At 40.5% G+C, this 288358-nt stretch overlaps 2 protein-coding genes and 1 pseudogene across 7 annotated transcripts; all 3 read left to right on the forward strand.

The window, feature by feature from the left end:
- Nucleotides 1-34303: 34303 nt before the first annotated feature.
- On the forward strand, nucleotides 34304-80828 carry LOC122224822 (RAB3A interacting protein). 6 transcript variants are annotated; one of them, XM_042947154.1, is made up of 13 exons: nucleotides 34820-34908; nucleotides 35619-35757; nucleotides 50297-50572; nucleotides 51294-51552; nucleotides 62703-62798; nucleotides 68738-68815; nucleotides 69449-69652; nucleotides 69806-69862; nucleotides 72404-72532; nucleotides 73791-73903; nucleotides 77730-77829; nucleotides 77912-77981; nucleotides 80228-80828. In XM_042947154.1, the coding sequence occupies exons 2-13, from the start codon at nucleotides 35747-35749 to the stop codon at nucleotides 80308-80310; spliced, it is 1476 nt and encodes a 491-aa protein (XP_042803088.1). In that variant the 5' UTR covers nucleotides 34820-34908; nucleotides 35619-35746; the 3' UTR covers nucleotides 80311-80828. The 6 variants fall into 6 exon arrangements, with proteins under 6 accessions (XP_042803090.1, XP_042803093.1, XP_042803088.1 ...); XM_042947156.1 differs by lacking the exons at nucleotides 34820-34908; nucleotides 35619-35757 and adding an exon at nucleotides 34304-34401; XM_042947159.1 differs by lacking the exon at nucleotides 35619-35757 and having other exon boundaries at nucleotides 34670-34908.
- A 9129-nt stretch (nucleotides 80829-89957) lies between these two features.
- MYRFL (myelin regulatory factor like) lies at nucleotides 89958-215568 on the forward strand. The gene is made up of 25 exons (XM_042948329.1): nucleotides 89958-90003; nucleotides 121981-122071; nucleotides 139284-139351; nucleotides 139449-139707; nucleotides 140617-140708; nucleotides 146493-146643; nucleotides 149874-150069; nucleotides 152346-152422; nucleotides 153939-154049; nucleotides 155611-155701; nucleotides 164769-164969; nucleotides 173812-173920; nucleotides 174671-174780; nucleotides 192856-193019; nucleotides 193634-193697; nucleotides 198574-198659; nucleotides 201379-201453; nucleotides 201537-201589; nucleotides 201714-201890; nucleotides 208987-209049; nucleotides 209699-209786; nucleotides 211747-211821; nucleotides 214619-214739; nucleotides 215069-215143; nucleotides 215303-215568. Exons 1-25 carry the CDS (start codon nucleotides 89958-89960, stop codon nucleotides 215387-215389), a joined length of 2730 nt encoding a protein of 909 aa, XP_042804263.1. The 3' UTR covers nucleotides 215390-215568.
- A 69988-nt stretch (nucleotides 215569-285556) lies between these two features.
- LOC122225779 lies at nucleotides 285557-285637 on the forward strand (annotated as a pseudogene).
- Nucleotides 285638-288358: the final 2721 nt, after the last annotated feature.

Genomic DNA, 288358 nt, shown 5'->3' on the forward strand with positions numbered 1-288358 from the left:
ATTAATAATTAAAACAACGTATAGGGGCACCTAGGTGGCTCAGTTGGTTAAGCGGCCAACTTTGGCTGAGGTCATGATCTCACGGTTCGTGGGTTTGAGCCGTGTGTCAGTCTCTGTGCTGATAGCTCAGAGCCTGGAGCCTGCTTCAGATTCTGTGTCTCCCTGTCTCTTTGCCCCTTCCCCATTCTCACTCTCTCTCTCAAAAATAAATAATAAAACATTAAAAAAAATGAAAAAGCCCCACATTCATTTTAAACTCTTTTACTTGTATCATTGATGTGAGGAATCTTTGCTAAATTTCTTTTGAGTGCTTGGTTGAACATGGTCATGTGCACACAAAACTTTGCATTCAAGAAAGTTCCAAGTTTTGCTCAGTCGGAAGAGCATGCGACTCTTGATCTTGGGGTTGTGATTTTGAGCCCCACGTTGGGTGCAGAGAATACTTACGAATAAATATTCCAAGACCAGAAATTGTTGTATTTTGGAGAATTTTATTCCGACTCTCAGATTTTTGGACATACTAAATGGAGAACAATGAATCATAAATGTTTTTGCACAGGAAAAGGGCTGGAAAAAAATCTGTGTTGTAGACAGGGGAGTCTGTGAGAAGAGTGTGTGATGTATTTGGGCAGGGACTATAGAGAGGGAACCGGTTTGGAGTTATTATGGCTGTCGGTAGTGGGGTGGTGGGTGAGTGGAATGCAGAAGGATGGTGAGATAAAGTCCAGAAGAAAACTACCACTGGGAGGAGAAAAAGGAGGGCGGACTGAAGGGGGAGCCAAAGGAGGAAAGAGAAGTCTGATAGGACGCTTGCTTTGTTCATTGAGCCCGCTTGCTCATGAAGAATGAGAACTACATAATATTTCGGATTTGTTCAAATGACACAGTTCTTTGTAGGGCACCATGTGACTTTAAGATGTTTCTGATTAGAAAAAAATGGATGCAAAGTAAAATCACAAAGAGGAGCTCATGTGTGCATCAAAAGTCAAGTTGTTGAATTATGTTTGATTAGCTAATCTTCAGTTTTTCTGTTAATAATTCTGTTAATAATGATTCTTCTGGCACTTACTCATTTTGCTATACGTTGGATCTCTCTAGAAAAAAGACGGTAGTCAGTGCCAAGGCCCAAGAAAAATTGATACAGTAAACTTCCAGTTGAGAACATTCATTCATTCATTTTTCCCCCCACATCAGAATACCTTGGTTCAGTTGGTTTGAGAACCACTCACGGTGATATTTTTCCCTACAGACAATTTTTTATTGGCTCAGTGGTACTGTAAGCCTCTTGAGAACACCTGCCTTACTCTTTCTTATTTTTCCCCTATGTATTGGCTGCCACGATTGATGCCATAGCTGCGAAACGAGCAGCTGAGTGGGACAAGTCTTGTGTCTGTCCAGATGAATGGAGATTTCTGATATATGTTGTTGGTGATAGAACTCTCCCGAAAAAATCAAATCCAAGTGGGATTAATTAATTATTTTCTTTTTGACTTCAGGGGACAAATAGAGAACTTCTAGGATGAGAAAGACTATTGAATTTTATTACAGATGAAGCTCTAAGCTCATAAGTGACTGGATATTTGAGGAGTCATCATTACTTTCCTTACACAGAGTAATTGCCAACTCAGCAAAACAGAAATGCATTAGTTCAAATTCTGAAGGTTACCTTTTTCTAATGGGAGGTACAGATGCTTTGTTCTATTTTAGGGATGAAAGCTCAGAGTCTAGAGAATCCTTACTATGGTACTTAAAGTGTATCCTGTGCTTTCTAATCAATGATATTTCTTAAATGGATGGTACCGCTTAGCTCAGGTACATTCCTCATTGCTGAAGAAAAAAACCCCTGCAACATAGAACCAATTCAAAAACAGTTTCGTTTTACATGAAAAAGCACGCAAATCCAAGTATGTTGTTTGTTCCAAACCGCTGAGAAATTGTTACTTCACCACTGCAATGGCCATCTGGAAATCATGGGGTAAATCATGTGGGTAAAGGGAAGATACAGGTAGGTAGAAAAATTCTATGCACAAATATCTGGATACGTCTAAGACACCCTTTTATCTGCGGTAAAATGCGTGTGCATATGAAAACCAGTTGTTGGTTCTGCTTCTCCCATAAGGTGGATTGCTCCTTAATGGCTACTGTGGGGAGAGTAGTGGGTTTGGAGTAAGAGAATGAAGAAGGAACTTCAGTTTGTGCTCCATATAATTTTGTATTTTTAAAATACCATCCATATTTTCATATTTAATCATATGCGATAAAAAATCTTACCTTAAATTTATTCCTCCAGCCCAGATCTTACACCCAACTCCAGAATATCCTTAATATTCTCAACAATATCCCAAACCCTAAAGGCCTCAAACTGGGACCCTGATCTTTTCCCCAAAACATGCTCCCCCTGCAACCTTTCATCTCCGTTGATGAAAATTCCTTCCTTCCAAAAGATAAAAAACCTAGGAGTCACTTTCATCTCCTCTTTTTCTTTCATATCGCTGTTCAGTCTTCCACAAATCCATCCACAAATTCTCCACTGTCCAAATATACTCAGAATCTGTTATTTCATTCTCTTCTCACATCCTTGTCTCCTCCCTTCCCACCTCCCCAGAGCCACTATCATCACTCTCCCAGCTTATTCTAGCAGCTTCCCAGCAGGCGTCCCTGATTTCCACTTGCTCCCTTCAATATCTGACAAAAAGGCGGAGTGCTCATACTAAAAGTGAGTCAGGTGAGTGGTGTCATTCCTCTGCCCAAAGCCCGCCTATGGCTCCCTGTTTCTCACAGTAAAAGCCCAAGTCCTTCAGTGGTCCGCAAGGTCTTTCATGACTTGCCCCATTTCCTCTCTGGTCTCATTTCCTATTACTCTCTCCTTTCCTTCCTCCAACATATCCAGCATTGTTCCATTCTAATATTTAGGAATGGCTCGTCTTTCTGCCTGAAATGCCCTTCCTCCAGATATTTGAGCGGTTGTCTCCCTCATTCTTTCAAATCTTTGCTCAAATATTTTTTCAATGATCTGATAATCGTACTTAAAATTGAATACTGACCCAGCACACCTCTCTCTCCATTGCCCTCCTGACCCCCCCTTATCCTTTTGTTTTTTATCCATGCCATTTATCTCCTTTAAATATACCATCTAATTCACACATTTATTGTGTTTACTGTCTACGTATTTGTACTAAATTGGAAGTTTCATGAGGCAGAGGGCCATCTGTTTTGTTCACTGATGAGAACAAAGTGCATCCAATGCCTAGTTCAATGAATATTTATTGAATAAATAAATCTAAAAAGACTAGAGGGATTTCCGCTTTCTGTCATGTAAATTTCATGAGAACAGATTCCATTATTTTGTAACTTGCTTTATATCTAATGCCCAGAAAAGTGTCTGGCATCTAATAGGTACTCAATAAATATTAGTGAAATGAGTAAGAGAACATACATTTTCACTCAGATTTTAGCCCATCTTTTTCATATAAATGGTTTTTATAGAATGAAAATGAAAAGACTCAGTATTTTTTCTGCAGCAGTTTTACAGCGCACCAGAAAACTAAAGACTGATACCACTTAGGGACCTCTGAGTACCGACTTTGCATTCTCTCTGTACTGTGGGAAGCTACACCTGCATTGTGTGGTCACCTCTCTCCTGGGTTTCTCTATCCTTAGCTAAATAACTCAGGAATTTAGAGAATCGGGGTGTGAATGGCCTCTTTCAGGCACCCATCTGCCTACCTTTTATCTATTTCTTTTCTTTTCTTTTTTCTTTTCTTTTACTGACCTCAAGGAGATTCAGACTAGGATACCACTGTCCATTAAATAACAATAAGGAAAGAGGCAGAAATAAATTGATTCCTTCTACTTCCTACTGACTTCTTCCATAGCATCATTTTGCTCCAGGCATGGGACTGAGCACTCACTTTGCTGGTGACAAATGCATTGCACAGCCATTAAAATAGCAGTGTAATGAAAGGATGAATACAGTAAATGTTCTTTGATGATGGTCTCGGTGGTGGTGATATCATTCTTGTGGCTCATAAGGTGCCTTGAGGTTCTTGACTTTGAATGCCCTTCTGGGATAGGGGATAGGATTCTTGGTGAAGATTAAATTACAAAAGTCCTTTAGGGTAATTATAATGACTAAATCCAATATCAGAGTAATAGAATATGAGGGGTGTCGATATTCAGATGCACTGATAAGGTGGTATTTCAGAGCATATTCTGATATATTTCAATATTTCTGTGACACAAAAATGGAGTTAAATTGAGAATTAAGTATATCTCCTGTCTTCATTCCTTACCACCCTCTACATACTCTGATAGCTTGGGGATGACTCATGTTCACTCTCATCTGTTTTTCACATAGACTCATGATTAGACTAAATTAAAAACACAAAAATGAGTTGCATAAAAGCCAACTCATAGAACTCAGCCTCTACCAGACCTCATGGCATCCTATAAAAACATAAATCTTGCCTTCAGGAAAATGAAGTCTGTTTGTGTGTGGACAAGACTACAGATTCTCCCTTAGCACAGTATTATCTTGCTGTAAGAGGACTAAAGAAAAAGGTAAGCTATATACAGTTTCCTTTTCCTCGTGGTACAACTAGGTGGGTGCTTCTTTCTCTTGGGCTTCCCTTCTGCAACCCTTTTAAAAAAAAGTTTAATTTTGTTGGGGCATCCGGGTGGCTCAATTGATTAAGTATTCGACTTCAGCTCAAGTCATGATCTCGCAGTTCATGAGTTCAAGTCCTGTGTTGGGCTCTGTGCTGACAGCTTGGAGCCTGGAACATGCTGCGGATTCTGTGTCTCCCTCTCTCTCTGCCCCTCCCCAACTCGTGCTCTGTCTCTCTCTCAAAAATAAACATTAAAAAAAAACTTAAAAAAGGAAAAAAATTTAAAAAGTTTAATTTTATTATATTTATCATTAGACTATTTACGAGAACTAGAATTGTTCTTTGCTAGCTTCTTCTGTTCTTTTGCTACAAAATTATATATTAACTTACATTTGACCCAGTAATCCCATTTCCAAGAATCCACCCTGATGTATTCCTCCAATAATGCAAAAATGCATACGTACCAGGAAATTAATTAAAGCATTATTTGTAGCTGCAAAATGTTGGAAAGAACCTAAATGCTTTCACATAGGCAAGCGGTTGAATACACTATGGTCATCCACAAAATGGAATACTACACGCATGCAAAAAGGAATAAGAATGATCTTTATAAATTGATATGGAGTGACTTCCAGGATGCATTGGGTGAAAAAAGCAAATGCAAAAGAGTAGCTATAGCAAATAAGCACATGGAAAGAAAGATATTTACGTCATTAGTCATTAGGAAAATGCACGTCAAAACCACATTGAGATACACTGCACACCCACTAGGATGTGTTGGCAAGGATGTGGAGAGACTGGGACCCTTGTACATTGCTGGCGGGAACGTGAAATGATGCAGCTGCTCTGGAAAACAGTTTGGCATGAAACTGTCCAAAAGTTAGGCATGAAATTACCCTTAGGACCCAGCAACTCTACTTCTAGGTTTGTATTCAAAATATTGAAAACAGATATTCAAACCAATATTTGTACATGAATATTCATGGCAGCCCCATTCGCAATAGCGAAAAGGTGGGAACAACCCAAATGTTCATCAGCTGACGGACAGATAAACACAATGCAGTATATCCATGCAATGGAACACTTTTTAGCCAAAAAGAGAAGTGAAGTACTGACACATGCTATGATCTGGATGAACCTCAAATATATTATTTTAAGTGAAAGAAGTCAGATACAAAGTTCACACCTATTGTGTAATTCCATTTAGATTAAATATCCAGAATAGGTAAATCCACTGAGACAGAAAACAGATTAGTCACTGGCAGTGGCTGTGGGGAAGGAGGACTGGGGAGTACCTTCTCAACAGGTATGAGTGTTCTTTGAGGGGCAAAAAAATATTGTGGAACTAAACAGAGACGGTAGCTGTACAACATGTGAATATGCTAAACACCAGTGAGTTGTACACTTTATTTTTTTATTTTATTTTAAATGTTTATTTATGTAGTTTTGAGAGAGAGAGAGAGAGAGCAAGAAAGAGAGCATGTGTGTATGTGTGAGGGAGGATCAGAGAGAGCGGGAGAGAGAGAATCCCAAGCAGGCTCTGCACTGCCAGCACAGAGTCGGACACGGGGCTTGATCCCATGAACTGTGAGATCATGACCCTAGCTGAAATCAAGAGTCAGACAACTGAACCACCCAGGCACCTCAAACTTTACACTTAATTATTTTTTTCATCTTGGTTTTATTTTTGAGAGAGAGAGAGAGAGAGAGAGAGAGAGGCAGAGAGAGCGGGGGAGGGCAGAGAGAGGAAGACCCAGAATCTGAAGTAGGCTCCAGGCTCTGTCTTCACAGAGCCTGATGTGAGGCTTGAACCCATGAACTTTGAGATCATGACCTGAGCCAAAATCGGACGTTCAGCCTACTGAGCTACCCAAGTGCCTCCCAAACTGTACCCTTTAAAATGGATAGTTTTATATTATGTGAATTGTACTTCAATAATAAAAGAAAGAGTTCCTGTAGTATGCCTCCTTTCATGAAAGATAAGAGGTGAGATAAAATATACATGTATCTATTCCTTTATGCAAAAGAAATACAAGAAGGATTAAACCTCATGAAATTGGTTACTCAGGATTGAGTGGGAGTCAGGTGGGAAGAAAGAGGAGGCAGGAATGGGGTAGCAGGGTTGGGAGAATGCCATTTACCTGATATTCCATTTTGTAGTTTTGTATGGCTCTGACTCTTAGAAGCATAGTAATGTTTCACATATCCCCAAAATAAAGAATTAAAATAAACCAGGAGGTGGGGGGGGGAGGGGGAGCCCAAATTAGAATACAAAGAGTAACAAATGGATGTAAACGTATTACTGATTATTATCGTAACCATACAAAAGAAGTTGGTGAAGAACAAACCAACTCTGGACTGTGTAATGTAAGGCTAAAGACAGAACTGTCTGCAAGTATTATACTCTAGTTAGCAAATTTTTTTCCTCAAGGGTATGGGTTAGCAATTCTGGAACTACTTTATATGTATACTAGGATTGAATAAGTAATGGACTTCTTTGAGAAATGATTGATTCCAGGGAAAATATAAGATGAATTAGGAATATCTTAAGGTACTGGAAAGTATGGAAGCACTAAAAATGATGGTGTGTGTAAAAATGATATAGGAACCAACTTGAAGGAGTTTCCAATGAAAGCTGGGACAAGTTGAGCTAAAAAATAAATAATGATAGTAATGGATTATGATGTAGAAAGTGAAATTAACATCCCTGAGTCCATACTGATATAAATAAATAAACAAATGGAGAGAAGAAACAGCTCTCCTTTAATAATAATAATAATAATAATAATAATAATAAAGGAATGATAGGAATAGAAAATCACCAAAAGGCAAAAATTAGAATAGTTCATGGGCACTTAAAAGCAGCGAAGGTAAGAATGTTGAGAAATACGATATTTGCATAGTCTCAAAGTACCTCCTCCCAAGATAGTGTTAGTTACAAAAGTATAAATAGTAACTTTATAGAGATTACACATGACCAAACTGTATAACCAAGCGATGAAAGTCAACTTCTCCAGTAAGAAGTCATTGGCATCAGAACCCTTGAGATGAGGTGCTGAGAAAGTGCACCCTCACTTACACTGTATTCTTACCTCAAATGCATAACCTCAATTTAATCACAGGAAGACATCAGACAAATGATCAATGGAAGGCTATTCTACAAAATAACTGACCAGTGCTCTTTGACAGTGTCTAGGATATGAGAGACAAAGAACGATTGAGAAACGGTCATAAACCGGAGAAGACTAAGGAAACACGACAACTGGATCCTGGACCAGAAAAAAGGACATGAGTGGGACAACTTGGTTAAATTTGGGTAAGGTCTGCAGACTAATTAATAGTATCGTGTCAGTGCTCACTTTCTGGTTTTGACCACTGTGCTTAGGTAAGATGTTAACATTAGGGGAAACCCAGTGAAGGGCATATGGGAACTCTGTACTATTGGTGCAACTTATCTCTAAATCTAAAATTTTTCAGAATAAGTTAAAAACAAAAAAGTCTTTCTCACTCAAAACCTTTTTGTTTATTTTGCTTGCCGTCACATATAGCTGAGCCAAGATTTTGAAAATATGTGTAGAGTGACATCATTAATTTCCCTTTCAAAAAAAAATTGAGGGATTAAGGAAGAAAATTGGGATTATTAAATTAAGTTGCCTCTGGTCCCTCTCCCTTCCTAGGGAAAATATTTCACTGAAATAGGAAAATGGTGGGGCGGGGGGATTCAGTGGGATGGGATGATCTGGAAAAATGATGTGGAATGATGTGGAATGATCTGGAAAAATGTCACCACCCCTATACCTGAATGAGAGAGGGAAAGGAGAAGTTGGTGGAACCCAGAGAGGATAGCTGAATGAAAAGAACGCTGGAGAGGATTTGTGGGTGCCTTCAGGGGCAGGACACAACCAGCCCACAATACCCATCTGAGATTGCGAGGTGAATAAATGGCCCAGTCTTACTCCTCCTCTGCCGTCTCAGCTCCTGCCAGGGCCTCCCACTGGCTGCACCCATCCAGAAGCTGGAGGTCAGTTTAAACATTTCCACCTCTAGAGATTCATAACAGAGTACAGAAGTTTGGAAAGGGGATCTGGAGGGAAAAAAATGGAAAGGCACCAAGTACTGAGATCAGCTAGTGTATCTCTCGTTTTGCAGATGGGAAAAATAAGCCTCAGTGACAGGGAAAATTTTTCCCATGTCACAATAAAAGGCAGTATAGTAGGGCTGAAAACCTATTGGTTTGCAAATTAAAACACTACATTCAGTCTTGATTTTGGCCCTACACTGCTCTTCAGTTTCCGTATCTATGAATAAATGAGGTAGACTAAAGCAGGGGTTTTCAAACTGCGGTACACATACCTCTGGTACACATGAGGGTTTTGAGGTGGTAAAAGGGCATGAAGAGTTTTAAGTGAGTCAGTTTTTAGACCCACAACTTCCTTATATATATATGTATTCTCTCCTAAAATTAATGTGCTTTCCTTTTCATAAATGTTCTCCTACTTGATGAAAGGAAAGCGTTCCTCTCAGGCATCTCAAATACCACTGTGATGCATTATTCCAAGATGTGAAATTTTGAGGGCACCAAACAAAGGGACATTTTGAAAATGCATAGCTTTTGAGGCACATACCTGTGACAACCAACCAGAGAGTTTCAATGAAGAACTATGGAAAGGGGCAGCGGTTACTCACAGAAATGTGCATTCATACATTGTCCCTCTGAGAAGGGTTTGCATCTTATAAGCAAACATTTCACATTTCAAACCTAAGGTGGAAAGCAGGTCTTTGCCCACTTAGGAGGAAAGAAGGTTCTAGAGACAAACAAAAACATCAGACTTTTAACTATAGAGAAGAAACTGTTACCAGATGGAAGGTGGGGGGGATGGGTGGAATAGGTGAGGGGGATTAAGAGTACATTTGCCATGATGAGCATGAGTGATGTATAGAATTGTTGAATCACGATATTGTATGCCTAAAACTGATACAACACTGTATATTAATTATATTGGAATTAGAAAAATATTTTTAATAAAAAAATAGGGGCACGCAGGTGATTCAGTCAGTTAAGTGTCTGACTTTGGCTCAGGTCATGATCTCGGAGTTTGTGAGTTCGAGCCCCCATCGGTCTCTGTGCTGACAACTCAGAGCCTGGAGCCTGCTTTGGATTCTGTGTCTCCCTCTCTCTCTCTGCCCCTCCCCCTGCTCTCGCTCTTTCTCTCTCTCTCTCTCTTAAAAATAAACATTTAAAAAAATTTTTTTAAATAAATAAAATTGTGTCAAATATACCTCGAAAAAGCTGTTAAAAACATTGCAAAAAAAAAAAAAAAAAGATTCTAATCTGATTCTGATTCAGATGATGAGTAGCTTGAGCTGTTCCAGGAACTGGTCGTGCCACATACCAGGCTGACTAACACAACCACAAGTGAAAATATGCAATTATTTCTACTTCTTAGTACATGGTTTTATTCTTGCACAGAGTTCTTGTGTCTTCACAGAAAAACCAGTTCATGGTGAGCTAGATGGAGCCAGAAGTTTCCATGAACAATTGTCACTTCCTTGGACACTTTTTTTTTTTCTTTTTTGAGAGAGAGCGAGAGCACGAGTGACAGAGGGAGAGAAAATCTCAAGAAGGCTCTGCACTAACAGCTAACATCTCACTGCGGGATCAATTGCGAGATCATGACCTGAGCTGAAATCAGGAGACAGACACTTAACGGACTGAGCTGCCCAGGTGCCCGCCTTTAAACACTCTTAAACTCAGATGGAGGAACTCTTGTGCCAGGTCAGCCTTATGATTTATCTCACTCTGCTGTCCACTCGAGGAGCAGCACTGATCTCTTGGATGCCAACTTTAAGGCTAATAATTTCCAGGTTTCCAGTAGTCGTCAATGACGATTCCGCCTTCCTTACATTTCTCTAAATAGCCTATCCGGTTCTTGAAAATGGTATTATTATTTGGTTAAACTGACAACATGCCCACTGTAAAAATTTAAACAATTCAGAATAGTGAAAAGGAAGGACAAAAACATCCTAAATTCCACCAATCAACAATAATACATTTGGTGACTGTCTTTCCAGATACACTCTGTGCCTAGATACACGTGCACATTATTTTCCATAAGTGAGACCATATAATACACACTGTGTGGTAATCTGGTCTTTCACGGAACAATGTGCCGTGATATGTATGCTGCACATCACGTATGTTTTATGTATGTGTTCAACACTCTCTTATTGAAGTCCATTTAGATTGTTTCTGATTTTTCACTTTCAAACAATGACAAACATCCTTGTGCATATTTCTTTTCATGTTTCTGCAAGTGTCTCTGCATTAATGGATTGTATTATTTTTAGATCGTGGACATCTTTGAGAATCTAATGAAAGCTATGTATGGACCACCTCCTTTGCAAAATACACATATTCATATACCTCATTCTGACTTTGACTTTTTTGTGTGGTTCCTAGATACGCCCTTTGAAGTTCATCCTCACTAAGGATGCTTGCTAAAGATTCATGTCCTCGTGTTAAGAATACCTACTTTAGGGTTAATTCCAAGATGTGAATTTTCTTTTCTTTTTTTTTTCCTTTTTAAAAATTAATTAATTTTTTTAATTTTATTTTTTATTTTTTAAAATTTACATTCAAATTAGTTAGCATAGAGTGAAACAATGATTTCAGGAGTAGATTCCTTAATGCCCCTTAACTATCTAGCCCATCCCCCCTCCCACAACCCCTCCAGCAACCCTCAGTTTGTTCTCCATATTTACGAGTCTCTTCTGTTTTGTCCCCCTCCCTGTTTTTATATTAGTTTTGTTTCCCTTCCCTTATGTTCATCTGTTTTGTCTCTTAAAGTCCTCATATAAGCGAAGTCATATGATTTTTGTCTTGCTCTGACTGACTAATTTCACTTAGCATAATACCCTCCAGTTCCATCCACGTAGTTGCAAATGGCAAGATTTCATTCTTTTTGATTGCCGAGTAATACTCCATTGTATATATATGCCACACCTTCTTTATTCATTCATCCATCGGTGGACATTTGGGCTCTTTCCACACTTTGGCTATTGTTGATAGTGCTGCTCTAAACATGCGGGTGCATGTGTCCCTTCGAAACAGCACACCTGTATCCTGTGGATAAATGCCTAGTAGTGTAATTGCTGGGTCGTAGGGTAGTTCTATTTTTAGTTTTCTGAGGAACCTCCATACTATTTTCCAGAGTGGCTGCACCAGTTTGCATTCCCACCAGCAATGCGGACGAGATCCTCTTTCTCCAACATCTCCTCGCCAACATCTGTTGTTGCCTGAGTTGTTAATGTCAGCCATTCTGACAGGTGTAAGGTGGTATCTCATTGTGGTTTTGATTTGTATTTCCCTAATGATGAGTGATGTTGAACATTTTTTCATGTGTCGGTTGGCTATCTGGATGTCTTCCTTGGAGAAGTGTCTATTCATGTCTTTTGCCCATTTCTTCACTGGATTATTTGTTTTTTGGGTGTTTGATAAGTTCTTTACAGATTTTGGATACTAACCCTTTATCTGATATGTCATTTGCAAATATCTTCTCCCATTCTGTCGGTTGCCTTTTAGTTTTGCTGATTGTTTCCTTCGCTGTGCAGAGGCTTTTTATTTTGATGAGGTCCCAGTAGTTCATTTTTGCTTTTGTTTCCCTTGCCTCCAGGGACGTGTTGAGTAAGAAGTTGCTGTGGCCAAGATCAAAGAGGTTTTTGCCTGCTTTCTCCTCGAGGATTTTGATGGCTTTCTGTCTTACATTTAGGTCTTTCATCCATTTTGAGTTTATTTTTGTGTATGGTGTAAGAAAGTGGTCCAGATTCATTCTTCTGCATGTCGCTGTCCAGTTTTCCCAGCACCACTTGCTGAAGAGACTGTCTTTATTCCAAGATGTGAATTTTAATAACCTTTCATTTTATTTCTATTAATTTATTGTTTGTTGTACAAAGTTCTCATATGGTCTCTGTCTTTCTTAATTGGGTCTACCCTCCAGTCTGTGTCTAACTCTGGAGGTTTGGTAACATAACAAATGATCAGATTATATAAATTTCCATTGACTGCCACAGGGGCCAATGTGATTTTGAACATAAAACCGTGCGTTCCATCTTACCTTACAGGCTTTAAGAAAGTTTCCTAAAAAAAAGTTGCATAGGTAAAAAAGAAATATATTGGAATGATTCCCTCATTCAACAAATAGATATTGAGTAATAGCTATGTGCCAGGCTTGGTGCTGGGAGCTAAGAGATACGAAGATGAGTAAGACTCCATCCTTTCCTTCAAGGGATTCACTGTCTAGAAGGGCTGTCAGGCATAAAAGCACAGCATTGTCAGGTGGGGAGAGATTACAACCTGCTCTAATTGGGTAGCTAACACAAAGGTGTGACATAGCACACACTCAGGGAACTTTAGGGGGTCCGTGTGACTGAAGGGTAGTGGTCAGGAGGAAAGAACCATTCCCTCTGAGTTGGGTTAGCAAACTTGCTCTCTTTATATGGCCCATCTCGAGCGCCACACATCTGAATGTTCTTCCCTTGTCTCTACACAATATTTATTTTACTTCTCAGGGAGACTCAATACTGACCTGAAAGTCAACGATCTCCAGGATGGCTAAAGTGAATCAAGGAAGCCAAATGGTTCAAGAAATAACACAGGTTACAACCAGCAGTGCAGCTATGCTGTTTGATGATAACATTTACTTCTGCACGTTTGCAGATATAGACGTCTTTGCTATGAAATCACTACAGTAGATGAAAAGCAGGAGAAACCACAAGTCAAGTTTACATATAAGTAGACTTAAATAGATAACTAGATTGCTTGCTGTCAGCGGAGGGTGTAAATCTTGTAAACACAAAGAAAAGTTTTGTTTTTGTTTTTTTGCGCCATACTTTATACCTCTTGGCTTGGACTTAATAGTTGCAGTGCCCTTAGAAATAACCCATTTCATTTAACTTCACCTCAGCCCAGGGATCTCTTCAGTAGCTTGATTTCCTTTTGAAATCCGTGAATCTCACCTATCAGCTAGAGCAGCCATGCCATTCCAGTCCTCATCTCGATCTGTTCCTCTCCTTTTTTCTGTTGTCTGTATTTTTCCTATTTCTTCACTGACTAGCATCTCCTCTTTCTCCAGGCTTCTCACGTGAGGATTGCCATTCATTGGTAAGTTCTTCTAGGACTTCACATTTGCAACCCATCTTCCGCTCTCCTAGTTTACCTGCCCTCCTGAGTCAGGCCTGGGGTTCCCAGAACATGTCAGAAGCCCATCCATCAGCTAAGGTTTTCCCTTCTATTTGAAAGAGGAGGAAGGAAAGGAGTGTAACCATTTCCCCCAGTGTATTTCTTAAGGACAGCATTCATAAAAATATTTTAGTTATATTGACTTCCCCTAGGATTTTGATGCATGGTTGTTCTCAGGATAAAGACTGATTAAAAAAAAACAAACATGTTTTGGGTGTGTGTGCTTTTCATTCAAGGTGAAAGTATATGTTGATGCAAAAAGTATGTTTTTAATACATTTATTATTCACAACTGTGAGTCACAGGCATCTGAAACCAAGCATTCAAGCTTATTGAGAATAGGGATAAGTAACATTGAAATAGGACAGCGGAGGATGATTACTACATCTATCAGCATCCCTGTCACTGCTCTAGGACAGTCAGTGACAGTCTTTTTCTTAAGCCTTCTAAGAAAAGTGCTTAAAAAAAATCTCTGCAATATTTCTTGCACATTCAATTTTTAAACTTTTTTTTTTTTTTGCACATTCAGTGTTGACAAAAAAAGCTTTATGTTAGTGTCTGTTAATTTTGTTTTTGACGTAAAATGTAACTTGTTTCCCTTAACGTTGTATATACTTCACTAATGCGAAAATACCTTATACTGTGTTTTTCAAATCTGACTCGCACCTCTAGCCAGGGATCCTTTTTTAGATTTGAATGGTATTGATGCTATGTTTTTTATAATTGGTATAGTTTTTCTGTTTTCTCAACAGTAGATGGGAGATCACAGTAGGATCACAGGGTTGTAATGAGTTTAAGGAATTAATACATATAATGACGGCAACAACCGACATTAATTGACTATTTTCTGTGTGCTGGGCATCACTTTAAGTGATTTGCATGCATTGCTACACTTGCTCTTCCCTAGACCTCTGTTAAGTCCTGTTATTACCATCTCCTCCCTGTTTTTTACACCCAAGGAACCTGAGGTCACTGGGCATTTGAGTGATGTTCCGAGGTTACAGTGTGGCAAATGGCAAAGCTGGGATTCACATTCAGGAAGGTGGGTTCAGAGCCTGTACTCTTATCCACCGTGCCATACTGCCTTGCAGGTGAGCCAGTATCTAAAAGAACCAGGCTGTGGATAGGGAGGAATTTTGTATAAAACCTGAAAAGTATAATCTAGAGCCTGAAATGAATGTTTTTATGTTACTAATGCTCAGTGTAGTCTGGCTGAGGCATCTCTGACACTTACAGCTGCTATTGTAATAAATTTTCCAGGTCCCTTGCTTTCTTGTTTTCTTGAATGCCTTTGTTAATTTTTTTTTAATGTTTATTTTATTTTTAAGAGAGAGAAACAGAGCATGAGCAGGGGAGGAACAGAGAGAGAGGGAGACATAGAATCTGAAGCAGGCTCCAGGCTCTGAGCTGTCAGCACAGAGCCCAACATGGGGTTTGAACCCACGAACCGTAAGACCATGACCTGAGCCAAAGTCGGACACTTAACCCTGAGACACCCAGGCACCCCCTCGAATGCCTTTAAGCATCTGACTTTGGGTAGGAGCGTGTTAGTGAAAAGAGCATGAGGTTTAGAATCAGAAAGTGTTTGACTCCTTACTGTGTGGGCTTGCGCAAGTTACATGCCTCTCTGAACTCATTTTCTTATTTGGAAAGATGACAATAACAGCTGCTTCAGGTTCTACAGCAGGAAGCATGAAATGATTAAGTATTCAAACACGGAGGAAGGCAGAGAACTGAGACAGTGAATATAGAATTTGACACATGGCGACTAGAACTGATGGCATGGTCTTCACTGCCTCCCTGGCTCAGAGTTTTGTCAGTTCTTGATGAAGATGGACATTAACATCAGGATCTCACTGAATATCACTATTTTGTTGCTTATATACTTAAGTCTTGAATTCTCTCTATAGAAAATCGTATCTTTTTCTAATTCCATAATTTGTATAATAATTCTCAGTGGATCTTTCTGCTATTTTTATCAAGTCTGAACATACAGAGCTTTTTATACATATTTCTAATTTGTCACATCAGTAAAAATTCTGCTGTATAGATGATGTAAACAAACAATTCATGGAATAGGAAATGCAATTAGTTAGCCAGCATATAGGAAACAGCTAAGCCTCTCTAGATACCAAAGAAATGCAAAACAAAAGGCATATATCATGCTTTGCATACGAATATATTCTGTGCCGGTGAGGGCCATATTTATTATTGATGGGTATATAAACCGGATGAAAGCCTGTTAGAAGGCTTTTCATAACATATAATAAGAATCTTAAATATGTTTGTGTATTTTAAGATAATTTGTTTCTGGAATCTAGCCTCAAGAAATAACATGAAGCATAGAAAAAGCTTTTAGTATAAAGCATTCATTGAGGCGATATTTATAAGAAGTGGGAAACAACCTAAATCCCGCTCCCCCCCATCCCCCATATAAGCTGGGAATAGTTAAGTGAACAAGATGTTCTTTACATGATGGATTACTGTGCAGTTATTTGAAATGATGCTCATAAATAATGTATAATGACATGGAGAAATACATGTAATATAATTTAAGTATGTAAATACTTATATAAATATCTGGAAATAAATATACAGAATGCTAATAATAGTTACTAGGTGAGGATTATGAATGATGTTTCCCTGCTTTTAACTTGTCTGTGTTTTTCAATATATTTTCATGCACAATGAGTGTATGCTATTTTACAATATTAAAACACAAAGCAAATGCTCTATGAGTAAGGATTTTGTTGCTAGGATGGGCGGCAGTATCTGCTCCGGGAGGATGCTTCAACAAAGCAGTAATCTGTCAGTGTGCCTCGGGTTACGCTGCTCCACAGGGTTCTTGTGAGAGTTAAATACTCTCCTATGGGTAACTGTCGCCAGTATAAATTACTACCTGGTAAGACACTGTTACAGAACATTTAAATTTTACACCCTTACAGAGGACCAGGGAAGGGCATTGTGGAGGGATTTTATTTTATTTTACTTTACTTTTTTTTTTACATTTCCAAAGAATTCACAAGTTTCCTTAACTAGCTTTCTCATGCATTCCACAGCATGCAAGCTCTCAGGAATATTTTCTTTTTGTGTCCTGTGAAGATATGGTTGTATGTACTGGCCCCTTTATCAGAAGCACACCAAGAAAGAAAAACCAAATTTTAATTCAGCCAGTTGTGTTTTTAAAAAGGTTTTAACAACTTACTTGGTGGCGATAGGTAGGGTTTATCCAGGACAATCTTGGTCTACACGTTACCCTGGCTTAATTATTAAGAGTGCCCTTGTCTTCTCTCAAAATTGCTCTGCTTTGGAGAATAAGGTCTATGATCACCCTAGCAATTTTGTTTATGGGGAGAGGGGAGGAAAGAGTGGTACCATCTGGCGGCTGACTCTTCAGTGGAGGGGGGTGTACGAGAGGGACAGTTGGCTCCTGACGGCCAGCTTGTAGGAGAAGGAGCAGGCAGCAGCCCTTGAAGGGACAGAAAGCAGCCCAGTTGCCCATAAACACTGGCCCACGGGCTGTATTAATTAGTCCAATCAGCCTTGTATCTATCAGTTGATAATGATTTTGATTCTGACAGCATTGGCTCTACTTGAAGGTGGACCAGAAAATCTTTCTAGTTGATTTAAGGACACCAAAGGCACACCTGCTCCAGGATTCTTTTCTGTCAGCCCACTCTGGTGCTTGGCATGTCCACCTTTAGAATTATAACAAAATGTTACCAAAATAATTCAAATTATCATCTGGAGAGAACAGCGCAAAAGAACCGGGGAGAAAACAGTGCAGTCAAGGAATTGGAAGGATCCTCAAACCAACTCTGCTCTTTCCAGTGGAATGACCCTAGACCAAGGACTCAACTTTCCTGAGGCTTAGTCTCTTCGGCAGTAAAAAGAGAGAAATAAATCCTGCCCTGCCTATTCCTTGGGGTAGTAATGTACCCAAATGGTTTCTGTACGTGAAAATGCTCTGCTAATACAAAAGCACTCTGCAAATGTCAGGGACTAGCAGTATCGTGGAGTTTTTAAAATAAAGTCACACATTAGCTTGAGCTAATAGCACCACTTTGGAATGTAGTGAGCAAGTCCTGGGGGGGAAAACACACAAATTGGGCAAATTTTGATGGGAGGCAGCCGGGAGGAGCAGGCTGGCTGATCATCTGAACCATCCATCTGGAGAGGGTTTTAGGGGGAAAAAAAGATTGGTGGGCTTCATCCCAAAGAGCTTGGGATTTCAGTTGACCAGACACCCAGCCCAGCGTGAGCAGGATGAGGGGTGGGGAAGCTGCTAAGCCAGAAGCAAAAGGGAGCAGACAAGGCTATAAAGAGAGAGGGGGAAGAAAATAATAGAACTCGGTTGCTCTGACACGTTTTCTTCAGAGCTGGCCTTGCTAGGAAGCTAAGGGCTAAAATTAATTTTTGAAATTTTTGGTTACTTTCCCTCCCAGCCCACTCCCCACCCCCCCAAATTCTAGAACATAAACTCCACGTTGGTGGGGATTCACTGCTGAATCCCAAGCACTTAGAACATTTCCTGGCACATGGTAATGATAAAACTCACGTAAATGAGTATGATAAATGAGTATCGTTCGCCTGTGTCAACTGTTTCCCCCGCCCATAGCTATGATTGAAAGCCGGGTACTTTCGTTATTGCAGTTCTCAAGCTACTAAACGGAGGGCTGTGGGACCAGGTTTAGGATGAAGGCCTTGACCTAGGTCACACAATGGTAGCTCTCACTGGTGGTCATTGCTACGTCCACCACCAACTTACATTCTTTGTTGGGGACTGTCAAGTCCTGTTGTCATGGTCTTATTTAGGTTCTTCTTCTCAAGCCCTGGGGCTACCCGACCAAGAACAGAATTCTTTTTAAAGCTGAGTTTAGTTGGTGACAGTAGGCCTCCCTGCTTATCCGTGGGGGGATACATCCCAAGACCCCCAGGGATGCCCAGAACTGCAAGTAGTACTCAACCCTAGACACGCTATCTTTTCTCCTATCTATACATACCTATCATAAAGTTTAATTTGTAAGTTAGGTACAGAAGAGATTAACAATAATCCAGTAGTAAAATAGTACAATTATAATATACTGTAATAAAAGTTCTGGGAACGTGGGCTCTCTCGGAGTATCTTATTGTACTGTACTCAGCCTTCTTGGGATGATGTGAGATGATACAATGATACAATGCCAATGTGATGGCATGCAGTGAGGTGAATGACATGGGCGTTGTGAGTGATGTAGCATTACTCTCCTACTGACCTTCTAACAATCTGTCAGAAGGAGGATCATCTGTCCAGACTGTGGCTGACCATGGGGAACTGAAACCTTGGGAATTGAAACCACAGATGAGTAGTCCCTTAAAAATTACCTTTATCCCAGGTATGTATTTACAGGAAAAAACGTGGCATAAACAGTGTTCAGTGCTGTCCTTGGTTTTAGGCGTCCTCTGGGGATCTTGAACGTATTCCTCTGAGATAAAGGGGACTACTGTATAGCTTCGGCATTTAGTTTGCTGTGGTCTCAGTCTGGGTGCTTTAAGCCAGGAGAACCAGAAACAAGGATTAAAGTGTGGTGACTTTACTTGGGAAATGCCAGTCAAAGATGGTGAGGGTGATGAAACAACGGAAAAGATAAAAAAGATGCAAAGCAATGGGATGTGATGCGTCACCACATGGCTGCTGCTTCATCATGGGCCTGCAAAGACATAGCGGGTGCTTGGTAGGTGTGATACCTGGCCTGCGGGACTCCTCTGGAAAGGCTGCAAGCAGAAGCCATGCTTCAGAGTAGTCCTCTGCAAGAAGGAAGAGGGGGAGATTTTTCGGCTCAGAACCTTCCTGCCTCTCATTTCCTATCAGCCAACATTCACCCCATTGAGAGGTAACTCCTTATATTTTCAGCCCTTGGCAGCCACTGAGGAAGCCAATTGTGTGGCATTGCACCCAAATCTAGAGAGACAACTCGATGTAATAAGGTTAGTGTGTGGGGAATAAGGGCTATGCAGGGCCAGGGTTCCAACTTGAACTCTGGCCAGCTAGGAAGGTCAGAAAAGGCAATGGTTATGTTAGGGATACAGTAGGGGTGTTGGGGTTACCTTCAGCAAGAGGTAGTAGAGGAAATCAGAGAAAGTGCACAAAGATTGCATCCGATATACTTGCTTTACAAAATGGAAATTTTGTAAAAGGGGAATCATACATACTGTTCTAATTCTTATTTTATCTTAAAACGTCATAGCCATTTTTTCCCTTCAGTATATTGTGATCATTCTTTTTAACAAACGCCTAAGATTCCAGAGAATGCATATGCCATAATTTATTTTGTCATTTCCTTATTGATGGACATTCACGTTGTTCCCAATTCTCCACATTATAGTAATTATCTTGAAGCACTATGTATGAGTCTCTTTGGAGGACATATTTAAAGTGCTAAAAATAATCTGAAAAGAAAGATCTTATTTAAAATCAGTCACCACACTTAGCTGAAGCTTTACTGATCTGATACTTGTGACTGCATTAATTATGCCCTATTGCATTTTGCCCAGGGTCAGGCAATTGTGTTTATGCCCATGACTGCAATCTGCTGGCTTCTCAGATGGAGGTCTGCAACATTGATAAGGCATGCTACTCTCCCAGGAGGGTCCTAACTCAGAGAGGAGATTACTTCCCATTTTTGCATATGTCCAAAGCCTTTCCATTTGAGTGATTTTGTCAGTGAATAAGTGCCTTGAATAAATAAAGAAATGAAATTCTATGCATTCTGACTTGCCCAGCCTGGTTTTCCTGAGGGCTATCATCTAGGGAGATGTAATTAGTCAGGCAATGGCCTAGGGGTGAGAACTTGGATAGGATACTAAATATTCCCTGACGAGGGGGTTGAAGTGTTCATTGATAAGAAAAACAGCCCCACGTGGGAAATTTTACATATCTTCTGTCTCAGGTTTCAGGCATACTTTGGAGGAAAACTCTTTTGCCTTATGTTTTTATCTTAAATCTTTGACATCTTGACAGTTTTGAAGGTAATGACCCCTTATGGGGAACAACGGGACTCCATCTGCTTTTCCTTTTTTCCAGGCAGCTCATCCTCCTTAGCCTCCAGCGTGACAGCCTCTGAAGACCATCACTCTCGTCTCCCTCCTCACTTATCCTAAAGGGGTTAACTATGGCATTTCTCAAATCTGCAGTTTTTCTGACTATAAAAAACCCATCACTTTACTTCAAAAGTCAAAGTCTTTAGTCTAGTACCCTTTTGATTTCTTTCTGAGAGAATCTGTTATTAACATGGATAGGTTATAAAATATAAATCAAATTCTACATGAAGCTATTTAAAAAATTGATCAGACCAAACAGAAAAGATAAAATTGTGAATGTAACTTAGCCCTTCATGGTATTTGACTAATAATGTTGAGTAAACTAAAGAATGCTTCTACAGTCTTTAGAAAAAAAAAAAATCTGACCACTGAATTTAGAACCAAAACAGTATGTTTTTATTTTATGTGATATCATTTAATATATTTTTAAATTTTTAAAAAATATTTTATTTATTTTTGAGAGTGACAGAGTGAGCAGGGGAGGGACAGAGAGAGAGGGGAACAGAAGATCTGAAACGGGCTCTGATGCCTAATATGGGGCTCAAACTCATAAACTGTGAGATCATGACCTGAGTCAATGTCAGACGGTTAACCAACTGAGCCACCCAGGTGCCCTACCATTTAATATTTTAACTCACATATCTGATACCACTGTATTAGTTATTTACTGTTCTAAACCTGGAAAATTAGTCAGTAATTTCAGGTGAACAAATAACAACAACCATATTTTAGTTATGATATTCTAATAATGGGATACATTTTGTGATTTTTAGTGATAAATCAATTTCATAAATTATAGACTATACCTCCTAGATTTGGTGATCTCTAAGATCAGGAAATGCCTACCACCTATCACATGATCAGCAGAAGTTCACACTATACCAGCTCAAAGCTAGAAAGTATGACATTTCCATTTGCTTACGGAGGAGAAATTTCTCCTGTGATACAATTTCTATGTGATACATTTTTTAAAATGTTGAAAATAGTTTATTCAGCCACATAATGACCTTTGCATATCCTCAAGCTTCCAGAGACCCCAGGTTGGTAGCCATTTCCTTAGGCAAGGTTTCATATCAATTCTTAGACTGTACTAATGTGACACTTGTATCCTGCCTGATACTCTTCTCAAAGTGGCCTTAAAAAGCAATTTAATAATTCTTATTTGATTCTGAGTTAGTGGCAGAAAACAACAGAGAATGACAAGGGAGAGTGGATACTTCTGTAGTTCTGTTCTTGCCGAGTCACCAAGGTGACAGCTCCTGTCAAGCAGCCTTCTCCTACAGTCTTCCAGTTTCCTGGTTCAAGTAACTGCTTCCTTCCTTAAACGAATCCTTTAACGAGGCCTTTAAAGATGTACATTTGGTTTGTTTTTAGTATTCTATTAAGAAGAATGCTGCAATGAATAACTTGGTATATATGCCATCTTTTTTCCTTGACTATAGGATCAAAGGATTGCTGGGAGTTGGGGCAGTAAAGGGAGTAAGTTGGAAAGATAGGAAGTGAAATGTCAGAAAACAGAATGATAGAATTAAGATTATGAAGTTATTGATAATGACAAGGTCTGGAGCATGACTATAGGGTGAGGAATGAGGTATGCTAAGAACAATGTCATTTGAGTGGAGGTATTAAAAAAACAGAGAGACTATGGTGTTGGAAAGATCACCTACAATATTTATTAAATTTAGCAAGAATTAAAAATAGAGAGATTATCAGGCTGTAGCTAATATCATTGAGAAACAAGAGCAAATGACCTAAGTGTCAAGAGATGATCGCAAAAATGAACATTGTTAGGTGAATTAATCTGATAACATGGGACTTGAAGCTGGGGAATTTTAGTGAGGGGAGTGAAAAAAGTCTGCAAGTGACAATGAGAGCAAAGAGGTGGCCTACCCCACCCAAGGCCCAGGTATATGACTGTGGGAGAAAAACAGCTGCTGCGTAGGATGGTTGCAGGGGAAGCAGTATCCTCAGGGAAGAGCCAGGTTTCTAGAGCAACAAGGTGAATGAAATGTTCAGAGAAGAGGTTGAGGATACAGGGACTTGGGCTGATGATGGCTGAATTCCAGAGGGCACAATGGAAGGATTCCGTTTAACTACATAATGTTCACAAGCAGAACTTCTTTGCCCCTAATCTCCTTTTTGCCTGAAGTTCATCTTTTAGTAATTTTCTTACAAAGGCTGATAGGAACAATGTTACCTGTGTTTTTTGCACATTAAAAACTCTTTGTCTCTTGGGTCGCTTGGGTGGCTCAATTGGTTGAGCACCAGACTTCTGCTCAGGTCGTGGTCTTGCGGTCTGTGGGTTCGAGGTCCGTGGGTTCGAGGTCCGTGGGTTCGAGCCCCGCGTGGGGCTCTGTGCTGACAGCTCAGAGCCTGGAGCCTGCTTCCAATTCTGTGTCTCTGGCTCTCTCTGTCCCCCCCTACCCCCACTCACACTCCATCTCTAGTCTATATTTGAAAGGCAGTTTGGCTAGACTTAAAGGCTTTGTGCCCATATTTGAGTATCTTATATATGGTGCTCTAATGTCTTCTTATAATGAACATTACTGCATAGAAATGTAAGGCCACCTGACAGTTCCCCTTTATAACTGACTTGACTATTTGTAACCTCCCAGAAAGGATTATTGTTTTCTCTTTGTAGTCATTAGCTATTCAAGTAAAATATCCTTGGATTATAATACAGTTTTTCAAGAGAAGAGTTGTCTTTTAATTGAGCAAATTTTTCTTTGATTGTATCTTTAAACATTTATTTTGTTCGATTATTTTGGGGCTTTCTTGGGGGCTCGGGGCATCAATTATAAGTTTTAGAAAATCTCCTTTGCCTGTTTTCTGTATCTATTGTTTTGTTTCTGATCTTTTTTACTCTACTTGTCATTTTATTTTGCGTGTTTTTTCTCATTTCTTTTCTCTATATTTTTATCGTTTCTTAAGTTTCTTTTCTTTCTTTCCTTCTAATTTTGTCTTTATTTCTTTGAAGGTTTTGGTTTTTTTCTACTTCTTTTCCGAGTTCTTCTATTTTTCCTTTCACTATATCTTCACTATATCTTTCACTATATCTCTGTTTCTTTGTTTTCTTTCTTTTTTAATTTTTAAAAAATGTTTTATTTACTTTTGAGAGAGAGACAGAGAGACAGAGAGAGAGAGAGATGTGAACAGGGGAGGGGCAGAGAGAGGGAGTCTGTTTTCTTTTTATAGAGGTGATTGTCTCGTTTATTTTTCTAATTCAGAGGAAGATATCTTTCCAAAAATATATCTGCCATAGTGACATTTTACTGGTAAAGAGAGCCTCGCATATTGTGTTTTGCTCCCCCCCCCCTCCAATTTTCTTTATAGTTTCTTTTTTTTTTTTTTTATTTATTTTTGGGACAGAGAGAGACAGAGCATGAACGGGGGAGGGGCAGAGAGAGAGGGAGACACAGAATCGGAAACAGGCTCCAGGCTCCGAGCCATCAGCCCAGAGCCTGACGCGGGGCTCGAACTCACGGACCGCGAGATCGTGACCTGGCTGAAGTCGGACGCTTAACCGACTGCGCCACCCAGGCGCCCCACTTTATAGTTTCTTTATGTTGGTGCTGTGTTACTTCCTTTTTTATCTCTCATCATTGGATGAAATGTGGTTTCCTGGACCAGCGATTTACAAGAGTTTCCAGTATAGGTGGGAGTAAGGACAGGAAGAAGATGGTTTTTACTAGGTGTGGGCTCTCTTCTCTTCTGCCACATGGAAGAGATTGCTCCCTGCAAATATGGCTTATCTGTATGATTTTTTGTGTAGCGTCACTTGCACGGTTATTCTGAATCCAACTGAGTACAAGACCTTTTGTTGCCAGCATGGCTTGCCCCACGTTCCCCACCCTCTTTTGCAAACAAAGGATAAAATTTCTTCAACTCAGGATGTGTTCCTTACCTTCACGTGTTACACTTTTACTAGCAGTGCCTACCTGGGTCTTCTTGCTGTTGAGATCCACCCCTGTGTTTTTTTTTCTCTCTACTTTCTCCCATACAATTTCCACTCAACTTCAGCTGCTTTTGGCAACTCCTATACATGTTTTAGAATCTGGGCAGTATGGTAATGCCCTAGTTTGCAAAAGAAGAAAAAAAAAAGGATTTGTGGATTTTGGTATGTGTATATGTGTGTGTGGGGTGTAGGTTGTGTTTTTAGTCTTCGTAACTCTTACATGATTTCCAAAGATGGAAAGAGAAAATACTAATAAAGCTAGTCATGTCCATACCAAAAAGTCTCTCTAATTCCTTAGAATAGTGATACCACATTTTACAGATAATCAGAAACTCATGTGTGTGGTCTGAATTCTCTCCTAACGGTATTCAAAATTATGGATTTTTAGGATAGTATTAAGAGTCCTTCAAGATTACTTAGTCAACTATTAATAAAATGTGCTACAGCCTACCAAAACTGGGGATGACTCAGATCTCTTGGCTAGGCCTCACTAAAGCCTCAGAATCACAACATGCTGGAAATTTCAAGACCCTAAGAGACAGACTAATTAAGGGTTTATATTGTTCATCTGCTCTGTATAAATACTATGCTAAGCAGTATTCAGGTATTTCCCATACTTTCTAGTTTACCTCAAGGTCAGATTCTACAATTATCTGAATCGCTTGGGTACTAAGCCGGCATTGCTGGCACTGAATGGGGGACAGAAGTCCATTCCTTGCAGCCAAAAGTGTCTGCCCGTCTAGCTGGATTTATTTCGCATGGGGATGATGTCAGAGTATTTCTGGTCTTGAAAAGTATTTACCTAAAACAGAAACTCACGGATTAATTTTCATCATGACAATGACAATATAGTTAGGTATATGGCTGAACAGTTCTTGAGACATCTGAACTATATTCAAGAAGCATATGGACAGTTGAATTTCTACTCCAAGTTTTTGTTACTGATAGTTACCATCAGTTTCCTGCTAGATTGCAGGAAAGAGAGCCATGTAGGAAGACATTTAGGACAATTTTGTGACTCATATGCCACTTCTCCAATTTTAATTAAATTGTGTCTTTGATAGTATAGTTTCTTTTCCGGTCTGTGAAATTAAATTCTTCTTGCCACCAAGCTGCACGGATGAGAGTTACTTGGTAGTTCAAACACATCCTGAGGTTTGCATGCCAAAAGCAGCTGCAGAAATGTAAAGTATGGTTCATATTCATCAAAATCTGTGTCTTTTGAAATGTGGACTTTATGTCTACCAAAATAGTACAGCAACTCCTCAAAATCTATAATTCCATTAAGCCCAGTTGCCATTAGCTCAATTCACATGCTTGGTTTGAGCCTGAGATCTTCATTTCCTGAGACAAAAGTCCTTCCTTTTCCCTGTGGTTTTAAGCTCTGTACATTCAGGTGTTTCATCAGATCAGCAAGAAAGTGCAATCTCTCAGGCCGCTGCATGTTGAGTAAGTTGGGCCTCTGAGAGTCCTTTCAATTCCCCAAAGTCCTTGACCTCAAAACATCTCTTTAACTAGTTCCTGTAATCTAGCCTTCTGGCTGCATTAAAACACAACCCAACTGTACACGATGCTTTGTCTTTGTCCAACCCGGTGATGGTTAAGGGCACAGGCATAAAAAATGTTGACAACCACGACAACTTTCATCCTTATGCCAGGAAAAGAATCTTACACAGCTCAGATCACAAGCTGGCCTGTTGAATGAAGCAAGGAGGATCAGACTTCTCCTTTGTCTTGAGTTAGTATTGAAGCACTCCTGCCCCACTCCATTGCTGGTGCCCCACCCCTACTAAACACCCCTGTTTATGCCAAACTTCTCAAACTCCTTGCTGGCAGATAGCCCTTGAAAACTTTCTGTGTTCCAGCTAACCAGGGTCAATTAGGTCACCTACTGGACACTGTTGCTTTATAGCATTCCATTCCATACAATTGGCACGTGGGCTGTGGATCTTAAATTTAAAATAAAATAAATATTTTTACATTGTTAAGTGTGTGTGTGTGTCACAGTAGTTTTCAAACTTCCTTTTTTTTTTACATCTGGAAATTCGATGTGTAAAGGAAATAAAAGAGCAGCCAGCTGTACTAAAGGGGGCCGAGAATAAAAAAAGCATTCCCCAACCTTAGGGTGGGGCCTGTTTGAAAACCCTTTTGATATGTAGTCAATTTTTGTAAATAGTTCATGGGTAATTTACAAAAATTGACTATGCATCAAAGGGGTAGTTTTATTCTCTCTCACAACTATGTATAGCAGTGTATAAACATGCATATAATCTACCTTATTAATTATGTTACTTAGGGCTTTTCTATTCTTACTTATTTTATTATATTTTTAGCACTTGATCTGTTCTGCACGAGAGGTAAATTAATTAGCCATGTTTCCTGTAGATTTCTCCTTGGATCTGCTGTAATTTTTCCTCTATAAATTTTAAATGCTATGTAATTTGGTTTATAGATATTTAGAAGTGTGAGATCTTAATTTTTGTACCTCATGCTTTACTGTTATAAAGTGCCTGTCTTCGTCTCATTTAATGCTTTTTCCCTGAATCGAGCTTTGTTGGAGATAAAATTTTGATAGTGGCTTCATTTGCTTAGTATACTCTCGTCTATCCTTTTATTTTCATCCTAAGTCACTTTGTTTTCATTATCTTATGTATACAGCAGAGAGTTGGGATTTGATTTGATATTCCTTCTGAGAAAATTTTTAATTAATTGGTAAGTTTAATCTTTTTATATTTAGTGAAATGTAAGTTATGTTCTATTTTAGTCCACCTATCATTTTTTGGTTATGCTTTTAGTTTATACTGTTCATTTAACTTTTTGTCACTATATGGCCTGTGTACTCTTTGGTATGCATGTTTTTGAATTTGAAAGGCATGTATTTTTATTCCAGTGGATATCTTAATAACTTTATAACTATGTATTTATATATATATTACTTATATATAAATATATATATTATATATATTATTATATATTTATGAATATATTAGATATTATTCAAAGCAGTAAGCAGTATATTTCCTGCTCCTCCTCTCCCATTCCCTAATTACATTATTTTTTGTAACGTTTACCTTGTTTCTCTTCTTTCTCAACTTCTATTGGTTGTTTCATTGATACATTGTCAGGATTTATAATTTACTCTCTGTTCTATGACCATATCCTTCTCATATTTGTTTTAGATGTAATTCTACAGTTAAATGGATTCAAGGATCACTGTCAGTTTTGTTTGTTTGTTTTTGTGGGTTTGTTTGTTTGTTTGTTTGTTTTAGTCCTAAATTCATCTCTTGTTTGGCTGAGATTCATTCTCTACTGTCTTACAAAAGGGTTCATGAAAACTATATTGCATGCATGTTCAAAAATGTATATTACATTTGTATTTAAACAAACTTCTTTGTTATAAAATTCTTGAGCATAAAATCCTTTGGGTCACATTTTGATATTTTTTCCTTTTACAGATGTCTTGATCATTTTTACCTAGTTATCCAAAAGATTTTCATTAGCTTTGAAATCCAATAGCTTTACTACAATAGGTCTTAGTTTGACTATTTTTGTGCCATTTTTTTTCCTTTGGGTTATTATATACATTTATGTTTATAGTTTGGGTCTTCTTTTATTTCTGAAAAGTCTCTCAAAATACTTATCTAAGTTTTTTCTTTTTTTTCTGTTCCAATATCTAGATTCTTTTCTTGGTTTTATGCCTTGATTACGCATATGGTGGATTTCTTTTGTTTCTCTTCCATTTACATAATTTTCTCTCTAATCCTTTCTGTTTGTTCATTTCCATTTCATTTTACTTGCTTTTCTTAATCTGGTATTCTATGACTCTTTAAAAATGCTTTATTTTGTTTTTGATTTTTTCCTTAAAAAAATTTATTCTCCTTTGTGCTGTTTCCAAGTTTGCCTTCATTTCTGAAATAGTTTAATATTTTCCTCCCTCTTCTTCAATTTATGTTTAAGCTCTTGTAGTGGTTTTGCTTCATTCTTAAAACTTTCAAGCAGAGTTAAGAAATCATAAATCATAATCATACTTAAATCATAAATCATACTTATCAGTTCAGGCCACATTATCGTAATTGATCATGCAAGATTAGTGTTATTTTTTACCTTTTTATTTCTATTCCTATCCCCCAGATAGGCAACCATTCACATGTGTTAGGTGTGTATCTTTTTATGTGTTTTTATAAAATGGCTATTTTTATGTATATCGTTTCTAATGTACATACATGATATTGATCATACATCTATTTTTTTTTTTTTTCCACTTAGCACTATGTAGGGTCTGTGCATGTTGCTTTGTGGCCTTCTAATCAGTTGCTTCTAACTGGTATAATAGTAGTTATACCCATTTTTTGCCTATTTACTCTCCTGGTGATAAACACTAGAGTGCTTCCGACTCTGCCACCACAAACAAGCCTGCTTAGTCCGTTTGGGCTGCTATGACAAAATACCATAAACTGCGAAGATTATAAAGAACAGAAATGCTTATTTCTTACAGTTCTGGAAGCTGGAAGTTCAAAATCAGAGTGCCAGTCCAGTTGGGTTCTGAGGAGACCCTCTTCTAAGTTGTACCTTTAATCTTTAAAATTTATGGCTATAGGTTTGGTTAAAATTTTCTTTTGCTTAATGGCAAGTTTTTTGGATGAACATTTTAATTTGGCTTTTTTTTTTTCCTGTTGCTTTTTTTTTTTTTTCTCATGGTATCTCTGTATGCTGGTTCCTTTCTAATTGATTACTCATCTTTGAAGCAGGAGAGATTTCCCAAGTTTTCCAAGACATGCTACTTGCAGAAAGTTTGTGCTGAGGAGGGGCCAGGACCACGTGCCCGCTAATAGGAGTCCGTAGGATAGGAAGGTCGTGCGTGAGTACCGTTAATTCCTCCTTCTAAGAGACCAGGAGTTGCAGGGCTGCTCCCCTTGCGGACTCTTTTTTTCATCTTGCCTCATCAACGGAAGGCTTTTGAACATTCCTCTTTCAACGGTGCATTACCTCCATTTTATAATAAATCGGGTTCACGGAGGAGACACTGCTGCCAACCCATTTAGTACTTGATTCCTTGTTTCAAATGCAGGATTGTTGGTTTTGCCCCTAGGGTAAGTCACTTAATTGTGTGAAAGTGTGCTTTGTTGTGGTTTTCTGAGCTCGATAGCCATCGACGTGTTTTGTCTGATTGGTTAAGCCTGAGTCACATGCTTACCTTTGAAGCGGTAGAATTCAGTTCCACTTGAATCCTATGGACTACACGTGATGAAAGGACACTTGCCCAAATAAAATCATTGTGCTGATTTCAAAAAGGTATAATACATGCTGAACATGAAAGCGGGGGGGGGGGGTACGGATATTGAATCACTTGTTGCATCAACAGCATCAACAAATGCATCCTTTGAAACGTTGCTCCTTTCCTGTACGTATTGCAGAATAGGCACTCACTATCTCATAGTAGCTTCCCATCTAATCTTCTTGCCTCTTATTCCCCGCCCCCCCCCCCCCCCAAGTACTTTCTAGGCATTGCTACCACCTTTCTCGTCCTAAAACATTGTTTTGACCATTTATTTCACCCTCCAACTCAATATCTTTCAGGAGCTTTCTTCTGACTCCCACATTCCTCGGTTTGGCGTTTATAATCTTGCGCAGTGTGACTCCCACATACCTTTCCAGGCACTTGTTCCGTGTGCTCATCATCACTGAACACATCGCACGTTTTCCTTACGATGCCTTTGCTCTATTGCGTGTTCTACTCCGTTGCCATTTCTCTCATCCTGAGTCTGATCTCACATGATGGGCCAGAGACTGCTAGTGGTCTCTAATATCTGTTCTCCTCTTTTTCTTTAGTGTCAGGACTGGGCACATGGCTACTCAGTAGAAATGACGTGTTTCGACATTACTTATAGTTAAGTTCCGGGGCAGGTGAGTGGCTCAGTCAGTTGAGCCTCCGACTCTTCGGTTTTGGCTCAGGTCATGATCTCACGATTCATGAGTTCGAGCCCTGCACTGGGCTCTGCATTGACAGTGTGGAGCCTGCTTCGGATTCTCTCTTTCTCAAAATAAATAAACTTAAAAAAAAAAAAAGAGTTAAGTTCTGACCAATCAGGGGTAAGTGTAGTGAGGTATACACTGCAAGTGTTCTTAAATAGAGGGAGATGTCCTTTTCTGCCCTTATCTCTTTTCTGCTGGGTGGAAATAAGGATGTGATGGCTGAAGCTTGAACAGCCATTATGGATCATGAGGTAGAAGCTGCATGTTCACGATGGTAAAGCCACATGATAGAGAGAGAGCCTGTGTCTGTGTTGATCAGAAAGCTACCATATCAGCATAAGAGGAATACATTTTATTTTATTTAAGCTACTGCTATTTTGAGTTTTTAGCTGCTACAGACACCAATCCCTCCATGAAAATACATTGTTTAGGATAATTTTCTGGTGGCCAATGATAGGAATCCACTGAAAATATAAGCAAAATGGCAGAATTAAACATACAAGGATTTGTCACAGAACCTATGGGTAGGAATGAAGAAAGCCTCAGGAATAGACGGGAACCTGGGACAGTGGGGAGGCCAAGAGGTCCTCTCATTGTGTCTCACCTCTCCTTCTCTTCTCTCTCACTGCAGATTATTTATATATCTGGCATAGAGAAGTAATAAATAAATATGCGTTCAATGGATGGCAATTTGGGTGTCTATAGATCTGAAGCCAATTACCCAAACTTTTCCTTATATGTATGTAGCTTGTTAAAGTGACTCTTTTGAAGAGCACCATACTTTTTAGAGTCTAAGCTCTTCTGTTAACCTTTTTCTCTCAGCTTTCCAATTTTTTGCAGTTGTTTATTCCAACATTAGGAAAAGGGCCTGAAATGCAGAATTGTCCATAACCGATCTAATAAAAGACACTTCAGAGACAGCTCTGCTTTTGTACAGAAGTTATGAAAGCCAATTTTTGTGGGAATGCAAACCCTAGCTTGCAAATAATTATTTTGCTAGACAAGGAAATATTATTTTTGGTACATTTCCCCTTGTAAACATCTTTTTTCTTTCTTTCTTTCTTTCTTTCTTTCTTTCTTTCTTTCTTTCTTTCTTTTTTTCTTTCTTTCTTTCTTTCTTTCCTTCTTCCATTTTGCATTGTTATTATTTACTGTCTGGGTTCCTGCTTTTACCTAGTTTTTTTTGCCCTTGAGGATTTCTTATGTTCTTATCAGCTTATTGATATGTTTGATAAGACGTTTTATATATTTCATCTAGCACTTTGAGTTGCTTTTGGTGGGGCAATCAGCCAGTCTCTAGTTTGCCATACTGCTGGACATGAAGTCCGGTATGCTTTTTAGAGTTTTAACTTCATTTGTCTGTAAGATATTACCCTGTATTCTGAAGACAAAGGCCCTAACTTTGGTGGTCCAAGCTCCCTGTCGGTAAAGATGAAGATTACCTTTCTACCTATGTCAAATTGTTTTTTGTAAAAGGTTCATGAGATAATTTGTGTGAAGTTAGTTTGAAACTGGAAAGTACCCTGTAAATATACATTGTCTGGACTTGGAAAAACAAAAGAGGCAAATAAGCAATAAAAAATTATAACTGATGATTTGTCAATTAAAAATTTCTGGATATTTGCATTCATCTCCTTCATTTTCTGGCCTCAGGTATGGATGTGAAAGTCTTAAGATTTCTCTAAAAAATACAATATCATCTTATATATTGTATAATTTATTTTTTTAATGAAAGAGAAAGAAGGCAGATTTGAGCACACAGCAAAATCTATCATCATATTTTTAAAGTTTGTGAAGTGTCTGTCTCTTTAATATATGGGTGAGCAATCTAACCTAGGATGCTTACAACACTTTACAGATTTTGTAGGCTGAGACTCTGAGTGTCTCACACTTTGCAACATACCTTGGTCTCTCTGTTGCAAGGACACCAAGGCATTATTACAGGTAACTACTCATATGGCTCTTTTCATTCTTAAACTATGCTTCCAGGTTAAGCATGTGGGAGGAGACACCTCTGAGTACATTCCAAAGAGCCTCTAGGATGGTAGCTAATTTGCAAATGGACTAGCCTGGGACTCAGGCATAAGGCTACTGTTTACTATTTCCTGTAGATGCTTGATGTCTTAACTCCTATGCAGAACAGATCACAGGGCCTGTCCTCTAAACATTTATATACCAAGACAGCGTGTCAGTATGTATGTCATTTACTCATCTGCATTTATTGAGCCAGTTCTACTACGTGTCAGGTCTTGTGCTTGTTCTCAAGAAGCTAATAGTTAGTAGGAAAACAGACAAAACCACCATTACCATTCTATGTGATAACTGCTAGAAAGAGACAAGGTCCTATGGGAGCACAGCTAAGAGCACCTAACCCATACTGGGGTGGGACAGGGCTAGGTGGCAAGCAACAGGGAAGGGTTCAGAAGGGAATTGATGCTTAGTCTGAATAATGAAGGATAAACAGGAATTAGGTAAGAAAAAGGTGGAGGGTCAGGACATAACAAGAAAAAGGAGTAGCATATGTAAACATGAGATACATGAGAGAGTATGAGAAGAGTGGAGAACCCAAGTGGTTTGCTGTATGCAGAGTTATTCATTCCACGTAGCTACTATTATGCTTGTCTCCCTCGCAATGTTTGAGTTCTTGAGATAGTGTGTAATAGTTTCTCTGTCCCCAGGTCCAGCAGTAGGCACAGAGATGGAGCACAGTAAGTGATGAATAACAGTATTCATTCAGGACATGACATGAATGACAGGGGGTAAGGGAGAATAGTTAGGAAGAAGGTTAATGGACGAAGGTTATTATCTAGTGACAATGAATAGGAAATGGGATAGGTTTAAGAATGACTTGGGAATTAGAATGGATAAGACTCGCTATATTGGTGAAAGTGAATAATGACTTTTCAGGTTTCTGTTTGGATGATACATGGATGGTAACAGTAATAATGTTGTTAATAATAATAGCTAATATTCATTAGGCATTCTGTCATGCAGTACAGCATTTTACATGTACTAAACCATTTGCTCTCTCACGAGTCAGAGAGGTGGATACTCTTATTATCCCCATTTACTGATGAGAAAATTGGTACTATTAGAGATCAACTTGACCAAAGTCACCCAGCTAGCACTAGTGATTTCAATCCCAGAAATCCTGATTGCTATAGTCATACACATAATCTACTCTTCTTTACTGCCTCTAACAGATGTGATCAACATTTAGAATGATGGTCCTGGTCAGTATGTCTATCACATAAATTCCATGTCTTTTACTAAACACAGAGACACATATGGCGATCGCTTCTTACTGATCAGATTTGGGGAGCTTGGTTCTGTATTTTCACTTTTCCTACCCAGAGAACCTAAAGTGCGGTGGAAGTTTGATAAAAGAGTTGACACAAAAAATGAGAGAAGGCGGATACAGAAAGGACATTCTCGAATGCTCTAGCCACTGATCAGATGATGGAATCTGGTTCTATCAGACTTCCTCTGCTTCCATCCCTCATACACACACGCACACGCTGTAAGATACATATGGACGCCAAGTTTGAGGTTGGTTCTAGTAGTCCTCAACTCACATCGAAAGTTCATTTCCCGACTCCTGGACAGTCCAACACGAAGTTAACTCGAGGCGCCCATAAAGCCCAGGGAAACTTGGCTCAGCGCCGCGGGTGCTCGTTCCCAGGGCAACCGCCCGCGGAGGCACCTGGGGCAAGCTCCTCGGCACCTGCGAAGAGCCCCGCCTGGCGCCAGGGGGCGCGGGAGCGCGTCGACTCCTCCCGCCCCACGCCAGCCCCACGCCAGTCCCGCCCCCGCCCCGCCCCCAGCCCCGCCTTCCCTCCACCGGGCCCGGCCGCTCCCGGCTCCCGGCTCCGCTCCCGGCGCAGGCGCAGTCCCGCTCTCCTTCGGCGGCTCCCAGCGCAGTGCGCCCACCTTCGTTGAGTGTAGCGGCGTCGACCGGCCGGCAGTCCTCGTCTTCCTCTCGCTGCCTCAGGACAGGCTCTGTACAGCGCTGCGAGCGCCCCTGAGCGCAGGCAGCGACCGCGGTGGTTTCGGCAGGTGAGGGCAGCCGCGGGAGGGAGAGGCCCCGGACGCGGAGCACCGCCCCCCTCGGCGCCCGCGCGCCCGCCTCTCTCCCGCGAGCCGGCCTGGAGGGGCGGCGGTGGCAGGTGCAAGTGCGGGCGCGGCGCGCGACGACCTGGCCCGGCCGCCCCTGCCCGGCAAGCGCGCTTCCCCATCTCGGCATACGGGCTCGGAGAACCCCGGTGGAGGCGGCGGCAGCGGGGGGCGCGGCGCGGCGCCTCGGGGCGTCTGGGGCCGCTGGGGCGTCGGGCGGCGGCGGCTCCTCCCCCGCCCCCCGGACGCGGGCGCGTTACTCATTAACTGCGCGGTCCCGAGCGCCCGCGGCTGTGAGCCGGAATCCCGGTTACCTGTCGGCGGGGCGCGCGCGGCCGGGAGCTGGGGACCTGCGGTCGCGGAGGGGGTGGGGGTCTAAGAGAGTTCCCCGAACAAGTGTGCAGCCCCGCGCTGCGCGGGACCTGGAGCAGGATGAAGCCGTAGGCTTGGACCTGGGGTCGTAGAAAAGGACAAGCGAGGCTCGGTGCCGAGGCGTAGAGGTCACGCTCGGCGGGTTTCGGCGAAACCTGGGGGACCGGAGCGAGCGCCCGGAGTCGCGCGCCTTAGGGTGGCAGAGCATTTCAGCCTGACTTTTGTTTCGGGGAGTTGAGAAGAGCTGCACCGACGTAATTGTAATTACACTGCCCTTTCAGCGTTGACAACTCTCTGACCGCCCTGGGACCAGCCGGCTCTAATGGACTCTAGAAGTGATGATGTTAGGTGGAATCTGCAGCACGTGAAGAGTTGCCAGTTGTTATGGGATTAAGAAAACAAATCTGTAATGGCTAAAGGGTAAGGTCTCGAAAATTAAGAATGCTGAGTTCATACTGGTCCCTAAGAAGCAGACAGTTTAGTTTCGTGGAAATATAGCATATTTTGAGGCTACCTGTTTCACACTCCTCTGTTTCTCCCTCCAACCCCTTCCTTTCAGTGTAGGAAAAAGCCGTGTAATCTTTTGCCGTGGAATGATTACATAATTGGAGGAGACCCATAAGCGGATTAAAACAAAACTGTTCTATGTAAATCTGTTGAAAGACCCAGTTTTTGTTCATTATCCTCTTTCTTATTTTGTTGTGCGTAGGGTTTTTGTAAAATGGTGGATGACAAATCAAGGAGAAAAGAAGCAGAATACATTTGTAGACTGATCACAGTAAATATTTGATACTGTTAAATATTCCACCAGGTTTATGGGGCCTTGTTCTGTTAACATTTGTCATTTATTTACCAGTACTGTGCATTTTGATAGGACTTTTCATGTTCGGGCAGACATTGAATCCCAACTATGGTTTATGTGATCTAATCCTAAAGCCCATGTAGAATTTATAGAAGTTAGTTTAGCAGTTCTACATTTGTACTACAATAGTGCATTTCTTACTACTGGAAGAAAAGCCTTATGAGTTTTTTTCTTTTTCACTACAGTAAAGTTACATATTAGTCCATACCTTTGTTAACCGAAGTGGACACTTTAATATAACTCTTCGTTGTGTGTTGGGCAAACAATACTGCTGTGGTATTAGATACCTGTACCCTTTCACTAGGATGGACATTTGCTGTTCAGCTACTTGAGGGGTTTCTAATTAGATCCAGTTGTACTTTTTGAATCAGTATAGTTATGCATATGCTTCCTTTAATATTTTTTTCCTATAATTTTCTTTAAACCCTTAGTTCACCACAACACATACATAGACATTGCACAGATAATTTTTACAATGGAAGGTTTCTTAGAAATCTAGGTCCCCATCAATTTTTAATATGGCAGAACAAAAACTTGTAGGTTACAGTAATTTTGCATGTATTATGGTACTTAGTATACCTTTTTTTTTTTTTTTCCCCTTCCTGAGAGGGACTCACCTAACCAGTTAGCTAGCTAGCGAAATGAAAAAATTTTAATCTGTTTTAAAGCTTTAGCTTCATTACTTACCCTGCATGTGACCTTGAGTAAATCATTTAACCGTTCTGAGCTTATTTTCTCTATTTGTAAATGGATAGAGTGAATTTGCCAGCTTTCAACTATTTTTACCTATTTATTTATTTTTAAATATATTATTAATTTACTTACTTAAGTAATCTCCACACCCAGCTGGGGGCTCAAACTCACAACCCCGAGATCAAGAGTTTCATACTCTTCCAACTGAGCCAGCCAGACGCCCCTCGATTCTTTTTAATGTCGTTCAGCCTGATGTGAATATCATAATGGGGGGATGAGAATCAAATGGGATAGTCCATGTGAGGTATGGGAGTGGGAGAAAGGAACAGATATTATTAGCTTGGTAGTTGGCCATACACTGTGCTTGTTGATTTACATACCTTGACCCCTTTGGTCCTCAGGACATTCCTGGGGTATAGATGGTATTACCACATTATACAGATCAGAGAACTGAGGCTCAGAGAGGCAAACTAACTTGCCTGTGGGTACTTAGTTGTCAGTGGTCCTGTAGATGATTAATGGTAGAGCCAGGGTTAATGGAACTCCTAACATGCTTGCGCTTCCATTCCTTTCTACATCTTCTGTGGAAGAGCTTTGTAACTATAAGGAGACCTCAGATAAAAGGTGTTACTATCATTTGAATTTCTGGCTACAAAGTATCCAGGTTTTTTGGTGATGGCAATACCACTACTGCTACTACTATTATTGAACTTACAACTTACTCTGTGTCAGGTTCTGGTATAAACACTGTACCAAGTCATTTACTCTTACAGTGACTTATGAGTTAGCTACTGTTTATTCCATTTTATTTCATTTTTATTTTTAATTTTAGAGAGCATGCAACTGAGGACGAAGGGCGGAGGAAGGGAGAGAGAGAGAGAGAGAGAGAGAGAGAGAGAGAGAGAGAGAGAGAAATCCCAAGCAGGCTCCACACTCAGCAAGAGCCTGATGTGGGGCTCGATCTCATGGGATCATGACCTGAGCCTAAATCAAGAGTTGGACACTCAACTGACTGGGCCACCCAGGCACTCCTGCTTTATCCCATTTTATAGTTGAGAAGATTGAGACACTGAGAGGTTATGTAGCTTCCTTAAGGTCACACAGCTAATTAAATGATAGGACTAGATTAGAAGTCAGGCAGTTTATCTTTAACCACTGAGAGCAGTGCTCTTAACCACTTTGCTCTGCTACTTCATGTGTAGGTTGTCATGCTGAAGAATTGTTTTAATTAAGCTTTTATGTGACACTTAGCATAATAAGTAATTCTTTATGTGTCACCAGAGATTTTTAAATCAAATATTCATTGAGTATCTACTGTGCAGGTCACCGTGGGGGTTAAAGGAAAGTATTCATGGAGTGTGAAAGGCAGACCTTATAATCATTCCTGTAGCTTTGATAAGTTCCTCAAAATTTAGAAGGCATCTGCACTTCTCATATATGTGTTATTGTTGTAATTTTTTTTTTTAATGTTTATTCTTTGAGATACAGCCAGAGTGTGAGCAGGGGAGGGTCCGAGAGAGAGGGAGACACAGAATCTATAGCAGGCTCCAGTCTCTGAGCTGTTAGCACAGAGCCGGATGCAGGGCTCAGACTTATGAACCATGAGATCATGGCTTGAGCCGAAGTTGGGCGCTTAATGACTGAGCCACCCAGGCACCCCATTGTAATTTTAACGAGTGCCAAATAACACAAAGTGCTAGAATAGTTGGAGAGTGGAGAGAAATGATGAGTTGTGGGTAGAGATACTGTGTGTTGAGGTAATGAGGGAGAGCTTTCAGGATATTCTGAGGAGGTACACTTTTCAAGTGTAAAAGCTTTGTCTTGTGTAGAGTTTTGGTTAAGGTATAGTTCAATAAAGGATAGTAACTTGGTTACTAAGTTACTTAAGTACACTTGATATTTAAAAATAAAATAACAAAACTTTTGAAAACTCCTGGCTAGCTAATTTCTCCTTTTCTCTACTGATCTCCTTAGCTTTGCTAGGTAGTACTTTTTTTTTTTCTCTTTTATTCTTCCAGGGCACTGAGTAAATGCCTCTATTTTGATATTTATTAGTTTTGGTATTCATACTGTCCTGTAAGTTTTGTTGACCTTGAGTTCCCTTCCTCTAGCGTGCACATGCTTTGAAGGCAGGACTTAAGTTATCCTAGCCCATTTTATAGCGTTTGAACTGGGCCTGGTATACCTGTAGGTGCTGGGCTGTGTTTGGTGATGGGTGTCAGTGGAGGAATGTCGGGATGTATTGAAAGTCATCTAGCAGTAGTAATGGAAATGTGTTCAGAGTGAGAACTGTGTGGGCTAAGGGGAGGAAGAGAGGGATACTTCCAACAGGTAGCATTAACTTGCTCTCTGTGTTTTTCTCTTCTGCTTTCCCTTTCAGTTTACAACAAATGAGGCAGTTTCATAAGCTTCAGCTGTATCTAGTCATGGTTAGAAAGAAGTGATTTATCTTAGAATATCAGCAACACAAAATTAGATAGCTATAGCCATAAGCTGAGATTACTTAGATCAGAGGAAAAGAATGAAAATTTCTGTAGTTAACAGGATTGTAAACATAAGCATAATGGAAGTTAATAGAATTCTACATATATGAATTGACAATCTAGTATAAAGGAAATCTATGGAAGAATGTGAGAGTACCTTAGAAGTTTATAGGAGCATACAAATGATAGCTTTGAACCAATTGAGTGCATTGTAATTCTATGTGTCCAGATAATAGTATTGAGTATTTGGGGGCACCTGGTTGACACATCAGGGTAAAATATAAAAAACAAAAACAAAATAAATTCAAAAGGCAATAAGTAAATGTGCATTAATTTCCTTTTAGGAAAAGAATTATATTTGATCCCTAGACATCAGAAAGAAAAACTTGTTTTCCCTTTTCTTTCCTTTTTTTTAAGTTTATTTATGTGTTTTGAGAGAGAGTGTGTGAACGAGTGGGGGAGGGGCAGAGAGAGAATTCCAGGCAGGCTCCCCCCTGTCAGCGTAGAGCCCCATTTGGGTCTCCATCTCATGAACCTTGAGAACATGACCTGAGCCAGGATCAAGGGTCAGGTGCTTAACTGACTAAGCCGCCCAGGCCCCCGAGAGAAAATGATTTATATATAAATAACATACTGTTATATCTATATCTATCTATATATATGTAAATAACATACTGTTTTGGTCTTTTTCCTTATTTATATAGTGTTTGAATAAATTTGAAAGCTCTCTAATTAATGGAGAATTTCAAATAAGTAGTTGCAAAAATGTAATGGATCTCAAAGTTCCTGTCATTTAACCCCAGTAGTCAGCAAGAAGAGTCAGTCCTGCCACATCTGTTTCTCTCCTTCTTGTATTATTTTGAGCAAATTCCAGGCATTGTATACTTTCATCTGTAAATATTTCAGTATGTTTTTTTAAAGCGTGAAGGGCAGTTAGCTACAATACTGTTATACACTTAAAAAAAAATAACAATAGGGGTGTCTGGGTGGCTTGGTACATTAAGCATCCTACTCTTGATTTCAGCTCAGGTCATGATCTCCTGGTTCATGAGTTCGAGCCCTGTGTTGGGCTCTATGGTGACAGCACAGAGCCTGCTTAGTATTCTCTTTCTCTCCTCCTCTGCCCCTCTCCTACTCATGTGTGTACTCTCTCTCTCTCAAAAATAAATATTAAAAAAATAAAAATAAATTAACAATAATTCCTTTGTATCAAATATCCACACATTTTTGAGTACATAATAAGGCCGCTATAATAAAATCAAGTCTCTTTATTTTTATTTATATGCTTCCTTCATTCCCCTAAGTTCTATAAGAGGCTAAATAAGTATTTTAAACCCCACATAGCAAAATAGAGGAGGAAATGTTGATAGCAAATAGAATGTGGGAAGAAAGAATAGAAAGAACACATCGCAATAGCAAATGCTTATTTTAGCAGCTGTGCATTAGAGAAACTTTAGTTTTCCCTTTCTGAAAGTAAGTACAAGATTAAACTGTGTTCTTGTTTAGATTGTTCACTTACTTATGGTTGGGTGAGACCTGCCCTAGAGTGCATCTGTCTTGATCTACCATTTATCTGAATCTAGCCTTTCCCCCCCATCAGTTTTATCTTTTAAGTGATTCTTGGATGTAGTGGAGTCAGGTGTCAGAATCAGACACACCAGGATTGAATCCTAGCTGTTATTTATTGACATGTTTGATCTGGATGAAATTAATTATTCTCTCTGAGCCTCAAGTTCTTTTTCTGTAAAAAAAAAAAGATACGAGGGGCTCCGGGGTGGCTCAGTCAGTTAAGTGTCCGACTTCGGCTCAGGTCATGATCTCACAGTCTGAGTTTGAGCCCCGCATCGGGGCTCTGTGCTCATGGCTCAGAGCCCGGAGCCTGCTTCGGATTCTGTGTCTCCCTCTTTCTCTCTCTCTCTCTCTCAAAATAATAATAAACATTAAAAAAACTAAAAAAGTAAGAACCAGTTCAAAGGGTTGGTGTGAGGAATAACTGGAATAATGTATATAATGTGTTTGTGTGTGTGTGTATCACACATGCAGAGTATAGGTGTGTATGTGTGTAATGTGTATGTGCATGTATGTGTATATAAATACAAATGACGGTGTCCTGAAGGTTTCTCATGTGTGTGTATATATATGTGTGTGTACTTCCATTCCTTCCAATATCAAAGTATCGAGATTGACATTAGATCAGACCTTTGTAATCTCTTGGCTAGCCTGTTGCAGTAACCTCTTGACCAGTTGCCTCTAGTCTCTTCTCTCTAGTTAAAGTCCTTATTGCCTTGGGAATTATTTTTTCTAATCTACACTAACTGCACTAATCTTTACTACATCAAAGTGTATCTACACTTGGTAAAATGTAGATCTGACCATCTCTCCAGGATAAACTACAAGCAGCATTTTCCATGTTAAATGAAGCTTTTAATGATCTGTCACATATCTGCCTCTCTAGCCTGATGTTCTTTCCTTCTCTTCTTTGTTAGTTTCATTAGTGCCAGACTGTTATTCCCTGACTGTCCTGTATTATTGCCCTGCCTTGTCGACCTATTGAATTCCTACACAGGGTTTAAAATTTTATTTTTTATGTTATATTTTATTTACATTTTATAACTTATATTACTTATAACTTATATTTTACTTCTCCTGAAACATTTCCTTCCCTCCCCCAGCCCTCAGGGTAATCATTTAGTGGCTCACAACAGGCTGTGTACCTTCTCTTTAGTCCCATTTCATTGCACCATTCTTAGAACTTGGTGCCAGGATTTGCCCCGAGGAGTTGAAGCTGGCAATCATCCTTCCATTCCAAATAGAATAGACACAATTGATAAAAAAAACTTATTAAATACACTAATATTATATATGGATAAATGTATTTAATAAATAAAATTTAAATATTGGTTGTTTTTAAGGAAGTGACGATGGAATTTGTAACACTTTAATTCGTTATACACTGTTGAGATAGCAATCTAATTTTTAATGACAGGCTGTTTCTTCCATAATTCATGCTGAATTGAGTCATTTGGGAATTACTAAAAGCATCTGTACCTTCCTCCCTGCTTTCCATCCTCCAGCAGTCTTTCAGTAAGTTGAAAGAGGAAAATAATACAGATGTAAACATTTCTGTATGTTATATACAGTATATATAGTATAATATAATAGATGCTTGCTTTGTTGAGGAAGAACATTTAGAACAGTATGCCTATAATTTAACAATATTTTTAAATTTTTTTTTTTAACGTTTATTTATTTTTGAGACAGAGCATGAACGGGGGAGCGTCAGAGAGAGAGAGGGAGGCACAGAATCTGAAACAGGCTCCAGGCTCTGAGCTGTCAGCACAGAGCCTGACGCGAGGCTTGAACTCACGAACCGTGAGATCATGACCTGAGCCGAAGTGGGACACTTAACCGACTGAACCACCCAGGCGCCCCGAACAATATTTTTAAACCAAACAAAACAACCGTTGTTTTTTTTTTTTTTTCTCTTGATGATGTTTGTGCTAATATTTGGCAAGTATTAGATTAACACTTGTTAATTCTTCCCATCAGAAAGTCAGAATCTGGTCTTCCTTCTGGCCTACAGATACACTCACCCACCACCTTATAATCAGGATCATTGGTTCCAATTCCATCGCTAAATAGATGAAGATATTGGGGCTCAGAGAAGTTTAATTCACCTGCCCAAGTTTGCAGGTGTAAGTTAGAGGTTGATCAAAGCTAAGACTTGAACTTTCTTCTTTAGGTACTGGTGTTTCTGTTCTGCTGTGGTGCATATAGTTTGGAGGAATTTTAGTAAATATAGAATTAAAATTATTTAATTTTCAGATATTAAATTGGTCTAAAAAAGATTAAAATTACAGCCTTGAAGTTTTCTTTCCTTAGAGGTAAATCTTTTGTTTCTTGTTAAGTAAGTCAAATAAGGGGAATATGCTTTTTGTGAGAAAATGGATTTTATTTGTTCTTTTGGACTATAATAGAAATTGAGTTTCTCGATTTCGTTTAAATTGTGTATGTATATCCATTTTATCCAAGTGCTTTAGTTTTTAATTGAAAATATTGTAGCAGCAATTCATCTTAGTTTCTTGAGTTATTCTAGGGATGTTTTTTATTTTCAGTTAGAAAATTCACTCCAAATAGAAAAAAGAATTTTTATGACAAGTTACTGGAAATTTTCTAGGCATTTATTAAATACATTAATACATATGAACTTTTTAGCAACAATATCTGACACAGAGTTAACTTTAAATATTGGCTGCTGTTTTAGCTGTGATAATACTGACTTCTAAAAAGAAGAAATAACATGAAATACATATGGCTAATCAGAAATAAACTGTTTTGGGGTGTGTTGGTGGCTAAGTTGGTTGAGTATCTGGCTCTTGGTTTTGGCTCAGGTCATGATCTTGCTGTTCGTGGGTTTGAGCCCTGGGTTGGGCTCTGTGCTGACAGTAGGGAGCCTGCTTGGAATTCTCTCTCTCTCCCTCTCAAAATAAATAGAGAAGGGGAGAGAGAGAGAGAGAAGAGAGAGAGAATGAATATGAATGAGTGGGAGAGGGGCAGAGAGAGAGGGAGAGACAGAATCTGAAGCAGCCTCCAGGCTCTGAGCTGTCAGCACAGAGCCCAACACTGGGCTCAAACTCATGAACTGCGAGATCGTGACCTGAACCGAAGTCGGCTGCTTAACCGACTGAGCCACCCAGGCACCTCTTTAAATGTTTATTTTTGAGGGAGGGAGGGACAGAGAGAGGGAGGGAGGGAGGGAGGGAGGGAGAGAGAGAGAGAGAGAGAGAGAGATGCAAGCGAGGGAGGGGCAGAGAGAGAGGGAGAGAGAGAATCCCAAGCAGGCTCTGAACTGTCAGCAGTGAGCCCAGTGTGGGACTGGAACTCGTGAACCATGAGTTCATGACCTGAACTGAAGTGGGATGCTTAACTGACTGAGCGACCCAGGTGCCCCAAGCTTCCATATATTTTAAAGAGCAAAAGATTTTCAGACCAGTGTGATTGGTGGCTGATTACTAGCTAAGTTACATTTTATGGAAATTGTACATGCTTGAAAAAGGCACTGAATTTAATCTTAAAATAATCTTTTTCAGAAGTGACTTGAATTTAAACAAAGTTTAAATGTATCCTCCAGAACGAAAACTTGTAGGTAGATGCCCTGCCCAAGGGTGCTGTCCCAAGTGTTATGTACGTTTCTTTTATTTCTCAGCATATAAGGTAGAAAACCCAGGCACAGATTTCCAGATGAGAAACCTAGGCACGGGTTGGCCCAATAATTTGACGGAAGTGATTTCAAACCTGCCTCTCTTTGAGACTTGCATTTTATGTTCGTTACTTTTGTTTCAGTTTATAGTCTATTCTGCTTTGCTTTCACACCTCAGACATGCCTGAAAAGCCCTTCAAAGAGCTTTATCTTTCTCATTAGTTTCTTGTTCTTTGGGTCTTTTCTTCGGCTTTACTTTTTCTGGAAGTCTTTCTTGTGATTCATTTGCCCCCTCCTCTCTGGTCTCTTAATACCCTTTGTGTCTTCTGTGGCATTTATTACACTGTATCATTGCTTCTACTTGGCAGTCTCCTACTTTCTTCAGACTATTTGGGAGCAGAGACAATTTTTCATCTTCTTTCCCCAGAGCCTGACACATAGCAGGCCCTCAAAATACTTGTTGAAAGAATAGCTGAAATAGTATGTATATAGGTCAGAAAAATAAGATGGATGTTGCAGGGATGATGGATTTTATTCCAACATAAGAAACATTTTTACTCAAACAGTCTAACACTGGAATGGCAAAGCAGTTCAACTGGTGGTAGTATGTTGTGGTTAAGAGCTCGGAGTCTGGAGTTCAACAGATGGAGGTCTTCGTCCTGGCTGTCTTAAGCTGCAGTGTCTTTATAAATGCACTGGAACTACACTTGATATTTAGTGAGTGCTCAAAAAATACTAGCTGCTATTCTGAGAGAAACTGCCCTACCATCCTATATGATTGGGACTGGTAGTTGGATGCAGAGTCCCGTTCCCTCCTTCTCCCTCTGGGTTATTTTGAAGCAAATCCAAGTAATTTTCAGTACATATATCTAAAAGGTAAGGATTTTTTTTTATATAACCATAATATCATTATCCCTAAAAATTGACAGTAATTCATAACATCAGTAATATCCAGTGCTCAAGTTTCCTTGTTTGTCTCATAATTTTGTTTTCGAGTTGGCTTTATTCAAAAATTCAAACAAGATCCTCACATTGTATTTAGTTATATCTGTTAATTCTCTTTAAATTTGTAAGTTCCCTCTACCTTTTTTTTTTTTTCTATTTTATTGAAAAAACCAGGTGGTTTGCCTAGTAGAGTTTCCCAAAGTCTAGATTTTGCTGTTTTGTCCCTGTGGTGTTATTTAACATGTTTGTTTTTTTTCTGTGAAGACCTACCTACAGGCTTGATTTGTTTGGGATCCCCCCCTTTTTTTTGAGGGTGGCAAGAATGCTTCATGGATGGTGGTGCTGTCCATTTCTTACTTCACCACATAATCCCATAATGTCTTAATTTCTTTTTGTGATAAGATGTCATCAGTGAGTTCAGGTCCTGTTGTTCTGATCCACTAACTGTAAAGTTCCCCACATAGCTTTTTACCTTATGGCTTTAATAGCTATTCATTATTGATGCCTAGACCCATTTTATTAGGATTGCAAATTCATATTTATTAAATGGAATTCTTTTAAAAAGAGCGTTTTCTCATAAACTGTTTAGTTCTCTGATGTACAAGAAAATCAGGGTAAGTACCTGATTCTTTATTTTACCAGTTTTCAAAATAATGAATCGGCTCCCTAGCACCAATCAAAGGGGATCAGTGAGATTTTGTTTTTATTTATGATCATGAGTTTCATAAATTTAAAAATATTTTTGTTTTCGTTCCTTACAGATAATATCTTTTTGATGTTCAGGTTGTCTCATCTTTGGTGAGTGGGAATCCTTTTGATGCCACTCCAGTAGTCTTTGATGGGCTTCTTGCTTCCTGGATTAACAGGATGTTCCAGGGTCTTTTTGTACGTTACTGCCCTTGGCCTGGAAATCAGCCATTCCTCTGAGGAGCCCTCGTTCTTTTTTTTGTAGGAAATGGTATTACTCTGGGCATTACTCATTGCTCCTGAGTGGTTACTGTTGTTACACCACCTTAGTGGATACATTTAGGAATTTTTGTTTTAATAGAAATTTTTTTTCTGATTTTTCTGATTCAAATGTAGAACTTCAGAGTTTTTGCTTCTTTGATTTTATATTTATAGCTCTTCTCAAGTGCTGAAAATCTTAATTCTGAATGACATTAGCATAATAACTTATTTGCCTGGTATTATATAAAATAGTTTCAGAATAGGGATATCAACATTACTAATACGATTACTGAAAATAGTTTATAACTCTTTTCACATTTTTTATCTTTAGAATATATTCTGTATAGTTTTAATGTTTTAAAATCATTTGCAGTAGCTCTTTTCTATGTTGGTAAGCCACCATCTCAGTACATAGCCTGAATCATTTGTTTTATTTTTAGAGATTCTTTTTTAAAATTTAATCTTGTTTTTTTGTTTATGTGGTTCCAAGGTCAAATTCAAATACAAGGCAAAATCCGTTTGGAAAAGTCTAGTTTTCATGCCTATCTCCTCTTCCTATTATCTCCCTCTTCCTATAGATAACCATTTCTATTAGGTTTTGGTTTATCCTTCCACTTTTAAAATATAAGTATGTATACATAGTAATACATCTATATGTCATATAGACATAGAAATTAATTTGTATTTTCTCCTTTTTTAGGTAAAAGGTAGCTTCCTGTGCATAGTTATTTATTTTGTTTTTTAATGTTACTGTAGCCTCAAAATCCCCTCATAGCAGTATGTAGATATTATTTATTTTTTACAGCTGCATAGTGCTTCATTATGAGCATGTACATTATTAGCTCATTCAGTCTTTTGCTGTAACAAGACTTTTGCTAATGTTGCTAGCCTTATGTATTTATCTGTTCTTTTTTATTTTGCCAGTTTATCTTTGGAATAAAGCCCTAAAAGTAGGCATGTTGGGTCATAGGTTTAATGAATATGTCATTTTGCCAGATATTGTCAAATTTTCCTCAATAGGGTTTGTACCATGTTGCATTTCCAGAAATGCAAATGCTTTCACATTCTATGATTCCATGAACTTCCAAGGTGTAAAGACATGAATTAAAGGTATATGGGATGGTTGAAAGAAAGTATCAAATGGTTACCCAGAAAATGTCGAAAGGTTAATGAGAAAACCTGTTTTCTGCTTAAAAGTGAGTGTGATTAGTAAACCGTATTCAAATGAAAATGAAATTTTCAGGGTTAATGTTTGTTTGGTATATGTATGTATTATGAATAAGGAATGAAAATATTCTTTTGGATGAAAAATAGTAAGTATTAAACACTTTAAATTCCTTGTTAATAGGACCTTTCATTTGGTGTAGTGAATATTTTGGGTGAAAAAACAAGAATTAGTTTCATTTTGAAGACTAAAATTATTATTTGCTACAACAGAGAAAACACTGGATTTGAAATTTGGCAGTTGCAGATATAATAGCTATAGCTTTCATTGTCCGTATATATCTTTGAAGGTTTGTGACATGTTGTAATTGCACTTTCGAGAGATTATATTAGGTCACCTGTCTTCTTTGCCAATTTTACTGCGGCCTTTTTGTTTTCTACTTGTCTTGTTTCAAACATTTTTTAAAGGATATAAAAGTATAATTTTCCAGTTTAATGAAATTTTCTGTATTTTATGAAGAAATTAGGTACTATATTGGTGCTTGCGTTTGAGAAATTTGGTAGGGTATCACTCACGATTATCAAAGTTTTATTGTAGGAAGGAAAAAATTGGGAAGAGGTGTTGGGCTCAGATCATAGAAGACTTGGTTTCCAGGCTGTTTAGTTTGGACTGTATTCTGTAGATAGTGGAAAACTAATAAAGGATTTATGAGTTCTTTCACATTCAAGTGAAAAATTTGAGTGGTACAGTTTTTAGTTTTAATGTAAACTTTGTGATATAATTGAGTGGTTATATGAAATATTTTTTGATTATGTAGATGCAGAAGTATACATGTTATTGTTAATGGCCAGTTATGGTAACAAATGTTTTTTGAGGCCATACTGTGTACCAAGTACATAGTACACCACTAAGTACTTTATTTGGATTGTCCCCATTAATCCTTACAGCACCTTGGAGAATGGAGACAATGTTGTCATTCTCATTCTCATCCTATCAGAGGAGAAATTTAAATTTTTTTAAATGTTTATTTATTTTGAGAGAGAGGGAGAGCAGGGAAGGTGCAGAGAGTGAGGGAGAGAGAGAATCGCAAGCAGGCTCTGAGTTGTCAGCACAGAGCTTGACGTGGGGCTTGATCCCACGAACCACGAGATCATGACCTGAGCAGAAATCAGCCTCTGATGCTTAACCAGCTGTGCCACCCAGGCACCCCAGGAGAAATTGAAGGCTTAGAGAAATGCAACACATTATCCTAGATTGGATCCTGGATCTATAAATAAAGCCATTATTGGGACAATCAGTGAAATTTGACTGGGGCCTGTTGAATAGATTGTAATATCAATCAGTGTTAATTTCCTGATTTTGATGGTTTTGTGGTTAGACAGGAAAATGTCCTTGCATTTAAGATACATATATTGAGATATTAAGCAGTAATGGGCATCATGTCTGAAACCTATTCTCAAGTGGTTCCAAAGTGTTAACAGTTTCATAATCTGGGTAAAAGGTATATGAAAATTCTGCAGCTCTTACCTGAACTTGAATTTATCAGTTGATCCTTGACCAACATGACTTTGAACTGGACGGGTTCACTTTATGTGGGGTTTTTTTTTTTGGATAAACACAATACAGTACTATAAATGTATTTTCTTTTCCTTATGGTTTTAATATTTTCTTTTCTCTAGCTTTATTGTAAGAACACAATATATAATACATATAAGTACAAAATATATGTTAATTGACTGTTTATGTTATCATTACGGTTTCTGGTCAAGAGGAGGCTAACAGTAGTTAAGATGTTGTGGAGTTAAAAGTTACATGTGGATTTTCAGCAGTTGGTGCCCCAACCACAGTGTTGTTCAAAGGTCAACTATATAGTATAGTGTATATATCTCATTTTAAGTGTGAGTATATATGTATATATGTGTGTGTATATATATATAAAGATATATATAGATATGTATATAGATATACATACATGTATATAGATATATATAAAGATATATATAGATATGTATATAAATCTTTATGTATATATATCTTTATATATATATACACACACATACATACACATATCTTTACTGCATCTTCTATTTACTCTAACCAATATCATATGATAGAAAAGTTAAAAATATCAAAGAAATTTTTATTTATTCCTCATTGTTACTTATTAAATTACTCACTTTGACAACATTAGCTATAACTTTCAAGTTTATTCCAAATCAGATTGTTTGTATTTTGTAATATTTATGCTCTGAGATCCCTTAATAAATGTTAAGTGATAATAGTGTTTTTTTAAATATTTTTATTAGAAGTTTATTCTTTATAATGGACTGTTGTTAAAAACACATTTTATAAAGGGGCGCCTAGGTGGCTCAGTCAGTTAAGCGTCTGATTCTTGGTTTTGGCTCAGGTCATGATCTCATGGTTTATGAGTTTGAGCCCTGTGTTGGGCTGTCTGCTGGCAGTGTGGTCCTTCTCTCTGTCCCTCTCTCACTGTGTCTCTCTTTTTACCCCCTGGTTGTATGCATGCTCTGTCTCTCTCAAAAATAAATAAACATTAAAAAAACATTTTACAAGTTATATATTTAATTTTAATTTAGTTTTATTTTGTTAATATAATTTTAAATGGCACTATCAAAATAACTCCGCTTTTTGTTTTAACATAGGTTATCTTATGATGAGGCTTTTGCTATGGCTAATGACCCCTTGGAAGGCTTCCATGAAGTAAACCTTGCTTCACCTACTTCTCCAGACCTTCTTGGTGTGTATGAATCAGGAACTCAAGAGCAGACTACCTCACCAAGTGTCATCTACCGGCCACATCCTTCAGCTCTGTGCTCTGCCCCCATTCAGGCTAATGCCTTAGATGTTTCCGACCTTCCTACACAACCTGTGTATTCATCCCCCAGACGTTTAAATTGTGCAGAAATATCTAGTATCAGGTAGGAGATCATTAAGATACTTATTTTGGAGTATCATGTTAAACAAATGACAGCTTGCTTGTTTGCCTTATTTTCAGTTTTAATATTTTAGAAAATTTAAATAATAAAAGCATGTCCATGAAGAGAGCAATACATGTTAATGTTGAAGAGCAGGGGTCAGCAGTCTTTTTATGTAAAGGGCCAGGTGGTAAATATTTTAGGCTTTGCTGGCCATACAGTCTCTGTTGCAGCTATTGAGCTCTGCCTTTAAAATGTGAAAGCAGCCACAGACAGTACATAAATGAAAAAAATCCAATAAAACTGTACATATGGACACTGAATTTTGAATTTTATATAGTTTTCCCATGTCACAAAGTATTTTTATTTTGATTTTTTTCCCCCAACCATTTGAGAATGTAAAAATGAATCTTGGTTCGTGAGCCTTATAAAACAGGTAGCAGGCTGAATTTAGCCTACATTTAATTTGCCGACCCCAGTTCTAGAGTAGCACTATCTGATAGAATTTTGTGATGATGAAAATGTGCTAGCCATTGGCCGTATGTGGCTATTAGACTTGAAATGTGTTAGCTTTGACTGATTTTTTAATTAATAAATAATTTATAAATTACCTTAGTTTTAAAGCTAAGGCTATTAATTAAATATTAGTGCCATTCCAGACTTTTTGTGTTTATGCTAGTTTTGTATGAGCATATGCTGATGTTTCCTGAACTCTCCTTTATAGCATCCATGTTACAGATCCAGCGCCTTGTTCTACCTCTGCAGTCACAGCTGGGTTAACTAAATTAACTGCGAGAAAGGACAACTGTAATGCAGAGAGGGAGTTTTTACAGGGTGCTACTATACCAGAGGCTTGTGATGGCAGTGACGATATATTTGGGTTGAGTACTGATAGTCTGTCCCGTTTACGAAGCCCATCTGTTTTGGAAGTCAGAGAAAAGGGCTATGAAAGATTAAAAGAAGAACTTGCAAAAGCTCAGAGGGTAAGCAGAAAAGATGCTTTATTCTTCCATGTTTTGTATTTGAAATTAATGTTTACTCATGAAGTGGGGCAACTCAAATGAAATCATTGTAGTTTTATACCTACCTTCTTATATGTGTAGCCTCAGCTCCTGTTGGGCAACATCTGGGAATCTCTGAAATTGGTGGAGTAGTAGTAAAAAAGCTCATCTAAGATTACTAATTGGAAAAATGAGAATCTGAAACCACTACATTGCCTGCTCCCTGTCTTACATTAATATTAACACAGATTTGATAGGTTATGTTCCATGTGTGGGTTTTCCCCTTCTTGTATATGGTTGACTTTATGGTCCTTCACTTGAAGTCATTTAGTTCAAGTCATTTTTTTTGGGGGGGGGGGGATTTGTTTTAGTAATAATTCCCTTTGCCATTCAGCTGGGCTTGAATATTTTCTGTATCTTGGAGAATTTTCCTTTTTTGGTAATTTGTTCTGTTTCCCATTTGGTCATCTTTAAAATTTCTGCTATTCCCAGATTTGTGGCTATGTCTTGCTCTTTTTCTGTGACTGCAATTAAGTTTCAGAGGGAAATTTATAGTGCTAAATATTTATAATTAGAAAAAGGAAAAAGTCTCAAATCAGCAATCTTAAGCTCTCACTTTAAGAACCTAGAAAAAAAGGGGCACCTGGGTGGCTCAGTCGGTTAAGTGTCCGACTTCAGCTCAGGTCATGATCTGACGGTTCGTGAGTTCGAGCCCCATGTTGGGCTCTGTGTTGACAGCTGAAAGCCTGGAGCCTGCTTCAAATTCTGTCTCCCTCTCTCTCCCTGCTCTTCCCCCACTCGTGTGCGCTCTCTCTCTCTCTCTCTCACTCTCAAAAATAAATAAAAACATTTTTAAAAATTATAAAAAAAGAACCTAGAAAAAGCAAAAGCAGAGCAAGCAGAAGGAAGAAAATAATAAAGAGCAGAAATCAATGAAATTGACAACAGAAAAACTAGAGAAAATGAATGAAACAAAGTGCTGATTCTTTAAAAAATAATGAAATTGACAAACCTCTCACAAGACTGACAAAGACACAGATTATTAATAGCAGGAATGAAATGGGATATCACTACAGATTCTGTAGACATCAAAAATACAATAAAGGAATAATATGAACAACTTCCTATATAAATTTGACAACTTAGGTCAAATGGGCCAATTCACATTTAGAAACTTGAGAAGATAGGGCATATTTTAAATGTGTAATTTTTAGCATGTTATGACATTTCACAAACACATATTCCTTCTCTCTTGCTACCAGATTTGTCTCTTAAGAGTGTAAATTGTTGTTTTTATCCCTAGTGCTTAGCAGAATTCAGTACAATGCCTGACATTCATGCTTCCTTATGAATGCTTCAGTGAATGGCTGATAGCTAAAATAGCTACACAGATATTTTAAAACATTTCTGGTTAAATATATTTTATCGAAAAGAAAAATCAGTAGCCTTTTTATCTTTTTTCCAAAGGGAAGGGATATGTGATTGTATTTGGCAGAAGCCATCTGGATCAGACTCTGTTGTCTTAATACACAGTAGTAAGTGCAATCACAGTTTATGTAGAGCTGAACTATTGAGCATATATATCTATCATTGAGAATATGTTGTGGTTACTTATTGATGAGAACAGATTGCTAATTTCTTAGCTCCAGTTGAGAATTTCTTTTAAAGTCTTATTTGCTGTATTTAGAGGTCCTGTTGAGGTAATTGAAATAGTAATGACATGTGAACATATACATATGGTGAATTATGAATGTACAAGATAGTATTAATACTTAGAGGTTAAGTCTTGAAAATGTCTTGAATATGAAAATATTTCTTGATTGTATCAGCCTGTGAATTAAAATTATGTCAACGACCATTCTCTTTATTCTGATTATTCTTTTAAGAGACTACAGAGAGTTATTGTTTTTCCATTCTTTTACCTTTAACCTATTTTTATCTTCTTCTATAAAGTGAGTTTTTTACAGGTGGTATATAGCTATCGTTTTGCTTTTTTATCCATTCTGTTAATCTTTGCCTTTTAATTGGTGTGTTTAGACCATTTACATTTAATGTGATTATTAATATGGTTTTGTTTATATATGCCATCATTACTGTTTTTGTTTTCTGTTTGTTCCATATGTTCCTTTTTCTTTTTCCTTCTTTTATGCTTGCTTTTGGATTAATTCCATATTTTTGCTGATTTCATCTTGTCTCCTTTGGCTTATTAGGTATATATCTTTGTTGTGCTAACTCAATGATTGCATTAGGGTTTATAGTATACATAATTAACTTATCCCTGTTTAGTTTCTAATGACATTATATTATCTCACATACAATGTGAGAACCTTACAAAAGTGTACTGCCTGTCTCTTCTTTTCCTACCTTTGTGCTATAATTGTTTTTTGCTCATGATTATATTTTGAACACATAATTGGTTTTCAATACGTTTTGTTGATTAAATGAATGTATATATATGTATGCAGTTACATCATTGTATGAATAGACACACTTGTTAGTTAGGGACATGCTAGCTGCTTATAAGCAACCCCTAAATTTTAGTAACTTAAAGAAGTTAACTTTTATTTATTGACCATTCTGGAATAGATGTGCATAGTTGTTAGGCAGATCTTTATGAAATAATTCAGGGCTCCTTTTTCTTCTGTCTTGGATGTTTGTAATCTTTTGGAATTTTATTATCTATATCTAACCAGTGAGATGAGGGGAAAAGAAATCTTGGAGAAGGCACACTGGCTTCTAAAGAGCCTTGACTTAGAAGTGACACACACAACTTTTGCTCACATTCCATTGCAAACCAATTTCATACTGATACTTAGATGTGTGGTGGGCTAGGAAATGTAGTCCCTACTGGGCAACCACTTCCCAGCAACAAATCCATACCATGTGTAGGGGGAATACTAATGTGATCATTGATTTTGAGGTACAGAGATGCCAGAAATGATACTGCAGTTCTTCACTTGTTTGGCCTTCTGTAGGTCATTGCTGAAGAGCAGTTTTGATGGAATTCTGAAGTAGAAGTTGGGCTTTGGTTTACCTTTTTTAAATGTTGCTTCTTGGGTACTAACCAAAGCAATCTACGTATTTACTGCAATTCCTATCAAAATAACGTCAGCATTCTTCACAGAGCTAGAACAAACAATCCTAAAATTTGTATGGTATCAGAAAAGACCCTGAATAGCCAAAGCAATCCTGAAAAAGAAAACCAAAGCTGAAGGCATCATAATTCCGGACTTCAAGCTGTATTACAAAGCTGTAATCATCAAGACAGTATGGTACCAGCATAAGAACAGACGCATAAATCAATGGAACAGAATAGAGAACCCAGAAATGGACCCACAAATGTATGGGCAACTAATCTTTGACAAAGCAGGAAAAGAATATCAAATGGAATAAAGACAGTCTCTTCAGCAAGTGGTGCTGGGAAAACTGGACAGCAACATGCAGAAGAATGAGCCTGGACCACTTTCTTACACCATACACAAAAATAAACTTAAAATGGATGAAAGACCTAAACATAAGACAGGAAGCCATCAAAATCCTAGAGGAGAAAGCAGGCAAAAACCTCTTTGACCTCAGCTACAGCAACTTCTTACTTGGCACGTCTCCAGAGGCAAGGGAAACAAAAGCAAAAATGAATTATTGGGGCCTCATAAAGATAAAAGCTTTGGCAAAGGAAACTTCTGCAAAAGGAATAATCAGCAAAGGTAAAAGGCAACTGACAGAATGGGAGAAGATATTTGCAAACAACATATCAGATAAAGGGCCAGTATCCAAAATCTATAAAGAACTTATCAAAATCAACACCTAAAAAACAAATAATCCAGTAAAGAAATGGGCAAAAGACACGAATAGACAGTTTACCACAGAAGATATCTAGATGGTCAGCCGACACATGAAAAAATGCTCAACATCACTCATCATCAGGGAAATACAAATCAAAACCACAATGAGATACCACCTCACACCTGTCAGAATGGCTAAACTTGACAACTCAGGCAACAACAGATATTGGCAAGGATGTGGAGAAAGAGGATGTCTTTTGCACTGCTGGTGGAATGCCAACTGGTGAGCCACTCTAGAAAACAGTATGGAGGTTCCTCAAAAAATTGAAAATAGAACTATGCTGCAACCCAGCAATTGCACTACTAGGTATGTATCCAAGGGATACAGGAGAGCTGTTTCTTAGGGGCATATGCACCCTAATATTTATAGCAGCACTGTCAAGAGTAGCCAAAATATGGAAAGAGCCCAGGTGTCCATCGACTGATGAAAGGATAAAGAAGGTGTGGGTGGGTGGGTGGGGGAATACTATGTGGCAATCAAAAAGAATGAAATTTTGCCATGTGCAACAATGTGAAAGTGCACTGTATTATGCTAAGCAAAACAAGAGAAAGACAAATATATGATTTCACTTGTGGAATTTAAGAAACAGATGAACATAGGGAAAGGGAAGCACAAATAAGATAAAAAAACAGAGACAAACCATAAGAGACTCTTAAATACAAAAAACAAACAGAGGATTGCTGGCAGGGTATTGGGTGGGGGGAAGGTCTAGAAGGGTGAGAGGCATTAAGGAGGACACTTGTTGGGCTGAGCACTGGTTACGTAAGTGATGAATCACTAAATTCTGTTTCTGAAATTATTACACTATATGTTAACTTGGATTTAAATTAAAAATAAATAAAATAAAGTGTTGCTTCCTGGACTCTGTCCCAGATTCTGCTGAAATAATATTATCGTGCTGAGGCTTGGGGATATGCATTTTTAATAAACTCCCTCATTGTTTCTTATATTTACTAAGTGTGAGACCCACTGGTATAATGTGTTACTTTCAGCTTTTAATTATTCTTCCTTAAAAGAGAGTGAAATAACTTGTAAAATAAAATTCAGTGGAATGACTTGCAGCCAGATAAAGTCACTCAAAAACATGTACCTGTATCAAATCCATATTCAGCATGGTTCTACTAACTGTGGCCATGGATGTTCATAAACATGTACTATGTTCTTTTATAAACAGATATATTTCTTGAGTAACCAAAGTATTAACAGCATTGTTCAAAGCCCTGTAGGGGGCAAAAATAAATTAGACTTGACCCTGTCTTTAAGGTGTTTACTAGTTGGGGAGAAAAGACATGTATACACAGTCATGTTTACTGATATGGAGTTGTATATTTTTTTTTTTTTTCCGATTTTAACCTTCATGACACTCATCATTGCCTACTTGTGTGTGAACTTGGTTGTAGTTGTTCATGTTGTGATTAATTCAGTTGAACTCTGTGAGTTGGGTTTATTTGTTGGTCTTAATTACTGGCTTAAATGTCTTCAAAATGACCTCATTATGATAGCATTGAAACAGAAAAATATTTAAAAAAAGAATAAAAATCTCTGTCTCTGTCAGCTTAAAAAGGTTCTTCCTATATGTGTAAAATGAAAATTCCAAGTGGAAAAAAAAACATAGTTTCATTGACAGCACTTTTTCTTTCTTGATGTATTATATGTTTATCTTAAATACAATAGTCTTAAGTTTGGAATATACTTGATCAGAGTCCTAATGTTCTGTGGTTTGAGTATCTCTCAAATTTCTTTTCTTTAGTACTACCACTCTAAATTTGTATCTGCTGCTAAAGTATACCAGTGATCAGTGAACTGTTTTTCTTGTATCTAGTCTTTTTTTTTTAACCTCTCTACACTTCCAAGTTACCATTTTGATTTGCAGATCTGATTGTTGCTATCCTGTTTAAAATCTTTCAGTGACTTCCCATTTGCCTTTGAGATAATTTCCCTTTGTCTTTAAAGGAAATCCTGATTTCCAAGGCAGTGCTTTTCAGGACAGGTCATAAACCTAACTTGCTGGCATTATCTTTTTGTGGTGGTTATCCCTCCTCGTCTTTAGCTACTATAAAACATACTCTTTTATTTCTTCCTCTGCATTTGGCAAACTCCTACTTTTTCTGGTATGTATGCATCACTATAGTCCTTATCAAATAGCCACGTGAATCTGTTTAAAGATTTGCTACGCTGAACAGGAAAATCATTAATGGGGGTTTACTCCTTTTCTAAGTGTCCCCAGCACCTAGATGAATGCCTGATGCTAACAGAAGAATCAGCATTCAATCAACACAAAATTAATGTTTCTTGAAGGAATGAAGCTTGAATAACTATGTTACGGTGTAACATTCTGATAATGAAAAGTACAAATTCTGAGAAATAGTCACACGGATTACAAATTCAACTTCACATAGGTAGACTGAGAATAGACATTGAGGCATAGAGAGAAAGTAGTCAGACATTTACGTGGAAAAGGTTAAACCAGATGGATGGGCTCGGATGGGGAGTGAAACGAGTGAATCAGGCCAGTTTTACTCTAGAGTATGGATCAAGGGAGATAACTCGAAAGGGAAATTGAGCACGTGTTGTAGAGGGCCTTTAGTGTTACAGTGAGGTCCGTGCCACTTTGGTAAATGATAGGGAGCTATTCAAGAATTTTGCCTTCATGAATGACAGTGTGTTGCTCTAGTGGATTGGAAATTTCTCTAGGGGCAGTATCTTAGCTGGTTTTGTATCCTGAGGGATTACCATAGGGACCACCTAGTAGGAAATGTTGAATAAATTGGCTTAGTTTTCATAGGAAATTGTAAAATAGTGAAATTTTAGAGTTTGAAAGAATCTGGCATTAGATTTATGCAGTTACAGATTTAAGAATGAACTCAGGGAGAATTGGCATCTTTATGAGATCTTTCTACTCAAAAACATGGTGTGTCCTTCCTGTTTGTTTAGGACTACTTCTGTATTTTTGTATTTGGCAGTATTTTAAAGTTTTCATTTTGCATTGTGGTCTTCAGCGTTCTGAAGTTTTGTCATCAGTGATTTTTGCCCTGTATTCTGATATCAAGATTCAGATTCTTATTTTATTTGTATTTGTATTACGTTTTAAAGCATACTTCGCCCATTCTTTTTTTTAATCTGTCTGAATCACTTTGTTTTAGGCGTGTCTCTTATGTATACAGTACAGAGATAAATTTTGTTTTTTTAAGCCAATCTGAAAATCATTTTCTTTTAATTAGGTGAGTTACGCCCATGCACGTTTATTGATAAATTTGTTACGTTTGGGCTGGTTTCTGTCACATAGCTTTCAGATGTCTCCTGGGTGTGTATGCAGACCCTTATGTGCTCTGTTTTCTTCGTGTCTTCTTCCTTTTTGGTGTTTTGGAAGGTTTGATTTCCGTTCTAGTTGTTACTTTCCTTTAATCAAAGATGTATATATCTCCTAGCCTTTCTTGAGATACTGCCTTTGTTCCCTGCCATAAGCAATACTGAAATTATCTAGTTCCTGTTTATTTCTCTTGTATCATTGAATTTTAAAGTTTTATCTCAGTTTTAATATCTTGCTCTTAGATATGTTTAGGTTTATACTAGTTAAGTTGTGAGTCTCAAGTTGTATACCTTTGCTCCCCATGAATATTTGAGAAGTTTATGACTTTAATTTCATCTTTCTCTTATTTGTGTGTGTGTATGTGTGTTATTTAAAAAAATTGTTTTTAACATTTTTATGTTAAGAGACAGAGAGACAGGGTGCTAGCAGGGGAGGGGCAGAGAGAGAGGGAGCCACAGAATCAGAATCAGGCTCCAGGCTCTGAGCTATCAGCACAGAGCCTGATGCCGGGCTCGAACCCACAAACTGCGAGATCTGAAGTCAGATGCTCAACTGACTGAGCCACCCAGGTGCCTCAATGTTTGTTATTTTTATATTCCTAAAGCTCATCACATTTAAGTAGCTGTTTTGTCAGCTCTATCCCTTTTTAAAAAACAGACTTAATTTTTTTAGAGCGGTTTTAGGTTCACCTAAAATTGAGAGAGAAATACAGAGTTCCCATACACCTGCATGGTCCCTCAGCACTATCCAATCCCACCCCAGGATGATACATTTATTATAATCAATGACCCTATATTGGCATATCACTATCCCCCCAAATCCAGAATTTATAGTAGGGTTTCCTTGGTGTTCTGTATTCTATGGATTTTGACAAGTGTGTAGTGACATGTATTGACAGTTGTAATATTACCCAGAATAGTTTCACTGCCCTGAAAATCCTCTAAACCTGTTTATTCCTCCCTACCCCCAAATTCTGGCAATGATTGATGTTTTTATGGTCTCCACAGTTTTACCTTCTCCAGAATGTCATAGTTGGAATCAGAGTATGTAGCCTTTTCAGATTAGATGCTTTTATTTAATAATACGCATTTATTTGCCTCCATGTCTTTTCATGGCTTGGTAGCTCATTTCCTTTTAATGCTGAGTAATATTCCATTATCTCAACGTACCACAGTTTATTCATTCACCTACTGAAGGACATTTGGGTTGTTTCCAAGTTTTGGCAATTAGGAATGTATAAACATCTGTGTACAGGTTTTTGTGTAAATCTGTTCCCAACTCCTTTGGGTAAATACTAAGGAGTGCAGTTGCTGGATCATATGGTAAGAGTGTGTTTAATTTTATAAAAAGCAGCCAAACTGTCTTTTAACCTAGCTGAGCCATGCTAAATTCCCAATGTATGGGAGAGCCTGTTGCTTCCCGTTCTTGTCAGCATTTGGTATTGTCAGTGTTCTGGATTTTGGACACTCTTGATAGGTGTGTGTCAATTGTTTTAATTGTTTTAATTTGCATTTGTTGTTTTAATTTGCATTTCGTGATGACCTATAATACAGAATATCTTTTCATATGCTTATTTGCCTTCTTTATATCTTCTTTGTTGAATTGTCTCTTCAGGTATTTTGCCCATTTTTTAATCCGGTTGTTTGTTTTCTTACTGTTGAGTTTTAAGAATTTCTATATTTTTGATAATAGTCTCTTATCAGGTATGTCTTTCGCAGAAATTTTCTCCCAGGCTTGTCTTTTCGTTCTCTTGATATCGTCATCTTTTAGTTGTAGTTCTACAGTTAAATATGTTTGCTTCTCACCCTCAGTCCTTAGCGTTAAAGCTTCTCCAGCTTCTTCTGGATTATCTGAATCTCATTCTTTACTTGGTCACTCAGTCACTCATAGGAGAGAGATTCTCTGAAGTTCTGCAGGTTTATAACTCTTTGTCTCTGACTTTATACTTTGGCTAAATATAAAATTCTCATTTCACAGTGTTTCCCTTGACTATCTTAAAAATGTTATTCTGGGGGTACTTGGGTGGCTCAGTCAGTTGAGTGTCCAACTTCGGCCCAGGTCATGATCTCATGGTTCGGGAGTTCGAGCCTCACATCTGGCTCTCTGCTGTCAGCACAGAGCCTGCTTCTGATCCTCTGTTCCCCTCTCCCTGCTCCTCTCCTACCTGCACTCTCTCAAAAATAAAGTTAAATGTTTTTAAAAAATGTTATTCTGGTGTTTTCTAGAATAAACTGCTGTTGGCATTTTAATACCAATCTGATTACCTTATAGGTGACTTGGATTGTGTTTAACTTTTTTATAATGGTAACTTCACATATTTGTGTTTGTTTTTCATATTTAAATGAATTGGATTTTCCTGGACTGTTAGGAGGAGGTTCCTGTGAAGGAGGAGGATAAACCAAGGAGTTTCATGTTCAAGAGCTTTCCCTTCTGTTGTTATTGGTGTATCTGTGTCACCACTTCTGTCTTTCAGAGGTAAACCTTGTTCAGGAAGGTTTTCTCCTCTAGCCCAGTGCCTCTGCAAACTTTACAGGCTTAACATTATCTCTAAAAATGATATTTCTAGTAGAAATATAAGAAAAGATAATTATTTTTTCTTACACTACTTTCTGTGATCCTTTGGAACCTTGCCACCCTCTTTCTCCTTTGATATCTTAGCCTTCTTTCTCTCTATGTCCATTATTCCTGTCCTGCAGTTTGGTTTCAGATTCCAAGAGTTTTTCCCTTTGGGTGGGCTTTGTACTAGAAGGGTCTCTTTGCTGAATGATTCCTGATCAGGAATCATTCCTGATCAGCTGAATGATGCTGCGTGATTCCTCAGAGTTTAGGGCATTACAGCACTGTTTGCTGTGTCAGGACTACACACACATTTTTGCATTCCACCTGCAACTTGGAGCCTGTGAAAACCTTTTCCTTTTTCTCCATTTGTTCTCATACTTGTTCTCCCAGTTTTCAGAGAGGCTGAGTCCTCTCCTTTGGGGTATTTGTAATGATTTTTGGGTTCTGAGGCTTCATAACGATACCTCTGTAGTCACTTCCACTTCCTGCTGCCCCTTCCACATAGCTGCTGATTCTTTGGTGTTGGTAGTGTAGCCACGTTCTCTCACAGTCTAAGATTTGTGGGGATTTCCTTCCGTAGTTTTGTTGAAGGTGTACTCATTGGGTTCTTCTGACCTTCCAGTTGGTATATTTAATTTTCAGGAGTTGCCCTTGGGGGATTCTATGCTGCCACCACAATTACAACACAACAAATCCATGATTTCATTAGTGTAATTGTGACCAATATATAGGAAGGTGGGATTTTTTTTAGCCCTAAATTTGAAAGATTAATTTAGGACAGCATATAAAATTGCATATTATTTACATCTTAATAAGGGATTTTTTAAACATCTATTTGATGCCTTTTGAGAACTCATGTATAAATATTAGGAAGTGATTTTGTCGTTAACATTTTTCTTAGTTTTAAATGCAAATATGTTTCATTCACTTCTGGTTGCAGGGCTAAATGGGTATAGTCTACTAATGGAAACTTTAGACTAATTGCCATATGGTACGTAGTTATCTATAAGTGAACAAATTTTAAAATAAACTTGAAAAAACCACACTGAACTTTTATTGAGATGGATAAGCGTAATTAAAGAAATTCCCTCCTGGATGGAAATAAATATCTTCAGAGAACAGTTAAGGGGAAAAAGAGTGAAGTTACTGAATTGTATATTTCACATATAATATGTAATCTTAATCTTTGTATGTCTCATGACAGAAACATTAAAATTTAAATATTTAAGTTGGAAATATTTGTAATTTTAGACTTGCCTCATTGTTTTCCACACAGCAAGTGCTAGATCAACATTTTCAGTGTGAACCTTAGGAGGGGACAGTATTAATATTTTGTAATTTTATTAGTAAAGATTATGTAGTCTGTTGAATCTAACTTCAAACTATGGAGATTCAAAGTAAAATGATCAATTTCTCATAGGAACTGAAGTTAAAAGATGAAGAGTGTGAGAGGCTTTCTAAAGTACGAGATCAACTCGGACAGGAACTGGAGGAGCTCACAGCCAGTCTGTTTGAGGTTGGTCTATTTATGTCTTGGCCAAGAGCAACGTCTTGCTTTTTTTATATTCATAGACTTGTTCTTTGAGGGAATCTTGGAAAAGTAATGCTTAGCTTTACATAGTTTCTAAATCATCTAAGAAAAATGAAATCTTTAAGATGGAGTCTACAATTTAAAATGATGGGAAAAGGAAAAGATACCGTAAGCTACCAGTATCAATCAGGTTGTTTAAAAATGCCCGTGTGGGAAGAAAGGTTGTAAATTTTAATTCTGTTTTTATCAAGTATTTAGGGGCTACTTTAAGATAATCTTACAATGTGACTCCAGAACAAAGATGGGAAACCCTTGAGGTAGCTATCTGATAGGTGATGGTTTGAGGATTGTTAGAAAGCATACCTACTTGTTAGAAGGCACACTTCACCTACCTTTCTTTCTTTCTTTTTTTTAAGTTTATTTATTTTTGAGAGAGCAATTGGGGTTGGGGGGGAGGGGGGAAGGATCCCAAGCTGACATGGGGCCTGACATGGGGCTCGATCTCACGGTTCGCAAGATCATGACCTGACCTGAGATCAGGAGTTGGATGCTTAACCGACTGAGCCACTCACGCACTCCCACACTTATCTCCCTCCTGCCAACAGGACCAAAATTTCTGCCCAGTTCTAGCAGTGTTTCTCATTAAGGGTTCCACTGACATTGTCATTTTGCATTTTTTGACATATTAATCAGGGTTCTCCAGAGACACAGAAACCAATAAGATGTGTATATAGAAAGAGATTGATCTAAGAAATCAGCACCTGTGATTATGGAAGCTGGCTGTTCCCAAAACCTGCAGAGTGAGTTAACAGGCTGAAGACCCAGGAGAGCTCATGGTGTAGTTATAGTCCAGGTACACAGGTCTGAGAAACCTGAGAACTGATGGCACAGTTCTAGTCCTAAGGCTGACAGGCTTGAGATGCAACAAGAGCTGATGTTTCACTTGGATTTTGAAGGCAGGAAGACTTCTCTTGTACTCTGTGGGGATCAGCCTTTTTGTTCTGTTCAGTCCTTCAACTGATTGGATGAAGCCCAACCACAGTATGGAGAACAGTCTGCCTTATTGCACATACCAATTCAGATGTTAATCTCAGAAACACTTCCACAGAAACACCCAGAATAATGTTTGACCAAATATCTGGGCATCCAGTGGCCTAGTCAAGTTGATGCATAAAATTAACCATCGTACTTAGTGTTGGCCCTAAGATAAAAGTTCCTTATTCAGAAAGGTTGATGTGTTACTGGAATGACTACTGTCATTATCACATCAATAATTTCTTTTTTTTCTCTAAAAATTTGTTTTTAAAACTTTGTAGTAAAAGATTTTAGAAAAATTTCTTCCATTTTTGTTGTTTTTATTTATGCAACATTTTTTTCAGTTTTAGAGGTATGCGTATTTTCTTACATAATTGTAATCCTAATATATTTTGTATTTTTTCTTCAAATAACATGTTTTTGTGTTAACTTACATGGTCATTGCAGTGATAGTCCTAATCTATCAACTTACATACTCCACCATTTTTAATGTTGTAAGTAACATCATAACAGGTTAAATGGGGGTTTCTTCAGATGTGGACTTTTCTGTGCCACACACCTTTGGCCCCTCCTCTGTCTTTTTTGGGATCATTTTCTTTCATGAACATTGGAAAACTGATCTATTATTATTTTTTGTTAGCTAGTCCTCAGAGATGAGAGAAAGATAAATGTAAGGATGGGAAGAGTGGGGAATTAAAGCTCTAGAAGACAAGAGCTGTAGGACTTGTCACATTTTTGTTTGCAGAAGGGGTATGCAGAAACCTTAGACTTTTTCATCCAGTATTGTCTGGCCAGAAAAATTTCATAATGATGTATAGGTACTAGATAAGAAAGCAAATGTGTTAAATTTCTCATGTGCCTGCCCATAATTTTAGCCTTGCTTATTTCCTCTTGTTTGCACTTGTATGTATATTCTATTAGATGAAGTAGGAGGAGAACAAACAGGAGAAACTTCTCCCTCTCCATAGTGGGATGTGAAGGAACACAAATGCTGGTTTTGCAATGAATGAAAAAGTTTACCAAAAAAAGGTTTTGGGTCCCTGATCTATCCCTGATCCTACAATGGCTAATAACCTTGATACTATGTATTCTTTCTGGGAAAGAAGTTACATTAATTAAAGATGATTTCAGTAATGAAGAGAATTGTCTTCAAACCAGTTATTTATGAATTTTGTGAAAAGGTGCTAAACATTTTTCTGTGGTCTTTTTAATTATGCCTTCATGATCTCAGTTTACCACTGTATTATGAAAAAGCTTTTTGCTTGCATTTTAGGTATATGTACATACAGTTTTTTTAAGAATTAAATGTTATTTTGAATAAACAATTTGTACAACTTTGGCAAACTTAACATGTAACTTCAAATTAGGAGTTTGTTGTGTATGAATCATCTTGAATATAATATACTTTGTAGCAAAGTTGTGTCTTAAAAAAACTATCAAAAATAAGAACTCTAAAGTTATATAGATGTATTCCCACCTAGTATCTCAGATTTTGAGATAATATAGAATGAAATCAGTTGAAATAATGCTTTACAAAGAAAAAAAGGGGGTAGCCTTAAGATTTTTTTTTTTTTTTTTTTTTTTTTACATTTTGTCAACCACTTTTAGTAAATGTCTATAATATGCCTAGTTTTCTCTCTGTAATGCCATGAGGCATATAATGAAAATTATTGTCATTTTATCTGTGAGGAAAATGAGGCATAAGAAGTTAAGGAACAATGTTGGGATTCAAATTCATAACCCCAACCCTTACTTTAAGTACTATGGAAATCATAAATGGGACTTCTCTTCGTCTGAAGCCACAGAAAAGGAGTCATCATTGAGGACTCTCCTTTTTCTCATATTCAGACTGTCCGTATTTTACAAGCCATTAGTATTTATTACCTAGCCCAGTAGATGCCACATTTTTTGATCATGTACTCAATCTATAAAAGAACAATTTGAGCATGTACCTTTATTATGATGAAGATACGTAATATTGAGAATTACCTATGTGACAGGCACTGTTTTAAAAGCATATATACTTACTTACAAATTACATGTATATACTAATATATATAAATTGTTATATAAATTATAAAACACCAGTTTATAAAGCAACTCAATCGTAAATGCTTATTTTTTATAATAGTACAGAAATGTTTTATTCTCACTAAAATATGTTGTGCGTATGTATATATTTTTTTAGTGAAAGTAGTACACTTGCATATGTTACCTTGTTCTAGAGAATTTTAATCTTAATTTATGATTCAGATGAAGTTCTGGTCTAAATTTCATATTTTAAATTAAATGTAATGCAGCTAATAACTCACAAATACATGGATCCAAATGGAAGAAATACATCTTTCTCTATATTAAATCATTATACTGAATTTTCAGTTCCATTCCTGGTTATGTGAAAGTTTTTCTAGAATATTCTCTAGTGAATTTGTATTCTCTAATACCAACGATGTCTTTGTGAATTAATCAGCAAATGTTGAGTTTAAACGTTATTTTAAAGAAAGAGTAAAAACACCTTCATTTGAATCACTGCTAACCAGATAGGAAAAAAATTCTGTTTTCAAATTCTGGAAGTGTATAGACATGAATGTTTATATCAGGTCTGCAAACTACAGCCTGTCTTTACTTTTGTGCAGCCTTATGAGCCAAGATTGGTTTTTACACTTTCGAGTGGTTAGGGAAAAGAATCAAGAGAGTATTTTGTGACATGCAACCTGAAATTCAGACTTCAGTGCTGATAAATGTTTATTGAAACGGCCACGTTCACTGTCCACGTGTTGTCTGTGGCTGCTTTCACACTGCAGTAGCAGGGTTGAGTATTACAGCAGAGACTGTATGGCTCATAAAGCCCAAACTGCTTACTGTGTGACCCTTTACAGAAAAAGTTTGCTGACTCCTGGTGTACCTGATACTTGCATTTTTTTCAGCTTTCAGAATGGCAGAGTGATAGAAAATTTTCCAACTTGTTTTGAATCTACTTTTTGATGTCTTTTGTCAACTTGCAAAACCCTATACGTTATCTTTTTAGCTGTTGCTTCTGCCTCCTTCTAGCTCTCTTACCTTTCCATTTGGGACCCCAGGGACGCTCTTTTATTGTATCCCTCATATCACTAAGGGAAAAGGCACCCCAAATTCCAGCTCTCTTTGGGTTTACATCTTCTCCTGGATCTTGGTCCCCTAGTTCTTTACTTTTGTTAGTTCTCTGATGCCTTCAGACACATTTAAAAAAATTTTGTCCTTGTCCAGCTTTTCTGTTTATTCTCCATGTGAAGTTTGGTCCAAATTGCATAGTCTGCTGTTAAGGAAGGCAGAGTGCATTTCCAAACATTTAAACAGATAATCTCTCCTTCACATGAGTTACTTTTGCGTTTATAGTTAAAATGTCACTTATCCTGAAGGGTCAGATGAGATATGTTTATTATTTTGAAAATATCTTCCAAATAGAGATCTGTTGACAGCCACTTGTCAGAAGAATTCAGCAAATCTGGAACGTTTATTATTTTTAAAAGAAAAATGCATACCTCATTATTAAATTGGCAGCTCTTAAGGACTTTGTTACAAGATAACCAGCGTAATTGTGCTTGGAAGATTTTCAGTTCATCTCATTTCATTATAAAGCATTGATAGTAAAGCATCTCTTATTTAAGCTAATGTGATCTGTAAATTCATATTATGGGCATGTAAACAAACTGCAGTTCACTACAGCACTGGAAAAGCAAATGAACAAATGGGCATGCTGCTGTCAACTCTGATGTGGAGAATGTCTACTCATCCACTGAAAAGTTGACAGACTTAGTAAGGATGCTATTGTCAAACATGTATTAAATGTCTTTGAAGCTGATTTCCTTCCTTGCTTCCTTCCTCCTTTCCTTCCTTCCTCTCTCTCTCTCTCTCTCTCTCTCTCTCTCTCTCTCTCTTTCATCCTTCTCATAAACTGCAAAATGTAGTTCTAACATATGTGTTCTTAAATCCCAGGGGATTATCTCAAGCACCCTATGTACTGTTCCAGTCCGTCCTTAATCCTTTATGGGATTATTCCATACAGCAGAGTAATTTTTTAAAAATAAAGATCAGTGACTGTCTTCCTCTAAAAGATCATAAGGCTTCATATTGCACTTAGAATAAGAGCCAGAATTCTTCCTTGGACATTTTATTTGATTATTACAATGTAAACTGAATGTAAGCTCCTTAAGAGACAAGGACCCGTCTCTTTTCCCAGTACGTTATTAGCACGTGGAATAATACCTCACAAAAAGGTGTCATGAGTAAATGTTTGATGAATAAATATAAGAAAGGAAAAAGGAATTAAATACCCAGAGTTTCATAGTTATTGTACAAAAAATTAAGACCTTACTAAAGGCTAATCTCTGATTTGTCCTTTTAGATTAACTCTGCACAGAATTGTCACTTAATATCATTTTGTGAATGTTTTCATTGGAAGCCCTAAGGCTTTTCAGCTGTCATTCCTACAAACTGCAGCATTATTGATGTATTAATATTTTTACCTGTCCCTTCAGTATATCTTTGCTATGACTAATAATATGAGTATGCATATTGTGACCCAAGTTACAGAAACCTAACCACTGAGAATTTGGGTTTGACATGTGGGATGTTTATTGTTTCACATAGTCTTTTTACACAAGCATTCACCAGGAGGATTGAACTTGGCTACCTCAGTGATACTGGTACTAAAAGAAGGTACCTATTCCTAACTCCTACTAGTTTCTCTGTCAGACGACTGTTGTTATTTCAGAAATTGACATGGAATACTTCATTTTCAGGTTAAAAGTTGGTAGTACATTTTTGCTACTGTTGTAGATACTTTTTGAGAGATTTTTGAAAACAAATGCTCGATACGTTTCCGAAATTTGAGATTTCACCTTTTTCAGGAAGCTCATAAGATGGTGAGAGAAGCAAATGTTAAGCAGGCAACAGCAGAAAAGCAGCTAAAGGAAGCACAAGGAAAAGTAAGTTTTTGCTGCTTTCATAGTAAAAAAGTACAAAGAAATCAGTGATTACTGTTTTAAGGATACTTTAACATCGATTGGCTTTTGTTCCTATTGTAAACTAGTGTTTATTTTAGAAGATTTGGAAACTGCAGGAAACTATAAAGTAGGGAATAACCACTACACAGATAGGGTTAATAGTGAACAGTTGGGGTTCACTGATATTAGAACCAAAGGATTTAAAGTCTTGTGAATCACATGTATTCTCAAAAGGACTAGACAATCACATTTTAAAGTTAATATTTTTCTTAATTCACTGAAAAAAACCCCACCAAACTGTTATTTTATTATTTTAGGAATGAACCGCAACTAATCATAAACTATTCTATTTGGAGATTTTCAAAATTCACATGAAGTTTGTGTTAGACATTTTGATAATTTGAAAAATTTCCTTTAACATTGTGAATAGCAGCTGAATCTGAACTGTAAGAAACATGAAAAAACTTGGTTTTACTTTCTTTTTGTTAGTCCACAACAAATACCAATTAAACTTATATTCATCTTTGAAAGGAAAGTGTTTTGATCAAATTGCTGACATTCAGCTGAATCTGTCATAAAACTTAGTGTATGGGACTATGTTGATTTCTTTTCAAGATTGATGTACTTCAAGCTGAAGTAGCCGCATTGAAGACACTCGTGTTGTCCAGTTCTCCAACATCACCCACACAAGAGCCTCTGCCAGGTGGAAAGACACCTTTTAAAAGGGGGCATACAAGAAATAAAAGTACAAGCAGCGCTATGAGCGGCAGTCATCAGGACCTCAGTGTGATACAGCCAATTGTAAAAGACTGCAAAGAGGTAACGCGTCAAGGACTGTCCCCTCTGACTCTCTTGATACTTAGTAATTCTCATCACTGACGTGTCAGTTATGATTTTTGCCAGCAAAACTTGTAGTACAGAATATGCAATATTAAGATGGGGGAGGCTTTATCTAGAGCTGGCTGCTTTCAGGGAATCTCCAGTTCCATTCTCTACTTGGCTGACCTTGGAGTACCTGCTAGAAACTTGGTAAGTTTCTTCATCTTGCTATTTCATTTAGGGAGCAAACTGTCTTGTGTTATGTAAAGGAGAGTGGGTGGCTTTAATGATCTGGCTGGTCAGAATTTGTTGGTAGGATGCTCTAACAAAATATGAATGTAAGAAATGTGTGAAAATAAGGTGATTTTCTTGAACAGAACATTGTTTTTACTTAAATTCTAGGAGAGGTAGAGTTTTGTATTCTTTCACTGAGTCTTAGAGTTAATTCAGATAATTAAGCAACAAAAAATAGAACTAAGCCATCCCTCCCCCCACTTTTTTAGAGCTCTGTTTTACATTGTTTTATTCAGGTTCATCATTAATCTTTAAGAAGTTGTATTTGCTCATTTGGTTAAGTTTTTGCATGGAAGCCAGGAGTTTATTAAATTGAATAACCAGGGTTGTTACTTACTTTAATTGAATTGCATTTGTTTACTTACTAATAAAAAGGATGCTAGTGAGAGAGAAGGTCAATATGTGGCCAGATCTGAATGTGACAGAATCTAAAATCCATGTTCGTGAAATACTTAAGAAACTTTTTTAAGTTATAACCTTAATTTCTTTGAATTTAATTAACATTTTTAATTGCTTGGTACAACTTGCATTTTTGCTGCAATTTCTCAGTGTGTGTGATTATATACCTTGTTTTCCATTGTTTACACTAACGAAATTTAAATGTTTTCTCATGGAACGTTTTAAAGTTCTTAGTTTATGAACTCTTAAAATGTGAATAGGTAACATACAACTTTTTGGTTTGTAGATATATTCGGTATTCTAATGTTTTGTGAAAACTTATCAAAAAGGTTTTTTTTTTAATGTTTACTTATTTATTTTTAAGAGAGAATGAACGAATGAGAGCACATGAGTAGGGGAGGGACAGAGAGAGAAGGAAACAGAGAATCCCAAGTGGGCTTGGAGCTAACGTAGGGCTCGAACTTACTAACTCACTAAAGGTGAAATCATGACCTGAGCCAAAATCAAGACACTTAACTGACTGAGCCACTCAGGCGCCCCTCAAAAAGTTTTATTGGACAAAGGAAACACACAAAGTTGACCTGTGTAAGCCTTAGAAGAAGGTAAAACAGTTGGAGAGAAAGTGAAACATGCCCACGTTTCTGTAAAAAAAAGTGACAGGTAGTCACGATATTTGCAGCGTATCTGCTGAAAGCACTTAAAAGCACACGTGCGTGCGTGTACGCACACACATTATGCAAGACTTTGCAGTCAAGTCACTTAGACACGAATCTGAACTTGTACTGGTTTTTTGATCTGTAACCTTAGGCAAGTTACTTTTTTCTCTAAGCCCTAGTTTCCTTCTCTAAAACAGTGAAGAGCAGAATGTCTGTCTCGCACAGCTGTGAGGATTAAGTGTTTAGGAAGTGCTTACCGTAGTTCCTCGCACAGGGTCAGCTCTTAATAGTTTAAGTTACTGCCTTTAAACTAGAATCTTTCCTTAGAATACCACTTAACCTGCTTTGGGGTTTATGTCCATTAAAGGGTAGACTTTACAAAGAAAATGAATTTGGAAATGTAAGTATTGTTATATACCTTAAAAGAAAGTCTGTGGGGAAGCTTGGATTTCAGACTCAGCCTTTCATTACTTCCATGGAAACCACCTGCACATGTGATTAAGCTGTCCTAGAGGCCAGAGCTGTAGTCAGTGTGTCGTTTGTGGCATGTCCAGTGCTTCTGGACAAGAGTGGCTTAGAGCTGGATGAGGGGCACTACCTTGAGTGGGCAGCCAGGGGCAGGTGTGGCTCTGTATGTGACAGGTGGTATTGAGCTGAGTAGAGGGCATCTGGAGGGAAGAATACTTGGGGAACAGTTCATTAAAGAGAGGAGGGGGAACGAAGGACAACTGAAGAGTGAATCGGGAGGCAGGTGCCAGCCTGGATTATTGTTGATAATTCAGACAGTAGTCATTGATGTTGCTGTGGCAAAATACGCCTTAATAAATGTTACGTTTTACGATAGTCAATTTAGGAGGGTACATATATGCTGCTTTTAAACCTGCTGCTTATACAAGAAACATTTTCAGAATTCTTTTGAAAGTGCCTTCAGGTGATAGCAGAACAGTTAGTGTCCCCTTTGACCCAAACTAGGTTTCACAACTTAGTCTCCATTTAGTCAAACACTTTATTTAATTAACTTCGCTCCAGATTACTTTTGGATTATTTTCAGAAAAGACTTCTCATTTGTTTTATATTCAGAGCAGTGTGCACATTGTCTTAAGAGGAACTCCAGCACTTTTGAGGGGTGGGGTGGAGATAATGGTAGCATCATTGGACACCATAGTGGGTCCGTTGAAAAGGGCTCATTTGGATTTGAGAGCTTGAATTTTTTAAAGAAAGTTGGTACCATGTATTGCAACTAATCAAGAATGGTTCAGTTCATTATTTTAAATGAGTAGGATTTCTTTTTCAGTAATGTTTAAATTAGGTTTTAGTTTTATAAAGTGATTTTATGTTTTGTACCTTTAAAAAGATTATTTTATGGGTTTTTTTTGTTTTTTTTTTGTTTTTGGTTTGTCAGGCTGACTTATCTCTGTATAATGAATTCAGATCTTGGAAGGATGATCCCACAATGGATAGATCGTGTCCTTTCTTAGACAAAATTTATCAGGAAGATATCTTTCCATGTTTAACATTCTCAAAAAGTGAGGTAATTTTTTTTTATTTTAATAGGAATGCATTAGAGTGGTTCCTGTACCTTTTGCTAAATCATGCTGTATGTTTTCTATTATGTAAATAAATTATTCGAACATGTTGTGATTTACCATTTTCTTTATTCCATATTAAGATCATGATAATTTCTTGGCATTCAGTTGCTGAACATCTTTGCTTATTTGAGCAGAGGATCATTCATAGAGTGAAGTGTTAGTTACACTGGAGTGAAGTATTAAATGTGCACTGGGGGTAGGGCTTAGTTCTTGATTGTTACTTAGCCCAACACTCAGGGTAAGGGAAGTTCTCTATACTCTGAGGTGTTTATTAGGTTTATGTATATATGATAAAAAAAAATCATAGTTTCTTCATCTTTAAAATGGAAAAAAATGCCTTCCTTGCCTATGTCACAGGGTTGTTAAGAGGTTAAAATGAAGCAAATTAAGTACATACAAAAACTTTTTTAAAATGTAGGGTACTATACCAATGTCAGGTCACAGTTTTAATTTGTACATATGGAAGGTTTGTGTATAAATATCCTGTCAATCAGTGTCTAAGAAATGTAATCCTAAGAGTCTTATGTTAAGTCTTCAGAGGATTTAATTATAACCTTACTTGTCAGGAGAAGTTAAAATGAACAGTAAAACACTTTTGATATGTAGATATGTTACTCACTGTGTCTCTGTGTCTGTTTCTAGGTAGGCCATTCCGTATTAGTAATCTTGCCAGACTGAAGCAATGTGCTGGTTTCAGCTGTTGTTGATCAGTTGCTACCATCTCCATCTGGGCATTTAATATTTGATAATTCAGCTAGTTCTTTTGTGCACATAAGTACAAGTTCAGAAAATACATAGCTGTAATTAGTATATATTGCTGTGTTATGAATGACTAGTATTCAAAAATATGCATAAATTTAGCAAAATGAGGCATTAGGGTATTCATCTTGAAGTGGTGTTAATAGTGGATGCTAATTGTGGGTAAGAGATGGACAGAGATTGGAATTAATGCTTTCAGTTCTCTTCCAGATAATGAGGTAAGTTACTTAGCTATGACTGAATTGCCTGCCTTTCATAATAATATTTGAGTTGTAAAAATACTCAAACCAAGATTGTATAGTTTCTTTCTTTTTCATTGGCTAAGACTAAGCTTACAGTAGAGCTTGGGGAAAGAATAATTTTAAAGATTAGTTTATTATAGAATACAATTTTAATATTTTTATGTCAGCATAGCTTCTGATACTTTCTGTTTTTTTAAAGTTGGCTTCAGCCGTTCTGGAGGCTGTGGAAAACAATACTCTAAGCATTGAACCAGTGGGATTACAACCTATTCGATTTGTGAAAGCTTCTGCAGTCGAATGTGGAGGACCAAAGTATGTTTTTAGAACTGTGTCTTGTAGAAAACACTGAGTTTTAAAAATGTTACATTTGCAAATATTTCGTTTTCCTACTTTTAAATGGTTAAATTTCTTGTTAGTTTTCTATTTTGTGCAGCTAAAGACAAATCCTCAGTGCAAGCTGTAGCATTTCAAATGTAGCATCAAAGGGAGAGCCCTTTTAATTCAAAAGTATACATATATGTTAGCTTAGGTGTTAGAAACATTTTTTTAAACCATCTGTTGTGACTCATTAACTGATCATAAAATCAGTTTAGTGGGTCATAAGCAGAATATTTGTCTGTTATACATATACAAATAGCTGTGTGTAGTAGGTTTTGGTGTAGAATATTTCTTCCTAACGTTGCCGTTAAAAATAGTTTGGAAAGACAGTGAATTAGCCCAGGTCTTATCAAGCATGAAAGCAGGACACCAGAAAGACTTGAATAGTCCTCCCGTTTCATGCTATCGTGTAAAGGATTCTCACTTTGGTAAATAATCGGTTCTGTCTTACATGAGAGCTACTTGGCAATTATATACCTTCAGAGGTAAGACTCCCACATTTCATAGTGGAGCAGGCTTTTTTCTGTCCAGTCCTAGGAGGAGGAAAGACTGAAACCAGTGGTACCTAGAACCTTTGGCATAGATGTTTGCAAAGTGACTTGGAAAAGATTTGGAGGAAGCTGCTTACTTGGTGGTTCAGAACGATGTATATATGTGACTGGAAAGCCTGAGAAAGCTCCTAGAAAGCAGTAATTGACTCCTGTCTGAGTCATTTTGAAGGCAGAGGAGGAAAGGGCTTTTTGAGATTAACCAGTAGGTCTGTGTTAAAGCCTGCTGTAGGAGTTGTGTGCTTCTTCTCATTTCCTGTTGTGCATATTGCCGTTCTTAAATTTTTTTTAATGTTTATTTATTTTTGAGAGAGAGGGAGAGGGCGGGAGAGAGAGAAGGAGGGGCAGAGAGAGAAGGAGACACAGAATCTGAAGGAGGCTCTAGGCTCTGAGCTGTCGGCACAGAGCCCGATGCAGGACTCGAACTCACAAGCCGTGAGATCATGACCTGAGCCGAAGTCAGACACTTAACCAACCGAGCCACCCAGGTGCCGCTGCACATTGCCATTTTTAACAGGATCACACAATGTTAGTATTCAGATAGTTGTTTGTGGGGAGTGCCTAGTCAAGTATTTGCTCTGCGAGCCACACATCCACCTAGCATTGTGTCCTGTTTTATGCTCCCATGTGCTGGTAGCACAGCGACCTCTGAATCTCTAAATTTACATTTCTAAATTCTACTCTTTCAACAAACACCCAAGTGTTTTTATCTTGATCAATTATAACAGTTTTTGTGCTTTGGAGGTCTATGTGTACCTTATTTTAAATGTAACATATAGCAGTTTTTATTACAGAATTTAAATTTCTACTTGCGTTATATAGAACACATATTATACATGTGCAAATATCATATGATGACAAATGAGCATATCAGAGCGAATTGATGTAGTGTTTTGGTAAAATAATTATAGATGTCAGGTTTAGGGAACACTTTACATAGTTTAGGGATATTGTGCTTGTGGCAGTGGGGTTAGATGTCAGGTGTTTGGGAGTGCATGTCGTGTGACAAAACTTAAGGAAGATACTCTCTTCTGTGAAGTGTGCAGTATGGCCCCAGCCAGGGCTCTCCTGGACTAGGTAGTGAAGTGAAGGTAATCACTAAGTAAATGGCACATGCTGTAGGAACGTTGAGAAAGCCAAGACCAGTCTTCTGATGGTGATGAGGGGCTGTTACTGGAGGCAGGGAGATTTGATCTGGGTTTTCGAAGCATGGGTAGAATTTGAGTAAAGAAAAGTACATGTGATTGGAGGCCTGGAAAAATCAGAGAATGGTGAGTGTGTAGATGGGAAAGATGTGACAAATCTGAAGAGCATTTTGGAGGGAAGAGATTCAGGTGGGGGCTGGGAAAAGAAGAGCTAGAGATGCGCCAGGTTTCCATATAGACATGTTGACCTCCCCAAGTGAAAATGGCAGGTGTGGGTTTGAAATCTGGGGACTAGAGCTGTTCAGACTACCAAGGTTCTGTAGCAGCCTGACAAAATGCACTTGGAGGTCAGAAGACTTGGCATTGGATCCTACCTCAAATGAAAATGTATTGGCTGTGACAGTTCACAGGTGGCTTTATAAACGAGATAAACACTGTCATTATTTCAAAAGTTGATACTTGAAACCACTTTAGCAAAGCACTTTCAAAATCAAACAAAGTACTTGACAAACAGGTGTATGTCTGTTTCTGGAAGAGTAGTGTATCAATTGACTTTTATCAGTTCAGTGCAACTTTTCCTTCTTGTGTAAATTACCCCTTTGGCGGTTCCAAGGATTCTTGACACTTGTGCCTGAAATTTCTTGATCTTCTATCCTTCCCAAGCTAGTAATTAGTATTTTTAATTTCTTTTTAGAGATCATTAAAGGAAATTTCTTTTTTTTTAGTAAAAAAATTTTTTTTAATGTTTATTTTTGAGAGAGGCAGGACAGAGTGTGAGCAGGGGAGGGACAGAGAGAGAGGGAGACACAATCTGAAGCAGCTCCAGGCTCCGAGCTGTCAGCACAGAGCCCAGTGTGGGGCTCGAACCCACAAACCATGAGATCATGACCTGAACTGAAGTCGGACAGTTTAACTGACTAAGCCTCCTAGGCACCCCATGGAATTTTCTAAGAAAGGAGCAATGAGGCAAACTTTCTCTGAAAAGATGAGAATTCTTTTGTGGGTGGAATGGCCATCTCCAAAATTATCCTATTTTAAGTACACATTCTCCATTTGTTTTCTTAATATGGAGGTGCATTTGTATCATATTTCTTACAAGTATAGCTGAAATTTAATGTTCGTGTAACGTAGTTTTCTTTATTATATAATTTATAATGTCATTTAAAATGTTGGCCACTTTATCTTAGTTACAACTATATTCATTTTGCCTTGAGAGGGAGTGGTAGTTGTGTTCAGCCATGGTGCTTGCTTCGGAGGGTACCAGCTGGGCTGCTGTAGGTCTGCTCTGGCAGACAAGCCAACATCATTGTATTGAGCTGTACAGTGACCAGGGGCTCATCACTTAGCCAGCAATTATTGAATGTCTGCTGTATGCCAGGCACATGCTTGGTGCCTGGCATTTAAAGATAAATAAGGTACAGTCCCCATCCTCGAGAGACATACAGCCTCATTGCAACCGGAAAGCCTTCATACCAAATCTTAAGAGTCCATGGTATGCAAACAGAAAGGATGGTATGTCTGAATATAGTGCACTTTGTGTAATTATTGAGGGTCAATATTTTTGTAAGGTGGCCTGTTCCTCTGTATTTCTCAGGCCTGGAGCCACATTAAATGCACATACTTCAACCAGACCCACCGAAAAGTACCACATCTAGAAACTTATCCTGCAAGCTGTTTTAGTAACATGTTTTGAGACTTGAACACTCATCATCAGGTTTTTTTGAAACTGAGGAAGTAGTTGAAGTCCTGATGGGAAACTCAGAACTGCCCTGTGGCTGGTTACTCATTTGTAAATTTGCTTCAGGATAGGACATATATTTGAAACATTTAGTTTCTGTTCGAAAACCATGGTGAATGTTCTGTTGTTGAACTTGTTAGAATGTAGGCCCCAAGGGGGCAGGGTCTTTGTCATTTTCATCATGATAGCCCAGCATCTAGAACAGTGCCTGATACACAGTAGGTCTGAAATATTTGTTGTCTTAGCAAATGTAAAACTTGTACAGAAGGTAGGAGCAAAATGTTTTTAATTAAAAAAACAACAAACTAAAATTTGTCATTATTTTACAGAAAATGTGCTCTAACTGGCCAGAGTAAGTCCTGTAAACACAGAATTAAATTAGGGGACTCAAGCAACTATTACTATATTTCTCCCTTTTGCAGATACAGGGTAAGTAACTTAACCATGAATTTTAATAAAGCTCGCTTTGATATGACATTTGACTAATGACTTTTTTTTCCTTTTGGCCTAGATCACCTCTGTATGTAACTTTTTTACATACATTCGATATATTCAGCAGGGGCTCGTGAAACAGCAGGATGGTGAGTGTTCTTAACTGGTTATAAAATGTTTACATAAGACTTCAGCAAAAAGTATAGAACGTAGTAGTAATGCTCAAGTTTTATTATTGGTGCATTTATATTGAAGCTCTTACAGTTCTAATGTGTGGAGAATTTGGGAACTGATGTCTCTTAAAATGATTCAATCATTGTATTTGCCTCATTTTACTCCAATTTTGAGTTTTAAGCAGGATCAGTTATAACTCTTAAGAGATATATGATAAACCAGATGGTAAATGTGAGGGGACTAGTAATTAGCTCATTGAATTTACTCCTAAGAAATAAAAATATTCATTTTTATTATTCAATTCAATAATAAATTCATTTTTATTATTCAAGCTCTAGACATGGTCAGATTTATTTTAATTGGTAGAAACCATGAGGATCTAACAATAATTTTTTTGTATATTTCCTACTTTTATGTATGAATTAATAAAGCAGTCATGAAGATAGTTCTGAATGGGATAAAGATTACTGTATTCTGAATCAGCAGAAACATGTAGATGATATATTCAGGAGAGCCAACATGATGCAAGTGTTTTAATACTTTTAATACAGTCTTTCATGATTACTGATGATTCTGTAGCCAAATGTCTTAAATGCCAGGCATAAAAATGAATAAGGCCCAACTGCTCTAAAGCAGTGTTTCTTGAGTACATGTGATTATTTTAAAACAAATAGCAAATACTAAGCTAGGGATGAGTCCATACCCATTTTGTATTTGATGTTAGGGGAATTTCCTACTCATATTTTTTTTAGGCACTGAAAATACTTTTATATTTAAAAACTGGAAGAAACGTATTATCTTTCGGTCATGTAAACCAGTGACTCTTAATTCTGTGGAAAAGTTAGTTATGCTGATAAAAACTTAGTTTAGTATTTCTAAAGCTCTGGTATGTTGAGAAGAGACATATTGATTAAGATCCCATATAATTAGATTTTAATGCCTAAAAGAATGAGGGTGAAACCTCTCATTAATGTTTAATTTCAACCTGAGCAGCAAAGTCTTTAAACTGTACAGTACTTTTTATGACTTTTCATAAAATTGAAATATTTTTGAATACCTGTTGGTAGATCATAGGATTTAAGCCACAGAACAGATGATTTATGTTAAGTTAAATTGTCAAGCGTGTTTTTTTCTCGTTAAAATAAAAAAAAAAAAGGTTTTCTGGGGAAGATGAAAGATAATTTCCTTTATGAAAATAGTAAGAAATTGTCATGGGTGGTAGTGGGGGTGATGGTGATAGGAGTGGTCTCTTCTCTGGTTTCTGTTACTTTTCCACTTCATAGTACTTGGTACACATCATATACTGTGCGAGTTTATAGCAAATAACTATCATTAATTTTAAAATCTGTTAATTGTGCCTTTTGCCAAAAAAGATTTAGGGTAGCTAAATCTAAAGCAGGGTTTCTGAGGCTTGGTACTATGAATATTTTGAGCTGAATAGTTCTTTGTTGTGGGGGCTATATTGTGCATTGTAGGATGTTTAACACCATCGCTGAGCCTTACTCAGTAGAAGCCAGTAATGAAAAATGTATCCAGACATTGTCAGATGTACCCTTTAGGACAAAATCTCCCCTAGCTGAGAACCACTGATCTAAATCAATCCAATCGGATGATGTGTCTGTCAGAGGGAGACCTTTTGTCTGAAATACAAAGCCACTTTTTTCAAGTTACAGAAGTGGCTTGCCAAAGTAGAGATAATTGAAATTTACAGATCAACCTTTGCATTTATTTTTATTTCTAATTTGAGCCATATACAAAACCTTTCTTATTATTACAAAGACTGTTACTGAGTTTTCTGGACTGTCTTTTGTTTTCCTTTTTCTCCTGTTTTACTCTCTGTTGGTGTTAATAAACAGTGGAATGGCCAAGATGTAGCAAACTAGAGCAAGAAGATCCATGAGTTAGAATAATTGAGGACTGAGTGTAATTACTTATGAAGGTGCTAGGATTGCCATTTATTCAGGACCCTGAAAGTGTCTGCCTTCTGTTGGGCTAACGTGGTCATCGATGTATCTAACAAACAGTTGTGATAAAAGTGGGATGCTCACAAATAACACGAAAAAGTTTCTGTTGAAATAGCAATAAAATGTTGAGGCATTTGGTACGTCATTCAGAAATGCCCAATTGGCATTTCAGCTAATGTTAAATTCTCAGTGAAACAGTTAAAAAATAATGAGGATGGTAATTTATGATTTATGTGTCTCCTTTTCTATTTGTATAGTTGATCAGATGTTTTGGGAAGTTATGCAGTTGAGAAAAGAGATGTCATTGGCAAAGCTGGGATATTTCAAAGAGGAACTCTGATGCTCTCTGCCTGGGACCATGCATGAACCTCCCTGAATACCTGGAAAATGGCTGAATATTTTTATGGTTACTTGATATTTATTACCAAGGAGTGGGCCCAAGACTTTTTCCCTCTTTTGCAGATTACACTAAGAAGTACTGTGATTTCTTTTAAATTGACCTATGCTGTGTTTGCTTACTCTTTAGTTGAACACACTATAGAGAATTACAGGTGTACTAGTGATTGTAATTTATAGTTGCCCAAAAAACAAAAATAAAAGCTAAATAAATAAGTACATAAATGTTGGATTGAATATGTTTTTGCTTTCTCTTCTAGCTCTGACATGGTATGTAGGGTAAGCTGAATGTATTGAATTGTAGCTTTCAAACTGCACAGCAGCCTGTGACAAGAAGAAGGCTGAGTGGACAGGATCATCTCTATACCCCCACAAGAATGACTCTATTTTTGTCTGTTTTGTATATTGAGCCTCAAAGAAGGATTTTATTTAAAGAAAGAAAGAAAAAAAAACCACTTCACTATATCCATCTAGAGAAAGCTACTGTTAGTATTTCTGAAGAATAGCTTTTTGGCTTTCAGATGTTTTCTCCCTGCATATGCATATTTCTGAAACAAAAAGACTTCCTTTTTTTTTAATGTTTTTTTTAAATGTGTATTTATTTATTTTGGGAGAGAGGGAGAGAATCCCAAGCAGACTCCGTGCTGTCAGCACAGAGCCCGATGTAGGGCTTTAACTCACAAACTGAATTCCTGACCTGAGCGGAAATCAGGAGTCACATGCTTAACTGAATGAGCCACCCAGGTGCCCCTAGACTTACCTTTTAAAAAAAATTTTTTTCTAACATTTATTTATTTTTTGATAGAGACAGAGCGTGATTGGGGGAGGGGCAGAGAGAGAGGGAGACAGAGAATCTGAAGCAAGCTCCAGGCTTTGAACTGACAGCACAGAGCCGGACGCGGAGCTTGAACTCATGGACCATGAGATCATGACCTGAGTTGAAGTCAGACACTTAACTGAGCCACCCAGGTGCCCCCTCTAGACTTACTTTTTTTTTTTTTTTTTTTTTTTTAATGTTTATTCACGTTTGAGAGACAGAGAGAGACAGAGCATGAGCTGGGAAGGGGCAGATAGAGAGGGAGACACAGAATCCGAAGCAGGCTCCAGGCTCTGAGCTGTCAGCACAGAGCCCGATGCAGGGCTTGAACTCACGAACTGTGAGATCGTGACCTGAGCTGAAGTCGGATGCTCAACTGACTGAGCGACCCAGGCACCCCTTAGACTTACTTTTTTAACTTAAATATTTTTTCTGCACCTCTTAATTACTACATGGTTTGACTATAGGAAGTTCATATAACTTGTTTGCAAATTAGGTTTTAAATTATTTTTTGCATCATAATGCTGTGATCAGTATCTTTATGCATACTTCTTTGCACATTGTTGGGTTGTTTCCTTCATGTAGATGCTTAGATGTAAAATTGTTGGGCCAAGGTGTATGTATATTTTAAAATATTTGATCTGCTTTGCCACATTGCCCTCTACAGCAGTTGATTGTATTTTTACAAATACGATCTGAAGATGACCTTGTTTTCAATCCTGTCTTCAAAGACTTGGTCAACCTTACCTATGGAAGATTCAGTCACCAAAATGGATGGGACTCTACAGACAAAAGGATATTTGAGTATGGAATGGTATGGACTGGTAGAAACCATCACTACCCTGCCCAGTTCAAGAATCTGAAATTGAGCATGAAAAGATCTTTGAAACTAGAATTTTCTGTCCTGATAAATAGTTACTCAAATGTGAAGGCATAATAAACATGTTCTCAGACTTTCAAAACTTCAGAAAATTTTTCACACAAAGATGAAAGTTAAAAGCACTTAAAAAAAGAAAAAAAAAAAAAACTTTTGGAAAAAGTACCTAAGGATGAAGATAAACAAATCCAAGGGATGCTACAAGAGATTTGGGTGATAAAAAGAGATACTTATGAGGTTTGTTGATGACTTTAAAAGAATAAAAAGTAAGGCTAAAGAAAATAAAGTATATGCATAACAATGTAGAATTAAAATTCTTTACAGCATCAATATAGTGGGAGTGAGAGGAAACCAGAGATCTTGAGGGTAAAGTTCCTATCTTGTTAGAAGGAAGAGAAACATACTAATTAAATAGGAAAGAAAAAAGAAAAAAAGACCAACTAAAGAAGTGAATAGAGTGGTAGGGAAATAATATATTTATACACAAAGCATAAGGACATGGAAAGGTTGAAATAAAAGCATGGAAAAAAGATAGGAAAATACTAAAAGAAAGCTAGTGTGGTTATGCTATTATCCAACAAAACACACATTAAAATAAAAGCATTATTAAGGATAGAGATAGGTGATATATAGTGCTAAAATTTGAGTTCAAAACTTAGTAAGAAAACCAATAGTAATAGAAATAATTGAAGAAACTTAAAAATACTAGGGTGACTAATACCAAACTTGAAATATATAAAGAACTCCTACAACTCAGCACTAAAAAGCTAATAATCTGATTAAAAATGGGCACACATCCAAAATAGACATTTTTCCAAAAGAAGCCATAAGCATAGACGCATGAAAAGGTGTTCAATGTCACTAATCGTCGGGAAAATGCAAATCAAAACCACAGTAAGCACTTTACAGCGGGCAGAATGGCTAGTATCAAAAAGACAAGAAATCATGAGTGTTGACGTGGATGTGGAGAAAGGAAAACCTCATGTACTCTTGGTGGGAATGTGAATTGGAGCCACTATGAAAAACAATGTAGAGAGGTACCTCAAAAAATGAAAAATAGAATATCATTCAGTTCGGTAATGCCACCACTGCTGGGTGTTTACCCAACATAAATGAAAACACCGATTCAAAAAGATACATGCACCCCTATGTTTATTGCAGCATTATTTACAGTAGCCAAGATACATCCTAAGTGTTCATCGGTAGACAAATGGATAAAGAAGATACGGTATAATGATACATTACTCAGCCATAAAAAGAATGAAATCTTGCTATTTGCAACAACTTGGATGGAGCTAGAGAGTATAATGCTAAATGAAATAAGTCCGAGAAAGACAAATATCGTATGATTTCACTTAAACGTGGAATCGACAAAAACAAATTAATAAACAGAAACAGACTCAAACACGGAGAATAAACTGGTGGTTGCTAGAGAGGAGGGGAGTGGGCTTCCAGCAAAATGTGAAGGGGATTAAGATAAATCATGGGGATGAAAAGTGTATCATAGAGAATATAGTAATATACAATAATATTCTAGTTATATTATTATAATAATTATACAATAATATTGTAGTAACTTTGGTGACTGATAGTAGCCATACTTCATGTGGGGAGTATTGCATAATACTATGAAATTGTCAAATTGCTATGTTGTACACCTAAAATGTATGTCATATATATATATATATATATATATATATATATATATATATGTCACATATATGTCATATATACTTCAATTGAAAAGTGTAGAGAAAGTAGTGCTTCAAGGAAAATTTTGTAGTTTTAAATCTTTATATATACATATATATGTATGTATATATATGTATATATATATTTTTTTTCTAAATGAGCTAGTGTTCAATTGAAGTTTCAGAAGGACAAGATAAAGCTAAAGCAAGAGATAAGAACAGAAATAGAAAATAGAATAGAAATAGGATCAACAAAGTCCTATGTTGACTGAAAAAATGAACAAAATGTACAAAAATTTCCAGTAAGTTTATTATGGAGAAAAAGAAAATGCACAAAAAACCCATATCAGGAATAAAAAAGGTTATGTCACTATCAATACTGCAGATTTTAAACAGCTGAATATTGTGAACAACATGCCGATATGTTTGAAAATTTAGGCAAAAGGGCAAAATTCTAGAAAATGTTATCTAGAAAAAAATCAGAAACCTGAACAGTGCCATTACTATTCAAGGAAAGGAAGTAGTTTAAAATCTCACAAATAAAACTCTAGGCATAGATGATTTTAACAAACTTTAAAGAGTGAAGAGTTATTCTAATCAGATACATTCTTCCAGGAATAGGATTAGTATGTCTTGCACATCAAAAACCAATATAATCTTGATAGTAAAACCAGATTGGGACAGTTGATACAAGAAAGGAAAATTATAGATTCATTTTGTCATGAAGATATCTGCAAAAGCAAACACTGTAACACACTGAGTGGCATTTACGCCAGGAATGCAAAAATGGTGTATTAGAAAATTTATAAATGGAATTCACATTTATAGAACAAAAGTGAAAAACCGCCTGCCTGATCAATAGATGCAAAAAAACATTTAATGTTTTCAGCTTGAAGAAGGATATCTTTAAAAATCTTACAGTAAACACCATCCTAAGGTGGGAAACAGTAGAAGCATTTTCTTTAAAATCAACACTGGGACCAAAATTATTGCTCTCTTCACTTTTATCCAAAATTGTACTGTAACTGTGTTAGTGCAACAAGATGAGAAAAATAAAGTTACAGTGATTGGGAAGAGACTGTCATTGGGATGTGATTGTCTACATAGAAAATCAAAAGTCTTCCACCAATTCGACATAATTGGAGAGTTTAGCAAATGCCTAAATATAGGACCAATGTCTAATTGTGAATTTTACTTATATACAGCCACAGTTAGAAAATAAGAGTTTTAAAAAGACAGCAAATAAGGGGCACCTGGGTGGCTCAGTTGGTTAAGCATCTGATTCTTGGTTTCAGCTCAGGTCATGATCTCACGGTTTGTGAGTTCGAGCCCTGTGTCAGGCTCCACACTGAGCATTGCAGAGCTTGCTTGAGCTTCTCTCTCTCTCTGCCTCTCTCCCACTCACGTGTGCTCACTCAAAATAAATAAACTTTAAAAAACAAATAATTGCAAAAACAATTCTGATGTATCTAGTAATAAAGCTAACCAAAAATGTGCCAGATCTGTGTACAGAGAGTTCTAAAAGACGTTAAAGAAGACTAGAGTGTCCTGTGTTCATTAGAAAGACAATTAAAAGTCTTTCCAAATGGATGTATAGATTTATTAGTGCATCTCCAAACTAAATCCCAACATTTCTGCTGGAATTGACAAACTGTTCAAAATTTACATGGCAGATTTAAGGATGAATAATGACCAAGACACTTCTGAAGAACAAGAAAGGAAGGAGAGTTCATCCTACCAGAAGGACTTTTTATGAGGTTGAGGTGTTTAAGAAAGTCTTACTGTGCAAAAATAGAGAAAATGACCAATGGATAGAATAGAGAGCCCCAAAACAGGCCCACATGTATTTGTAAATTTCATATTGACAGAGATGGTATGGTAGGTCAGTGACAGGACTAATAATTAAATGGAGCTGACAAAAACAAACATACAAGATTGGATCTTTTCCTCATACCACACACGCACACAAAACAACTGTTTAAATGTCCCAAAACTTTAGAACTTCTGACGTAGAAAATCTAGTTAAAATTGTAGGTGAAATATATTTTGAAAATACAGAGGGATACCTTCCTGATCCTGCTTCTAAGAACTTCTTAAACTGCAGGCAAAAGAAACCATAAAAGAGAACCATAAAAAAGTGTGCTATATTATAAATTGTTAATTTAAAACTTCTGTCCCTCAAAAGGCATTTTAAAGACAAGCTACAAGCTATGAGAAGATATTCGCAAAACTCATAACCAATAATAGGTTAGCATCAAGAATATATACGGAAATTATACAAACCAACAACGAAAAAAACACTAGCAGAAAAATGGGCAAATGACTGAAACAGGTACTCCACGAGTTGGCAGTGCAGTAAACCTATTATGGGCCAGTAAACCTATTAAATGGTTTTCATTTATTAATACTCCGGGAAAGCAAATCAAGAGTGCAGTAACAGGTTTACATTCATTCAACTGGCAAAAAGTCCAGCAAAGTCAAATGTTGCAGAGAATTTCAATAGGATTACTCCTATATTGCTGGTGAAAGTGTCAATTGGTATAACTATTGTGAAAAACCATTCATTTGAGAACTTGAACCTTCCCCATGGCCCACCACTCAATTTGTAGGCATATACACAAGAGAAATACTTGCACAAAGTGCCCCAGAATACAAATATAAGAATGTTTTAGAAGAAACCCGATGTCCATCTAATAGGAGAGTAAAGTGTGCTCACATAGTGGACAGTCACATGGCAGGCAAGATGAATGAACATCAGCTGCAGGCAGCACAGCAACTTAATGTAATGGATTGAGTGAAAAAGCAAAATGCTCAGAAGACAACATGACCTAATGCTTTTCTCCTAAAGGTCAAAAACTAAAACTGAACGAAACTAAAAAAAGTCCAAATAGTGATAAACCCAGAGTTCAGGATAGCGTTACCTCTGGTATGGTGGAGGAAAAGGGATAGAACCGGGGAACTAAATATAAGAGTAAGTCATTGTGAACGTTCTCGTCCCTGGGTTGGATGATGGGTTCATTTGTTATTAAGAGTAAATATGTGGATGGAGAGAATCATGCACAGACCGCTGATAGTGTGTTACGAACCAAGAGTTAACGATGAATCCAATTATATGCTCCTGCATTCAGAAACAGAAAACAGGACCTGTTGACGAGTTGGATTTGTGACAGAGGGAAGAAGAGAAATCAGGTCTGAATCCTAGGCTTTTGGCTTGAGCTGTTACTGCAATTTATTGATATAGAGATATCTGGGGTAGGTTCAAATTATGTGTGCATGGAATGGAGACGAGAACGCCTTTTGTGACTCCTCGAGATGCCCGTGAAGCATCAAAGTGGAGAATTAAGTTGGTATCAATACACAAGTCTAAATTCAATGATAAGGTCAAGGTAGGCCATACATTTGGGGGTAGTTGGCCATAGGATTCGATAGGCACTTAAGGGATATGGAGAAGTATGCCACCGGGCCCTGTGTTACCGTGACAGGGAGAGAAAAATCCTGAGAAGACAGGAGCTAGCAGAAATGGCAAGGCAAAGGGGATGGAATAATTTGTGTGTTGATTAACTTCGGCTCTGGAGAGTATATCTGGACAGAATTCAATTGCCTAGATTGCCAACTCTAAAAAAGAAGAAAAGACTTTTTGATAAGTTTCTATAAATAGGTTCAGAGCTGAGGAGAGAGCCTGACCTCATGGAGAGAAGTTGGATTAGGAGTCACTCAGGAGACCTGCATTCTTCAGGCTTGGCTCCCAAAGCTGATCAGTTAGGCAGGTCACCATTCCATCTGGTCTCCTCAGTAAAGGCTAAACCAGGTGTCCTCTGTCGTGTTTCCAGCTCTAGGACAATCCACAACCTTTGACTCATCGTTTACACTGGAAGAACAGAACAGAGGTTTGGTTTCCGAGCATTGGATCTCAGCACTTAACTTGCCACCACCCACCTACCTACTTAGCACCACCACATGAATTCTGTGTGTTTTTGTTTTGTGTAGCCAGAGTCTACAGTAGATGTGCTTTTATTCAAAGCTTTTGTTTTGGAAGGTTTTCTTTGTTATGTTTTTCCCTCAGTAGTTTTGACACAATGTTTAAAACGAAGAGAGGTCAAAGCAGTGTGAATTTATATTTGTGTCTAACTTTTGTGCTAGAAAATAGTTCTTTGGGGTGCCTGGGTGGCTCAATTGGGTGTTTGATGATCTCAGTTTGGGTCAGGATCTCAAGGTTCGTGAGTTCAAGCCCCATATTGGGTTTTGCACTGATGGTGTGGAGCCTGCTTGGGATTCTGTCTCTCCATCTCTCTCTGCCCCTCACCTGCTTGTGCTCTCTCTCTCAAAATAAATAAATAAACTTTAAACAAGTAAGAAAGGGATGCCTGGGTGTCTCAGTCAGTTAAGCATCTGACTTTGACTCAGGTCATGATCTTGCGGTTCGTGAGTTCGAGCCCCTCGTCAGGGCTCTGCGCTGACGCTCGGAGCCTGGAGCCTGCTTCGGATTCTGTGTCTCCCTCTTTCTCTGTTCCTCTGCTGCTCGCACTCTGTCTTTCGCTCAAAAATAAACATTTTTAAAAATTAAAAAAGAAAGAAAAATAGTTCTTCGTTTTTTTCACAGAGTGCAGTACAATTACCATTTCAGCAGACAAGTTTCTTGTCTCTGATATATAGGCAAATCAGGACCCAGTAGTTTCTATAAATTTTGTGCAGAACTTCTAGAGAGAATTCCACCTCATCGTCCACACACTTGAGTCTCGTGTGTGCCAGCTGCGACTGCAGGTGTTGGAGATACAGCAGTGAGCAAGACTGGGGAGCTCCGTGCTCATGGGGCTAGCTCTCAGTTCCCTGACGAGTGGACAAAGAGACTAATGTTAGAAGATGAAACAGGTGCTCTGTAGGTACTTAAAAGGGGGTAATGGGCTAGAAGGAGAATGGATGACTACTTCAGATTGGGTGGTCGGGAAAGGCCAAATCAGGAGGTGACATTTTTCAGCTGGGCTCTGACCAGATCCAGGCCTATGAAGAGAGGCAGGCAAGGGAGAGCACTCAAAGCTGGTGGGAGGCCCCTGAGGAAGACCTGCACTTGACATACTTGAAAAATGGCAAAAAGACCTAGTGTACAGTTGGTGGCGGGGAGATTGGTAAGAGAAAACTGGAGAGGTAAGCAGGGGTCAGACCTATAGGTCCAGTAAGCTACGGTGGCGAATTTGGAAGTTTTCTGTGACAGCCGTGGCCACAACTCTACCTGGCTCTTTCTTAGCTCCGCTTTTATTTTATTTTATTTTTTAAGTTTATTTATTTATTTTGAGAGAGAGAGGGAGAGAGAGAGAGAGAGAATGCACATGCCAGTGAGGGAGAGGCAGAGAGGTAGGGAGAGAGGGAACCCAAGCAAACTCTGTGCTGCCGGTACAGAGCCTGACACGAGGCTGGATCCCATGACTGGGAGATCATGACCTGAGTCAAAATCATTAGTCCGATGCTTAACTGACTGAGGCACCCAGGTGCCCCAGCTCAGCCTTTCAATACTGGAATCACTATAGAGTTTTGCCTGAGCCCCCTTATCATTATCTAAATATTCTCTTTTTTAAAATTTTTTTAACGTTTATTTATTATTGAGAGAGAGAGAGACAGAGCATGAGCAGGGGAGGGGCAGAGAGGGGGAGACAGCTCATTATCACAAGTCTGTCTAAATTATCTGCTCCTCTAGGTATCTATAAAAGTGATTATTGATTTGCCCCCTTTCTCTAGGTAAACACACACACACACACACACTGTATATTTGCCTGGTTATGGCTAAATTGACCTGGTTGACAGAGGGGGAGATATAAATACATTGGTGTAAAAGGACAAATAAGAGATAAGACTATGTATTTATTGCCCATTTATGTAATTACATGTGTCACTAAGGACAAAGGTCCTTAAAGACAAAAGGCAGAGTAGAAACAGTTCCCTACAGTAAGATAGATTTGTTACCACTTCCCTATTCATAAGGTTTTTTTTTTTTTTTCCTGCATGGTCCCATAGCCTGGTCTTACAATCATTTGGAGAATTTAACCATCTTTCTGAACACAATTTGTTGGCAGAAGATATGCTTCACTCCAATAAAAAGAAAATGAAGAGTTTTCAAGAGCATTCATAGGCGTCAAGTCCAGAGGACGAGCACTTAGTTCCTGAGGTCTGAGAACCCTTGTTCTGTGAGGAAGCATTACTGGGACCGCGGCACCATGGATGTGGTGGGGGAAAACGAGGCCCTGCAGCAGTTCTTTGAAGGTAAGTGCCCACTTTCCAACATGCAGTCCCTGCTTCTGAGAACTGGCTCTGCTCACAGTCGCTGTTTTGCCTTTTTGGAATTCACTTAAACTTGGAAGAAATGCTATCGTACTAACTGTCCTGAAATCTGAAGTGGAGGTTTATTTGCTCTGTTCATAGGAAAAATCAATGGTATAGGTAGTGATTTAAAAGAATACAGGATTTCCATCTTCTAGCTTGGTTGTTAAAAGAGTCACAGGGTCAGCGTATCTATGTGGCTAGGGTTTGTCTCTGTCCTGTGCTAGATTATATTTCTTCTAATCCCCTACATTTCAAAAATTACAGATTTGTCTTGTCTCTAAAGTTTTTGAGTATAGCACCAGAAAGGTGTAAGATTTCATTTAAAATAGTTTTTCTCTTAGTAAAATTAAATATAAAACAGTAAAAGAACACCTCCTTCCCCTTCTCATCTTTGTTTTTCACAACACTTTAAAAATGTGCAACCGAATAATGATTGGTTTTTGAAAGGAGAGCCATACTACAGAAATGAGTACTTCTTTCTTAAGGGAGGGGCATATTATAGGACGTGGTTACAGAGATTTTCTTTCTTTTACAAATCTAAACTGGCAGTACGGCTTCTATTATTTAATTGGGTTGATATTCTAATGGGGGTCTGTTGAAAATGTCAGCAAAGACTCGCCATCAGAGACTTCAGTCTTTGGTTCTTTATCAGCAATGCTCAGACTTCCATGTGAAGGGAAATGTGACCATAGCTTTTACACATTTCAAAGGTATTTCTCAGGAGGAAGTATGAGAAGAATTGAGGGTAGACCTGTTTATTCACAGAATCCAGAGGGCAGTTACCAGCATATAGAGGAGTCCTTTTGGCATTTCTGGTGATCAGTAAAGTACCTGACAAATTCTAGATGCAAAAAGGTTGAATGGAATTGACCCAACACCAAACAGTACGAAATAACGGAGTGGTCGTACTAAAGAACTAGTGAGATTCTAGGTCACCATCAGAAAGAATCACATACAATATGGTAGTTTCTGTGGCTTGGATTTTGCCAGAAGTGACAAGAAGAAAGCTAAGACCAAGAGAATTATCACATTATCTCAGTCGTGATCTATCCCATTGAATTTTCTGTCTCTGACAGTAGCCAAATCGGTGTGTCTACCTGGGTCAGGCTCTGTACACAGTAGGCACGCTAACGTTGCATTGATCGATTGTTATTGCCTGATTTTATATTCTGTGTAACTTTCATCCTGGCAGGAGGTAACAAGCCCCAGGCTACAGTTTCATACATATGCTTTATTTAAAAAATTTTTTTTTCTTAATGTTTTTATTTTTGAGACAGAGAGAGACAGAGCATGAGCAGGGAAGGGGCAGAGAGAGAGGGAGACACAGAATCGGAAGCAGGATCCAGGCTCTGAGCCATCAGCACAGAGCCTGATGCAGGGCTCGAACTCACAGACTGTGAGATCATGACCTGAGCCGAAGTCAGACGCTCAACTGACTGAGCCACCCAGGCGCCCCATATGCTTTATTTTAGAGAAACCACCCATTCATTTTATAGAAGCATAGAGTCTTAGTTTCCTTCTGTAACTGGAGAAGACCTGAAAAGCGAATGTGGTCTACCTTCTGTTCTTTGGAAATTCTGCTGTACTTAGAGGATTCCTATACTATCTTTGTCTTATTTTCAGAAGTCTCCAGGGATATAGTTTCCACCAGTCTTCTCTGTCACTTGCTACAATATCTGATTATTATTTTAATAGTATTTTTCTTAGCTTAAGCCAAACCCTGGTCTTCCATTTGAAACCTTTTTTTTTTTTCATGAGGGAGGGGTCATTTCTCTTCATTTTTAGAAATAAAAAATGGAGACATCAGCTTAAATGGTTCTCTTCCCCCTGAAAACCACACAGCTCGTTGTCAAATGTTTATACCTCCACTATTCAGCAAATACTGAGTACCTGCTGTGTGCCTGGTCCAACACCACCTCCCTTAAGTGGTAGCTTATAAGGCTTTGAAGTCTTTCCCTTAGATTTTAATGATTTCCTTTCTCAAGTATTCCTTAGACTGAGGACAGCAGTGATATTCTAGTGAGGAGGACCAGTTGTCACTCATTGTTCTCCTGTTGATGTGTCGGTTCTAATTAAATGAGATCTTGTATAAAAAAAAAAAATCCAGGGGCGCCCCGGTGGCTCAGTTGGTTGAGCGTCTGACTTCAGCTCAAGTCACGATCACGGTTTGTGAGTTCGAGCCCCATGTCGGGCTCTGGGTGACAGCTCAGAGCCTGGAGCCTGCTTCCGATTCTATGTCTCTGTCTCTTTCTGTCCCTCTCCCCCTCACGCTCTCTTTCTCCAAAACTAAATAAACGTTAAACAAAATTTAAAAAAAAAAACAAGGTCTGAAAAATCAAGAAAAGTTTTGGCAATTTGTTACCCAGCTGAAAGCTATTTTTCTCTTTCCTCAGACTCTTTGTTCTAAGAAACTCAGTCCTAGCTGCATTTTTCCTTCTGAACGCGTTTGTATGAAAAAGTATCTGGATTGACAGAAGTATCTGGATTGACAATAAATGGCCTTGAGGATCAAAGCTCAGGATGATCTTAGTTTTTATTTTAAATTTCAAATATGTCTAAATCTTTACGATGTGTCTCAGGAAAATGATAAGAACAAAGGGTGGTTTCGGGTAGCTGGAATTCTAATTCTAATTCTAATTCCCTGTCTGCCCCTGATGCCACAGGTAGGCCCATTAACTAAAGCAGAGGCAGATCAGGTGTGCTAGGGATCCCAACATCCTCTGGAGACTGATACCATGTGAAATGTTTGGCTTTTTCAACAAAGCTGGTACCACTACAAGAGAAAGGGTGTCAGAAGAGAAGCATATTATTTTCTTTTTAATAACTAAAACTTGGTTACAATCTAAATTTCTGATGGTGGTGGATTAATTAAATGAATTATGGTTTTTCCATATAATGGAATATTTTATAGCTATTGAAAATGATGATGAGGAAAAATGTTTATTATATAAAGGGGAAAAGTGGTTTGTAAATTGGTATATACAATTGAATATTTTTATATATGTAGCTTCCCAGAACAAAATTTATTATTAACAGTGATCTGAAAATATTTAATATATATACATACATGCTCACACATATACATAGAAACAACTGAATGAATACACTTCAAGTATTAATAGTTGTTATCTCTTAGTGGTAAAAATATGTCGATTTTCATTTTCTTCTTTATACTTTATTATCTAAGTGCTTCATAATTGAAATGTATTATGTTATAATCCGATTATCTTAAATAGAGGAGAATGAGTTTTAATTCAGCAAAACTCTTCTGTTTAAGATCCACGTCTAAAGAAAAATTACAAAAGACATTGACACAGATGAAAAAGATTATGGACATCTTCCGTAGAAAAGATCACATCCTTCTGGGCTATCCGATTCTGTGGGATTTACACCTTTTATTGTCTTAGAGGTATATTAAAACTCTATACATTGTAGATAACTGATATCAATGCAAATGACTTTTGTCTATAGATATGCAAATGAATTTACTTTTAGTGGGATCAACAGTTCTAGTAAAAGACAGTTTTGCTTTTATTTGTAAATTCATTGCATGGTGTAGCTAGATAGATACAAATGGGGTAGATATAGATCTAGAAATGCCGTTTGAATTCTCCTTGAGCCAGTTGTGACATCTTCCTGCCTGCTTCATTAATTAGGTAGTTGAATAAAATCTTTGATAGGCATCCATCCTATATTTGTATGAAAGTCATGGTTTTGGGGCACCTGGGTGGCTCAGTCGGTTGAGCGTCTGACTTCGGCTCAGCTCATGATCTTACGCCTCTTGAGTTTGAGCCCTGCATCAGGCTCTGTGCTGACGGTTTGGAGCTTGGAGTCTGCTTCAGATTCTGTGTCTCCTTCTGTCTGCCCCTCCCCGCTCGCGCTGTTTGTCTCTCTCTCAAAAGTAAATAAACATTAAAAAAAATTGTTTTTTAAAAGAAAGTCATGATTTTATCTTTAAAAAGAGATGGGTAACTATTTTAAGTTGGTTAACTTGGAAACTTTATCAATTTCACCTTTAGTTTGACCCTGATTACTAACAACATGTATTAAGCATTTACCATATGCCCACCCCTATGCTGTTGCCTTTACGTTCATTAATTCATTTAATTCTTACAACTCTCTGAGTAAAAAGGAATAAGAAAATGAAATACAGTAAATCTCAGTTCTTCAGTTTACTTCCTTTGTTTTTGAGAGCTGTGACTTCACATTCTTAATTTGTTTTCCTCATCGGTATTTTTGGGGACTGCCATGATATCAGAGGTCTCACTTTTTATTCCCAGGCTTTTTAGAACATTTTATAAAAATTGATTTGAGAAGACTATTTAGTTTTTCATTGTATCTAATTTTTAAAGAGGAGGTTTTCTGAATTGAGAAGATATTTAGCTCATGCTCTTGGTAATGCCCTGAAGTAGGTTCTCAAATGCCTGTTGGCTTATCCTGAAAGGAGAAGAGGAGATTCATTCCTGCCCTGATTGAATGGAGTGGGGAAAACCACCTACTAGGAGCAGATAACAAGGAGACACAAGAAAGACACTGAGAGACTGAAACTCCAGCACACTCACTGAAGTTTGTGGGGACAGGGACCCCCAAACTCTAATTGGTTGGTGACTCTGAATTCCCGTGAGAGGAATCAGAAGCTCTGAACAGCTGAAAGCAGGACAGAAGGCCGACGCTGCAGTGCCGGGACTGGCCCTGGGCAAGGCAGTCTTGTGGGTAGAGGGTATCTTTTTTTTTTTTTAATGTTTATCTATTTACTTATTTTTGAGAGAGAGAGAGAGAGAGAGAGAGAGAGAGAGAGAGAGAGAGAGTATGAGTGGGGGACAGGCAGAGAGAGAGAGAGGAAAACACAGAATCTGAAGCAGGCTCCAGATTCTGAGCTGTCAGCATAGAGCCTGAGGTAGGGCTTGAACCCACAAACCACGAGATGATTACCCGAGCTGAAGTCAGACTTAACCGACTAAGCCACCCAGATGCCCTGGGTAAAGGGTATCTTTGACCTCAGGCCAGCCTCTTAATCCTTTGTCTTTCTTGCACGTGGGGACCACCACTTTCTCACTCTCCCAGCACCCTTATGCCCTCCTCTTTCTGTCCCAATAAAACCTGAGCTTGCACACAAGGTACAAGCAGCAGATAATCTGATGCCACCATACATCTCTATAGAGTCTTACACTCAATGTACTTTCAGAGAACACAAAGATGTTTGGTCAAATGAATCAAAAAAGTCACCTTCTCTAAGGGTAGGTTTGGTTGCTCTCTAATGATGGAATTTTAGACATCCTGTTGTGTCCTAGCAACATCCTCCAATAATAACTAGAAATAAGGACTTAACAAAAGTTTTTTTAACGTTTATTTATTTTTGAGGCAGAGACAGAGCATGAATGGGGGAAGGTCAGAGAGAGAGAGAGACACAGAATCTGAAACAGGCTCCAGGCTCTGAGCTGTCAGCACAGAGCCTGACGCGGGGCTCGAACTCATGGGCGAGATCGTGACCTGAGCCGAAGTCGGACACTTAACAGACTGAGCCACCCAGGAGCCCCAAGGACTGTTTTTTTTTTTTTTTATTGAGCATTTACTATGTGCTAGATATAGAATTTTAATTAGGACCATGGCTTTGGAGTCAGTAATCCTGGATATGAATCCTGGCTGTGCCATTCATTTCCTCTGGGATGATGGAGAAGTAAACTTCTGCAGGTCTTAGTTTCCTTGTTTATAAAATCCGGATAACTGTATCATCTCGAAATGTGGTTGTAAAGGGCTATGCCTGGCACAGAGAGCTCAATTAATGGTAGCTATTATAATTCTCATTGTTACCCTGTTATCATTTTCTCTGTGTAACATCAAAAGGGCCCTGTGAGAGATTTTTTTCCTCCCATGAGAATCATGAGGCTGGCAGAGGTGAACTTGCTTGAAGGTCATCCAGGTAGTAAGTGGCTACAAGTTCGTCATTCATTCCAATCCTTTGTTTATATTAACCAGGCAATCAGATGCTGCCCTAATGGCTGGGGATTCAGTGGTGAACAAGCAGAGGCCTTTTCCCAAAGCAACTCCTCTTCTAGCTGAAGAAAGAAGACCATAAAGATATAAGCAAGTGAATAAAATGATTTCAGATAGTCATCAATTATGAAGAAAATAAAGCCAGATAGCAGTGCAGAGAGACACTGAGGATGGGAGGGAGAGCGGGTTACATAAGCTAAGGTAACCAGTGAATCTTCTTAGGAGGTGATATTCGAGCAAGTTGCCCACCAGTCATCATCCATCATCCATCAGAAGAACATCCCAGGCAAAGGGAACACCAGTGCAAAGTCCCTGAGCTTGGAGTGGGCAGGTGGAGGTGGGGTGGGGTGAAGAGCGTGCTGGAGGGGGCAGGGGACAGTGTTAACTGACAATGAGGAGGGTGGTAGAGGATGACGTCAGAATTTGAATATTTATTCTCGGTGTGATAGGAAACCCTTGAGAATAGGCAGGACTTGCAGATGGGTAGGATGTGGGGGATGAAGAAGGCAGAGAAGTCAAGGATGATGCCCTGGTGTTGGCACCAATAATTGGTGGATGTTGGTACAATGTACCCAGGTGTGCAAGACTAGGCAGAAGTGCAGGTGTATGTGTGTGTGTGTGTGTGTGTGTGTGTGTGTGTACGTATGTGGACACACACACACATATGAAATCAATAATTCATTTGTGGCACTTCAAGTTTTAGATACCTTTTAGACAGCAAAATGGAAAATATGAGAAGGCAATTGGATGTTTGAATTTGGAACCCAAGGAAGGGATCAGGGATATGCATATCAGTTTGGGGGTCATCAGCATATGGTTGGTATTTAAAGCCCTAAGACAAGATGAGATCCTGAGAAGGGAGACAGACTAGACCAGGGAGACCCATGATAACACTTTGGGATGAAAGTGAGAATAACTAACAAAGGGATGTTAAATGAGGTAAGAGGGGAGCTTGCGGTGTTGAGCTAGGAAAGAATAGTGTTTCAAAGAGAACATGATCATATGTTTTAAGTGTTTCTGAAATGTCAGATAACTGAGCATAGAATGTGGGAAAGAAGGTTTAAGTGACTTTGACAAGCGGTTTCCATGTAGTGAAGGAAGAAAGCCCAGTCCATGGCGTTGAAGAGGGAACAGACGGTGAGTGGCTAATATGGGTAATGTTTTTGAGAAGTTCTTTTGTCCCATGAGCCAAGGAGTTGAGCCAAAGCCAGAGGGGGTATAGAGGCAAGAGTTGTTGATAATTTTGTTTTTTAAAGATGGGAGATACTGGGGCGCATGGGTGGCTCAGTCGGTTAAATGTCTGACTTCGGTTCAGGTCATGATCTCACGATTTGGTTCGTGGGTTCAAGCCCCGTGTCAGGTTCTGCGCTGACAGCTCAGGGCCTGGAGCCTCCTTCGGATTCTGTGTCTCCCTCTCTCTGCCCCTCCCTGCTTGCACTCTGTCTCTCTCTCTCACAAAAATAAATAAACATTAAAAAAAAAAACGTTAAAAAAATAAAGATGGGAGATAACGAAGCATGGTCTGCCGGTGGGAATGATTGAGTGTAGAGGAGTACGTGCATGATGCAGAAGAGGGAGGGGCCATTAATTGTGGGAGAGGAACCTTGAGAAGGTGGGTCAGGATGGGATTCAGAGCACCTGGAGACGCTTGCAACGCTTGCTGTCTTGTGAGAGCAGCAGAGGTGGAGTATCTGAACAGATGCAGGTGGTGTGGCAGATTTCAGGGTGGAAACCCATGACAGGTTACTTCTGCTTTGCCTATGAAGTGTGAGGTGTGTTAGGAGGGAGCTGGTGGCCGGAGTGTGGTAGGGGACTATCTGGGGGCGTTAGAAGGGAGAATAAGTTGTGAAATTCTTTTCTTTGAGAGTATATTAGTCTCCTAGGCTGACATAACAAACAACGGCAACATTGATGGCTTAAAACAACAGAAATGTGTCCTCTCACAGTTTTGGAAGTCAGAAGTCCAAAATCAAGGTGTTGGCAAGGTTGCATTCCCTCTGAAGGCTCTAGGGGAGAATCTGTTCCATGTCTCTTACCTAGGTTTTGGTGACGCTGACAATCCTTGGTATTCCTTGACTTGTAGACTAGTAACTCCAATCTCAGCCTCCGTTTTTACATCATCATTTTCTCTGTGAGTCTCTTCTCTTATCAGGACAGTCATCATTGGACTTAGGGCCCACCTTCATCCAGGATGATCTCAGCTCGAGATCCTTAACTTAATTACCTCTGCCAAGACATTTTTTTCCAAAGTTCACATTCAGAGGTCGTGGGCGGTCAGACATTTTGGGGGGGGGGGGGCATTTTTCAACTCACTACAGAAAATAAAGAAGCAAATAAGCTAGGAAATAGGATTGCTGGTCACTGCTGTGTCCACTTAAGATTTGTGTTCAATTACTTTAAGTGAGGCCAGTCAGTACACTTGGATGATTTTCTGAGCAATGTTCAGATGCTTAAGTGCAGGGTTGGGGTGGGTGAAGAATTGGGTTTTTACAAAGTTGAGGTTTTCCCAGATGAATCCTGCAGATGGAGAGAAGGGAAGAGAGTGACTAGTCTTTGCAAGGGAGTAATTAGAGAGATGAGCCCTGACATCTAAGCTGGGTAAGAAGGGAAATGGGGATAGCAGGGGCGTGAGGAGGTGTGGAAAAGTGGTAATAAGGTTCATGAATAGGGGATCCCAGTGGGTGAACTGATTCGAGTAGAGGCATAAGTGTCAGTGAGTGGAAAGGATGGGCCAGTCAGAGAATACAGCAGGTGGAAATGAGATTTCAGATGTTGATGCAGTTACTGGTTTGATGCCAGGGTTTAGCAGCGTGTCAAGAGAGGAGGTGTCTGAGGTGAGGTGGAGTAAAGGTGGTAGAAAAAGTAGTGAGGAGTTTACGAATTCAAGAGGCTGGGAAGTATCGGGTGGATGTTGAAGCCACCAGCAGTGATGGCAAGAGTGGTGTTGCAGGGAGGAAAAGAGGGAACCAGACGGTGAACAAAGTGAGCGACCAAGAGGTTGCTAGATGCTACTACCAGGAGGTGCCCCAGTCATGTGGGATCTGCTTCATTTGAAGAAGGGAGGAGGGAAGCTAATCCGGAAATAGCAGTGAAGACCAAAAACACCTCCCATTTTCAGCCCCCAGGGACATGTGGGAGAACCTCTATTGCGGTGTTTCATAAATGTTTTCAAAATTGATTTATTTTTGCGGGGGGGGGGGTGGAGACAGAGCGAGAGGGAGAGAGTATCCCAAGCAGGCTCTGTGCTGACAGCCCAGAGCCCAATGTGGGCCTAGATCCCGTGAATCCGGAGATCATGACCTGAGCCAAAATCAGGAGTTGGACGCTTAACCGATGGAGCCACCCAGGCACCCCGAGATGTTCCATAATTTAACCAGTTCTTATTGCTAGACATTCGGGCGTGTTCTAGATTCTTACCTGTGAGAACCTTTAGTTATTTGCTTTGCATGAATTTCCTCAAAATAGAGTTACTGCCATATAGAATTTTTTTTTTTTTTTTAATTAGCTCTTTGATAAGTATTGCCCAATTATCTGCCAGGAACATTTTTTTTATGTTTATTTATTTCTGAGACAGAGAGAGAGCATGAGTGGGGGAGGGGCAGAGAGAGAGGGAGACACAGAATCAGAAGCAGGCTCCAGGCTCTGAGCTGTCAGCACAGAGCCCGACGCGGGGCTCGAATTCATAAACTGCGAGATCATGACCTGAGCCGAAGTCAGTCACTCAACCGACTGAGCCACCCAGGCGCCCCTCTGCCAGGAAATTTTAAAAAAATTAATCTGTAGACTCTCACTGTTATGGCTGCCTGATATTTTCATTTTTTGACTTAAAAAAGTTACTCTATTCCCAGAGTCCTTAACCAAGGGTAAGATTCAGGCGGGCTCCAAGCCTCTGGCAGTGAGTGGAAGTAGGTATTTGTGTAGGCTCATATGTTAGGGAAAGTCTCCACACCTTTTATTGGAGGCCCAGTGAGCTCTACGACTCAGAAGATGTGAGGAACCCCTGCGCTGGTCTCAGGCCGTTGACAGCTCCTCTCACCTTCCCCTCCTGAAGGAGCCAGAGCCTGGAGCCACCCATGGTGGAGAGGACATACTTTGAACCAGTAGAAGATCCTGGACTGGGGCATGTTTCAACGATCAGAGTCTAGAAACTTATAGACCCTACTTAAAATGTGGTTAAGAGATGGGAAAGGGAGGTTTGATGACATGATTAAAAGCAGTGATGAAAAAAAATAACTGTTTCATCTCTATATTCTGAGTTGTAACTGTATCGGAAAACACTCCTGCCAGAATGATACTGTAACCTAAAAGGGAGTGAATTCTGAAAAGTCTGCTCTCAGTTTCATTGGTGGGTATAGAAAACCACGTGACTTCTCCCCTATCAGTTGACGTGACCAGAAAAGGGTGATTATTTCCTCTGCACTGGGCTTCCTTCTATCCCTGGGGGCTGTTCCAGAAGCACTTGAAGAGATGCTTCCGGAGGCCCAGTTAGCCAGGAGGAAGCTCTTGGCAATGGATTGACATTTGTTGATTATTTGTGCCTAGCCTGCTTTTGAAAAGATTCTGGGAATACTTTACATTACAGGTTACCTTAAAAATTGGTATAATAAAGTCCCTACAAGGGAAAGGCAAGGGTAACAATATATACTCCCAGGGGGCGGGGAGTAATAGCAAAATTCAGGTATCAATGGGTCAGTGAGGAGATTTAAATCTCTTCTCTCAACTCTATCCCTCCTTCCAGACATTCACTTCTCTTTCTCTTCTCTTTCATCACCAAACTCTGAAAAATACCCATTCTCTTTATTCTTTGCATCTCAAGCCCAATTAAATCTGTCTTTTGCTCTGACTTGCTCTTCTGAAATTTCTTCCAATTGCTAGATTATATTAAAAAAGCCTTCAGCGCTCATCTTCCTGGTGTTGTCTCTGGGATTGGTCACCATCGCCCATTGTTTCCTCATGGAAGCTCTCTCCTATTTAATTCCATGGCACCTTCACTCTGGTTCTCCTCCAGCCTCTGTTTCCTCTCGGATGCTTTCAGTAATTCACCCCCTCCTTGTCTGCCCAAGAGTCCTGTCTCAGAAACTCTTTTATTTGAACACCAAAAGCTTACCCTGAGGGGGCATTCCCATGGGTCAGCATATCCCAAGTTTCAGACCTGTATTTGCCAGGTTTCAGACCTATATTTATAGCTGTTTAAGGTACATATATATGTATGGATGGATCTCCGTTTTCCCAAATCAACACATTCAATGTGGAACTCATTCCCTCCCTGATTTCAGTCTTCATTGCCTCCTCTGTTCCCTTCACTCTCCAACAGACCTCCCAAACTAGAAACTGGGGTATCACTCCTGACGACTCCTATACTCTATAGCTAATCCTTTATCAAATGGTTGCTTCCACCCTAAGGTGAAATGTCTCCCTGCTGCAACCTCCCCTTTGTTCAGACATTCATCTCTTGCCAGAGCCTCCTAACGTCTGTCCCTGTGCTAACCACCTTCCACTTTGCCATTGGCTCATGTGGATGCCATTGCTTAAACATTGCTGTTGAATCTCCATTGTCTGAGCTCAGTGTAGTTGTCCCAATATAACATTCCGGGCATCCTTACACTGGGGACTCCCCCCATACTGATATCTATTGCATGTGGTTTGGTACAGGTGGTTAAGAGCACCAGGGCCAGAGTTCTAATCTTGACTCTGCCTCTTGCTAGCTGTGTGATTAAGCTGTACTTAATCTCTCAGTGCCTCAGTTATGTATCTATAAAACTGGAGTGTTACTAGTAACTGTCTACTAGGGTTATTGGGCAAGTTAAATGATTCAGTATACATGAGGCTCAGAATAGTACCTGGATTCTGTATGCCTGTTATTACTATTATTATCTTCAGTATCGTTCTTACTCTTATCTGTACCCCAGCTACACAGATTTTCATGGTTTCTTGAATACATTCTTTTACTTTCCCTTTCCTAATGCTGGGTCTTTGTGCCTTCTGCCCAGAATGTACTTTCCTACTTCTTCTTTTTTTTTTTTTTTAACGTTTATTTATTTTTGGGACAGAGAGAGACAGAGCATGAACGGGGGAGGGGCAGAAAGAGAGGGAGACACAGAATCGGAAACAGGCTCCAGGCTCTGAGCCATCAGCCCAGAGCCCGACACGGGGCTCGAACTCATGGACCGCGAGATCGTGACCTGAGCTGAAGTCGGATGTTTAACCGACTGAGCCACCCAGGCGCCCCTGTACTTTCCTACTTCTTTATCCAGTCAACTTCCTTGGGCAAAGTTAGAGGTACAGTTCTCCATGCTTCTGCAGCTCTTTGTCCATACCTTTGGATATGCACCCTTTACATTAAAGTTCAAGTTGTGTGTTTACATGTCTGTTTCCCACAGAAGACACTTTAAGCATCTCCGTGTGAGGATTTGCCTTTGGGTCGTTCACCTCTGCAGTCTCAATGTCTTGCGTGGAGCACTTACTTAGAAAAATGTTTGTTGAATATGTGTTCCGTGAATGAGATTCTTGACCAGAATTTCTGGTGGAGAAGCAGGGCGCTTATTTTATTATACATGGTGGTTCAGTTTGTGTTCATTTTCTCACTGACATTTTAATATCCAAACCAGCTCTGGAGAGGAAGTCACAGCTCCTCATCAATACTGGTTATGTAGATTACTGTTAGATCCATGACCTATAGTAATGATCTTCCTCTAGTGTGTGGTAACTCTGTTTTCCTTAAAAGCAACTATTAGTAGGGAGGGAATGAAGGTGGTGTGGCGCTCAGTAGAAAGCATGGCGGAGGTGCTGGCTGGGGACAGGCAGATTCAAAACCCTAGTCCCTTTATAACAGGTTAAGGCTTTAACTCAAACTGGGTCATGCGCTGAGAATCAGAATCAATACTTAGAAGTCACTAGGAGGGGGCGCCTGGGTGGCTCAGTTAGGTAAGCATCTGACTTTGGCTCAGGTCATGATCTCACGGTTCACAAGCTCAAGGCCTGCGTCGGGTGAGCTCAAGCCCCACTCCAGTCTCTGCATCCTCTCTCTCTCTCTCTTTCTCTCTCTCTCTCTGCACCTCATGGGATTCTCTCTCTCTCTCTCCCTGTCTCTCTGCCCCTCACTCACTCACACTCTCTCTCTCAAAAATAAATGAATAAATTAAAATAAATAGATCTTAAAAAAAAAAGAAGAAGAAGTCACTAGGAGGCTTTGCAGTCAAAATAGACAGGTGGAAGCTGCAGTCTGGAGAAAACTAAAGGTCCAAGCACCAGGAAACAGTCAAAGTAATGGCCCTGGGGGTTGTGGGAATGATCTTGGGGGGACTGTCTGATTACACAGCTTTCCCACCCACATCACCCCTGGAAAGTGGGCACCATTACAGATCACACACACTAACCCCAAGCTGCTGACTCCAATGTGCAAGTGTGGTGACGAGTGACATAGTGGTTAGAGCACAGGTTTGCATCCAGATTGCCCTGGGATCAAATCCCACCTCTACTTATAATGGACTTACAATGCAATCTTGGCAAAGTCTCTCTGAGACTGTTTCCTCATCTATGAAGTGAAGTAGATATTATTTCATAGGAGAGGAGTGAGAATTCAGTAAGCTGATAAATGTGAAGTACTTTGCATCGTGCCTGACCCACAGTTACTGCCCAGCGAAGTGGTATTATCAGTAATCTATAATTAAGAAAGTGTTTGTTCTTTTATTTTTTTTTAATTTTTTTTAACGTTTATTTATTTTTGAGACAGAGAGACAGAGCATGAACGGGGAAGGGGCAGAGAGAGAGGCAGACACAGAATCGGAAGCAGGCTCCAGGCTCTGAGCCATCAGCCCAGAGCCCGACGCGGGGCTCGAACTCACGGACCGTGAGATCGTGACCTGAGCTGAAGTCGGACGCTCAACCGACTGCGCCACCCAGGCGCCCCAAGTGTTTGTTCTTTTAAAGGAGGTTCCTGTAGCAGCCTGTGTGATCGGGAAGAAAACCACTACCATTTAATGAACACTTGACCTTATGTTAGACACTGTACTAAACTCTCAGGTGTATTACTTCTTAGTTTGTACAACAAAATGAGCAAGGAGATAATATTATCACCACTTGACAGCTGAGGATACAGATTCAGAGAAGGTTTGTACCTTGCCCAAAGCAACACAGCCATTATGTAGCAGAGCTTGAAGTTGGATAGAAATCTTTCTCTTAAGGTTTGACTCCTAGTCACTGTGCGCGGTGTCTTCTAGACAGGTTGCGAAGGAACATCTGTAGAGTTAGCTGTGGAAATTATGGCTCCTGTTCAAATAACCAGGGTGGTGTGTGTGTGTGTGTGTGTGTGTGACAATTTGCACGTAATTCCATTCCTTAGATGAAATTATTCTGGAGTGTGAGTGCTTGGTACATTAGTGCTTTCTGGCATTTTTTTTGGCAAAGCCCAGCTCAGGTGTTAGTGGTAAAAGGGCAATAGTTTATGTTCATAGAGGAGGCAGCTACAGACACTCAAAATATAAGGCTACCAATAAGAATACAAGGATATAAGGACACCAGCGCTGGCCTACAGTACTGCTCAGTGCAAACCAAAAATTTATAGAGAGAATTTAGGCAGCTGGGTTGCTCACAAGTGTAGTAGCAGATATTAATTCTCCTTGGCTTTTGGAAACCAGAGTCAGGACAAATAGTCCAGTGAGATGATACCCTGATATTTGATACCCTGATATTAGCAGCATACGAAAAAATTGTCGGGGGTGCCTGGTAGCTCAGTCGGTTAAGTGTCCGACTTCGGCTCAGGTCATGATCTCATGGTTCATGGGTTCAAGCCCCGTGTCGGGCTCAGTGCTGAACGCTTGCTCAGAGCCTGGAGACTGCTTCAGATTCTGTGTCTCCTTCTCTCTCTGCCCCTCCCCCGTTCATGCTCTGTCTCACTCTGTCTCTCAAAAATAAATAAATGTAATAAAAAATTGTTTAAAAATAAAAAACAAACAATTGTAAGGTAGAGCCATGTGGGGTCATGTGTTCTAAGGAGAACATTAAATGACTTAATAGTTGGAAATAGTGTCACTCCCATGGCGTTAAAGTGACCAATATCCTCAAATATTAGGAGCCGAGAAATATGCTTCCTATGAATCTATGGCTGTGGATGATGGCATAGGCCTTGGTTCAGGCATACTTGGGTTTGAATCCTGGTTCCTCTGCTCCTTAGTTATGTGACCTTGGGCCAGTTACTCAACATTTTAAAATTTCAGTTTTCTCTACCTGTAGGATGGGTATAATAACATCTGTTTCTTAGGGTTGTGAGGATTAATGATGAAATAAATGATAGTTATTGATTTTATTATAACATTTTCAAGGTGAAGGAACCAAATGTCTGTCTTTCTTTCTTTCTTTCTTTCTCTCTTTTGAAATAAGAATGAGTACAAGCTATATACAAACACACACACACACACACACACACACACACACACACACACTTTTTTTTTTCCAAAGAAACACTTCTGTCTCCAGGGAGTTATTACAACTTTTACATGTTCACATTAATTCCTGAGCCTTTATAATCATAAAATCCATTTATAGCCCTTAGTTGCCAAGCAACATAGGACAAAGTACTGAGTATTTCCTTTTATTGCAAAAGGTTCAGCTTTTCCATATTGGTCTTGAAATCAACATTTTTCAGAAAAGACAGAACAGTGAAAGTACTGTATTTCCAAGGTTTCATGAGCATTCCTTGTTTGGGGATAGAATCAAAACTGAAAGGAATATATTGTTATTATTGTACTGTTCTTGAATAGCGTAAAGAATTTTGTGCTAATTATACAGTCCATTTGTAAGAAATTCTGAAGACGGGAGACTGCAAGTTTAGTTTAAGGAGAGAACTTGCTTTGTGTAACCTATGTTCTGAGACGCTCTCACTGTAGGAGAACTAGATCTTTGATCTGTCAGTGTCTTTCCAGAAAGGCTCGGGGGTGGGGGGATGGAAAATTCATATGAGAAGTGTTATCTGCTGATCTTGGTAACCACTGACCTCAAACAGGTCATTCAACTGGGCATTGGCAGGGTTTGGGGAAGCTGGCTTTGAGGCACATAACTAAATTCTCTTCTTTGAAAGGTATTAATGCTTTTAATTGTTGTTGTTGTTTTTGCCCGTGGATAATCAGCAAGTAAAGGTTGGAAATCCAAAGAAGGGCACTGTCTGATGTCGGCTCAGGTCGTGATCTTGCTGCTCACCGGTTCGCGCCCCACATCGGGCTCTGTGCTGACAGCTGGAAGACTGGACCCTGCTTCAGATTCTGTGTCTCCCTCTTTCTTCCCCCCCGCCCCTACTCATGCTCTCTCTCTCTCTCTCTCTCTCAAAAATAGATAAGCATTAAAAAATATTTAAAAAAAGAAATCCAAAAAGAATCAAAAGAGTATATTACTGTTTAACATCCTATAAAGTACTCCAGTACAACTTATATTTTTAAAAGCCCATAAAAGCATGCATAGAAACAGTTTTTAAATTCACATAGCTATTTTTCTATTTGTGTGTATTAAAACAGTGCAAAAGCAGATTAGAGTATCTCAATGGGAATTCTACCATGCAGTGGGATTCTATAGATGGAAAGAATAGAAGCAATGTTCCTCTTTCCTTTCTTCCCTTGTTGGGTTAGGCAAGCTTGTTGCTTTGAGACAAATCTGTTAAGTCACATACGATGTATTATATGCAGGAAGAGGCATAAAGGACACTTAGAAACTATTTCTTATAAATTTTACAAGGTAAGAGCTAGTCAAGTCTCTTCTGCTAAGAGTAAATGTACTTTGGGATGACTCTGTGTGCGGGTATAAAAGAGTAAGATCTGGCTGTTAGCATGAGTAGGCTAATTCCAATCGATCGGTAGAAGGGCACTTTAAAATCTATTATCCACACATCTCCAGAAGAGTTGTGTCTTAAGAAGCAGTTGGAAAAATTCCATTTCTTCTTTTTATCTGCATGGGGATAAGACCCAGACAATAATCTGCTCCTCTCCCCAGGGGGCATCAGGCTCCTGTGTGAGAATCTGAATTGACCTTTCATGGTAGTGAGGATGTCAGGGCTACAAGCTGTGCTCAGGACTTGGTCTTCCCTTTGCTGGTTGTTTATGGAAATGTTGGGAAAAAAATAAAAGTCCCTACTCGGCCACCAAATTTTTACATTTTCTTATTTCGCCAGCTCCTTCCTACCCATCTTCAAAGTTTTCTTCTCACCCTTCCATTTGTATTATGCTTGTGGATAATAGAGTTTGACATTTTACAGACTTTTTCATTTCCGTCACTCGTTGGTCCCTCTTGCAACCCTGGGAGGAAGGCATTTTACAGATGAACAAAACGGAACCTTAAAGAAGTTGACGTGTCTAAAACCACACTGGTAAATGCCAGTGGTCGTGGCAAAATCTTTGTCTTCTCATTCCCAGTCCAATGTTCTTTCCATGTTCATACCACTTTGCTTTCCCAAAGGAAAAAGAGATAACACTGGCCATGACTCACTGGCTTCCATAGTCTAGGGTAGATGTCAGACAAATACTTCAGTAAACTTAGCAGGTCTTTGGAAAACGCTCCTCCATTTTATCATCCTCTTGCTTCCTGAAACCCAGTTACCACCTTAATTTCCCACAAACTGGCCACTGGCTACCCCACCGCACCTACTCTCCAGAGCAGGGCCAGCAAGTTCCTGTTATTTGGGCCTTCGCTTAACACCCTGCTTTGATGAAACTGATCTTCCCTGATTTCAGCAATTGGTTCATTGTTCTGAGTCCTGTGTTTGGGAGTTGGGGGCAAGTAGCAGAGAAGGAACAAGAAAGGAGTGAACATTTATTATGTGCTGAACATTAGCAGTGTTAAAGAAAAAAAAATCAGTGATACTTGTTAAAGCCTAGTAAGGATGACTTTATTCAAGGGAAGGAGTGTCACAACAGGTATAGTGACAGCTGTGATGGAATTTTGCAGTAGGGGAGAGAGACTGGGCTCAACCCCTCATGGGTATAGCCAAGGAGCAGGGTAAGGGGGATTCTGGCTAGACCAACCTAACAGGATTCTTTCTGAGAGCTGACCAAGGTGACCAGACACCCCCTGGGGCAAGGTGGGGGTAAGGAAGCTGATCAGACAGCAAGGGTGATCAGATATGGAGGATGGGGGATTCTGGTTAAGCTGATTTGTCAGGATTCTTGCTCAAATTGGACGATACAGACAGAAACATGAAAGTAGGCCTTGTTGAAAAGGTCAAGGAGGCCTGAGTAGAGTTTGATCTGGGAGTCAGTCTGACAGCAGCAGGATGACACGTCACATTTAGTCTGTGAGCAGTGCTCTAAGGTGCTAAAAACTCATCTTTTTTTCCCACCTCCCCCCCCCCCCTCACCCCCGCCCAAGATAAGGAAACAGGCCCAGAGAGGTTCAGTAGAAGTGGAATTGACCCCAAGTCGACCTGATTGCAGTTTTCCAAATCTCGTTCTTTCCTTGCCTGCAGGTTACATGGGGCTGCCTCCTTCTGGAATGCCCTAGTCTGCCGTGTTCACCTGGCTGATTGCTGTGCACTCTTGAGATTTCCACTTTGGCATCATTCCCTGAGGGCTCCTGTGTATTCCATAGTATTTTGTACTTCACCTCTAAAAGCGTGTATTGCCTTTTTTTGTGTCCATCTCCTATGGACAACAGGAAGGAAGGAAATATGTCTCATTCATTCCTTTAGCCTCAGCAGCTAGGACTGGCACATAGTAGTTGCTCAAACATATTTATGAAACCAGTCAATAAATACCCCAAGCCTGACCTCTTTCCAAGTCTGCTGGGCTTCCCTCCTTATTTCTCCTACCCAAGAAGACATGAGCCTTCATCCTACACTTGACTGAAGACTCAGCCCTCAGTCAGTGCTCTGCTGGGTTGTCCCTTCCATATCTGCCTGGCTTGGCAGGAGGAAGGCATTGCTGCGACAGGACAGACATGCCTGAAAGCCACAGGGTGGGCAGCTTCCGCGTCACATTTTCCTTAAGTTGTGCCATGCAGGGTCTGCCCACTGGGGCATCAATTTCATATTCAACACTGCCCATTCCAGAGGAACCAAACCACCCGCAAAGACTGTGGGTGGACATCCCCACTTTAGCTGACCTTCCTGTGGGGTGTCTTCCTCTTCGTCTTTTTCCTTTTTCCTCTTCTTCCTCCTTTTTGGCCCTTGGCAACATTAGACCAAACCAGAACAATAATTCTTCAAAATCTTCAACGTAAAACAAATGGGATTCCTTGATGTGTTCCTATACCATTTAAAAGAAAGTTTTCAGGGCACCTGGGTGGCTCAGTCGGTTAAGCATCCGACTTCGGCTCAGGTCATGATCTCACAGTTCTTGAGTTCAAGCTCTGCGTCAGGCTCCGTGCTGACAGCTCAGAGCTTGGAGCCTGCTTCAGATTCTGTGTCTCCCTCTCTCTCTGCCCTTCCCCTGCCTGTCTCTCTCTCTCAAAAATAAATAAACATTAAAAAAAAAAGAAGGAAAGGCTTCAGCTTCTGTTTCCCAAATGTATCTTCCACAGTTAAAAATTAGTATTGGTTAACATGCAGTTGATCGTGATTTATTTATTCCTGTATATATTAATGTTAGTATATGCTATTGAAGAGAAAATTGACAAAGCATAAAAGTTTAATCCTCATGGTGAAGGGCTAGGAGGAAGTTCAGCTGTAAGGTTCCAAAACTCCTTGAAAAATGGATTCCCAGACCCCCAGAAAGTCCAGAGGATCTTGCCTAATTTATATTTCAAATCACTAATTTCAGAGGAAAAGAAGTGTGAACTTGATAAGCAACTAATGAAGACATCGAAATACTTTCATGAAAATTGAGGTCACGTGATGCAATAGACTGACCATTTTCACCTACTTTAAATCCCAGGCAAATTTTTAGAGTATTCACTGAGAAGCTATGCAAATCACCACAGGGCAGCTCTCCAAAGGTATTGAGCAATCATTTATTATTTACACTGAATGGCTCCTGAGTTTGTGAAAAAGCAAATTGGGCACATTCATATGGAATTATAATAACGTTAGTGCTGAAAGATCATAGATCTACTACATTCTTAAGCTGTATATGGCAGATGCTATAAGCTGCCTTCCCAGTAGTGGTCCAGCCACCTTCTTTTCTGCGGGCAGAAGCTTAATCTCTTTAGAGAGAGGAGAGTCCTTGAGCTGAGGAAGGGTAGGCTCTAATGTAATTGATTTAAACCAGTTATCACAATCTCAAGTTCCTCCTCTCTCTCCCCTTCTCTTCATAATTCAGCAGCTGTAACTCTTTTTTTTTTTTTTTTTTTTGCAACCTTCTTCCATCATCCTTTTTATAAAGGGTAAGTTTCTCTATTTGCTGAAGCACCTAACAATATTAATAACTTGACATGTCCTTTACATTTTTATTAGGAATGTTATTATTTTTGTTAGTTTTTGAGTGGTTTGTCCCAACCCTACTTTCCTACATTCTTTCGCATGATTTTGCAGAAAGCAAGGTTGTTCAAGAACACATTCATTATGGTATAGTAGAAAACACCTGAGTCCATGCAAGAACAATTTGTTATTGCAACTTGAGCAAGTTATGTAAGCTGGCTAAGAATATTTGCTCCTCTGAAAAATGGGGATAATAATAGGACCTATTTGATAGAATAAAATTATTATGAGGATTGAATGGGAAAGAAATGTAAAATTGTTAGCATGTTATCAGTACCCAAAAAGTGCTCAACAAATTTACCAAGTATTTATTATTATTATTATTATTATTATTATTCTACATTGACCATCTCTCATGTGGCTTGATTTGTGATTCTTTCCCACTCTGTTGGGTCTCCCTTAGACACCCTATCTGTCAACATTCCTCTGAAATTATGGGGCCCAGGTCATCATGGCTGGACCTATGCATTGAGGAACAGGGACCTCACCATCCTACTTCTGTACTCAGTGATTTTATTAGTATAATTCAACATTAGTTTGTCTTCCCAATACTTCCTCATGATGACCCAACGAAAGGAACTTTGTCTCACCTATTCATCTCACCTATCACTCATACGCCAAGTTTCCCCATCTCCTATTTACATAATTTAAAAAGTCAATGTAGAGCTTAATGCTACACCTGCTGAATGTCATCTTGTCAAATTTAGCCATCAACCCAGTCATCGAGATTCGACTTGACTCTTTCAAAACATATTGTGCCCCGCCTACCTCCTTTAGGCCATCTCCATACTTGGCCAATTTGCCTTCTTTATACTTCTAAAAATCACAAATACCCTTATTGACAAGGATAAGAGCAGAGTCATTTTGTGCTGAATTTTAGGATTTTTCTCTCGGTTAGCATGGTGGGGTACAGTTGTTCTCCCAGGTATAAGTTCACCTAACGCTAATGTAATTTCCACACCTTTCTCCATCTTAGCTACAAATACAACCATCTTTGACTGCCCCTCCCCACGTTGGACTGGAAGCCCCCCAGGTATCTCCTTGGGCCTGACTTACCACACTATGTTGGTGCTGCCTGTTTTTTGTTTTTTTTTCCTGTGCCCCTCCCTCACCTTGAGGGTAAGATTGAGTGTTGCTCGTTATTGTATACCCAGTGCCTAGCATATACACACTTCATTAAATATTTATCAAATGCTGAATGAATTAAGAATTCTGTTAAGTGTCCAGTTGAAGTCAGGATACACATTTCCATGGAGAGTCTCCTGATCTGCCAGTCTCAGGCAGCTGGACAGGCAAGAAAACGAAGTTCACCCACCTGGCTAGTTTTTGGTGGGCACATGAAGACTCTTCAATGTCTTCTGCTGTTTGTAAGAGTCCAGCAGCCAAGTTTTTAGTGATCCTTTCTAGAATTTTGCATCTGTGACAGTTCTGGAAGCCCCGTGTGGGCGTTGCCATCCTGTTACACAATGTGCTGGAACTATTTATTTACTCAAGTTGCATAAAGGTTAATTTTTATTTTATCGTTTGATTATCAGGCACATAAATTTCAGGTGATTCATATCATGTTAAAGTCCAGACAGTCTTTTAATTTGGTCACATTTCCAACAATGGGTCATGTTCCCTCTGGTTAAAAGAACTGATTAGATTCTTCCTGGATCAATGTAGGACTTCCTGTGCAAGGGGAACTGGGGAGACTCCAATAATTCTAGGTCATTAGGTGGAGTTTTTCTTGGGATCAGTGCCCTGCTGCTCCCTTCTGTCTCCGAGTGCAAAAACAGGATGATATGACACGAGCAGATGAAATCTCCAAGCTCCTTCTCAGGCTCCTCACCCAAATCTCTCATATTTCTTACCTCAAAGCATGAGCACAACCTCCCACCCAATCACCAAAACTAGACTAGACTAGAGAATTACCTAGCTTCCTTCCAATCAGTCACAAAGTCCAGTAGGTATCCCTTCTCAAATACTACTCTCATCCAGTGGTGTGCTGGTGAACATTCAACAACCAACTCTTTGGGGAAAGAATTCCCAATTTGTAGTGTTTGCCAATTTCCATGGTGTAAACCCTCCCTCGTGGCCAATTGCAAGCTGCTAACACAACACAGCAAATAGGGATTTGGGAAGAGATGTGCACACGCTTGTACAAGCTGGCTCCAGGACACCAGGGATTTTCCACCTTCCCGACACCCCCTCCCTGCTGCTGCTATACTGGATCAGAGTTTCATGGCATTTAAGACCCCAGGATCTGTCCCTGCTGACAATTCTAGCCTCATGGACCCCTATTCCTGGAAGCTTTGCCTGGCACCTTTTTGTTCTTATTAGGTCATTTAGGTGACCCATAATGCCATATGTACATCTCTGTTGTCATATCACATTGCTGTGGTATGTGTTTATGTCAGTCTTTCTCACTAATCTGTGAACTTGCTGAGCACAGAAACTGATAGTACTGACAAAGGGTAGTAGTTATTGAGCTGAGAACTATGCTAAGCATCTTAAATGCATTATCTCATTTCATCTTTGGGTGCCTGGCTGGGTCTGTTGGCTGAGCATCTGATTCTTGATTTTGGCTCAGGTCATGATCTCATGGTTTGTGGGTTTGAGACCCACATCAGGCTCTGCGCTGACAGTGCAAAACCTGCTTGGGATTCTCTCTCTCCCTCTCTGCCCCTAACCTGCTTGTGTTCTGTTTTTTTCTCTCTCTCAAAATAAATAAACAACCATGAAAGAAAATTTAATCTTCAGAACAATCCTATGAGGTAGATGCTCCTATTATCCTCATTTTGTAGGTAAGGAAATTGAGGCACCGAGGGGCTGCATGATTTGCCCAAGGTTGAACAGCTGGTTGCACAAATCTACAGCCAGAGTTGATCCCAGGCCTGATTGTAGAACCAGGACCCTTAACTACTAAGGCCTCTTCGTCTTTGTGTCTCTAGCAGTTGGGACTCTTCCTGGTCCGTAGCAGGTGTGTTGAGTGATTTAATAAGGGAAGGCTCGTGTTGGCAGCATTCCTGACTAGTCTCGCTGAGCTTCAAGCCAGTCTCCCAACAGCAAGAAACTATAAACCTGCTCACATTACCCCTCTGATGGAAATGTTGCAATGTCTCCATAACTTTCAAGATAAATTCCTTAACTTGGTACCTATGAAGCTTCATGATCTGGTGTCTATTAATTTCTCTAGATGCCCCTTCCACTCTTCATCATCACATTTATTCATTCAAATTTTATTACTTATCCAACAGATGCAATATTTATTGAATAGCTAGGCCTAACAAGGTTCCAGCCCTTGTTCTAGGTTGTATACGAAAGAGGCAGTTTATCCCCTAGAGAGGCTTAGAGGTTAGTGAGAGAGACAGACACACACCACACAACCACAGGGGTTGGAACAGAAGTGCATTCAGCTTTCACCAGGGTCTGCAACAGGCATTGTCTCCGTCTCTGACGTGTTCTTTACCTGGCTCTGGCCATGCTATTGGCACATTTCCACAGGAGTCCTGCTGCTGGTTTTATAAATTCATCTGCACATGCTCTTCTCTGTTCTTAGAATTTTTCTTAATAACTACCTACTTATCTTTAAAAATTCCTCTCAAGTGTCACCTACAAGGAGTCCTTCCCCTCTCCCACCCCTGCCAGCCTAGTTGAAAGCTCCCATAGTATTCATGTCTACACCCATCCTAACATTTAACTCGTACGGCTCTAGCTGACTTTCTTGTCCCTCTCACTGGATTGTGAACTCATTTCTGATTTTATTCCCGGACACAAAGTGGACACTAAGTATATATTGAATAAATGAATGGAAAAATTAGTGAATTAATGATTGGAAATACCATCTTTTCTCATCTAACTCTGAATTGGCTGTGGCTCTAAACACTGACATTAGATTTGAAATCCAGCTTTAAAGACATCCAGATGGCCAACAGGCACATGAAAAGATGCTCAAGGTCGCTCCTCATCAGGGAAATACAAATCAAAACCACACTGAGATACCACCTCAGGCCAGTCAGACTGGCTAAAATGAACAAATCAGGAGACTATAGATGCTGGAGAGGACGTGGAGAAACGGGAACGCTCTTGCACTGTTGGCGGGAATGCAAACTGGTGCAGCCGCTCTGGAAAACAGTGTGGAGGTTCCTCAAACAATTAAAAATCGATCTACCCTATGACCCAGCAATAGCACTGCTAGGAATTTACCCACGGGATACAAGAGTGCTGATGCATAGGGGCACTTGTACCCCAATGTTTATAGTAGCACTTTCAACAATAGCCAAATTACAGAAAGAGCCTAAATGTCCATCAACTGATGAATGGATAAAGAAATTGTGGTTTAGGGGCGCCTGGGTGGCTCAGTCGGTTGGGCGGCCAACTTCGAATCAGGTCATGATCTCGTGGTCCGTGAGTTCGAGCCCCGCGTCGGGCTCTGTGCTGACAGCTCAGAGCCTGGAGCCTGTTTCAGATTCTGTGTCTCCCTCTCTTTGACCCTCCCCTGTTCATGCTCTGTCTCTCCCTGTCTCAAAAGTAAATAAAACATTAAAAAAAAAAAGAAAAAAGAAAGAAATTGTGGTTTATGTACACAATGGAATACTACATGGCAATGAGAAAGAATGAAATATGGCCTTTTGTAGCAACGTGGATGGAACTGGAGAGTGTTATGTTAAGTGAAATAAGTCAGGCAGAGAAAGACAGATACCGTATGTTTTTACTCATACGTGGATCCTGAGAAACTTAACAGAGGACCAGGGGGGAGGGGAAGGGGGAAAAAGTTACACAGAGGGAAGGAAGCAAACCATAATAGACTCTTAAATACTGAGAAAAAAAACTGAGGGTTGATGGGGGGTGGGGGAGAGGGGAAAGTGGGTGCTGGGCATTGAGGAGGGCACCTGTTGGGATGAGCACTGGGTGTTGTATGGAAACCAATTTGACAATAAATTGTATATATATATATATATATATATATATATATATATACACACACACACACACACACACATCTATACAGATGTATGTATGTACATGTATGTACATGGATGTATGTATATATACATCTGTATAGATGTATGTATATATATAATCCAGCTTTATTTTCAAAACAAAATGTCCTTAGCAAATGAGAGAATTTGGTTTCTCCTCCTCTCCTCCATCTTCTCTTCTCCTACCCCTCCTACTCCTCCTTTGGAGTACTCATTAGCATTTCTGCTTGAATTTCTCATGAACACTGGTGTATCATAGGGAAACTATCTTTATGTTTAAACCCAAAGGGCAACCATTTAGGGGGATCCTCACTGTTGCTTTTTAGAATCTTTTAAAAACCTAGGGGCACCTGGGTGGCTCGGTTGGTTAAGTGACCATCTCTTGATTTCAGCTCAGGTCATGATCTCATGGTTCATGAGATCGAGCCCTGCCTTGAGCTTCAGGCTGAGCATGGAGCCTGCTTAGGATTCTCTCTCTCCCTCTGCTCCTCGTGCTCTCTCTCTCTCTCAACTGAAAAAAAAAACAAACCTAGAGTTGTTGTAATAGACAAATGTTGTCATCTTGGCTGTTGTCTGAGTGCTCTGGACAGGGATGCTGCAGGACAAAAGGTGAAAGAGTCAGTAAAGGAAGGGACAGGTGGCATCTGGGTTGAGGAAAGTGATGTGGGAAGGGAGTCTATCAGAAGGTAACAGGAAAGGACTGGTGGGTGGTGGATGGGCAGGTGGATGGAGAAAGCAGAATAAATAAAAGGAAGGTTCTTGCTCCCTACTCACACCTCTGGAGAAGTATTGTTTCCTCAAATGTATATATATGTCTATTAACAAGTCCTGTGTATTCAACTTGGACTTGTCTGTGCTAATCCCTAGTGGATTGATCCCCTAACTATGTGTTTTTTTCTTGTCTGTCCAAGGCCGAGGGGTAGCAGGACAAGTTACCATGTGTCAGCTGTCGCTGTGCCTAGAAGGGGAGGCAGAGACCTAGGGTGAAGAAGGGCTTTCTTTCTGAGAGCAATAAAGAGGGCAGTTCTCTGGCATTCCCAGGAGGCCTGGGCAGCTTCTCCCGTTCTGAGCAGGATGGTGACAGCCACAAAAGACAAATGTAGAAAAGGGTAGAATCCAGGCTTGAAAGCGAGCCTCCCTGACAGGGGGTGGGCTGCCTAACAATGCCATCTCTGCGGGCTTGGGTGTAATAAATAAGTGTTTAAGACATTTATAGCAAAGTGATTATTTTTAAAAGCATGAGATTTATTTAACAGTCATTTAAGAGTTTCCCTGTGTGCGTGTAAAGCCTTCTGAAAACAATTTTATCTGACAGTATGGATTTATCTTGTTGAGTAATTTCCTTTGAGTCTGGAAGGCATAGATGTGATTTTAGAGTCCTAGAGAAAGTTGGCTACTGCGGGGATCAACTCTCCTTGTTCATTAAAGTGTTTGGACAGGCTACATGGGGCAGGTCCTGGGAGCTGTGGACCGTCTCCTATTTCTGCCTGGGGGATGGAGGTGGGGGAGCATGGGTCATAGAAAGCAAGTGATACATTGGTCAGGTCTTAGCATCTGTTGGCCACCTCCAATTTTTGCCGGGGCAGTGTGTGTGTGTGTGTGTGTGTGTGTATGTGTGTGTGTGTGTGCACACGAGCACACTGTATAAAGCAGATGGGACACCAGCAGGGGCTTCAGTGGGAAATTAAACAGATCCTTCCCTCCATCTGCTTCTCTTAGCAATTGGCTTGACCAAAGCCCAGTGAAGTAGTAGAAGCAAGTCAGTCCTGTCTGCAATTTGGAGCATGGGATGGGGTGGTGATGGTGGGGAGGGGAGTGGGCGCATGCTCAGGAATCAGGCAGCCTGCTTGGATTCCCTGCGTACCACTTACTAGCTGTGAGACCCTGGACAAGCTAGTTACCTATGTAACCACTTTGTCTTCTGTGTAAGCTGGAAACATTAGTGTCCACCTCCTAGGGCTCTTATGAGGATTAATGAGTTAGGTAAAGTGGTTCTCTTTGCCTTGGCTCAGAGTCAAAAATCCAAGCTACCTCTGAATGTCCCTGGACAGCTATGATAGCCCTGGACTTCATTTTCCTTCTGTTCTTATCCCTTTATAGTCCTTTCCCACAAAGCAACCAGAATGGCCTTCTTTTTTTTCTTTTTGTTTATTCATTTATTTTTTGTGGATTCCACACATGGGTGAAATCATATGGTATTTGTCTTTCTCAGTCTGACTTATTTCACTTAGCATGGTACCCTCTAGGTCCATCCATGTTGTCATCAATAGCACTATCACATCCTTTTTGTGGTTGTGTAATATTCCGTTGTAGACATATACCACATCTTCTTTATCTATTAGTCCAGTGATGGACACTTAGGTTGCTTCCATATCTTGGATATTGTAAATAATGCTGCAGTAAACATAGGGTTGCATGTATCTTTTATTTTTTTTTTTAATGCTTATTTTGGAGAGAGAGACAGAGCGATCAGGAGGGTGCAAAGACAGAGGGGGACAGAGGATCCAAAGCAGGCTCTGCACCGATGCAGAGAGTCCAACGTGAGGCTTGAACTCACAAACTGCGAGGTCATGACTTGAGCCAAAGTCGGATGCTCAACTGACTGAGCCACACAGGTGCCCCTATAACTTTTCAGATCAGTGTTTTTATTTTCTTTGGGTAAATAACCCGTAGTGGAATTGCTAGATCAGATGGTATTTCCATTTTTAATTTTTTGAGGAACCTCCATACTGTTTGTCACAGTGGCTGTAGGGAGGAAAACTTTTAAAGATGTCAAGCATATCATATCGCTTTCAAAAGGCTTCCCATTGCTCTGACCACCTCCCCTGGCCCCTTCCTTGTGCTCCTGTGCTTTAGCCACCCTGGAATTGTTTCTCAAACCAGCCCTGTGCTCTTGCCCTTCCTGTTCTCCTCTGCCTTCCATGCTCTGCTCTTGGTCTTTGCATGGCTGGCTCTTTTCTGAGACGCCCTTCCAATCAGAAGGAACTCTTTCCTTCTGATATGATAAGCCTGCAGCTTATCATATCACTCTGTTTCACTTTCTTATGAAAATATCCTGTTTACTTATTGTTTCTTATATGTCACATCAGTCCTCCCCTGGCCCCCATTGATGCCACTTTTCCCTCCCTTAGAATTCAGGCCCCTGAGGGAATTTGTCTTTTTGTCTGTTTTACCCCCTCTTGGTAGGTGCTTTTTTTTTTTTTAGAAGAGTGCAAGCAGGGGAGGGGCAGAGAGAGGGGGACAGAGGATCTGAGGTGGGCTCTGCACTAACAGCAGCAAGCCAGCTCACCAACTGTGAGATCATGACCTGAGCTGAAGTCAGACATTCAACTGCTCAAGTGACTGAGCCACCCAGGTGCCCCAGTAGGTGCTTGATAAATATTAGTTGAATCAGTGATAGAACGAATATGTCTTCCCCTGCTCATCTCCATCCTATTCTTTCTTTAACATCTCACTCAAGACTAAACTCCAGTATGTAGTATGAGGTCATTTCTCACCATCGCAACACTTAAGAATATCTTCCATCTATTTCCCTCTTAGTTTATGTCACTGAAAAAAGTGGGTGATCTCTCTTCTCATTCCCTCCTCTTCTCTTTCTTCCTCCCTCTCTTCCACCTGTCTCTGATATCCATCAATGTTTCCCATTTGGGAGGTGCTCAAGATTTTAAAAATTTTGTTTTAATTGGTGAAGTAGAAAGCCAAAAGCTAAACATACAATGGTCCTCCTGTCACTAGTGCTGTGATCTGAATGTGAGCGTCCCTTGCCCCTGGAAGAATACAAGGAACTGGATTACATGAGGAATATTTGGTGTGAGGGCTAGACAGTTGATGTGTTATATATTAAATTGTGCCTAGGAAAAAACCCACGAAGTTAATAATTGGTGAATATAAGTGAAGGATGCAAGTGAGTTCCTGTAGCTTCTCTTTGGGTTTGAAATTATTTCAAAATAAATTGTTAAAAATTCTTTCCCTCTCAAAAAATGCACAAAGTTAAATTTATCAATCTTTTTCATCATAATTTTTGGCTTTTAGGCTGTGTTTGGAGAAACATTTATCTTAAGATCATAAGAATATATTCTTTAAATTTTTTTAACGTTTATTTATTTTTGAGAGAGAGATTGACAGAGTGCGAGTGGGGGAGAGGCCGAGAGAAAGAGGGAGACACGGAATCTGAAACAAGCTCCAGGCTCCGAGGTGTCAGCACAGAGCCCAACATGGGGCTCGAACCCATGAGCCATGAGATCATAACCTGAGCTGAAGTATGACACTTAACTGACTAAGCCACCCAGGTACCCCAAGATCATAAGAATATTAACTCACACTTCTTTCTATAGTTTTATTTATTTATGTTGGAATTTTTGCTCTATCTGGAATTTTGGTGTGGAAGTAGGAAAATAATCCATATTTTACCCCTCATATGTCTAACCAGTGTTCCCCAAAACTTTTATTGAATAATCACTCTTTTCTCACTGCTGTCAAAGGATTTGTTTATTGTGTACTTAAAGTCCTAATATGTTACATGTATATGTGATATTTCTTGATATATCCTGGATATATCCTACATCCTTTGATGTGTCCTTGCGTGTATTTCTCAATATTTATTTACCTCCTCCTCCATAATTTTTCTGGTGATTTTTGACTATTTATTCTTCTAGAAGAACTTCAGAACACTCTAATTCGGGGATTAATTTCAGGCAACACACAAACCAGTTCAAAGGGGTTAATAGGGTATATGCAAGAGTTTGTCATCTAATTGGAGTAAAAGTCAAACAACCAGGCTTTAGTAAGGATTAAAAAATCAAGAAGGACCTGGGTTAATGTTATGGAGATATTTAGACTATTACTCTAGTTTGCCTAATAATTATATAACTTAATCTCAATCATCAGCTCTAAAGTCTAGTTCGGGGCACCTGGGTGGCTCAGTCAGTTAACCATCTGACTCTTGATTTTGGCTCAGGTCATGACCTCAGGGTTTGTGAGATTGAGTCCTGTGTTGGGCTCTGCATTGATGGCACAAAGCCTGCTTGGGATTATCTCTCTCTCTCTGTCTTTCTCTGTCCATTCCTCATTCATACTCTGTCTCTCTCAAAATTAATAAGTAAACATTTATTTTTTATTTTTATTTTTTTCAATATAGGAAATTTATTGTCAAATTGGTTTCCATACAACACCCAGTGCTCATCCCAAAAGGTGCCCTCCTCAGTACCCATCACCCACCCTCCCCTCCCTCCCACCCCCCCAAACCCTCAGTTTGTTCTCAGTTTTTAAGAGTCCAATAAGTAAACATTTTTAAAAAATAATAAAATCTAGTTCAAATTCTTAGGAGAAATAATTGAATTGGTCACTGGCTAGCCAATGGATTGGTTCTTCCTGATTCAGGTGCCTGTAGAGGTTGTGTTACAAATATGGCTGCTAGAGACTATTTTCACAAGGGTAAAGTTCTTAGAAAATGAATATATGGGTTTGGCAGATGTTATCAATAATGTCTAGTAAAAGTTTTATGATACTGAATCCTTTAGTCTAAGATCAATGTCTTTCCATTTGTTCAAATCTCTTCCTATGACCCCTCATAGAGTTTTTTTTTTAATATTGTCCCCAAATATATGTTTAGGTATTTTATACTTTTTGTCATTTTGAATGGAATCTTCTGCACTATATTTATCAGAATAGTTGATTGGTTATTTTTTGTGTGTAAGGAGGTAATTATTTTTTTACTTTTAATCAACTACTTTATTGAGTTTTCCAGTTATTTTGAATTGTTGTCACTTTTTTCTCCTGAATTTACTAGGTATAGAGTCATATTTTCTACAAATATTGTTTCTACAAATTGTTCTACAAATATTTCTACAAATATTGTTTTGTTTCTTTATTATATATTCCTATGTTTTATATTCTTTTTAAATTCTAACATCTTTATTATTATCAGAAAGAAACCAGTAAGTTTATTTTCATTTTTTTAAATCAAGGAAAAGGATAGAAATATTGTGTTACATTTTGTGAAGTCTAACAAAAATGTGAAGCAAGATACTGAACTTCTTGTTGAGCTTAACTGGAAATAATCTGCCCAACCATCCCACCTTCCTCCCTCCCTCCCTCCCTCCCTTCCTTCCTTCCTTCCTTCCTTCACTTCATCCGTCCATCCATTCATCCATCCATCATCCATCCATATATGCATCCATCCATCCCATAAATGTTTATTGCTGCCTTTTTTATATCATAGATTCATGTGGCTACTTTAAGAAGGACAACACCCCTGCTCCTAAAGACTTTAGATGGAGAAACAGCCACAAAGGCAAGCAATTATAATAGTGTATAAGGCAAAGCACAGGGTGTTAATGGAGGCACATAAAAAGGGTACCTACACCAGCCTTAGACAGGCAGGGAAGGAGAGTAAATCTAAAAAGATTTCTAAGGAAATATTTGAATGGAAGAAAGATCACACTCTCAGTAAATGTATTATGCCATTTAGTTGCTTTAAAATTCTTGGGTGTAGCCATGTCAATATCTTTAGCTGTTAGCCATTCTGAAATCTTCATGAATCTCAAGATTTTCAATTTGCCTTCGCAGCTCACGGGACCAGTGACAGTCTGGGGAACCCGACGCTGGATACAAGTCTGCTGGAGGAATTCTTGGGCAATGATTTCGATCTGGGGGCCTTGTAAGTAATGAAAGTACTGCTCTCCATTTGATGTTTTAAAAGTTATGAGATGGTTAAGTGAGCTAGGAAGTGTTCTCTCCTCTTCTGTTTTCCAGAGAGGCATGGATGGAGTTGATGTTTCTTCTATAAATCTTTGGCAGTTTTCACTGAGTGAGGTCCGCTGGGCCTGGAGTTTTCTTTATAGGAAGGTCCTCCCTTTCTAATTCAATATCTTTACTAGATACTGGGCTATTCAGGTTATCTATTGGTAGTTGTCAGCTTAGGCAGTTTTTGTGTTTCAGTGAATTTACTGATTTCATCTAAGTTGTCAAATTCACTGGCATAAAGTTATTCATCATATTCCCTTATTTTACTTTGAATGTCTATAGAATCTGTAGTGATGATCCTTTTGCTGTTCTTGATATTACCAATTTGTGTCTTTTTATTCTTGATCCATCTGGCAAGAAGTTCATCAGTTTTTCAAACCCTTTGAAGATCCAGCTTTGGTTAAATTTATATTCCTAATCATTTTTCTGTTCTGTATTTCATTGATTTCTGCTCTTATATTCTGTTAATAGCATAGCTACTTCAGCTTTCTTTTATTTTTAATTTACATACAGTAATATTAAATTTTTATCCTGTATATAGTTTTGTGAGTTTTGACAAATTCATAGAGTTGTAGAACTGCTATCATGATCAGCACAAACAATAGCTCCCTCACCTGAAACATTTCCCTGATGCTTCATAAGGGAAATTTATCACCCATCCCAAGACCTTAGTGACAGTTGATCTGTTCTCTGTCCCTATAGTTTTGCTTTTCTGGAATGTCACATAAATGAAATCTATGGTATATAACATTTTTAGTATGGCTTCTTTCACTAAGCATAAAGTCTTTGATCGATAGTTCATTCCTTTTTATTGCTGAGAATGACTCTGTTGACTGTTTATAATACATTTTGTTTATCCACTTGCCCATTGGATTGTTTCCAGTTTGGGACAATTACAAATAGCTTCTTTAAATATTAATGCACAGTTTTTTATGTGGTCAAGAGTTTTAATTTCTTTTTTTTTAATGTTTATTTATTTTTGAGAGACAGAGTGCAAGTGGAGGAGGGGCAGAGAGAGAGGGAGACAGAATCTGAAGCTGGCTCCAGGCTCCGAGCTGTCAGCACAAAGCCTGATGCGAGGCTCAAACTCACAAGCTGAGATCATGACCCGAGCCAAAGTCAGACACAACTGATTGAGCCACCCAGGTGCCCCAAGAGTTTTAATTTCTATAGGGTAATATTTAGAATAAAGACTCCTGGGTCGTATTTTAAGTGTAAGCCTAACTTTATAGAAATTGCCAAATTTTCTAGCGTGGCCATACCATTTGCCATTACCACCTGCAGCATATGAGACATCCAATTGCTTCTCTTTATTGCCAGTTCTTGGTATTATCAGTTTAAATTTTTTTTCTTATAGCTGTTCTGTAATAAAAAGCCATTCTATAGTGGTATCTCACTGTGTTTTAACTTGCATTTTCCTAATGATGGATGATGTTGAGTATCATTTAATGTGCTTGTTTGCTATTTGTATGTTTTCTTTGGTAAAGTGTTCAAATTTTATGCCCATTGAAGTTTTCTTACCTTTGAGTTTAGAGAATTGTTTAAATATTCTGTGTATAAGAACTTCATTGGATTTGTGATTTGTGAATATTTTCTCCCAGTCTGTAACTTTTCATTCTTTTAACAGTGTCTTTCCCAGAACAAAAGTTTAAAAATTAAAAAAAAAAATTTTTTTTAACATTTATTCATTTTTGAGAGACAGAGAGAGACAGAACATGAGCGGGGGAGGGGCAGAGAGAGAGGGAGACACAGAATCTGAAGCAGGCTCCAGGCTCTGAGCTGTCAGCACAGAACCCGATGCACGGCTCGAACTCACGAACTGTGAGATCATGACCTGAGCCGAAGTCGGATGCTCAACTGGACTGAGCCACCCAGGTGCCCCTAAAATTTTTATAATGTCCAATTTATCCATTTTTTCCTATACAGTTTAAGCTTTATATCTATGCAATATAGATACTCCCTACTCTAAGTTCCCCCAAATTTTCTTCTGTTTCCTTCTAAAAGTTTTAGAGTTTTACATTTTACTTTTAAGCCTATGATCCATTTTGAGTTAATTTTTGTGTAAAGTTTGAGATATAAGTTGAGATTAATTTCCTTGTGTATGGATGTCCAGTTATTCCAGATTTGTTTAATAACCATTCTCCATTGAATTACTTTTAGTAAAAAATCAGTAGTATTTTTTATCTAGCAAAAAATCAATTGGCCATATTTATGTAGATCTATATCTAGACAAATATTCAGTTCCATTGATCTCTGTGCCTATCATTTTGCCAATACTACACTATCTTTAAGAGATATATTTTCTGGCTAGAAATCTCCCCCCTTTTCAGCCCTGAGAAATAGAATAGAAACAGATGAGGGAGAGGGAGAAGATGAGAAAAAAAAAAAACCAACTCTGTCACACAGTGAAGATAAATCAGACATAAAATGAGGCAGTGGGAATATAGGATAGGACTAATAGAGAACTTCTGTTTTTTTAATAAATGTCTTCTCATTTGCAAATATCCTCTTTTAATGTGTATTTTTGAAAAAGAGAGAGAGAGAGAGAGAGAGAGAGAGAGCGAGCAGGGGAGGGGCAGAGAGGGAGAGGGAGACATAGAATCCAAAGCAGACTCCAGGCTCTGAACTGACGACACAGAACCTGACATGGAGCTTGAACCCACATTCTGCAAGATCATGACCTGAGCTCAATTTGGGCATTTAACCCAGCTGAGCCACCCAGGCACTCCAGGGAATTTCTATTTTTAAGGGATATATTTTCTGCACATAAAAATTCCCCCCTACTTTTCAGCCCTAAGAGACAGAATAGAAACAGATGAGGAAAAGGGAGAAGATGAGAAACAAAACAAAACTCTGATTTCTATCTTGGTTATTGTGCTTTTATTATAAGTCTTGAAATCATATAGTGTAAGTGCTCCAAATCTGTCTTTTTCAAAATTCTGGCTATTCTAGTTCCTTTGATTTCTCATATAAATATTAGAATTATCTTGTTAGTATCTGTACAGTCCTGCTGGGATTTTGATTAGAATTGTATTAAGTTCAGAGATCCATATGTGGAAAGTTGGTATCTTAACAAAATTGGATCTTCCGATCCATCAACATGGTATATATCTCTATTTATTTAGGCCTTCTTTGATTTCTTTCATCAATGTTTTATACATTTCAGCATGTAAATCCTGTACATATTTTGTTAGATTTATGTCTAAATATTTCATGTTTCTCTTTGAGGCATTATAAATAATAGTTTTTTTCCTCAGTTTTAGGTTCCAATTATTCATTACCAACATATAAAAATAGTATTGATATTTATATATTGGTTAGGTCCTGCAACTTAATGAAGTCATTTATTAGTTCTAAGATCTTTTTTTTTTTTATAGATTTTTGGGGATTTTCTGTGTTTACAATGATGTCATATGCAAATTAGGACACTTGTATATCCCAAACTCTATGCCTTTAGATACTTCTTTTCTTTTCTTTTTTTTTTTTGCTTTATTGCACTGCGTAGGACTTTGGGTATAATGTTGAATAGAGAAGTAGAGACAGTAGATGTACTTGCCCTGTCCCTAATCTAAGAGGGCCATTATTCAGTTTTTTAAAATTATTGAGTATGATACAATGTTTTTTCCCCCTTTAAAATGTCTTTTTATTTATTTTGAGAGAGAGAGCATAAACAGGGAAAGGGCAGAGAGAGAGGGAGAGAGAGAATCCCAAGCAAGCTCTGTGCTGTCAGCACAGATCCTGATGCAAGGCTCAAACCCACAAACCATGAGATCATGACCTGAGCCAAAACTAAGAGCCAGTTGCTTAACTGACTGAGCCACCCAGGTGCCCCAGTGCTTTTTTTTTTTTTTTTTTAACTGAGGGAGATTCTCTTCTCTTCTTGCTTCCTCTCCTTAACTTTTAAATTTTGAACAAACCTTATATTCCTGGGATAAACCTCAGTTTGTTGTGAGGTATTGTCTTTACACGTATTGCTAGGTTCAATTTACTAGTATTATGTTGAGGATTTTGCACCTACATTCATGAGGATATTGATCTGAAGTTTTCATAGATGGTGTTTCTCTGGCTTTGGTGTCAGGGTAAAATAGCTTCTTAAAATTATTTGGGAAGGGTTCCACCCTTTTAAATTCTCTGGGTAAGATTGTGTGGAATTGGATTTATTTCCTCTTTAAATATTTGGTAGACTTCACCAGTGAAACCATCTTTGCCTGTAGTTTGCTTTGTTGGAAGATCTTAACTACAGATTAAATTTATCCAATAGATATAAGACTATTCATGTTATCTCTTTCTGCTTAGTGATTTTGGTAGTTTGTCTTCCTTCTCTGTTGCCCCCAAGGAGTAAGTCCATTTCAAATATGGACACAGTTCAAAGTATTTCTTATTAGCCCCATACGAACTCTGAGTCTATAGTGATATTTCCTCTTCTGTTCATCATATTGATAATATGCTTCTTTTATCTTTTTTTTTTCTTGATCAATCCGGTTAGACACTTAAAAGTTTTATTAGCAGCTTTTGGTTTCATTGATTTTCTGTATTGTGCTAGTTTTCAGTAGCACTGATTTTTACTCTTTATTTCCTTCTTTGGCTTGCTTTAGGTTCAGTTTGCTCTTCTTTTTCTAGTTTCTTAAGGTGGAAACTTAGTTCCTGATTTGAGATCATTCTTTGTTTTCTAATATAAGCATTTGATGTGTACGTTTCCCTCTCTCTATGGCTTTAGCTGCCTGCTTCAGTTTTTGACATATTTTAATTTTCTTCAGGCTTAAAATATTTCCTAATTTTCCTGAGGCCACCTCTTTGACTCATGGGTTGCCAGAACTGTGCTTCTTAATTTCCAAATATGTGTGATTTTTTTCTATGTTTTTCTGTTACTGATTTCAAGTTTATTTCTCTTATGGACAGAGAACATAATTTGTATGATTCTGATTCTTTTAAATTTGTTAAGGCTTGCTTCATGACCCAAGATAGAGTCTATCTTGGTAAATTTTCCATGTGCACTTGAAAAGAATGTGTATTCTGCTATTGTTGGGTAAGATCTTCTATAAATGCTAATTAGGTTAAGTTGGTTGACATTGTTGTTCAGGTTATCTCTATCCTTGCTGATTTTTTACTGCTTTCATCTATTAGTGTGAGAGGAATATTAAGCCTTCAAGAATGATTGTGGATTTAGAATTCATACTTCTTTCCCCAACACTTAAAAAATTTTGACCTACTGTCTTCTGACCTCCATGGTTTCTGATGAGAAATAGACAGTTATTTGAATCATTTTTCCTTTGCATATGTCATTTTTCTCTGACTGTGAGATATTTTATCTTTGGTTTTCAGCAGTTTTATTATGTTGTGGCTGGGTATGGGCATAGTTTTCTTTGAGATTATATTGTTTGGGATTATATTGTTTCTGAATTTGTAAATTTATAGCACATTTGTATGTGCTGACTTTGTAAATTTTCATGACATCCAGGAAGTTTTCAGCTATTATTTCTTCATATTTGTTTTTCTGTAATAATGTCTTTCTTACATGTTTTTAGGACTCCAGTGATACAAATGTTAGACCTTGGATTCTGTATGGGTTCCTTGAGTCTCAGTTGATTTATTTTTTCAATTTCTTTTCTTTCTGTTGTTCAAATTAGATAATTTCTATTGATTCACTGTGTTTAAGTTCACTGACCCTCCTCTGTTATTTTCATTTTGTTATTAACCCTATCTTGGCATACCTGAAAATGTCCTCCCTCTTCTCCCCTGTGAAAAGAATGAAACCAGACCTGAATCTCAGTAATGAGAAAACCTATTTGTGGATATCTCTGGTACCTGGCTCTTGCTGCTGTTTGCCAACAAGAACATCCTTGCCAAATGACCATGGAAAAAGGGCAGCTCAACATTTTGCAAGCTAGTTAAACACACACACACACACACACACACACACACACACAGCTAGTGGGTTGCCAAATGTGTGAGCCCACACTCTGAGCCAGCTCTTCTGCTGTAGGCACTGCGTGGGTTGAACCTAGACACTAATTACCCTTGTGCCTGCCCTCACATTCCCCCTCACTCCATCCAAACCACTGATGTGAGTCCCTGTAGGAAGACTGGGCAGGATGTATCCTTTCCATCTCTGGCCTGGAAACAATCTGCCAGAAATTGTCTAGTCTCTCTTCTATGTAACTGCTCCTTAAGAGAAAGTACAGCTAATTTTACCAGGGTTCTAATCATCTGGATCACTTTTATAACTAGCAGAAAGAATTTTGGCTGTTTGGTGGGGAGAAGTGAACAAAAGTCTTATTCAAAGAATGGTCTTCTTATCTGGGAAGTCTGAAATCTGCTATATGATCTTAGTCTCCATGATAATAATGGCCCTTCCTGTAGAACCAGAGTTATCTCCTCATGGGCTATCACTATTGGTTTGCCTAACCAGATTCATTCTCTACCTTTAGGGGTGGTTGGGTATAAGAGAGGTAGAGGAGGGAATTAATATTGTTGAGCGCTTACCAAGCAATGGGCAATGTTCTTTGTGTTTTACATATTCATTTATTTAATTACACATTTGATTTTTATTTTACACATTTCATTCTCTGAACAAATTTGCCAAATAGAAACAATAATATCTACATTTTATAAATATGGAGGTGGAACGAGAGTAAGTCCACAGGTCAATAAGTGGCAAAGCTGGGATTAAAGTGTACCTGGCTCTCCAACACATGCCCTTTCTTCTATATGCAGCTTTTACATTAATTAGGTGATATTTAGGAGGATGTGAATCTCAGGGAAATACATTCAATGCATCTAAAATTATCTGACAAAAGATGTGACTCAGGATGGATCTGAGCCATAGTTTGCAAAGATTGTCAGAGTTCATGCCCATTAAAGAAAAGTCCTATGATCAGATAACCTGTCATTGCTTGATAAAAACTGCTCAGCTGCATGTAGTTAAATGAGGCTGCAATAAAAGTCAGAGAGAGAACAAGTGGAAACAGTTCCAGTCCATGACCATGGGGCTGTTCAGGTGATTCAATGATGATTAGTGCAGCCTATTGAAATATTCCAAGTGTTGAGTATTTCTAAATACTCGGCTCTTTTTTGCAGGTTATTGCATTTTTCATAACAGCCCTGAGATGTAGGTTTTCTTGCCTGGGCTCACAGCTAATAAGTAGCAGAGCTGGGATTGAAACCTGAGTTTCTACCAATCCTGAGTTACTTCCTCTCTATTATATTGCCTATGAATTGTGCTTTAAAAAAATGTCAGTGACAACTCTTTTCCTAAGCGATCTGAGACTACTGGGCTGCAAAATTGATGAGAGCCAGTTTAAATCTCATAGGGAGACTTTCATGTCTCAGTCATATTAAAAAATGGAATTGGAATTATTGGCCCTCTAAAACAGGTACCCCTAAATGCTGTATGGAAAACTCGTCCCATGAGATGTTGTGGGAAAAAATAAAAGTTCATGGGCACTTGGGTGGCTCAGTCGGTTAAATGTCCAACTTCAGCTCAGGTCATGATCTCGTGGTTTGTGAGTTCAAGCCCTGCATCAGGCTCTGTGCTGACAGCTCGGAGCCTGGAGCCTGCTTCAGATTCTGTATCTCCCTCTTTCTCTGCCCTTCCCCCCGCTCATGCTCTGTCTCACCCTCTCTGTCAAAATAAATAGACATTAAAATTTTTTTAAATAAAAAAATAAAAGTTCCATGATGAGCAAATGAACTTATGATTCACTAGCTTAAAAAATATTAAATGAACTTTGCTGCAGGACTTTTCAGAGCTTTTGATATGCTAATGTGCAACTGAAGAAGGGAAATGGTATGCAGTGTTTCTCAAATTTATTTGGCCATGAACCCCTTTTGGGAGGCATGCACTCATACATGAGCACTGGGATATGCTGCTCAGGACTTTCTCATCTTTCTGTGTAAATCTAATTGGTATGCTGAGCTGGGACAGTCCTGTCAGCACATGGAAATTTCTAAATATTGCCCTTAACCCTTTGTTTCCTTGTGTGGCAGAGTCCAGGGCAGCTGTCTGCCCAGGAGGAGCAGGCTGAAGTCCTCTGGTTTCCCTAGGTTAGCCAGCCAGTTACCTACTAGGTACACAGGTAAGCTGTGGTGGACGTACTGGGAAATGTCTAGGTGTGGAGAGCTGCTTGAAGGGAGGGTGGGTAGAGGTTTAAGAGATAGCATAAACCCTGGAGGATGCAGGAAAAAAGGACAAGAAGTGTGTGTGTGTGTGTGTGTGTGTGTGTGTGTGTGTGTGTGTATGTGTGTGTGTGTGAAAGGAAGACTCCAGAAAAGGGACTAGTGAATCTGAAAACAGGCTTTATTTCTTTCAAAATGCCCAGAGGTTCACCTGCTTCTTTTCTTTTCTCTAAGTGTGGGTCAGGGAGCAGCAGCACCCGTATCACCCGTGAGCCAGAAATGTAGCATCTCAGACCTTACCCTGGAAAAGCTGAATCAAAATCTGCATTTTTCATGAGATCCCCATGGGATTCACATGCACATTATAATTTGAGAAGCCCTGCTTTAGGTCACATAAACATGCCTCCTTCCCCATCCCCTCCTATGTTCCAATCCAAATGCTTTAGCATGGTTTGAGTAAGTGTGCTCTGTGGGGGTCATATCATATCAGGCTTTAGGCTGGCCTTGGGGTCCTGATTGTGCAGTAAGAGAGAACTAGCTGAGGGCACTGAGGTAACACCTATTCACAGGTTTGAATGGGTGACTTCACAGGAGGGGAACCTTAAAGACACATTAAGTCTGTGAGGAATCAACTGTAATCAATATTTCATTCTAATGATGGAGCTTATTCTGGGTTTTACTTAGGACTTGGCTCATTGGGGTTGGACGGCAAAATGAGCTAGGAGTCAATGACCAGCTGTGTGCTTTCGTTCTGCCGCCAGTGGAGTGGGGCTGATAAGCTCTTTACTGTGGTGTTGTGAAAGGGGTGAGTTAACGTGTAGTTCTGTGAGAAGAGCTTGTCAAAGGCCGTGTGACCAGCTTGGCTTCTGGGTTCAAACTGATGCAGTAGGAGAAGGCTAAACAGAATCCTGTGCTGAAGCATTACTGGCAGTGTCTCCATTCTAAAGATATTTGTGGGAAGTGAAATCACCTATAGTAATTAATTTGATTAGGAGAGTCTGTATTTATTTAATTTATTTTAATTTTTTTTAATGTTCATTTATTTTTGAGAGAGAGAGAGACAGAGTGTAAGCAGGGCAGGGGCAGAGAGAGAGAGACAGAATCCAAAGCAGGCTCCAGGTTCTGAGCTGTCAGCACAGAGCCTGATGCAGGGGCTCAATCTCACGAACCACAAGATCATGACCTGAGCCAAAGTCAGATGCTTAACCGACTGACCCACCCAGGCACCCCAGGATAGTCTGTATTTAAATCACTGTGTTCGTTAGAGCATTAACTCTGGTGGGAGACCATTTGACTCCAGCTTGAATACTTGCCAGATGAATAACCTTGGGCAAGTTATTTAACTGCATCAAGTCTTAGTTTCTTTGCCTGTGGAATAGGGGCATAGCTTTTCCTGTGATGGTCCAGAGCTTCGATAAGATAACACATGCAAAGGGGGAGCTCAGTGCTTGGACCAGAACAGGTTCTCCATAAAAGTTTATTTCTAAAGCAGCAGAGGAGTGGCGGTAAGAGGCTCAGGGTCCTTGCAGTTTGCCAATAAAGGGCTGGAGGGGTGGGGTGACATCATACTTCCTTTGCCTTGTCAAGAAATTATTTTCTTGTACTACCTTATCTACTGACAACATTTCTGCCAAGACTCTTGCTCATCCCAACTTCCAGGTAGTGGGTACAAGCTTTAACCAAGCTCGATCAAGTATTTATTGTGTGCCTATGACACGTTCACTACCAGGGCACTATGCAGAACACACACACACACACACACACACACACACACACACTCACTCACTCACTCACACATATATACACACAGTATTAAGACATATTCTTAATGCAGATATCCATGTGGGAGGGTAAATCACATACTTAAAACATTGGAGAAAGCATTTTCAATAGCAGTTATTTCTCTAGTTGGTTGATGGGGTACAGCAGTGAACAAAACAGATGAAATCGCTGCTAATGGTTTACCAAGGGCAGTGTGTTGGGAAGCAGTCTTCCCTGGCAGGACACCCAGGAATTTTTCTCTGAGTTGGTGGTGCATGGTGATGATAAAAAGCACACTGGCTTTTTGTAGGTTTAAGTAGTGTTTTTAAGTTCCCAACAGACAATGCATTTCCTTATTGCCTGTTCCTGGGGTGAGCTGTTCCCCTGCCTTCACTCTTGATGCTCCACTGCTGTCATTCTGCTGTAGTGGGAAAAGAAAGACAATGGCATATGTCAGAATAATGGCAGAATTTAGTGTAAAGTCATTCAGTAAGATGAAGAAAAATAAGCATTAGAAGGTGAAGGAATAGGAAAAGGGGGTAGGGAGGCCATTATTTTTCATTGGGTGGTCAGGAAAGCCATCTTTAAATATATGAATATATATATATGTATGTGTATATATATGTGTATATATATACACATATATATAACAGGTTATATATATATAACATGTTACATATATATAACATATTTATGGTCATATGTTGTATAAAAAAGCAGTCATTCATATTTATTAAGTACCAACTCTGTACCAAGCACTGTGCTGAGTTGAGATCACTGTGCAATAGAGTTTAAGAGAAGGCGCAGTTGGTGTGTGAAGGCACTAGGGGAGTCATCAAAGAAAACTGGGGATTGGATTGTGAGTAATCCCAGCTGGGCATTCACATGAAGCCCATGTCTCAATACTGTATTTCCCACGCAGTGCCTGGTATAGTCATGAGCACATAGTAGCCACTCAATAAAAACTTGGTCAAGCCTGGTTACCATCTGAGAGAAATATTGGCTGCTTTGGGCACAGTATGCAGTTGTCATGGATATACATATAATCTCACCAGCTGGAAAGAAGAGTCTATTTTGCACTCCCTCCTTCAGTTTGCATAGCATTCAACCCCCAGGAGACCATATTTATCCATATATCCTCCCAAACACAGAAACAAATTATATATCTGAGAAGAGGAGATTTAGAAGGCAAATTATTCATTTTTTTATTAGTAGCTAAGAATCTCTTGATTATTACAACTATCTCCTACAGAAGGTGGAGACAAAGATGGCCACTGAAGGAGTGATCCATGATTCTGTTACTTTCCAAGTCCACTTCATGGAAATCACTTTAGCATAATAGGCAAATTCAGAACACAAAGGCCAGAACAGTCTAATATGCATGACTGGGTGTAAAGAGGAGATTAACAGCTCATTAACAGTCCCAAACAAAAGTATTTTTCTTAAAGTTAACTATTGCCTTTGTTTTAACAATTTGCTCAGTTTCAGAGGTAGCTGTCATTAATTCTTCCTTCAGATTCTCTTAAAAGGACTGTAAAATTTTTCTCAATACTATAAAATGCATCAAGCATGGAATGCAATGAAATAAAGGAGTAGCTGTGGTGAGTTTTGGAAGGGAGAGTAAACTGTAAGGAAAGCATTAAAAAACTTCGATGTTTTCATCTTGAAACCATCACCATATGTTGCTGCCACTCAACACAGGGACCTTTGATTCTCCATGCCTGTATTCCTACATAAAATATTCCATGCCATATTTCTCGAGTGAATTGATAATTTACTTCCGATTTTTAATTTTTATTAACGTTATTAAATTCGGTGGTGCCACTAATGTAGAGGTAACAACTGCCTAGAATCTTGAATGTGGAATTGTGAAATCACAGAGCCAATCAAAAAATTTAATTTATAAATCTATAGAAGTGATACATGTGCAGAATTTAAGAAGTCAAATAGAACTGTGGGTATATGGCTTATAATGAAAATCAGCAATCCTCTGCCCTAGTTTTCACCATGTTTCTGAGTCTGGCTCTCCTAGAGGCAGATACTTTCCAACTCTTTTAGAGATTTCTACCACTTTATATCTGAATGGTGTTGTATATTGCTATTCTTGCTTTATGTATTTTAGAACTTAATATCATCTTCAGGGAGGATTTAACTTTCTTATACCACATCTGACATCCACTTCTAGCACCAGCCTCCCAATATCATAAAGTTGTATAAAATTTTTGGTTAGGTCAGTAGCCAGGGCTTACATTATTATCACTATGTGTTCACATATTGTTTATTACAATTATATTTTCTTTCTTGAACTTATTGTTTTTCTCAAACCTAGTCTTGTTTTCATGATTTTCTTGACTTTGAATATAACTATCATTAATTCTTCCCACAAATTCTCTGAAGAGAATTGCCAAATTCCTCTCAGTATTAAAACACATCAATTCCTTTTCTCCCTAAAGAAATTTCTCAGATGATCTTTGCCATTACTGACTTTTTTGTTCTATCAATTTGTACTACCTATTTCTATCAATTGATAAGAGAGGGATGTTAAAATCTCTATGATTGTACAATTATTTGTTTCTCCTTTTATTTCTGCAAATTCTGCTTCATGTATTTTGAAGCTATTAAAGAAACAATCATGATTGCTATGGCTTCTTTTTTAAAAAAATGTTAATGTTTATTTATTTTTGAGAGAGGCAGAGACAAAGCATGAGTGGGAGAGGGGCAGAGAGACAGGGAGACACAGGCTCCTGTGTCCGAAACATGCTCCAGGCTCTGAGCTTGTCAGCAAAGAGCCCAACGCGGGGCTCAAACTCATGAACTGTGAGATCATGACCTGAACCAAAGTCAGACCCACTTAACTGACTGAGCCACCCAGGTGCCCCTGCTATGCCTTCTTAATGAAAGAACTATTACTGTGGAATGAGCCTCTTTATTTTTAGTAGTGCTCTTTATTATGAAGTCTATTTTACCTATTATCCATGAAGTCACTTCTGCCTTCTCATACACTTTTTTCTCCATTAATTTTCAACTTACCTGAGTGTTTATATTTAAAGTGTTTCTTGTAGGCAACATAAAGTTGGGTCTTGCTTTTTAAAAACCCATTCTTAACAATCTCTACCTTTATTGGAGTCGTTAATCCATTAACATGTAATGCAATTATTGATGATGTATTTAATTTTGCAATTTTATTATTTGTCTTCTTTTTATCCATTTCTTATTTCTTTGTAATTACTTTCCTACTGTATTAGAATTCCATTTTATCTTCTGACCTTACCTATATACTTCTTTGAATCATTTAAATTTTCATTGCCTACTTAGAGTTAATGAATTAATATTGTACCACTTTACATAAAATGTAGAAACCTTCAACTGTATAATTCTATTTTACCCCCGACTCCCTTCCTCTATGCTATAGTTAGCATAAGTGTTACACTTTCATACATTATAAATGCTACAAGATAATGTCATAATTTTTTGCTTTAAATAGTCCTATGTATCTTAAAGAAACCGAGAAAAAATGATTTTTTATTTAGATATATATATTTTTTTATTCTCTACATTCCTTCCTAAAGTTTCAAGTTTCCATCTGATATCATTTTCCTTTAGCCTTAAATAATGTCTTTAACATTTCTTATTGTGCATGCCTATTCATGGTTTTACTTAAATTTTTTTTAATCTGAAAATGTCTTTATTTTGCTTTTATTCTTGAAGGATATTTTCATCATATTTGAAATTCTAGATGGTCGGTTTTGATTTTCTCCAGCACTTTAAAGATACTGTTGTACTGTCTTCTTGCCTCTGGAGATTTTGATGAGAAGTCATTGGTCATTTGAATCACTGTGACTCTACATGTAATATGTTTTTTTCTGGTTACTTTTGAAAGTTTCTCTTTATTTTTGCTTTACACTGATTTGACTCTGATGACCTATGAGTGGTTTTCTCTATATCTTGCTTAGGATTTGTCGATCTTCTTGAACCTATAAATTTATGTCCTTTGCAAAATTTGGGAAGGTTTTAGTCACTATATCTTTAATTATTTTTCTGTTATGTCCTCTCCATGGTTCATGAATCTTTTTCTCTCCCTCTTTTTAAATTCATTTCTCCCTCTCTGTTCTTTAGGTTGGATCATCCCTGTTGATTTTCTTCAAGTTATTCTGTTACACCACCTAGGGATTTTTTCATTTTCTATTTTTATTTTCATTTCTAAGTATTTTCAATTCTAGAATTTCCATTTAGTTCCTTTTTAGTTTCTACTTATTGGCTAAGATTTTGTATTTTTTATTCTTTACAAACACATTATCCTCTCCTCCATTAGGCTTAGTTGTAACAGCTGTTTTTATAATAGCTGCTGCTAAAATCTGCATTTGTGTGCTAATCCAATATCTGAATCATCTCTGGGTTGGTGTCTTATAATTGTTCTTTTCCTCAAGGCTAGGCCATATTTTCCTGGTTCTTTGTTTGTTGAGTAATTCTTAATTGTATTCTGGAAATTGTGAATGTCTGGCTTTTTTTTTTCTTTTTACATTCCTCTAAAAAGTATATATACTTTTGCTTTCCAAGTGGTTACTTTCTTTAAACTCAAATATAAACTCTGTCTCCTGTGCAGCAGCTCAAATATTTGTTCAGTTATTTCATTTTATTTTATTTTTTGTCTTGTTTTGTTTTGTTTTTGGTTGGACTGTGTATAGTCAGCCCCATACATTGATGGCTCAGGAGTCAGCCAGACATTTGGCCAGAGTTTTTATACAGAATCTAGGGTTTCTCCTCTCTGAATCTCTTTTCCCCAAGATTTCCCTTTCACTTTAAGCAGCTGTTTGCCCCCAACTCTGTTCTCTGGTTCTTTAGGTCAGAAAGTTTGTGTGTTTCTATCAGAGTTTTAGCTGTTCTGTGATTCTGCCGTCAACTGGGTCTGAGGCTAAAAGCTGTAAATAAGTGATTTACCTTATGCTATTTCCTTCATCCAAGTTTCAGTGTCCCTCCAGAATCTTCTTGCTTTTGACCACTTTCCAGTGTTTTCAGGCAGATTGTTTTTTGTTTTGTTTTGTTTTGTGTTGTTGTTGTTGTTTTAAATTTTTCAGAGTTCACAGTTTTTATTTATGGAAGGGTCAGGTCTGTTAGGAGCTCCAGTCATATGAGAAGCAGAAGAGCTTTTTGCGGATTTTTTTTTTTTTTTTTTTTTTGCATCCCTTCTTTATCTATTTGCTTGTTCTTTGTGTTTAATGTTAAAGGTTTCTGGAAATGTCTAGTCCTTCATCTTTTGTTCCTGTTTAAGACATTCTGTTTGCAAACCATTATTTTCAAAGGATGCGTTTCATCATAGAGTGATCAAGTGGGGATTGGCTATGTTGCGGGGGGGGGGTAACTTCAAAATATCCTTTTTTCCCTTGAGGTCATTCAACTTTTCTGGGGAACAATCTTTCAATTTCCTATGGTAGGAAATCTGCTCGGATGCTTACAAAGTCAAGTTGAAGAAGGCTCTCAGGGTTCGGTATTTAGACTTTTAATGAATCCTTCCATTTTTAGCTCAGTAGTTTTACAATCTCCCTGGATCTGTTTCTTCAGAGAGTAAAACTTTCCAACTTGCGTTGCAGTGATGGAGGTAGTTGTCTGGCTGTAGAGGTTGGGAAAGCTACTCTTAGGATCCAACCATTCTTTAATCAAGGTTTCAATCAATCCTTTTGTTTTCAGCTCCACCTTCAGCCTGAACTCAGAGGTTCCTGGTGACTCCAATGTCTTGGGCTTTTCTGAAGTTGCATTAAAATTGGATAACTTCTTGTTGGCTCCTATGTCCCTTCTGCCATCCCCAGGCAGTCTTGTTTTTGCCTTTTCCATTCTACTAATTCAAGTTACCATCCATCCTACTTCAGTGTGCCACAATGTTATTAAAATATAGTCTTGTTGTACACTCTCTCTGCACATGTACTCTATGTCCTTTTGTGTTTATGCCTCTTTATTCCTTTACTTTCATTTTTGGTGGCATTTTTGGAGGAAGGTGGTGTTTTTGGAGGAAGGTTTTCTGTTACTCATAAAGAGTGAATAAATTATAAAAGACTAATTTGAGGAGAAAGCCTAACTTTTCTTTTTTTTTTAATGTTTATTTATTTTGAGAGAGAGAGAGAGAGAGAGAGAGAGCGTGCAATCAGGGGCGGGGGCAGAGAGAGAATCCCAAGCAGGCTCTGTGCTGTCAGTGTAGAGCCCGATGTGGGGCTCAATCTTAGAAACCGTGAGATCACGACTTGAGCTGAAATTAAGAGTCAGACACTTAACCAACTGAGCCACTCAGGTGCCCCGAAAACCTAACTTTTCTAATAAATAATAAAAACAGACTTTTCATTGTACGAGGTTGAAATCTTAATCAACCAAGAAAAACACGATAGCTTACTCTTCCAGCAGGAGAATCAAGTAGAGGGTGGTAGTGGTTATGAATGACTTAGAATCATGGAGTTTCTGAGCCATAAGGGACTTGTAGGTTTTTTGGAACAGAAGATTTCACACTTTTTTAGTGGTGGTACTCATTTTTTTCTTAAATGAAATTTTACTTGCACCTCAATATATAAAACAAAAAGTTATGATTTTTTCCCCCAGGCATTTAAATTTTTTCTTTTGTAAAATCACTGAGCTCATTCCAATCTCTTTGGGATTTCCCAGAGCACAGATGGAAAACCATTGCTTTAGTGGTGACATTTCACAGCGCTTTAGCCTAAACAGTATGCTCAACCTTCTCTCTGGTATAAGAGCTTCAAGAACGTTAAGAAGCCAACAATACGGTTAATTAAACTGTATTGAGCATGCACTACATTTGGGGGTAATTATGTTATGGATTTTACACATACTATCTCATTTAAAAGAGCTTCAAGAACGTTAAGAAGCCAACAATACGGTTAATTAAACTGTATTGAGCATGCACTACATTTGGGGGTAATTATGTTATGGATTTTACACATACTATCTCATTTAATTCTCAACAGTGTTATGAGGAAGGCATGATGATTATTTCCACATGGTAGGTGAGGAAACGGAGACTAAGGTCTTGTTCATGAACACACAGCTAGGAAGTGGAAGAGCTGGGACCCAAACCCAGGTCTGTCTGACTCAAAGCCCATTTACTTAACACATGACACCAGGCGTGGCCTGGTGGGCTTTGGTCCCCATGGTGCACTGTGTGTTGTACCCAGCGGTACCTCCCATTTGTGGCCAGGGTATAATGACCGCACAGGTTACAACAAAAAGCAATGCATGTCTCTAATCCTCAGGCAAGGGCAGCTTCCGGATACTCCACCTTATTCTGCATCAGACTCCTGTTCTCCTCCGCAGATCAAAGGTGAGTGCCATCTGCCTCGCGCACGCCTTGCAGAGTCCCTCTTCTTGGACTCTGGGTGGTCAGAAAGAGAGCTCTTCTCACCTGTGTGTTCCCCCAGGTGCATGCTGCCCAGCGGCGAGACCTGCAGCCGGGAGGACTCCAGCTACTTTTCTCCACTCCGCGGCTGCACCTGACTCGCTGCCTGCGCAGCTGCCACAGAGCTCGCGTGAAATGAGCAACTCTGCCCGCACCCACAGCGGCGTCCACAACTGCTATCCAGGCTCCGGTCATCTGACGACCCCCCCGGACCATTGCGTGTCCTGCCGTCCGGGGATAAGCCGTTCTTACCATCAGCAGCCTCTGTGCCACAGCCCTGGGTAAAGGGCAAGATATTTAGTTATGAAAGACCTCAGAGCAGCCAGCACCCCCCGCAGTGCCGGTAAAGAATGAACAGTGGCGTTCTCTCTCCAGGAGATGGCGGTGTTGAGACATATATCAGACACGGCAAGGCCCCAGCGCTCTCGGCTTTAGGCCGTCTTTTAACTAAAAACCCGCTAAACCCAAAGTCCTCGTTCGATGGAAAGTGAAAATGTCAGAAATAGAGAGAGACATTCTGAGTGATGGAGAAAGCACTATTTACATTTGTAGTCTCAGCTAGAATACGCAAGTAATTTGTGAATTAACACATAGAGTCCTCAGATAAATATTAAGCATGAACTAATATGCGTTTTAATTTTCTCTTTTCCTTCTTCTCCTCCTTTTCTTCTTTTCTTCTTTCTTCTGAATCTACAGAATGGCAAGGAGAGTAGAGGTCATCAAAAATTGTGGTGAAATTCCATGTGAAAAAAAAATGTCAGGTGTAAAATGGATACATATTTTATATACTTATATTTATAAGTATACTATAACACTATCTTGTCTATACTGTATTTATATATAAGTTCATATACTATATTTTAACTTCTCTGTCTCAATATCTTCTCTGCCTTCGGAAACATTGGCAGTTTATTTTTCAGGTAGGTGAGTCTCTGATCCATTGGATATTGGGAAACTAAGTTTCAGACTCGCGGGTTACTAAGTTTCAGACTCGCGGGTTTCTGGAACAGAAGCTTGCTCTTTCCACTCATGCACAACCTAGTGTTGCACACCAGTAGGGCTCAAGGAATCTTAGCTAACTGGAATTAGTCTTAAGAAGTCTGAGAGAAGACACCTGGGAAATTGAATCTGATTTAATGTAACGTGGAGAGCACAAACTCCTAACCTGCATTTTGGGTTCTTGATTTTAGAGCCTCGTTGCCACCAACCAAGAAGAGGAAGAGCACACAGGTGCTGGAGGACTCCGGGGACCATCAAGTGTGGGCCCACCGCTCCAGACCAAGTGAGCCAGCCCGGGGCCCATCTCTGCTTTCGCCATTGAGACGGGGATTTTGACCAGTCTTGCAGTAGCCCTACAGGATGATTTTCTCTCTCCTAGAAGGGCAAGGATAGGAGTTTTTTTCTTTCCTTTTGACATACAGTTTCGTGCAGTCTTCGGTGGGGTCATGTAGGTCCTTCTCTCCTAGGAAGAGGTGCCATTGTCTCTCTCTTTGGTGGAGATGAAATGCCGGTCCTTTCAATTTCAGGGGCAAGGTTCTGATTCAGTAGGCTTGAGGTGGGGTCTGAGATTCTGCCGTCCGAACAGGCTTTCAGTGTTGCCTGCTCGTGGAGGGTACTCTGAGAAGCAGACTTGGGAAGATTTCTCCAGTGGGGCAGGAAGGTAGAGAGCTGAGCTCCTCTGGCATCTGCTTCAGGTTAGCAGCTCCCAAGTAGGTCTTTGAAATTTTGTAAGATCATTTGCAAAGTCTTTCAGCAGACTCATATGATGCCCAAGTGGTGAGACTACCTTATTTTTGCCTTCTACAATATGTGACACATCGTGTTTCAAGCTTAGAGACCTTTTCAAGTTATGAACAAATTGGGGATTTGGAGTCTGAAGGCTTGAGCTTTCAGAAGAAATGCTATGGCACTTATCGGGTGAAAGGAAAATGCTCCATGCCAATTCTGTTAGCCCCTGTAAATAATCAGACGTAGGCAATGTGAATAGAACCCCGGATTCAGGGTACATCTCTTTTATTCCCACATGCAACAGCTTGACGGGAAGGTCAAGATTTCTGTCTTCCAGCTCTCCCTCTCACTATTGTCCCCCAATTCCAGAGGTTTATACTGCCCTGAAAGGTGATGTGGTGGCTTCCTCACCTGCTTGAGTTGCTGCCTTTGTCTTTCACAGCCTTATGACAAGTGCTGGTCCTCTGTGCCCATGGAGCCTGCTGGTGCTTTCAGGGATGGCTGGCCTCCGCTCCAGCATGGGCTGGAAGGTCCTTCAGCCAAGGCCCACACGGGGCCATTCCCTGGGAGTGCTGTGGCAGAACTGTGCTGGGTATTGGGCCCTTGCATGAACCAAACCTGTCACTGCCTTTTCTTTCACATGGATCCACCCTGGCCAGCAGGGTGCTTGGTTTTTCTTATTCGACGCTTGAGACACAAAAGGCTAAAGTCTCCTTTCTGGATAATATAGAGCTCACCATCCACCTTCCTGTGCAAAGCTTACTCTAATTTCTTCAAGAGTTCTTGCATCTAGCCTGCAGCCCCTTTGTGATCCTCAAACATAAAAGGCTGAGTGAATTTCTAGCCAGACGAGGGAACCATCTGTTCACTTCCACAGATGCACCAGCTCACTGAGAGGACTGGGCAAGCCACCCAAACCTCCCCAGCGTTTCCTCATCAAACCAGATTGCTGCTCAAATCATCCTGGCTGTCTCAGAGTTAAGCCCCATCCTGTGATGATTTTCTGCTGCCTGTCTCTGGAGAGGCCATTGATTTTTCACCATCTCCAGAGAAAATCATAGAAGAGTAACTGAAATGTCTCAACAGATAGGAAATCTTGAATCCCGTGTTTAAGTCCTATTCCAACAAAGGTCACTGAAAAGCTGACTAAAGATAATTGGCCCCAGACAACTGGGCCAGAATGTAAATGAACAGGTGCCCAGGGCTGGAAAAAAAAAGACAAAAATCCAAATGCCATGTTTTCCTTACAGCTTATATTTTTAGCAGAAGTTTTCTAGTAGAGAACTCATAGTTGATGTGGCAGAGGCCGAGGGTGCTTACAAAGTTCCTGGGGAAATGGTACAAGGGCAGAGGAAGAAGGAGCTTATGCGAGTCTTATTAGGCAGGAATTTTGATGGGAAGAGATGTTCTAAATCAATCAGTAAGGCTTTTCTAGTGACCGTCTCCTGAGCGGTTTATTTTGCCCAAGGGGTTCCAAGATCCCCATTTATAGGGCTCACGGTGTAGACTCACTGGTTTGCTGTGGGCAGATGTGAAATGTTGCTTAGAGAGAAAGCAGCTGGGGGATAGGCTCTTGCTAGCTGGTTCCAGCCTCACATGGCCTAGATCCCAAATATGAGGGGGTTCTGCTTCCATCTGATCTGAACCCCAACTATGAGAGGATTCATTGACTCACGTAGTTTGGACCTCAAATACAAAAGGACTTTTCAGCCCCAGAGTTATGGCCTTTGGCTCCCAGTGAGAGGTGCACTGGCTGAATTCACACTGTAGAGTCAGAAAAAGTATCTGTCTCGTCTCCTCAGCAGTTGGGGACTTTCTGAGCCTGACTTTTCTTGATTGCCAAATGAGAATCATAATTTCTACTTCACCCATTTCTAAGATTTTTTTTTAAGTAATGTAGAAAAGAATATTTTGAAAGGCATTGAAATGCAAATATGAGTTTTTCCAAAAGGGTTGGGACTTGGGCAGTGTGCTGCCTTCACACTCCTATTTCTCTTCTGCTACATTTTCTCGAGAAATCCTTGCTATAGCATGAAAAGAAGAGGGTGGTTTGAATCCTGTCTCTTCCACTTACCAGCTGTGACTCTGGGCAAGTTATTTCAGGTCTTTGAACCCCAGTTGCTGCATTTGTTAAATGAGATTAGGAATCCTTACTTCAGTTTGGCCGCACCTACTAAAGCATATCCTGTGACCCAGTAATTCCACTGCCACTTTTCATGATTCTGAGAAATCTTTTCAAAATGGTTGGTCACAAAAACTGGAAAAAAAAAAAGAATGTTTTGCTTAGGTGACGTGTTAATAGGGACACCCCAAGACTGTGTTAGACTGTGTCTAACAGGAATGTGTACATATGCCCATGAAAAGACATTCACAAAAAAATACCCACAGTGGCATTACTTACAATAACCACAAACTGAAAATAACCCAAATGGCTGTCAAGGGCAGGATAAATTGTGGTATAGTCATACAGGGGAGTACTTACTCTACAGGCATGGGAATAAACAAAACGCCTGCCATTTGCAACAATATGTGTATGAGTGAATCTCATAAACATGATATTGGGCAAAAGAAGCCAACACGCAGGAATACGTACCATATTATTCCATTTCTATGAGCTCCTCTATGGTATGAGGTATCGGACTAGTGATTTGTCTTGGGTAGGGGAAAGTAGTAACTGCAAGGGGGCATGAAGGTGTCTTCTAGAGTCCTGGACGTGTCCTATTTCCGGGCCTACTGATAGTTACCCGGTATAATTCACTTTATTAGAAAGTATCAAATTGTGTACTAATGGTCTGTATATTCTTCTTTATGTATATTAGACTTCACTGAAGAAAGGTTATTGAAGAAAAGGCATTCTTACTTTGAAGACTGGATGAGAAACCGTGTCAAGTGTCTTGGTACAGACAGGACATGGGAGTAGTAGACATTATTATTAGTGTGAATAATAGTAAGTCCCAGTATTGGGCTCAGGCTTGTGCCTGGCATTTCAGTGTGGGCCTGGGGTCCCTGGATGTCACCAGCGGATGGCCAGCTCCCAGGGAAGCCATGACTGTGTTGGTGTTGTTAGAGTGACTGCCCCTTAGCTTTGCTGCTATAATGGGAAAAGGCAGGAACTGCTGTTATCCTTGACCTGGCCACCATGCCTGAGTGGGAAAGGGCCCACGTTAGCTGATATTCACTCAGGCACTCAGTGTTAGTTATTTCACATCGGATAGAATTACCACAGAGGCCAAGAATGGAGTATTCCTCAAGGCTTCTTGGGGATAACTGAGTCATCTGAGCCAAAACAAGTGCAGGTGGTGACGACAGTGCCACTAACATTAACCAAAAGCGCCATAGTTTACATCCTTGCTAGCGACAGGCCCTGTGCTCAGCACCTACAGTCATAACTCATTGCGTTATGAGTGAATCTCATCACACAGTGAGCCCAGGAGGTTTCATATTGTTGCCTCCGTTTTGTAGATGAAGAAACTGAAGCCCAGAGAGCTGAACCCATTTTCCTAGATTGTACAGCTATGAAATGTACAGTTGTGCCTCAAGCCCAGGCCCATCTGATTTCAGACTCCAAGCTCCTGAACTTCCTTTACCCTCTGTCCCTTGTAGGAGAGAGGAAGGAAAGAAGGAAGAACTGGTTTCTCCTCTTCTCTGAATTTGGTATAAGCAGGAGAACTGTGGAAGGTTTTTGTTTGTCCGTTTGTTTTAAAAAGTTTTTAGGTCTGGTAACTTTTGGAGGAGTGATGGCATGAGGAGGTCCTTGCATTGCTGACCCCCTGTAGTCTTAGCCGAGGTGGCAGTGGGGGGGGGGGGGGGGCGGGGGGAAGGTTTTCATGATTCTGAGAAATCTTTTCAAAACGGTTGGTCACAAAAACTGGAAAAAAAAAAAGAATGTTTTGCTTAGGTGACGTGTTAATAGGGACACCCCAAGAAAACACATTTTGTATGACATTTGAGATCAAAGACAACCTGAAGCAGTGTGTTGTTTATTTATGTGAGCGAGTCTGCAGTGCAAGTATAAAGAAAGAAAGGTAGGTGAGTGAAAGAAAACCCTGCATTTTCTAAGCTCTGGGCTAAGTGCATGCTCCCCAGGAGCCCATGTTGTGCTTCTCTGTTGTTGCTTACAGACTGCACCTGATCTTATGAACGCCCACTATTTCCCTTTCACTCCTGATGTCAGGCATGAGTGATAGTAGGGGAGTTAAAAGAAAAACAGAAAACGTACCAATAGAATTTACATAAAAAGTATCTGAGGTTGAACCACACGGTCTGGAAGCATACTCAAATTAAGACAAACAATTTACAAGGATTATGCAAAAATAGTAGCTCGTGTATGTGAAATTGCTGTTATTTTAACATACAAAAGTGGCAATTTCATATCGTCAATACTACATACGATATTTTGTTACTTTATCTTGGCATTAGCTTCTGAGTGCACTTGTACTATGGTATTCTCTCTGCTTGCGTGATGTTGCAAGATGGGCAAGACATCTGTTTTAATTTCTATTGTGCAGTTGAGGGAAGTAAGACACTAAGTGAATAAATAGCTCCTCTAAGCTCAGAAAGCTAGTGCCACAAGGGACCCGTAACAGAGTAGAATGTATGGGTTGCAATTAACAAAAACAAAGAAACAAAGGACAAAACCCCCACACCTCAAACTGCCTTAAGGAAAAAAACAAACCAAAAAACAAAACTGGAGGATTTATTGGCTCCTATAACTCAAGAGTTTAGAATTGGATCCCAGAACTCAAATCACGCCATCAAAACTGGGCGCCCTTCATTCTCAACTCTGTGTCCTGCTGCTGTGGGGCTTCATTCCTAAACATTCCCAAAATGGTGCCGGCGGCTCTTGGGGTTATATCTCAGAGGTTTAAAGCTCATGGAAAAGAGTCGGCATCTTTGAACCCCTGTCCGCTGAAGTGCAGAAGTGCACTGTGCTTGGATAGGATTGGGCCATGAGCCTACCTGATGGAATTATTGATGCAAATAGTGAATGTTGTGTTTTAACTGATCCGGTCTGGGTCCCCATACCCTCCTCTGACTGGGAGTAGGCTTCCCTGGAGCCACGTTGGCTGGAAGTGGCTATGTAGGAAGTAGGGTAGACAGACACTGAGGGCAAAATATCCCAAGTACCATTGCATCTTAGAGATCACTGACCCCAAATTGCTCTTTTTGCAGATGAGGAAACAAGGCTAGCCACACGTCTCCTGCCTCCCAACACTTGTTACTTCCCACGTGCTCACTCTATCTCATCCATGGCCAGTTCATTGGCTCCCTGCAGCTGTCTGCGAATCTAGGAAAAACAGCCTTGGAGGAAGGATCTAACATGCCGATTTCTTTGCAGTGACAAATAGGAGTCACAGCAGTGAAGTGCAAGACTACGACGGTGAGGGACAGAACATGATGCCTGTGGACCAGTGTTCTCCTACTCTGAAGTGGCAGCCGTATCAAAGTGTTCCTTGGCACAGTTTGTTAAATGGTCATTACGAGAAACTGTAAGTGGCCCAGGGATGCCTGGTGCTGTGCTGGAGAGTGAGGGAAGGAAGGCAGTGCTAATCTTCAGGACTAAATCCAAGTATTTGGGCTTTGATGCCACTCCTGATTGAATAGGATGGGCCAATGAGAAAGCGTGCTTTACTCCTTATGTTTTGCGTTCCAACTAGTGAAGAGTTGAGACGTGGATTTCTGGCCGTTAGGACTCCAAGCTTAAAATTCTAACTCATTATAATTTGCCCACTAAATGATGGAGGGAGAGCGAATCTTTCTGAGATCAATACCCAGTTCACCTAAATGCTGGAAAATGGAGATTTCCCAAATCAGTAACATTTAACCCTGCAGTTAATTTAAAATTCCATAAAATACTGTTTTAGGGGGCCACATTAAATTGCTAGCTGGTGACACCCCTACTTCCCCAATATTTATGCTGTGAATCAGTATTGTCAAGTTCATTGGCAACATCTAGTGAAGCAGTCACAGTTGGTGGTGGCTTTGTAGTAAGAGACTGAAAGTAAAACATAGAAAATATCTTTAAACTGGAAAAATTTTCATCCTAATCTTGTGACATTATAGTTTCAGGAAATAAATGTGAACGTACATATTATTACTCTTAAACATCCTCTGAGCCTTCTCTTTATTCCTGAGGATATGTCACCCACTTAAGTCTTCTAGAATTTTTAAGATTAAAAACGCCTTCTTGAATAAACCTAAAAAAATGTTAATGGATAAAGAATGGGATTTTCAAGTAATACATATAATATGAAATAAGAAATTTTGGTCTACAAACGAGGGCCTTTGTGGTATTTTCCAAATTCAAATATAGCTTATTTAAGAGCAAAACTTATCACTAGGACTTTCATGTTGGATGAACTAGAAGGAAGATATCTTTTCCTTCAAGCAAATTCTAAGGACTTAAACAGACTTTGGGAGTTGGTATGTTGAATGGGAGGCAGAAAGAAGCAAATTGCTAATTGTATCATTGAACTGTCACAACTTTTGTCTTTGCCACTGAGTGCAATTAGAAAAAGAAAGGAAGGGTCCATAGGTCTTGGTTTTGAGTCTTAGTCCGCATTTAGTTATCCTTCGGGGAGTATTTCATAGGCTTTCCTAAATATGAGTACCAAGGTATGAAACCTCAACTTCTTGAGGTAACTTCTCTTTCTTCTCATTTGAGTAGATTTTTTTTTTTTAAGTTTATTTGAACAGCCAATCTAAACTCCACTGATCTGGAAAAAAAAGAGAACATGGATGGTATCAGCTCAAAGGTATAGAGGCAGATGTATTTTGAATGCTTAGACATAATTCACTTTTCTTAAGTGCAAGAAAAGGACAATATTAATCTACATTAGAATTCAGGTCATCTTAATTCCACTACTCATATCATTGAGACAGAATATCACTTGTCTCAGATTATTATGTCTAATTTGATACAAAAATATTGTTTCCTTAAGTTTTCCTGAAAGCACTAAAGTTAGGGGATTGAAAATTTATCAAAAACTTTTTTTCTGAATGATATTTAAAACTTGTGTCAACAGAGCTTTTTAAAAGCCAGTTTAGTTGACTTTATGTATATCTTTTGATACCAAAATCAGAATCACTATTTTTAGGTAAATAAATTTCTATAGCCAGAGATTGGTGTTTAAGATTCACAGGAATCTTCAACATTGTGATTGTTGGTTGATTCAGTTTCTGCTTCCAGCAATCTTTAAATTTCAGGCTAATGCTCATATCTGAGCTACAAACCTTACCTTCTTCGGAGTTTTTGATAGTGAAACATGGAAGATCACAAAAAGATATTTTACAAAAAGGTATTTCCTATTTTCTCAACCAAGACCGTTCTTATTACCCTCTGCAGTAAAATCTATACGATTCAATTCATCTAGCCTTTAGATGAGCAAATTAGAAGATTAGTTCTAGAAACCTGAGTCAATATGAAGTTCCCAGATGGCATAAGACATGTGGTCTTTATCAAATCCTTCATTCAGTGACTGTTCCCGAATTTGCTGCTGGCAGCCGCAGGACTGTGGAGCCTTTGACATGTCAGCTACTTGGAGGTGATCAATGGCCCAGTGACTTGACCCATTGGGAAGGAGCTTAACTTGCAAAGAACAGGAACACTCTTTTCCCGGGAGACTCATCCATATTTTCTGTCTCTGGAGTTAAAGGAAAATTTAGAAATTCAGTGTTGTTCATTATACTGGCAGCCATCCAAACTGAGATCCCGGGAAGCAGAGAACCACATACACAGCCGCAGAGAGCCGGCAGAGCTCTAAGTCCTGCTCGCCTCTGCTTGTGGTCCTGGGAAGGAGCTTCTTACCTGAGGAAAACCCCACATTTAGGAATCTTGATGAATTAGAAATCATGTTCCATATCTACAATATGTATGGGAAAAACTCGCCAAAAAGTTTTCACCTTTTATATTCTCTTCTCCATTCATTAAGGATGTTTTATTTTCCTTAACATTGGAAGTAGTTAATTAAACATGTCATACACATAGCATTGATATTGAACATAATTTTATGGGGCAAATAAAACAAGAGTCTGATTAGCCACCGCACCACTTCTGTTCCCGGCAAAAGTAACCAGCATAGTAGGTTTTCAGTGCTATTACCAGAGCAGGAGGCTAAGAAGGAAATGACTACACTCTGGTGAAAACAGGTTTCGATCAGTGTTCTGACTGACTCTGGTTAATTTGGTTTAAAGCTATTCCTCGTAATCCTGACCAGTCTGCCTTTTTCTTATGACCACCAACAGGCTGAATCTGAGGGATTCACTCATCTGAGGGAGTATTTGAGTGTGGTGTTGCTGATGACATTTAGAGGCTTTTTTTTTTTTAAGGTGGAAAAGATGAATTTTATCCCAGATATTTCACAAGTCTGAGGAATGTGGTGATTTCTCAACTTCTGGACTATGTCTTTCTATTGTGTGGTGGGGTCAAATTAGAATTCTGGAAAGCACAAAGGGAAAAGGCAGGCCAAGGCGACAGTCTTCCATTTGGCAAGAATTGTGCTTCTTCCTTGTGAGAAGATAAAATGCTGTGAGAAAGCCATCTGTGTTTTGAAATAGCATTTTCACTTCCTCAGCAAAAATTCACCAAATTGATTCAATATAGCAAAAATCACTTTCTACAATATATTTTCTTGAAATGTTTATACAATTGATATTGTTAATGAAAGAAAATGTGTGGATAATGTTTGTTAAACTGGTTTCTTGATTCCTCTTTCCATAGACCCGATGTCGGTTATCGAGTTATCACAGACAAAGGATTTAATTTTTCACCAGCAGATGAAGCTTTTGTTTGCCAAAAGAAAAACCATTTTCAGATAACCATCCATATCCAAGTTTGGGGAAGTCCAAAATTTGTCCAAACCCAAATGGGCCTAAAGCCAATAGAAATGTTTTACTTGAAAGCTTTTGGGGTTAAGGTGAGTTTTTTATTTAGCTTGGTTTAATTAAGCTAACTTTTATTAAGTGTTCCTGTTATCTGTTGCTGCCTAACAAACTGTCCCCCAAACTTAGCAACCTAAAATAATAACAGCCATCTATTTGGGTCACAAATGTGCAGGCCAGTTAGGGGTTGGCTCTAGCAGTTCATGCCTGTTCAGGGGTCCTCAGCTAGGCCTGGATCCAGTGTCAAGATGGCTCATTTATATGTCTGTCAAGTTTGGACTGGCCATTGGCCAGGAGCTCAAATGAGACTGTGGCTGGGAGGCCTTGGCTTTTCTTCACACAGACCTCTCTGTGGGATAGGTTGTGCTTCCTCACAGCATGGCGGATGGGTTCTAAGAGTAAACGTTCCAAGACATAGGAGGCAGAAGCTGCTAATTTCTGAAGTCTGAAACTGGCTCAGAACCTGGGACAGCATCACTTCAAACCACATTTTGATAGTTTTCAGTATATAAATCTTGCACTCCTTTGACTAAATGTAATTATTTTATTCTTTTTGATGCTGGTGCATTTTCAAATGCAATAGATTCACAGTTTTCACCAAATTCTCAAATAGGTCCCTGGCTTAAAAAACCAAGGAACTGTTAATTTGGTCAATGTCCCCTTTTTTCCAGTTTAACAGAGGAGAGACTGAGTAAAGTTACACAATTCATTCAAGATAAGTGGATGAGAGAGTTGAGTTTAGAGTGCAGGTAGGATGATTTCTGAGTGGTCAACAACTCTTTCTTAACTTGTGACCTCAGATCCAGCTTCTCAGGGAGAAAAACATCCGTTATCTGCATATTTTGTTCTGATTATTAACCTGAGCTTAGCACTGAGTCTCCCAAAATGAGGCTTGACTGCTGAACACATCAGCTGCTCTTGCTCCAAACTGAGTTGCTTGCTCCAAACCAAACCCAGAGTAAATACAGATAACAAACAAACAAACAGCAACAAAACATATTTTTCTGATCATGGAAGTAATGTGAATCCATTGTGAAAATTTTGGAATGCAAAAGAAAACTATAAAGAAAGAAAATTCATTCATATTTGGGACCCACCATTTGTTAGTCTAATTTTTCTCTTATTAAAATTAATTTTGGGGTGCCTGGGTGGCTCAGTCAGTTGAGTGTCTGACTCTCTATTTTGACTCAGATCATGATCCGAGAGTCGTGGGATCGAGCCCTGCGTTGGGATTCTAACTGGGCGGACAGCCTGCTTAAGATTCTCCCTCCTCATCCCCCTCCTCCTCCTCCTCCTCCTCTGCCCCTCCCCCTGGCTCTCTCTCTCTCACTAATAAAAAGTTTTTAAAATTCATTTCATATTGTTAATAGCATATTATGAAAATGACATGTGATATTAAAGATTCTATAAGGTATTATTTACAAAGATGATACAGTTTCTATTGTATAAATGTATCATATTCCTGCATTATTATAAGTTTTGCTTGTTTTCAATTTTTTATTGTTAGTTAAACTTCAGTAAACATCCACGTATACCTGTCTTTGCATGAGGATACATTCCAGAAGAATTTATACATCAAAGGACAGATGTTACTAAAACTCTTGATGTAGATTGCCCAATTGCTTTTCAGAAAAATTGTTATTATGCTAATACCCACAAGCCATATATGACGGGGCAGATCTCACTACCCCCATGCCACTCTTCATTAAGAGCAAGAAGAGTTTTGTAACAAGTACTGAAAAAATACCATTCTCTGTATTTTATTTATTTTTATTGTTTATTGTTTATTGTTATTTCTTCTTATTCAAATGCAAGCTCTTCAAGGGCTGGGATTTCTCTTAATTTTGTCCACTGCTCATCTTCAATGCCTCGGGCAATGCCTGGTGCATAGCAGGGGCTCCTACATGAATGAATAAATGAATGAACGAATGCAGGTATCTATGGAATGAATGGATCAATGAACGAATGAATGCTTGCATCCTTTGAGCTGCCTCGCTTCTGTGTTTTGCTCCTGGTGTTTTAATCACCTACTAGCTCACACTATAATCACCGCTCACCTGAAGTTTTCTGTTGTCTTGTGTTTTCATTGTTTAGTTTTACAGATAATTGTTTCTTTTCTCACCAATAGCATACTGCTTAAGGTTGGGGCCATTGTCTTATATGTCTTTTCAGTGACTTGTTCCTCCTACCCAGTGACTATCATAATGCCTTGGAAAAGTTTTAAAGCACTTGAATGTTGCTTACTAATGAACATTTTTATTAATAAGTTTATGTAGTCAATAACTAATTTACTTTTTGTTGTTCCAAACAGGTAGAAGCTACCAGTCAAATAATTGCTATTGAACAATCCCAAGCAGATAGAAGCAAAAAGATTTTCAATCCTGTTAAGTAAGATTTCTTTTCTGAATTCCTTTGTGAATGCTATGGTAAAAAGACCCATTGCCCAATATATTTTGTTTATTAAAAATGAATTCCACCGACCATGTGATTTCTCTTACATGTGGAATCTAAAAAACAAAACAAATGAACAAACAAACAAACAAACAGAAAGCAGAAACAGACCTATAAATACAGAGAGCAAACTGATGGTTGCCAGAGGGGAGGGCTTGGGGCATGGTCAAAATGGGTGAAGGGAAGTAGGAGATACAGACTTCCAGTTATAGAATGAGTAAGTCCCAGGAATGAAAGATACAGCACAAGGAATATAGTCAGTGTTACTGTGATAGCATTGTGTGGTAGCTACAGATGTGGTGAGCATAGCCCAAGTAGAGAGATGTCACATCACTATGTTGTACACCTGAAACAAACGTAACATTATTTATCAACTATATGTGAATAAAAAAAAGTAATAAAAAATAAAATGAATCCCACTGCAGAAACTACATGGGTAACAAGATGTTAATATTATGAACACATGCGTATCAACAAAAATAAAATAGGTAAAATGCATTGAAATAATTTCAAACAAACTCTTGTAAAAAGCTTCATTTTTAAGTCATTATTTTCATAACCATTTATTACTGACACCTTTGCTAACTACCTGGGTTCCTTGACATAGGTTATGATGAGACCTTTCTTTTAAGTTACGCTGTGCTTACAATTCATTTTTTCTTATTTTTCAAAGCTATGTTGATAGATTGCCTAATGGGTTCCAGAATAGAAAGCGCGCCGCCCTGGGATTATCCCAAGCAATATGGCAGTCCAAAGTGAGCATTCAGCCTGTGGAATGACTTGGAGTGTGATTTGCTTTTTGACTATTTGGCTGGGATGTAGTTGAGATATCCCAGTGCTCTGACCCTGAGGCAATCCCACTCCGGGCGGCACAAAGATGGTCCTACCGCCTGGAGAGACCAGGCAGGAGCTTGGCCTGACGCTCCGGTGGGAGCCATGTGTACAAGCTCAGCAGTAAAGTCGCCTGGTGCATCTGGTTCTCCCTCTCCCGCCTGGGCGGTCTGGGTGTGGTCTTCCTTAGGGGCCAGGCCCAGAGAGGGCAAATACGTGAAGGGGATACAAAGGAGTTTGCGAGGAACCTAGAGAAATTGCTTGTCAGGAGGCAGTTCTAGCAGCAGTGGCAGAGGCACAAATGAAATGTCTTTTCTCCCCATTGTGGAGTTAAAAGAACCCATATGTGGTATGGGGAGCATACTGCCTTTATGGGTGAGAAACTCCAGGCTCGAGCTTCTGCTGAATGAGCATATCTTACCTTTCAAGAATTATTCCCTGGCACCCATTCCAGACCATGTTGTGGAGAGTTTATTAAAAATCAGCAACTGGAATAAACTGTCCTCTGCAGTGTGATGGGAATGGGGGACTGAACATACTTGAGACTCTCAGGATGAGTTAGGTATGATCGAGGAGTCCACGTTCTCTCACAGTCTCTCGGTATTTCTGCTGTTTGTTTTAGAATCGACCTGCTGGCCGACCAGGTCACCAAAATTACGTTGGGCCGGTTACACTTCAGCGAAACTACAGCAAATAACATGAGGAAGAAGGGAAAACCAAATCCTGACCAGAGGTACTGGCATCCCTATGTATGCCCCACGGTGGCCGGGTACTCTATCTGACTGGCCAGTGCCCTCCAGAGGCCCCTCTGGTCCTCTTGGTGCTGCCAGCCTGCCACCCAGGCTGCCCTTGGCCACTTCCCCCTTCTTGAACTCTTCCTGTTTCTTAACATGTCTCATTTACCCTTACTGTCTTTCCATGCTCATCCCCCACAGTGCCTACTCTCCTGCCCAACCTCAAATCTGCGTGCCTTGACTCCCTCCACGATTCTCTAGAATGACCACATGCTTATGCCTCACTGCTGTCCAAGGGTTGAGGACCAACTGCCCTGCTGAAACCTGTGTGCTGGTCACTAGTGTAAAGCCCCGATTCCTGGAGTTCTGCTATAGCTTCTTTTGATTAAGAAAGGAAAGGAACTCGGATCAATGATTTACACCTGTGGTTCTCATAGTGTGGCCCCAGACTGGCAGAGATGCTGTCACCAGGATGCTTGTTAGAAGTGTGATCTCTCACCAAAGATCTAAGAATCGAAAGCTCTGGAGGCGGGGCCCAATAATTTGTATTTTAACAAATCCTCCAGGTGACTTTGATGCAGTCTCAAATTTGGAGTCACTGGTTGTAGAACATACGTTTTGGAGTTGGAAAAAATTGAGTTTGAAATTTGAAACCACCGTTTACTAGCTGGGTGCCCTTGAGCATGTGACTTAACCCTCTGAGACTCATTATTTTCCCATTCTCTAAAATGGGGACAATGTTCATATCCTACTCCAATGGGGTTGTTTTGGGGTTCTAAATGAAATACTATAGATAACCTGCTTAGCCCAGTGTATGACACATTTTGAGGACTCAGATGATAGCTAATAATTACAATGAAAATAACAATTATTACTATGACTGTTTGACTTTAGAGATAGGGGACAACTCCTATTCTCTAAGGATTAGAGAATCTGTAGCATTGCAGAGGAAGTTGGCAAAGTTTTCTCATGCGGTTCCTAAAACAAAAGCTACTCTCATAGGGATAGTTTTGTTTTGGTTTCAAAAAATGAGCTGATGTTAAAAATGCCTCATCAGTGTTACATATGAAGAAGCTATTAAAATAACCTTGGTGAAAATTCATTGGGAGCAATTGGAGGGAAGGGTCCAGGTTTTTGACTAAGTCACGACATGGGGGTATGTAGCATATAGGGCCAAGAGCAGATGGGGTGGGAAGGGCCTGGTGTGGTTGGGCAAACCCTGCTGTGATAGGGTAGGTGGCTTGGGCAGCTCTCGGTAAGGGAACCTCTAAGATGGCTGCCTGTTGTGCATTTGTTTGTGAGCAGCGCTGTGCTGGGGGGCTTGCGGAACAGCTCGCAAATCCCTCAGACTGGGCAGAGGGTAGACCCAGACCAGTACCGAGTGAATCCACTGCTATTTCCTCTCACAGGAGGGGCAGCTGAAAGCACAGTAGAAAATCTTTAAATGTGCAAACCTGCCGAGATAAATTCACCATTGATGAACTGTTGTGTGGCATTTGATCGCACAAATTATGTCTCTGTTTTCTTACGCGTTGGCCTTGTCTGCTGTTTTTGACTTAGGTACTTCATGTTGGTGGTTGGACTGTATGCTGCTAACCAAGACCAGTTCTATCTATTGTCTGCCCACATCTCTGAACGGATCATTGTAAGGGTAAGGTTCAGCTCTTTCATCTTTCTGGATCCCACCTGCTTTTCTCGGCTGAAGTGGAAGTTGCATTTTCATTGGCATGCTTGAAGTATGCAATTTCTCAACTGATGATAGTAATAGCAGATATTATTATTTTAGTTTTCACATAATGGTTCTCAACTAGGAGACCTTTTGTCCCCCAGAGGTCACTTGGCAATGTCTGCAAACATTTTTTGGTGGTCACAACGGGGGGGAGATGCTCCTGGCATCTCGTGGGTATAGGCCGGGGATGCTGCTCAATCCCTTACAATGCACAAGACAGCCCCCACGACAAAGAGTTACCCCTTCCAAAATGTCAGCAGTGCCACAGCTGAGACACCCTGGTTTAAATGCTGTATTCCAGGCACTGAGCTGAATAATTTATATATGGCGTCATTTTACATTGGGCCACATTTACGTTACCTTCTTTACATGCAGAGGAGCTGAGGCTCAAGGAGGTGAGAAACTCATCGTGACTGCACAGCTTGTGAAGGATGGAGCCCGGGTTACAACCTAGTTCTCTCTGATCCCAAAGCCCACAGGGTGGGGAGAGTAGTAAAGAAGGAATTTCATACCCAAAAGTGATTGGTGACCCCAGGAACCATCTGGGCCGCTGCCTAGCACATAGTCATGGTTCAGCACATTTTGCTGAATGAATGATTGGTCACAGCTGTGGACAGGCATCTTGGCAGCCACAAAAGCATAAAGCTGTTGGCAGCTGGAAATGCAGCTGTGTGAGGCCAGGCTGGCCACCGTTGAGAATACCAGGGGCATAAGGTAACGGGTCACCACGGGCCTGGCAGCCGGGGAGAAGCTAGCTGTCCTGTGACACAGGGAGGGCATGTGAAGTCCAACAGGAGAAATCGTCCAGTGTGGGCATGCCCACGTACATGGCTGTGACTCTTAGGCCTGGGGACCAGATCTGCCTGTTTGGGGAAATGAGTCTTTCCTCTCTTGCCTCAAGCTGTTCTGAAACAAAGGGTCCTCTGTGTAATTCTTCCAATCAATTAAAAATAATAAGCCACTTATAAGTGGAAATCCTTAAACTGCATCTCAGACTTTTAATGGGGGGTGAAGTAATGTTGGAAATGAGGTAAAATGCTTGTGTTCAGATGTCCCAGAGTAAGGGCTGGACTATGTGCCTGCCGTTTTTGTGGAACCCGATCTAATCTGTGGCAAACAGGGTGCCACTGGAGCAAAAGCTGGTGGAGCCTTCTTCTTTGGTCATGGAGCAGGGGCAGTGGTTCCCCATCCCTCATCGGGGGGTGGAAGGGTGGGGGGTGGTTTGGGTTTGGGGCCCAGGGCGTGATGTGATCTGGGATTGCTGTGCTGCACTAACAAGTGTGATTTAAAGTAAAGTCACTTATTGTTGCTGGTTTTTCATAGGGAGAATAAAGACAGATAATGCCATTCTTTTCAGAGTTAGCATAGATTAGATATTCTGAAAATGTTGCTTTGAGCTGGGAAACTCATGCTTGAGTCTGGCAGCCTGCTAGTCACCTGCACACCTTGAATAATTTACCTGGTGTCGGGTTTCTCCATTTCCTGCTGGCAGGTCTGTACTCCAGCAGAGTGGAGTACAATGGTGGGGGGGGGGGGTGGGAAGGGGGAGCACTCTACTGTCTGATGTTCTATTTCCAGAACTCTGTTAATTGGTGCTTGCTCGTATTCAAAACACAATTATCATTTAACTCGTGATGGTAGCTTTGAGAAGGTGTTTCTGCAATTCATATTTGTTATAAATACTAAAAAACATTAAATTATACTTAGTGAAGATTGGGTGCCATGTTATTCACTAAATTTTTATTTTTAAAAAGTGATTCCATTCCAGATTTGATTGCTTTCTTCCAGCCATAATTGTTGGTTAAAGACAATGCCCTATTTTAGAAGTGTGCTGGGCAACACAAGGGTTATCCTAACAACGAGAAGAAGAAGAATGGTGATAGGGAAAACCATTCTGCCCCTCCCCCAAACTGGAAATATCTTAGTGATACTATTTTATTCTGACCCCAAATGCAGAAGTGAAAATGCATGCACTTTTGAATCTGCTTAATTGTTTAACGTCAAAACCAACCAAGAGAAAAAAACTGAATTTCATTAATGATGATATGTTTGGGGCACCTGGGCGGCTCCGTTGGTTGAACATCTGACTCTTGATCTCAGCTCAGGTCTTGATCTCGGGGTCATGAGTTCAAGCCCCACATTGGGCTCCATGCTGGGTGTGAAGCCTACTTATAAAAGAAGAAAGGAAAAAGAAAAATGAAAAAAAAAAAGAACCGGTGATATGTTTGAATCAGTGAGTTTTCAAAATGTCCACAGAAAATATTTCCTGCCCCTAAGTTTCTAGAGAGCTCTATATAGGTATATGCCTTGGATATATATAGTTAGTTAGTTAGTTAGACAGAGCACAGACCAGCTTACATTCTCCAAAAAAGCCAGAGGTGCCCTCCTAGGTTATGGCCTGGGTCTGTTAGTTTGAGCTCCAGAGTAAAGGAAGAAAAAATTGACAACCGAAGATGTTACAAGAGCAGACTACGTTATATAGAGAACTGAAAACTGCACTGAGCAAATGCAGGTTCATTTTGAAGCCTAAGAATCATTCTTCCCAATAGCAGAGATTAACATAAAGGGCAAATGTATGAGGCTTGGACTAGATGAGTTTCAGGCCCCCAAGAGGGGTTCAAGAGACCACAACTGTTAGAATTCTCCTTGGAGAGAGAATGGTGGGCCAGACCCAGTAATTGTTCATCTGGATTGTCAACCAGAACAGCTTTAGAAATATCTTATGGTCCTGTAGTGTAAATTGACCAATTTCATGGAAATTAAGCTTTACTACAAAGACAGGTTTATTTCCCAGGTCTTTGTTTTTGGGAGCATTCTGCAGTGGAGTTCCTTCACATTCTCTTGTTAATGACTAGGTTTTCATTCAGCTCCACTTTCCTTCTAAAACATGTGATTAAACCTGGTTTGGAGTGCTGTGTTGTAAGCAGGAGGGATGATTACTTTTGTCTGCCCTTCAAAGGCGCACTGGGGTTTCCTAGTTTTGAAAACTAATACATTATTCCAGTTTCTTTTCCAGAAGAATATAAATGGGCACGTCCCCAAGAAGTCCCCCTTTACTGCCCTGCAAACTGCACTGCCCTAAGATGGAAAACTGACAAACAGGGACAGGGAGAACAAAAGAAATAGTGCAGCTGCAGGGATGGAGAGGGATGGGCGTAGAGTAGGGCGTCTTCATTGCTACCAGCTCTCACCCTTTTCCACAAAACCCCCTTCCCTCCCCTAACACACACACACACACACACGCACACACACACGCACACACACACACCTCTTCTGGAGTTCAGATGAATTTTTTATTTACCCAGAGGAATCAGTGTGTGGAGCAGTGTCCATTTCACCCTGTAGTTGGGATTCAACTTGCTGGTTAACTATGGAAGAGATAACTCGACCAGGTGTGTATGGTACAAAGAATCTCCTGGAGAGTAGAACAGAGATGCCTGGGTCCCACCTCCGCAGTTGTTGGTTTTTTTGAAATGTTTATTTATTAATTTTGAGGTGGGGGGGGAGAACTTGAGCGGGGGAGGGGCAGAGAGAGAGAGAGAGAGAGAGAGAGAATCCCAGTCAGGCTCCGCTCTGTCAGCACAGACCCCAACAACACAGGACTCGAACTCATGAACTGTGAGATCATGACCTGAACTGAAAGCGAAAGTTGGACACTTACCCAACTGAGCCACCCAGGCACCTCCACAGTTTTTGATTCAGTAAGTTGAATATACATTTCTGACAAGTTTCCAAGAGATGCCGATGCTGCTGCCTACTGACCTCCAGACCACACGTTGACTAACACTGGTAGGGAGCATTTCTGGGCCCATTTTCCATAGCCCTTTCAAAAGATACAAAAATTGATTTGTTATTAACTGCCTTCCTCAACTCAGGCTCTCCTATTATGCTCTTTGGCTGCTGCTTTAGAAGCCCAAACAATGGAAAGCAAAGAAATTCCAGCTTTCCATTCCAAATTTAGAACAAACCTCAAATTATTGTTAATTGCTATTTCCTATTCCAAGCACCTGCAGAGGGCGCCATTTACATTTTACTCAGTGAATGATGCTCCCTGGCAGAATTTCACAACTTTGCCACTGTGTTGCTGAGGAGAGCAGATTGAATGATTACAGGCATATTTCAGAGACATTGAGGGTTCGGCTCCAGACGGAACCTTTTAGAGATGGCGGAGGGTCCTGCCTCAAAGTTCATGGCTGCTGACTGATCAAGGGGGTGGTTGCTGAAGGTTAGGGTGGCCCTGGCACTTTCTTAAAATAAGACAACAGTGAAGTTTGCCACATCAGTTGACTCTTCCTCTTATGAATAGTTCCCCATAGCATGTGATGCTGTTTGACAGCATTTTACCCACTATAGAACTTCTTTCAAAATTGGAATCAGTCCTCTGAAACCCTGTCATTTTATCAAATAAGTTTATGTAATATTCTAAATCCTTCATTGTCATTTCAACAATCTTCACAGCATCTTCACCTGGAGTAGATTCCACCTCAAGAGACAAATTTCTTTGCTCATGCATAAGAAGCAATTCTCATCAATAAAAGTTTTAGCATGAGATTTCAGCAATTCATCATATCTTCAGGCTTGATTTTTCATTCTGGCTCTCTTGTTCTTTCTACCACTTCCGCTAAAGCCGTGAGCCCCTCAAAGTCATCCATGAGGGTTGGAATCAACTTCTTCCAAACTCCTTTAATATGAATATTTCCACCTCTTCCAATGAATCAGGAATGTTCATAATGGCATCTGGAATGGTGACTCCTAGGGGCACCTTGCTGGCTCAGTCAGGAGAGCATGCGATTCTTGATCTTAGGGTCGTGACTTCCAGTCTCACATTAGACATGGAGCCTACTTAAAACAAAAATAAAAAGAAATATAGAATGGTGAATCTTTTACAGAAGGCTTTCAATTTACTTTGCCCGGATCCATCAGAGAAATCACTATCCATGCGAGCTGTAGCCTTCTGAAATATATTTCTTACATAATAAGACTTGAAAGTCAGAATTACTCCTTGACCCATGGGATGCAGAATGGATGTTGTGTTAGCAGGCATGAAAACAATGTTAATCTCATTGTATATCTCCATCAGAGCTCTTGGATGACCAGGTAAATTATCAATAAGCAGTCATATTTTCAAAGGAATCTTCTGGGTGGTCTCTACAGTGGGCTTAAAATATTCAGTAAACCATGTTGCAAACAGATATGCTGGCATCTGGGTTTTGTTCCATTTGTAGAGCCCAGGCAGAGTAGATTTAGGGTAACTTTTAAAAATATATATGTTTTTAATGTTTATTTATTTTTGAGAGAGAGAGAGAAAGAAAGAACAAGGAGCGGGGGTGGAGCAGGGAGAGAGAAAGAAACAGAGAATCTGAAGCAGACTCCAGGCTCTGAGCTATCAGTGCAGAGCCTAATGCAGGGCTTGAACCCACGAACCATGAGATCATGACCTGAGCCAAAGCTGGATGCTTAACCGACTGAGCCACCTAGGCATCCCAACTTAGGGTAGCTTTTTAAGGGCCTGAAGCTTTTTGGAATGGTCAGTGAACGCTGACTTCAATATAGAGTCAGCTTGTCCTTTGAAGTTTGGAAGCTAGGCATTGACTTCTCTCTAGCTACAAAAGTCCTAGATGGCATCTTCTTTCAATATAAGACTGTTTCGTCTACATTAAAAATCTGTTGTTTAGTGAAGCCATCATCATTGATTATTCAGATCTCCCGGAGAACTTGCTGCAGCTTCTATATCAGTACTTGCTGCTTCACCCTGCACTTTTATGTTATACATATGATTTTTCCCCTTAAACCCTAACCAACCTCAGCTAGCCTCAGACTTTTCTTCTGCAGCCCCCTCACCTCTTTCAGCCTTCATGGAATTGAAAAGTTAGGGCCTCGCTCTGGATTAGGCTCTGGCTTAAGGAAATGTTGTGGTTGGTTTGATATTCTATCCAGACCTCTAAATCTTTCTCCATATCAGCAATACGGCTTTCACTTTCTTATCATTCGTGTGTTCACTGGAGTAGCACTTTTCATTTCCTTTGCATTCACAACTTGGTTATCTGGTATGAGAGGCCCAGCTTTCAGCCTATCTCAGCTTTCAACATGCCTTTCTCACTAAGCTTAATCATTTCTAGCTTTTGATTTAAAGTGAGAAACATGCGTCTCTTCCTTTTACTTCAGTACTTAAATTCCATTGTAGGGTTATTAGTTGGCTTCATTTTAATATTCTTGGTCTCAAGGAATAGTGAGGCCCGAGGAGGAGAGAGATGGGGAAATGGGTAGTTTGTGGAACAGTCAGAATAATACATATAACATTTATTGATTAAGTTATGCCATCTTATGATTTGTGGCATGGTTTGTGGCTCTCCAAATTATAACAGTAATATTAAAGATCACTGATCACTGATCACCATAACAAATGTAATGATAATAAAATTAAAAAGTTTGAAATATTGCGAGAATTACCAAATGGTAGCAGAGACATGAAATGAGCAGACACTGTGACATCCATAGTCTATGGTGCAGACAGACTGGCTTGATTCAGGGTTGCTACAAACTTCAATTTGTAAAAAAAAAAAAAAAAAAAATGCATAATCTGTGAAGTGCAATAAAGCAAAGCTTAATAAAAGGAGGTATGCCTGTATTGGTTGGACAGTAGTTGTTATGCACAGCAGTGTTTTAAGGATAATTTGAGATTATTCCTCCTCATTTTTGCAAAGTATTCCCATATATGTGATTTCAGTAAATTCCCACGACGCTGTGAGATAGGTAAAGAAGTCATTATTATCTTTATTCTTCAAAGAAAAAAGCCAGTGCAGAAAGGTTAAGTGACTGCCCCAAGGTCACACAGCCAGTTTGTGTCATAACATAGATTAAAATGTTCAGGTTTTCCCTACATATATGGGGCTGTGGGATAAATAATAAAAGTATTTGGAGACTTTGATTCATTTCAGTGTTTGATATCAATGAACCACCAATGGACCATATGGGAACACAACTTCATAATTCCAGAAAGAGCTAGTACATTAGTTTGTTTTGACACATTAAGATTGCGGATACCAGAGAAGGGGAAGAAAGTTTGCAGATTTTATGACATCTCCCATTAATGACGAGGAGGACTCCTCCATAGGTCTATATATTTAGCAAATTGCAGATATGCGGCCCTTTCCCAAATGATCTGAACATATTTTAGGGATCTGAGTTTTCATCTGATGAAAGCCAAGTGAGATTGTTATAATTGTTCCAAAAAATTGAATCTACCTTATCTGCTATTCCAACATGATATCAAGTTTATGATAACAATTATTCCAAAGCTCATTAAGAAAAAAAAAAAAAAAAACCCATCACTGTCTATTTTGTTTTCTTGTAGTGGCTCCTTATGTTCAAGGTAGAGCAAAATACATCAACATTTATATGGTACACCTTGGTTTTAGTTGACTGCTTGCTATAGAAGGATTTGGGTCAAAGCCAATTTGCCATTCACAACCCAGGGGCCTCTAGGGACCTTGCAACAAAGTTCTTTGCTTAACTGACACAAAATGATGTTCAAAGTTGTTACTTCTTTTCTGCTTTCGCCTATCAAATGTCAATGGTTGACTCTTCCAAGTAGCTTGGGGTTCAGACAGGTGAGAATGAAAACCTTGAAGACTCCTACATGTGCTTCACCTGAACCCAAACTAAGAACTAAACTTTATGGGTTTTTAAAAAATTATTATTTTAAAATCAGTAGCACATGCTTGTGGCAAAAACATTGAAACAATACCAAGAGAGTATAAGTTGAACAGTGAATCTCCTTCCCAGATCAGTTTCCCATCTCCCAGTTCCTGGCCTTGAAGAAACCACTGTTACTGGTGCCTCAAGTATTCTCGGGAGATGATCTGTGCATATTCAGGTCCTGAGTTTGCAATGTCCCCTGGGCTGCCCAGAAAGGCTGAAAGTCAAGACTTTGGTGTTAGCGTTGACTTCTTAGATGATCAGGGTCTATAGTGCTTGTCTGAATTTGTGACAGCCTGCCTCAAGCACACAAAAGTTTCACATTTAGAAGAATAGGCCATCATGTTAAAAACATTAATTCTGTTGTGAGGATTTGGAGGGATTCAGAGATCCCTACTTAAAGATATTTGGCAATACATTCAGCAGTCCCAGGAGGCGGGGAAGAGGGAAGGCAGTAGAGTGAAGAATCCCTCAGCAAAGGATTTCATTTAAGAGCAGAATCTCCAGAACTTTGTCTAATCTCAATAGTTTCACTTGGATTCTCGTTGAAGACTGCATTTGGCCAGGGCTACTTCTGATAGGAGAAGTCAGAATCATTAATAATTAAAAGAAGTATAGGTCCAGCTCCAGAATTTACTAGCTTTGTGGCCTTGGGCACAGAGTCTTTTCGATTATCTGTAAAATGAGGTGAATGGTACACATCTCCTAGAATGGGGATGTGCACTAGACACAACAAACGTAGCTGTTGTTATCCTTTTTCAATGTCATCTGTGTTTGGGGAATCATTGAGGTGTATAAGTATATTTGTCCTGTCATTTGCTTGTCAATTGTGTATGAAATCATAAAGTGTTTTGAAACTATAAAAGAGCTAGCTAAATGCAAAGTATTTTTATTTATCTGGGCTTTAATAAACTCATAGTATCTTCTGATGTAAGGTTCTGGTTTTAAATCCTTATTAATATTATCATCCCTGAAAAGAAGGTCGTTTTGAGTTTTCTTCTTCCTTATCGTCCACCCAGTATAACTTACACGTTCTCAACTCCACGTAGTTGCAATAGAGACTGGACGTCCCAAACCATGGCATGCTGAGCTCCTGCTCATGGGCAGCAGAGCAGTTAGGGGCTCTCCTGGTGCCACAGTTATTTGGATATGTCAGAATGTCCCATCCGATATATGATTCGCAGGTGAAAGACTTACACAACATTCTGTTTTCCCCTGCTCTGAGGAATCAAGCAATCATCTATTTGCTACTGTAACTTCAATGGTAACATAGTTCTGTATTTTTTTCCAGGCCTCTAACCCTGGGCAGTTTGAAAATGACAGTGATGCATTATGGCAGCGAGGACAAGTTCCAGAATCTGTTGTTTGTCATGGTCGAGTGGGAATCAATACAGATGCGCCGGATGAGGCCCTGGTCGTCTGTGGCAACATGAAAGTGATGGGGACAATTATGCATCCCTCTGACAGCAGGGCAAAGCACAATATCCAGGAGGTGAGCACAGGGCAGGCCTTGGGCGCCTCCGCTGACACCTGAGTCAGGTGTGCTGGGCACTCCTGGACTCTGACACACCTCGCACAGAGCGTCTCTATATGTCACCTGTTTATAGGGGATGAACACAATGCGTAACGGTTATGAATGTTGGAGCCGACAGGCATCTCTGCTGAAAGGGTAATGTAGCTCCTACCCAGGAGAATGGAGTCACCTGCCAGGAGCAGTGGGCAGTGACAGCATAGCAGTGGCTTCCCAAGCAGAAGTCTCTGAGCTATTTTCCATGGGCCATTGCCCTTCCTTCCACACATTGTCAGCCGTTGAAGCTTGCCTTTTCCTTTCTGTCTCCAAATGTCCATCTCCCTGTTCATCTGAGCACTGTCTCAGTCCAGTCCCTGCCTGTATTTCTACTAGACCCCCAGCCTCTTCCTCCCAGAGTCCCTGGGACCAGCCCTGCCAGCCATTGTCTTCCCCATTCATTGTCCTTCTCCGAGGAGCAGTTGGAGAAGCTCCTCTTCCCACCCCTAGCCTCCACCAAGGTCAATCCCATCGCCTGAGGCTCCAGACCAAGACCTCCTCCCTCTGTGGAAAGACAGTTACCCAGTGGAAGGCAGAAATCAGGCTCATGAATCAGGTGGTGCTTCTCCACTTTAGGCTCGCCCTGGGCGGAACAACCCCGCCCCAACCCAGTGCCTTTATCTGTAAGATGGAAACGGTGCCTCTCTGCTTGACCCCGCCAAGTCCTTTATTTGTTTTTACACATTGAGATAAGAAGAAGTGAATCACCATGGCAAGTCACAGCTGCTATGAAGACCTAAGAGATTAGGATTAAGATGCTAATCCCTTAGCCAGGCCACTCCAGGTTCTAGCTCTTCCATCCTTTAAGTCTGTTTCCCATTCGCTGCTTCTATCACTTCTCCACCTTTGCACTCACACTGCTGCTCCTGTAAGCGTTTTTGAGGCTGTGGCGGAATTGTGTTTTTAACCTCCTTCCCTTATTCTTTTTTCGTGAATAGGAGACACAATCTGTAAATCATTGGCCATTCTTCCAGACCGCATTCCTTTCCCAGTGCAAATCTGCACTGGTGTTTCCAAACCGGCCAAGGAATGTCCTCCTTTGCTGAGTGCATTCCAAAGAATGGTTGTAATTGTAGACTTTTATACTGATTGCAAAGCTGTGGTTCATGTTCGAAGAGCTGTGACCTGCTAGCCGGATGGGAACTCTTAGGGCTAGAAAGTTCTCACGTATATTTCCCGATTCCAGTCCTAGATACTGTGCTTTTTTGACTTCTAGAGAGAGATAAACTGTCTGCGTTTCAGATCACACCAACTGAAACTTATTTTTGCAATTGGCTATACAATTCCCTACAGGTCTTATCTAAATGCAAATGGAAGATAACAAGCTGGGAAAGTCCTCCACAGCTCCTCTCGCCACTGTTAGGCTTTCCCCACAGTTCACTTACCAGATGTCTTCGGGCGCTGCCCCTTGTCCGAAGAAAACATATTGTCTTAAAATAACAAGCTTCCCTAGAACTTCTCAAATCCCTTCCATGACACCTTCTTGTGTAAATAAAATGTCACCCCAATCCAGGCTCCAAATGTGGAATTTCTGTCTCCCCTGCCTGCTCACGGCAGCGTGATGGTGGAAGGAGGTTTAATCCTGATTCGGGCAAGCGCTGGCCCAGGAACCTTCGCCCAGAGATGTCCTGTGCTTCTGTTTATTCTCCTGTGAGCAGGGAAGGCTCATGTTCAATTCACTTGTGTTAAGGGCTTCTTCTAAGCTCATATACGTGAAGCATTCTTTAGCGGGACAAATAGATATTATCATTATTTACTTGTATAAAATGCAAATTACATGTAATTCATTTATTAACTTATTTCATATTAATATATTTGTTTTTAATAGGTCTATCCACATGTATGAAATATAGATCTCTAGAAATCTTATCGTAGAGGCTGCTTTTAGGCAACAGACTTGAGCAATGGAATGTAGAAAGGGCTCACAGAGACCACGATGCTGAACACAGACAGACCGACCCATCAGGTGACCCACCTCAAAATATCCATAGGCCTTAAGTAACCAATGGGCTACTTACAACCAGGCACGGTTACCAGGAAAGGGAAAATTCCATATGTCCCTTTGGACATATGTCCCTACAATCGAGTGGCCCCATCCAATGGGGAGAGACGCACTTACCAGTCCTGTTCACCATTACAGACAAAAGAGGCGATGATAATGCTGATGATGGGGCTGACAGATGTGTGAACTTTGTCTTCACCTCCTCCTGACTCAGTTTGCCCAACTTTTAAGAATAGCCATTCCTCCAAATGCTCTGGGAAGTGGGCCCTTGGTTGATCTGATTGCAAGCATAGGACTCGAGGCAATTTCTCATTGGTAAAGGATGCATGATAACCAGAGCTGGCTTCCAGATGAGCTGTTGCAAAACATAGTGGCCAAACACATTGCCCAGTACTGTGATGATTGGGGGAGGGGGAAATAAGTATAAGTTGCTTCCTTGCCCCGGCTCTGTGCATCCTCACTCAGGGCAATGGAGGTTGTTTTGTAGGTATTAAGCACATGAGCACTCTGCATAGAGAGTCCTGGTGGAGATCCCTGTGCTCATCTGGACACGTCTACAAGACATGGAGAAGATAAAGCAGATGTGACCGAAGCCCGTGCCCTGGACCCACTGGGAAAATGAGGTCGGCCTTAATGAGGAGCAGCCTAACATATCCCAACATTGTGTTTACTGATGTGACTACAGACTGCAGAAGGAAATGCAGCTCTTTCAATGGAAACAGCAAAATTAGGGTGGAGATGATATGCTGGAAAACAGAAGAGCGTGAAGATCACCAAGGCCAATGCAAAAAAAGTGAGGAAGCTGAAAGTTGAACGCATCAATGCAATTTTATGATGAAGGCTGAAAACAAGGTTACAAGAGATTTCAAAATAAAAACCAGGAACGAAATCAGTTAAGATGAAAGGCTCCAAGGGCCAGGAGCCAGATGCAGAAGCTCTTCAACTTGGGGTGAGCCAGTGTTACTCAAGCTGCTCCTGATGCGAGACTAATAGTCTAGGCTGTGGCCAGATGGTGGATAACAGGATCTCCCTCCCTGGACAAACTGTGGAGTCCCACAGACAAGAATGACTTTTCTGTGGTGCAATTCTGGGGTTAATGATAGAGAAGCCTTACAGACGTCACCCGCCGCTGCAAACTGAGTGAGTCCCTTTGATCTGGGCAGCACAGGGGCTGGTCTGCATCATTTCCCTTGCTGAGGAGTGCACCTCTGAGCCCACCGAGCTGGGAGTGGTGAAGAGATGGGCACAGCCCTAGGCAAGAATGCCATGGACTCCTACTGTTCTTACCCAAAGTTCAGCAGTTTTTCAAGAATAAATGCTTCTCAGATTGTAAAAAGAAAGAAAGAAAGAAAGAAAGAAAGAAAGAAAGAAAGAAAGAAAGAAAGAAAGAAATGATAGAGAAGCTTTGGGCGTGAGGCAGCATGACCACAATGGCCATATACATTCAGGGTCAAAACTTTCCGAAACTGCTGTGGGCAAGGTCACCTCAGACACCTGAATTCAGCTTCTAGCTTCTTACTCAACCCACGTGGATGAGCAAGGTGTGGTGTTAAGTGTTGGCCAGTGTTTGGCTCCTGGAGGAGGATTCTGAGAAGGCACAGCCCTTGCCTCGAGGGCTTTCCCTAGGTCAAGTGTACACAGAGGGAGTGTGCAGCATGGGCAGTTTATATTTAACTTTGGAAAGTACAGCCCCACATTAGAAACCAGAAGAGCATTGTCTTATAGAAACGTTGTTGCAGAAGGGGTTTAGATCCCCAAACCAACCCTGAAAATTTTCTTCAGCCAAAAGTCTCTCTGAAGCACAATGGTAATAATACCATCAAACCTACAATATGCTTCGTCCAGCAATATGCCTTCGGGGGAAAATGCATTAAAGGATCCAGCTTAGTCACCAGGGGTCATGTTCCCTCTGGGTAGCCTGGACAGCCTCAGTGAGGACACAGCCTCCTCTGCTTCCTGTTGGCAGCAAAGGTCACCCATGAGGGCTCGTGCAGGAACCACGGGGATAATGAAAAGTAGACAAAGCAGCCACAGGATTCCCAAGGGTGCAGGGAATGGGGAACTGGGTGGGGCCTGGCTAGTGCAAGGCCATGCCACGCTGGCTCCTGATTGACAGGGATTGTTCTGCTGTTTCACTACCTTCATTCTTTCATGGCTTTTTCTTTCATTGAAGGTTCGGGGTGTCTATAACATGTGAGCCACTCTGCTGGGCACTCCAGAGGTCCTGAGATGAACTAGATGTGAGCCTTGCCCTCAAAAATAGAACTTTAAAAAAAAAATCTGAACTCCAAGTAAGAAATATTCATTTCATCTCCAATGCCTAGGATAGCACCTGGCACACAGTAGCTGTTCATTAAATATTTGCTGAATATAGGAGCTCACCGTGATAGCTGTGTGCACAGGGCAATGTGAGATTGTGACTGCCCCTCCCTAGCATGGCCTGCAAGGCCCTCCCTGCTCTGGCCTTAATCTTTACAGTCTAGTAATGCCAAACTCCACCCTGGTTGGGCAGACATCATTCAGGGAACTTACTCCCTTGGCACTTTACTCATGGTGTTCTTTCAGTCTAGCATCGGGTCTTGGCCTCACCCTTTCTGTCCCTTCTTTCTACCCTGCATCTTTCCCTGACTAACTCCTTTCTTAAATTTATTCGTATGAGGTTTATTTATTAAGTTATTAATTTATTTAAGAAATGTTAGTTGAGTGTCAACTACATGCAAGGAATTGTACTAGAAACTGGTGATTTGGTGGTGAGCAGAAAACCATGGCCATAGATTTGTCCTCATCCTCAGGGGGTATATATCCTATAGGGAAGACAGATAATGAAGGTGACACAACTTTGTCTGGTGATAACCGTGATAAGCACTATGAAGAAAAACAACAGCTCCCATTGGCACACAAGGCAAAGGGACCCTTCCTGGTGTTGGAAATCAAGAAATGCTTCCCTGGTGAAGGGATGTTTAAGTTGGGGGAGAAGGTAGGAGTGGGAAGGAAGAGCTTTCGAGGCTGGGAAATGCCCTGAGCCAAAGGCCTGAAGTGAAAGGAGCAGAACTTATTTGAAGATCAAAATAAGCCAAGATCTCAGTGGGGTTTTGCCATCTCTAGGAAGTCTTTCTTTATGCTCCCCTAGGAATATTTTGGGGTCCTCCTTGGAGCTGCCAAATTCTCGATCCATAATTCCATTTTCATCCTGCATTTCTCACATTTTCATTTATGATGGGTCTGTCTGTCTAGTCCACAGACATTTAGAAAAAAATTTTTTAATGTTTATTTTCAAGAGAGAGAGAGGCAGAGTGGTGTGAGTGGGGGGGGTGTGGGGGGGGGGTGCAGAGAGAGGAGGAGACACAGAATCCAAAGCAGGCTCCAGGCTCTGAGCTGTCAGCACAGAGCCTGATACGAGGCTCAAACCTACAAACCGTGAGATCATGACCTGAGCTGAACTCAGCGGCTTAACCGACTGAGCCACCCAGGTGCCCCACAAACATTTTTTTTTAAAATTTCATTTAATAGTTCTAAATTTTAGGAAACTTGGAATGTGTAATCCCAGAGAAACAGTATGCTACAAAGTCAAGACAATTAGAAAACTTATTTATTCGTTTTCATTTTGTTTTAAAGTTTTTCTTAATTTTTATTTTGCTTATTTATATTTTATTTGAATATAATTAACACACAATGTTACATTAGTTTCAAGTGTACAGCACAGTGATTCAACAATTCTGTGTGTTATGCTATTATCATCACAAGTATAGTTGCCATAAATGGCTATTACAACCCCAGTGACTATATTCCCTGTGCTGTACCTTTTATTCCCATGACTTTTCCATTCCATAACTGGAAGCCTGTATCTTTTTTAAAAAACTTTTTTTAGCATTTATTCATTTTTGAGAGATAGAGTTTGAGTGGGGGGGAGGGTCAGAGAGACAGAATGAGCCACAGAATCCAAAGCAGTCTCCAGGCTCTGAGCTGTCAGCACAGAGCCTGACCTGGGGCTCGAACTCACAGACCGTGAGATCATGACCTGAGCCAAAGTCAGATGCTTAGCCCACTGAGCCACCCAGGCGCCCCTGGAAGCCTGTATCTTCCACTTTCCTTCACCCATTTTGCCAATCCCCACCGTCCCTCTGGCAACCATCAGTTTGTTCTCTATACCTGCTTTTTGCTTGTTTATTCATTTGTTTTGTTTTTAATTGTGTTTGTGTTTAATTCCACATGTAAGTAAAACCATATGGTATTTGTCTTTGTCTGACTTATTTCACTTAGCATAATACCCTTGAAGTCCATCCATGTTGTCTCAAATAGGAAGACCTCACAATGTTTTAATGGCTGAGTAATAGTCCATTGTATGAATATACTACATCTTCTTTACCCATTCATCTAAGATTGGACAGTTGGGTTGCTTCCATATCTTGGCTATTGTGAATAATGCTACAGCAAACACAGGGTGCATATATCTTTTTGAATGAATGTTTTCACTTTCTTTGGGTACTCCTCAGTGGAATTACTGGATCATATGGTATTTCTACTGTTAACTTTTTGAGGAACTTCCATACTGTTTTCCACAATGGCGGTACCATTTTAATTCCTACCAACAGTGCACAATGGCTGTACCAATTTACATTCCCAAAAACACTGTACCAATTTACATTCCCACCAATAGTACATTTTTCTCCACATTTTGGCCAACACTTGCTATTTCTTGTCTTTTTGATTCTAGCCATTCTGGCAGGTATAAGGTGATATCTTACTGTGGTTTTGCTTTGCATTTCCGTGATGATTAGTGGCACTGAGCATCTTTTCCTGTGTCTGTTGCCTCTCTGGATGTCTTCTTTGGAAAAATGTGTATTCAGGTTGACTGCCCATTTTTAATCAGATTATTTGTTTTTTTGTATAACTTCTTTATATATTTTGGATATTAATCCCTTATCAAATATATCATTTGCAAATATCTTCTTCCATTTAGTAGGTTGCCTTTTTGTTTTGTTGATGGTTTCCTTCACTGTGCAAACGCTTTTTATTTTGATGTAATCCCAATAGTTTATTTTTGCTTTTGTTTCCCTTGCCTTAGGAGACATAAAATGTTGCTGTGGCTGATGTCAGGGAAATTACCTGTGTTCTCTTCTACGAGTTTTATGGTTTCAGGTTGCACAATTAGTTGACCACAAACTGTTAAAAGCAATCACTTTTTAAAGTCCCAGCACTTAGTGTAGTGTGTGGTAAGTTGAAGGTGACTGTTAAATGTTAGTTGAATAATACAGTGAATAAATGAATTGAACCAGGCTTTTGATGACAGCAAGTATCAAAATAACAGTGAGCTCAAAATTATACTTCCCAAGAAGTACCTGAAATAGAGTTTGCACAGTTAACCAGGTAAGTGTCAAGCCACAATTTTTCACAATCAGCCGAACTAGTGAAGGACAGGGAACTTTTAATGATATCGGAGGAGCTTTCCAACTCACCCAACAGAGTGGGTCAAGGGAGGAGTTGAAGGCCATTTCAGGGTTTTCATAAAACAAGAACAACAAAGCAATTTTGGTTACTCTAATACATGGATGAATGTCAAGGCAGTATAATTTTAATTGCCAAGAGACCACTGGTTTTGTAATCATTATATCCTAAAAGAAAATTATAGCCTAAGAGAAAATCCTAAAAGAAAAAGGGTGGGGTGCCTGGGTGGCTCAGTCGGTTAAGCCTCTGACTTCGGCTCATGTCATGATCTCACTCTTTGTGAGTTTGAGCCCTGGGTCAGGCTCCGTACTGATAGCTTGGAGACTGGAGCCTGCTTCAGATTCTGTGTCTCCCTCTCTCTGTTCCTCCCCCACTCGCACTCCGTCTCTCTCTCAAAAATAAATGAAGATTTAAAAAAATTTAAAAAAAAGAAAAGAAAAGAAAAAGAGCTACCAGCATTTTACTTATAGAATAAGGTCATTATAAAAATTGATTCTGCTATTACCATGAATACATTAAAAAAAAACTCAAAAGGAAATCCTTTGAATGAAACATATTTAGCTTTAGGAAAAATTCACTCTATTGTGTATTACTATCATTTTGCTGGGACCCAGTGACATTATTTTGAGGAATTGGCAGTGGAAGTTGGGAATACCTTCAATAACCTGTAAAAGAAGTGAGCTCAGAGAAGCACACCATCACTGACCAGAGTGGTTGGGGGAGAAGCCGTCTGTAGGAGAGGAAAGTCTGGATCTTGGAAGGTCCAGCAGGTGAACAATACAGCCTTGCAACCTGCCACTTGAGGAAATTTTCTCCAGTGAAATGTCCAAAAGCAAATCAATGGTATAGTAGTTATATCCATTCCTCAAAGGTTGTTACTTGAACTAAGCATTTTCAGTTTGTAAATACGAGGTTGGCCTATATTTATTTGGTGTTTATACTGTATGTCCATTTGGAAATGATCCCTTGCAATCTTGAGTGGAGATTTTTTCTCTCTAACGTGATCAGTCTCCATTCTCAGAAGGAGAGTTCACCCCTCAAAGGAGAGAAAAAAGGCAAGAGTAGTGAATGGGGGAGCTTTCACCCTGTAATTTAGACATAAAAACTCTGTCTCAGTTTGTCAGTGGATGGAAGTCATTGATATGGACCTTGAAGCTTTGGTTTCTCTGAGGAGAAAAACATAAACTTTCCTTAAAATAGTTCGGACAAGAGGAAAGAACCCTGCTGTCAACATTCCTAATTTCTCTGGGTCTCTTTGGGCATTGATTTGAATGGGAAATATCTAAATGGGTGAAATCCGCTCTTCTTTAATTAAATCAGGTTGACACAAATGAGCAGCTGAGACGAATAGCCCAAATGAGGATTGTTGAATACGACTACAAACCAGAGTTCGCATCTTCAATGGGAATAAACACTGCCCATCAAACAGGTATGCACACAAATTCCCTTTTTAATTTTGTGTTGTCAACTCTTAAAAGTTCAATTCCCTCTTTATGTGGAGATTGTGTGCTATGGCATTGATTTCCTCTGTGAAATCCATAATCACTAGAACAGGAAAGGTGAGAGAAATTTCTGTGTCATCTTGACTCAACACCCCCATCCTTACTCCTACACTCCAAGGTACTGGCAGAATATTTTGAATACATTGTTTCTTTTCACTGGAATCATCTTGCTCAGAGCTTGGGGGCGCAGATCACAGCTCCAGCTGTAAAAGGCAGACCCGGGAGAGGGAGAGGTGTGGAATAGGTCAGTCTAGGTCAGAGAAGGGGCAGAGTGGTGTTTGTACTCCTATCCAGGAATCCTAGAGAAAGAGGGACCATTTAGGTGGCAAATCCTCCTGCAAGAAAAGAAAGGAAATCAAGCTAATGCCCCACCCTTACTTCTATATACAGGGATTTGAAGGTATTTACTCCCTCCTTCCAAAATCCGGCCCAGAGTCTCAAGGAAAAGTCAAGAAAATGACACCCCTGCTTTTAATCCTATGGTGGTTATGGGCTCAAAATTCCTTCTTTGCTTCAAATGTATCATAGATCAAAGCGAAAGCTGTGAGGGGATAAGCATGTATTTGCAAAGATGTCCTGGCGGGGGCTGTCAGCCTTCCATTTTGATGTAGGCTAGGGAGGATGTTCTCCAGAAAGGTCTTTTCCTGACTAAACCTGTTGGGAGTGTTTGTGTCTAGGAATGATCGCCCAGGAGGTACGAGAGATCCTGCCCAGAGCTGTAAAAGAGGTCGGTAATGTCACCTGTGAAAATGGGGAGACACTGGAGAACTTCCTCATGGTCGATAAGGTAACCACTGAGTAGATCTGCCATTGGAGCTATGACCCCATGGTGAACCCCTTTCTGTGGTACCACATGCACTGAAACTTCCAACCAGGAAACAAGACAGTAAAAAGAAAGCTTCACTCAGCTATGGAGTAATTGGTATCAGTTATGCTAAGCTGTTCAGAGGTACCAAAAAGAAGCCCCGTAAGGCAAAAAAGAAAAAGGAATATGTAACAGTGACAGTAGAGTGGAGCAGGTCTTAACTGTCGGAGAAAAACTGGCCTGGGGAAAGTCCACTTAACAGGAGCACAACTAAAATGTGACCCAATGTCATGTGAAATAGTGACAGCAAGATTTAATCAGCCTTGTCTTAGAAAATGGAACTCAAACTTGAGGAAGTGTAATTTATCTCATCTAATATACTTTAGGTTATCATTAGGATCAAATAATTAAATTCTTAGCCTGATTAAAGGCTGAATGGAGTGTTGATTTTTCTTTTCAAGCATAGTTTTTCAACAAAGTTGTATGTTCCATTTGCATAACACATAAAGTGGGTCAGTCTTAAAAAGATATTCATGAGCCTCATCGTTTTTTCCCAAGGGCCCATCTGAATTCTTTGATATTCAAATGATTCTCTTTTGAAGGAATGTCCCCATCTTGTAGATGAGCTCCCCTTCTCTTGGTAAGGGGTCTAAGGCTGTCATTCCCTTGCTTGCCATTGCTCTGTGTGTGTGTGTGTGTGTGTGTGTATGTGTGTGACTTGAGTGGTTCTCCAAACTCAGGTTTATGAATTCTGTGAAATCCTGCATTTTTTGCAAGGTTGGCAAATTCACCCTGCTGCTGACATGCTGTACATTGCACTGTTATATTTGATGCTGGAGGGAAAACTGATTGACATGGGGATGTTATAGTTGTAGGGAGAGATGTCTGAGTTGAGACTAATTTGTAATCTGTCAGTTCACGGGGGCAGTGCTTCTCAAACTTCAAAGTGTACGTGAATCAGTGAAGGAACTTACAAAAATATGGACTCTGATTCAGCAATAATGGGGTGAGACCCAAGATCCTACCTCTCTAACCAGCCTCTAGGTGATGCCAATTTTTCCACCCTCTCTGGTCAGCAAGCCACACTTGGAGTAGCAAGGTGGATAGGTGCCTTTCCATGCTGGGTCCTTCCTCGGTCTTCTCCCTACAAGTGCTTGGACAACAAATACTTAGATAATGGGCTTGGATGGCCTGCTCTGCCCCAAGACTGCAAGGACAGAGGGGCAGAGGTCAAGTTACTTACTCCTGCTTCCCAGACCCATCTCGAATAGAAGCAGCTCTTGGTCATGCCCTCAGACCTGGGCTACCCTTGAGAGGTTTATCATGAGAAATCTATTTTTAATAATGAAGTACTGAAGTTTCCCAATTATTTACTTAAAATATAAGATAAGGGTGGGGTACCTGGGTGGCTCAGTTGGTTAAGCGTTCAACTTTGGTTCAGGTCATGATCTCGCGGTTCATGGCTCTGCGTTGAGCTCTGTGCTGACAGCTTGAAGCCTGGAGCCTGCTTCGCATTCTGTCTCTCTCTCTCTCTCTCTTTGTCCCTCCCCTGCTTGCACTCTGTCTCTTTCTCTCTCAAAAATAAATAGTAATATATATATGTATATATGTATATATATATATATATATATGTATATATATATACACACACACACATATCATATATCATATATCATACCTATATGATAAGGGATGTTCTGAGGTATTCATGTAATAAGGTCATCCTCACTGTCTTGCATTTCCAGAAGCTTCCTGGGTGAGAGAAAAGTATGTAGGCACAGCCATCAATCTCAGGGTGCAGCCTTGGGAATGTGTCATTAGGCTACCAAGGTAGGGCTCTTGGGGTTACACATTTGGTAGCAGCCATATCTCTTTTGGCTGTGGTCCTTTGCTGGAATACCCAGGGAAGAGATTTCTGTGTTTTCTGTGTAGGTAACATCCGTCCAGGACCTTATGATTGTCACTCTTCAGGAAAATCATTAGTTCTCCCCTGGCCCCGTGTCTTCCCATTCCCAGTTGAGTTGAATGAGGATAGTCAGGATTATTAGCAACAGCAGTTCCGAGGGCTACCCACTCCCTCAGTCCCCCAGAGAGGCTACAACCCAAATTCATTCCTAAGAAGGCAAGCCTAGAGCCCTGAGAAAGTAAGCGTTGGTATTCCTATTGCAGGCAGCCAGGCTCATTTGTCATTTGAGAAGCAATCCATGCCAAGGCAGCATTCAGTTTATAAGTAAATCAAACTGACAGGAGTCCAGAATGGACAGGTTGTGATTCTCTGAGTAATAGGATCTTGTAGTGATTCAATCTATGAGGACATCACCAAGACCGCCCTCGTTTACAGAATCTGTAACACTAAGAGCAGGTGAACACCTCCATGCTCTGAAGCCTGGTCTTCCACCTTGGTTCACTTCTGAGGATAGATTTCAATTGCTGGTTTAATCCTCAACACTGTGAAATATCCCTCCACTACATTATAAATACTTCACAGAATATCTCCTTTATTCTTTCTTATTAAGAACATGGGTAATGTGACTCCTACTGCCCCATGCTGTTTGTTAATTGTACAATAGACAAGATATACAGGGAGCCTCTTGGTTTCCTGGCCTCCTACCCATTTGTGTGGGTGCCATGTTGGCCTTGGTTGCCATATCCAGGACTGCTTGTTTTAAGGAACTTCTTTAGGACTTCCTGGGCTTCGTGTACCATAGTAATAGGTCAGGTTCAGTTACAGTTTCTCCCTCTACACTCTACTTCTCTTCCACTGAATGTCCCATTTTTATTTTTTTATTTTAATTTATTTATTCTTAAATGTTTGTTTTGAGAACAAGCATGAGTGGGGGAAGGCCAGAGGCAGAGGGAGAGAGAAAATCCCAAGCAGGCTCTGGGCTGACAGTGCAGAGCCTGACATGGGTCTCAATCCCACAAACCATGAGATCATGACCTGAGCCAAAATCAAGAGTTGAACGCTTAATCGACTGGTCCACTTAGGTGCCCCTGAATGTCCCTTTTTAATAAAGAAATTTTTGTTGAAGCTGAAGTGCAAACTAGAAATGCACATGAAAATGTTGAAATGTTGCTCTCCGTGACTGCGCTATATTTTCCATATGCACATTTTGCAACGTTATGCCCAAGTAAGAAACAGAAATGGCTGGATCTTTACAGACTGCCCATGTAACCAACCAGAGCTGGAGATTAGTGCTGTCGGTCAAAGTTGGTATAAGTCTCAGGACAGATGACTGTGCACGATGAACTTCCCTTACCTGGGATAATTTGCTTCTTCTTACAAAATCCTCATGGTTCGTGTACCCCAGTGAAAGCTCAGTGATGGGAGGGGGCTGGTCCTGAGAGCCAGGAGCCATGGCAGGTGACCACCGCAGTCTAACCCTGCATTAGACCGTGAGGGCTTCGCTGTTTGGCTTACTCATCTGTCTCTTCGCTTGGCAACTTTATTGATTTCTGTGATTATTTAGGACCAGATGGCTACATTTCTTGAGCAGTATTATTAGGTGTGTTTGGTGTAAGAAAAATGTGCTCAATAAATGTAAGAGTGGCCTGAAGTGAATTTACAACTAAGCTTCTATAAAGATGAGGTTCACTCTGCGAATAACTAGGCCTTGAGTAATGTGTGTGTGTGTGTGTGTGTGCGCGCGCGCGTGTGTGTGTGTGTGTGTATGTTACAATAGCATGATATAAGCCACCCTACTATGCCTTAATATGTAGTTACTTTTCATTGGTTCTCTTTTCCTTCAACTGTAATGTGGCAGGAACTGTCTGTTTGAGTCTTGCAAAGCTCAGTAAGACAGGGTTCCTATCTTCAAGCAGCTAAGCGGGGTGTCTAAGCGGGGTGATGAGATAGGACGTAAGAATAGAACTCTGAATGACAGTGTGACAAGTACTGTGGGATGCGCAGTGCTCCTGTCTGTGGACACTAGGCAGGGGTTCACAGATGAGAAGGAAGCGGGGGACTGAGAGGCAAGTGACAGAAGACAGTGGTGGACCTTGGGGTCCAAAGGTGTGACTGAGGGTGGAGCATCACAGATGGCCTTTCAAAGTTTCCTTTTTCTCATGCACAGTATTTGATTAGACACCAAGTGCTGCTGTTCTAACTTTGGTGACATCTCTTGTCTATTATCATCCCTCTTTATTCTCTTTATGTTTCTCACTTTTCTCCCTAAAACAAAAACAAAACTAAACACCTCTAATCATACGATCTTCCTTTCCCACTTTGGCTCTTCACTGGTTTATTGCTAACCCTCCACAATCTGGATGGAATCTTCTGTTTCTAACTCATTTCCTAACACTCACACCCACTCCCCCCAACCCCAAAACACCTTCATAATACCATGTCTCTGCACACATGGGCACATCTGGTTTGCCTATCCCCTCCCCTACAACCTTCATTTTCTGTTCTCATGCTCACCAAAGTTTGTTGCTGCCTCAGAGCTGTTCTGTTGAGTGTTCTCTGCCCTTAAGACTCTTCCTTTAGATGATCTCATCATTTAGATCTCACTGCCAAGACCTTCCCTGACCACCTCATCTAAAATAGTCTCCACATCACTTGGTTTCACTGTTTTGTAAGATTCAGGACCACTGAGAGGATACGTAGTACCTTTGCTGTAATTAGAAAAAGGTGCCTCCTCTGGGCCAGTGCAGACCCCACCCAGCCCCTCAGCTGGGCTTCTGTGAAGGGGGCACATTGCAAACTTCTTCATGACAGCCTGGAGACTTCTGCCCCTAGCTGGAATTATCTTATTTGCCTATTTATTCTTTGCCAGTCTCCCTGGTTAATTGTGTGACTCCAAACATCTTCTATATTTTTCAAAGCTATATCTCCTATACTTTATTTGTGGATTCAAGCCCAGGGCTTAGAGTACTGTAAGAATTCAACAAATACTGGTTGAATGACCTAATGAATTCTGTGATGCCTTGATTGATCCTGTCTCTACATTGGCTTAGGCTTCTGAATGTAACATCTTCTAGAGTATTTATCATATTGTGTTGTCATTCTGTTTCTATTCCATATCTCTTCCACTAGACTGTGAGCTTCTCGGGGTCAGAGAATGTGCCTTGTCAATCTTGTGCTGTTTAGTACGTATTTGGTATATTGTGGGTTCTCGTAAGAATTTGTTTATGTTAATGGCTGAGTTTCTGAATCTCAAATAAAGAAGAGAAGTAGTTCTATTAATATAAGGAAATCTGATGGGAGAAGTGGTTTTCTAGTGGAAAAAATTAGTTCAGTTTTGAGTTTGAGATGTCATCCGAACATTTGGATGAAAATGCCCAGTGGCGAGTAGGAGTGTGGAGACTGAGAACACAGTAGGGCTTGAGGAGAAGCTGCAGACATGGGTGAAGATGTTAATAAGGGAAAGGTTATGGATGCTGGTCACAGATCAGAAGCCTGTGGCCAAGTCTGGCTTACACTCTTCTTTTCCTCATGGTATTTTAAAATTTTTCAAATTTATTGCATATCTGTAAAAATTAGGAGATCTTAGGGGCACCTGACTGGCTCAGGCAGTTAAGCGTCTGACTCTTGACTTTGGCTCAGGTCGTGATCTCACAGTTTGTGAGTCCCGTGTCCTGCTTAGGATCCTCTCTCTCTCCTTCTGCCCCTCCCCTGCTCGCTCTCTAAATAAATAAATAAATAAATAAATAAATAAATAAATAAATAACTTTCTTTTAAAAATTAGGAGAACTTCACGCAAATTTTGGATTTCTGGCTCCCTTGAAATACCAGATCTGGTGACATGATGCTTAGGAGAAGCTTCCCTACAAGGGCTTCCTGGGCCATCCCACCCCTACTTCCATGCTACTTGCCTGGTCTATAGGCTTTCAGTTCTTACGGAATAAGAAGAAAGTAGACTAAAAGCAGCAGATTTCTTCTAGTTGAGGCCCAGAGAGGAAGGAAAAGACCTGGGAAGGCTGAGAGGGTTGGGCTAATGCAGGAGACTAAGGGGCAAGCACAGTGTCAGAAAGCCAAGTGAGCAGAGAGGATGGATGAGGACATAGGGAGGAAAGAGACGGGATGGGAAGAAAATGAACGTTAACAAAATATTGTTGATTTTGATGACTGAAAAGTCACCGATCGTATACGGCAAGGTGGTTAAGAGCATGGATTTCAGCATCAGGTAAGACTTTGTCCAAAACCTGGCTCAGCAAGTTTGGGGGATTATAAAGTCACTTTCATTACTATACAGACCAAATTACTTTATTCTTTATAATTCTCAGTAAATACAACTTTAGTATGGCAACTTAAAATTCTACCTTAATCACTTTTTCCCCCATGGAAGCAATTGCTTTTTTTTTTTAAACGATTTTTTTAAATATAAGTTTTCTTAAGACCACAACTTTTGGGGTACCTGTGCGGCTCAGTCTGTCAAGCAGCCAACTCTTGATTTTGGCTCAGATCATGATTTCACAGTTTGGGAGTTCAAACCCTGCATCAGGCTCTGCTCTAACAAGGGGGAGCTTGCTTGGGACTTTTTCTCTCTCTCCTTCTCTCTCTACCCCTCCCTAGCTCAAGCTCGCACTGTCTCTCAAAATAAAGAAAGAAACTTAAAAAAAAAAAAAAAGACCACAACTTTTAGGTCTGTAATGTAGGATTAACCTAATAAATGGTTAATTGTTAATAGTTTTTTTCCAGATGCCACTCAGAGATGGCTACCACCTCAGCTGTCTTTGAAATGATTGATGTTTTTTTTGACAGAATGACACATGCTATGTTTTTATCCAGAATAACTGAGTTGTAAAAAAATTCATATTAGTTTGAGTTCATATGGCTGGCCCAGAATCCAAACGTAGGCATTTATTTATTTATTTATTTATTTTAAAATCATTAACGTTTGAGGAGAGTTGACGCGCAACGTCACATTAGTTTTAGGTGTGCAACACAGGGATTCAACAAGTTTATGTACATCATGCTACGCTCACCACAAGTGCAGCTGCCGTCTGTCATCACACAACACTATTACCCTCCCACTGTGTACTGACTGTATTCCCTGTTCTGTGCCTTCTATTCCCCTGACTTCTTCATTCCGTAACTGGAAGCCTGTATCTCCTGCTCCCCTTCCCCCAAAATGGGGGCTTTTAAATGTCCTAGTCAGCAGCTGGTTTAAAAATCTAATCTTTTCTCATCAAGGGAGGTAGCAGAACTCATTTACTGGCAGTGGCGATAAGTTTCCTGTCGGAGGTAAACGTTCTCTGTTGCACTCACATGATCGATTTGACTCCAAGCCTGATGATTGCCTTATAGCTAGTATGTTATTAAAAGCAACCCTGGATATTTTAACAACTGATCATCTGTTTGTAGGCCATCTTGTTTCCTAAGAGCTCCTCACACTGGAAGCAGGGAGAAAAATCCTCTTGTTTCTGGTAGTAAACATTCAAAAAAAATTTTTTTTAAATGTTGACTCATATTTGAGACACAGAAAGAAACAGAGCGCAAGCGGGGATAGAGCAGAGAGAGAGGGAGGCACAGAATCTTGAAGCAGGCTCCAGGCTCTGAGCTGTCAGCACAGAGCCCCATGTGGGGCTCGAACTCATGAACAGGGAAATCATGACCTGGGCCAAAATTTGACGCTTAACTGACTGAGCCACCCAGGCTCCCCTCTGGTAGTAACAGTTTAAAGAGAAACATGACATTTATTGTTTTCTTGGGAAATTTGGTTTTGTAGGAAAATTTCTTTTTGTAGTTATGTCTTCTTTTAAAAAGTTACTGCCCATTTTTTTCATGTGTCAAAAGTTCAGAAGTAACAGAAGTAAAACCAATGGATCACCAAAATAGTGATTAGTAAAAGTTTATTGTGCACACACAAAAAAGATGGTTTGCAAACTGGGAGCACTGAAACCAAAACATGGAATAAGGATCCAGGGTGTATTATTATGAAACAGCTTATATAGAGAGAAGGCAGTGACTGTTTATTTTTCACTCTGATTGGTTATAATATTAGAATTTTCTTAAATCATAGGAAATTGGTCAACCTTGGGAAACAGTTCATGTTTTGCTGCTGATTTCCAGAGGCACAAGCAAGAGATGACCTATGTCAAGTTGGTTGTGCAAAATAAGTTAAATTAAGCTTTGTTAAATGAGTAAACTAATTTTGTCTGCTCAGGGAATTTTCAAGTCTAGTCTCCGTTTGTTTTTTATCTTATTTTATTTATTTTTTTAAATTTGCTAATAATTACCTTTTTTTTTTAATATGAAATTTATTGTCAAATTGGTTTCCATACAACACCCAGTGCTCATCCCAACAGGTGCCCTCCTCAATACCCATCACCCAAATCAGGAGACTATAGATGCTGGCGAGGATGTGGAGAAACGGGAACCCTCTTGCACTATTGGTGGGAATGCAAACGGGTGCAGCCGCTCTGGAAAACAGTGTGGAGGTTCCTCAAAAATTTAAAAATAGATCTCCCCTATGACCCAGCAATAACACTGCTAGGAATTTACCCGAGGGATACAAGAGTGTTTTTTATTTTAAAACATGTATTTAAACAAGATGGTTGGATGGATGGAGATATGTGAGAAAGTATGCTAATTGTGAAATTTAAGTGGTAGGATATATGGGCATTTACCAGACACTTTTGAAAACTTTTCTGTGTGCTTGAAAATTTTTGTAATGAAATGTTAGGAAAAGAAGATGTTATTCCAGACACCTAAGACTGCAATTTAAATATTGTGGCAGCAGGTGGTGGCAATACTTTGAAAATCAGATAGGCCTGTTTAGTCAAGCCACTGATTTAATACCTGGAATTTTATGCTTTACTAAAGTATAACTCAGCAGCCTGCTTTTCTGGCTTAGGGATTCTTTTTTTTTTTTTTTAGTGTTTATTTTTGGAGAAAGAGAGAGATGGAGCTCGAGCCGGGGAAAGGGCAGAGTGAGAGAGGGAGACACAGATTCCGAAGCAAGCTCCAGGCTCTGAGCTGTCAGCACAGAGCCCGATGCGGGGCTCGAACCCACGAACCGTGAGATCATGACCTGAGCCAAAGTCGCACACTTAACTGACTGAGGCACCCAGGTGCCCCAGGATTCTATTTTTTAAATCCGTATCAAGGCCTGGTGAGCTATCTACAAAATAAACTCTTGGACAGAGATGTAAAGCTGAGTTTATTCAAAGGCCAAATAATTGCCTGGCACATCCATTGGCTAAAGGTTTTTCTCCCATTGGTAGTCATTTTCATGATGCTCAATTACAGGCTATTTTATTCCCATCATTTTATTATAAAACATTAGTTCATGCAACATCAGATGCCACCAGGAGAAATTTTCAAGTCTGTGACTGTCTCTGGGAAAGAAATAAGAAGAGCCTGTTTCAACTTCTCAAAGCTTGCTTTGTGATCAGACTTCATTCCCCCTAGTTAGTGTTCAATAGAGGACAAGTTGCAGCCCCTCAGAGAGAAAAGGAATGAGCTCTGCTGCCTGGCTGCTCCTGTTGTAGGCTCCTTTGTCATCAGAGATGCCAGGGACCCGGGAGCCTGCAAACTGTGTTCTGCAAGGGTTACCTGGGGAGTGAGGAGGCACTGAAGGGCTTTTATCCATTTCCTGAGCCAAACCCTCCCAAAGAGGAAAGGACCTAACCCGAGTGGAAACCAGTTTCCCGGGTACCGTCCAACCAGTCGCCCATTTCGCTGAGGGTGTTACACACTAGTATCTCTTTGTTTAATTCACCCACATTTCCATGGACATTTCCTAACATGGAAATGGAATTTGGACCTCAATCTTTTTCCTTATCTGAGAGCAACCTCAGACAAAGAATAAACTTGAAGTTTGGCCACTCTTTATTTCACTAGAGAATGGTGCTATGACCTCTCAAGGCCACATGACACGAACAATCCTGGTAAGAATATTCGTTCATTTAATCATCAAATCCATACTGAGTTTCTGCCTGTATTGGAACATTGACTATGGACAAGATGCGGCCCTATCTCTAGGTGTTTACAATATAGGTAAATATGACAGTAAGTGGAAGGAGAGTGGGAGGTGGGGGAGGACAGGTGGTTCAGGTAGAGGGAGCAGCCTATGCTGTGCTAGCCCCAGACACTAGAGAAAGCTTGATATGTTCAGCAAAGGGCAAATGGTTCAATGTGATTAGAGCACAGAGAGTGAAGGGGGCTATAGGAAAGGATAGGGCTTAAGTAAGTGACCTCCTCTAAGCTCAGCATTGCTCTGATTTCATATTGCTCCTTGTTGTTTTCATGTGCACATATACTTGCCAAACTGCCCCATGTGTCTTTTCAGAAAATATGTCATGCTGTCCATTTGTACCTTCACCCCAAAGCGAGTCTTACACAGTCACAAGATTCTTGTGTGATTTGAAGCAGTTTCTGTTTTCCCCCAGAGTCTCCCGAGCAATTATTGGTGGCAAGCTGGCTTCATGACTTTTGCATCACAGTTGTAAAGCTACATTTCAGCTGAGATAGTGGGTCCCATTAATATGGTTAATAATAACTGTACAGAGTTGAATAATTAAATTAGGTTCAATGATAAAATAGTTATGAACCAACACTGGGTATTAGATGGGGAAGCTTTTCAAAATGCCCCAGACTTATGCCCATCCGAGTCCTAATGAATATAAACCTTTACATAGGACAGGGATGTGTCTATTTAGATAAAGTTCTTCAGGGATCTAGGTGCATGGTCATGGTTAAAGTGAACTCACAGAGACCTTATCACTTGCATAGAAAAGAATATTTTCAGAAAATTCTGGATTATGTTTTTGAGCATATTTATACTGGCTTCAATATGGTGATAGGGGATAGAAGTCAGAAGTATTTTAGTCAGAGTCAGTCCCTAGAACATGTCCTAGAAATTTATTTTTTGGTAATTTTCTATTGGATCCATAAAGTCAGGGCCATAATTACAACCAGGAAGGTAGTAGTAAATTCCCTCTCCATCTTTATTTCCTCTTAAGTAGGAAAACACATGAATTATCTTCTTGCCTATTGGATCTACTTAGAAGATGTATGGTGCTAGTAAACTTGAGTTGGGGAGATCAAAGCTGGCTTTTTATCATTATTTACAAGTAACTGGACAGTTGCAGCCAATTGTTCATATCTCGTGAGGCAGCATGAAAAGTCCCATTGGGTAGATATTGCAGAATGAAATTACTGTGTTTAGAGGGGACTTTAGTATCATTCTCCATGGCCTGCTCTCAGTTGGAATCAAATTCATGGATCAAGCAAGCATTAAAAAAGAAGAGGAAGCTGGTTGCTGAGAAAAATAGAAAAGAATATTAGGTATAGTAGTGCCATTGAAGATGGATAAAAGTGGGTGGATTCAGGAGATTTGGGACATTGAACTGACAGCACTGCATGGTGGGATTGCCTGTGGGTAAGCAGACGGAGGAGGAGTCAGAGATGATGGCTGGGAATCTGTCTGGATTCCCAGTGGTCTGGGACCACTGCTTGGACATAGTGACCAGTTATAATTATAGTATAAAGCTTTCTACAATGTAAACATAGTGAATGGTCATATGACATTTACTGTGATTTAGAACCATAGAACAATATTCTTGTCTTCATGATTGCTGCCTTATTTTTATTAAAATAAATTTAGAAGTAAGCAAAAATTTGTAACAGAATTAGAAAATTTTAAAGAGCTTTTGTCGGGAGATTTTTTGTTTTTGTTTTTGCTTTCCGATTTATTTGTTAACATTTTTAATGAAAAACTTCAAACATACACAAACTGAGATTAATAGTGAAACCCACGTATATACTTAGCAAATTCGACAGTTTTCAATTTGTGTCCTATCTCATTTTATTTAAACCCCCCACCAACTATCCTCCCTTACCAACTGAATTTTTTTGGCTTTGTTGAGGTATAATACAAGTTTAAGGCATACAACATGATGATTTGATACACATACTTATTGAAGAGTGATTCTACAATAAGATTAGTTAACACATTCATCACCCACACAATCATCTTTTGTGTGCATGTGGTGAGAACATTTAAGATCCACTCTCTTAGCAGCTTTCAAGTATATAATACAAGATTGTTAACTATAGTCATCATGATGTACATTAGATCCCCAGAACTTATTCATTTTAAACTGAGTTTGTACCTTTTGACAAACATCTCCTCATTCCCCCCATCTCTCAGCCTCTGGCAATTACCATTTCTACTCTCTGTTTCTCTGAGTTTGACTTTTTTTAGCTTCCACACATAAGTGATATCATACAGTATTTGTCTTTCTATGCCTCACTTATTTCACTTAGTATAATGCCCTCAACGTCCATCCGTGTTGTCACAATGGCAGGATTTCCTTCTTTGTTATAGCTAAATAATATTCCATTTGTGTGTGTGTGTGTGTGTGTGTGTGTGTGTGTGTGTGTGTGTATCACATTTTCTTTATTCATTTATCAGTCAATGGACACTTAGATTGTTTCTGTATCTTAGCTGTTGTGAATAGTGCTGCAATGAGCATAGGGTACAAATATCTCTTAGAGACAGTGATTTCATATCCTTCAGACATATGCCCAGAAATTTTTTGAGGTACCTTCATACCGAGTTCCATACCGCCTGTACCAACTGACCTTTCTAACAAAAGTGCACCATGGTTCCCTTTTCCCCACACCCTCACTAACACTTGTTATCTCTTGCCTTTTTCAAAATAGTCATCTTCACAGGTATGTGGTGATATTTCACTGTAGTTTTTATATGCATTTCCCTGATAATTAGTGATATTCAACATCCTTTCATGTACCTTTTAGTCATTTGTATGTCTTCTTTGGAAAAATGTTTATTCATGTCTTTTGCCCATTTTTAATCAGATTATTTTTTTTGTTTTTAGTTTTTTATTTTTGCTGTTGATTTGTGTGAATTCCTTATGTACTTTGAGTATTAACCCTTTATCAAATATATGATTTGCGAATATTTTCTTCCATTCTGTAGATTGCCTTTAAATTTTGTTGATTGTTTCTTTTGCTGTACAGAAGCTCTTTCATTTGATTTAGCCCCACTTGTTTATTTTGCTTTTGTTGCTTGTGCTTTTGGTGTCATCCAAAACATGGTTCCCAAGACCAATGTCCAGAAACTTTTTCCCTATGTTTTCTTCTAGGATTTTTATGGTCTTGAGTCTACATTTAAGTCTTTAATTTATTTAGAGTTACTTTTGTAGAATAGGGGTTCAATTTCATACTTTTCTTGTGAATATCCAATTTTCCCCACACTGTTGAAGAAACTATCCTTTCCTCACTGAGTCCTCTTGGCTCCCATGTCAAATTTTAGTTGGCCATATTTGTGTAGGTTTATTTCTGGGTTCTCGATTCTATTCCATTGGTCTGTATGTCTATTCTTATGCTAGTACTATTTTCATTACTGTAGCTTTATAATATAATTTGAAATCAGAAAGTGTGATTTGTTCTTTCTCAGTGTTGTTTTGGATATTAGGGATCTTTTGTGGTCCATATAAATTTTAGGACTTTTTTTCCTGTTTCTATGAAGGATGCCATTGGAATTTTGATAGGGATTGTGCTGGATCTGTAGATGGCTTTGAGTAGTATGCACATTTTAACAGTATTAATTCTGCTGATCCAAGAACATAGGATATCTTTCCATTTTTTCATGTCTTCTGTTTCTTTCACCAACGTTGTATAATTTTCAATGTACAGGTCTTTCACCTCCTGATTAAATTTATTCCTAAGTATTTTATTGTTTTTAATGCCCTCGTAAATGGGGTTCTTTATTTCTTTTTCAAATAGTTCATTGTTAATGTATAGAAATGCAACTAATTTGTGTATGTTGATTTTGTATCCTGCAACTCTACTAAATTTATTAATTCTAATAGTTTTTTGATGGAATATTTAGGACCTTCTGTATATAAGATCATATCATCTGCAACAGATATAGTTTACTCATTTCCAATTTGGATAACTTTTATTTCTTTTTGTTGTCTAATTACTTTGTGTAGGACTTCCGGTATTATGTTGTGTAAAAATGGGCAGAGTGAACTTCCTTGATTTGTTCTTGATCTTAGAGGAAAAGCTATCAGCTTTTCATTGAGTGTAATATTAGATATAGACTTATCATATAGGGCTTTTATTATGTTGAGGTATAGCCCATCTATACTTTGTCTAGAGTTTTTTTCAAAAAGATGCTGAGGGGTCCCTGGGTGGCTTAGTCCTGAGAACTTTGTCTCAGGTCACGATCTCATGGTTCGTGAATTCAAGCCCCACATTGGGCTCTCTGCTCTAAGTGCAGAGCCCACTTTGGATCTTCTGTCTCCCTCTCTGTCTCTGCCCCTCCTCTGCTCTCTCTCTCTCTCTCATCTCTCTCTCAAAAATAAATAAACATTAAAAAAAAAGATGCTGAATTTTGTCAAATGCACTTTCTACATCTATTGAGATGATATGATTTTATTAATGTGGTGTATCACATTGATTGATTTGCATATGTTGAACCACTTTTGTATCCCAGGAATAAATCTCACTTGGTCATGATATGTGATCTTTTTAATGATTATTGAATTTGATTTGCTGATACTTCATTGAGAATTTTTTATCCATGTTTATCAGGGATAATTGCTTATAATTGACTTTTTTTTTGTAATGTCTTTATCTCACTTTGGTATCAGGTTAATTCTAACCTTTTAAAATGAATTTGAAAGTGTTCTCTCCTCTTCAGTTTTTTGGGAAAGGGTGAGAAAGATTTCTATTGATTCTTCTTCAAGTGTTTGGTAGAATTCACCAGTGAAGCCATCTGGTCCTGGACTTTAGTTAGTTGGGATGTTTGTTTGTTTGTTTGTTTGTTTGTTTGTTTTGAAGTTTACTTATTTATCTGAGAGAGAGAGAGAGAGAGAGAGAGAGAGAGAGAGAGAGAATGAGAGACAGAGCAAGTGGGAGGGGTAGAGAGAGAGAGGATCCGAAGCAGGCTCTGCACTGCCAGTGCTGAGCCCAATGTGGGGCTTGAACTCATGAACCATGAGATCATCACCTGAGCTGAAGTCAGACACTTAACCAACTGAGCCATTCAGGCACCCTGATATATTTTTGATTATCGATTCAATCTCCTTTCTCTTAATTGGCCTGTCAGATTTTCTATTTCTTCATGATTCAGTCTTGGTAGGTTGTATGTTTCTAGGAACATCCACTTACCCAATTTGTTGGAGTACAATTGTTCATAGTAGTTTCTTATGATCCTTACTGTTTTTGGGGTATCAGTTGCACTGTCACCTCTCCTTTATAATTTTATTTATTTGAGTCTTCTCTCTCATTCTTTTTTTTCTTAATCTAAGTAAAGGTTTGTCAATTTTGTTTATCTTTTCAAAAAATTAACTCAATTTTGTTTATCTTTTCTGTAGTGTTTCTGGTCTCTTTTTCATTTATTTTTGCTCTGGTCTTTGTTATTTCTTTCTTTTTACTAACTTTCATCTGAGTTTGTTCTTTATATAGTTCCTTGAGGTATAAAATTAGGTTGTTTATTTGAAATCTTTCTTTTTTCTTCTTAATGTAGGTGTTTATTGCTATAGACTTCCCTCTTAGGACTATTTTGCTATATCCCATAAGTTTTATTATGCTGCATTTCCATTTTTATTTGCTTCAAGATATTTTTTATTTCCCTTTTGATTTCCTCATTAACTCATTAGTTTTCCAAGTATGTATTGTTTAATTTTCACATACTTGTGGATTTTCAAGTTTTCCTCCTGTTATGAATGTCTAGTTTCATGCCATTGTGGTCAGAAAAGATACTTGGTACAATTTTAATCTTCTAAAATTTGTAACACAGCTTTGTGACCTAAAATATAATCTAGATTTGAGAATATTCTGAATGCATTTGAGAAGACTGTATTCTGCTTTGTTGGGTGGAATTTCTGTATATGTCGGTTAGGTCCATTTGGTCTACAGTATAGTTCAAGCCCAGTGTTTCCTTTTTGATTTCCTGTCTGGATGAGCTATCCATTGTTGAAAGTAGAACACTGAAGTCCCCTACTATTATTGTATTGCTTCTATTTCTTCCTTCAGGTCTGTTAGTATTTGCTTAATATTAGGTGCTCTGATGTTGGATCTCTCTCTCTCTCTCTTTCTGGATATAGATATACCAATATCTAATCTATATATAGAGAGAGAGATAGAGAAATATATATATGTGTGTGTGTGTATATATATATATATATATACACACACACACACACATAAAATATAGACATATATAGATACATATTCTCTTGATGAATTGGCCCCTTTAGCATTATATGACCTTCTTTGTCTCTTGTTACAATTTTTGACATAAATTCTATTTTATCTGATGTAACTATAGCTACCCCTGCTCTCTTTTGGTTTCCATTTGCATGGAGTATCTTTCTTCCATTCCTTAAGGCTACATGTGTCCTTAAAGCTGGTGTGAATCTCTCTTGTAGGGAGCAGCATATAGTTGGGTCTTTTTAAAATTCATTTGCTCTCTCTATGCCTTTTGACTGGAGAATTTAATCCATTTATTTTTAAAGTAATTTTTGATAGGGAAGGACTTATTAATGCCATCTTAATCATTGTTTTTTGGCTGTTCCCTTGTTCCTTTCTTCCTCTTTCACTGTGTTCCTCTGTGAACTGATTTTCTGTGGTGGTATGCTTTGACTCTCTTCTTTTTATCTTTTGTAGGTTTTAGCTTTATAGTTACATGAGGCTTATTTATATAACATGTTATAGATATAGCAGCTTATTTTAGGCTGATAACAACTGAATTTTGATCACATACAAAAACTCTACCCTTTTACTCACATCTCCATATTTTATGTTTTTGATGTCATAATGTACCTCTTTTTATGTAGGCACCATTAACCAATTATTGTAGCTGTAGTTACTTTTAGTACTTTTGTCCTTAACTTTTATACTAGAGTTAAGTGAGTTACACATCTCATAATACAGTATTGGAGTATTTTGAAATTGACTATATATTTACCTTTACTGTCGTGTTTTATACCAGTGTGCATACCTTTAAACTTCATGAAGTAAGCTTTGAGTTTGTAATGTTGAGCTTTTGAGTCCTTTCTGAGTGGTTGCTTTACAGGGTTTGAAACCTTTAAAGCTTCATTTTGCATCATGAGAATCTCAAAGACACATAGCCCTGAGTTTGATCCCCCAACTACAAAACAATCTTTCTCTTTTGGCTTTGACCTCATCATTTTACCATAGTGGATCAGATTCTATGAGCCCCAAAGAATTCTTTGGCATTCTGAACTTGTAAACAGAGAGGGGGAAAGGAGGGGAGGTCACAGGATCAGGATATGGGTTGATGAGAGCTTTCCAGTGTTTTTGTTATGGCTGAGAGACAGACACACATGTTTCTATGACAACTAAAGTATGTGGGTTGGAGAAGAGATGGTTTGCACACTCTGGCTTTGGTTGGTTTCCCTTTCTTGCTCTTCCTGATGTGTCAGTGACCTTCCCTGAACAGATAGAATTAAGCGTTATTGTTTTAAATTTTGTTTGGGAGTTAGGCTAAATTTAAATTGTACATGGTAGATCATGAGATGTTAAAGCAGAAATTAACACTTCAAGAATTATCTTCTCAGTATGAAGAAACTGAAGCTCAGAGAAGTTGTTTTGTTTTATATGGGGTCTCACATCTAGTAAGTGGCAGAACTCAGAGAAAAGCCCAGGTCTTCATTCCTTTCTCCTTCACCTAAGTAATTTGATGCATTTTACCAGGAAGAACAAGAATCATTTCTTATGAGGATTTAGTGATGTACACACAAATCAACATTCAGAAGCCTGTTCTGACTTTCTTTTTATGAGTTTTAAATATAGTATAATGGCCATACAAAATAAATCTTCAGATTCCAAACTTGACAATGTCCTTCCGCTCCATTTTCTCTCTTGGATTACAAGGACATATTTCCATTTTATTGCAAATTGAACACAAGCAGTTTGACTACACAGCCAGCAGTTTAGCGAGATCATTTCAAGTTGCAAACCTCTCCAGTTTTGTCTTGAATGAACTTGAGGTTGGGTGTGTATATAAGTATTTTCAGTGGTATACTTTAACTGTCTTCGAATGGGCTCAGACAGTTCCCTGGTGGTCTCAAACTGCAAATTTATGCCCTCTGTACTATCTTCCTTTCCAGGACCAGATCTTTATGGAAAATGTGGGCGCAGTGAAGCAGCTCTGCAAACTAACAAACAACCTTGAAGAAAGAATAGAAGAGTTAGAAATATGGAACAGAAAGCTGGCCAGGCTAAAGCGGCTCAGTAGTTTGAAGTCTTCAGCCAGTGAAGCAAGCTCCATCAGGTATATCCAGGGGCACCACAGGAGAAAGGAGACAATAGGGCCTTTCCATAACCAGATCAAACTAGATGGTCTTTCTGATCAAGCAGCAACCACTACTTTCTGCTAATGAAGTCCCTATTCTGTTTTTAGAATGTTTTGGGACACAATTGCCTTATGTGATAATGTTCTTATTTTTTCTGTTGCTGCTTTGAAAATGAAACAAACCGTGAAGTATCTGTTTAAGAGCAAGGTGTTTTAGGAAATGTTGCATTTTACCAAAGGATGACTTCTCCTTTAAGGAGTAGAAGTGGCCATTTCTAAATTTCGAAAATCGTCTTTGGTTCTCAGGGGAAAAACTTCTAATTTTTTTTTTTTCATTTAAGGAGGTAAATGCACATTTCCTGGGGTCTAATTATGAGAAAAAGAGAAATACAACATTTAACGCATTCATTTACGCTTACTAAGGTTCTTTTTCTCAAAAGGAACTCTCAATTGCCTTGACTTTTCCTTTGTAAAATTACCACTGTATTACAGAAAAAATCATACTGCTGTGTTAGTGGCAGCCTGGGCTTTTGTCATGTAACTCCTGGAGAGGCATTTGAATGGTAATTAACATTCTCTCTCTCTTTTTAAAGCAAATTTAGCAGAGCTGTTAGTGCATCTTCTCCAAGAAAGGCCATTCCCAAAAAAACCAACAAGGTAAATAGACTTATTTGTAATGCACAGTGATAATGTTTTATATATATATAAAAAAGAGTGTTTAGAGAAATTGATCAAAAATGCTTGCCTTCATTTATCTGTTGATAGACTCCCTTGTTTGCATCTTCATGCACTTTAGGTATTTAATTACTACCCCTTTAATAGTTTTTTCAAAAAGATGTTTAGAGAAATAAGTACAGAACATGTTCATTTCAGAAATACTATTCTGCTGTTGTTGTTTTTTTAATATATTGCCTCTATCAAGTGAAATTCATCAGCTTCCACATGCATATGGCCTTAGGCTGCAAGATCTGTGTGGATGCCTTAACTCAACCTCATTTCTTATCTATGGCTTCAGAAGATCCCAGGGGGACTTCCATTAATCCCCTAAATCCCTCTTTTCCCTTTTGATAGTTAGTACTCTATGTGCAAATGGGGAAATAGGTATTCACTTTCTTGCAAAGGTTAAAGTGTGATGGTTTTATTAATGAATAAAGAGAACTTTCATCAAATAGGGTAACATTTACCTTAAAAAGTGAAGACTAATCATTTATTGATTTAAAGTACACCCTCTTCAATGAAGAGGAGTGTCAGTAAGGGAGAAGCTGCACTATTCCCTTCCTAGTACAATTCATAAATGCCATGAAACCCAGCTTGTTCCCTCTGACCCACCAGTGTTCCCCAGGTGGCCCTTCCCTGGGAAGATATTCATGACCTTAATCTATATCTTATTAAGGACTGATCTGGTGTTTGGGCCATTGCCCCCATTTACTCTCTATTCTTCATGTTCTACTGTATTGACTTATTTTTTTTTAAGTTTATTTACTTATTTTAAGAGAGAGAGAGTAGGGGAGGGGCAGAGAGAGAAAGAGAGGGAGAGAATCCTAAGCAGGCTCTTCACCGTCAGAACAGAGCCAGACAGGGGGCTTGAACTCACAAACTGTGAGATCATGACCTGAGCTGAAACCAAGAGTTGGATGCTTAACTGACTGAGCCACCCAGGTGCCCCTGCATTGACCTATTTTAAAAGAATTCAGAAAGAGTTTAATATTCTACTAAAAACTGCTAAAAATGTTATGTTGCTGACAAGCTACTTGGTGTACAAATAAACATAAACACATGGGTAAATATATATGTAGAAGTGTCCTTGGGCAAGTTACTGAATTGCACTGAGAAATAAATATAATAATAGGCTCTATCTTGCAAAGATTGTTGATAGGATTAAAGAAGGTGAAGCCCTTAGCCACAGTGACCAACACATAGCAGTTTGCTCAATAAACACAAACAATTAAACATGTTGTGTAGGAAGGGTACTGTTTGTACTGACCGGTTTGCAATGGGATGGAGGAAATGGTACCTACATCCATGGCGGCACTGATTGGTGCAATTCGGTTATGTGCAACCTCTGTAGCTCTCACTCTGCACTTGGGGAATTTCTTTTATTTTGCAGCTATGTCAGAATAATAACTAGAATGTGTGATTCATGAGAACAGGCCCCATGTCTGCCTTCCCCAGGGACTGGCACATAGTAGGTACTCAAGCAGTATTTGTTAAATGAATACATGAATGGAAAACCAGGTCTGATCATCTTCCCTGAAGGCTCACAATCTAAATTAAAAACATTGGGGCACCTGGCTGGCTCAGTCAGAAGAGCATGCGACTCTTGATCTCAGAGTCATGAGTTCCAGTCCCACATTGGGTGTAGAGATTACTTAAATAAAAAACTTAAAAACATTTTTTGTTAAATTAAACACATTAAGTAGTTTGGTCTCTTGGGTATGTGGGTGGGGAAGGGGATTGGCTTGTGGACACAGAGTAGAGGATTTATGTGGGTATTGAAGAGCACCCATTGAACTCAGAGACCTCTTGCAGTCACTGTTGTAAGTGGGAGGCAGACAAAAGTGAGTAAGATATAGCCTCTTCTCCGAAGGAATTTCTAGGTGGCCAGGGAATATTGGAGAACAATACAAGAACAGTTGTATCTGGATGTGGTAAATATTGTAAAGGCTCAGAGTGCTGCAGAGCATTATGGGGCCAGCCCTTCTAGGAGGAGTAAGCTCTGGCTAGATATAGGAGAGGTTCCAGAAAGGCTGGCAGAAGTAAAATCTGGGGGCTGGCACTGGCTTCATTGAAGGATTAGGTGAGAGTCGGCTGGGGGGAGAGTAGGAGGTAAGGCTGAAAATATAGGTAAGGTTCAAATTTCCTGGACCACCTGTTATGGAATTCCCTTGGTAGGCCATGAAAACCTTTTGAATAATAACAATAACATCTAAGTTGTATAGTGTGCTTTTGTTTTACAGACAGGAGAAGGGAGGCAACATAGCATTGTGGTTAGGAGCACAGATTCTGGAGCCAAATATTTTTTGGTTTAAATCCTGGCTGTATGACTTACTAGCTGTGTGATCTTGGGTAAGGAACTTAGCCTTCCTATGCTTCGTTTTTTCCCTTCTCTGTAAGATGGGGATGATAACAGTACCTGCTCTGAGGGTTGTTGAGGATTATCTGAGCATTAAATAAATTAGTATATATAAAGCACTCACAAGACAACATGGCACATAATAAGTACTATGCAAGTGTTCACTCTTATTAGAACTTGAGTGTTCTCATACTTCGGCATATTATGAGTCTTCCAGGGAGCTTGATAAAGTACAAATAATGGGGATGTTTTCCTTCCCTTGTGTTGTCTTTGCATGAGGTCTTGGCTATTTCTCTGAGGTTGACTTTCCCTTCCATGACATCAACCCCTAGGTATCCTCTGTTCCCTGGAGCCCCCATGATCCTTGGGTCATTGAAACACATGTGTGTGGGTGGAATGTGCTACTCTTAGGACAGGTGGCTGTGTTAATGAGCAAAGTGCTGGTTGTGAGCAGTTGGTGGACCTTAGCAGATATAAGAGGCCTGGCTGGGCCTTGGCTTGCCTTCCATATAGCTGCCGATGGTGGCACTTGTTCTGGAGGAAGATTGAGGTCTCCTGAGTAGCTCTCCTCCAATCTAGTGTTCCTCTTCCTTCCTTCTCTTTCTCTACCTCCAAGAGGTAGATGGGTGACCCCCACTGTGTATTGATGGTTGTGGTGAGATGGAAAGGTCTTCAGTCCTTTGAGCAGAATTTTCCAGGACCTTTAGGTTTTTAATAAATTCTGTAATAATTCTCATGCAGACCTAAATTTGAGAGCCATTGCACTGTTAGTTGGACCCACCCAATAACTCTGAAATGCTGGCAGGTATTATTTTATCATTCCTATTTTATTGATGAAGGAAATGAGAATCAATGACATTTAGAGGACTTGTTCAGGACCCAACTCCAAGCCCAACTCCATGTCTTAGGTCATTTCCCTATACTAGGTCAAAGGATTTGGAGCAAAAGCATGGAGATTTAAAATAATTCAGCAGCCATGGGGAGTAGGTTGGAGGGGAAACTCTTATCCCGAGCCTAATGCTGTTTAATTACAATCAATTCAACACATTTCATTGAGTTCCTTCTCTGTACAGCACATTTTTAGGACATCCTCTGAACAGTTCCAGTGAGATGTAGGAATGGTAGAAACTATTCACTTCTTAGTATTCAGAGTGGCTTCCAGCTGCCCTTACGGGTGACTCAGTTACGAGAGTCCTAAGAGTTTGTATATTTGTTAAAAACTTGTATAATTAATCCCACCCCCAACCCTAATATAACATTGAAGAACATTTTATTGATTCAGATAACCAACCCAAGAAATTTAAATACAGACAAGTTTCAAACTATTTAAGTACCACCATCCTTCAATTCTTTTCCAACCAAAAGTATGATTCTACCCTCTACCCTCCAGAAGGAAGCAAACGTAATATTCTCTACTGCATTCATAGAAAAGCTCCTATTTAAGGAGCACTGTATTAAAATGGGCAGAAAACCTCTGCTGTCTTTTCAGCCAGATTCAACAGCAATTACAGAGCTCTCTATTCTATAGTTCTTGGCCCATTCCTTATATGCAAGGTTTTATGCCAAAATGCATCAGTCTTAGAGGTTTGTCTCCTTTACTTCCTAGAAACTATAACTTACTTATTTTTAGAGCCCCCATAATGCGATACACAATAGTGCTTAATGAATATATATGATGAATATGAATATGAATTTATAAGAATAAATAAGACACAGGCCCAGAACTGCCCTTAAAAATAGGTAGCAAAGGGGTGCCTCAGTGGCTCAGTCAGTTAAGCATCCAAGTCTTGATTTCAGCTCAGGTCATGATCTCACCATGCATCATGAGATCAAACCCCTGTGTTGGGCTCCACCCTAGTCATAGAGTCTGCTTAAGAATTTCTCTCTCTCTCTCTATCTGCTCCTCCTCCACTTGTGCACATGCACAAAAGAAGAAAAAAGAAAAAGAAATAGGTAGCAGAATTGAATATTGATGTGTATGATTTAAAGAGTACTCACTAGCTCTCACCATACAAGTCTTTTCCATGGTTTGTCATGGTGCCTGAACTTCTTCCATTGGAATTGATTCCATCGTCTCTTGAAGACTTTATTTTCAAAAGTGTTCTTGTGAATGAGATGAACATCTGGGTTCTGACACTATCTTGTCTGATAGGTCCTCTTCTCTCATAAAACTTGAAGAATAAGCACTAAATGAACGGCACAGACACTTGTCCTGGATTCAGGGTGCTAGGGAAAAGAGAGCTTACTGTAGCCTGGAGGGTCAAGGAAAGGGAGAGGCCTGAGGCAGGCTTAGAAAGAACTTCATTTTCAGGAGGCAGAGAGGAGGGAAATATAGGTTGAAGAGAGCTGGCCAGCCCATGGAAGCAGCAAAGATCCCTGCTGGGAGCGAGTCTTCAGGGGTCCTTCTCCCAGTTAGCATTGATGGTTTATCACTGCTCCTTACTGAATCTTCTTTTACAGGTTTATTTTTCAGGAAAAAAACAATTGTGTCCTAACTGGATTTTCCAGACCTTGGTTATAACTCTCATTGCTGTGATGGCCTTTTGGTAAGAAAAACGTCAGTGTTATGCTGTGTCAAGCTCTTTTAACCTTCCCATCTTCCTTTTCTCATATATGAACTGGGGACTGACCTATTTACTTTGAAGACAAGGAGCTCTTTAACTGAACATTGACCTTTGATTTAACTTAGAGATAAGGGAGCCCTTTTTATTTTTATTTTAAAAAATTTTTTAAATATGAAATTTATTGTCCAAATTGGGTTCCATACAACACCCAGTGCTCATCCCAACAAGGGATGCCCTTCTTAAACTCATATTCTTTAGAAAAAAGCATAGGCTTTCTGTACTTAAATGTGAGAGGAAGGATTTTTTTTTTTTGCAATTAACTGATACTTTTTAGCAACTCACTGTGCCTTTCCTGTGTGTGTGTGTGTGTGTGTGTGTGTGTGTGTGTGTGTGTGTGTGTCTTTTTCAGTCTCGCAAATAACTCTCAAATTCTTCGTTCTCTTTCCTGTCTACTTGGGGTAATGTTGTGAGAGGGCAATCAGGTACAATGTATTCTTCCCAGACACTCATATTTATTAGGGTTCTTCTAGATTCTTCAGTGAAGACTTCACACCAAAGGGACTATGAGATAACCCCGAGAGGTACAATATTTTGAAATTGCAGCCAAATTTACTAGGCAGTTAAAGCAGGCAGACACAGTAAGGAAAAGCATTTGCTGTGCAAGCAGTGGGTGATTTGACTGCAATCCATCCTCTCTGTGCAAGGAAGTCGGGGGCATCCCTCAGTGGCATTCAGGGCGTCTTCCTCAGGGCCCTGGTCTGTAGGCTCTGCTGATGCAGTGATGGCCCCTCAGCCTTTGGGCCTTGGTCACCTTGCCTGTGTCCTCTGGGCCTTCTTGTTCTTAGGCTATTTGCATGGCCAAAGGGGTATTTATCTATCTCTCAAAAAATGCTTGGTGAGTGTGGGAAAGGACTCTCTTTGGGTCTTGTCTCAAGGGAGACAGTCGTTTTCAGAAGCAAAGTGAGGGAAGGTGCCAAGGTATATCTAGTTCCTTGATCTATAGCTTCCTAGCTATAGAAGGTGATGTGAATCTCTCTGTATCCTTCTCTCCCCTCAGCGTCTTGTCGCTTGCTACAGCCCACTGCACGAAGCATCCCCAAGTGTTTGACACCAGGAGACAGAATTCCCATTCGAAGCCGTTGTCCTTTTCTCACGGTCCTAAGTGAGCCTTCTTCTGCTGGGATTCCCAACGCAGGAGAGTGTGAGAGTCTACTTTAGCAGACATATTTAGCATTCTCTAGAGATACAGATTCCCATGAAAACCCAATGGGAGGGTTGTAGGAAGTATGTAAAGAGACTGCTTTTCAAATGTGCTTATCAGAATTATCTTATGAATTCCAATACTGTTGACTGCTAAGATCAAAATCGGGAGGTTATTAGGCTTTTATCTTGTTTCTGGCCCGTGGTGGCAAGAAGGGTCAAAACCAGAATTTGCCCCCAAAGAAAGGAGCAGATATGTCCATTTCATCCTTTGATCCTAGAAGTTCTCTGGGCCATGCATTGAAGTAGATGCCAGAAACAAATTAGAAAGAGTATTTAAGGATTAGTCCTAGGGAGATAGAGAGTGGGGGATACGGGAGAGCAAATAAGGCAGACTGGACCACAGCAAGCAGTTGCCAGGGTGATACAACAGCTTCTGTCTGATGGCATCTTTGGGACTCAGCACCACTTTTCCCAGTCAGGGTTGTGCCTGCTGGGCAGTTGTGCCAGCCACTGCTAAGAACACTCTGGAAATGTTTTCTTTATGAGTAGAATCCCAACGTGTGGCACATTTCTTCGCGTGTTATTTAATAATGGTAAACCACCACCTTTGATGGGGGAAAATATAACAAGGAGCCAATGTAGGGAACCAGGTGTGAAGTCAAGCTGGCAGGATGTCAAGTGAGGGCACCCTGTGTTAGACCCCACACACAGTGGAATTGTAATGTCATGGCAGACTTTCTGGTGCGGCTCATGCGAGAGGGCTACAGAACCCCCCAAAGAAGACAATGCTAAGTGAGCTTGGATGCATGAGCATGGTTAAGAATAGCTTCCCAAAGCTCAGAACCTTTAAGAAAAGCTTCTATTTGAATATATAAGTTCTGATCATTGGAGGAAAAGGACATAGTCATTATTTTGAAGTCACACAGTGTGGAAATGAAGGTTGTATTGCATTTATTTTCCTTCCTCTCCCCAATTTGGTGTATTGTACTCTGAAAAGACAGGCAGCCGGAAGATGTCAGAGCCGCAGCCAAAGGGTTTGGCATCTACAGCTGATTAAATCTGTGCCTCCTCTCATCTTCCAGTGCCACAGTGTGGACGCCCTCCACCAGTGGGATGCGGACTCTGCTCTGCCTTTTTCCTGCAAGGAGCAGAGGGCTGCCTCTAGTGATTTACAGCTTCCTCTTATAATCTTCCACTGGTGACAGACGCTGCTAAGGCAGCTTGCCAGGGCCAAGGGGCCACTCGCTGGAAAAATCCATCGGTGCAGAGTACCCCAGGAGCCTCTTTGCTCTAGGAAGATGAGGGTTTTCTCTCACCAGGGCAGAGAAGCATAACTGTGCTGTTTCCATGGTGCTTCTGTCAGCCATGGCTGCCCCTCCCCCCCCCCCCCCCCCATCTGTGTGGCCTGTGAGAACGTTGGCCAGCTGGTTGTGTGAGATATATATGAACTCAAATCTGTCACATAATGCTTTCTTCTTCTTTTGTTTTTTTTTAACAGTGCCTTGACGATAGTCTCCCTTTACATCCTTAGCTTAAAAGATCAAGACCGACATGCCCCAAATCTCTCTCTGAGGTGAGAGTTCTGGTCTTGCTTTCCTTTGGGGAGAAGTAGTCTTGAAGGCCTCCTTCATTAATCATTTTGTTTTCTTCCTCCAGCAACATCACAAGCTCTCAGGAGCCAGCCCTGCCACCCACAGCCTCCCCCTCAGGTAAGATTTTCACATTCCTCGCTCTCAAACCCAGCCCGTGTTTCATGTGAATTGTCAACAAAAGAACCAGCCTTTCAGGTTAACCTTGTTGCTTCCCTCGGCTCTGCCCAACACTTTGCAGCAGCACCTAATACATCTCTGGCAACCACACAGTCCTCCTTCCAAGTACCAGAAATCACTTTCTGTGAGATTCTGCCTTGTCAGGAGACTTACTGCTGCCCCATCTGGGGAAAGAGAAGAGTCCTCTCAAGTCTTGTGCAAAGGCGTTCCAAGGAGGAATTCCATCAGAGGCTGTGGGCAGGTAAAGGATGTTCAAAGAGAAGCAGCCAGGGCTCTGAACCTGAGGTGTTTTGTTTTTTTTTTTTCTTCTTTGCAAATATTTACTTGCATGATCTGTTAATGGTTCCAGACAATCGTTTCCTATTGAGGTGGCAAGGTCTTTAAAAACACAAATACACAAACTTGCAGTCATCTGTAATATTAAGACCCCACCCAGGGATGAAATTTTGGTTGATTCAAGTGAAAAAGTCTCATCTGTCCATTGCTAGCAAAGACAGTAGTAGTAGAACATGTAAAGTAATCATGTGTGGATTGGGTAGATTTTCTGGCTCACTTAGAACTTATAAAATGATGTCATAGCTGGGCTTTCTGCCCAAACCAAGTAGGGAAAAATGTAAAGGGCTTTGGAAATCTAGTGAGTTCAGGGTAAGCTGCCAGTCAGTGAAAATCACAACCACTTTCAGAATATCTTCTACCTTCTAGGGACACACACACACACACACACACACACACACACACACAGAATGTTTTTGAGTAACAGAATTTTCATGTTGAAAACATTATGGAAACTTGAGTAAGGGCTAAAAGTGTAATTATCTCTATAAAACCAAATGTAGTACATCCAAATGTATACTAATTCATTATTATTTTGGAAATCTTCTGCATACACACAACAAGTATATAAAATAATAATGATGATAATGCTGATAATAGCAATATGTACATATTAGTAGGGATTATATATCAGGATGTTGTAGCAACAACTTCCACATTACAGTGACTTAATGTGGCAAAAATGTATTGCTGATTCTCTTTCTATGTCAAATATGGGTCAAAAGAGGGTTCTTGCTCATCATGTCATTTGGAACTCAACTAATGGAGACTCCATCTCAATACATATTTCTACCACCTCTGTAACAGTAGGTAAGAGAAAAGGCAAATTGTGCACTGGCTCTTAAATTTCCAACTTAGGTATAACACATGTCACTTCTGCTTACGCTTTATTGGCCAAACCAAGTGACGTAGGTCATGTCTAATTTAAAAACAATTGATAAAGTGCAGACCTAACATACGCTTAGAAGAAGATGAACCAGAATATTTTTGAGCAGTCCAAATGACTGACATGTAAAATATGGTCAGTGGTTGAGGTTTTGGGGCAGCAATGTAATTTCTTTTTCCTTTTGACATTATTTTATATCGTAGAGTTGAATAAATAACTTGTACAAATCATTGTCACCGTCACCACCGCCATTATCATTATCATGTAATGAGGTAGTAATGTATACAAAAGCACTGCCATAAGTAATCTACATGAGTAAACCATTCAAGTCCTCACCAACCTAAAAGACAGGCACTGTTATTATCCCCATTCTTTCCAACAAGAAGGTGAGACATAGAGAGTTTTTCCCTGCACCCATAGAAGGCAATGCTTGCACTATTTTTCCCATGAAAGCAACTTTTGATTGAACTTGGCAAGAGATGCAACACTACAGGGCAAAGATGCATCACTACTTTCACAAAGATGTGAAAGGAATTCGTTTGAGTCAGCTTATTCTCCATAGTTTCAAACATGGAAAAATCCAGTATGGTTACAAAAATCCCCCAAAGCCTTCATCTCTTGTGAAAGCACATGGAAACTTGTGGCCGGTAAACTCTTTTCTTACCTCGGGGTCCACCTTGGATATACCTGGTGTCCTTTTCTGAGAGCAGTCCTCAGAAGAGACTACCTCACCCACGAGAGACGTGTAACAACGGATCCTGTACAGGAAGAGGTCATGGACAGATCCAATCTTCATTTGCAAAAAGGTTCTTGACCCTTAAGCAAACTCATTCCTGTGGGAACCAGCTCTTCACATGGAGGGAAGAGAAGCCTTATCAAACCAGATGAAGGTTTATTGCTCTCTTCTCTGGAACAGGGGTATCTGCAGGTCTTATATTTCATGAGTGTGGGAGACACTGAAGAGACTCCTAAAAAAAGAAGGTCTGCCCCACAATCTCTGGCTGTGTTCTACTAGACACAATTATCAGCGTTGTCTGGCTAAAAGTGAAATTGAGGGGCACCTGGGTGGCTCAGTCAGTTGAGTGTCCGACTTCGGCTCAGGTCATGATCTCGTGGTTTGTAGGCTCGAGCCCCACATCACGCTCACTACTGTCCGTCCCCCGTCTCTGCCCCTCCCCCACTTGCATGCTCTCTCTCTCTCTCTCTCTCAAAAATAAATAGGCATTAAAAAAAGAGATGCGTCTTTCAAATAAATAAATAAAAATGAAATTTAAGTCCTGCCTTACCAGGCTCCCTGATACACTGGGAAAATTGTTCCCTCTTCTCTCTTTCGGCTGGAGAAAGATGGAAAGGATTTTCTTCGCTTCACTTCACAGTTCTCTTCACTATCCTGTTAAGGAAAGCCACATACTTTGGGGGATTTCAAGTCGTAGAATGTCAGAGGGCAGTATACCAGTGGCACCCTAACTTTTTGACCCATAGAATCCACTATTAATTCATTATTCTTTTAGGATCATTTGACTGAGAAAACACCTAGAGGGAGAATGTTACTGTAAACTCAGTTAAGCTTGTAATCAAATGATTTTTGTTAGTCCAAAGCATAAGAGACTCTTAAAGACTGAGAACAAACTGAGGGTTGATGGGGGGGTGGGAGGGAGGGGAGGGTGGGTGATGGGTATTGGGGAGGGCACCTTTTGGGATGAGCACTGGGTGTTGTATGGAAACCAATTTGACAATAAATTTCATATATTGAAAAAACAAACAAACAAATAAATAAAATTAAAGAAAAATTATTTTTGTTAGTCCAACAGGAATACTTGAAAAATAGTACACGTCTGTGGGAGAGTTGTTATTTTTCAAGTCCACAGACCCCACTGACGACTTTATGCCATCACCTGGGGTTCCAGAGTCCCCAGGTCAGGAAAACCTCTGATTTATACCAGCTTACCCATTTTACAGCTGATGAAATGGAGGCCCAGGACCTTGCTTAAGGATCTGCAGTAAGCTACTGGCAAAGTTGGAATTGGAATTTGAGTCCTCTGTCTCCTTGTCCTGGGTTCCTTCCCATCTACCATTGTGCGTCCATTTATTTGGGCACAGTGTGTACATGTACTCGGGATCAGCTTTAGAGGAATCAGAAAGTATTCATTCTATGGTTCTGGAAAGCCCCTTCGGCATCTGCCTCCCGCAGGTTAGCCTATAGCCATTGAGATGTCCCTGTTGTGGGGTATTTCTGGGGGTGTAAAGAAAGCCTCTTCTCTTCTGCTGCTGGTCCATCCTTCCCCTTTGTCCTGACCACTGTATAACACCGGGGTTCCTAAATCTGAAAGTGGAGAAAGCCAGGCAAATTCTTTCAACCAGATGTTTCTGAGGCATTGAAGACTAATTAAAAATTAAGGAATCGGGGCACCTGGGTGGCTCAGTTGATTAAGCATCTAACTTCAGCTCAGGTCATGATCTCACGGTTTGTGGGTTCGAGCCCCACATTGGGCTCTGTGCTGACAGCTCAGAGCCTGGAGCCTGCTTCAGATTCTGTGTCTCCCTCTCTCTCTCTGCCCCTCCCCTACTTGTGCTCTGTCTCTCAAAAATAAATAAAGATTAAAAAAATTTTTTAAGTAATAAAAAATAATAAAAATTAAGGAATAAAAATAATAAAGAAATTCAAGGGTTCAGGGAAAACCAAAAAAACAACAATTTGGAATAACTCTGTAAGATGAATTGTAATATCTAGCAGTTTACCATCACATTTTTATGACATGCTGAGCACAAGCTATTGTTCTTCTTTTGGGCCTAAATTGATTGTGTAAAATGTCGTCAGAAAGTTTATCCCCTCTTCCCACTTACTATGAAAGGTTTGGGGAAGACTAATCAGGATGTGGAGAGTGGGTATTTTGGAACATTGAGCTTCTAATCTGAGGCACCAACTGAGTGTGAGGGATTAGATTTTAATCTATGGAACCGATAAAGATTTAAATAGAGTTAGATATTAAAAAGTAATGAGCTTGTGAGGAAAAAAAAATCTGTGGATTCCACAGAGTTTTGGTGAAGATTTAAAAAATCTCATGAAGCTAAAAGGCATGGGAATTCCTGCTTATTTTGTTTTGGAGTTCAGTACTCTGAGAAAAGCAAATGGTTGCAATAAAATGGTTCCCTGTGTTAAAGGACTCAGTCATCAATTGGTTGGGCTCATTGACTTTTTCTTGGCATGAGTCTGGTTCAATCAGGAAAGAAAAAGGTATGCTGCTTTGGAACTTAGCCATAGAGCACAATTTTGTAAGTAATGCTATATACACATTCTACAAGAGGATATGCTTTGGTTGGACGCCACCTTAAATCTCTCCTCTCCACAAGTTTCTAATTTAGTTTATTGGGAGATCTTTTCCACCGATTGTGAAATATATCTCCAACTTTACAGGGAAAACCACTAGGAGTGTATATTAAGTTTATAGTGAATATTACTGGAAGGCATTTGTAAAATGAGAGTCACCCCTATATGACTACAGGAGAATTTATGGTTTTCCAATAACCAGCCTTTCAGAATTCAATAGTCTTGCCTCAGAGAGGTGAGAAATTAGAGGTGTTTTATAGGAGATTTAAAATTTATTTCCAATCCTGCCATTTTCATAATTCTAATCTGCAAGATTATCTCTCCTCAACCTTACCTTTTAATTACTGTTTTAAAAAATACAGTTATCCCATAAGATACTACATCCTGTCTTAGGATTCTATGTCCAGGAACCTGAAAACATGCTTCTGTGGAAGTGAGGCAACTCTGTAGTTCTGTTGTCAAAATTTATAATGAGCCCTTTTCTGCAAATTCAGCAGGAAAGTAAAAAAAAAAAAAAAAAAAAAAAAAAGGTAAAGAATAAAAGCATATAGGATGGAGAAGTTCTGGTTTCCTCTTCTTTTTAAAAAAAATTTTTTTTAACATTTATTTATTTTTTGAGAGACAGAGAAAGAGCAGGAGCAGGGGAGGGGCAGAGAGAGAAAGGGAGACACAGAATCTGAAACAGGCTCCAGGATCTGAGCTGTCAGCACAGAGCCCAATGTGAGGCTTGAACTCACGAACCATGAGATCATGACCTGAGCCGAAGTCGGACACTTAACCGACTGAGCCACCCAGGCACCCCTGGTTTCCCCTTCTTTTCATGCCTCATTTGCTTTATAAATTCACAGCCTTCTGTGGAAGCAGTCATAAGCAAAACTCATAGCAGGGGATATGTACTGACAATTATTATTGAAATAGCTGGAATCCAAGAAATCTAGAGGCCTTTTAGGCAGCACATATATTTATATCTAAAGGGAAATATATATTCAATTTTCTAGGAAATCCTCATGTATCATGATCCATTTCTTCTTAATGAAAAGGATCATGTTAGGCAAGATCCTGAGGAAACCTGCCTCTCCTTCAAGTTCTATCTCACTCCCGTTTGCCAATGGGGCAAAGGAGCCCAGGTTCCCATATCCATTCCCAGCATCATCTGTACCCATCCGCTGGCAATTTCCCCTTTGAGTGTGTAAGAGGAAACATTTTTCTACAGGGTATATGATTAGCTCTTCTTCTTTCCGTGCCTCTCTTCCTTCCATCCTCCCACAAATATTTGTTGAGCATCTGCGGAGAGCCCAGCATTGCCTTGCCTGGGGCTATGGCAGTGCACAGGATGTGTGTGATGTTCCAGAAGCTCACGGTTGGTTTTGCTGACAGGCAAACAAGCCTGTGTGCCTAGTGTAAGAAGTACTAACCAGGGCAGAGTTACTTAGGAGTGATGGCCCCCAAGTAACGTGCACTCTTGCATTTGCTTTCTATCCTGAAATTCCATGCAGAAAGTTGAATAGATCTTGTCTCTCTTTTCTTCCTGAGAGTAGCACACATTGTATTAACTTATGTCTCTTCCTAATTGAGGTTACTGTCTGTGTTTTCCCCAAAACTGTGTAGAGAGATATAAACATATTATTTAATGCAAATGAAGGAATACAATAAAGAGTACACATACTTGAGAAAAATCAGCAAAATTAAAAAATGCAAAAACTTTAAAATTCTTTTTAAAAGCTTGTTTAGCAACCCACTAAATAATTGCTTTCACTATTCACTTTAAGGATATCTGGGTTTTTTTTCCCCCAAAGCCTTAACAACAATCATCTCAGTAGTTACCTTTCCAAAATTGCTTTTAAAATGACTTTTTGGCTATGACGGGGTCAAAACCACTCCCCCACTTCCTTCCTCACAAGCGAGCTCTGGCCCTGCACCAGTGATCTGACTCTTCTCTTCAGCTGCAGCACAGTCCTGACCTTGAGTTTTAAGTGTTCTTTTATTCCTGTGTGGATCATATTATGGTAGGACTTACAGAGGAATCAAAGAATTTTAATAGAGGTTCCCTATTCTGGAGTTGTCAAGAAAGGGCAAAAATACAGACGAGTTAAATGATAAAACAGAGATGACAGGCTTTGGATGTGGAGACAGATCTATCACTAATTAATCACCATATAGATGGTTCAGTAGTAATGCTATGACACTGGAAAGGAGGGGACTGTGGGCCGCAGTGATCTGATCTGCTAGGGCCGCCATAACAAAAAACCACAGACTGGACAACTTAAACCACAAAATTTATTTGCTCACAATTCTGGAGGCCAGAAGTGCAAAATCAGGGTGTTAGGAGGTCTAGTTTCTTCTGAAGCCTCCGTCCTAGACTCACAGATGACCACCTTTGTGCTGTGTCCTTGCAAGGTCTTTTGTCTCTGCACACCCCTAGTGTCTCTGCGTGTCTCTTCCTATGGGGAGGGATACCAGTCAGATTAGAGTAGGGCCAGCATAGCAGCTTCGTTTTAACTTCACGGCCTCTTTAAAGGCCCTATTTCCAAATACAGTCATATTCTCAGGGGTGAGGGCTTCACCGTAAGAATTTGGGGAACACACATCAACCCAAAACAGATGGCTTCTTGGAAGAAGGTGAGAATATGCTAGATCTGTAAGAAATGGGGTAGGGATTGGATGGGTTGAAAGGTGGGAGAGAGAAAGTGAGGGGAAACATTCAACTGACAGAGACAAAGAGGGGCTCCTACTAGGTTTCTTCTCATCCTGACCAAGCATTAAAGATTGACAGAGTATTTTCTTCTTCAGAAGACAGAAGCATGTCATTCCTGGCAAGAGATGCGCTAACCAGCCCTGACTGGGGGACTGACTGTGAGTTTACATTTACATGACTATTCTTTGACTTTGTGGAGCCAGGTAGAGTAACAACAAGCTGTAAAAGCATCACTGGAGTGAGGAACAGGGATGAAGGCTGCACCCTGCCAGAACACTCATAAGGATCATGTTTTTAGAATCAACGCCCACCTAACCATTAAGGAGACATTAGAGTTGGTCTCTCACTACTGGACCTGTTGAGGTTTATCTCCATGGATTTGAATAATTTATTTGAACTCTCTGCCTTTTTTTTTCTATTCTAACTGTATTTTTAGCTTGTTTTCTGTTTTCTGAGTTTTTAAAAGCCATCTTTATTGGCCAGATGGCATTTCATATTGTACTCTCCATTTTCAATAAATGTCAATTTAGTAGGACTTCCAGGGTCCAGAAATTCTTTTGGATGTGATGAGGCTGCCTATTGGAACCTGGATTTTTATTAGTTTTCTTAAAATTTACTATAACAACAACAACAACAGAAGCCTTCTCCCTGCCCTTCTCCTTCTTTTTCCATTTGAATGCAAATGGAACCCATTTATCTAGGAAACTCTTATTTCACATTCAGTAATTTGGAGACTTTGCTGGAGCACAATACTCTTGTCCTCTGCAGAAGAGTTTACTTTCTTTTCTCTATTTCTTCTCAATTCAGGGATTGACACAACCATTAGTTCTATTCAGATTATGGAAATCCAGCAAGTAATAGATCATCGGTATTGCAATGGAGACCACCAGTGCGGGTGGGTAAGCCTCCCCATTATACCTCGATTGTTTCTGGAATTTACTCAGGGCTCTGGGTTTCTGAGACTGGAATGAAAGCTAGAACTACATGGTAAAATCGATGTGTGCTTACATTGCTCCTTAAGTGAAAACACATTTGTTACACGGTGGACGAGGGAATCATAAAATGGTTGGTATTAGCAAATATCAATAAACCAAGGCTCCCACGATTCCAGTCTCCCACTTTAATGGGTAAAGCCAAGGCAAAAAGCTTAGAGGGCAGGTCTGTGGCTGACTCTCTGAGGACACATACCATAGGCCCAGAGCTGCTGGTTAATTTTATAGACAAGAAAGACATTGTTACTGATGGCTCCAAGTAATGAGTGAGCTGACATTTACACATTTTAATAACAAGGAGTACCATTGTTTTAATTGCTAAATAATATAGCTTATTTTAGCTTTTTCAGTTAGGAGGAAAAAAATCCAGATACTGAAAAAGTTATCAGCAACATCCATGTCTGTCGTGTGCCGTAAGGTAATGACGCATTTAGGAGCATAGAGTACAAGTAGCTTCAGAAAGCACAATATGCAAGTTGAAGGCATTAAGAGTGGGCAGGTAATTTTCTTTCTTTGATAAATATGTACTGGATGACTGCTAGGTTAAAGGCAAGGCCCTGTATTTGGAACTGGTGTCACAAATCCTTTGCATTCTCAGCCTTATTGCTTTTTTCAACCTAATGTAATGTAGGCTTCAGGTTGATTATACTGAGCTTTAAAAATAAGTTGTCTGGTGCATTATGCTTTGTTTATGGCTTTGACATTCATTATGTCATCGAATTCTCACAAAGTCCCTAAGAGGTTGGTCTAGTTGATCCCCATTCTGCCATTAAGGAACCTGAGCTTCAGTGAGCTTAAACAATTCAGAGACAGACATTAATTACTATGTTAGGGTGACATAATGAAGAAGAGTAGGGTGATTCAGGTTCAAATACCAGAACTTTGACAAGGTAAGTTCATTCCCTCTGAGTGTCCATTTCTCATCTGTGAGATACTACTGCATGCAGATGCTGGGGGGACATGTGGTAGGAAGTAAATTCCATTTATCTAAGCTTCCTCTGGTAGAACAAGGCTCTCCTGATCTCAATTCAGATCAGTTTTAACAACTGCTTCCTCATTTTTAACAACCTACTTTAGTGTTATTAAAGAGAATCTAAAATGACCCTGTCTCTTTTTCCAACTTACCTGGTTTTGTTTCTCCATATAATTCAAGGTATGGCCCAGACATAAGAATTTGTGTTAGATATAATATGCTTTTCTGCTGGGGTTTTCATTCCAGTATGAGTCCCAGGAAGTCCCGCTTTCTCCCAAGTATCTCTCTTAAAGGGGATGTGTGTATGGGGGGGTGGGGGTCTGGGGGTTGGGGGCATGTCTCTGTATAAGTCCTTCTGTGGTGCAGTTTTCTCCCTTATGAAATGGTGATTCAGACTATAATAACACTAGTTGATTCAAGTTCTGAACGTGCATGGTATTTCCTGCTAATGTTGCCGAAAAGGGAGCGATTCAGGATAGAAAAGCTGGTATTCATTATTTCCAGTCCTCCTTTCCAGAGGGATTGTTAGTTTGCCTTTGCCTCATTTGTCTTCCGAAATCTGTGTCTCCTTAACAGGGACTGGAGTCATTTCCGGTGTGCTCAGTTTTATGCATTTGGCCTGGGATTTGGCTTCCCGTCATTTTGTCTGTGTGTTCTAACAAACCATAAATCTCTGTGGTATATTTTATATATTAAGACCTAAAAGAGATCACTTTGAAATTTGACAGGTACATCTCTGGAAAACATAGAACTCTCCTGTGCTAAATTTGATCTTCTGTGTTTGTTATAGAGCATTTCACAGTTCACATAGTATTTAATGAGTAACAAAAGCCTTTTGAAGCCTTTCCTGTGTATTTTGATTTGTGGTTTTATTTTTTTTCCATAATTAGCTCTGGAAACTACAATTACAATATTCCTGTTAATAAGCACACACCTGCCAATGTCAAATTCTCTCTGGAAATCAAGTAAGTGCATAACTGTAGAAAACAATTCCACTTCTATCATTATCTGAGTAGGAAGTCTGAACTTACTTCACAGTTGATCAGTAAGTTAGAAGGTGGGAAGTTGTCAGTCCATGCCGGTGGATGGTAGTTGGGTTGAGAGGTGGGCCAGCTCTAGGGAGTTTTCAAAATGAAGGCTGGGATCTTCCAGGCTCCTCCAGTGAATGGAAAGACCCTAAGGATTCACACTCAGCACCTGTAAAATGGAAGCAGTTTTGGGTTTGATGCTCTCAAGTTGCAGACTCCCCCCCCCCCCCCCCCCCGCCACTGTGTCCCTTTGAATTAGGGTAGGAGCAAGAGTAATAGCACAGTCCCCGGGTTGGGGGGCTGGGCAGTTGGGAGAGTCCCTGGTAGCAATGCTGAGGCCGACACCACCCCCTCTCCCCAGGGGAGTTCAAGGAGTCAGAGTTTGGAGTTGGGCAGACCAGGGTTCAGATTTTGTCTCTGCCACTTACTAATTCTGTAACCTTGGAGAAACTACTTATCCTCTCTGAGTTGTTTTTGTCTGTAAAACAAGTTTGAAATAAGACCGGAACAAGTAGAGCTGCTGTGGGAACCGCTGTTAAGAATAATGAAATTAAGAACTACCATTTGCTGAGCACAGAGCCTATGCCACACACTCTACACTTTAATAGTGGGTCATATAATCCTCACAATAACCCTCTGAGTTCGGTATTTCTCTTCTAGTTTATATTTTTCAGATGGGAACACTTAGGTCTAGGGAGGTCAAACACACTTGTCCTGAAACTCACAGACAGTAAATGGTAGAGTTGGGTTTCATACTCAGCCCATCCTTTAAACCATCACTTTCCTGCCTTCCCAGTGAGATGAGAGATGTAAAAACGTTGCCCTTTCCTGGCACATATGAGACACTTAATAAATGATAGCTCTTTTTTTTTATATAAAAATTGTAAGTTATTTTATTTTGTTTGAGAGAGAGACAGTGTGAGTGGAGGAGGGGCAGAGAGGGAGGGAGAGAATCGCAGGCAGGCTCTGTGGTGGCATCACAGATGTGGGGCTCAGACTCACAAAAGCGTGAGATCATGACCTCTGCCAAATGCGAGAGTCGGACACTTAACCAACTTGAGCCACCCAGGCGCCTCAATTGTAGCTTTTATTATCAGTACCTTTCCTTCAAAATCACAAAGCTCTAATTTAATCTATTCGTACCAAATATTGAAAATAACTATGGTACTTCTAAGACTTTCGACCCACTTCATTCAAATTATGCAATGAGCTGCTCATCAGGAAGATAGATGGTTTTTATTTTGCGTCTCTTGATTATAGTCTCTCCTTTTCTCCCCCCTCTCCACATTTCCTCTCTTCTCCCCTTTGTTTTCTGCCTCTCTTTTCCTTTTCTCTGTCCTCCACGCTCCCTCTCTGCTTTCCCAGCTCTGTTACTCCTCCTCCATCTGTCCCTTCTTCTGTTTCACTTGGGCTTCATACCTCTTCCCTCCTCAACTTTGCTTCTACACTGAGTTCATGACACTCAACCCAACGGCTTGCCTTGGAAAGGTTTGTTTCAAGCAGCAAGTGTTTCGTGACTCAGAGCCCATCACATTTCATGCAGAGCAAGAGCTAAATGTACTGTTTTCTAGCACCCCCTGAGTAGCCTGGAATAGCATTTCCTCCTTCATTCCTAGCTTCAATGGCAGGAAGTAAGCTGACACGGTATGTCCCCTGAAGTGGCAGAAAACCATCTTGAGCCACTAAATCAGGCTTTTTAGGTGAAGAGCCATTTGTCCAATATGTGTGATTTAAAAATAACACACATACTCAACTGAGATCGTAGGTTGTCCCACTTGTGCAATAAGATCATTTCCAAGGACAGATGGATCTCAGCCTCTTGATGATAATTAATGGGCTAACCTCCAGAGAAGAGTCATTCTTTCTGGCAGGACTTCTACTCTGATAGCTTTTAAGGGAGGTAAATTCTAATGGGGCTCACCCCCACATCCCTTCCTGTGTTTGTGCACCTTGCTGCTTCAAACACTATCTCCTCAGATCAGGGGTGTGTAGAATCTGAAATCCTGGAAACTTCAGGTAGATGCACATTCAGTTGCCAGAGAAAAGAGAATGGATATCTTCAAAAAGTATTTTCTAATCTGTGGGGATAAGAACTTCTGATGCTAGGGTGATTTAAGTCACGAGATTAGATCTTAGGGACTATCGTATGCTACCCCAGTAGTTGTTTTGGTCAATTCAGGCTGCTATAACAGAAATACCAAAGACTGAGTGCCTTAACAAACACTTATTTTCCACCCTTCTGGAGGTTGGGAAGTCCCATATCAAGGCACTGGCAGATTTGGCCTCTGGTGAGGGTCTGCTTCCTGTTTCATAGAAGGCCATCTTCTCACTGTGTCCATATAGCAAAGGAACAAGAGAGCTCTCTGAGGTCCTTTCGATAAGATCAGTAATCCCACCCATGAAGGCTCCATGCTCAAGACCTAATCACTTCCCATAGACTCTACTGCCTAACACATCACTTTGGAAGTTGGGATTTCAGCATATGGATTTGGGGGAGGGGAACACAAACATTAAGTCCATGACAGTAATCATCTGAGACTGAGTTTCTTTCTGTAATAATGAGATGGGAATGGGCATATTGGCATTGATGAGCTTTGTGTAATAAAATGACTGCAGGAAACTTTGAATGGATTTCCAAGTTACGTTCCCATTCACACCTCTTTTTATCAAGGTATCGCCTAGTGGAGCTGGTAACTGCTTTCCATTTGCCCTTTCTCTCCTTTGTCTCTTGAAGCACAACAGAACCATTGATAGTCTTCCAATGCAATTTCACCCTTGGAAATATATGTTTCCATAGTAAAAGGGAAGCCAAAGGGATACAAAGCCACCAAGAGGTCTCCCAGGAGATGACACAGGTAATGTTTTCCAGCCCCTGGGCATTCTGTCCCTGTTCCAGAAGTGTGTCTAGAATTGCGGCACAGCCTCTGTTCCCCACCAGGAGAGGGATGCCGCGAGCCAAATGCCGCTGTTTCTCCTTGCTGGCTGACCCTGGTCACAGGGCTTTGCTCAGCATCCTCCGTGTGTCCTTCAGAAACTGCAGACTGTTTTAGCGTCTCCTATCAAAAGCTGTTGTCACGGATACCTTTCCTAGAGTAGTCAAGGAAATGCTTTCTCAGACTATAGTCTTTCCAACTGAGTGTAAAATGTGGTTATGAAGTGGATCTCTCTTTCATTCATTATTTAGGGCTATCAGCACATTTGGAGCCTCCCTGTAGCCCCATTCTTTGACAGCACATACCACTTCCGTGTAGCTGCACCGGTAAGCTTTCTTTCTTTTTTTTCCCCCTTTCCCTTTTTCTTTTCCGGTGAGAAAGAAACAGACCATTAAATCAATCCATCGATCAATTCAATTCAGTCAGTCAATTACTTTAACTGATTCTTACATTAGTCATTCTCCTTTTTTCTTCTGTTCTGACAGGATTTAGCTGACTGTTCAACGGATCCTTATTTTGCTGGGATATTCTTTACAGATTACTTCTTTTACTTCTATCGGCACTGTGTCTGATGTATTCGAATTTGGTTGAGGACTTCGCCAAGGAAAAATACTCAAAAATACGGCGAACAGAAACATAACCTCTTGCAATCTCTTTCTTCTCTTTGTAAAACATTCAATTTATTGCCATAGGGCTTTTTCAAGCTTTGGCTTCTGACAGTTTTGAGACGTTAATGAGGAGAATAAAGTGTTTGCCGCAACTTGAGATAGTGTGGTTTTTGATTTTCCCGTGATTATGAAGAAAACTCTTCCTGGAGTAAACAGCACTGTTGGGCTTGAAAATACTGCTTCTGGTATTAAGGAATCTGTGAGGCCAAAGACACAGGTCAGAGTCTACTTTGTGTTATGTATTTCTTACTGTAGCTTTCGAGAAAAACAAAAAGGCCCGTTTCTGCCAACGTGGGCCCACTAAACACAGACTCTTAACAGTGTGTGATATGGTGTGTGTTAGGGGGATGGATGGGTAGTGTCTCACAGATGAGCTCACATTTAGGCAAACTATTGCTATGTGTTTATGGAAGAGAGGGAGAGGAAGGTGGAAGGGAGGGAGGGAGAGAGAGAGAAAAACGACATATACTAGAGTGCAGAATGTTGCTTGTTAATGATTTGGATAAGAGAAATAGTTGCAATTCTACCCTCTAATGCCTAATGCCTGATGGACACTAAGTTTTGTGTGCTCTCTTATGAAGCACTAACTTGTGACAAGTTTTTTAAGGTAGCCCAGATAATCTAGGCCCAGGTTATTTTCCAGTTTTCATTGGTTTTGTTTTCTTCTCCCTCTACATATGACGGCATTACGACCCATCTCTATTGTTTTCAGCTAAATTAGCTCTTGGATACTTCTGCCTGGCTTATGGGTACATTCATATGCCTTTCCCAATTTAAAATGGCCAGAAAGCCTCTTAGCTGGAGTCTATCAACCATGTTTTTTATTTTCTGTATTCAAACATTTTGACATTTGGGGGTCTTACTGACCTTAAGGGGACTCTACCTCCTAAGGTTAGCCAATTCCTAGAAATAGTAAACAACTTGTCCATGAGTGCTTTTCAAATACAAGCCAAACAGTCTAGAGTCCACACTGCAACCCACCTCCTTTATTGGGCTCTCACACTCCACCTGCCCTAACCACGCCAGGGCTAGGTACCAGACAGCTAGGCACAGCCCCAGAGCCTGCTGAAGTTATTCACATGAGCCAGTCCCCAGACTGTCCACCCTGCCTTGCTTCTTCCTTCCCATAGAAACCAAAACAAAGGCTCTTGCCCACAGTTCGCCCCCACTTCCTCTGCCTCCTGACTGACCCTGGTGCTTCCCAGTGTGGCCCCCAACATGTGGCATGTCCCCTTCTCTTGGAAACTATCACAACCTATCTTCTCAATGGCAATCATCTCCTGATCTGTTGGCCTTCCTATACCTCAAATTTTCTGTATTTTAGGACATGGATATTTGAGCCACTGTAGCTCTAGCTCCGGGTGACAAGGCTGCTGAGTGGCTGGACTTCTCTTATCTTACTATTGGCCTGGGAGTCAATTAGGAGATGAGAGTTGTTTTTTTGTTTTTTTTTGTTTTTTTACCTTGACAGTGATAATCAGTAGTAATAATACATCCTCCTCTTCCTTGTTTTCAAATATTACTACACCTGTGCCATATGAATGGAATTGTGAGACCCCATCTATTAAGAAGAGATATGGTCCTTGCTCTCACAGAAGGCATTTTGAAATAAACTCAGTGACGCAGAGGTAGTTTAGCCCAGTAGGACCTGAGACTTCAGATCCAAACAGTCCTTGCCTGAATTCAAATCCTGACTTTTCTCTGTGTACCTTTAGACAGGATACTTAACGTCTCTTAAGTCTTGATTTCCTTCTTTATAGAAGAGGACAATGAGTATCTAGATAGGATTAAATGAGATAAAATATGTAAAGCACAGATAGGCTTTGAATAAATATAAGCTATTATTGTTTCAACTGCACAGAAGAGAATCATTACAATGATTACACTGGGGTTATAAGGAGATTGAGTCACAAAACACTCACACATACATCAAGGCATGTTTGTCGACTATAAAAACCAAGCTACAGACAGAGCATATGCATGTGTGTCACGTAATGTTTATATTTTTTTCTATATTTGGAAAATTGTTTTACCTTTTACTAACAGCATAGCCCTTGTAGAAAATTAAATAGAGTAGTTAATTCTTGGGAGGAGTATTTCAGGATCCCTGCAATTTCTTGGATTCAAATTCAGACTTGGTTGTCCTGGGTTGTATACTATCAGCCTGTCCCGGTATGACCTGCGTCTAGAGACTGTATTTTCCATTCCATTTTTAAATCATGTCCCAGGTTCGTGGTGTGGGAGAGACTTCATTAATTTGACCCTTCCACTGGAAGGAATGTTTGTGAGAAGCAGGGTTACAGAGTTCTTTCCAGCACATAGACCCCATGTTCTCATTCATGCATTTATGTTTGGGATAACATGGAGTTTCAGATATCTAAGGTAGTTCACTGACATTGCCTATAAGAGGATTTCTCTCAAATAAACACTGTTTTCAAGTTAAATTCTATTACAAAACTGAAAGTCTTTCCCCCCAACAAAACAAAACAAAACAGAAAAAGCATACTACAGGAGACTGTGTTGAAAATCTTCAGAAAGAAAGGATTTAACATAATGAAGAGACCTGTGGCAATCTGTGGCATCCTAGGATTAGTTAAGCCTACTAAACTTTGCTGGAAAATTCTCTTTGTATTTTCAGCACTTTCCCAGTTGTGAGATATCCACCGTGGACCATGCTGCTTCAGGCCAAAAAGATTTTTCCTTGTGCCAGAGAACTGTCTGACTCTACTGGAATATCCCCAAATTTAAGTAGTGTCTATAAATCTTCCTCCCCAAAGCTCATAACCTCAGTCCAACCATGAGCAAAACATCAGACAAACCAAACAGAGTGCTATTCTACAAAATACCTGACCAATACTCCTTAAAATCATCAAGGTTATCAAAAACAAGGAAAGTCTGGGAAACCATCGAAGCCAAGAGGGGCTTAAAAGAAACATGACAGCTGAATGCACCGTGGAGTCCTGAATGGGACCCTGGAACCAAAAAGGAGCAACAGATGAAAACTAAGGACTTTTGAATAAAGTATGGACTCTAGTTAATAATAATGTATCCATGTTGGTTCATTTGTTGTGACAGACATTAACAATAGAGGGAACTAGGTATGGAGTTTATAGGAACTCTGTGTCCTAGCTTCACTATTTTTCTATAAATCTAAATCTGCTCTAAAATAAAAAATATATATATTTCTAAAAAGCCAGAAAATAAGTCCATAAGAGCTGGGCTTAAGTATCACCTACTGCCACCAGGTGCCATTTGTGCTAACATAGGATAAGTTCAATCCTGAAAAACAGGTACCATTTTTAACCTCGTCATTTATATCTTAGTTACTGTATTTCATATCCAGTATATATTTTCATATAACTAATTATTTGCCAATTTGTCAGATTCTGTATATCAGTGTCATAGAAAATGCCATATAATATAAGCTATAAACACTATAAAATATAAAATAATCACGTAACATAAACAAGTAGAATTACAAGAATTTTGAGTTCTAATAAACAAGAGTTTGAAAGCTATGTCAGATTGTTTTTTAGACAACCAAACCATAAAAATTCACTTAAAACAATTTGCTTGCATGAGTTCAACCCTCCAGCACTTAAAAAAAAAAAAAAAAAGTAGAGCTCTTAACCTACCTCTTTTCCCATTTCCCATATTTTTACTTCTTTTGCCTAAGCAATTTTTGGATTTCAATTTTAGTGGCAGATTCCCAGCAAAACATCATTAAAGACCTCCAACAGAAGAGCAATTCTGTTGGCAGTTTACAAACCTCGTCTTGCTGGATTCTCACCATGACCTTGTGGTATGGGGAGTGAAGGGACTTCTAGTTCCCCATTCTATAGATAAGGAAACTGAGACACAAAGAGGGTAAGCAAGGACAAGAGTTGACACAGGTTTTCTGGTGCTAAATTTTATCCCTTTCCACTATATGACATGTCTTATTCAAGGTGGCTGCTTTCCAGAACTTAAGACTGGGTGGCTTATTTCTCACAGTGCTGGGGTCTGGAAGTCCCGCAGGCTCAGTGTCTGCTGGGGCTTCTGTCTTGGAGGTGCAGAAAATTGTCTCCTTGCTGTGTCCTCATATGGTCTTTGCTCTGTGCAGGCAGGTGGAGAGAAAGAGGGAAGAATCAAGCTCTTTGGTGTCTCTCTCTCTCTCTTTTTTTTTAATGTTTTTTTTTTTTTTTAATTTTTGAGAGAGAGGGCGACAGAGTGAGAGTGGGGAGGGGCAGGAAGAGAGGGAGACCCAGAATCTGAAGCAGGCTCCAGGCTCTCAGCTGTGGGCACAGACGCAGGGGCTCCAACTAACGGACCGTGAGATCATGACCTGAGCCGAAGTCAGTCACTTAACGGACTGAGCCACCCAGGCGCCCCCGTCTCTTTCCATAAGGGCACTAATCCCATCATGAAAACTGTCTCCTCATGACCTCATCTAAACCTAATTACCCCCCAAAGGTCCCATCTCCAAATACCTGGAGTCCAGGGTTTCAACATATGCATTCCAAAGGGAGACAATTCAGTCCTTGGAAGTACATCCCTTACCCTTAGGAATTTTATTCCTTTTTCTTCACAACCCACCCAAAAGGCATTAACGTGTTAATGGCGCTGGTAAGTGATGTTTACACTGACCAGGTCTCGTAAACCGATAGGATTTATTAGAGGCCATTTAGTCATCACACAGAATGGAGGGAGGGCAGAGGGACAGAAATGAGTGGAATCCCCGTCACCAGCCACGAAGTCACAACTATTTCTATTGCACCAGGGCTTAACAGCTCACTTAAGAATGCTCCACACCAACCTCATTCCGGGGAACGCTTCAGGAAAATCTTCACTTGGCAAAGCTAAAAGTGGTTTTTTTTTTTGGCTTTCATTTCTTCAAAGACATGTGTCATTGATTTTTGTGTCTGATTCTAAAGAGCCAGATGAGCTCTTAAGCATCCAAGGATTTAGAATCTAGTACATTTTTCACGTGTGTTTGTTCAAAGCTTGTGGCAGCGCAGCCGCAGAGACCTCCCATTTACCAACAGTGTTCTGCGTAGACTCCATCTTCCCTTGGCTGGATTCTGTGAAATCCAGAAAGTCTGGATTTCTGGAAAGTCTCTGCCACATAATTGGTGGAAAGGATGGGTGCCGAAAATCACAGTCTCAATCCTTCAATTTCTTATGGCTCCACACAAACACGTGTGAGATCACATTTTAGAAAGACTCTTGACAACACGTCTTCGCCAAAGTTGGGTCCTCAAGCCATTGTTGGCTGCACCAGCCAGACCTCCTGCTTAAATGCGGAGTAACTGGAAAAAGGACTAGAGTCAGAGCTGGAAAGCTTGGTTTTGGTCCCGGCTCAACCGTTGGCCTTTGGTGTCATCTTGGGTACTTTACTTTCTGGGTTGCAAACTCAGACCCATGATCATCCTGTCTGCATGACAGTTACTGTGAACACTGAAAGCGATATATACATGAGACCTCTTGTAAAGTGGAAGGTGCTGGGTGAACGCTACGGGAATACAGTTAAGAACGGTCCTTGGGAAGACATTATTTTGAACAAATAAATAAGAAGTCGGAAATTCTCGCTTCTTGTAATGAGTTTCAGTTCATGACACTTAGGGCAAGTGACTTACCTGTCCATTCACCATCTTCTTCACGTGGAAAACATGTCGCCTAGCACTCAATAGATGCTCAGTTAACATGTATTAAGTGAAAGGTGGGTAAATAAAAAATTTCCTTGCATTTGCCAGGCGTATGGCAAGATGGCAACGGTAAACCAGATTTGAACTGTTCTCTCTCTTCCGCTGTGATTTTTTTAAATTGGTATCATTTGGAGTAATAGGATGTTATTACCCTCTTCTCCAAACACATTTAAAATGTCTCTACATGGCTTCTGATAGAAACAAGCAAATCCATGGCCTGTTGTCTTTTAGAGGGTTTCAAACCCTGATAGTCAGCTACAGCCTATTATTCATCGTTTGTATTTATACTGCTGATTTTTTTTCCATACACCACAACTGCATGAAAATCTAAATTAATTGCAGATTAATTATAAAGCACTCAGTGAATGTTTCATATTATATCCAAACATGGAGCATGACAGTAATTAGGCTGCTGCAGTTTTCCCCTGAAGTGAGTTGTAAGACCTCGGGCCTGTCATCCTGTACAAGTCCCAAAAAAACATTTCCTTTTAGTGTGGATATTCTTGGCTCTCAAGAGCAGTCTCTGGAATTATCTGTAGTAGAGAAGCTACTCAAAATTATGCTAAGAAGCAAAAGTCTTCATGACTTCACGAAGGGCGCCTTTGCCTCTGAGAAGACACTCCATGATAGATGATCTTTCCCACATTCAGCCCCCAGTGCAGTTAACAGCTTGCTCATTTTCACTCTTTTGCTGAAACCTGTGGGGAGGACTTTCCATGAGCCAGACTCTAGGGAACGAAAGGAGCAGCGCATCACTGGTGACCTCTCTGAGGCATCCCCCCACCCGGTGGAGGAGCCAGACAGCCACACGGCCATCACACCACATGAAAAGCCCTGTGGCTGTGGCATTGATGTTGTGCTGTGAGCAGACAGGGATGGGCTGATAAGGCTGGCTCTCAGGTAAATGAGAAAGAGGATGGAAGGGAAGGAAGGGGGAAGGCTTCAAGCAGGAAGAGAAGTCTGAGCCGTTCTGGTTCCGAAAGAATGACAAATGGTTTTTGGTTTTGTGTCTGGTTTCTTTTTTAAACGGAGAAATTAAAAGAAGGTAGAGGTTGCCTATGAATCAATTCTTTATAAGAAAGAAGCTGATTTTTAAGTGCGCCGGGAACTGCAAAGAGAATAATTACCACCCCCACCCACCTGAGCCAGCCCTTCTGCGAGCTTTGCTCACAGGAGAGGCACTCCTGTTTCTAAAAGACACCCGTTCTTTCCTTAGGCTCCGGCAGCCAGCCATCTGTCCCAGGAGATTCGAGGGAACCGTGGGAAAAGCAAAACACGCTGGGTGGGGCATGGGATGACTCAGGGAACTGGCAATGAGACTGTGGGTGGGGAGGCTGAGCCTCAGGACAGTGACTGACTCATCCACAGGTACCCAGCTCTCTGTGGTAGGGGCGTGATAAGTGCAGTGGGCGAGGGCTGGCTCCCTAGGGGCCATCTGCCTCCCAGTCTTTTGGTCACTCTGCCCATGTTAAAGGAAAGAGGTTTTCCTTCCTAAAGAAAGTTTACTTCTCATTTTTCCACCTCAGGTGTTCATGGACTATCTCTTAAAAGTTCTCCAGGTATGACTTGCCCCTTCTTTTGGCAACACTACCCCCCCCTCACCCCCGCCCCGATTTTCTTTTGGCCAACTCTGTTCCCCCAGGTCTCCATCTCTGTGAATCAGGTGAGGCCGATACCACTCCCTCACTCCAGGGAAAAACGTGTGACCCAGGCCTGAGTGAAGAAAAGATGGCATTTCCTTGGCAACAGTGGTTGGTTTAGGGGTGACTGCATGACCCAGTTCAGGCTGATCAGAACCATCCCTGGGAGTTTGACCGGAACTGTAAGCAAAGAGGGAGTTTTCTGTGGGACTTATTAAGCAGGTAGGAGTAAGCCTGGAGCTGCTGGGGGCCATCTTACCGTCATGGCGGACTGCCTGCCTGAGTACGAAGCTCACCCAAAGGGAAGTGGAGCTGAGGTATGAGGAAGGCACATTTCTGACTGGCCGAGCCTGGCTCAGCTGTCCCCCTGGGCTTTAGTGAGCTGTGGCCAGGTGAGAGGGTCATGCAGTTAGCAGCGCTGCCTCTCAGGCGGGGTGTGGTGGTGGATAGTTTCCACACGTACGGAATGTGGAAGGGAAGGGAATCATAAGCATCGTGGGTATAGCCCCTTTGTCCCCTATGGTCCCTATATTTCTGAGACACAGAAATGATTACTATTTCCATTTCACATGAGACTTAGGGTAAGTCAGAGACCATGCAACTGGTAGGTGACAGATGTGGAATCTTCAACGCAAGAACTTTTCATTTATGATCCAAATTGTTTCCTCAGCGCAGTTCTGTCTACTGTGGAATTACCTAGTCTCCCTTTCTCGAGCCTCACAATTGCATCTAGTTTTCATGTTCAAGGATTTAATAGTACTAACTCAATGTTTTAAAGAAACAGTTGGTGGTGATCCAGAAAGAGAAGATCAAGGAAGAAAATCTGAACCGTGGGTCTTGAGCGATACTCTGCTGTCCATTAACGAAGCAGCGAGCGAGGGTGAGGATTCTGTTAGCAAATGTTCACGGAACGGCAGTTGGGTAAAGGTGGTCCCTGTGCCTGGGACACCTGTGGGGTCAGCGGCAGCTGCAGGGGTTTTGGCAGCAGCTGAGGTGGCTGTGAATTTGATTCTTAATTTATAAGTTTGAGTAGCAAATGCTGCTAACCCAATAGTGGTATCTTGTTATAAAGTGCCCCATCTGGGGGGCCCCTGGGTGGCTCAGTCAGTTAAGCATCTGACTCTTGATTTTGACTCAGGTCATGATCTTACAGTTTGTGGGATCGAGCCCTGTGTGGGACTCTGCACTGAGCTTGGAGCCTGCTTGAGATTCTCTCTCTCCCTCTCTCTCTGCCCCTCCCCTGTGCATGCTCTCTCTCTCAAAAAATGAATACACTTAAAAAATAAAGTGGCCCACTGGGCCTTCTGTAAGCACGGGTGGCTGAATCTCAGATTTATAGCTTATGCTTCCACAAACTTAGACTTTTCTGTTCTATCCTTTGTTTTCTATATCCCACCAGTCTTGGGGCAGGCGGTGGGGGAGGAGGAGGGAAGGAAGCGTTCACTAATACAATCACAAAATTGTGTTTCTTTGTCCCTGCTGTGACCTGTTGTGCAGGACTTCCCCCCTCCCACCCCACCACCCCCCTTCTCCAGTTCTCAGTGTCCCTGAGGGTATGTCATTCATATACAGCAGTGGTCCTTAGTTGTGATGTGACAGTTACCATTCTCCTTTTCTCTTTTGTGGCTCTTTGAGGCGTTATCTCTGGTCACTGCCATTGCCCGATTTAGCGACTCACCCACTGATACTGACCAAAGATGCCACAAGGAGCTGCTGAAGGTACTGCTGTTACTGTCCATCAGTGTCGGTGCCTTGGCAGAGGGGTTGAGGGCTTTGTCTGCCAACATGGCCACCAGAGGTGCTGGGTCTGCTGATGCCAGTGCTTGTCCTCCGTGGACCCTGGGCTAAGGCAGCTCTGTTTTGGCAGCCTCCTCTTCCGACGAGTCGGCCTTGATTGAACTCATGCCAGTTGGATCAGGGGATGATCTGAAAGTTGGATTTTATTACATTAAGTGTTTATTTATTTATTTATTTTTATTTCTAATGTTTTTTTTTTAATTTTTTAAAAATGTTTCTTTATTTTTGAGACAGAGAGAGACAAAGCATGAATGGGGGAGGGTCAGAGAGAGGGAGACACAGAATCTGAAGTAGGCTCCAGGCTCTGAGCTGTCAGCACAGAGCCCGACGCAGGTCTCGAACTCACGGACCGTAAGATCATGACCTGAGCCGAAGTCGGCCGCTTAACCGACTGAGCCACCCAGGCGCCCCTCTAATGTTTTTAATGTTTATTTACTTCTGAGAGAGAGAGAGAGCATGCGCATGAGTGTGGGAGGGGCAGAGAGAGACAGAGAGAGACAGAGTGAGAACAGGGGAGGGGCAGAGAGAGAGGGAGACACAGAATCTGAAGCAGGCTCCAGGCTCTGGGCTGTCAGCCCAGAGCCCGATGTGGGGCTCGAACTCACAAGCCATGAGATCATGACTTGAGCCGAAGTCAAACGCTCAACCGACTGAGCCACCCAGGTGCCCTAAGGACTTTATTATATTAGAAACACCTCCCAGGAGGCTGCATTTTGTCCTAGAACCTAAAACTTGTGGACCTCTATCCTTGCTTCCCTTGGTCTGTCATTTTTTTTTAAGTTTATTTTGTATTTATTTTGACAAAGATACAGAGAGCAAGGGGAGAGGGGCAGCTAGAGAAGGAGACAGAATCCCAACCAGGCTTCACGCTGCCAGCACAGAGCCCGACCCAGGGCTTGAACTCACAAACCCTGTGAGATCATGACCTTTGGTCTGTCATTTAAAAGACCCTGGGGACTCACCCCATAGCCAGAAATGCTTGAAACCTAAGTGAATATAGATTTTAGACCAAAATGTAAACAAATACATGCAAATGTAGGGACATCTTCTGACAGACTTTCCACTGTTATCAAATAGTGCTTTATATAATTTTACCCCTGAGGCAGAGTGAAAGCAACTCATATCAAACATTTTAGAAATGCAAATGTATCAAACACCGCTTTACCTTAGCTCCTGTGCTCTTGGATGCAGAAGGATCTTGAGGACAAAGTCCTCCCAGGCAACTCTCCATGCCTTATGCAAACCAACTGGTGCTTGGCTAATCTCTCAAGGAGACGGTGCTCCCGACCCTTGCAGCTTGCTGGTTTCTGTTTCCTTTGTGGCAAGAGCAAAACCAAACCAACAAAACATGGAGAATAGCACTGCTCCTGAGAAGCACACAAACCCAACTGGAATATTCTCCGGGTGAGACATTTTCTCTCCCCTGACCCAAAGTTCTCTGACCTTTGAAGTGTTAGAAAAATGCACAATAATTGAAGTCTGCGCACTAATACTTCTTTAATGTGTTTTAATTTTTTTATTCAAGTCTTAGAGACTTTCTGGAACAGACTGTTTTTTTAAACAAACCAAATTTAGGACATCTATTTAAATCTCTTTTGAAATGTAAAGAATTTTTTTTTTTTTTTTTTTTTTTTTTTGGTAAATAGTGATTTACAAATGGCACCATTCCATTTCCATTATGACACTTTGACAGGTTATTAAAATTATGTGTTCACATGGTTATTTTTTGACCAGGGGACTGGAAGATGGAGAAGATGATAACAGTGGTGAAAAGAAGGAATAATGTGTGTGTGTGTGTGTGTGTGTGTGTGTGTGTGTCTATGCCAGAATAAGGTAGTGAAATGTTTTCCTCAACCCACTTAAGATTCCTGGCTGGGTCTCAAAATTAAACTGACAAAGACAGATTATCAGGGGAGAAGCACGCAAATTTGTTTAGTGCAAATTTTACATGACACAGGAGCCTTCGTAAGGAAATAAAGACCTAAAGAAACAGATAAGCCTGAGTATTTTTATGCTATATTTGCTGAAAAGTGGACAGTCGTGTAGAAACACGATAGGCCAAAAAGTATGAGGTAAGTGTAGTAAACTGGGGGAAATTTAGTGAGGCCCGTTCGGATTTTTGTTGGTGGTGTCTTCAGAGATAACACTCCTTTCCTCCGGATACAGGGAGAAGATCTCTCAATTGGGGATTTTATTTTATTTTATTTTATTTTTTAAAAATTTTTTTTCAACGTTTTTTATTTATTTTTGAGACAGAGAGAGACAGAGCATGAATGGGGGAGGGGCAGAGAGAGAGGGAGACACAGAATCGGAAACAGGCTCCAGGCTCCGAGCCATCAGCCCAGAGCCTGACGCGGGGCTCGAACTCACGGACCGCGAGATCGTGACCTGGCTGAAGTCGGACGCTTAACCGACTGCGCCACCCAGGCACCCCTCAATTGGGGATTTTATAATCTGTTTCTGAAGAGAAGAAGTATAGGAAGGGGCCCATTTTGCTGTTTCTCCAACTCCTTCAGCTTAAAGTATTCAATAGGGGGTTCCGGTTCAAGATGGCAACCCCCAATTGGTTGGGAACTCAAAACCTGGGGCTTCTCCCTAAGGATCAAAGGGTTCATACCCTACATTTGGCACCCCAACTTTTAAAATCAGCATCTGAGAAACAAGCCCCCAAAATATCTGGCATTGAAGACCAACAGGGCGCCTATCCACCAGACCTGCAGGGCTATGGCAAACTGAGTCTCTTAAAGGGATCGTGTGTTGACTCACCCGATCCTGGGCCAGTGCAGAAGCAGCCCTCTGAAAAGTGCCCAAACATTATGCGAAACTCATTTCTTAATTTTAAAGTGTTGGTCTAAGGTGGTAGGAGCCTGCAAGAATACCCTCCAGGGAAAGAAGTTGTTGGATGCCATTTTGGTGTTTTCCCTCGGCCTTGCTAAAGCCAACAGGCACCATCTTTTTTTTTTTTTTTTTTTTTTTTTCCTTTCCCTTGGGTGTGGGCTTTATACTCCAGCTGGCAGGGGCCATCTTCCATGCGCTCCCTCTTCCTTGCTGAAGCTGGCAATCACTATCTCTCTCTTAAACTTCCCTCCTTCCTCCTCCTCTTTTTTTCTTTTTCTTTTTTCAAACTTATTTTCCATGAGTCCTATCTTTGAACTTCCTCTCTGTCTCACTCCAGCCAGTAGTTGCCATCTTTATGCTCTCTGCCTGTCACTCTCAAGGGCCAGTATCTCACAGAGGGAAAAAGGGGAGCGTCTGGTGCCTTGGTTTTTACATCTGGTGACCTGGGTTTCGTCGCTGCAACCTAGGAGATGTCCCGTGACTGCCTAAATCTGGAAGCCGTGCAGGGGTTGGGGGGGTGTGTGATCCTGGGTCCCATAAGATGTAACAATGGGGGAGACAGTTCTTGGCAGGCCACTACTCCTAGGGCACTCCGCAGACAGCAGACTGAAACACACCCCAGTCTTTCTGAGAATGAGGCATATTTGCTTTTCCAGGAACTTTGGACTGAGGGGCAGGCTTCTGGTTTGGCACACGGAAAGGTCTCAGAGGGGCTCTTGGTGAACAGAATCTTTGCATTCTCCCTCTGTCTTGCCCTGACTCCCCTCTATCTTACAGAAAAGAGTTTATACCCTTCCCTGGTGCCCTGGTTTTTGTGGCTGCTGCCTAAGAGATGCCCCTTGATGGCCTGGCTCTGGTGGCCAAGGGGGATGTGTTCCTGGGTCCGACAAGCCTGTAACAATGGGAGAGACCGTTCTTGGCAGGCCACCACCCCCAGGGCACTATCCAGACAGCAGATTGAAACACAACCCCAGCCTTTCTGTGAAAGAGACCTACTTGCTAGTCCTGGAGCTTCAGTTTTAGGGGGAGGCTTCAGGTTTGGCACACATTTAGAGACTACAGAAGTGCTCTCAGGGAGTGTAGCCAAAGGGGCGCCATTTTTGCACTCTCCCTCTACAGCCCACTGATAGCTCAGAAATGAGCTTGTATGCTTGTCTGGAGTCTCGGTTTTTGTGACTGCTGGCAAGGGGACACTGGACACCACCAGATCACCTGGCTCTGGGGGCCAGCTAGGCTTATGTTTGTGGAATGTATATATTTGCCTTCTTCAGAAGCCTGGGGGTCCAACTTCCAATCAGCCTGAATCTAGGTGCTGATTGAGATTCTCCCCTTGGGACACTGATGGGTCCTGGCACATCCTCAACTACTGGGAGCTATTAAAAATAAAATAGGCTGCTTGGACAATCACAGAAGTTTGAGAGACAGCTAATAGCTAGGAAGATAGGTCAGGGTCGAACGACAAGGCTTATCTCCTACTCGAGGCCACTCTTTCAAGAACATGAGAGGTGGCTGTTTCCTCTACTGCATAGAAATAGTGGTTGCCAGAGGCTGGGGGTTGAGGGTGGGCAAAATGGGTGAAGGGAGTCAAAAGGCACAAACTTCCAGTTATGAAATAAGTAAGTCACGGGGATGCACGGTGACTGTAGTCAATAATACTGTGTTGTATATTTGGAAGTTGTTAAGAGAGTAGATCTTAAAAGTTCTCATCACAAGAAAAAAAATCCTGTAACTGTATGTGGTGACAGATGTTAACTAGGTTTATTGTGGGGATCATATCTCAATATATACAAATATTGGGTCGTTATGCTGTGTGCCTGATACTAATATACTGTCATATGTTAACTATACCTCAGTAAAAAAAAAGGAAAAAAAATATTCAAGATGCCATATTTGAGGGTAGTGTATCCTAAACCCCATTACTGGCCAAACATCAAGGGGTCCTTATATTCTATCTGTCTAACACCCCCATGTCGGCACAGGCTCACAATTGTATTTAGGATCTTTTCACAGGAAGCTGATAAGAGTATTCAACCCAGTCTACCAGGTGTTGATGAAGCACCTTTTATGTGTCTCTCATACACAACAGGGGTCTAACAAAACGCAAATGTTTTCAAAAGCACCCTCCCACTCTGAGTTGCTTCCCTTAGCTGTTGCTCCCAAAAACCCTGAACGGGAAAGATTAAAACCCACTTCAACTCCACTTCGGCTGCAACTTACATTCAGTCTCGTATTTAACCAACTTTCCCAGGGCCGAGACGATTTTGTATACGTGCATTTGCATTTTATTGGCTCCCTCACCTCAAAAATCACCCAGGATTATATAAGGCAGTGTCTCTCTCTCTCTCTCTCAAGTGGGCCTATCCTGAGCAAAGGGAAATGCTCGCCAGGAGTAACCTGCTCGGTCATACCTGCTGAATTCAGTGGGATCTGGAAAGAGCATATGGGAACCTTTAAGAAGGCCCCGTCCTTTAAAGTTGGCCATGTTGTATTTCACTGGCAGTATATGAAAGGAAAACAGAGCTCGAATAACTGGCTGCATTTGTTTAGTGCCCCAGAGCAGGACTTCTCAAACTTTAATGTGCATATGATGAAGGGATCCTCTTGAAATTCTTGTTCTGATTCAGTAGATCTGGGGTGGGGCCTGAGAACTTGCCTGTCTATTAAGTCCTGCACGATGTTGATGCTGCTGGTCTGGGGACCCACTCTGAGTGGCAAATCTTTAATTTGCCAAGGGTTTTCCTATGTCATCCCATTCAATCCTTAGGACAGGCCTGTAAGGTATTGGACACATCCCCATTTTACAGAAGTGGAAGCAGCTTCAGTGAGGAAAACAGGATTGCTTAGGGTATGCAATCAGTAGGACCTATATACAGTCATCTAAATCCAAAAGTCCAGTGCTTCCTCCCACGTGACTGTGACCCTCCACCCATGACGTCACCCGGGTCACTATGCATCAAGGCTTTTGATTTCAGAGAGCTGGTTCTGCAGCACACCACCGTGTGTTCCTAGTCCTTGAATTGTTAAATATGCCCCTGGGGCGCCTGGGTGGTTCAGTCAGTTACGTGTCTGACTTCGGTTCAGGTCACGATCTCACCGTTTGTGGGTTTGAGGGGCTCTGCTCCCACAGTGCGGAGCCTGCTTGGGAGTCTCTCTCTCTCTCTCTCTCTCTCTCTCTGCCCCTCCCTGACTCATGCTTTCTCCCTCTCTCTCTCTCTCTAAAGAAACTGAAAAAAAAAAAGCTGCTCTTTGCTTGTTAGCATGTTTTGGTTGGTGACTCTGTCATCCTGCATGCTATCCCTTCCTACTTCCTACTTTATCCACGGGTAGGTCTAAAATTCCTGGTTTCTCATATCTGAATCATAAATATAGGCTTTTCAGTGATGTTTGGAGGCTCAAGTATCGATGGATACACAGAGGGCTGATCTATGGTAAGTAAAACAGGCAGTATATGGAGAATTGCAATGAGAGATTAGACATCTTCCTATTGATAATAACAACAGAATAAGAATAATAGTATATGCTAGAAGTTGACAAAAGCATAATGGGTAAACAGAGGGGCTTGGGAGTTGGTTTAAAAGTTTATATATTTATTTTGGGGGAGAGAGAGAGAGAGTGCGAGCGAGTAGGGGAGGGCCAGAGAGAGAGGGGGAGAGAGAGATCCCAAAGCAGGCTCCTCACTGTCAGCTCAGAGCCCGATGCGGAGCTCAAACTCATGAAGTGTGACATCATGGCCTGAGCTGAAATCAAGAGTCAGACACGTAACTGACTGGACCACTCAGGTGTCCTGGGAGTTTTGAATCCTGGTTCTGCCTCTTACCAAATGAGTAACTTTGGCTCAGTCATTTAACTTCTCTGTGCTTTGATTTCCTTGTAGCTTAAAAGAAGATAATATGGTTTTTGTGACAATTAAAATATTTAATTCACAACTATGCCCAGCACATAGTAAGTGCTCAATAAATATTAATGAGCATCATAATTACCAGTCATACCAACCTCCTGAATTTTAAGATAGAGCCACAGAGGCCCGAAAAGCTCAAGCTATTTCAACATTCATTAGGAAACAATCATGAGGCTTTTGCTATGCAGCAGACATTTACTGGTTGATGGCTAGACTTCTGTTATAAAATGGGAAGTCGGAGAGCTGCTAACCAAACACAGACCCGCCGATTTCTGTTCTATTTTGGAGAGTGTGAGCAAATGATCACCACACTCACTGCCACTCTGGCTTTTTAACGGGGTTTTGATATTCCACACGGTTCCTTGGGTGGCAAGCATCACCAAATGAGTAACTTGGGGTCAGTTTCTTCCTCCATTTGTCTTCTTGGCATGGAGGGCCCTGCAGTGTGGACAGAAAGGCATGAAGCCCGGAGCTGAGCTGCGGGGGCCGCAGAACCGGCTGACGGGGTACCTGGCATGTAGGTCAAGAGTGCTCACACAGCCTCGTGCATGGGGTTGCTCTTCTCACGCACACGTTTCCAACCCCACCCAGAGACCGTTGGGTTTAGAATCAGCATTGCTTACCTGGCTGAAGTTAGTGCTGTGGGCATCTCTGTCCCCAAGGACGGTAAGGAATCTAGTTACCCTGGGCTGCGGGGCAGGGGCATCGGTTTGCAGCTGACCCGCCGGCCGCATTGTACAGTTCTCTATTGCAAAGCCTTTGTGTCCAGAGAATTCTCTGGCTCTGAACTTCACTACTTTTGTTTGGAGCAATCTCGCCCCAGTCTTCAAGTTTCAGGCAAGGCACCTGGCATATAACTAAGGGATAAGCAGAAGAAATAAAAATCTTTTATTACTTGAGTGAAGCCAGGTATGTGCAAATAAACAATGAAGAAGTGCAAATGACCTCAAAAGAGGAATTGTATAAACTCCCAAGGGACTAGTCCCCAAATTTACAAACCAAGGGTTGCTTAACATTTCACTACTTTGTTTTCCTCTTCGTGCCGAATGCAAATTTATGCTCGTTGGCAGCAATCTAGGGGGCACATTCCCTTAAAAATTAAGCCTCTTATTTCAAATATTTGTCTCACTGCAAATTATTTCAATGTTATCAAATAATTCTTCCTTCAACAATAGCTCCTGTATGTGAAGCCTGTGCATGCAGAAAACCCAGACATGTTGAAAATAGACCTTCATAGACAATCTAGCCCAGGGGAGTTCACTGCCCCAGTTACAGTGTTTTTGGATTGCACAGGATAAAGGGCTCCAAATTGAGGAATGTGCAAGATGGGAAAAACTGTGATCTTTTGTCTTTATACAGGGAAGGAGGAATTAGTGATACTGACCTCCCAATGCACTGAGTTATGGAATTGGACAAAATTCAAATTTTTTTAAGTTTATATTTGAGAGAGAGGAGAGCGTGTGAGCCAGTGGGAGAAGGGCAGAGAGAGAGAGGGAGGGAGAGAGGGAATCCTAGGCTGATAACACAGGGCCCAATGCAGGGCTCAAACTCACGAACCATGAGACCATGACCTGAGCCGAAGTCAGATGCTTAAGTGACTGAGCCACCTAGGCGCCCTCAAAACTCAATGTTTCTAAATGTGGTTTTCTCAGAGCAACATGTGCAAGTGACTTCAGAAGTTGAATGGGACCAGTAAGCTCATCGCTGAGGCCATGGTTCTCTCCTACGCACCCATTTCACTGCCCAGTGGCAACTATTTTCTGCTCTTTTAAGCTCTTTGTTCTTGAACGAGGCCCGTGCTTCTAAAGAATATGCTTATGCTGCTGTTGTCCATCAATTTTAGACATTACAGTAGATGAAGATTTAGCTCAACTGCCTTCCCTTTCATCCTGCAATATGTTCATACCAAAATTCTGTAAGTTTATGTTCTGTTTTCATTATTCTGAATGCAACGTCATCATTGCCGAGCTTAGAAGAACGATTGCACTTTCTCTAAGTTTTATTGTTGTTGTTTCCTACGGCAGTGGGGACATTTTCCCCCAGGTACACATTTCCCTTACTTCATCAGGCCAGTGACCAGAATTTGCCAGACTTGTGGTCGACAGATGTCTCCACTAACAGCACATCTTCAGGCAGCGTATTTATCCGGATTGATTCCCTCCGGCTCCTGCCTAACCTCGTTGCACAGCAGAACACGAGACCCCACCATGACCTAAGCTTCGTAAGTCAGACTTAGAGATGGCAAGGAGAGAGAACAGCATAAGTAAAGGCGAGAGGCAACCATGAGGATGGCATCATCTAGAAAGGATTTTCTGAGATCTTTAGATGCTGCCTGCTATAAAATCTTACTACAACATGGATGTCGATACCAAGTCAGGGGATAGATAGCTTTAGAATCACTGGGAGGGTTTTCCATTCTCTTCATAAAGATGACATGTACATCTGGACAGCCTAAAAGTCTATTTCATTCAGAAATGTATTAATTGGCTCATGAAACCTGGAAATCACTCACCCCGTGTTTTGCCAGCAAGCCCCTTATGGCTGTGTCTTCCTCCTTCTCCTTTCCTTGCCACTGTTGAGAAAAGACAAGCATCTGCCTGCGGTTGCATTCCAGCCTCTGAACAGATCCCCCGGAGTACCAAGCATAAAGGGATCGAAGCCTGTGCAACCACACACAGGCATGCACGCAATTACACACATCCCCAGGAGTAACAAGCACGCACAGACTCACACACACACACACACACACACACTGATCTTCACTGGATTTCCATTTAATCCTCCCTGATTCTTTTAAAGCCTATTTTCCCCAGGAAAAGAGAAAGAGACTAAGAAACAGACTCTGAATTATAGAGAACAAACTGATGGTTATCAGAGGAGAGGTGGGTGGGGAGATGGATGAAACGGGTGATGGGGATTAAAGTGTATTCATGATGGAAAAAAATAGGAGAGGTAATAATGAATGGACGAACTGGCAGGGAAGGGATGATGGAAAGCTCGAAAAGCATTCCTGTTGCACTCTCGCTTTGAAACCCAAGATATAGAAAAACATATTTATAATAACCAGTGCAAGTTACTGCAGATGGTAAGCCAAGGGCATGAAAGCGAAATGCTGGTTAGTAATTTTAATAAAAACTGAGAATTTCTCTGTTTCAGTTTCCCTGTTAATGTCCCTGCTAGGGATGGGACTAACTGAAAAGATTTATAAAGTGGTCAGTCTTCTCATGACCAGTGGAGACTCCTAAACTTTCTTCCAGGCTTGTCACTGGTATTTAGTCCAATACAACATGAATTGAGACTTTCTTTCTGAAACTTTCATTTTATTTTATTTTTTTCATTTATTTATTTATTTTTGAGAGAGGGAGAAGAGAGAGAGAGAGAAAGAGAGGAGGAGGAGGAGGAAGAGGAAGAGGAGGAGGAAGGGCAGAGGGAGAGAGGGAGAGAGAATCCCATGCAGGCTCTTCACTGTCCGTACAGAAGGGCTTAGATGCAGGGCTGATCCCATGAACTGTAAGATCATGACCTGAGCTAAAATCAAGAGTCGACGCTTAACCCACTGAGCCACCCAGGATCCTCTGAAACTTTCATTTTTTTTTTTTTTTTTTTTTAAATTTTTTTTTTTTTTTTTTTTTTAATTTTTGGGACAGAGAGAGAGACAGAGCATGAACGGGGGAGGGGCAGAGAGAGAGGGAGACACAGAATCGGAAACAGGCTCCAGGCTCCGAGCCATCAGCCCAGAGCCTGACGCGGGGCTCGAACTCACGGACCGCGAGATCGTGACCTGGCTGAAGTCGGACGCTTAACCGACTGCGCCACCCAGGCGCCCCTGAAACTTTCATTTTAAAAGCCATGAATTCCAAGCAGGGAAAGCAAAGCTTCAATCTGAAGCACAGGCCTTGCTCTTAACTCCCCTTCCTCTGACTCCACATTTGCCAAGAACATGGCTGACTATAATCTGGTTTTCCATATAGAGTTTCCTATAGGGAGCAAATATTTGATCAACTGACATAAACATCCCAGTCTGCCTGGACGCTTTGGTTCTCATTGTGAATGAACTGGCCTTTGGGTTTTTTTGTTTTGTTTTTTAACGTTTATTTATTTTTGAGAGAGAGCACACACACACGTGTAGGGGAGTAACAGAGAGAGGGACACACAGAATCCAAAGCTGGCTCCAGGCTCTGAGCTGTCAGCACAGAGCCCAATGTGGGGCTCAAACTCACAAACCTGAGCCGAAGTCAGACGTTTAACCAAGTGAGCCACCCAAGCGTCCCTGGCCTTTGGTTTATATGCCACTTGCTTGAGAGGTGGGTTTACATGAGGCTGACAACCAAAGAGCTGCTACGTTATGGTGCTCTAACAAAATCAAATTAATTAACCCGCACATACATTTGAGGGGATCCATTCACTCCCTTTCTGCCTACAGGCCTACTCCTGCCATTTGCAGAGCCCAGGACAGAAGTATAAATGGAGGACTCAAGCTTATGTCTTATTCCCCTTTTCTTCCCATCGATGGCTTTATTGTTCACATTAGGGGCCATGTGAGCATCCATGAGGACACCCCAGTCACCAAGTCCAAGGTCTGCCCCAGTCCCTGCCTGCCCAATCGCCACTCTTTGGTCATCTCAAGGGCCCAGGGGTGTGCGTAGAGTAATGGCTACCTTTGGGAGGACAGACCCAAGACAGAAGCCCAAGCAAGATCTGCTGCTTGCTACAGGCCATTTGATGAGGATGGTCTACGTGTGGGAGGTTGACTTCAGAGAGGACCTGTCTCCTTGACTTTAGGGTCTCCTCACTATGTGGGAAAGGTTTTGCAAAAGGAAGGACCTAGGGCGCGGGGGGAGGGGGGAACCTAGTTGCCCAGTTCTAAGGATGATACTGCCTACGTGGCCATCCTTTCCCCACTCTGAGGACATTCAGGAGTGAATGTATTACCGTGTTGGATGATCTATCTCAGCTCACTGAACCTGCAATACTTCCTACTAGAATGTAATTTGCCAAGTTATGGCCGAAGGGGAATCTGACTCAGGCCTGTGGACCATAAGCAAAGCCATATCTTGTTTGAAATTGCTCTCTAAAGACCTGGAAGAAACTTTGGGGTTTTCTATGAATATTTATAGAGGTTCCTCAGGCAATTGGACTGAATTCTGAACTATGTAGAAATGCAGTCAGGGGTCACAGTCTCATCTGTTTTAATTACAGGGTCAAGGACAGAGAAGACTTAACTGCTAATGGAAGCCCTTAATCTGACTGAACCTGAACCGTTTGGCCCAGAGAAATTAGCACACAGTGATAGCTAATGTTATTCAAATAGTTTTAAAATAATCTAATCTTCCAGAGCTCAGTGCCTGGCTGATGGGAAAGAGAAGGTGAAAGGAACAACATGGAACTTACTTGCTTATAAATATGCTTTGGGGCAGAATGGTTGCAGGAGCGATCTCATTTTGTTCCAAGAGATTTCACTGCTGTTTCAAAAACACTCCATTCGGTCTTGCTAATAAAACCAAGCCACAGAGCTGCGCTAAGAGAGGGGCAGAAAAGGATTTTAATCTACGTAGCCAGCTGGTCTGTCCTCTAGATTATACACGGGGAGGAGGAAGAGAAGAGAAAAATGTAAAACACAATGTGACACACAGAGCAATGTGATGTGATTACCCGAGAGAAGATGCCTTAAAGGTAAATGGATGGGAAATCAATATTTATAAAGTTCTGGGGGGGGGGGGGTTGGCCCTTTCTGCTAATATCGAAATGGCTGAAGAGCTGTGGTCAGGAGGACTGGCCTGTTTGGCTGCTCACTCAATTTTATATCTGGTCAATCATCCATTCATTCAGCAAGTATCTAAGTAGCGGCCACATGCAAGGCACTGTTTAGCAAGAGATCATTTCTAAGGATCCTTATCTTGCACCTCCTTTCTTCTACTCTCCATCCTCAACCTCATCCTGAGGGAGGTAGCGTCACACAATAATCAGCCACTCAGACCACGTAACCATTATTTTGCATCCTGGAGCCCTGGATTCCGCATCTGGAAAACAGGGATAGTAATAGTGCTTAGCTCGCATTGGTGGCTTGGCACACACTGAGCTCCCAGTAAGTGTTAAATACGAATAACGTTGTGAAAAGGATAATAATAAGTGGCTTCAGAGGCTGTTGAGGCTCACTGGGAACCACCTTTAGGAAGAAGTGGTGTTTGCCAGAAATGAATCGAGAGTAATGTTTGTAACATCCAATGTTTTGCATTTCTTGAGCCTGAAGAAACCACCAGCATTAGTTGGGCATGTGGTGTGCTAGGATATAAGCAAGGCTTTTGAATCTGTGATATTTGTTGGGGCCAGAAAATAAAACAGTTTTTCATTTACCCTCTTAAGTTGAGGGGCAGAGGCCCTGAAAAATAGAGCGATAAGAGGCAGATTGGCAGGAGAACAAGGTTTATTTCATATGACTATGGCAAGTCTGACAGGAATGAAGTGAAAAGTCCAAAGAGGCCGGAAGGCTTACGTACTATTTTAACGAAGAGTGATAAATGCGGAGACGGGATGCGACAAAAGAAAAAGAATCTGAGCTTCTGAGCTTGTGGGAAGTTAAATATATGTGGGAAACTAAGGGAAGATAAGGGTTGTTCATTTGAGGCAGGTTTAAAATGCAGATTCCTCTCAGTGCCATCTCTAGGCTGATAAGAGTCTTGAGTTGTCTCCGATGATTGTCATTCTGCCCTTCCTGGTATTAGAGCGAGGAGCAGGGGGGAGGCCAGCGCAAAGGGAAATTCACGCTGTGCTTTGAGGCAAGGCAGGGCGAAGGTAGAAAGCTGTGTTCTGCGTCTATGGTTTCTCAATTCCTTTAGTTCAAAATAACCCTTCTGCCAAAATACTGTATTTTTGGGTGGCATATTATTATCCACATCGTATTATTTAATAACTCTCACACGATACTCTATAAATTGGGTACTCTTGTGATGTCCATTTTATATTTGGGTAAACTGAGGTTTGGAGAAGTACAGCACTTGCCACGTTTACAGAGACGGTAAGTGGTCGAACTGGGAATCAGTTCTGGAAATCCAGGTTTCATGAGTCTCGAATCAGCCCCCTCAGCCATCAACCTCCCTGGAACTCTGTGGACACAGCAGTGGCAGAGATCCTGAAACAGTCAGGATGACAAATAAATTGCAATTCTAACCATTAGATGAGGGAGAAAACTGCTCAGGAGCTGGGCACTGGACTCTGGTTATTGTTAAAAGGAATTCATCATAGAGTGACAGATGACAGACTTCTATTATAGGAAGAAGGGAAGCAAGTGCTGAAATTTTGAAGGAAGCCTCCAAGTCACTCGTCACTGTGGTTCCATAGTGACCAGTCATTTCTTCCTCCTTGGTTTGCATTGGCACTTGGTAGAGTCCTTGGGCATTTAAGCGGCTCCTTTTTTGTGGAATGAGAACATTTTGGTAGATTGGTGCTCCTCTCTGTAAATGAGACAGAAACTGCTCTGCTGCTGGAGAAAAAACAATTAGGGCCATCAAGACTCTTTAGGGTGGACTAATCGGCTTTTATTAGGTAATCATTGTGTGCAAAATGAGCACAGAGAAACTAGTTGTAGAATCTGGCCATACAAAACAGGTTGTTTTGTTTTATTTTGTTTGGTTTTAACTCAACAAATCTAAATTCACAAAGCCTAACTTCAACCCCTGAAACTCAAATCTCAAACAATTGGCTCTTTTGCTTTAACTGCAAATTTATCCCAAGTGTTGATTACTTGGTCTGCCTTCCTACTCGAAGACCTCCAGAATTCGGAGACATGTCCTTTGGTTTCCCACTGGATGGCTGTAAATATGCTTCCTCTTGGGGGATAGGAATTCTGAAGTCATTCTCCATTGGTGAGCCATTTGTAGACTGATTCCTGGTCATACAGATTCAGTCCCCATGTACCCACACAGTCATATAGGCTAAAGTAGCATGATGCTAAAGCAAGTATGAGGGGAAATTCAGACGCCTAAATACAGACATGCCAACATACAGGCAACTGATGCATTATCTCCACACAAAAACGTCTCTCCTCAGGATCAAACGTAAGCTCCTTCACATAGAAGAAAGTCCGGGCCAGTAGTTACAAATACAGTCCCGGAGACAGAGCTTAGAGAAACCAGGTCCTGAAGGTGTTGCAGGAAATCCAAACACTCCATCCCGAAATATGTCACTTTGGTAAAGGGATCATTTTGAGTTGGAGGAAAATGAGAATCAACAGATGCAGAAAGAAGCGTTCTTGGAACGCCCATCATCTGACTAAAAGCAGAAACTTCTGAGAAATGAGGACTGTCCTCTCCTGGGGAAGTTTTATGGCAATGAGGTAGATGGGAAGTTGGCACCAAGATGAACCAGCACGAACAAATCTTCCTCTGTTAATTTTCCCCATAGATTTACCTTCCCACCATTGGCTGCCCTCGAAGCCTAAAACCCTTTCCTTTCTCTTATCACTTCTGTACAAATTTATTCTTCTTTGTTAAGATGCTATATAAGCCCCAAGTTCTAACCACCACTTTGAGTTACTTGTCACGGAGTTTCTCCTATGTACATGCATGCTGCACATATTAATTGGTTTTTTTTTTTTCTTGTTAATCTGCTTTTTGTCAGTCTAATTTGTAGGGCTCCAGCCAGAGAACATAGGAAGTAGGAAAGTAACAGAAAAATTTTCTTTTCCTCCCCTACAATGCCAACAGGAGCCCTGATCGAGCTGAGCTGAAAGCCAGAACTATGACTAGATTTTTCAGACATGTACGTCAGAACACTTTTGTTCTGCCTAAACCATCTTAGGTGGGTTTTTCCATCACTCACATTCTATTCTCTGGCTATCAGAATTTTCCCCAATATCGAAGCCTATTCAAATGCACCTCTCTGTGAAGCCTTCCTTATTCTCTGAAGCTTTCCTTATTCCCTTTGGTCAGAGTGGTATCTGTCTGCCTCTCTCCCTCCTTCTGTTCCCCTGTAGGATTCAATCGGTGCTTCTCTAAATGTCCTTACCAAGGACACCTTAAGTGCCTCAGGACTCTGGAGCTGGATTGCCTACGTTGTAATTTTGGTTCAAACACCTACTGGCTATGTTGTATAATAGAATGTAACTTCAAGCCAAGATCTCTGTCTTGAGCCCTTTTCCTATTGTGCCACACATCTTGCTGTCCCATCCCCTGTGATGGGCCCGTATTGTAGACCTATCTTAGAATTCCTGTGTTGCCCCTCTGCCCTCCCTCTCATCAGAAGAATGATATTCCCTTGGCCTACTTACTATGCTCAGACTCCAGGTCTTTGCCTGGTCCTGCAAATATGTTGGAATCCCAGACTTCCTAAATCTTCTCCATTCTAATGATGCCTGGTCAGGATTACGACATAAACCAACCATCTCAGTGACTGACCCCTTCTTCTGGATTCTGGAAATGTCTGGTGCTTAAAGACAGATAAAGGTTGATCTAGCAGTCTATCTTGACTATAAATAATTCATTCCACAGAATTAGAAAGTAAATTCAATTCCCTGACTACTATAAAATGTATTTTAAATCTGTACAGTCGGTCTTGCTTTTTTGTTTGTCTGACAGGCAGTCTGAAGGGTTAACTGTTGACAAAAGCCCTTCATTCAAATGAATATACTCTGAAGAGTTTGTGGAAAGAATATTAAATCCAGATGTTCTACTAAGATGTTGTCCTTGAGCTAATGGGAAAATAAAAACAATATAATTTAACAGAATCAAAATGCACGTATAAACAGAGAACAGAAAGGATTAAAGGCTTTTTAGACAATAGCCTGAGTTATGGTCCCATTTCTTCCACTTAATAATATATGACCATGGGCAAATCACATAATTTCTCAGTGTTCCTTTCTGCATAATGGGATTAATAATAAGCTATTCTATCCCTATTATTCTGGGCTGGGATGATAATCTAACTGGCTGACATATAGTTGCTTTGCTACACACATAAAGTATTGTTGTTATTATTCCTATTTCCCAGTGACCCAGGGTGTAAAATCTAATTTCTTAGTGGGACTGTTACACAATATTTGGTAACTATTAAAGTACAACATCCTCAAGAAATTCAAGCTTAATTCTTTGTGGAATGGCCATATTTGTTTTGTGCACAAAGAAAGTCATGTCTTAACTTAAGAAGTCTATTCCTGCTACTTCCGTGTTTAGATTGACCACTCTAATTAGATTAGGTGACAATAATATGATATAATTACGTAATTATAGTTCTTACGACAGATGGATAAAAAATAGAGCAGAAAAGCAAGTGGGAGAATTGAATCCAGGTTTAGATGTTGGGTTAAAGGTTCTTAAGGTTTGTTGTTGTTTGTTGGGCTTGAGTTTACCCCGTCCTAATCAACTTTGGGTTTCTCTGCTTTAACATCATATAGCTTATTTTCAGACTCCTCATCATTGGTGTGAACTTAGATTCTTAGGTGTCATGGAATTTGTTTCCTTAGAAGTATCCCTTAGCAAGATTAATATCACTGAGGTCTGCCCCTAGATTGTCACTATGTTGACATTTGCACTGATGTTGCCAAAGCAATCTGTGTAAAACTGACAGTTCCTTAGCAGTAATCAAGAGAGTGACACCAAACTTTACTAATAATCATTGATTGTATTCTTATCCACCATTAACTTCTAATCTCGACTTCCTGAATACCTCCACGTAGGAAAAGCCTCACACAGGATGGCCACATAGTGTCTGGGATGCTGGACCACTGAGGCACTGAGCGCATACATGTCAGGGAAGTCAAGAACATCTGGACTTTGGTTTGGGCAACACAGGAACTCAGGATGAACCGGGACAAACGAGACATTAGAGGACCTTCTCCTGGTTCTGGGCTCCAACCCAGATTCTGGACAGATTCAGGCTCTATTAATGTCTAAAATGAAATTCTGCCCCAGACAGGTGGGATGGGAGCTTAGAGAAAAAAAAAAAATGAAGTTGATTTAAAGGAAATGAGAAAATGCCAATGGTATAATTCTGGCACATTTGAGTTTGTGGGTGGAGATGAATATCTGCTACTACGATAATGTGTGCTGCATTTATATTCTCCCTGTTTAGGGGACAGCTTATTTTATGGAAGATGCGTCATTGTGTGGCACTGCTTTTGTCCTAAAGCCAAGCTGAAGTTTATTATGCTCTGCTGAGACACTAATGTCTTGCAGAGTGTTTTTAAGGCAACTGATGACACCCCGGAAAGAGCAGGATCAGAATTTGGAAAACCTTTGGCACATTCTTTGGAGAATGGACAAATATAAGAAGAAAGGAGTCTAATAAGGGAAGAAGCAATTCACTAAAAGAAGAAAAATAAATGGGGGTAGAGAAAGTTGAGTGTGAATACGACATTACCCACTTAGTCACTGGATCAGAGGACAAACACAAATCAATAATTCCAGTCATCTCCTGGAATAATTCTTTTTTTTTTTCTAAATAACACTCCTCCTCTCATTTTAAATCCACCCAGATCAGAATTTTCCTTTTGCTCCCAGAGCCCACCCCATCCTAGCGAACCCACTTCATTTATTTCTTCATTTGGAAAATATGTTTTGAATACTTCCAGAGGTGCCAGTCATCACACACATAAAGAAAATACCACAGTCTTCACCATAACCACAAAAAACAATCCCAGTAAAGTTTATTTCTTTCTCTTCTAGGCACAAAGCTAGATGCAAACAGGCTAAGAGAAGATTAAATAAGTAAGTTGCCTTGATTATACAGCTAGTAAAGTTGCAGGGTGGGATTTAACTTTAGGGTAGGCTAAGTTCAAATGTAGATGACAGGCTCAAAAACAGACCATTCGCTGACCATTCCCTGTATTTAAATATTTAAATCCCATGCCTATCTGAATTTCAGAAAGGACTTCACTACCAGGAAAAGGCCTGGCAACCTTCCCTGCAGTTAAGTAGAGTCAGGTGATGGTGTAAGCCAGTAGAATGTGGGTGGAAGTGATGTACGTCACTTCCGGGCCTGACCCCTAAAAACCTCTCTCACAATCCCCCAACAGGCTCTATTTTTCCTTGTCTGTCAGCCAAATGCTAATAAACTAGTAGAAGATTTGGAGGACGGAGGGGATGAGGAGATCACAGGATGGAAGAACCTGAGACCTTAAATGACTGTGGGGAGTATATCAGCCCTGACTAACTTCCACTGGACCAGACATGAGTGCGAAAAAACCTACCCTTATTATTTTAAGCCACTGTGAGAGTTGAGGCTTGTTTCAGGAGTTAGACTACCATGAATAATGCATGCGTCCTTACATAAAGTGCATAGTCCAGTAGCGAAGAGGGAAATATAAAAATATCACACCCCACAATAAATAATTACATCCCTCAGATATATAATGGTGTTTGCGAACTCTCTTTGGTAACAGATTCATAGAATTGCAGCCCTAAAAGGAAGTGTGACAGATCTTCCCACATGTGATACTGGAAAAAGGAGTAAAACACACAAATGTTCCAGGGGCCAGGCTTCACACGTGCAAGCATGAGAATATTTGAAAAGCAGTCAAATGTGAGACAATAGGGCGTCACGGGAAATGGGTCTCAACTAGAAAATGGCACGACCATACCAAAAAGCAATCACATTGACTCCCAAAGACCTTACTGGCTAAATAATAAATGTCTACTGGTTAATTTGCCTATGGAAGCCACAGTTATCATGTGGGAGATTTCACTTAGGTGTCTGTAGATGGCCTATGCTAGCTCTGATTGCCAAGAAGTTCTTGGGTATATACTATTTTCTTATCCATTGTCCCCAATATCCACATTGTCTTATCCGTTGTCCCCAACATCCATGATATTAGGAATATCATCTGAAAGAAAAACTTCCAGTTCAAGATGCCACGGTTTCTTGATCTTCATGCTTTATTCCTTTGAGACCTAAAAGTTCTGATTTCCGAGAGTCCAAATTATTAATATATAATACATAACTCTTGACAAGATCCGCTACATAATTTGTGAGGCCCTTTGCAAAATGCAAATGTGTGGCCCCCCATCCAAAACTCAGGAAAAAAATGCGATTAAAAACCACTAAAATATTAAACCTTTTCTTTTGTGGTTTCTCTCTTGAAATGTCATGGTGTTTTATTTAATGTGTGTGAGAAGTCAGTGAGATGACTCATTTTCAGAAATACCAAATAAAACCTGTGCTGTCTAGTTAACAATAGGTTTACAACCTGTTGGAAATGCGTACGAACACCCCAGCCCCCAACAGTGGAGTCCCAAACACTTAGACACTTCACTTCCTCGTTCTTTTTCCCCCTTCTCCATTTCGTGGGCTTATTTTTTGCGGGCTTTGCAATGAGCATGCACCAAAGAACTGGAGTCTCTGTGTCACAAGTAATGTACATTTGTTCCAATCAGACTACTTTGTGCCTTACGTAGGCATAGGCGACTTCGGGGTAAGGCTGTAACCTCTGTTGTACTCAGCCAATGAGGAACCACGGGAGGGGCTTGCACGCTAAGAGATAAATTGCCTGCTGTAACTGCCCTGAGTGTGCTTGTCCATCAGACACCCACTCTTGCAAGGACGTTGATGAAAGCCTCGCTTCACTGTGCTCGGCGAGTCTATGCGTCCCTTCTTTGATTGGGTCAGTGGGCTTATTTCTCACAGTGTATATTTAATGTTGTTAATTTAATTTAAACTAATCTGATTTAATTTTGTCATTTAATGGCGTGCTCCCTTGGGTACTGGATGCGCCTGGGGAAATGCTGATCTCTGCGGGAACCTGGGGCCCCATTCCATGACTCACTATGTAGCGCTGCGTCTGATGTGCTGGGCCCTGGCTGGGGACAGGCAGGTCCTCCAAAGGCACTGCAGCCTCCACACCAGGATGCACTTGGTTCCTGGATCAGGTGTGGTGAGAGGCTTGCCATGGTGGAGTCACCCACTGAATGCATCTGTGGAGCTGCCCGTCCAGGGCGGGGTGGCTGCTGCCCTGCCCATCCAGTAGATGCTGCAGGGCACAGGCACCCAGCGGCAGCCTTTTGGCATCCATGCCTAGGCCAGAGTCACCGTCTGCCTACCCCAACCACCTACCTTACTTGTCACCCAGAGCACTACAGGTGGGGAGTGTGCAGCCAAGAACCCAGAGAGGCGGCCGGTGTGGAGGTGGTGGGAAGAGGGACCACTTTTGAGCCGAGCCTCCAAGTGCCCCGCCCATGCTCCACTGTTCCATCAGACTTCATCCACAAAACACAGATTCAAAGATACAGCCACTACTGACTACAGAACAGTAACACCAAGCAAGTGTGGAGCCCTTCTGAGTGGGGGCCCTGTGCCACTGCCCTGCTGGAAGACCCATAAAACCAACTTTGATCATGGGCCGTCTACCGCCTGCTGAGCACAGGGATGCAGCTATCACCAAAAGAGAGCAAATTTCTACCCTGATGGAGTTTACATTCTAATCAAGTCCTTATGGAAATGCAGATGAGCATGGGAGGAGTCACGCTTCAATGAACAGTTTAATTACAGGGAAGGTCAGCAAATGGTCAACATTTGAGACTTCCTCAAAGATGTGAACTTTGCACGGCCCTGGGTTTGGACCCTGCTCTTCCACTCTTCCTAGTGTGTGACGGTGGGCCATTTACTCAACATTTGCTAAAGCTATTTCCTCATCTGTAAAATGGGAATGATAATAATACCTATTTCTATAGGCAGAGAGCCTAGAGGGGCACATGCTCATGTTCATTCTTACTGTTTTGTAGTAGTGGTGTTGATGGTAGCTTTAGGTTAAGGGAGCAGAAATAAAGCACATGAAATTGGAGACAGCAGGAAAAAGGAGAGTAGTCAGATGGAGGAGGTGTTTATCTCATTGCAGCTAACTGACCCAATGTTGGGTTATTTTTCCTTATTTAAAGCTAGCTGAATTAAATTGTCTTCTTTTTTTCTTCACAGGATCGACTGAATGATTTGGCACTGTGTGAAAAAAATGTAACGGTACAGCTTCCTTTTATTTTTTGTTAAAGGAAACTTGGGTTTCTAAGTGAAGTGAAGCCGTTTCTGATTTCTAGAGGCAAGGAGATGCTCGTGTGTAATGGGCCTCTCACTATACCATGAGTCATGAAATTTGGCATTTATGGTTATTTCCACCACTGACCTGTTAAGTGCATTCTCTTCAATCTCTGGAGAATCGTAGTGGTACCACTTGTCACATTTCCTTCTGAAGTATTTTGAGGATCAGGTCAAATTCTTAAAATACTAGCAATTTAATGAAAGGTATTTGCTTAAAGAGGAGGCAAATCAATGCAGACACTCTGTTTCCTAATTTTAAAAAGAATCCAGGAATTGTCCGAAATACAGTTGGATTTCTACACATCTTGATTGTGACCTTCCAGAAGAACATTCATAAGTCTGGAATTTCCCAGGATTCTTTGCCTGGAATTAGTGTTAAATTACCAGAAAATCGATATGACACATAGTATCCATTTATGTAGATAGTAATTCAATACACCCGCCCCCCCCCCCCCCCATTGTACTGCTCCAATTCAGGAGAAAAGGGTGTATCCTAACCAGAGATGGAAAGGATTCATTTCACAAGTTGTTCTATATAATCATCCCTAGTTGGAAACATACATTTATTCATGATAAAACAAAATTTCTATAGTTTTTATACTCATCCTGAAAAACAGATCCTGTATTTTTTTCAGCTTTAAAAATTTTTATCTTAGATTTATTTTCATTACTCATCATGCAATTCCCTCAAGCCCCGCCTAGTACACCATTAATATGAACTGCACCCGATCTAACTCATCTCCATTTTTTCTCTCCATCTTCCTTTCTCCTACTCCGTGTGTGTGTGTGTGTGTGTGTGTGTGTGTGTGATTTCAGCAATCTTCCTTTAACATTTCCACAGTCAGAAGCCCTTTCTATGCCTGGCTGAAAGCCCAAGATATCTAGACCATCTTATAAAATAAATCTTTTCTATCTCTGGTAAGTGCACTCTCTGAAAATCCACGTGCAAGGAAGAGATCACAGGGTTAAAAACTCAAAGAGCTGGGGGAGGGGGAGAAAAAGAGAAGGGAGCCTGGGAAGAGTGGATAGAAAACATTTGGTTCTTCATCTGGACTGAGTTACTTAATCACTGTACCTTCAACCAGAGCCTCAAGACATCCCAAGAGAATTCCTGGAGTCTCTCAGGAAACAGATTACTCCATCTGAGTGAAATATCCCTTGGAAAATAAATTACAGAGAGAGGGAGAAAGAGAGAGAGAGAAGGAAAAAGAATGCTTCAGGCTCCCATATGTCTATTTCAAATGATTTATCCTCTCTCTGGAATACTTGAGCCTCTTTATGCCTTGGGTTTATTTTGTTTAAAATAAAATCCAAGTGACTATATGGAATTCAGCGACCTAGATTCTGCCCAATTTTGTATTCCTTTAGAAATTAAATAGGTAGTAATTATCAGGCACCATAATGGAATTTTCCTACTTCTTCAAGGGAAGATGAAGAAGTGACTCAGTATCTCCTCATTTAAATTACCTCCAGTTTTAAACAAAACTTTGTTTAAAATCCCTTGATATTTGTCATAAAGGTCCGGAGCGCCCAGAAGTAAGCTGGCACATTTCGTTGTGTCTGTTTAGGACCAGTTACAATATTTATGGCCTGCCTTCCACATGTGACAGAAATAACTGTAAGTTTCTGTTTATGTGTGTGCATGTATACAGAGGAGCACTTAGATGCCCCTACTGTCACTAATAGTTCTGTCCATACTTGAAGGCCTTTATGAAGTTTCTCATTGCTAAGTACTCCTCAAGAGAGGAAAACGGGAGGCAGGGAGATGGGTGGGAAGAGAGGCTAACATGTCTTTGGAGGCCTGTTGTGTGTGAGACACTGCCCTTGGCATAAAGCGCAGAGGCTGATCCTGTGCTTGTCTGATCCTGCTTCTGCCCTTTATTGGATAATTGAATTTGGGTAAGTTATTTAACTCTCTGAGCCCCAGTTTCTTCATCTGTAAAATAAGAATATTTATGCGATGATATCTAACATTTAAAACGTTTTTTTTTATTTATCTGGGGAGAGAGAGAAGGAGAGAAAGAATCCTAAGCAGGCTCCAAACTGTCGTCATAGAGCCTGATGCAGGGCTCAAATTCACAAACTGTGAGATCATGCCCTGAGCCAAAATCAAGAGTAGGACACTTAACCGACTGAGCCACCCAGGTGCCCCTAATATTTTTTGAGTGTGTTTTTTTTGTACCAAGTGCTACTCTAAGTGCTCATGTGCACACAGAACCCTACAAAGTAGGTACTAGGGATAGAAGAATAAATTTAAGTAAAGTGCTTGGCAAATGTTTAGCAATGGCTACTATTATTATAATAATAATATATTTTATTATTATCTAGTGTCTTATAGATATAACAGATCTCAGTTAATTTTCTCAAAACCCCTATACATTTTTTTTTAATGTTTGTTAGAGAGAGTCAGAGCATGAGCAGGGGAAGGGCAGAGAGAGAGGGTGACACCGAATCTGAAGCAGGCTCCGGGCTCTGAGCTGTCAGCACAGAGCCCGACATGGGGCTCGATCTCATGACCTGAGCCAAAGTCAGATGCTTAACCAACTGAGCTTCTCAAAACCCCTATAAAGTTGATATCATCCATTTTTTTTATTCATGAGGAAGCTAAAGGAAGTCAGGGAATTTGTAATGTTTACTTAGCTGCCAAGAGATAGAGCAGGAGATTCAAATTCGGGTCTCTGTGGTTTTAAACATGTTCTCTTTTTAATATATTACCAATTTTTTTTTATTTTTTTAATTTTTTTTACCAATCTGTGCTATAGAAACATTGTCTTCTGCTCTGTGGCTGCAGGATTTCCTCTCATCTGTGCCCCTGCCTCACAGGTCTGGACTTGGTTCCAACAGCTTCGAGAAGAGGGCTCAGCCTTCCAGGGCACCTGTGCCTGAGGTGGCATGTGAGAGTATTTGCACAGATGTGTTTAGGTGTTGCTGACATTATGCCCCCATCCCTGACGCCTTACCTGGGAGAGCTCCTGGAACCTCCATCAGCATCACCACCACCAATCACGTTGCCCTAGCTCACCCTCGCTCAGCTTCCGAGGCTTAGTTTGGGCGTCATGTCCTTAAGGAGGCCTGCCCTACCCGCGGACCCTCTTTTTGTCTAGTCACTTATTCAGCAAATATTTGAGAGGGCCAGCTGTATGGCAGGCATTCTTCTAGAAGCTGGAGTACAATATTGAAACTCCCTGCCCTTGGGAGGCTTTCATTCTTGTTTAGGTTAGTTTCCCCGCAGCATCCTGAAATTCTCGTTCATAACCTCGCGTGCTTGTGGTGATATATTTGGAAGAATTTAAATCAAAGCTATTCTTCCCCATTAATTTCTTCTTTTTTTAAAAAAAACTTTTTAAAATATTTACTTATTTATTTTGAGAGAGAGAGAGAGAGAGAGAGAGAGAATGTGAGCGGGGGAGAAGCAGAGAGAGAGGGAGAGAGAGAATCCCAAGCAGGCTCCATGCTGAGCGTGGAACCTCACGCTGGGCTTGATCCGGTGACTGTGAGTTCAAGACCTGAGCCCATATCAAGAGTTGGGTGCTTAACTGACTGAGGCACCCAGGTGCCCCTACCCATTAATTTCTACATACAAAAAAGGCACAGACCACATGAGATTTTCTCCATTAGAATGGAACTTTGCACACAGTAGGCACTCAAGAAATATTTGCTGAATGACTGACTCACAGTGGACACATTAATTCATCTTTTTTTCCAGGAAACCCTAGCAATGGGCGTTCTCAGTACCAACTCCCAGGAGCTTCTCAGGTGCTCTGAGCTCAGACATCCAGCCTGGGAGTGAGACACAAAAAGCCCATAGTCTGAAAGAGAGCTCCCTATTGTGACCCATTTCTTGTTGGTGATCCCTCCCCTGGGGATGTGGAGACAAAGGAATCGTCACACTGTGCTAATGCCAGTATAGATTGGTACAGCCATTCTGGTAAGCCATCTTGCAGAATTTAGTCAAATTAAGTACACACACATCCAGTGTTCCAACAGTACAGTTCCTGGGTGTATATCCCAGAGATGTTCTCCCGCAGGTCTGAGAAGACATATGCATTAACATTAACTGCAATATTATTTGTGGGCACCTGCCCATCACTGGAGTGCAAATGGGTAAGGTGTTGTGGAGATGCACAATTGGCCCATCATGCAGCAGCCAGGAACAATGAATCCCATATACAGACAGCAATATGGAATCTGGCAACATATAGCCACACTGATGTTGAGTGGAAAAGGCAGAAAACAGAATGCGATGCTCAACATAACCATTGATGTAAGTTGAAAATCCATGAACACAAAACGTTACATGTTTTGCAAAACACTTGCAATTAAAATATCCACACTAAACACATTAAAATGATTGCCTGTGGTGAAAGGAGCATGGGGGTGGGGATGGAGGGGTAAATGGAAATTAATTTATGTAATAATGTAGCTTATTACATAAATTAATTTTTTTATTTTAAATTTGCTTAATGTTTATTTCTGAGACAGAGAGAGAGAGAGAGAGAGAGAGAGAGAGCATGAGTGGGGGAGGGGCAGAGAGAGAGGGAGACACAGAATCTGAAGCAGGCTCCAGGCTCTGAGCTGTCAGCACAGAGCCCAACGTGGGGCTCGAACTCACAAACCGTGAGATCATGACCTGAGTCGAAATCGGTCGCTCAACCGAATGAGCCACCCAGGCGCCCCTACATAAATTAATTTGTAAGTAAAATAAGGGAGAGGGCTTTCAGAGACTATTGATGTCACTGAATAGAAGATTTGAAAGCAAGCAAACAAAAAATGCTTGTCAGCCTCTCTGTCCTGTCTGGGGCACCGCTTGCCGGGCTTGTCTGTCTGTTGTGTCCATTCCTGATGTCACCTGTAATCATATGGCTTGCAGAGATACTTTGAAGTGTTTTAGATTTGTTTCTTCTTCATTGATGGTCACCCTTGCTCAGTCTTTGCTATGGCGGCTGCTTGACGACTCTGAGTTCCCAGCGGATGCTTCTGTCCAGCTCTCAGAGGAATTTGGCAAAACAAGCCATCACTGCAGCCGGCTCATCTGGTTCAGCTCCAGGAGGTTGCTGTGAATGATCTCTCTCTCTTGCTGCAGATGCTGAGGTCTAGCCTGCTCAGTCATTCAAATGTGGCATCCTGGCAGGGCCCGGTCTCTTTGTCATGTAGAAATGTTGACGTGACTCCTGCTTTTAGTCTGGATCTTGATGTCACATCGGTGCGGCTCTGGTTCTTGGGATGTATCTGGAGTTTCCTCAACAAAGACAGGTGTCTAATGTTCCTTTGTCCACTCCTAGCACTGCGGTTGATATTGAAATTGACATTGTTGTCTTGCCACAGCTCCCGAATCACTATTTCCAGAACCCTCTCTAGTTACATACGTGCGCCTCTCCCTAGTAGAATCTGAGGACCCAGTTTTCCTGCACTTACTAGTATATGAACATCTCTTTTTCCACGTTTACAAACATAGAGCCATATCATTCTAGTGCATGGCTTCATACTTTTCATTGTATTGATGTCATAATTATGTAACCAAATTCCTACTGATAAATGTTCAGGTCATTTCCAATTTATCAGTACTATAAACTCTCTGGTAATTAACATCCTGTTGTTTATTTAATTAATTTTTTAAAAGTTTATTTATTTTTGAGAGACAGCATGTAAGTGGGGGAGGGGCAGAGAGAGAGGTGGACAGAGGATCCAAAGCCGGCTCTGCACTGACAGCAGCTAGCGGGTTGTGGACCTTGAACTTACAAACTGCAAGATCATGACCTGAGCCGAAGTCAAACGCTCAACCAACTGAGCCACCCAGGTGCCCTGTTTGTTTATTTTAACACGTTTATCCAGTTATTTCCTTAGGGCTAATTTCTAGGGGTGGGACTTCTAAGTCAGAGACTTAAAAAAAATTTTTTTTTTGATGTTCATTTATTTTTGAGGGAGAGACAGAGAGACAGAGCGTGAGCGGGGGAGGGGCAGAGAGGGGGAGACACAGAATCTGAAGCAGGCTCCAGGCTCTGAGCTGTCAGCCCAAGCCTGACATGGGGCTTGAACTTGTGAACCACAAGATCATGACCTGAGCCCAAGTCAAAGGCTTAACTGACTGAGCCACCCAGAGGCCCCAAAGGTAGAGACTTTTAAACAGGCTTTTCTACATGTTGCCAATTTTTTCTCCAGGAAGGTTCCATCAATGTACACTCCCATCCAAAGTGCATGCATGTGCCTCCCTCCCCAAAGCCTCACCAGCACTTGGCATCATCAGTATCAGTCTTCTTGATCATTCCCATTCTGACATCTGGTTCTTCTTTTGAAGCCTGGGCTCCATCACCAGTAGCTTGACCTTTTTCAAGGTTAAGCAGGCATGGAGGGCACTTTATTATTTAAAGAGCTAGCTTCCCAAGGGGACACATCAACTTTCTTCATAAGCCAGTATCTGTTCATCCTCGTTTTCAAGGTTGAACTAAATTTCCCTTTAAACGTGTGCCTGGATTTCTGAGTTTTACTGGCAAGGATAGATTGGGCCTGTTTCAAAGCTGAGTAAAATTAATGGCCAAGTGAAGGATCGTCTGTGGCCAGGGCTGACCTAAACTGGAAAATCATTGTCAGGACACCGCTCAACTGCACCTAGGTCACCATCCCTCTGATTTATCTTAGAACTTGAGGTAAACAACGTATTTCTGTTCTTGAAAAATCTGTCTCTTGTTCAATCATGCTATTTGTTTTAAGGGGTTTAAATTTTTTTGGTGAACAATGAAACGTCTCACTTAGAGCTAACAATATTAACACGCTTCATCAGATTTTTTTACTGAAGTAGTCAGATAATTACAGAAATTATGACATTTAATTTCCCAGAAATAATTTAACCTTATAATTTGTGTGTTTTTTTCATTTCAGGATATTACTTCCATAAATACACACACACACACACACACACCACACCACACACTAAATAATTTTTTTCCCTCCAGGACTCACTGTCCTCTCAAGAGTTAATTTTCTGTGCCTTATTTAAAAAATGGTCAAAACAGAGCTCCTGGCTTTGTCCTGCCAGCTCCTGAGTTGGAGAAGACATTTGTCAGCTTGCACTTGCTCTTGTGTCAGTCAAGGGTGAAGTCCAGCCCAGGGCTCCACGTGGATCCTCGTGTGACCCAGGTGCCTCTTTTTAGGCTGATTTTTGGAAAGAAGTTACAAGTGTTACTCAACCTATGTGCACATTTTATGGAGTTCTTTATAAAAGATAAAGTTATAAATGTGCCTTGGCCCGTCCTAAGGCAAGTTGACCGGATGACTTCTAGGACCCGTGAATGCGGAGAAGGGTGGTTCCAGAAAGATGGGCTGGCTGCAAGCGATGGCTGAAGGAGGATAAATGTATGAGCTGGGGGCGAACGATCAGGGTTATTTCCTGCACACAAGACCCAGGATTTCAAATTGGGGCAGCAGAGGCTGAGAGCACAGACTTTAAATGAGGCAAAAATGAGTCCAAATCCTTAGCCGGCTCTGCCATGTTCCCACTGTGTGACCTTGACCATGCTATTTTTCTTCTCTCAGCCTTAATAATGTTATTTATTTTTGGACTGCTTTAAGGATTAAGTGAGCAAATGCATATAAAGCTCTTAGGCTGGCACTCGGTGCAAAAACTTGTCAATAATGAGAATTGTCACCACTATTCTTTGAGACATGGGGGTCACCTCTCTCCCAAGACAGTGTTAGGCAAACTACAAGCCCACAGGCCAAATCCTGCCTGCTGTCTGATTTTGTACAGCCTGCGAGCTTGGGGTGGTTTTTACATTTAGAAATGGCCGAACAAAGATCAAAAGAAGAATGATATTTTGTGACATGTGAAAATGATATGAAATTCAAATGTCAGTGTCCATAAATAAAATTCTGTCAGAATACAGCCACAGCAAATGTTTACATATTATCTACGGTTATTTTTGTGCTACAAAGGCAGACTTGCACAGTAGCAATAGTGACCAGATGGCCAGTAAAGCTGAAAATACTGACTCTGGCCCTTTACAGAAAGTTTGCCAGCCCCTCCCTTGGGGAGTTGGTGAGCATGGAGCCTGTGAGGACTTTGGTCCTTGCTTAGGGTCAAGGAGGGTGCTGTTCCCCGTCCCTTTCCACACGTGTTGTCTCATTCTCGCTAATGGAACCATTTGCTCAGAGCTGTTCCCTGCAAAACCCAGAAGGATCGTCCTTGGCAATGGTGTGCTAGTAAATGTTCAAAACTGGCTTTACAGGAGAAAAAGGAGCCGTGATATGTACCATTGGCTGGTTTGGATGGTTTGAATAATCACACCACGGTTGACTTCAAGCCACCAACATGTCATCAGCTGGCTTGTAAAATTCTTAAGACTTTAATCACCCGTTCTCATGAGCCATGCCAGCCAGCAATAGCACAGCCTTGCCCTTGACCTCCACTACTACGCTGCAGCCTGGAGCTCCAGGGGGCCATGTCTTTACTGCACAGGGGGACCCTGATTGGTGACTGAGTAACAAGGAGAGGGCTTGACTTAGGTTTCTGTGAGGGGCTTATCGCAGAACACATGTTATTTAAAAATACTGACCATCTATGAGAGATTTGGTACGGAGGAAAGCTGACCCACATATGAGGAAAGTACTGTGAGCAAAGTTGGTGAGTAATACAGTAAGAGATTTGGTACATTTGGTTGGATCAGAAGGTCCCAGGGATGCTACAAACCCTACAGATTCATCTAACTTTCTTTCCTCCCTGATGCTGGCTTTTTTTCTGAGCATGACTGAGGGAGTGAGCCACAAGGATATCTCCAGAGACAGCTTCCAGCTGAGGGAGAAGAACAGGTGCAAAGGTCCTGGGGTCATTGCCTCTTAATTCACTTCCTCCTTTGCTATTTCTGCGGGCCCTGACTCTTCAACTTGGTTTTTACTTTGGGGAAGTATTGGGTTGTTTACACATTGACTAGACTGGGAGCTCCCAGAGGCTAGAACTCTCTTACTTGTCTTTGTATCCCTAGTGTCTAGCACAATGCTAGTTATACAGTGAGTGTGCAATAAACAGGGCACATGATGCATCACCTGATTAATCTAATTCCCTCTCTACACCTCCTCTCTATATTCTTTCCAGCAATTTGTTTAGGGGTTCTGAGAGAGAATCTTACCTCCATGAAGCAAGCACTTCCACAGTCCCACGGAATCCCTTTCCTCCTCTTTGGGCAGCCCATACCTTCCCCTTTCTGATATTCTTATGTGTCAGGACTGAATTTTCCTCTTCACACATCCCAGGCACAGATTTGGAAGTTAAGACAGAGAAGCATAGCAAGGGTTATTAAACAAGCGTTTGCCAACAGAGTGCACAGAGCTTTAGAAGAGGCTTGAGGCCCTGTGGCAATTTTCCACTTTCAGACCAAGTCAGAGGATGGAGGGTGGAAAGAGACAGACAGCAGCTCCCCCCGCCCCCCCCTGCCCCCACCATTTGACCAGTGGGTGAAACTAAAGAATAGCAACCGTGGCCAATGAAAGCTGTCTGGAGAGTTTTCACCTAGCCCTCATTCTCCTTCAACTGCCAATATGTCTCTCACCTATCTTTCTCTCTGCCCTCTGCCCAGCCACTCATCACTTTCTTGTGGTCACTGATTTGATACAGAGACAGGCAGTGTTGAACCCGCGTGATGTGGAGTCAGTCCCAGGCTGTTCGTCACGTGATCGGGGCTGTGCAGGGCCAGCTACAGTGAGAACTTATTTGGGGCAGGAAATACATGAACTCATAAAGAGTTATTTTTGCATTACTTGTTTTTCTGATTATAACTATACTCCAAAACATATTTGGATTGAAGCTTTAAAAAGCTTGATGCATAAAAGCCCGCAGGGTGTTCTGAGCACAGGATAATTTTAGTTCAGACCACCGGTCATGCTAATAAGTGAGGGCACTTTCCACTTTAGGCTCTCATTCCTGCTCCATTTGAACAGAAAGCAAACTTCAGATTTGCCTGTGGTTTGTGCGCTAGCTTACTTTGCTCAGAATACTCTGGAAGGCTTTGCTGGGTGAGGGAGGTTAGCTCTTGGTCAAAACAGGCAGACTAAACCAAATCAAAGATTTATTCGTGGGAGCCAGTTTCCAACTCTTGGCTTCCTCAGGGACCCTTGAATAAGGATCCACACAGGACCAGGAAATGGTTTTCTTCTTCCTCACTTTTCCTAACTGTCTGTGTGTGTGTGTGTGTGTGTGTGTGTGTGTGTGTGTGTTTAGTGTTGCTACTAGAGAGGAAGGGATAAAGAATGACTATAGATTCATCCAAGTGTTACCTAAAATTCACCACGGTTCAATGTAAATACTATATTTCATCAATTCAAAGGTATACATTTTTTCACATTTTAGTATTTCTAATATCAAAATAAGCCCCATGATCTATAATATACCATAGTTTAATTGGGTAGTTAGTAATTCTCTTAGTCATGCACAGAATTAATGATGTGTGTGACAATCAATGGTATCTTAGATTCAATGACATATGGGATCTGACTTGGATACTTTATCTGTACCTGTAGCTGTAAAGGCAGAGCTCACCTGTCAAAGTCCTCAAAGGTCATAAAATCAAGGTATTGCACCATGAAAGCCCATTTCTGCCATCTCCAGTATTAATGGCTTAATGTTCTGCTGTGTCTCTCTATATTATATAGTTCACTGAGTTCTTAACTGCAGTCAGGCAATATTCTAAGCACATTAGGGATCTAGTCTCACACTTGCGTGAAGTAGGTGTTACTATCCTGTTTTAATCAGGGTCCAGGCAGGAGAGAGAAACCATGCTAGTTATTTAAACATAGAAAAGCGAGGGGGGCGGCGGGGGGGTGCCTGGGCGGCTCGGTCAGTTAGGCATCCGACTTCAGCTCAGGTCATGGTCTCACCATTCATGAGTTCGAGCCCTGCATCGGGCTCTGTGCTGACAGTTCGGAGCCTGGAGCCTGCTTCAGATTCTGTGTCTCCCTCTCTCTCTCTGCCCCTCCCCTGCTGGCACTCTGTCTCTGTGTCTCTCAAAAATAAATAAACATTAAAAAAAATAAAAAAATAAACATAGAAAATGGAACAGAAAGACTTGTTAACCAGGTATAAAGCTGGTAACTAGTAACTAAAAGAGTAAGGAGAGAACTCTAAGGTATCCAGGAGGCAGTATCTGTAGGAAGCAGGTACCACCCTTGCTAGGGGAGCAAAGAGAAGAGGCTGGAATCATTCAAACTTAGGAATGTGGAGGAGGCGAACTCAGACCCAAACCTTAGGCCCGTGCTGGCACGGGGGTACCTGAGGGGGGCCCAGGGAAGCTGGGAGAACTGCAAACTGTATAAAAGAATTGCTGTGGCTGTGGTGAAGAAGCCTGGGGGAAAATGAAGCTCTCAGGAACAGGAAGCAGGAACAAGCCCTTTCCTCCTTCTCAGCCAGCTGGCAGAGCCGAAATGTAGTCGTAGCCCCAGCATTGCAGAGCAGAGTACAGAGGGCTGGTTTGAAGAGGAAAAAGAGCTAAGTATCTGGAACCTGGCCTTACTTTTACATAGGAAGAAACTGAAACGCAGGAATATTAAAAGTAGCGGGCATATTACTCCAAATCATGCAAATCTGAAGATACGAAGCCAGGATCTGAAACCAGATCCACCCGACTCCATACTCTATACACTTAATGACTACCCAGACTTCTTTCCTATCTGTTGTCTTCTGTGTGTTTCTTTGTCTCACTTTTTCATGTATTCAGACAACGGTTATTTCTTGAGTGTCTACTCTCTGTCAGGCACTGTGCTTGGCTCCAGGGAAACTAGCAGCAAACGAAACAGACACACTTGTCCTCAGGGAACTGACAATCTAGCTCTATTTCGGTGGGTAGTATTTTGTCTTCCTGTGGCTTGCTCTCTCCCTCTCTCTCTGACTTTGCCTTTTTGCCAGTGCCTCTAGTCTGCAAGGGTATATTCCTTTTTTTCCCATAATTTAATATCTGCTTTTCTCTGCCTTGCTGTCTCGATCTCTTTCTATATTTTTTTAGTTTGTCCTGGTCCCTTTTTCAACTAATATTACCTGCTTTTTCCTTCCTCATATTTCTCTTCCTATTAGTGGCCAAGATGTAGACCCAAGTGTAAATTCTGTTTGTGTTTTCTCTTTTGACAATTTTCACGGGCTTTGTTATAAAAAATTTTTAAGCTGGGGCGCCTGAATGGCTCAGTCGGTTAAGCATCCAGCTCTTGGTTTTGGCCCAGCTCACGATCTCACGGTTTGTGGGTGAGCCCCACGTCGGGCTCAGGTTCAGCTGGTGCAGAACGTGCCTGGGACGCTCTCTCTCTTCCTGTCTCTCTCTGTCCCTATCCTGCTTTGTCTTTCTCTCTCTCATAAACTTTTTGAAAACATTTAAAGATTTTTTTACGTGAATGAATGAAATAGTGTACAGTTCTTTATCTTACAACGCAAACAAATGTAATTCAGAGGCTTTTGCTTTTTCGACTTTCATTTTCATATGTGGCTAGCTATCCAAGGGAATCAGTCATTAAGAGAATAATGCAATAGATCAAAGGAAGCACATTTATAATACTTTTTACAAGCAGGACTTCCAAGCCACCAGTCATGCTAGCAAATTCCTTTATGTTTAAAGAGTGACCATGTGTGTAGTGGTTAAGGGTGGGGAACCAGACTGCCTGGAGTCTGGACCGTAGGTCTTCCATTTCTTAGCTGGGTAGCATCAGGCAAGTTACTCATCTTTCTATTCCTTGGTTTTCCTCATCTGAAAAATGGGGGCAATGATATTAGCACCTACCTCAGTGGGTTTTGGGGAGAGTGAAATGAAATCATACATAAAGGCAGTCAGAAGAGTATCCTTTTTGTAATAGACGTAATTAGCTGTCATTATTATTTACAACACAAATTATATCATGGAAATAATGGCCCTTACTCCCACAGTCCTCTTATGCTGTTTCTCAATATTCTAGAGTACTGTTCTCCAGCAGTTTTTGAGTTATAAGCTCTCCTTTCTGTGGTTCTTCTCACATAAGTATGAGGAAATACATGATATCAAAAAACTACCAAGTCTGTCAGTTCATTCTGGTTGTACGTGACAGAAAACCAACTCAACTCAGCTTAACCACAGAGGGTTACATAACCGGGAGTGGAACTGGCAGCCATGAGCAGTTTCAGGCCTTCCAGTAAGATCATTGGGAGGCTTGCCCCGTGTTAGTCTCTCGTTGTGGTTTCTATTGGCTTCATCCCCTCCTACTGCAGTCAAGCTTTTGCCAGTGGGGCACTGACGTCCTCCGGCAGCCTATGCTTTTCATCTTCCCGGTTGCCCTGTGATGTCACACTCAAAAGCACTCCCCCCATGACATTCTATGAGTCTCTCAGGCTTAGGCCTCTCCCGGTAAATCCCTGCTGCCCTGGATAACTCTCTACCCCTGGGGATCGGGGCAGCCTTGTTCTTTTCTGTGTATCTGGAATACTAAGCCCAGTGTCCTGGCCCAGATAACAAATGTCCCCATCACCATTTTTGTCAGGTGGGCCTGGGTATCATCATATATATAGGACTCTTGGTGGCTCAGTATTCCCAAGACTGGCCAGTGTATTAGCCCCTCGCCATGACCTGACCACACAGCACAGATACTGAGCCTGCCTAAGGACGGCTTGCACTTTGCAGATGGCCCTGTGTGGCAGCACTGGACAGGAACAAAGTGACCGATTTGTAGGCCCTGGGGCATTTTTTGCCAATGGGATTTTAGTGTAGCAAACATCATATCCCATTCCTGCCCATGTCTTCCCTCTCTTCATATCTACCATTTTGTCCGTTTTCAGAAACTCTTTCTTCTAGTAAAGCAGATGCTGGATTTCTGGTGAACATATTTTCCAAAGATGTATTCTAATCTCTGAACCTCTTTACTCACTGAGTTAAGCAATATAAAAAGTTGTATTGGGGCACCTCAGTAGATGAAGCGTCCGACTCTTGATTTCAGCTCAGGTCATGGGTTCACGGTTTGTGAGATCGAGCCCAGGGTCGGGCTCTGTGCCGGCAGTGCAGAGCCTGCTTGGGATTACTCTGCCCCTCCCCTGCTTGCTCTCGCACGCTCTCTCCCTCTCAAAATAAATGAAAGCTTACCGAAGCAATACATTTACAAAGTTACATGAAATGCCCCAATTTTCTAAAATCGTATGGAGACTTGCAACGTGCTTACACGGTTTCCATTGTTTATTTTGAAAAGTAGTTATTAAAGGGCAAGCGTTAGACTATATAAGTATCTAGTCACACAGCTCTTAGTTTTCAAAAGTACCCGAAGAACAGGCCACCACGGTGCTTCTAATCCTAAGGACTGCTTGGACGTGGGGGGCATGTGACGATCTCCCGTTCTCTATCCTCACGTCTTCGCTGACACAGTCTGATCCCAAGGCCTGAGCTACGGCCCAGCGGTTCCCTCACCACAGTGCACAGAGCTCTGGCAAAGGAGAGAGGCTGGATTCCTCAGAGTGGGGCCCAGACCTGAGAAACTGGGCGGAACTCAAGGAGCTTGTCAAGCACCCCCCCCCCACCCCCAATTCCTGGGTCTCTGAGAGCGGTGGGGGCCTGGTGTGAACTAGCCAGCAGGAGTGCTGGGTTGGGGGCATCTCTGGAAGGCTGCAAGCCTTGGACACCAGAGGCAGGGAGTCCTGCAAAGGCCTCTGGCTGAAGGAATGGGAACTGGGTGGCCGGGACAGCTGCTTCTGAGCTCTGAAAAGTTACGCCTTGCCAAGGATCATGCTGTGCTGCACTGGAAATGCGGGCGGAGGCTCCCATGAGGCCCTCTGGGAAGCTGTTTGGATGAACTGCTTTGCGGCCATGTGTTGATGCTTCTGTGTCCATTACTCCAGTGACGCCCTGGAGGGTTTTTTGTTTTTTTTTTTCCTGTCAAGGCGGAGACTGACAAAGGCTGCTTGTCCCCAGGATGTTACCCCTTCAGGAAGTCCGGGAGGCTGGGAGCTAGTGGCGTAGGAGGAGGATGGAGGGGTAGAAGGCCCTGTTTTCTGACCTAACTCTGCCACGCAGGCTGGTGCAGTGTTTACGCAGCGGGTGTGTGTTGGGGGAGGGGAAGGAGAACGCCTGCCTGTCTTGTCCCCTCTCAGGAGGTGGCAAAGGTGCCTGAGGAAAGTCGTGTTTCCTTTCTGACCAAACTTGGTCTAGGGCCACGAAAGTAATTCATTTTGGGGATCATTTTGGAAAGGAGAAATACAGAATGTTCTCATTTATCTTCTTTAAAATTAAAAGCAGGGACCATACGAGTGTCCAGGAAAAACAACGATTAATAAAAAACACATATAGCAGTTCCCCATCTATTAAACTTTGGACAGGGATGATATGTCAAAAAAAAAAAAAAATTAAATGTTCTATTTAAATGTCAATGTTTAATTGTTCAATTAAATGTTTGATTTAAATGTTCTATGTTGGTTCAATTTAAATGTTCTACGTTTGTTAACATAAACGAATGTTAAATGTTCTTTTAAAACCAATTAAAAGTTCTTTTAACTTTCACACACAGATTTTTCTCTGCCTGCTGAATCTGAGCATGGGGAGTACCCCGGAGTACTTGAATCATCTTTTGGTGAATCGACATTGTCCTTTTCGATATCAGTTACAGGAAATATCTCCAGACTCACACTTTTCCTAATTTTCTTTCCCTCATCTCTGTTGGTCTTTCACTTATTGCTGCCATGAATGTTCTCTCTTCTAGAAGCAGACTACATTCCCTCTTTTGTTTTTGTTTCTTTCAGTTTTTTTTTCCCCTACTGTAGGTAGGAAACTAGATGAGCTTATTCGAATTCTATCTAAAATTAAGGGTTAAGCAGGATGGATTGCTCAGACCCTGACTTTTAAATTTTTTTTTTTTTAACGTTTATTTATTTTTGGGACAGAGAGAGACAGAGCATGAACGGGGGAGGGGCAGAGAGAGAGGGAGACACAGAATCGGAAGCAGGCTCCAGGCTCTGAGCCGTCAGCCCAGAGCCCGACGCGGGGCTCGAACTCACGGACCGCGAGATCGTGACCTGAGCTGAAGTCGGACGCTTAACCGACTGAGCCACCCAGGCGCCCCAGACCCTGACTTTTAGATATGGCAGAGATGCCTATAAACACACATGGATATGTTTGGGTTTTTTTTTTTTTAAGTTTATGTATTTATTTTGAAAGAGAGAGAGCACGCACACAAGTGGGGAGAGGGCAGAGGGAGAGAACCCCAAGCAGGCTCCGTGCTGCCAGAGGAGAGCTTGACACGGGACTCGAAGCTGTGAACTGTGAGATCGTGACCTGAGCTGAAACCAAGAGTTAGACGCTTAACTGACTGAGCCACCCAGGTGTCCCTGGATATGCTCTTTTGAAAAAATGCAATTTAGATTCACTCATTACATGTTTATGGACCTCTTTCTGTGTGCCAAAAACTAGGTTGGACACTAGAGGTCAAAGGAAATATCTTTGACCCAGGATCTTTCCTTGAGATCCATATAGTTCACGGGGGAGACAGAGACTAGTGACTGCCCCTGACAAAATAATCAGATGTCATAAGCAAGTGCCAAACTACTTGACTATCAAGGAGGGGCCTTGACAGCCAGATCTGAGCATCTGGGGAGGGCCTCACGTAGGACTCCTCCTCAGATTGAGTCTCAAAAGATTATAGGGCCTAAAGGCCTTCCCTATTTTCCCTCCCCTACTGCAGCAATTTAATTTAAAAATTTATAATGGGGTTTTCTCCCTTTTGCCCCTAAATTAGCTGAAGGCTGTAGGTCTTAAATTAAAAGCAAGTTAATGCATTTTTAATATAACTTGGCAGTTGAGTTTAGACACAAATGCCACATTTAAAAACTAAGAGTATAATTGGCATTTAATGAGGCAGAATGAACTCATGGCCCTTATAGAGAATGGTTAATGATTAAGGGGCAGGGTGATCATACTGAAGAAACCCACCAAATCCTTAAAAATGACATTGTCAAATGTCAATTCCTTCTTCCTCCAGGCTGGTTGTTCCAATTCTTTCCCTGATTCAGTGATCCACTCAATATGCATGCAATTATGTTCAGTTAAAAACAAAACAAAATAAATTGAAATCAATGTAGTCATACCATGCTCTCATTCTTAAATTGCCAAAAGATAACAATGGCATATTCATAGAAGAAGAATTACAAGTCATCTGTGGGTATATTAGAAGTAATCAGTACTATTAATAATGAAAAAGATGTTTCTCCTAAGAACAAGGGTATTTTCTTTAGCAATCATAAAGGCTATGATAAATTTGGGAAGTTCAATGTTGATTTAATACTATTATCTAAAACACATGCTGTGTTCAATTTTTTTTAAGTTTATTTTTTTATTTTGAGACAGAGATCATGAGCAGAGGGGCGAGGCAGAGAGTGAGGGAGAGAGAGAATCCCAAGCAGGCCCTGCACTGTCAGCACAGAGCCCAATGTAGGGCTCAAACCCATGAACCATGAGATCATAACCTGAGCAGAAAACAAGAATCAGATGCTTACCCGACTGAGCCACCCAGGTGCCCCCTGTGTTTACTTTTGCCAGTTATCCCAGTAACACTTTTAGAGCATCTTTTCCCTTCTAACCCAGGATAATGCATTACATTTAGTTGTCATGTGTCTTTAGCCTCCCTTTATTTGGAATACCTCCTCAGTTTTTGTCTTTCATGACACTGATATTTTTGAAGAGTATATTTCAATTGTTTTGAAGGATGTCTCTCAATTTGGTTTGTTTTCTTTTGATCAGATTCAAGTTCTTACTTTTGGCAGGAAAGAGTTTTATGTATTTTTCTGAAGATGAAAATCTGTGTCATTTCTCTTTGTCCAACACTGTGGGTTCTGGAGCCCCACGAGACTTGGTTTGAAATCCTGCCTCGGCCATTTCTTGCCTGTGTCATCCTGGGAAGGTTACTTACCTCAGCCCAACATCCATATTCCCCTGGTGAAAAGGATATAAAGGATACCTATGTCTAAAGGTTATGGTAAAGATTAAGAGATTTAATGAATTTAGGGGCGCCTGGGTGGCGCAGTCGGTTAAGCGTCCGACTTCAGCCAGGTCACGATCTCGCGGTCCGTGAGTTCGAGCCCCGCGTCAGGCTCTGGGCTGATGGCTCGGAGCCTGGAGCCTGTTTCCGATTCTGTGTCTCCCTCTCTCTCTGCCCCTCCCCCGTTCATGCTCTGTCTCTCTCTGTCCCAAAAATAAATAAAAAACGTTGAAAAAAAAAATTAAAAAAAAAAAAAAAGAGATTTAATGAATTTAAAGAACCTGAAACATTGTTTAATCCCTAGAAAATGTTTAATCATTTTTATTTTAAATATCAAATGACCATGCAGTAGACTAATATTGCAAACATTGAGCAGTTTTGAAAGAATTTTTTTGGCAATGGTGATGTTTGGAGGTAACGAAGTCACCTAATATGGGAGAGAGTCATGATACCACGAGCTAATCCTTTCCTGAGATCCTCCTGTATATCTCACTATTCAGATCCCTGGCACTCTTCTCAGTACACAATTTCAAGCTGATACGCACAGGGTCCTAGTGAAGATGTTGACAGATTCCAGATAGGCAGAGAGTGGCTGAATGAGGTGACCTTGTTATTCAAAAGGAATGGAGGTAATTGGGAATATTCTGACACAGTACTTGAATGTGTGCAACTTTGCTTTTAATTGATAATGCATGAGGCCTTGATGGAATTTTCTGAAATAAGAAGAATAAAAATAGACATAATGAGAAAAGGTATATAAGTAGTTATAAAAACCAGAAAAACTATTTTCAAAAAAAAATACATCATTCACCACCCATTTTAACTAAACATGCCTATGCCCTCTGTGCCAGAAATTCCACTTCTAAGAGATACAAGAAATCAGAATTAAGCCAGATGTTTATCAGTGTATGAATGGGCAAATAAAATGAAATTTATCCAACAAATAAATATCGTAACGTCATTAAAGTGTTTACTAGAAAAGCTTTTTGCAAAAAATATCCACAGTATGAATGCACTCATGTGAACTTTAACATAACCAAGTCCATACATGTTTATTGGGCCACCTAAATGGAGCGAGAGAATTAAAAATATAAACAGAGGGAGACACAGCAACTTGAGAAGAATAGTGACCTTTGGAAAAAAGTCAGGAGAACCGAATTAGGAAGAAGTTTAAAGGACTTATGACTCGATATGCAGTCTTTATTTCCCTATTTAAAAAAATAAAAAAGAAATGAAGTAAAGAGGCCAGCGTGCTTAACAATCGCTGAATCCAGGTGGTCTGAATATATTTTCTATTTTGGCTCTTTACTGGTCAAAACCCTTCATAATAAAATAGAAAACTTGAGGGGGGGGGGAACCCTTTGTAATCAAATATAAGACTGTTCTCCTCCCAATATCAGGGTCTTGGAACGTGGCCATATAGTTCACTCAGCTGAGCTGTTAGTGCAATGTGGGAAGCACTGCTATTTATATGCGTCTGGCTTTTGGGGTGGGTTTATTTATGCCTGGATCATCTCTTCTCACTCATTGGATGTAACCCTTCAAAATCAGGAAGCAGAATTATTTTGCACACAGTGGACTGGCTCCTTCAGAGCAGGTCCCCTTTTTGTTTCCAGAACTAGCGGTATCTTGCTCGCAGTCGGAGTTCCATGAAGATGTGTTGGATGAATGAGTTCGAGCCAACTTTCCCTGAGCTCGGCTACTGCAGGCTCATGCGGAGCGCTGCCCTCATGGAGTTTACAAACTGGTACAGAAATAGACACGGGGACCTCAGTGGACTGGACAAAAGAATGACCTAGAACAGCCAGTGCAGGGCCCAGGTTGTTAATTTTGACCAGGATGGCAGGAGAAGGGGATACGGTGATTGAATTTCCCACATGTTGGTGTCCCTCTTTGCGGTGAGAGATTACTTGCCCTGGAGACTTGGTTAAAATATGAATCTCTCACCTGGAGAGAATAACAAACACATCAAGCCATCATCCTCCCATCGGCAGGTTGACTTTATCAGACTGGCTCCAATTCTTAGGTAGACCAAGAAAATTCAGACCAGTAGTGCCAAAGACTGGCTTCTGAGGCACGGGTAAAGTCTGGATATTTGAACGGAAGCCGGGAAGAATGGTTAAGCAGGTTTGGGGAGGTCCTGACCACTGAAAGGCAGTTTGAGGCCACCAAGTAGGAACCATGAGAGGGAGGAATAAGGTAGACGAGAGCAGGAAGGTGGGACAAAGCCCCAGGTGTGGGGCACAGCGTGGGGAAGAAAAGCATTGGCTGGTTTGCCCATCAGAGCCTACATGACGTGATCCTGCACAAAGGCTTCAACAGTGTAGAGGGTAAACTCTTAGGAAGTGCCCACACCCTGCTTGGAAAAGACGCCGGTGGTAGCAGTGACAGTGCCGCCCCAGGAAGCTTCTTGGTTCCTGCATTGCTCCCGGTGATGGAGACAGCTGTCCCCCAGTTGGCCTTGGGAACTCTCTGTGCTGTCCAGTGATTATTTGGGCTCAGAATTTACAATCTAAACATGCCTCCAGTTCACAGTTCTCTCTGACATGCCTTGCTTTACAGCTGTCTTGTCCACGTGGTGGGTAAAAACAGCTTCGCCGAGTACGAGCTGGAGGGAACTCATCGTCCCGCTCACCCTTCGTAGAACACCTCACACACACTTTGAGTCCTTCCTTCCCCTCTTTTAACTTCTTCTTGGAGAGTCGTGTCACCTTCTCAAGGAAGTCTTTGCCGTGTTCCCTTCATTCTTCCTGGAGTTGGGTAGGAGGAACCCAGCAGAGGCTCCCACGACACCTCTGGTATTGCTATCCTTCCACTTACAATGCTGTATAGTATTTATCTGTTTGTGTGTCTGCTTGTCCAGTCCCCTGAGAGCAGGAGGACCCTCCCTTAGTCAAGTTTCATCCATGCGGCATGTGGTACATGGTACAATGCTTCTAATATTAGTTCAGTGGAATCAAGCTGATAATAAGCTGGAGACTCCTGCCCTCTAATTGCTACAATCTGCCCACTGATTTTCCTTTCTCTCTTTGTTTCATTTTGTTGTGTTAGCTACATAAGCAATACTTGTAAATGTTCTTGTAGAAATCCAAGAAAAAGTACATAGAGTAAAAGGCACAAGTCTACATGCATTTGCCCTACTCCATTCCCTACCCCCATTCTCCTCCCCAAAGGCTGCCACTGTTATCATCTGGGTTTGTGGTCCCTGCGGAGTTTTCTATGCATTACAAATGTTTACACGCATGAAGAAATATGACATTTTATTCGTGAGGCTGCGTGTTTGCTTTTATTGCATAATGATGATGTAGGCGGTCCAGGTCCGTGTGTATAACCTACTGAATCCTTTTTTAACTGCTACAGAGCAATCCAAAGAGATTAGGTAAGGGGCTAGGATTGGTTTAAATAAGAAGGAACATATCAAAAGATATCAGCCATTCACAGAATTTGTGGGAGGGCGGGAGAAAGAGAGCCTAAAGCCATGCATCCAGGAATGCCCAACCACACACGTGTGTGAGTGTTTTCAGGGTGGGGAGGACTTCTGTAGAGAAGATTCTATTGCCACCACTTTCCAGTCTCTGTGGTAACTCAGGGCCAGACTTCCAGAGCTCCTCCAATGCCACACTGAAAGATCCAGATGCCTCTACCCCATATTTGCTAGAAAATTGCTCCCCCAACCCCCAAGGAACCTTCTCCTCTGCCACCATAATGGTCACATTTTTAAAAATGTATATTTATTTTGAGAGAGAGAGAGAGTGAGTGGGGAAGAAGGGCAGAGAGAAGGAGAGAATCCCAAGCAGGCTCCACACTCAGTGCAGAGACCGCCACGGGGCTCAATCTCAGCACTGTGAGATCATGACCTGACCTGAAGACAAGAGTTGGTTGCTTAACTGACTGAGCCACCGAGGCACCCCTTCATGGTCACATTTCTATCCTTAAGGAGACTGAGGAATAGAGTGATATTTTTTTTAAATTTTTTTTTTAACGTTTATTTTTGAGACAGAGAGAGACAAAGCATGAACGGGGGAGGGTCAGAGAGAGGGAGACACAGAATCTGAAACAGGCTCCAGGCTCTGAGCTGTCAGCACAGAGCCCGACACGGGGCTCGAACTCACGGACCACGAGATCATGACCTGAGCCGAAGTCGGCCGCTCAACCGACTGAGCCACCCAGGCGCCCCTAGAGTGATATTTAAGAGAAGATCACACCTTGGCTCGCCAAAACGAGTCAAGAAACTATAGTGGTTTGTGTTAGCAGTAAAGAATTAACCACTAAATGGAAAAATTAGATCTCATGCACAATAGCAACAAAACCCATCAAATATGTAGGAACAAACTATGTAATTTAATTAGGATCCTGGCTTCTGGTGTCCAGGTCCCATATGGAAGCAGAGTGGGTTAGCCAATAACCATTCAGTTCATCCTCCTTTGTTATCATGCCAGGGAAGGCGACATAATTCCACTTTAGCACCTCTCATAGGTACTAAAACTTGTTGACAGAATCATAATTAAAATGACAGGTGTTCTCTGGAATTAATTAAATGCTCACTTTTATGGAGGATATACTATGACATAGAGCCTATTTCACTGTCTAACTACTCACGTTGAGTATCCCTCTACTAACCTCCACCCCATTTAATTTTTTTTAGACTTTTTTTTTGAGAGAGAGAGAGTGGGTGTGCATGTGCATGTACACACGTGAGCAGGGGAGGGTCAGAGGGAGACAAAGAATCCCAAGTAGGTCCATGCCCAGCTTAGAGCCTGAGGAGGGAGTCAATCCCACAACTGTGAGATCAAGCATGAGCCGAAATCAAGAGTTGGGTGCTCAACCAACGGAGCCACCAGGCGCCCCACCTCCACCCCATTTAAACACACACACACGTGCACACACACACACACACACACACACAGGCAGAGAGAGACTGGCATATGGCTCTTTCAGTATGACAGCATGAATAAAAGCTCAATTTTAAGAAGCATTTAAATAATTTCCTATTATCATATTATATCTATAGAGATCATGTATTTTTAAATTTTTAAAAATGTTTTATTTATTTTAGAGAGAGAGAGAGAGAGAGAATGAGCGCATGAGTGGGGGGGGGCAGAAAAAGAGGGGGACACAGAATCTGAAACAGGCTCCAGGCTCTGAGCTGTCGGCACAGAGCCCGATGCTGGGCTCCAACTCACTAACTGCGAGATCATGACCTGAGCCGAAGTCGGATGCTTAACCGACTGAGCCACCCAGGTGCCCCTTAAAACCAACATTTAAAGGACAAGTGTTAATATATATTTATTTTGGTTTTCTTTTCTTTCTTTTTTAAATGTTTTATTTATTTTTGAGAGAGAGAGAGAGAGAGAGAGAGAGAGAGAATATGAGCGGGGGAGGGGCAGAAAGAGGGAGACACAGAATTGGAAGCAGGCTCCAGGCTCCGAGCTGTCAGCACAGAGCCCACTGCAGGGCTCAAACTCACAAACCGTGAGACCATGATCTGAGCTGAAGTCGGACACTTAACCGACTGAGCCACCCAGGCGCCCCTACAGTGATCATATTTTCTGAACCCTAACTCAAATGCATGCTTTCAGAAAAAAAATTTTGAGGATTTTTCTCTTGGTCTTCCTCCCCCAAAGCCCCGAGTTCAGTAATTTGGTAACAATTATCTGTATTGAGAGTATTTTGCTGTGATATACATAACCTTTGAGTTATGTTCACTTGAATAACATATGTTCCAAGTTAGATGTAGACCTAGGACAACTCCTTTGGAATCTCTCACTCTCTTGGAGATTAAAAAAAGTATACATACCAAGCAAAAAGGAGAGTTGAGTGAGGTAATATAGAAGAACATGTTTGGGGGAACAGTGAACTAAGCTGTCTGCGTGCAAAATTTCTCTTTGGGCTGCACTCCTGGAGGTCTGGAGAACAGTTTTGTTGTTATTGTATCTGGTGGTCTCTCCCGCTGATGAGCCCAGAGCCTGGTGCAGAAGCAAAGCTGAATAACAGCACCCACAGTGGCAGTGACAGACGTTTGTGATGCTGGGCTAGGCGTATGCGCTATCTCACTTTAAGCCTCAAAAATTCTTTAGTGTAGATATTATAACCCGCACTTTATGGATTTTAAATGATTTATTTATTACATTAAAATTCTTTTTTTAAGTTTATTTATTTGTTTTGAGAGAGACAGAGACAGTGTGAGTGGGGGAGGGGCAGAGAGAGAGAGAGAGAGAGAGATCCCAAGCAGACTCTGCACAGTTAACTTGAAGCCCGATGTGGGGCTTGAACCCATGAAACCATGAGATCATGACCTGAGCAAAAACCAAGAGTCACATGCTTAATGGACTGAGCCACCCAGGCACCCCTATTAAATTAAAATTCTAAACACACAGGGAACCTCTCCCTACGAACTCCTGCAAAGAGAGTCTCTTTCCACTGATACCTGAAATTACACAATTAGAGATTGCTTTGGTTGACGTGAAGCTTTGTTGCCTCTTAAAATGCAAACACTTTGGGAGAGGGATAGACTGTGCCTCTTCAGGGCCAGCTGGCTTGTCAGATCTTCTGGGAGCCAGGCTTGGTAAGGACAGAGACAGTGAAAGACTAAAGAGCCTCTCACAGTGGGGAAGAGAGATTGCCTCTGAGGAATTTGGGGGGATTGATGGAGAAAGAAACAGAATTTTCTCAGAGCTCATCAGTCAAATAACCAAGCCCACTGGCAGAAACAAAACGGGAGAGTGGGAAGGGGGCCTGGAAAACAGGCTGGGCTGGGCAGAGGCCAGATGTTGAGATGCCCTGTGGAATAGAGACAAGAACCAAAGACACAAGGACAGAGGCACACGGAGAGCTAACAGTGCAAGCCTATAAACACACTGTATGCATACAACTGCACATGTGTCTCTGAGACACGGGCCCAGCAGAGCAACCCATCCATCTATAGCTCAGAGGCCTCATTCCCTCAACTTGGTAAGGACTTAGGCCTTCATTTCCTGCTCACAGAAAAATATTTTCCTCTCCTCCCCTTTGTACTACCTTTCCGTCATCTGTCCCTTAGCCAGCCGGAAAACAGGTTGGAGGTGGTAAGTCAAGTCTTATGTAGGAGTCGTATTTACACATGCACTAGGCCACCCGTAGGCCACTGATCTGCCTAATGAGGGAAGCACAGTTAAAACAAGTTCCCACATGAGTAAGAGACACACAGGCTTGCCTTGCTCAACCCATTACTCAAGAGGCCGGTTGCATGGGAGGAGTTCGTCTTTGACCCAAGCTTCCCAAGTGAAAAGCCTCCTTTTCCTGTTAAGCTTACACATTCGATCTGAAGGTGCCTCTGTCATATCTGAAACAAGGCAATGCTCATCATACACTTCAAACTGAGATGACTAGATCATGGGCATTAATTTAAAAAAATATAAAATCTAGAACTTTCTCATGAAGCACATGATCTCACTGTTCCTTTTTATGATAGTAAAAAGCATTAATTTAACAAATTAAGTTGTTATTATTATATTTTTATTATATTATATATTATATTATTACAATTATATTATAAATTGTTATTTAACAAATATTAAAATGAGTTTGGTAAAAGAATTACAATATGCCATACTGTTAAAAATCTCATTTGGGCATTTTTCATTTTTTCTTATCCAGAGAGCCTCTCCAAGAAGCCAGCACAATACTTTGGCTGGCTTCACTGTCCACTTTAAAATTAGGAAAGTGGAGAGATTGTCCATTTGTTTGTTTACTATTGTTATCACAGTGTTTTTAACATTTCTTCTTTTTTCAAGTTCTACAATTATTTTATTATTTTTCTTTTTCCACCTACAGCTGTCCTAGGCCATTTTCACATCCTACCTAGTCCAGGTGTGTTCTTGGTTGTTAACTAGAATATATGTATTTAACTAGCTTTTTTTTTTAAGTTTATTTATTTATTTTGAGAGAGAGAGAGAGAGAGCATGAGCAGGGGAAGGGCAGAGAGACCGTGAGAGAGAATCCCAAGCAGGCTCTGCACCGTCCGCGTAAGCCCAGTGCAGGACTTGAACTCATGAACAGTGAGATCATGACCTGAGCCTAAATCAAGAGTCAGAAGCTCAACTGACCCACCCGGATGCCCCCTAACTGACTTTTTAATACTTCTGCCAATCTTTTTGGAGAGATTCCAGGGTCCTTGTGCATTTGCTCCATTCAGTCTGGAGTTCTCATTCTCTGTCCCCTCCTTCCTTCTTGCAGCCCTGCTGGCCTCCTCCTCTAGAGCCTGGAGCCGAAGGGTTGATGAGAACATTACTGAACTGTGATTTTAGTGTTTGCTGTGCCAGTTGAATAATTTCACAATGCTCAAAAACAGAAGTTCCGTCCTGTATTTTGAAGCCATTACATCACTCTTGTAGGAGAAGCAAGCTGAATAAGTTAATTAACAATGGCTGTTGCTGAACCAAGTATGAGTACAAACATCCTCTCTGGAAGGCAGTTCAGGGCACCCAGGGAGGACTGGGAGAGGTAGCTGGGACCCCGGATGCCTATAGAGTGAGGACGGAGGGTGAGAGAGGGTGAGGACGGGTTTCTTATCTCAGAAAGATTTGCAGAAGTATTATAAAGCTAAATACCTATTTGTCTAATTAGCTGCTGAGGACATAGCTAGACTAGGTGGGTTGGTTGAAAATGGACTGGGGCAGCCTTGGTGGGAGAAGGTAAGAAAATAATATTTGAAGGTCTTAAAAGAAAGAGATATTGCAAGTTCAATAAGAACAGTAAAGAAATAAAAGGTAGTTCTCCTTGCTATCCTAATTATCAAGTGGACAATGAAGTTAGCCAAAGCGTGAGGGGCTTCTCAAAGAAGCTCTTTGTATGAAAAAGTGAAAAAATGCCAAAACAGGATTTCTAAGGATGTAGTCTATTGTAATTGTCAACATTTAACAAATGCAAGGCTACCTACACAAAAGATTAAAGAGGAAATGGAATCTTGCAATGTAGTACCCAAAATGTCCAGGATATAAGTGAAATCACTCATCATACAAAGAACCAGGAAAATCTCAACTTGAATTAGAAAAGACAAATCAACAAGCATCAAAAAGGAGATGACCCAGACCTCAGAGTTATCAGACAGGATTTTAAAACAGCCATCATAAAAATATTTTAACAAGCAATCGTGAACATACCTGAAACAAATAAAAAATACAAAATCTCAGAAAAGAAATATAATATAACAAAGAATAAAATGGAAACATTAGAGCTAAAAACCACAGTAGCTGGGGTGTGTGTGTGTGTGTGTGTGTGTGTAAATAAAACCCAATATAGCAAGCCTATTTCCTTTATTGGGGATGTGGAGAATTCATGAATATACAAAATACTAAGAGATAATGGGGAAATAGCAGGATGTACCAAGACAATTTAAAGAACTACAAGGAAATGCTTCGGCTAATACAAAGCTTGGATAAAATAAATTAGTTCCTAGGAAAATACAAGTTACCAAAATTTTCTCTTAAAGGGAGATAGAACTAGACCAATAACCTCAGGAAAAAATGGCAATTGTTTCAGATCCAAGGAAAAGTTTCAGATGTCAAGAAAAAATGGACAATTAGCTTCAGAATGTTTTCCAGGTGAATTGTTTTTAATCTTCAAGGAACAGATGCCACTTTAATCTCTACATCATTTTCACTATGCAAGAATATAAGGAATGCTATAAATACTTTTCCAGACTCTTGGGGCACCTGGATGGCTCAGTCGGTAGAGCACACGACTCCTGATCTTGGAGTTCAAGCCCCACATTTGGAGTAAAGTTTACTTAAAAAAAATACTTCCAAATTTTTTACTGTGATAAAAAATACATAACACAATTTACCATTTTTACGTGTATAATTTAATAGCATTAAGTGCACACATATTGTTGTGGAATCATCACCACCATCTATCTCCAAAACTTGTTCATCTTCCCAAACTGAAGCTGTACCCATTAACCAGTAACTTCTTATTACCCTCCCCACACACGCACACACGTACTCCTTGCCCCCGATCATCACCATTCTACTTTCCGTCTCAGTGAATTTGACCACTCTGGGTACTTCATATAAGTGGAGTCACACAATATTTGTCTTTGTATGTCTGGCTCACTCACTTAGCATAATGTCCCTGAGGTTCATCCTCACTCTAGCATATGCCAGAACTTCATTCCTTCTTAAGGCTGGATAATATTCCACTGTATAGTACTACCACATGGCGTTTATCCATTCATCCATCAATGGACATTTGGGTTGACTCCACCTTTTGACTATTGTGAATAATGTTGTTATGAACACTGATGTGCAAATATGCCTTTGAGTCCCTGCTTTCAATTCTTTTGAGTATACACCCTCCAAATTAGTTTTCAATATATTTTAAACCCACCTTCATGGAAAACATCTGTAGAATTCCTATTGAAGCTGGAACAACACAGGTGGCCACAGTTAAACGTATACATCATGATTGTTCTGGAAGTCCCAGACAATGCATGTGGACCAAAAAAGAAAAGAAGTGTAAATACTGAAAAAGAAGAGAAGGAAGTTGGCAATATTGTCCGTATGTGGTGTTTATTTGTATAACTGAAAAACCTTAGCTTTATCCAGTTGAAATTATTACAGAAAAGAAAGTAGATTTTCAGTATGTGAATGATAATAGAATATATAATGAAGAAAAGTAGGCTGTGGATGGTACTGGGGGGAAAACTTGAAGTGTGTTTAAGACGGGGATGATTTACATGATAACAGGTAGAATTCTTGACTGAGTGATTGTATAACACCCATTTCAGGACTTCTGCCCGACTTGACCAGGTGGTGAATTATGGTTCCACAGCACTGCTTAGCTTCCAGTGCAAAGCCTATGGCACCAAAGTTGTTTACAGGTCTGTCTCCTCCAATGGTCTGAGAACTCCACGGATATGGATGGATAGAGTCATACTAGTATTTCAATTGCCTGAATCCAGGAGTTTCAAACTAATTGAAGGGCCAGATTTGCTTAACAAATGTGTTAAAGACCTGCCCGCTTTTTTTTTTTTAATTTTAATTTCTTTGGATAAAGTATGCATTCTGCATTTCGCCATGAGGTTGACCACTCTCTATTACAGCCTGATTCAGTCTTTTATATTATCAGCCTTATCTCTATAGGAATTTTATTTCTCTACCACTGCATGAATCTGGTACATTCTTTCATATACTGTATATACGTTCAATAAATTTTTGTATGTATTAATTAATTAATCACTGTTTTCAAATGGAATGGCTCACAGACTAATTCTGCTATTCAAGTAGGTAAATTAGACTTGGAGTTCTGGAAGAAATTATTTCCAAATCAGATTTTTTTTTGCATTACCAAAATTATGTAACTTTTTTAATAAAAAAATTTTTTTTAATGTTTATTTATTTCTGAGAGACAGAGCATAAGCAGGGGAGGGGCAGAGAGAGAGAGGGAGACACAGAATCTGAATCAGGCTTCAGGCTCTGAGCTGTCAGCACAGAGCCTGACAGGGGGCTCAAACCCACAAACTGAGATCATGACCTGAGCTAAAGTCAAGTCGCTTAACCACCTGAGTCACCCAGGCACCCCAAGTAATTTTTGTTTTTTATGTGGTCTTTTCCAAGTTACATTTGTGGGGACCAAACACCAAAATAAATGGACTATGCCACACAGTCTTACTCCTATTCCTTCTGGGTTTTAGTAACTCTTTTTTTAAAATTACATTTATCATGTTACTTATATAAATAACTTCACCATGATTGAAGTCTCATACAAACAGTCACTAACATATGTATCTGTTTATATAATTGACCTTTGGTCAAAATCCAATTGATATAAAAAATCAATTGTAAGATTGCTAAACTCAAGAGAATATAGCAATTTGTCTTTTTTGGAAACTTTCCAAGCTCTTCTGGCCAAAGAAAATCACCCCCTCTGCTGAGTTCCTGAAGTAATTTGCACATATCTTTACACAATTTATATTATATTATACTGCTATAATTATTTCCTATATCAGCCTTCTCCACAATGACCTTTCTTATCTTCTAGTATCTAGCATAGTGCTTGACGCCTAATAAACATACAATATTTGTTCAATGAATGAATTAAGGAACTAAATGGATGAATGAAAAAAATCTTTTGGACACAAGGGAAAAAAGCGACAGCGTTTTTTTCCATTTTCTGATTTGGTTATGTAGCATATCTGCAAGGGCAGAGATTATCTAAATATTTTTTATAAAAGAAAGTTTGTCAAACCGAAAAGGTGATGGAGTCATAAACGCTGTTAACAAACATGAGACTTAAAAAGGCTGGTAGATCTGAGTCCTGTTTGGATTAACAGCAACTGAGTTATTATTTTAGAAATATGTTACTGCCACACAAGTGCGTTGAGGTGAATGTCTTCATTAAACAGAACCCTATGGGAATTCATCATAGTGAAAACAGCTTCAGATGTTCCCTATGTTATTAATGAAAAAGGTCACTGTTAGCCTTCACAGGACCCACCTCAATAAGGCTATGAGAACATACTGGCGAATATGAAGTTCTCTATCCTCAGCTGTTGCTGGGAACGATGAATGTATGGTGGTTTTACAAATGATGTGGGTGCTGGGTTTCAAATACAGTGAAAAAGGGAAAACCAAGCCATGTCGAAATTGTTCTTGAATCCCTTAAACCATCCATGATTTGGGGTAGATAATCGTCTATCATTATATATATGTATATGTGTATACACATATACATATATACATATATGTATGTATATATGTATATGTGTGTGTGTATATATACTATGCATACTAACATACATGCTGGGATTTTAGGAAATAATAACATTTCTTTTCTTTTACTGACTTCAGAGCCAATTAAGATACAAACCTAAGACGATGATCAAACATTACCTTACTATTGAACCGATATTTGAAAACCCAAGTGTATGGTTACAATGGACTTCCTAATACATTCTCCTTAATTGGACGATATACACACCCAATCACAAACAGGATGGACAAGTTATCCGCCATGGAGATGAACTCGTAAATATGAGGCAGAGAAAGGATTAATGCAGCATGCTTCTTGTGGCCAGGCTTGGTGCAAATGAAGAGATGCTAGAATGTGAGGAGCTGAGCATGCTCAGATCCTACTCATAAAATTCACCAGTCACATAATCTTCCTCCTAAGGGAAGGGATAAGTAAACACAGAGAAGAGAGGCCAAGAATATATCTCTAGCTGATATTCTCCACATGGGAAAATTAGGCCAGGAGAGAGTTGGTTAACTCTTTAATAGCACAGTATATAACTGCACAGATGGGTTCTTTTTTTAAATATTAAACAACCAAAGCATTTGATGTTTAGACCACTTCAGGAAATTTATTAATATCTTAACTTGCTGATTATACTCATTCACAGTCATCATTGTTACCTGCCAACAATTTAATCAGTTCTCTAACTCATCCTTAGTGAACGCTATCCTCTGGCATTCAATTAATACTTTAAAAACGTCTTAGACATACAACATAGGACTAACAGAACTGGAGTTTCCAGATTGAAAGGGCCAACTGAGTGGATGGAACTAGAGTGTATTTGTTATGCCCAGAATTCGTGATCCCCAAAGACCACCAGGGAGCCGAGTCTGCTGCAAAAGCAAAAGAGCCTTTATTCGGAGCTAGCTCGAGCTCAATCCCCTACCTGCACCGACGCAGCGGTGAGATACCTGGGAGAGCGAGTTTCAAAAGGACAAAGGTTTTATTGGGGCCTAGGGGCAGTTGGTGAGGTAATGGTTGTGGCCTCAGCCGATTGGCTGGGGAAGGGTCCGAGTCCTGTTAGGCAGGTGGGGGGAGGGGGGTTACTCAAGGGGAGGAGGTGTGGTCAAGGTGAAGGACACAGAACAAGATGGAGTAAGATGGAGTCGGCTGGCATAAGCCCGCCCTTTCATATTATGCTAAGTAAAATAAGTCAGTCAGAGAAAGGTGATTTCACTCATAAGTGGAATTTAAAAAACACGACAGATGAACATAGAGGAAGGGAAGGAAAAATAAAATAAAAAGAGGGAGTGAGGCAAACCATAGAGACTCATAAATACAGAGAACAAATTGAGGGTTGCTGGAGGGGAGGTGGCGGGAGATGGGCTAACTGGGTGATGGGCATTAAGGAAGGTGTCTGTTGTGATGAGCATTGGGTGTTATATGTAAGTGATGAATCACTAAATTCTACTCCTGAAACCATTACTACATTATATGTTAACTAACTTGGATTTAAGTAATTAATTAATTAAATAAAAATGGCCAACTGAACGCACGGTGCAAGGAATGATAAAAGCCACAATGCGATAAGCATCCTTATGAAGAGAGAAAGAAGACAGCACAGGGATGGCTTAAATTTTCTGATTGAAAATTCTTTCTTTCTTTTTTTAAGTTTATTTATTTATTTTGAGAGGGCGAGTGAGCAGGGGAGGGGCAGAGAGAGAGGGGGAGAGAGGATCCCAAGCAGGCTCCATGCTGGCGGCACAGAGCCCGACGTGGGGTTCAAACTCACGAACAGTGAGATCATGACCTGAGCCAAAACCAACAGTCAGATGCTTAACCAACTGAGCCACCCATGTGCCCCTGAAAATTATTTCTAAGCTAGAATTCTATTTGTAATGTGGTACGAGGTTACAATAAGACGTTTGCAGACAGCAAAAGATTCAGTATGTACCTTCCATGCATCATTTTTCAAGAGGCTGGTCAGAGCATGTGCTCCAAAAAAGAGGATATAAACTAAAAAGTTAGAAAACATGGCATCCTGGACACAGCAATCCCAAATGGAAGAATAAAGAGCCCATGACATTAGCTGTGTGGCAGGCCTGGAGAGGAGGTAGTCTGGACTGAAGCAGAAGGAGGAATGTGGGGGTGAGAGGGGAATGGAATAGATATTTTCTGGCATGTTTGAACATTTTAAAAATTATGTATTCAAGTATGTAATCACGGACCAAACAAAGTAAACAAAAGAATTTATAAAATGTTTATTAACTTTCAGAAAAACTAAAAGTTGTACCCAAACTAACATATTGCTTGACTCCAAAGCAAATAATATTTACACTGTCATAATAAGAAAACACTAACTATTGATTCAATTAATTAAAATTATGCGGTGTGGGGTGCCTGGATGGCTCAATCGGTTAAGCGTCCGACTTGAGCTCAGGTCATGATCTCTCGGTTCATGAGTTTAAGCCCTGCCTCAGGCTCTGTGTTGACAGCTCAGAGCCTGCAGCCTGCTTCAGATTCCGTGTGTCTCCCTCTCTCTCTGCCCCTCCCCTGCCCACACACACCCAGTCTTTCTCCCTCTCTTTCTCAAAAATAAATAAACATTTTAAAAAATGAAAAAAATATATATACTGTGGGGTGCCTGGGTGGCTTAGACGGTTAAGCGTCTGACTTTGGCTCAGGTCATGATCTCACTGTTCGTGAGTTCAAGCCCCCTGTCGGGCTCTGTGCTGACACCTCAGAGCCTGGAGCCTGCTTCGGATTCTGTCTTCATCTCTCTGCCCCTCCCCTGCTCACGCTCTCTCTTTCTCTCTCTCTCTCAAATAAAATAATAATAATAATAAAAACATTTTAAAAATTAAGAAAAAATTACACTGTGAATATAGGAGGAGGAGATTCTGGGGAGAAAAAGGAAGAGAGTTTAGTCTTCATCTCCCATGGTGGGATGTTAGTAGATAATGTCTAATACCAACAAATCCAAAATGACAATAAATTCATACTATTTAGAAATATCAAGGTAAATATCAAGTTAAGCAGCTGGAAGAGTTCATTGTGATTACTTTGAAAATAAAACAACTGGGGGCACCTGGGTGGCTCAGTCAGTTAAGTGGCCGACTTCGGCTCAGGTCATGATCTCGCACAATCCGTGAGTTTGAGTCCTGCACCGGGCTGTGTGCTGACAGCCCAGAGTATGGAACCTGCTTCAGAGTCTGTGTCTCCCTGTGTCTGCCCCTCCCCTGCTCACTGTCCCTGAAAAATAAAGAAACATTAAAAAAAAAAAAAAAAAGAAAGAAAAGAAAAGAAAACAGCTGGAAAAAAAATTAGAGTGAAAGCACTGTACGGACCAAACAAAATACTTAACAGAATCATTTAACCTGAGGTCTACCATGTGAGACTCCACCCTCTTGAGACTTTCAAGTGCTGTTCCAGGTGGGGGAGCAGGGGTTGAGGAACACTGAGCAGACAGGGTTCCAGACCCTGCACCTACATCAACCAGAGCAATAACCTTTTTATCTAGTTTACCTTGTAGGCGACCATGTAAGATTATATTTGAAGAGAGTCTTACACTACCTTAACATATCAGTGTTTGAAAATTATTGGTTCAGAAACGTGGCACTGGAGAACACTTCCGAAGCAAATATACAAACCAATAAACCACCCCAGCTTTTATTGCTGCTTTCTGGAGTGGAGGCTTAGATCGGCTGGGGATACTAGTGAGGAGAAAATACTGTCAGCTTCGGACAATGCCCCTGGCAGATAGAGGCAATAATAGTCACAGGATGTGACGCTCCGGTGAAATAATATACCGGCACTCGGAGTTATCATCCACCAGGTTTGGGAAGTCTGGCTTCAGCAACGTGGGAGGAGCAATAGCCTTAGGTCCTGGAATGCACATTCAAAACATGCCAAAACTACACACGAAAAGAGAATCAGCATCCACACTATATAGAGGTCAAAAACTCATAAATATAAGGGAAGCTATGGGAAGAAAGAACGATCTTTGAAATCCTAAATCCAAGGGCACTGGGAAATATTTATATTCTTGGCATAAATAAACGTTTTTAATGTAGTCAAAAGTACAAAAGGCCAATGTATGCGATGGAGGTTAAACCAGGACTGAGTTAAAAGAGCATATTTCAAATTTAAGTTAGGAATTTGGAAATTTCCTGAGATAGTCCCAATTTCATGTAATTTACTCTTTTTAGCAAAGGTGGTTTATTAAAAGTACAATAACGTTGGGGCGCCTGGGTGGCTCAGTCGGTTAAGCGTCCGACTTCGGCTCAGGTCATGATTTCGTGGTCCATGAGTTCGAGACCTGCGTCGGGCTCTGGGCTGATGGCTCCGAGCCTGGAGCCTGCTTCCGATTCGGTGTCTCCCTCTCTCTCTGCCCCTCCCCCATTCATGCTGTGTCTCTCTGTCTCAAAAATAAATAAACGTTAAAAAAAAAAATTAAAAAAAAATAAAAGTACAATAACGTGACTTAATTTTTATGCTTTCATAGGATTTTTATATAAGTAAATTCACAAATTTGGGGGAAAAATCCTTTTATCAGACTAAGAGTTGGAAGTCCCCCGACACTCATTTCCTTTAGGGGCCATAGCAGCTAGAACCCAAATAAACAGGAAGAAAACTTAATACCCTCTATATACAATAAAGCTAATTCTTTTAGCATTAATGCTTCCATGAGTGGGGAGGCTGGCGCTGGCTATTTGAGTTGGAGAGCAAAAACAAACAGCAAGTGAAACTGCCAAGGAGGGAAGGCGTTTGCAAGAGAAGGATTTATGTGAAGGTGGTCAAAATACAACTTCCAATTATATATAAATAAGTTCTGGGGAGGGCCTTCTGGGTGGCTCAGTCAGTTGAGCGTCCAACTTCGACTCAGGTCATGATCTCACGGTTAGTGAGTTCGAGCCCCGCATCCGGCTCTCTGCTGTCACCACAGTTTTTTTCAGATCCTCTGTCCCTCCCCTACTTGCGTGCACATGCGCACTCTCTCTCTCTCTCTCAAAAATAAAGAAACATTAAAAAAAAAAACAGTTCTGGGGATGTAATGTCCAGCATGCTGATTATAGTTAACAACACTGTATTGTATATTTGAAAGCTGTTAAGAGAGTACATCTTAAAAGTTCTTGTCATAAGAAAAAGATTACAACTGTGTGAGGTTATGGATGTTAACCAAATTTATTGTGGTAATCATTTTGCAATATATACATACAACAAATGTATGTATATACAACTAAAACTTATACGATGTTCTATGCCAATTGTATCTCAATAAAACTGGAAAAATTAAAACTAAAAGGGACAGTCATCATGCACTCAATATATGTTGTTACTATACACTTTTTGAAAAGATTTTCAAAATAGTTATAATTTTAAATTTTGCTCAGAATAAAACATTCAGTTTGTTCTTGTGGGAACAACAAAAAAGAGGATTCATAAAATTCATGTGACAAAGAATAAACTCTATAGCTGGTTCTGTGGTTGTGGAAATGCAGAAAGTTCAAAGTCCTGCTTCTAAAAAGTTCCCCTTTCCTGGGGCGCCTGAGTGGCTCAACTGGTTAAGCATCTGATTCTTGATCTCAGCTCAGGTCATGATCGCACGGTTCCTGAGACTGAGCCCCACGACGGACTCCATGCGGAGCGTGGAGCCTGCTTTGGATTCTCTCTCTCCCTCTCTTTCTGCCTCTCCCCCCTCTCAAAATATATATATAAACATTTTTTTAAATAAAAAATAAAAAGCTCCCCTTTCAGATAAATTTTGTGATAATTTCATATTCTTCACATGAACTGTGAATCCACTCCAGAACTCTGAAATCTCCCAGATGCATCACAAATTAGGTTAATTCAGATTGTGTGTTGTGAGAACTTACTGATTTTTTTAAGGAGAGTATATAGAAATTGTGCTACTGTGATATTTTTTAAAACCTTAATCCTGAAAATGCCACTTGGACTCCTAATGCATAAGGAACATAATTTTTCAATATTGAAAACTATGTTGATATAATTTATTAAATGGTTAAAGGAGAAATAACATGACTATCTAGTTAAATAAATTGACCAAATCTTATGTATATTCTATTAAAACCTTAATAATAGAATTCTGTATATATAATTGTTCTTGATATATTTAAAAAAGCTCTATCTCAAATCAACAGCTATTATGCTTCCTGGTGAACCTATAAGCATTCCTGTTATGTGCAGGGACAATTTACTATTATTTTGTTATAGTCTATAACTAAGAGAGATAATAGGAAAGATAAAAATACACCTAGAACCTACTATATCTCAAGTACTCCATTAAGATCTTTTTCTGGGGCGCCTGGGTGGCTCAGTCAGTTAAGCGTCCGACTTCAGCTCAGGTCACGATCTCACGGTCCGTGAGTTCGAGCCCCGCGTCGGGCTCTGGGCTGATGGCTCGGAGCCTGGAGCCTGCTTCCGATTCTGTATCTTCCTCTCTCTCTGCCCCTCCCCCATTCATGCTCTGTCTTTCTCTGTCTCAAAAATGAATAAACATTAAAAAAAAAATTTAAAAAAAAAAGATCTTTTTCTGGATTACTCATCTCATTGAATCTTCGCATTTTTATGAGATAAACACCAAGTCATTGATGAAAAAGGAAACTGAGAATAAGAAAATTTAACTCAGAGTTGTGGTAACATATCCAACAAGTGGTAGTCAGAATTCAACACCAGCTAGTCTGACTCCAAAGCCTGGTTCTTAATTATTGCACTACTAATTTAATCAACAAATGTATATTGAGTGTTTATCACATGTCTGACCTATGGGTACTAGAGATACAGTAGTATATAAAAGAGATAACATTCCCTGCTCTTGTGGAGCTTACAATATAGAAATAAAAATTTTAAACACTGATTTTGGAAAGAAAGGCAAAATTATTATCAGTTCATGATATAAAGAAGACCTATACATTTCAAATGCATAATTATAAGAAGTAAGAACTTTCAGTCACTGAATAGTTTCAAGGAAATTTACAAGCCAATTTATTTCCTGTATTCAAGCAACAATACACTGGGAAAATAGAATACTAATTTCTATTTATTAACAGTAGAAAAAGGAGAAAATATTCATGTAACTTACTCATGTAGAATTTTCCAAGGACTTATATGAAGAAAATCTTAAAGGAATGAGTTTCATCAAAGAAGATAAGTAAATGAATATTTCTCTCTAAACTTTCTGTTAATTTTTTCGAACTTTGGATTGAAATGTAATTTAGTCCCAATGAAAATACTAATAGTAAACTTTTTGGGGTGCCTGGGTGGCTCAGTCGGTTAAGCGTCGGACTTTGGCTCAGGTCATGATCTCGCGGTTTGTGAGTTCGAGCCCCGCATCGGGCTATGCTGACAGCTCAGGGCCTGGAGCCTGCTCCAGATTCTGTGTCTCCCTCTCTCTCAGTCCCTCTCCCCTGCCTGTGTGTGTCTCTCTCTCTCTCAAGAAATAAATAAACATTAAAAAAAAAATTTACAAAATACTAACAGTAAACTTTTTGTTACATGTCAAAATTATATAAAACCTCGTGTGAAAATGTACACAATGACAGAGGCATTCTGAAAAATGAGAGACACGATAGTATTACCTTTACTAGGTAGTAAATATTTCATAAAACTACTGTAACAAACCACTTTGGAACTGGTAAGTGAATAATAGATTATTAAAACATAATAGAAAATTAAGAAATAGGCTTACAAAAGAAAATTGAATGTTTGATAAAGGTAACAATTCAAATGAGTACAAAAAAAGATGGATTAATCAAAAATCTTGTGGGTAACTGGGTAACTGTTACAGTCATGTACGGATACATAACAAACTACCCTAACACAAATGGATAACCATCACCATTTTATTTTATCTTGTGACCTTGGGGGTCAGGAATTTGAGTAGGATTTGGCTGGGTGATTATTTTGCTGCACGTGGCAATGACTATGTCACTTAGTGGTATTCAGCCAGCAGCTGAGCCAGTCTTGCGTGTCCAAGAGAGCTTCACTCACACGTCTGACACTTCAGCAGAGAAAACTACAAGACTGGGCTCCTCTTGGCTGCTCTTTCTCAAGTAACCTCAGGACCTCTCCATACAACTTCTTTATCAAGCCCATGACAACCTAGGGCTTCGAGAAACCAACATAGAAATTAACACTGCCATCAAATCCTAAGTCTAGAACTGACAAGCATCATTTCTGCTGTACTCAACTGGCCAAGGCAATCACGAAGCCAGATCAAATTCAAGAGGAGGGGAAATAAAGTCCACGTCTCACTGGACTCACAAATTTGTGGATGTCTTTAATCTTCCACACTAGCTAGCGAAAACCAAAACCAAAACCACAAAGCTATAGACCAACCTCCCTCCTCACATCAAAATAAATACAGAGAAACCAAAGATTTAAATGGAAATGAATGAAGCAATCACTAAAAGAAAATGGATGAAATTGTAATATTAATTTATTGTAATTGTAATAGCAATCCATAGTGTTAAAGGAATCCAAAAAGTTTGCTAAATTTAACTCCTTTAAAAAAATTTTTTTAATCTCTTCTCGGCCTTTTGGCTAAGATCAAGTGTAAAAAAAATTTTTTTTACACTTATTTATTTGTTGAGACAGAACACAAGTTGGGGAGGGGCAGAGAGAGAAGGAGACACAGAATCCAAAGCAGGCTCCAGGCTGTCAGCAAAGAGCCAGACACGGGGCTTGAACTCACAAACTGTGAGGTCATGACCTGAGCTGAAGTCAAACGCTTAACCGACGGAGCCACCCAGGCACCCCACTAAATTTGACTTCTTATAACATTCTTAAGCTTCTAGGTGGCAAAAAAAAAAAGAAAAATGCCATCAGAAAATTCACAAGACAAAGGATGAACTTCTGTTTCTGTCTGTGATGGAGTAAGTGGTACCGAACTATCACTTCCCAAATAAACAAGTGTCTTCAGACTCTGGACTATAGGCAGCCCAGAACTATACTCCCTGGGGGAAGCAAACAGATGAAGTGGGCCCAACAACTGTCCTGACTTTCTGCTTGAGCACCTTTTCTGGGTACAGCTGCCAGATTTAGCAAATAAAAACAGAATGCCCAGTGAAATTTGAATTTCAGAGGAGGAAAAGAAATTTCCCAGAGTGATGCCTTTGCCTATGCGTGAAAGGGACTGGAGGCACTGGCCTTAGATAGATGCGTGGATAGCGCATCCGAGGAAGAGGCACAAAGGCAACATATATGTGTACAGATCCTGCCACAGGGTAAATGTGTAGCAGGGGTTGGAAGAAATTCGCGCGTGAGTACTTCAATGTTCTTAAGGAAGTAAGAAGGAAGGGGATCATCAGAGGGCGGGGATGGAGAAGGAGGTTTGTTAGGGATTTGAAGAGAGAGGAGAAAGTGGAAAAGAGTGGTGTAGGAAAGCTGGATGGTGGATGGAGCAGAGAAATACAGTGAGACTGCCAGGCAGCATTAGGCCATTTGATGTGTGTAATTACGAATTTAAAATGGAGCTAATAGCAGGGCAGAGTGCTTTCTTTCAACCACAAACTATGAAGAGTAAGTAGGTAGGGAGTTAGGTTTCATCAGAGTTGTGTTTTTCCAAGTTAATGTGAGAGAGAGGCAAAGGAATTGAGGGTACGTGCACAGAAATGAGGATAGTGGTTGTTACAGACTTGAAGACAGGAAGGGATGGATGTGAAGGACAGGGAAGATGTGCCGGATCAATGGGCTAGACATCCTAAGGGGGGCGGGTGGCGCCTGGGTGGCTCAGTCAGTTAAGCTTTTGACTTTGACTCAGATCATGATCTCACGGTTCGTGGGTTTGAGTCCTGCTTCAGATGAGTCCTGCTTCTCTCTCTCTCTCCCTGTGTCTCACTCTACCCTTGCTCACCTGTGCCTTCTATCTAAAAAAAAAAAAAAAAAAAAGAAAGAAAGAAAGAAAAAAAGAAAAGAAAAGAAAAGAAAAAAGAAATCCTGATGAGGTGAGAGAATTGTTAAAGTTGAACTTTAAAGGGAGTGAACTGGAATGACAGGAAGTGGGGATGTTAAATTCAGATAATAACTAAGTGGCAATTATTGGTAATGATAAGATTTACGATGTGATTGTGGGAATGGCTGGCTGAGGTAGGGTAAAGGACAAAATCAATGGAGGAAAAAACCTCAGAGGGATTGAGCAATCAGGCTACTAGAAGAAACATATCTGCTTATTATCAAACTACCAAGAATTTACACAGGAGAAGTGTGGGAGAGAACGACTCTGAGCTGCGAAATAAAGGCTTTTTATTTGATCGATTTCTTTTGATTGATAGGATGACAGTGTAAGTATCGGCCAAGATACTTGATGTGTTGGACGAAGGCCCAGACAAACACATTCTGACGAGATGTTCTCCATTCCAGCTGGTCCTCAGAGGGCTTCAGGTTTATGCTGCACTGAGGAGTAAAGGTTAATTTATCTGGCGCTTCCCCCTGGAAGGCCTCCCAGGGTGAGGCTGGCTTCCTGCAGGGTGGGGCTGCTTGGCAAGCATCCTGAGAAAGTACTGAGGTGGAGGGGCATGATGGGAGGCCAAGGCTCCATGCATCAGACACCTGGAACTGCAAGATTTGCACCTGAGCTCCTGTTCACACCAGGGAGGGTCTGGTCACGCTGCAAACAGGAATGCTGAGAAGGCCTGACGGCGGAAGTCCAAGGCTTGGACCGCAGGCCCTCGTCATACCAGAGCTGATGCCTACCTTCCTGCGTGCAGTTTATTCGCCCAGAGTTTAGATGGCGGTCTCGCCAGATCACTGTGCACTGTCTCAGACAGCAGTTGGCCAAGAAGGGACCTCATACCTCCTCCTCTTCCTGCTTCTGTAAGTTTCTCTGAATAAATGCTCTTCTGGGTCTTGGGTGTATGATGTGGAGTCATTCTGCCTGTGTGTACTCTCTCGGCAGCCATTACCAAACTCCCCTCTTTTCTTCTTCCTAGCTTTATATTTCAAAAACAAAAAGAAAGAAACAGATATATATTTCCCCTAACCATACATACAGTGCTGTGCACTGTAATGACTTGTGTTGTGAGGGTTTGAGGAGCTGGACTGGGAAGTCCAACAGAACAGGGAAACAAAGCGGGAAGGCATTGTCAGTATCACACATGGGTTGTTACGGCAGGGAGAGCAAGTGTAAATTTCCCTACGCATCGATCATACTCCAAAGTTATGGTGGATGTCAAGGCACTCTGTTCCGCTGATTCACTCCTGGAAGAATTTTTGCACAATACTCCAGAAAACCACTTGGTTAGTTGTAGTTAGCACCAAACATCCTCACATATGCCTTCTGTGATAAGGAATGCGTTGATTATAATATTCGAAGAACATGGATCCT

This window comes from Panthera leo, chromosome B4, assembly GCF_018350215.1.
Source record: "Panthera leo isolate Ple1 chromosome B4, P.leo_Ple1_pat1.1, whole genome shotgun sequence".
NCBI lineage: Eukaryota > Metazoa > Chordata > Mammalia > Carnivora > Felidae > Panthera > Panthera leo.

Excerpts from the sequence above, each read along its gene's own strand:
- MYRFL (XM_042948329.1), top strand. The coding sequence starts at position 89,958 with ATGGATGTGGTGGGGGAAAACGAGGCCCTGCAGCAGTTCTTTGAAG. Across the intron at positions 173,921-174,670 it reads AAACACTGCCCATCAAACAG|GAATGATCGCCCAGGAGGTA; the intron begins GTATGCACACAA and ends GTTTGTGTCTAG. Across the intron at positions 174,781-192,855 it reads ACTTCCTCATGGTCGATAAG|GACCAGATCTTTATGGAAAA; the intron begins GTAACCACTGAG and ends CTTCCTTTCCAG.
- LOC122224822 (XM_042947154.1), top strand. Across the intron at positions 50,573-51,293 it reads GCAGAAATATCTAGTATCAG|CATCCATGTTACAGATCCAG; the intron begins GTAGGAGATCAT and ends TCTCCTTTATAG. Across the intron at positions 72,533-73,790 it reads TAACATTCTCAAAAAGTGAG|TTGGCTTCAGCCGTTCTGGA; the intron begins GTAATTTTTTTT and ends GTTTTTTTAAAG.